The sequence below is a fragment of the Cyrtonyx montezumae genome, unplaced genomic scaffold (genome assembly GCF_038088225.1).
Source record: "Cyrtonyx montezumae isolate F1298 unplaced genomic scaffold, pur_monq_1.0 scaffold_23, whole genome shotgun sequence".
In the NCBI taxonomy this organism is placed as follows: Eukaryota; Metazoa; Chordata; class Aves; order Galliformes; family Odontophoridae; genus Cyrtonyx; species Cyrtonyx montezumae.
The window spans coordinates 3,655,928-3,893,275 of NW_027071970.1; the positions used below are offsets into that span (position 1 = coordinate 3,655,928).

Sequence of the window (237,348 nt, forward strand, 5' to 3'; positions counted from 1 at the left end):
AAGTGCAACATGAGCATTGAGCAGGCAGCCAAGTGGAAGTGTGGTTAATAGATGTAACTAAAAGGGCTGCTTAGTTTGGAGTCGGGAAGATTTTAAAAGTCACTTGTCAAAATCATTCTCCCTGTAAGGCTGCAGCAGCCCTCGGATATGAGCGTGTTCCTGATGTTCCCCCTCATCACATGCACGAACACGGGGAGGTGGGGGGGAGGCAGCTGCACTGACACACTATGGGGTTTGCAGGAACACGGTGGCAATTTAGCAGAACGATTAAAAGATTGCAAACACTTATTAATAGCTTTGCTGCTGCAGCACTCTGCCGGAGGAGCCTCGCTTCCTCAGGGATGCTCTTACCTCCTGCCCATTCCCTTCCACAGCTTTAGAAATCAAAGTGACAGTCTGGGGCTCAATTTCAATTTAAAGCCATAGCTATGAACCACACAGCAGGCCACTGTATCCCATGGCCTGGGGAAGGGAGCAGAGGGAGCCTGAGTGTGAGAAAGAAGTCTTGGAAAGCAAAAATAAAGGTTTGGGTTTTTTTTTTTCCTAGCTATTGGTTGTGCTTTCTTTTCCCCCCTATGCTCCTTTTCCTCTCTCGGGAACAGTGGCTTGTTCCTCTGACACTGGGTGTGGATGTGGATCTGTGATGTCTTTTTGGTACTGAATAGCAAACCCAGTGAAAGATCATATAAGTGTCTGTCAGAGCTGATCTGCTAAAAGTTCTGCAGGGGAACCAGATTCCCCTCAGACTCAGGCAGGGGCAGTTCTTTTACAGTTCTCATGACTGTGTCGTTGGATGTTCAGGTTTTGTTTTACCTTTAGCACTGGGAAAGAGGAGGAGGTAAAGGCTGAGAAGTGAAGAAAATTAAAGAATGGCAATTGTCTGAACAAGAAATCACCTTGAACTTCATGACTGATCCCACTGAACTGCAGAAAGCACAGTAATGAGGTGGGAAATTCTGATGGGTGTGAACAGTGTCTGAGACACTTTTATCCTGCAGAAAAGATGATAGGGACTGGCTGGTGTAAGTTTGGAACACGAGGATGTTTGTCTCATGTATATGGTGACCTCTTCCATATTCCCAAACCTGGTAAAATAAACAGTTTTATACACTTTCTCTTTTTCCAGTTGGGTCCTAGTTCTAAGACATTTTAAAATGTATGGACAGCCTAAAAGGAAGAATTTTTATCTGCTAGGCAGTGATGACAACAGAGATGAATGCTAGTGTCCCTGACATCATCTGAAATCCCTCTTGTAATTGGGTAGGATGGCAACACACCTCAGCCACAGCCCTTCCTGTGCAGCATGGCCATGTGACTGGACATGCCATTGGGCATCAGCAGCTGATTACCTGTACTCAACTTCTTCATTGCTTAGGGAGAAAGTTTCTTCTATTCATACCCACAATCTAACCATGCCACTGGGCAATTAAAAAATACATCCATTTCATTGCATAATCACTACATCTCTGCTTAATGCTGTTGAGTAGGAAAGTTACATGCATCCAGTGAATTAGAAAGGAGGAGAAAATACACTGGGAAAAGATTGCAGGAAAGAAAAGGGACTCCTGTGCTATTCTTGCCTGAGGCTAGCACACTCAGTTTCCATAGTTCTGTCTGTTACAGTGCGCTTTATGTTGATTTGACTGTTTTTGACCTGTTTCCCCTATTTCAAGTTTGTAGTTAAAATATTTCCTCCATACTTTTCCAAGTCTTGTGACGAATTTTGAACTTGACTAGCATGAATTTCTGTCTGTTATAAGGGAATGGAGTGTAGATGCAAGATCTGATTATTGTCTCTGTCCACTTCTGCATGCCTTGCTCTTTGTGATGACCTATGAAACCACACAACATGAGAGAGAAGTGTAAGCCCCACAGAAATCTTCCCTACTTGGATGTTTAAAGATAGCCTATATGGATTTCTGTAAAGCTTGGCATACAGTCTCTGCAGCCTTAAACAGGCCTACTTTTATGGGGAATGAGTGATACATTCATTTGTACAGTCCCAATCCAAAAACCAGAATTCCTACCTGCTACTGTAGCCAGTGCCATGGATGCATTTGAGCTAATTGCTTCCTTCAATCTGTTCTTTCTAGGAGCTGGAATTCCCTTGCTCAGAACTGCAAAAGAATGAGAGATGAGGATGAAACAGACTTGGATGCTGCGGGGTTACCCAGTCTCAGGTGAGATGGAGTTTTATATTCTGTATAAGACCCCTAGAACAGCAGTTAACAGAGACAGCTGCTTTCAGAGATGCTTTCTATCTCTCGTTTCTTGTTTGAAGACTGAGAGTGGTAGGTGTTACCAGAAGGTAGCACCTGCATAGCTTCAGCTGCCCTGTCAAAGTTTGCAGCTTTCCTGGAAATAGCTATTTTATTTGCACTGGTTTCAGTATTCTTGGTTGCTATGTTTAACATGTGTAATGGAACAAAAGGACTCCTTGGAGTCTTGGGACAATTAGAGCAGCTGTTGGTGGATGGATTTTATTTTTTTCATGTCCTGAAAGGCTGTTTTGGAATGTGTTGGCCTTTACAAATATTTAAAGCAAGATTTTTTAAAGTTTTATTTTATTTCTTCAGTATTTCCTCTGCTCCCACCAAAATGTCAAACCTCAGTGACTTTCTTGCCTTCCATATGCCCTATTTTCTTGTTACTAATCTATTTTTTTTCTCATTAATAAAAAATACGTTGTACTGCTTAGGGTATGGGAACCACCATCCTCTCCTGTGGGGCTGTCAACATTTAGCCTTTGCCATTGGCATTGCCTCCCATTGTTAGGCTAGATTCTCCATCTGTGTACACTGGCCGTATCTCTGGAAGAGATTGAAATTATATCTTTGCAAATGGGTAAAGAATTTGCTTTCTTATGTATTGAGCTATCTCCGTATGTCCTGTGTCTTGGCTGCTATATCTGCCTTCAAGTGTCAAGTGTCAAGTGTCAAGGACTACAGCTATGGATAAAATTACTGTAATAAGATTCAAATACCACAACAGATGAAAGAGTTCATTCTCTTAATTGATAAATAAATTTATTAGCTAGATTATTAGTTAGACATGAAAAAATTCCTAGAGTGTTAAAAAAAAAGCCTCATGAAATTCAAAGAGTTCACCTATTCTATCCCTTTCCTATCATTAAAGGAAGACAGGAGTTTGAGATAGATAGCAAGGGAGTGACCTTTGTAATTTTCTTTCTTAGCCATCACACAGCACAGGAGCTGGGGACAGCACTCAGGTACATCCCAGAAACACCTTTGAGACACTATTAGGCTGCAGTTGTACCACATCTGTAAAGCTTGGATTCCACAGAAAGGCTAAGGAATATAGTGATCAATAGCAGTGTGGGTGGATCTTTTCTAACTGGAAAATTTGGAGATGAGAGAAGAGGTGGTGAGCCTGTCTCCACTGCAGGGAGAAGCAAGAACATAAAGATCCTCAGCTTTTGTTCACTGATACAAGGCAAGAGAAAATAGGTATTCCTTGTATCAGAAGAGATAATAATGAAGAAAGGAAAGAGAGGATAGAGGTGATAACAGAAAGGAGAGAGGATAGAGATGATAACAGAAAGAATTGCCCTTTCTTGGTTCCAGCCACTGGTAAATAACTTTGTAGCTGCTGAGAAGAAGGGTAGAAACAGGACAGAGAACGTCTCAAGGTCTCAGTTCCTCTATGCAGTGAGTCCCTTTGAAGTAATATCTTCAAAGATAAAATATTCCAGGACAACATGAATATATGAATGATGAAGCTGCACATGTGCAGTACTGACTCTGTCAGTATAAAGTCATTAATGAAATGTACTTTGTTGATTTGATGGTGAATTAAAATCTGGAGGGAAAATGGAAAGGCAGGTGATGTAAAATTATGTCATCTTCCTCCATTGAAACAACACTGTATCACCTCTGCCAGTAGCAGAGTGTCTGCCAGCCTTTATCATCATTTCACATCACAACATGACTGAAAGCAAATAATATTCCCTCTGCTGTCGTGCAGTTTGGCATCAGGGAACACCTGTAGAAGTACAGGGACTGTGTGATTGTGGAACACTGCTCTTGTCCATACTGCCGAACACTGAGAAACCAAGGGAACTGAAACATACTGCTCTGATTGTTCTATCTGGCTCCTCATCAGCCTTACCACTTTTCAGTTCTAATTATAGCTATTTGTAAATTTTCTGTTTCAAGGTTTTACTTGCAAAGTTTTGGTTTCAGCTGAAATTGGAAGGTGACAGAGCACTGGAGCAAGCTCCGAGGAGAGGCTGTGGAGTCTTCTCCTCTGGAGATGTTCAGAACCCACCTGGATGCTTTCCTGTGTCATCTATTGTAGGGCACCTACTTGAGCAGAGCTGTTGAACTAGGTGATCTCAAAGTCTCTTCCAACCCCTATAATTCTGTGATTCTCTGAACCATTGGATGCTCTTGCTTGCTGTTCTGTTGACACTCACTGTCGTCCAGAGTTTTCTCCCTCACACAATCATCTGGGTGACCCATAGGTCACAGCCATTAATCTTAGCATATGGAAGACATCAGAATCACCTGGATCACATTATCTTAAACTCTTCATTTGAATGAAATATAGCATCAGATTTCTTCACTTCCTATCTCAAAATTTTGATCTTTTATAAACAGTAATAAGCTTCCAGACACTGTGTTCTCCTTTGGTATCAATTTTGTATTGTCTCTGCTCCCTGATATCCAGTTTGGTCCTTTTAACTCAGTATTGGTTTAAATTCTTTTCCCCCATGGTGAATACTCACTCTCAAATGCTCTGTTAATTGCAGCAAATTTGTTATGTTACGGATCCCTGTTTATCTTGGCTAGGATGTGTGCATTACTTGCTTGACCAGATGTGTGTACTGCATTCAGGAAACACCCATCCTTAATGCCTTAGGCTTGAGAAAAAACATGTTTCAGTGGAAGCCCACATGAGCAAAGCAAATAGTTGCTAGAATCCCTTTACTCTGAGCACCTGGTGGAATAACCCAATCTAATTCTCACTTTTCCTGTTAGAATTCCATTATTCTTTATCCTTAGGAAACACACGTGTGTCCCTAGTAGCAAGGTTAGGGTATGTCTGATTAAATTCTGGTCACCATGTCCATTCACTGGCCAGACATTGACTAACCTTGGGAAGGAGCAGTTTTTGGCAAGTAGAGTGAGAGATTTGAAGACATGCTCAATCATTTCCTTAACAAACCAATTAGTGTGTTAGAAGATCACACGGGGTGGCACAGATTACAGTATGAACAGAGGTGGCTGAGGTGCTGGCGTCGGTTTCTAGATGCTATTGATGGTTCTTACACCATTCTTACTCACAAAGTGATGTGTCTTTTGGGTGCTTATGAGTAATGAGCAGAGCTAGTTTGTCTAGCGTCCCTGTCCCCCAAGGCCACTGCCCTTTGAGAGAGAACAGTGAGTACCAGCACTTTTGGCAGCCACGCTCCCACCCTGATGCAGTCGGTTTGGGGGGGGCACGGAGCTGGCAGAGATGACTCATTCCGCCTCAGTGCCTCATTGAGGAGCTGCAGGGAGAAGCTATTTATAACCAGACCTTTCAGGTTCAGTGCAGCAGCATCTTCTGCAGGAGGAGGGGGGCAGAAATGGAGATGGCACGCAAGACTTATCAGGTACAAATCAATCTCCACCCCAGTGTTGTCCCTAGAGCTGTGTGGCCAGTGGTGACTTCAGCCAGCCCTGCTCCCCAAGCCTTTTGTTCAGCTGTCTGGGTGCTCTGGTCCCTGTGTAAGATTCTGCTGATAACTTTTCAGCTCCTCAAAGAGCAGGGAGACAACACTGAATATCATCAGGGTGAACAGAACACAAAGTCTTTCTAGTGTAGCCACTAAAAGTAGCTGTTATTGATTCTTTCTGACCTACAACTGTAGCATTGTTGCCTTATATTTTCTTTGTCCCTGTACATGTTTGTCCCTGGCTTACCATTAAGACAAGCTCTTTTTATGGGTGTTTTCAAACAGTCTTTATGCTGCCAGCAAATCTCATTTAAACCTCCTGAGGTTTCTCTAGTATATACAAGCTAACACTGTAATTTATAAAACTAGCTGTTTTTCTGATCTTAGCATGGACTCATTTCATCTTTAGGTGCTCCTGTGACTCTGTATGGGAAACAGAGATAATTATACCCCCTGGGTTAAGCACAGTGTGATCTGCAGCTATGAAACACCACCTAAGTGGTAATATTATTGCCAGAGACTTGCAGAACAAGAGGAAAGCATACTACACAGCAGTAGAGGACAGTATGTGTAAAAGAAAATATTTACTATGAATACCTAGATACCTCTTTGTATCTAGGTAACTGATCTTTGTCTTGATACATATTAGCATACATCAAAATTATTGAATTTTACGTTAATCTAAACTTCTTGAAGTTGTCTGTTCTCTTAACTGGCTTTTCAAATCAAGAGGGACCCTGCTGCTTGCGGGCTTATCTTGTTCTTATTCCATATCTGCTCTGTTCTTAAGCCAGTTTGTGTCTGGAACTGAACTATGGTTAGAAAGCTCCTTGCTCCTGTTATTCTGCAGGTTTCTGCTTATAGCTTAAACACTTCGTATTTGGCTCTTCATCCTCTCTTTTTCTTCCTTCTACCTCTTTCTTCCCACTCCCTCACCACTAGGTAGGTAACTGATTTCACACTATACAACCACAGTGTAGTTTGATGAGAATAAATTTCTCAGCATCTCATTAATGCCATTTAGTAGACCTGTAGGTTTCCTTGGTGTTTTCACTTTTGGCTGTCCTGCATTGCTGAGCTCCAGACCCAGGGGCACGTTGGCCTTTGCTACAGTGGGTTATATTTATTATGTTCATACAGAAGCTGTACTATAAATAATTTTTGCCTTCGGTTTTCACAGCCAACTCAAGGGGAGGTCTACCCTGCATAAAACCAAACAGTGCTGTAACAGTCACTTCTTTCTCAAAGCCCAGCTATAAGACTGTAAAGATCTGTGGATGTGATACGTACCCTGCATGCTTCATCACATGATCTTGGCTGGAGGTGGCCTCTGCAGAGGGACCTCATCTCCCTTGCTGCTGCCTTATTTTTCTGTATCTGTTTCATTTAGAAAAAAGCAAACTTCTGGCTCTTGTGGTTGCAAATAAGCCTCTGAAACCTCGAATAAACACAGCTGCTGCTGAGGTGTTTGTAATAGTCTTGAGAGAACAAATCATTATTCAGGGACTTGAAGTTCATTTTCTGAGTAATAAACTAAGATGTGTGGTGATTATAATTGTAACGACAACTATGTTACTTGTCTCTTTCTTCAAAAACTTTACAGAGCAGACAAAATGGTTCTTAGGGCTCTTGGTTTATCCTTCAGCCTTGGCTTCCCTTTGGTGCCTTAGGCCCTGGTGAGCTCTCATTACGCTGTGTGAAGCAGCACCAGCTCCTCTGGGTGCCTCACCACACCTCTCCCCCTCAGGCTCGTGGTGCTCCGGGCAGACCCGTGGAAGGGGACCCCAAGAATGGGCACTGTGGTTGGAGCACACACAAGGAGAGGTGTTTGGGTTCAGTTCCACAAACCCAGAACTGAGGGGGCCAGGAAGGGGAACCAAGAGCCTGCATACACGTCAGGGGCTGAAAAGGATTTACCTCCCTGCATTTCCAATTGCTTGTTTTCTATCTGGGGAAAATCCCTTTTGACAGCCCAGGCGGTGAGCTTCTAATTCCTGTCTCCGGCTCATTTTTCACTTCAATCCCTCAGCGAACGGATTTTAATGCTTGATGGATTCAAATGAAATTATTTCTGTTCCTGTAGCTTTGCAAAAGCCTCTAGGGTGTGTGTGTGTGCACAGGGGAGGATGGACAGAGCTTGTTTTCATTACACTCCAATAAGCCTCCTCTCTGAGGGAAATGTATTTCATTTATTCATTTAGGGCGATCTTTCTGATGATTCCTCCCATGCTGTCCTTCTGGCCCATGGGTCACAGGATGGCTTGCAATGATTTGCTGTTCCAAAGGGGTGCAGTGTTCCAGATCACTGTTTCTGCTGCAAATAGGGATTCAAATAATAGGACCAGAATGTGCTTCCAGGAGTAGCCTGGGAATAACTGTGGGAAAACTTCCATCTTCCTCAGCTCTAGCTAGGAGTGGAGCAGCTCTGCAGGCTCGGAGATGGGGTTAGTGACTGATGCAGTACGCAGGTAATCATTGGTCTTTAACATACACACATTGTTTGAACGTGTATGCAATTCACAATGCTGCTCTTGTGATGGAGAAGTATTGCCTCTATTACAATTTTGAGCCTCTCACCAGCAGAAATCACTGCAGGGAACTGTGCAAGGGCTATGCTTGCATAATACTCAGCAGTCAGTCAGAACTGCCTACTGCTTCTGCTGGGCTTCTTCCATGGAGTTCCCACATCTGGGAAGCTAAACTATGCACCTAAGTGCTCAAAATCTCATTGTGCTATCCAAGACAAATCACCATCATAGTAAAAATTAACAAAGCAATAATTCTGTTATGTATGGCTATAATCAATACTTACAATCAGGACGCTGAAGAGCCTCATTATTTTCTGAAGGATTTACAGTGTTGTGTGAACTTGATGATGAACTTTAACCACCTCTGTTGGGGTGTGCTAATCCATCTAGCCGTACTGTGTCTCGACTAGGTTGTTTCCATTTATAGCTGCTACCATGTTGTCACTTGCACAGGCAAGAAAAAAATCTTGTTCCTGGAGCTGGAAATGTATTGTGTGTTCTCTTCATCATGTGCTGTCTTCTAGGACAATCTCATGTATCCACAGGTTCCTGTGAACAATTGTTTGGAGCTACTGATTTTCATCATAAATGTGTACCGTGTCTGTCCCATAAAGCTAGTGGATCTTGGGACTACTGCTGTAGCTTGTGGGTTTGTTCTGTTTTATGTGTCTCTTCATGTTTTTGTACAGTCCTCATTCCTTAAACTTCAATTGTTTTCAGTGTAGGTACTCTATTTCTCATTTTTTTGTCCTGTTAAATATATTGCATATAGGTGAGATGCTCTGTTTTCTTAGTGTGGTGTTCTAATCTCTTGCCATTAGCTTACCCTACAAATACCCCAAATAATACATAAGGCATATCTTGAACTTTTAGTTGTAGATTCAGGAATTATTTCCTTGTTAACCTAGTCAACACATTCTTGTTTTGAACTGTATGCTTATTTTAGTCTTGTCAATAATCTCCAAGCCTTTGAACCAAGGACAGTAAATTGAAATACACAACACCAGTTTCAGCAGCAGCGTTCATCCATAAGCCATAACTATTATTTTAATACTGGTCTTCACTGTATTGTTGGAGTAAGGATAAAGGAGACTCGAAGTTATCTATAATGTCAGAATGCAGTGTCAGTACCACTGGGAAAGCATCACATTGGGTTGTTTTCTTTCACTTGCCTCTTTTACTTAGTTGGTGACTCTGAAACCAATAACTCTTTCCTGTGTTGGCATCTTTCAGCTGAAAAATCCTTCTCAAACCTTTCTTTATGTTTCCTATAGCACTGACCTTTCCATGCACGCTGTCAGTTGCTGCAGTCTGCCATTCAGTGCGTCTTCAGCACTGCAAACAATGGTTTTAGTCACTATCCTTGGATGCTTTCCAGTCTTCTATTTACTCATACATCTATCCCTATAATCCATTAATGGTGACAGGCTTATCAGCATAATCTCTGAATTTTACCTCAATACCCTTTGCCCTGTGATTGTTGTGTGTTTTCTAATTGCATATCAGACTGCTCCTAGCATCATACTTGTGTGCCATTATCCAACTTCATGAATGTTTCATTTCCTTTCAAGCTGGTAGCACATTCCTTTATTATTGCAGCGCTGAAGTTTTTTCCTATGAACAGTTACCTGAGGTCAGAACACAATGATTCTGTTGGTGTTGTACAAAACCTGTGAAACTGATCCGTGACATTTCCTGCATCTATACGCCAAGTATCCTCTTGGTCTGTACTGGTTGTTGTAGCCTGTGTTTGATTCGATGGGATTTTATCTTTGTACTTAACATGCTCTATTCCTTGCACTGAATATGATCTATTTCTTTGTGTATTTTGTGTTTTCATTGCATCTGGATCCACCCTGTGCTTAATTCTGGGCCAGATGATTGTCATAGGTTGCTTCCTTGTCCATGCATCAGCCTTGAAAAGTTAGAGGGAAAAAATGTGATTTTTCAGCACAGACCTCAAGAGAGGCCCCTTAAGTAATCTTAGAAAAGGTAAGGATCAGTCTCACACATACATTTGTTCAGTTTTGTCTTCCTTTTTTTACATTCATCTAAAAACATTCTGCACTTCATTTTTCCAAGAAGTACTCTGTCTCATAATGGGAACAGATATTTAAGGGGTTTCCACAGTCAACTGGAACATCTTAAGCATTTCAAATGTCTCAAAATGATCAAAATTGAGCATAATGAAAACATAAAGCTCCCTTCTGATTTGTCTTTCTTTCTTTTCTGACATATGTGGCTTTCAGATAAGCATGGATTTCTAGCATACACACATACCATTTAATATTTTCCCAGTTGCATTCTGCATTTCCTGACTTTCAGCTCTTCGGGGTATCTTTGTGGCTTTTTTTCCGTTCAAGTTATGCTCTTTGGCATCCTTTTACTTCTGATATTGTGTGGCATTCCTTAATCCTTTTGCACCCAAAATACTTTAAAAGTTATTCCTTATTAAAGAGACTTTTCCAGCTGTCTCTCCTTAACAGAATGAAGGCTTTTGCTGTATCTTGTCTGAATCTGGGCAACTAAATCACCTGAAGTTATGGCTGTCATGGCTGTGGCCTGGGAAGGAGCAGCATGCTCCAGGCATGTCTCTGACAGTAAAAGGCACTGAGTGGGAGTGCTGTATTTGCAGAGGGTCCCCAGGTTTTTCCAAAAGGTTTCCTCAAAAGTAAGAATAATATTCAACCTGCAGTCAGTATTATTTGCTTCATTACCGTATATTATAAAATGATGTTTCTGTAGAAGAGAACGAAAGCTAGCAGGTAACAGTTCCTCTGAGAGCTGCAGGGAAATGCCTTGGGCTCATAGCAGGAATACCCCTTAGCACACTGCCTGGAAGAGAAAAACACACAGTTAATCTCCAGAAAACAGAACCACTAAAACACATTTTATTTAAATAGCATTCAGAGCTTTGGTGTTACTTCTTGCCCAGTGCACAGGTAGTAGCAGCTGCTCAACAAACTCCTTGTGTGTGAATTCAGTTCTCGCTTTTCTGAGGAAAGCCAGTTCCGCTGCATAGGTGTAAATGAGCAGATGCTTTTCCATGTTTGCAGAGACACCTGCTGTCAGCATGCACACTGCTGAGCAAGAGGAGCTCCAGGCTCCTCTCCTTGTTTCATGTCTTTTGCTGCTCTGGATTGCAATCTCTGCAGAAGTTGTAGTTGCTATTATTGTTACTACTATTAGCAATGCTTCAGATCTTCTCCCCTCCCTCCAATAAGCTGTTTCTGGCAGATCCTTTCCTGCTGCATTTGATCACAGCCAAGAAGATGGCTTTGACGTTGTATGCATTCCCGCAGCTCTCTGCTAAGTCCTAATCCTTCTAATAGCTGGAGGTTTTCAGTTTGTCTTTTATTAATATTCCATCTTAATTGTAAAGCACTTCAGTGATATCCAGAAGCCTGTCTTATATAACAGCCTTATCCATGCTTGAGTCCCTCAGAGCTGGAGTGTCAAGAAAAGACTCTGATCTGCATAGTCTGTTGTTAGCCCTCATGACTTTAATGTACAAAGCCATTAGAAATTAACAATACATTTCAAATATTTTTAAATATTTGACTTTACTAGAAAGAGTATGACTTGCTGTCATGTACAGTGCTAAGTGGTGTAGTTAGAAAAGTCTCTGTAAAGTCTTCTAGCAGGCTTGCTATGCAGCTCTAAGTGAGCTGGAAAGTGGAAGAAGCTATAGGATATGGAGACAATTAAGATGTTTCATAAAGCTCCATTATTGATCAGATTCCACTATGCATTAGGGTGGGGGTTTTGAGCCAGGTTAATAGAACCTAGAAACTGGGAACTACTTGTTTCCTTACTGTGGATATTCCAGGCAGTCACTATCACTCAAACTAATTATTTAAGCTATTAATAAGAAAGCTTTTTATTTTTTAAATGATAAATGATCTCAGTCAGAAAAAAAAGCAAAGGCTCTTTACTCAGGGACCAGGGATCCGAGTAACATGGCTGAAGAGCCCACCTGTCCATGATAAGCAGCTGTAATCCTGTGGTCCAGATCCTACTTCAGATAGAGATCAGTCTCTTCTATCCCTCATTTATGCTGACTGTAAAACATCTGCATAGGCTCATGAAGAGGTTTGCTCTTACCTTGGAAAGCTCGGTTCATCTGAAAGTGGAAAAATGGTTACTCTTTGAAGATTTCTTTGCTGTTTACTCTTTGGCTTGTTATTGTTTTTGCCTTGAGACCATCAGAGAGAAGCACTGCTGCCACTGCTGAAGCCACATCCACCTTCTTTCAATGATTTTCAGAATATTTCCTTCTAGAACTTGCACTCAGACCTCCAACTAAACAGGCTTCGTGCCTGCCTTGTGCTTTACCTCCACTTGGGCAGCAGTACCTTATACATGGATGTGACTGTGAAGAGCTGATCATAGTTTGGCAGTGGGGATTTCTGATATGAAAGGTGACATTTGCCAGCTGTGGGCACATAAAACTGCAAAGCTAAGCCAGCTAAACCAGCTTAATTGATTGTGTTGTTAGCTGTGTGAACTGGAAGACTGTGAGACTCAGAAGTGGCATGGGGGAAGCAAGTAGAGTAAGGACTAATTCCAGGAAAGGAATATTCATTTTTAGCAAGCCTGGAACAAGGAAGGCCCACACTTCTCTGGGATCTGGGCATACCTGCTCACATAGGAAGCTCAGATGTATTTGTCCCATTGAGCAGCAGAGTATCCATTGTTTCTTCTTCCATGTTATGTCATTAGGAAAGCGAGGAACGGGTGGGAGCATCACCTCTGTGTGAACTGTGCTCTCCTGCTTTGATGGCCGTGTGCTGACAGCATGGAGCTGGAGTCATGCTGATCCACCCCCTGATGGAGCATCATAGGGTGAAGGTCTCTTCCTTCTGGAAACCTTCCCCTCCCCTGCAGTGATGATCACTGTAACCTGTTCTGCCCATTGTCACTGCTCAGGAAGGCTCAGCCCCTTCTTGTCTCTGATGAGCCCTTTGTTTTCATGCTGTAATGTGTAGTGACTTCACCTTTGTTCCTGCCCATTCTCTTCCCCACTGTGTTATCTTGCTCCTCTCCTTCCTCTTTCTTCTTGGGGACTGTTCTTTTGTTCCATCCTCCTTTTTCATTCCTGTAGCTTTATTACAGGACCACACTTTGTCTTTTCCCCCTTCTGAACTATCTGACTGCAGAAAGCAACCTCCGTCCATCTGCCTGTCTCCTCCTGACAATCACAAAGGGAAGTTCCGTGCTTGCAATCAGGATGCAAGCCACTGGGGTGGATTTGAACACAGGGATTACAGCCAGAACCATAATGCCATTGTAATGCTGTCGGGATTATTCCTCTCCCATGGAGTAAACCCTGAAGAGCAATACCAAGTCTTCGAGCAAACAGAATCTCCAGCTGTCAGTGCTTCTGCTTCCTCTGGAGGCAGACACATGCCTGTCCAAACACAATATGCTGGAAGACTGATACTTGGCATCTTTGGCTATTGAAACATGCCATGTTTCTGAAACCCTTTAGAAGTGATGGAAAGATAATAAAGGGAGAGATAGGCCATAAATCAGTGCTGTCCAGTTCATTGTCTCTTACAGGACAGGTTCCTGGTTAGTGTCCTGATTCTCGGCTTAGATTTCACAGTTCATTGGAAGATTTTTTGTGTGATATCATATTTACTCCAGACAGTGATGTTCTTGGTAATGCAGGTGACAGAAATAAAGACTAAAAATAGCAGAACCGAGAGAACGGCTCCAGAACATCAGACTCTCTGTGCCTTCCCACTGACAGTTTGCCAGGGGACCTTTTTCATGGACATTTCACTCTTGAATTCCTTCTCTGTGCTTCTGTCTTTAACTGGAATTGAAATATATTCTTCTGAGTTGAGGGTACACAGCACAACCCTTGTATTCTCTGTTTGGTTTTTGGGTAAACATTTTCTGTACACAAGTGATTCCTGAAAAGGAATTGACCAAACTCTCCCCCCCAATAATGGCTTATGCATTTGCTCCCGTGCACATCTTTCCTGAGGAAAGACAGGGCTTCACACTTGCAGCCAGTGCTGCATTTGTGAATGTGGGCAGGAATCAGAGACAGTCCCTCTGCTTGCCCCAGGCCACTCCTCACCCCAGGAGCCCCAGCTCTGGGCCAGGCTGCGAATCCCTCTGCCATAGTTCTGGCTGGATTGCACCGTTCTGACTTAGCTTCATCTCTGGCAGCAGCGAGCGTGCACGTTACATAATGTAATCTTTGTGTCTTGAGGATTCAGGCCTGTCCTCTTTTGTGCTGCCAGATGGAGGAGAAGCCACACGCTCTCTGGAGAGATGGCCCTGTGTGTCTCACTGCTCAGCCGCGCTGGAATTATGTATTTCTCTCTGCAACCAGCCACTGCTGTTCCCTGGCATTTGGCTTTAGGATAGCTGGCTTTTTAGTACGTAGTGGATGCTATACAGCCATGGCATCCCAAGAGTAATTTGTCTAAAAAAGGAGGTACGTGAAGAACCTCAGAAATGGATTAGTGAGGAGGATGTGCTCCAGATTCTCTGAATAGTTAGGGTTCTTTCCCAGCTGAAACCCAAATGTGGGTGCCTGGGACAACTGGGTTTCTAGCTCGTGCTCTTACTGTCCCATTTCATAATTGTTTCAGCTGCTGCCATCTCTTTGTTGCTCTGTTCTGTAACATGGCTCTCGCCTGCATTGTTCCTGCCTCTGTTAATCTAGCTGCTCCTTGCCCTGATCCCTGAAGTGCTCTCCAAAGTGATAAATCACACCTGCGTGAGTCCTTACTCACTAATGAAGCATCTGCTCCATATTCTGCAGTGTTCAGTAGGCTGAAACAAAGCACTAAACCCACCTGTGAACAGTAGTATCACCACAGTCCTCAGGAATAAGGCCCCAAGGCCTTTGCTAGGCAGGGCCAGGCAGAACTCCTACCTGTCTGTGCTCTCGTACTGCACCAGCTGTGACTCCTGAAATGGCAGCTTCCCCAAAAGCAGCGTTACATCCTGGCACAATGAACTTCCCCTGGATAGGGATGTGTCAAGGAATTCTCATTTCATCCTCCTGCTGCCTCTGAGCTTCCCAGTGGAAGGGCCCAACAGCTGCCATGGCTCCAGGAGTGCAGTTGCTGCAGTGAGAGCCAGAGCTCACGTGCAGCCAGCCATGCTGCCTCTGAGCATTGGTTCTGCTCTGGTGATACCAAACAGGAGCAAGCCACTTCGAGAGATGAAAAAACCAACAACCAGTACCTTGCTTGAAATTAGGAGCTGAAATGATGCTGCATCTATGAATAGGGAATTGCTGCTCAACCAATGTCCTCATTGCAATTCCCACCAACACCACCGTTCAGCCACCACACGCCTGCTGCCCGGTGTCCTGGGCAGGACAGGGCCACCAACCACTGCTCTGCCATCCTGCGCACGGACACAGGGTGCCTTGTGCAGAGACTGTGTGTTGCTGCTGCACATCTGGTGCTGATTGTACAGCTGAAGGGGTAGAGCATGCTGATGCCAGGACTGCAGCGTAGTTTGCTTTCTGTGGTAGCTTTGGCCTTGCTGGTGTGTGCAGCCATGGCGGTGGAGGCACAGCAGCAGGGCTGGAATGGGACGCCAGGCTGCAGAGAAGTTGCACTTTGGTTGTTGCACTGAGTCTGTGTCACTGCATAGTAACTGCTGTGCATGTGCCAGAGAGAGCAGAGCTAGCATGAGTAAGCTTATTATGCGATAATCACACCTTCGTCTTTCTGGGTACATAAACTGCTGAGGTATCCAAGTCTGGCAGTGAGGCACAGTCACTGTCTGAAGATGAGCAAGAAGCAACCGGGTCCTTCCCTCATCAAGAACATATGTCTGATTTGACACCATTAGCTTTTAATGTTTTTAAACAGAGCATCATTATTGAACAACCTGTTGCCACTTAATTACCTGCATTTGATTACAAAGACGTTAAATAATCTGCTTTTTAGGAGCAAGCTCCTTCATTTTTATCTCCGTTCACGACGTGCCCTAGCGAAACCTCTGTGCTCGTTTCAAAGGGCGGACAAAAACTTCCCGAGCGCGTTCCGCCGGGTGCTGCTGTGAGGGCTCCGGGTCCTCCCGGCCACGCCGAGAAGAGCTCCGGGCGCTGCCCCGTAGCGCCGGCACCGGCCGCGGCCCCGCTCCGGCCGGCCGAGCACCGAGGCAGGGCTCCGGGGCTCCGCCGATGGCACCGGGCGCGGGGCAGCGCCTGCGGGGCTCGCTTCCCGGTGCGGGCTGCCGCGCTCCTCCCCGGGGCGAGGGGGGATCCTCCGGGGCCGGGCCTCCCCCGCTCCCCGCGGGATGCCGCCTCCCCCGCTCCCCGCCCGCGGCGCCGGGGGCGACGCTCCGGGGGTGGCGGCGGCTCCCGCCCGCCGCGCACCGGGGTGCCGCGGCCCTGCGTCCCCCTCCCCGCCGGGCCCTGCCCGCCCGCCGCGCTGCGGGAGCGCCGCCCGCCGCCGCCCGCACCCCTCTCGGCGGCTCCGCGGCGCCGCTTCGCGCCCGGCCCGAGCCGGCCCCGGCGGGGGGAGGCCCCGGCTCACCTGGCGGCGGCGCGGGGGGAGCCCCGGCGGGGGACGGTGCCCGCCAGCCCCCGCCGGAGCGCCCCTTCCGCGGCCTTTGTCTGCGCTGTCACATGGGCCGCGGTGCGGGATTTAAGCGGGGCTCCGCAGGACATGCCGTGAGCGGCGCGCCGCAGCCCTGCCCGCAGCGGCAGCGCTCCGCCCGGCCAGGGATGCGGCTCTAGCGGCCCCGCGATGAGCGGCTCCTCCATGGCGAAGAGCGAGTCCCGCACTTCGCTGCTGAAGGCGGCGGGGAGCAGGAGGGCGGCGGGCGCGCAGCCCCAGCCCCGCGGCGGCCGTGCCCGGGACGGCAGAGGACGAGGCGGGCGGGCGGGCGGGGAGTCGAGCCAGGAGGCGCTCCCCGGGGAGCCCAGTGCCCGCAGGCCGCTCTGCCACCCGGGCGCCCGCGAGGACGGAGCGAGGGGCGCGGGGAAGCTGTCACATGGACGGGGGGACAGCCAGCCGGAGCCCGCGGAAGGAGGTCCAAGGAGAGGAGGCAGCGGCAAGGAAGCGGCGCGGTCAGCCCGGCACCACCACCATCCCCCGCCGCACGGCAGCCACGGTCACCCCCAGGACCAGCAGCAGCTCTCAGACAGGGATGGGGAGGAGGCGGAGGAGGACTTTTTCCTCAGTCACAGGCAGAGGTCCAGCAGAGAGTCCCTGAAGCTCTCAGAAGGCGCCTCGCCGCTGTCCAAATCCAGCAGCAAGTACTCCACCAAGTCCAGCGGCAGCGAGCGGTCGGTGGAAGCGGACCCCCTTTTCCACCAGCTGCACCCCATGCTCAGCTCGGTCTTCGGCCAGGTAAGGGGCGCGGAGTCCCCACCGCCTCCGCCTTCTCCCCTTCCCTCCCTCCCTCCCTCCGTCCCCTTCCGCGCCCCCGTCCCGCTGCCGGGCACCGACCCCGGGGCTGAGCCGCGCGGTAAATGCACTGCTTCCTGGCCGCCGGAGCAGCCGGCGCCGCTGGGGCGCTGCGGAGCGACCCCGGGAGAGCCCCGCTCTGTCCGCCGGGGACACCGCGCCCGGACCGCCGCGGGGCACGGCCGCGGCCCGAGGGCGCTGTCGGTGGTGCTGTCGGGGAGCCGTGCTTTCCCAGTCGCCGGGGGAAGAAGTTGGCGGCTCTGCCTGGAGAGGGTGCGAGTCAGGGAAGCGATGATTTATTTATTTATTTCCCCCCCAAAAGATACTGACTTATTAGATTCTATCTCTCTGGCTCCCCGCCTTGCTTTGCTGTATTTGTTTACATCTCCTTATGGTACATTTCTGTACAATCAGCATATGAATCATTTCTGATGGCAGAAGCTGTCAGGAGAAGGTAGTGGGGAGGATGACAAAAAAATCCTGACCCAATTCCGAAGCCTTCCCAATCACTGTGTTAGGATGGAACAGATGCTTTCGGTGTTTGCGAGCGCTTTCGGTACAAAGCTGTAATTTTTAGCTGCCTCTGGTAGTGGAATTACCCAGCAGGGCTACTACCCTTTAAAAATGAAAAGGCAGAGGGAAACTGGCTTGAAATTTTCTTTTAGAGCCATTTAGGGATGTTACTGGGAGATGTAATCTCCAGGAAGATTAATGTAACTGCAATCTCCCAGAAGCACAATTATAGGTATAAGCCAGCAGCCTGGGTGGCAGCTCTGGAAGTGATCGATTAAGCCAGAATTAGGATTTGTGGGTTTCCTTGTCACTGTTGTGTGTTTTATTTAATTTTATTATTTTGAATTTTTTAAACTGGGTTTGGGAGGCTTTGCAGAATGCCCTTTCAAATCAACATTACGGAGAGAACAAGGAGAATTTTTATGATCGAAGGGGAGGACGTGACACACCTCTCCCTGTTCGGTCTGCTGCCAGGATGCGTTGTCCACCTCTGTTCATCTGGACTTCTACAGAGGAAAATCAAACGTCGTCTGTTCTCAGCAGCTCTGCATCCTCACTAACTGCTGTGTATGAGAGTTACAATTGTGTTTACTTCAGAACAAGACAGCAGTGTCCCAGAAATAGATGGACATTCTGTAGCAGCAATAAGGAAGGGCCTTGGCAGTGCTCTGGTGCCCAGCTGGGGCACGGCAAAAAGTACTGTTTGAAAATCTGCGGGCTCAGAAACCGTGGGCTCAGATATCCATGGGCTCAGTTCAGATTTGTGCTGCCTCATAGTTCTGAGGAATGTGAAGGTGCATCTGAGAACAGTTTTCAAATCTGAGGAGATGTCTGTCCCCAGAGCGCCAGGAACTCGGGCAAACCCACGTCAGGGCTCCTCCCCATCACTCCTTACCTGAGCAGCTCCTTTCTGCCTGCACTGCTGCTTGCATTCCAGTGCCAGATACTTCTGAGCACTGTAGACTTTAATTCTGGCCCCAAACAATGCTACTTACAGAAAAGAGACAGATTCTAGCTTTTATTCTTCCACTCACTGCATAGCACCAGTGCTGACAATCAGCAGCACCTTTATTTGCAGGCTTGTTATTTATTCCCATTCCTTTCCATACTGATTTCTCACTTACTTTCTTTGAAGTAACTATGAGAAAGCAACCATCTAGTGGGGGTTTTAGGAGTGGGATGTAGTAGGGCTGTTCAGGGATTTGTGCACAGCAGCAGGGGAGCTGCAATGTGGGATACGCGAAGAGCTGTATACTGGAAGAGAGGTGTGAAGATTTTTCTGTAGTGATGTCACATCCTCAGCTGAATAAAGGCCCTAGGATCAGAACTGGGGAATTCTGCCGTGGAAATGAATGATGGAGATGTTGTTCTTGTGAGTGGAGAATAACTGCTACGTGTTGTGTAGAGGTGTGAGGGATATCTTAGGGTGGAGGACTCACACCTGCAGGAGCCCTGCTTGGAGCTGGGGCAGAGCTGTGGTCACAGGCACAGAAGTGCCCCGGACTGCAGCATGAGGCTGCAGGTGCTGTAACAGCAGCCTGTTCTGCGTTGTAATTAGAACAGAGCAAGAGCTCAGAAGACGATTTATTTAATCCAAGAACTTCTTTCCAGCCCACACACCCCACTGTGAAACAGTTAAAACAGTAATTTTGCAGTACATATAAGGAGGGAAGCACTGCGATGCATGTCTGCAGCTCCGGCATGTCTTGTCCCAGCCCTACAGATGTGGAACACCATCCTTGTTCCAGTGTGGTGCAGTGGTGTGGTCGCAGATGCAGACACCACAGGGGTACAATCAGATCTGCAGAAAACATTGCAGGGATGACTTCACAGAGGATGTCACTGCAGGAAGAGCAAAAAGGAGCAGTCCGGAACGACAGGATTTTGTCTGAGGGAGACAGATTTGTAACTGTGCAGGAAAAAGACAGAGTGAAGGCAGAAGTGCCATGTTTATATAACTGGCACAGCAATGTGGGTGTGTACTCCAGGGGAATGCTAAGATACAGCCAGAATACAGGATGCAGGGATATTTTATTAATTGGGCTCACGCTGTATCGGTGCAGCAGCGTTGTTAATATCATAAAACGATCACACTCATTTAGGGCATCCCAGTGTTGCACAAATTAACACAGGGGCATGTCGTGATGTACTGGTGTAAGCTGGGATGTTGTCTCAGCCTGGTGAAATTCCCCACCTGCTCGGGGTGAGGCAGCAGCAGCGCTGTGGAGTTTGCAGCGGGTGAGCGTGCGGTGCTGCACAGCACCGAGCAGAGGGAACGCGGCACCGACAGCGCAGCAGCGTGGTAACACGATCCTGTGCAGAAGAGAGATGTGATACTGGTGCCATGCGGCAGGAGTTTGGCAGTGCACGGATGTGGTGACAGTGTCGTGTTGTAGCTTGACAAAAGAGTTTAGCGATCTAATGAGGCAGTAATACAATATTCCGGGTGGGAGCTGCTCTGTACACTGGTGATCACTTTTGGCATGATATTAGCAAAGGGCTGTGCCAGCCTGACAGCAGCATCCCATTGTAGCAGAAGGCAGCAAGTGAGGTGTTGTTACCGTGCTGCCCTTCTGATAGCACAGGGACACTGCCACCAAGTGACCTGGTGACAGCGTGCCGTGTGAGCACGGGCTGGGTGTGCCACGTGTAGCAATGGGACAATGGCGGGGGCTCAGTCCAGCGGTGAGAGCTGGGCAGTGACTCAGTGGTGTGGCTGGTGGGAGATCCGTGTGATCATGCAGCAAAGCAGGACAGTGGCACGTAAAGGAGTGTGGGGAGGGAGATAATTTCATTCTGGCCTGTAGCAGGACTGTGCTGGGGGCCAAGCAGTAAAGCAGCATTGTGTAGCAATACGCATGCTGTCACTCCTGAGTCCTACGGAGTGGCCACAGTATGCAGTTTAGCAGCAGTGCAATACCGAGTGGTAGCACATCCCTAACAGGGAGCAGCAATACCTTGTCAGCAGTGGTAACAGTGAGGTGGCAGCCCCGTTGCAGGACAGCATTATTAATGTGACAGCAGCAGTGAGAGCAGTGCAGAGGCTGGGATGGCAGTGCAGGGGCAGCAGGGATGGCGGTGCAACAGTTCTGTGGCAGCAGACTCAGACAGCAGCAGTGATGCAGCAGCAGCACCCACGGTGTAGCAGCATTTTGGCACTTCAGCTCAACAGTGCAGGTACCGTGGCACAGGAATGCAGTGGTTCTGTGCTCCTCCTGTGCCCCAGAGTTGGTCTCACCAGCACCTTTAAGAGAGCTTTTTTTGGCCCTTGCTATGCAATATTAACTTGCAACCGATCCTGCCATGTGAGACCTCACTGGCTTCAGAGCTCTTTAGCTTTCACACCCTGCCTGCCTGTTAAATTTTTCATTGAAGCGATTCTCCAACAGTTTTCTGTCGATTGCTTCTGGTAGCATGGGGATCAGAGGGGTCAAATAATGCCACAGGGAATGGTTAAATATTTACGGACTTCTGCTGTTAGCACTGCGGCCAAAGGGGCTTTTGTATTTCTATTTGTACAGGCAGTTAAAAGCCACTCCTATCTGCACCATCTCCCATTCCTCTTTTAATGTCAGTGTCTGAAGTGCCATTAAAGTAGGGAAGGTATCTTTATGCATCTCTGAAATCGTTTTTCTGTTCTTGCTCAGCTTGATCTTCCTTTACTGATGGGCTTTAGTTAATTCTGATGGGTCTTAATGGTCTTAGGGGCTAACCAGGATGACAGAAGTGGCCGTGTTGGAGCAGGATGTGTCCCTGCACTGTGGGGGAATCAGGTGCAAAGCACATTCTCTGAACCACATGGGAATGTATCAGGAGAATACACCTTGTCCAGCCTTGCTGGTTGACCTTGATCCCTCAAATGGCTCCAGCTTCATCTGATTCCAATGAGAGTTTTGCTGCATTAGGACTGAGTGTGGAACTCAGCCAGCAGAGAGCCCTGGGAGCCTCATGCTGCTGAGGGGAGCGGCATTACTGATCCCCTGCTGGAAGCTTCCAGCTGCCCCTAGGTACCAGTGAGGCAGGCTGATGTGTGCTGGCCCAGTGCTGGGAAACATGGGATGAAGCACTGTGGGATAGCAGAGGTGAAGGTGAAATGTTTGGGGGTTTCTGCGTGCTGTGCTACCCCATACTGCAAGGCAAATGCATCAGTGATGTGTCAAGGCTCAATGCAAGCTGAGGACAGCTTCCCATAGCTGTTCATTTACAATGTTAAATCAATGGAGTCATTTGAAATGAATATATTTTCTCGTGTGGCTCAAACTGACCAGCAACCACAGTGATGCTGACCCGACCGTGTAATCTTAGATCACTGATACTGAACTGGGGTGTGCAGGTTAGAAGAGACAAAATCCAGAAGATCCATTCCCTTCCCCTGCTTCCCTTCCTCTTTTTATCAGGCACCTCTGAGAGCTGAGACACCCCCAGACGTGTCTTCAAGGTGCTCTGCCTCAACTTGCCATGCCCCATCTCCCTGCCACACTCCTTGCTGTTTGCGGTGGGATGCACTCTGCCTGCCAGGCTCTTGCCCTCGGGAGCCCCTTCCCTGGCTCTGGGATCCTGGGCCTGGCCATGCTGGAGCCTTGTGGCTCCCAAGCTCTGGGTGGGGAACGCACATCCTGCTGAGCAGCAGGCAGCTGTTTGCAGCACACTGGGTACCTGCATCTGTCTCCTACGGCCTCCGTGCTTCCTGCCCTGCTTGTGCTGGCACAGCCCGTGTCTGTGCATGTAGTGTGACATGAAGAGCCTTCGTATCAGTGTCCTGTCTGCACACTGGCAGCCTGTACGCACGCAGCTGCTGACAGAAGTGTGTGACCATACAAGCACCTCTGTGCATACATACATTCCTCGTGCTCAACACCAACCTGAGTACGCATACATCTCTGCCTGCTGATACCTGCCATACCTGCCAAGATACATCTCATGTTTTCCATATTAATGGACACAGGCACAGAACAACACTGTTCCGTGTCAGCACATCTGCTCAGCTCCCCACTTGCTCAACTTGGAGAAAAACTTATCATGTTTATTGCTTCTAAAAAGCCTGAGGGACGGGAGCCAGCCATAGGGAATCACTGAAGGGCAGTGCTGCCTGCCTGCAGCAGGTCTGCCAGTAAGCATTAATCATTGTCAGTGATTTACTTTTTAAACAAATGTATTTTAAAAGGATGTGGAAAGACATCAAAATAAAACCAAGCTAAAGGAACATTCATTAAATATTAAATTCATGAAATATACAGCAGCATGAGCTAATGCACTGGATGCACGGCCCTCTGGTTAGATTCAGCTTATCTTTTGAGAATAAAATATTTCAATAATAAATTAGCCATCATTTAATTTAGTCCACTGTGCATTCCACCGATCCATAGTGCCTTGATTTTTGTTTGATGCAATGTTGGGTTTGAACAAAGTGTCGGGGAAGAACTGAGCTTTAGATGGAGTGAACGGGCTGCAGGTTTGGCAGCTGTGTTAGCTGTGGTCCATTCTAGTGCTGCAGCCTCGCCAGCTGCTTTTCCCCAATGAGTCCATGTATGGTATAGTGGTATTGATTTCCAATACAAGCAGCTATATGATGTGCATCCAGTAAAAGATGCTTAGCTAACTTTGGTTCCCTTTTCAATAATCCTCTGACATTCCTGTGACCTTAGAGAGCAGCAGCAGTGCCTATGAACTCATGTAATCCTCCAATTTCAATCAAATGCCCATTAAAAATAAAGGCATACAGTGGTCGTAGCTTGTATGGTCACATTTCGTTTTCTTAGTAGTTCTCCGCACCAGCATAAGGCCATGAGCTCAATACTATGCACAAATCAAGTCATTAGAAATATTCTAATCTCTATTCTATCCATTCCTTCCTTAGAGTACTTTGCACCTTGCATCTTTGGAAAGAATATATAGCATTGCTTCATCCCACACAGATGAAATAAACTCTCTGCTCTTGGAAGGAAGCAGGCAACCATGTAACTTTGTGAGGCATCATGTCACAACAGTTGAAGGCAGGAAGTAGAAAACCGCCGACAGCCCCACTGCGCTCTGCTGAAATAACACAAAAAGATTTTAGGTGGTTGTGACCAACTGCATTTAAATCTAGACAGAGATCTTATACTGGGATGTGCAGTCGGATCCTTCCAAAGGTGCTGTCAGAGCCTTGCTTAGAATAGAAGTGAGACAGACCTCAGCTTCACAGCGGCGGATCTCACGTGTCCCTGCCGGTTTGGTTTGGGGTGTTTGGTTAGCATTGATTGCTCATCTGACAATCAACCATGCTTCCTGCAGCACCTCAGCATGCCATTCAGATACTGACAACTCCTGTCCCTTTTTCTTTGGAAGAGGTGAGGAAGGCCAGGCAGAATTAACAGCTTTTGCAGCAGTCCCAGACAGTGATTTACAGTTCTCCTATTCCTGAGCGAAGGAAAGGGACCACATAAGGTTTCTTTTAAACCATTTTCGTACTGAATATACATGGCAAACTGTTACAGCAACTTCTGGGCTATCAGGCTTGTACTTGCCTTTTTGTAGCCCATTGAAAAGCAAAAAATAGCCACAACGCATTGTGCTCTGACCATCACATCTTCTGTGCAGGGACTTGGAAGGTGGGTTTGTGCAAAATGCATGCATCAGGTCTGCATGGAAGGTGTCAGGATTTTGGCACATTCTCATCTCTTTTCATCTCAAGCGGAATAGAGCTTGCTCATTACAGACAAAGCTGTTCTCAACAGAAGTTGACAGTCCAGGGTTTGTTACCTTGAGAGGCATGGAAAGCATTCTTGCTCTTTTTCATAACCCTTCTGTTGTTTGTGATTGAATATGATCCAATTGCTCTAATGGAGGAGAATATTATGCATAGCATGAGTCAGCAACGCTTTCCTTCTGGAACAGCTGACAGCAAAGAAAGTTCTCAAACTCTCTGCAGAAATATTCCTCCCCCCAGATGAGGATACAGGCTGCATCTGCCAATACCTGCTGCCGCCTTCTGAGATGGACCTGTGCTTTCCTGATGGGAATATGGAACCATCCAAGGTTCGTTCGAGGTTAGAAGACACACTTCAATATGCAGCACAAGCACTCGGGAGCTTGGTGCAGACAAAATGGAAGCCAGTCACAGAAGTCTGGAGTTCCAGTGGCTGGGAGCTCTGCAGCAGGCTCTGTGGCTGTGCTGGCAAGAGAAAGATGTTGACACATCCAAATGCTGCAGCACATTTGAGGTCATGAGTAAACAATAGTGGGTTGCTTCTTGAAAAATACAGATCTATAACCATCAAGTAAATCTCCTCAGAGATGACCCCTTCCCACTTAATGAGATTGCTCTTTGCAGTACTTTTGTGTTGTGTCACAAGCAACAACCTGATCTAATATTCCAGCAAGTGAAAGTCGTGTATTGAAACAAATCTTCCTGTACTTCCACTGGAAAGAATTGTTGAGCAAAGTTGCAGTCTGATGAGCAGTCCCAAGTTTTGAATTTATTTTTGTTCTTCGTTGTAGCAGTTAGGTATTTGCTATTCCCAGATAAAGTCTCTGGCAGCTACCAAGTGATTAGCCATGGTGGGATCCAACATTTTCCTATGGAAGGAGTGTTTGTACCAATGGTACCAGCCTGAAGTATAGCACTGCTGCTTTTTAAAGAATTCACAGATACTAAACCACTCAGATCACTCCCCGTTCAGTGACAAGACATTCAGCCTCCTCCATGCTCTGTGCTAAGGTCAGTCAATGTGCCAAACTTCTTGCCCATGAGCTGAGAGCTCACTTAGTGCCTAACTACAACCACAAAGGTTTCTGCTCTTCTCGTTGTCTTTGGAGGAAAGGGTTGGAATTCAGGCACATAGGCAAGTCATGCATTTCACAAAGTTCCTACTAATTTTTAGAAAGTTTACAACAGAGACCCAGACCATAAAAGAACAGTGTGATTGCCACAGAGAACAGTGTGGGAAAGCCAGTATACATGCATGTGCAGCCCTCCCACACGCACCCTGACTACCCCAGATATAGGCATGCCCACAGATCAGCACCTACACACAAATGCTTTTGACACACTTATTCTCAGCATCCTGTTCTCTTACAGCAGCCTCAGTTGGAGGAAGGGAGAAAATATGTTCCTTCTCACCTAATCTTCTACTGACCTTTCTGCTAACCCCGCTTTCCTGCATATCTCTAAGCTGCTATAGTTATGATGGGAACAAGATCCCAGTGATTTTCGTCCAAAAAACTCAGCAGGGTCTGTCTGTTAGATTGTGATGTACTGCCCAGCTGCTCTTAAGAGATTCAGGGTAAATAAGAAGATAAGAAAATTGTTTACGATGATATCTCTCAGGACCTCTGTAGCTCTGCCAGAGTTCTTGCAGAGTCAAAGGACTGTGACTGTGCTGCAAACTTGATGCAAATGGGCTCCCATCGCCTCTTCCCTTCCTGGACCATGAACAACCTTCCAAGCCTGGTGGGTGATTTCTGTATCCTCTTTGCTTTGCATTTTGCATCTTGCATTTCCTATGACTGCCTGCAACTGCAGGGAAGAAAAGTAGGAGAGCAGGCAACTGCAGTAATTTTCTGTGGTAGCTGGTTCATCATGCTCTGGTACAAGATAATATTTAGGGGGTGGTGATCTCAACTTTTGTTGAGAGGCACTTACGGCTCTGTAAGCCATGTTCAGTGAATTGCTTTCATTGCTGTCCCCAGCAGTTTGGGGATTCTCGTGGCTCCTTTGCTCAGCTTTCTCACTCCAGGAGGAAGAGTAAGGAGGCACTTCTTGATTGCGGGGCATTCCTGGCCTCTGTGCTGCCTCTCACAGGGAGATTCATTCATGGCAGCAAGGTGATGCTCTCTCCTCTCTCTGGAATTGGAGTCATTTGTCTTGGGAAGGAGCTCAGGCACCTTGCTTGCTGTGTGGCAGCCCCTGCTCAAGGGAGACACACACTTCGTCAATAAACAAGGAGCCTGGGGAATGGCTCCAAGTGACAGAGGACATTATTAATGACTGGCGCATTGATCGAGGGTAGGTCAACCTTCCATTAGCTGCTTTAAGAGAGGAAAGAGAAAAGAAGCTGAAGATGGCAGCCTTGAGAGGAGCTGGGAGTTTCAGCATCCTCCTGCAAGGTCTCCTGCTGCAAGGGCCCACGGCTGCCACAGGCCCTGAGGAATGACTGCACATTTCCCTTGTGTCAGAGATCTTCCAATCTTGACAACAGGTGGCAGGGCCAGCTTGCTTTGCACGGCTGTGCTCTCATGTGGAAATCTTCCAGAGCAGAGCTCCCCCACCTCCTTTGTCCTCTTTCTGCTTGCCCTGTGCACAGTGGGTGTCTTCCAGTTTTAATTTGAATGGAATGAGAGCCTTTGGGCACCTTCTCAGTCGTGCAGTGATGAAGGCCCTGAGGGGACCTGAGAGGAGACTGCTCCTTTGCATTCCCTCTTAGGAAGAGGTTAGTACAAGGAAGAGTAGGAAGCACTGTCCCACACTGCTGGGCACTTCTGGCTGACTGGAACTGGAGAAGACGTTGGCTCTTGTTGTAGCTGAATTCCTAAACTAATCTCCCCATGTGGAAGAAGCCTCTAGACTCTAAACAGCTGTTGATACACCTTACAATTGTACTTAATTTGCCACAGCACCATCATGATGGAAGCAGAAAAAGCCCTGCTTTGTTGTGACATTGATAGCTCATTCTTCTAGCTGCTGGGACAGTGAGTCTTTGGCTTCCACACAAAGAAAACATGGTAAAGTGCTCAGCCCATGGGTTGGTCTTTGCAGAACCTTTTGTTTGGAACCATGCTTGCAAAGGAAGTTGTGAACATTTTCAGCTGAACATCTGAGCATCCAACAAGCCTGCTGCACAGACAAGCAATAGGATCAGTGTCAGCCTTCTTGAAGGAGGACATTCTTCATGACGCTGCATGTGGAACTGCAGCCACGGTGGCTTCATGGCTGAGGATGCATTCACTGTTCAGGTCCCGTTGCCTGGGGTGATGGTGAGTTTTTTGTTGCAATTTAAACCTCCTTTCGGACTGAATGCTCCAACGCCCAGCCTGAGAACAAAGGAAAAGGTACCAGGGACTCATCCCTTTTCATTCAGAAAGGATTCTGTTATCACAACAGGCCTAAAGCCCAGATTCAGAGCTGGTTCTATGTTTAGGAGCCCCTTATTTTCCCAGGAGTCAGGTGTTTGAAAACAGAATGAATGGATCTGATGTCCAAAATCTTTGCCTCACAACACCCAGCCCTGGGCCGTTCAGATTTCCAGTACAGATGTGAGCTCATTGACAGCAGGTCGACCTGCAGTTGCTTTCTACTTGAAGAAAGCTGGAAAAACTTTACGCCAGACTTGCTCAAAGTCTCTCCCTTGTGGTTAAAAATTACTGTCCTGGGGCTGAGAGCATTGTATGGATCCTAGACTGCTGCCTCCCAGCTTGCTTCTGCTGTGGCAGGAAAAGATTGAGGGACTTGTGGGTCTGCTAGTCTTTATAAGCTGAAACAGGTCCCACCCGGCTAAATGGTCCATTTCTGCTCCAAAACGAGCTCTGCACTCTGCTCCAAGCCCCTAAGTGGATTGCTTTCTGGCCAGCCTAGCTCTCCGTTGATTGAAAAGCCGAGAGGAGTCAGAAGGGGGGTGGGGTAGGGTTGCGGTGCTCAGAGGCTGTGTGTACCCAAACTAGCTGGATTCGCTGAACTCATCACCGAAATCGCTTCTTGCAGTGCCTCTCTGTTTTAATTCTGCCTGAATCAGCCCTCTCCCATGAGTGAAACAATCTTGCCTGCAGATTGAGGGGGGTGGGAGGGATTTGAACATTAATCTGATGTAGATTATACATCCGCCTCCCTCTCTCCCCTTCTCACTCTCTCTCCCTCTCTCTCCTTTCTGTCTGTTTCTCTCCCCTCCCTCTCCTTCCTGCTTCATCTCTTCAAGAAAGTGAACATAAAGTAAAAGCACGGAGAGAGAGAGGCAGAGAGAGAAAAAGCTCCCTGAAGAGGGGAGCCCCAGCAGCCAGTAGCTGTTTGGATTTGCCTTGCGCTGCCTTTCTTGCTTTGCTCCCAAGGAATACCTTTAATGGGATCATTTGCTTCAGTTCCTTTATAACCAAGTCCACCGGAAAGGCAGACTCAACATATTATGGGCAACTGTGTGAAGTCTCCACTGAGAAACCTCTCGAAAAAGGTATGTTCCCCGAATCAAAGTGCATCGTGCATTCCTACCCCCACTTCTTGGGATGGGTGACGACGTGGGCAGATGGGAAAGGGAGGTGGGAGAGACACAGGGATGTGTACAAAGAGTTCTGCTCTCTTCAAGAGCCTTTTCTGTAAGAGCTGCACCTGCAGGTGCAGCCACTAGAGCCACAACACGAGCGTAAATCAGTGTGTGCACATGCATGCATGTGAGTAGGTGTGTGCACCGCCCTGTGGGTGTGTAGCTGACCACTGTCGTATGTCCAAGTCTGTGTCTTCTGGTGTGCACAATGCACTGAAGTGCATTTTAATGTCTGTGTATCTGTGAGTTTGTGTACGTGTGCACACGTGTGTGCATGTGCTTCCACCAAGAGGTGTCTGCACGAGTCTGGTTGTGTGTGTCGTTTCTCCTGGATGTACATTCATGGATATGTGAATGGGTGTGTGCTCATATGTATTCCTGTTCTTAATTACAAATAATGAGTGCATCTGTAGTATGTGTGTGTCCTTTATGTCTCTACATATTCACTTGGAGGCCTGTGAGCAGGTGGCAGTGTTTGCTGTGTGCACACTTGGGGAAGGTGTGTGACACACCCATTCCTGCTTGTACGTCTGCGTGTGCCTCTGCCTCATGGTGTGTGTCCTCACAGAAGTCTGCCTGTAGGCATGCATATGTTTTTATCGTGTATCCATCCTTCCATATGCACATGCCTAGTTTTGTTGGTATGCATTTGGGTACAGAAGCATGTTTTTCTGCAATCTGTCCATGCCTCTGGGGTATGGACAGGGGCATTATCTGTGTTCACGCATCGTGCTGCACGTCAGTACGGCCCACATGTGCACCACACTTCATATGCAAGCTGCCCTGTGTGTCTGCTGGGCTCCAGTCCACGAACCGCTCTGTGCTGAGGTTTTAAAGTGATCTCGGGATGAATTAGATTCAGGAATTGTTCTGCTCTTAGGGACCAGCCTGAAGTGAGAACAATTTGTCCTAGTGGTATTTCTTGTCTGACTGCAGAAGGTGTTGCAGCACCGTGTACCTGTCAGCCACACAGCTCTCAGTTGCCATTGCTGAAAATCCAATAACTCAGCAAAAAGCTGTAAAAGCTGTTCGATTCACTGCTCATGAAGTTAGGCGAAGCATCTGAAATATTTAAATGAAGAGCTACACCTACAGAGACCTTGCTGGCAGCAAATGCCACGGCCATCGGGATGCTGCACGGAGACCTTGCAGTGAGGAGAGCACCTCCCTGCAAGGAGGCCTGTGTTGTGCATCTTTTGTGTGGGAACACAGATTGCTTGTTAGCAGCTGTAGATGAGGCCAGTAATGCTACAGAAGGGCACAGCTGGGATACGCGAGGAGGGAGTTCATCATCAAGCAGTTTGACAGTGCCAAGACTGGTCCCTGCATCAGGGTGACCTTCAGGAAGAGGCAGGAGTAGGTGAGGCTTACCCAACGTACATCTGAAAGAAGAGCAGTTTGGCTATTCCTAGGTTGCCTCCGACTTGCAATGAAAGGAGATGGCTGCAGCTGTGCTCAACATGATCAAGGAAATTGCAATTAAAGTCTGAAGTGTGGCCAGGCTTCTTGAATCAAAATAGATTGAATAACTTACAAACTCTGTGTGATCAGTCTTTTAGGTAATTTGTGCTTTCATTCCTAAAAGCTGCTTCAAATACTGCACTTTAGAAGTGCCATTGAGAAGGCCTGTGAAGGCAGGAGTAAAGAGAGGAAGTTAGGAAGCTGAGTTAGAGAATTCTCAGGCTTCAGCCCAACCTAAGGAACTAATCCTGAGAGAGCCTGGGGGCTGTGCTGTCCTCTAGGCTGTAAGACGTGTAGTTATGGTGGATACTTGGTAGGTCACTCATGCTGTATGTCTTCATTTGGCTTTTTTGTGATCCTTGTCTTTTTTTCTCAGATTTTACCTGGGACAAACTCAGAGGAAGCACAGTGAGGAAGATGAGGAGCTGGGCCCTGGGTGGTACTAAGTTATATTGGGAAGAAGCAATCGTTCTCTGCCTGCTACTCTCCTCTGTCCTCACCCTACTCCTGTCTCCCTAAAGCTCCTTTGAATGTGAATGTCCTGGGACCACAGCACTACCCACAGCCAAATGCTGTTAAGCCTGAACTACCAGGCACAGCTTTCTTATTGCTCTGATCTCCACCATGTGCTCCTGCCTCAGCGGGTGGAAACAGAGTTAAGATGATTAGGAGAATGGCTTAGGAATCTGAAGGCCTTTTGCTCATAATATCCGTTCCTGAGGGAAAGTTGATGGAGGGACATTACCTGCTCGTATTTTTCTTGCATTTCGCTGAAATGGTAACGAGGGACTGTAGATGACGTGTGTGTGAAAGCTGAACTTGGGAAGCAAGATTTAGTCTCTTCAATATGTGACTTCAACCGGAGAGCTGGGGGCCCTTTCCAGGCACTGTCTGGCCTGGTCAGGGACTCGTCCTTGCCTGTTTGGTGACAGTGTTCAGGATTCTGTCTCCCAGTGCTGGCAGACAGCAAGCTTGCTTTCCCATAGGGATCCTGCTGGGCAGTCTGGTGCCTTTCCCTCTTCTTTGGTGATGAAGAGGCATCTCTGGACCTGATGCTTGGCAAAGACCCTCTGGCATGCAGACCCTGTCCTTTCCTTGTGTTTTCCTTGTTGTGCATGCTGCCTTCCCCCTCTAACAGGCAGCTGACATTGCTTTGCCCTGTACTCCTGTCACAGCTCCCTTCCAGGCTTTGCCTGGATGAAGGAGGAGTGTGGGAGAGGGAATGCTTTCAGGAGAAACCTGTGAAGCTACCAGGCAGAGGGAACACTGCCTGCCGTAAATCCTGCCTGGGGCTGCCAGGCAGGGCAGGAGCTCCTGCGGGGGTCTCACTAAGAGACCTGGTGCTGGATGTCTGGCCAGCTCCTCACTGCTCCTGGCAACTGCTTCATCAAACTGGCAATATTTACACACAGAGGAAAATAATGGGATGATCATCCTTTGGTACTGCTGAGCGAATTGGCAGAAAGCTCTATTAACTGGAAGGGTCAAAAAACAAGGATTAGGTGCAGGCTATGTGGAGCCTTTGGTCTTTCATTTGTCTTCACTGGAATTAAATGCAGAACTGATGTGGGCTATTTTAAGTGAGCCATATTATTTGCGATGCTAAACTGAAAAAATGTGCCAAGCAAAAAAGCTGGTAATTTTTGAAATAACATTGTGCTGATGTCATGAAGCTATGCAGTTCAACACAGATGCTGTGATATTTAGCTGAGCTGGTAATATGCCAGTTGTGGATGGATTCTCATCTCTCAGATTTTTAAGGACAAGTGTCCTATGTGTCACACTTAATCAGAGACAGATTTTCACTTTTTCCGTGACTGCAATGAAAATGCTGTTCTGCTTGACAATTTTCTTTCTTCATGGCTTGCTTTTTGAGCTGGTTTTGTTTTGATGCTTAATATTCACGTGACATTATACACGAGCAGATTGGTGTAAGACCATAAAAATGCAAACAAGCCACATGTGCGAGGCAATAGCACATGGTAGACACAGCAAGTAGATACAATAGGTTTGCACAAGTGTGAGTGAAGTGTGTGTGTGTGTATCTGGTGCATTAGACTGAAAAAGGACCTCAGGCTGTAAAGAAAGGGTTGATGGAGGAGACAATGGCAATTAATAGAGCGCCTCTGATCACCCCTGGGAGCACTGGCTGTAAAAGTAGAGTCATTCCTGATGAGGGATCTGATGTATGATTAATGTTTATTCTATAAAACCCAGGGTCCTGTGGGTTGTGCTGGCTTTTTATAGCTGCATGGGAATATCAGGATAAGATGTTTTTTGCAGAGCCAGGGAAATGTATTTCTATAAAAGGAAAGCAGTACCTCCTTATAAAATCCAGTGCTGGATTCAGTTCTGGAGCACTCGCTTGGAAGGACATGAGCACTCACAAAAATGTGCAGATGCAAACAGACAAAATTGTTGTGCTTGTGACTGTTCTCCACTTGGAACTGTAAGCAATGAGAAGAGGCCAGTGCAGTAGCTGCCTGAGACCTCGAGGATGTAACTAATTAGCACTGGAACAAAGAGTGTGAGCCCGCAGCTGGCACAGCCGCCCCATGCCCTAAACGGCCTTCTGATAACACTACATCATGCGTGATGCTGGCTGCTGAAATGCAAAGTGGAGCCAGAGTGTCTGGGGAGGCCCTGCCTCACCTCCTGGGGAGGCCCTGGCCAATCCAATGCGGCTCTGCCAGCAGCTTCGTGTCCCGTTGTGCTGGGCTGCTCTTGGCCTCTGCAGCTCACTTGAGGAATCATTAACTCTGGAGCCGGCAGTGGGAGCTCGGCCCTGTGGGCTCTCTCTGGGTGGATGTGAGAGTTGAGAGTTTGATGTCGAAAGCCCTGTGGGCTCTCTCTGGGTGGATGTGAGAGTTGAAAGTTTGATAAGCGAAATTCTCCCGGTTGGCTGTGCTTCTATCAGCTTTTGAAAGTGAACTGCTGGACTTACTGCTTCTCTACAGACCATAATAGATCAGTGGGGGGGGACGCAGCGTGGACCAGATGAAGGAAATTTAGCAATAATGGCTCTGCGAGGCGGTTCAGTAAATCTTCAGAGGAAAGGCTGCGTGAGACAGGGAGGTAACGTCCTCTGTTGTGTTGTTTGCTTGCTGCTGGTTGGCTGGGAAGATCCGCCATGAGGAGAAGACGTGCTATAAAGCTGTCCAGACGAGCGAAGAGGGGCCGTCGGAGTACCAGGGTCCGCTCATGGTGCTGGCCCAGAACTGCGCCGTCATGCACAACCTGCTGGGGCCAGCATGCATCTTCCTGAGGAAGGGCTTCGCAGAAAACAGGCAGCCTGTACGTAAGTTACACCCTGCCGGGTGAGACACGCACTAAGCCACGTGGACGTGAGCCAGGGATGCGGGGCTGCCCACATGCTCCGTGTGCGTGGAGCTCTGTAACCCCCAGCCCTGGGCCTGCAGCATCCCAGCTCCAGCAGATACAATCACAAGCAAAAGTTTAACCTGAAGGATGTGCAGAGATATCCCTGTGCCTAAACACCAAGTCAGGGGGATTTTAAAAGTGCAGCTGTGAAAGATAGGTTAAGGCCTGAACTCAAGCAGATGAAGTTTCATGGATTTAGGAGAAGAACTTAGGACCTCAGGCCTTACATAATCAGATGGACTCTGGAGGAATCCAGTATTCAAAGCTGTTACTCCAGCAAGACATCCACCTCACATTCCCAGAGGCTCAGATTAGCATTTAAGGCTAAATAGTCGCTTACATGCAAATCAGGGCATCCACACTGGGAACAAGCTGTCCCACAGAGATGCCCATATTTGTTACTGTTCCTGTCAGCTCACAGTGAGCATCCTAATACAAGCAGAAATGAGCATGCATCTGGCTCCTTGTGGAAACCCAAATGCAGTCTGTCATAGGCAGCCTGACACTGCAGCGTTCCCAGCCAAAGAAACCAAAGAACATCAGTCTGTTCTCGTGTTGGTAAATAGTGCCAGATGACCAAATGCTTTTGCCCGTACACACACAGTGAAAAACATATTTGTATATAAATTCAAACCTATATACTTGGGCATCTTAAATATACAGGGACCTGCACACCAGTGTCATACCTTTTCAAGTAACGTGTGTTTTTGCACATAAAATTTGATTCTGACAATAATGTATTTAAAGACACGTGCAAAGAAACCTGATGAGTGTGTGTGCTGTTACACACTGATTCAGTGCATTTAAGTACTCTTCTGGTAAAACAAAACTCACCCCAATTACCTGACAGAGCCTTCTTGCCCCTCTAAGAAATGCCTTGTGCAGTTGTGCATTGACTTGGTCATGTACAGCTGTAGGAGACACCTAGATCTTTATTTCCAAAACCTCATTTTCAACCAACAAAGAACTGTAGTCAGTCATTACTGATCAAAGGGATTTTGTTGTTCTCCATCTTAAGCCACAGTGATCACATTCCTTAAGTCAGTACCTTAAAACACGAGGGTGACGCTCTGACACCAGCACATGGACAGAGCTCCCACCCCAGCGAACGGGCCCAGCTCCTCGCACGAGGCTCACGCTGACATGCTCAGGCCTGGGAAACTCAGAGTACCCGAAGATGTTTCCAAAATAGGATTAGTGATGTCTCTGCCCTGCTGTAGAATAAGTGCATCTGATAAACAGCTTTGTTTTTACTGACCGTAGACCAACAGGATTTATTGTGCATGGAGCAGAAATAAATGAGAGTAAGACCATTATGGAAAATGGACTCTCTGTGGGTCACCTCTGCTCATGTCTAGGATCTAAACTCTGAACAGTTGTATTCCTCTTTCCTTATGTTCTCCAAAAGCTTTAGAGTGATTCAGCCCATTTCTTCTGGAGCTGTTTTCCTCCTTTATCTTTTTTTTTTTTTTTTCATATTCTTTCCTCAAATTTAAACCAGAAAACCTCTTCATGACGTTAGCCACCACTTGAGTCACATTTTTGGAGGGACGTAAACCCTCCTCTTCCTTTTGCATTCGCAGCCTGTGGCTCTCTGATGATACAATCTGCATGTGCAAAGATATGCTCGGAGCCCTGCAAACGTGAGTGCCTCGGTGTGTGGGATTAGAGCCCAAGCCCCCATCTCTGACACGTGTGGGTCACGTTGCTTGCAACGTGGCGAGCAGGGAGGAGGACAGGCTTGTGATGGCTGCCCTGGAGGAAGGCCTGGGCCCATCCTTAGGCACAAGTCAGCAGTTGCTGTGGCTGTTGGCACCATGGTGGCAGCCACGGCCCTGCAGCTGCTGCCCCACCGAGCAGCACTGGGGACTGATGGTTGTGATCTCTTTGCAATGAGGTGCACGCGGTGTCGGTACTGCCTACGGTGGTTCTCATCTGCTGCTTGATCTGAGGCGGGAGGGCAGTAAAGCTTCGTGCATCCGCTCCGCGGGGGCTGAACTGCTTTATTGCTTGGTGTTAATGAAAGCAGAACAAATGGGATGACATGTTTGAAAATACCACGTCTGTGAAGGATGGAGCTGCCGAGCCAGCATGCTCTGACAGCTCCATCCAGTGCAGAGATGCCTCTGGGAAGGTTATGAGTGGCAAGCTGGTCACTGCTCTGGCACAGCCCCCTTTTCCCTTTTGCATAGACGTAAACCAGCGTGTGTCCTAGTTTGCTGTGCACTCTGAGCAGCTGCCATTAGTTTCCAGAGGAGCCTGTGGTTACATAGCAAAGGATCATCCTTCTCAAACTGTTCAAGGGCACTGTCTCCGGGGACGTGTGGTGAGACTGCAGGACACCTGGAAGGCAAGGAGAAACTCCCCATGGCTGAGGGGAAAAGCCAAGAGTCAGACGACAAAAGAGATTGCATTTCTGTGTTTCCAAATTCTCTGATGTTTTGGATTTGCCTGGGAGCCATGAGAGGAATTAGAAAGGGCATTTAAACCAGAAAGCAGTGCATTTCCATGCTCGTCTCTTCTTCTTGGTGCAGTGTTGGAATTTTCCTACACTTTTTTTATTTCCTCCCCCTTCTTCCAAGAAATTCAAATTGGATGTTGCAGTGTTTCCTGAACATGGTGAATCCTTGTCCTGTTTTGTCTGTAGATGACCTTGAGGATGTATATGTTGTGTGCCTGCCTTCATGCCTGGTTCCAAAGCGCTTGTGTGAGGCTGGGGGGAAGGGGAAAGCTCCTGTCTTCCTGGGGTGACTGACTGTAGGAGATGGCATGGGGGCATCAGCTGGAGGAGAGCTCCTGACTGTCCTTGTCCCACTAGCAGGACAGGGATCAGGCAGGGATCCAAGCAGACAGTGCTGTAGCTTCTGGTGGCAGGAGCAGCTCTCAGCTATTTTGATCTGGCTGTTTCTACAAGAGCTGCAGTAGGTAGGAAATACCATCAGAGCTCTAGAGCAGCTGCAGGGCCAGTCTGTGCTCCAGGACTTGGTGCTGGGGAATGACGTGAGGAGCTCTGTGATGCTCACAGTGCTGCCAGGTGGGGAGGCCTCACGCAGGGCTTGTACTGGCCCAGGTTTCTTCTGTTTGGGGGAGCATTCATCATGGCCCTGTCCAGCAGATGGGATGGAGGCGGGCTTTCACAGAGAAGCTAGGTAGATGGTATTAAACATGTCATCACCTTCTTGTTTCTTCTCTTGCTTTCTGGCTTGTCCCCAAAACTGTTTGCCCCAACATGTGCTGTTCTGAAATTTGGTCTGTGGCAAATAACTTTAACATAGTGTGTTCTCTTTGCAGGATAGAGAACTGCGTCCAGAGGAAATTGAAGGTAAAACTTGTTGCTCCCTCTGTGTCACCTTTCTCTCTGTCTGTGAAAACGTACTGGCTGGCCGTTCCAGGTTGGCTTCCAGGGGGTGAAATAATTTGGGGCAAATTAATGGAATAATTCCTGGCAATCCTAGCAAAAGAAATAATATGTAAAACTGCAAAAATGCTGACTGTAGGGGAATTTACAGCTAATGCAGCTTCTTCAAGGTAGGAGGACAAGTGAGGTAGTGGGAGGTTGGCTGTCACAGAACTTCTGTACAGCCAGCTCTCATGGAAAGTATTGTAGAACATGACACAGTGGTTTGGCTCTAAGGAAGCTGATCCTTGCAGTGAGGGCTATAGGACACAGCTCATGGGTAAAAAATGGGAAAACTTACTACTTCCAGTTTCTTTTGGGAGTGCAGTTTAAGTCTGTGACACTTCAAAGCCTCTGCAGTCAAAGCATGCTTTCTTGTAATGAATGGGTCAGCAATGTTGCTGATAGAAGTATTTAACATTTCTGCAGTCACTGCTTCTCCATCGGAAGATCTGCTAAGAAAATATGCAGTATCTTGGAGGGTCAGGCCTCATAAAGTACTGCTTCTGGGGAAGTTTCTTGGAAAAGGTATTTCAGGCTGTCACTGACAGTATCACTGACAGTATTATTCTTTTTGGATCCACTCCTGCAGAATTAAGAGAAGCCTTTAAGGAGTTTGATAAAGACAAGGATGGGTTTATTAACTGCAGGGACCTGGGGAACTGCATGCGAACCATGGGCTACATGCCTACAGAGATGGAGCTCATAGAGCTCTCCCAGCAGATCAACATGAACCGTGAGTAATATCCACCTAGCTGTGCCTCCCTGTGGCTGCTGTGCACTGCAACATTGTTTTGGGCTGCATCAGTCTCCTGTTGTTTCCATTCCCTTTGGTTTCTTTCCTTTTTTCATTCTCATTTTTTGCTCCCTGCCGTCTCTCAATGTGGACTCAAGCACTAGATGCATCGGGGTTTTTTTTTTTTGCTTATAAAAAAATGGACTGTGGGGACTGTGCTTTATGTGAACAATATGTGGAACAGCTGTCCCCCGTGCTTACGTCTGTCAGGTGTAAAACTGCCCTTGATTTGGACAGTCAGACATTAGTGCACACGTGGTGGATGTCGTCACACTGAAGCTGGCGTCTGATGGCATCATACTAAAGAAGGAGATGTGGAATTTGGAGGGGCTTTGTTCAGAATGGGTGGTGGATGAGCTGTTCAGTGTGCCCTGGGTGTTTGTGAGTTGGCTGTGTGCCCACGGATGGTCAGCGAGCTGTGCTGGTGGAGTCAAGGCAAAACGTTGCAGACCTGTCTGGTTCGCTGTGATTGTTTGTGCCCCTTGTTTTTCACCACTGTTTTTTGTTACCATCTGTCTGTGGCAGTGTGGGACGTTTCCCTTAGCCAGGTGGGAAGAGGAATATTTAGTGCATGTTATTTTTGACGTGGGCCTAAGTAGAAAAGATGAGGGAATAGGAGTAGTTGTAACATATATGACTGTTCACACATAAAAAAACAGTTGATAACTATGGCACACAGGCGATTAGGAATTGAAGAGTGTTATTGCCAGCTTTCAGATAGAGGACAAAACAAGAAAAAGGATAAATATGCAGTTAGACATACATTAGCCACAGCTCATGGAGCATGACACTGCTGAATGACAATGCTGCATGGCACTGCCCAGGCCATGCAGGAACATCATGCTGTGCCCTTGCTGTCCCCTTTGGCACAGGTACAGCAGAGGACTGCTATAAGCTGTAGCAGGATCAAGCCTTTAATTCTTGGTACGTGATGCCATAAGGATGTGGCAATCCATGGCAGTGTAGGATGAAGTAGCTTGGGCTCATTCTGCCTATCCTATAATCCAGAAAATACAAGGTACTGGAGAAGTACGTGTGCTTTTCTTTCCACTATCCTGCTCCTTCTGTGCATTGCTTCTGGGAGAATCAAGCCCTCTGGGACATGCAGAAGTGCAAAGGGACTGTGTGGCTTGGCTAACAAATAGAGTTCTTACAATCTTTCATCTTATCCCAAGTGGGCGGCCATGTGGATTTCGAAGATTTTGTTGAGCTGATGGGACCAAAGCTGCTGGCAGAAACTGCAGACATGATTGGTGTAAAAGAGCTCCGTGATGCCTTCAGAGAGGTGAGTACTTCTTACTGTGTGTCCCCTGAGAGGTGAGTGACAGGAGACAGGAAAGAGAGAAGACCTACTGAGGAAGAAAAGAGAAGGAGAGAGCAGCTGAGTGGAAGACTGAGAAAGAACCAAGCCAGGCATGAAACAAAGGAGGAGCAGATTAAACCATTAAGATAAGGGAGCTCTTGAGACAAGGAAGAGGAAGGCTGATGTAGACACAGCAGTAATGAGGGGTTTCTGAGGAGAAAAATCAGACTGAATCCAGACCAAAAGAAACCTGAAGGAGGAAAAAGGGACACAAAAGGCATGCAGGAAAAACAGGGCACTCAGCAGGACAGTACAAAGTCCAACACAGTGCAGGATCCATTTCCCTTAACTGTATTTCCCCTGCTGGTATTCTTCATGTATTTGCAGTTTGACACTAATGGTGACGGGGAGATCAGCACCAGTGAGCTGCGAGAAGCCATGAAGAAGCTTCTGGGGCAGCAGGTGGGTCATCGGGATATTGAAGAGATCATCCGGGACGTGGATCTGAATGGAGATGGGCGTGTTGACTTTGAAGGTGAGAAGGGATGAGTGCTCCATGTCCATCTGCTCTTGTGCAAGTCAGAACTTCAGCTTGGAGTTGGAAGCAGAAAGGAAGATTTGCATGCTCTGGGTCCAGATATCTGAAGTATGGAGGAAAAAAAGAAATAATTCCTCAGCTGATTATTCATTTATGTATCTTCCTTTGCTGCATCACAATTTCCATCAGGTCTTCATGGTTCTAGCACAGAAAAAGATATGTCCTGTCACAGGGAAACAGCTTCTGCAGCTCATATGCAGTGCCAGACTTCTTTTTAGGGGGCATTTTCTTTCCATTAAATGTATTGCAAGAGCTGTGAGGAGGCTGGTGTAGGTTTGGAGATTGCATTGCAATCCTTCTGGCTCACCTTACGATCTGGGTTTATAGAGATTTTGTTTCTGTACCTTTATGTCAGAAGTTGATCACGTGCCAGATGTGTCACTAACACTATAGATATCTGACCTAGAGGTGTCATGTTAAATCCTAGAGAAAATACATTTCTTCTTCCACTTCCCATGCCAGAAGGAGTTGGAAAGAATAAGATTGGTTATGGTACTATCCTGGCCATTAGGCACGGCAGGAGTGATGTTAATAGAGCTCAGGATTCCTGGCAAGGAAAGCAGTTGGTATCATCAGACAATTAAGCATATATAGGAGTTGGAAGGCACGAGAACATGGCAGGCTGCTTGTTTTCCTAGTGCAGTTGTTCTAATGCACTGTCTGATTACATGACAGTAGCTCTCCTCGTTCCCTGCAGCTAAATTATGTTAGACAGTTAAAATACATGAAATACTAGTATCATTTTCTCAGTGAGTTACTGCTTTAGTTGTCAAAGGACAGCTCCATCAATGGAAAAAGAGAAGCCAAGGGGGTAATTTCCACTGCCCTCCTCTTTGCAATTATTAATTTCCGGTCAATTCAAGTGTAGAATGAAAACACATTTATATTTGATGGCATCTACTCTCAATTTTAACACTTGTAATTGACTTCACAAGCTTCAGGGTGGTGAAGAAATAGATCCAGGATATCCTTCCAGTTAATCTGTATCTTCAAAAACAAGTAATCGATCAAAGCAAACTTTCCTCTACAAATACACTGGTATCTACCAAAACACTAGTGTTCTCCAGCACTGGGTCTCCTCTAAGTGGCATCTTCTGCTGTCATCCCAAGGCTACAAACCAGCGTGCTCGGAAATTACAGTGCAGGGGAGGTAACATTTGCAATCATTTGTTCCAGGGAGTTGCTTGTGCAAACAAGGCTGTGCTCTGGGAAGGATCAGAGGAAATGAACTGCCCTGCTGGTGGGTTCATATTACCTTACCTAAAGCAAGGGTTAAAGCCCATCTTGTGTGAGCTCTCCAGGGCCAGTCACGGAATGGCACTGACCTACTGGCAGCATGTGGAGCCTCAGTGTCACCCTGGCTGCATTGTATCTCCAGAGAATGAGAGCTGGGTTGGGGACCATGGGTGTTTTCTGCTTCAGGGCTGTGTTTTCTTCTTGGTTGCAGAGTTTGTTCGCATGATGTCCCGTTGAAGATTATTCTCAGCTAAAGAAAAATCAGCACCTTAGAGAGGGCAGAAGAGGACCTAGATGGAGCATCTAGCCCCGATGTTCCCACAGGAAGGTTTATCGGCTGGCTGCAAATGGGACATTGCAAGATGACCTGCTGCTCCTCCCTCACGGTGGTCCCCATGCCCCTCCACCCTTTCACACTGTGAAAGACTTATAACTTCCTACAACTGGAACCATTCCTTTGAGATGATTGCAGGAATCTGCAGAGCCAGGACTTGCCATGATGCTTTCATGGGTTATTTGCAACTTTAGACTCCTCCTCCCCAGCTTTATTCTCCCACCAGCTGCTGCAAAGCAAGAGCAGGAGAAATCCTCTGGCTTGGTGGCTGAGAGCAAAGCCATTGGAACTGGTGGCAGCCTCAGGGCGTGCTCTGCACTTCTTGGTTTCCCTTGGTGAACCCTGTCTGTGTTTGCTGTCTATGTGTGTGTGTGTCTATCTGTGTGGAGTTATTTATGCTTCCTCGGCACAAATTTGCATCTCCCGTGGTTATGTTTACCAAAAGTAAATTCAGATACATGTCTTGTGGGGGGAAAGCGATAAATATGCACGCTGAAATGATGTGGAGCCTGGATGTCCGTGTGAGAGGTGGTGGTGGGACTGGGGGAGAAGGGCTGTGGCAGATACACACCCTGGCACATGCACCAGCATCTGGGGTCAGTCCTGGCTGCAGGACAGGGAGACCCTGCCAGCCACAAAGCCTGAAGCGGGGCTCTGCCCTCCCTCCTGCTGGCACCCACCTTTACCCTCACCTCACTTGCAAAGGGACAGGTGAGAGCTCCTGCAGCCTTGGGGTGAGGAGCAATGGGAGAAATGGCACCAGGTGAGGCAGCCACACCTATCCTCCCATTTTCGGACCATTTCAAACCTTTTCGTCAGTGTATGCAGAGGGATGGACTGTGTTGTAACTGTTGGTGCTGAGGACTGGCCAGGAACCCCGTGGACTCCTTGTGTGGCAGGGCCCCACTCTGGCTTGATCACACTTGAGAATGCTCCACATGTCTGCAGCAGTGCCCATGGCAGCATCATGCCCTGCTGCCTCCAGGCACACCAGTCCTCCTCCTTTCCCCAAGCTCCTCACAACCTCCTGCTCAGTTGTCCCTTTTCTCTATGCAGAGACTCCATCATGAATCACCAGGACAAATTTCTTCTTGGCTTCAAAAGGCATCATGATTGCTTTAGATTTCTCAGTGAAACTGGGAGCTGTGTTCACCCACTGCCTGCTTCATCCATGTTGGAGATTAGGGACTGACATCGTTCTGCTTTCTTCGTCTCAGATCTCTCACTTCCCAAGTCCCCTCTCACATTATCAGAGTCCACATATCCACATCCCAAAGGAGGATTTTCTCTTCTGCTTTTCTGTTGCTGTGCCAACAAGCATAGCTGTGGCAACAACCGATATCCCAGCAATGGAAGAGCAATGCTTCTTCTTGTACATGTGTGTAACTGTTTGCACAAGTGCAGGCACTGGCCAAGGTTTGTGTGTGTGTGCACAAAAGCAGGGAATGCAAGCAGGTACCCAGCAGTGCAGCAGGAAGTTTACTTGCAAATAGGTGTGCAGACTGTACCATCTTAGTAACGTGCATCTGAGCTGAGAAATTGGAAAATGTCTATTTACAGACCTCCATACATGGCACAGCAGCTGTGTTGTGTTTAGGGGAGGGTAAGGGTGATAAACCAAGCAGAGTCCAGAGTCCTGCTGAGCCGTGTGTGTGCTTAGGATAACACTGCAGAGGAGTCAGACCTGTTCAGGCTTGTGTCTGCACGCAGACATACTTTACTTCTGGAGCTCACTGAGAGAAGCATTCCCGTGTATGCTGGGAGGATGGATGTGCTGCTGGCCTGTGTGCCACAGTGACTGTGGCTGCCTGCAGGGACCAGCTCTCTGCTGGAGCTGTGCAAAAACCCAGCAGGCATTGGTGGGAACAGGAGCAGTGGCTGTTTGAACCAACACATTGCTCTGCCCACAGCGGCAGACTGCAGGACACAGCTTTAATTTAATTAAACACATAAACCTATTTCTGGAGGCCGCACTGCACAGGATTCCCCACAAGCACAGCATCACCGTGGCTGGGGATGTTCCCTGCTAACTTATGTGGGTCCCTGTGGCTGCAGCCTGCCAGAGCTGTATCTGTCTTCCCCAGAAGCACTGCAGTGTTGGCTCAGGGGTTGGATGGCCACAGGGCACCTTTGTGCCATTGGCAGTCCTGGAGCCACAGCCACTTTCGAGGAAAGCTGAGCCTCTGCCAAATGACCTCTAGCTCTTTCCTTCCAGGTCTTACCATGATACATTAAACAGGTCAGACAGGGCAGGTCTCCAAACAATCATTTTTGTCCTTCCACCACAAGCTCTTCCAGGTTTTGTTTGCATAACAAAACTCAAATAATCCCAGGGAGTTTTCTTATTTTCTTGAACTGGCAGAGCCAGAGATTAAAGCTCCAATTTAAATAATCTAATTCCAGAGATAATCCTTTTGCTCTCATCTTCAAACCCGTACCAGAGAGCCTTCCAAATTGCTCCAGACAGTGAGGCAGAGCAGGTCCAAGTGCACGAGCCCTGTGTGCTCAGCTGGGATCTGGCCCGGGCAGCGAGGCTGGCTCACAATGACTTCTGACATCCCTTCTCTGTTGCAGCCAAGGTCTGCTGCTCCACGCATCTCCATTGCTCTTTTTAGACATCCTGATCTCTTTTTCCTGCAGGAAATGGCTAATACTCAAAGCACACACCCCACACGTGGATCACTGGGGCTGCAGACCGGGTGGGACTCACTCCCAGCTGGGAGTTATTTCAGCACAGCTGCCAGGGGATGGGGAGATCAAGGGACCGGGACAGTTGTGAGCCTTCACTCTTAGGTTACCGGTGTACATCCTGCCTGCACTGAGGGCCCGGGTGGCTCAGTGGATCAGTAGCAGCACAAGGGCACAAGCTGGCATCTAAAACAATAGTGACTGCAGGCAGCAATTATGGGGCAGCAGTGTGGGATGTCACGGGCGCGGGCCACCACAGCACACCCACCTTCCCCTGGGAGCAGTGCCACTGCCCCCGCTAATCCCTCTCGCTTCAGCATCGTTTGCTGGCTCAGTGCAATTAGGGCTCCTGGCCCGGGCGCATCGGTTTGAGCGGAGAAACCCGCTGTCGTTAGGAAGGACCGGCTGTTATCAGTCCAGATCAGCACTAACGAGGTCCCCCTCCGCTCGCACGGTGCAGTTCCGGCCGCGGCTGCCTGACGCTCCGCCCGGGACCCCGCGGGGCACCTCGGCGCCCGCCCCCGTTTCCCGCCGCTCCGCTCTCCCGCCGCTGTGCCCCCGTTGCCGGGCAACCCGCCCAGCTCGCGTTTCCCGCCGCCGTCCCACAGTGCTTCGCGTTCGGGCCGCGCTGGAGCAATCTGATTGGCGGAGAGCAGGGGGCGGGGCTCCCCCCGCGGGCGCCGTGTGATGAGCGCGGCGCGTCGGTGTGCGGCCCCGCTCGGATGCCAACTGAGCGCCGCCGCTCCGGTTTGTGCCGCCGCTCTGCTCCGCGGGGCAGTCCCGGCTCGCTGCCCGCGGCTCCGCTCCCCGCGCAGAGCAGCCCACCCGCAGCCGCTCCGCTCCCGCCGGGCACGCCCCCCCCACCGCTGCGCCGCCGTCCCCACGCCCCCCAGTCGAGCCTACTCTCCCGCTCCCGTCCCCCATTGGTCGGGAACCTCATGGATATGCAGATGACGTCTCGAGGCCGCCCAATAGGCCACGAGCCAAGATTTAATATTCCACTCGCGGCTCGCGGATTGGTCGGCGCGCGGCCCGCCCCGGGAGCGGGTTAGGGCGCCCCCCGGCGGCGGCAGGAAGGGGCGGGCGGCGGGCGCAGCGCCTGGAGCCTGAGATGGTGGGCGCCGGGGCGCGAGGGGCGCCGCTGCCGGTGCTGCTGCTGCTGCTGCTGCCCGCGCTGCTGCGGGGCGCGGCGGGCGGCCTCGCCGACAGCGTCGTCTGGGCCGTCAACGCGGGCGGCGATGCCCATGTGGACGTGAACGGCATCCACTTCCGCAAGGACCCGCTCGAGGGCCGCGTGGGCCGAGGTGAGGCCGGGGGGGGGCCGCGCCGCCGGTTCCGGGGGTGGGGGGGCTGCTTCAGGAGCCGGGCCCGCTCCGCTCTCAGCGCTCGGTGGGGCCCGTCCGTAAACGGCGGCGTCCGGGCCCGCGTCCCGCAGCGCCGCCCCGAGCTCCGCGTCCCCGTCCGTGTCCCCGCGCGGCTGCGGTGCCGGGCGCTGACGGCCTCGGGGGGAAGGGGGGGGGGAGCGCGGCCTGCGGGCGCTGCTCTGCCCTCCCTCTGCATCCCCGCTCCTCGTGGAGCGGAGCGGAATTTCGCCTGGGGAGGTGACGTGAACGCTCAGGCAGCCAAACCGGCGGCGTGCAGCCGCCTGGCTCCCGTTTGCCTTTTTTCCACCGCGAGACCCCAGTTTCCACGGCGAGCACTGCCAGCCCGCGGTGCTGGCGGGGGGGTGAGGTGCCGTGAGCCCTCTGCACGCGGAGTGGGCAGAGCTGACGTTTAGGTATCCGTGCAGGTTCTCAGTTTCTCACCCCGTGTCATGTGGGGTGCGCCGATCAGTATGGGTCAGCTCCTCCCGTGCACCTCTTGTGTGTGACCAGGAGGAGAATATCATCGTGGACTTATCTGTGAGTCGAGGAGGAAATAAGAGTCTTTTCTGAGCACACTGTGACATGCTTCTCCTTTGGGGAAAGCCTGTGTTCTCTGAGCAGCAGGCTGTCAGTAATCCTGCTGTAGCCAGCAGTGCCAGGCACGGCTGAGAAGACTTTACCCCTTTGAGCTATTAACTGCGTTTCCTTCAATGGCTTTTTATTGCACAATTGTTTGGTTCATGGCAGGCTCCTCTGTGTAGATCGGCATGTAATGGCTGACTGGGAATACGTGGCGGGCTGGGAGGGAAGGACGTGGGGCAGTGCTTCACCTCTGGGCTTTTCAAACCCCAGTCCAGATGCTGAGCCCTGAGGAACAGAATGTGCCAATGGCAATTACATGTCCGTAATGTGTGCCCTTGTCTCTTGGTGAGCAGCTCACCTAACACATGGGAAATCAAGCTCGCTTTCAGGGCTATGTCAACAGTCCTCCGGGTGACAGCTCTTCTTCTCTGGTTACCTTCTTGGCTATTAATGGGCTTCCCTTATATGCAGGCTTTCCTCTAATGGGAGCTGAGTCCTTGGTTTGTGGCTGCTGTAATCTGTAGCTGGCAGGAGATGTCTGTGTGGGAGGACAGGTTAAACTTTTCACCTTCTGTATTTCTGCTGATTAGAGTCTCCAGTCTTTGTGCCCCGATTCGTGTGGCAAAGAGCAGCACTGTGTACGATTGCCTGAGTAGCCACGTGTGAAACAGGAGACGAAGAACTGGCATTAATTTCCTCTCGTTCGTTTGCATTGGCTCCATCTTTGGCAGTATGTACTGGGTTAGAAGTTCTTGCTTTGTCTTGGCCAACACACTGTCTGTTCCCATGGAAATAGGGGTGGAAGTGGCAAGTGTCAGTAGGTAACTTGGTCTGGATCAGCTTCTGCTGGCTGAGGTGCCAGTGGGCAGTGGGTGCCCGCAGCGTTCCCTCCTGCTTTGCTGAGCAGTTATTCTGTTCCGAGCTCTCAAGGAATGCATCAGTTTGCATTCGTACAGTAACCCTGCCACTGCAGAATGCCAAGTCAGGGTAAGAGCTCCCAAGAGCTGCTTGAGAGGTGGTGATGTAGGGAGCAAGAAGAGGCAAATTTTATGATTTCTGTCATTTCCTCAGCTGTTGTTTGGGCCCTTCATAGGGGGCTGTTCGGGTACCTGCAGTTGGTGCCTGTTTCAGCCCAGTGGCTGTGAGATGGAGCTACTCTGAAGCCCTTCTGTACATTTCCTCCTTCCTTTTTCCCGTCTTCAAGCTGATGTGTACTGCCTGTGGTGAGAAGAGAGGGTTTTGTAGGTTTTATCTGCTGCTTTTCACTCTTCTGCCATCCCCCAGGTTTTTGCTGCTGGAGGGTGAGTCTCTAAAATCCGATGCCACTGCCTGCTAACTTCAAACCTGCTGAATGAATGACTCTAGTCAGTCCTAAAGTGACTGCTTAGGTTCTGTATGCAGAGTTTATACTTTGAAAACGCTGTAAAAATATTCTAGGCGTTTTTCCTCTTTGAAGCAGCAGTCTGGGGCCAAGTCTTTTGGCTCTGTGCCCTGTTTGTGAAACCAACGCTTCTTTTTGAAACTGAGTTTAGTCTCAGACTGCAGAGGTCCAGACCCGTTTTTGTTCAGGACCCAGGTTCAAGGATTTTGGCTGCTTCTGCTTCTGCTCCAGTAATGCCTTCTCCTGGCTGCAGCAAGGAGTGAGAATTGGTCTCACTGAGGCAGCGAGTGCTAAGGCCAGTGAGGGAGTTAAGCACTTAGGAGGAAGTAAAGTATCTCTTCGTGTTCCTCAGAAATCAACCGCTCCTCTCACTGTTCTGTGCTTGATTTCAGCTTCTGACTATGGCATGAAACTGCCAATCCTGCGGTCCAACGCTGAAGATCAGATTCTGTACCAGACCGAGCGCTACAATGAGGAAACGTTTGGATATGAAGTTCCCATCAAAGAAGAGGGTGACTACGTGTTGGTGTTGAAGTTTGCAGAGGTCTATTTTGCACAGTCTCAACAGAAGGTAAGCAACAGCCCCGTGCCACTCTGAGCTTTCCTGTCTCATTGGTGGTTAAACTGTGTATGCCTGTGTTGCCTCTGCTGTTTTGCATGCTTTGCTTTGCATGGAGAAAGTGAAGTGAGGCACTGCTGGTTAACTTCATCTGTAGAGCTCTTAAGAGGGTAGTTTGAAACATGGAACTCTCTTCCACACAACAGATGCACATTTAGCCTGGAAAACTGCATTACAAGAGTATTCAAACAAACGTGCAACAAAACATAAATAGCATTGGATTTTTATGATCTGTTTAGGCTGTGCTGTCTTTAAGAAGTGCTTTTGCCTTTTCCCTGGCTGCTTGTGCCTGATGCAACTACGTGCCTGTGTTGGAGCAAGTATTGCACATACTGAATCAAGGAAGTGGTCTGGTTTAAATAAACTGATGAAACAATTTGTATGAGTGTAATAACAGTTGATAATGGTTCAAAATGACACTGCAGGCACAGAGTTAAATTCAACCCTCATCAAAGCTCTTTGGAGATACGTAATCCTTGCCTGGTTTTAAATCCCTCTTGTAAAGATGTGGAAGCAAAAGCACAAAGAACCCAATGCCCTGTGATAAATTGGGAGAGAAGTGTGTGTTTGAATCTGGCTTTCCCCTCACTCCGTCAGCTGCTTTAGGGCTCTTCTTAAACACTGTAATGCCATTCTGCCAGAGAAGTATTTTGGGAAACAGAACTGTTGGGGCTGGTTTACCGAAGGGGTGCAAAAAAAGTCTCAGATCAAGCTGAAGAGCTCAGACTTCTCTGGCTCTTCTTCCCCAGTGTGGTTCTGTTGGGATTCCCCAGGTTCTGCATGAAGTTTCAGTCACTGAGGCCCTGAGGAGGACTTTCACTCTGAATTCAGATGTGGTTAGCAGTTGATCATTTCATCTCCTTCAAACCCCACATCCTGTCAGTAGTTTCACCAACACGTTTCCTGTTCCCTGCTTTGCTTGGGGCTGTTTGTTAGAGATGGCCTCACTCCCTGGGTGTGGTGTGCCACATCCTCCCTGTGGTGGTAGGAGCAGGTCCTCAGCCAGCAGGTGGAAAGCTGTGAAAGAAGCTGATGAAAAACCTAACAGTATTGTGTTGTCCTCAGTTCTGAACAGCAGGCATAGGAACTATGTTAATAAGAGACAAATTTTGGGATATTTGAAAGTGACCTTAATGCCTCAGTGTCTTTACCTGGCTGCTTTTGGCCTCTGAATCCTCAAGGGAGTAGAGAATGTGTGGTGGTACAGTACATATTGCAGTGCTTTCTTGTTTTCCCCTTTCAACTGTCACGTGCCTGAATCTGTTCTGACACTCGTTTCGTCCGCCCTGAAGGTGTTTGATGTTCGCTTGAATGGCCATGTGGTGGTGAAGGACTTGGACATTTTTGACAGAGTCGGACATAGCACAGCTCATGATGAGATCATTCCCATGAGTATCAAAAAGGGAAAACTGAGCGTCCAGGGAGAGGTTTCCACGTTCACAGGAAAGCTTCATATTGAGTTTGTGAAGGTAATGAGGCTTTGCTGGCCAGAGCCTTGGTTTTCCTTTTCCCTTTTCCAACCACATGATACAGCTGTGTGGTAGGGGTGGGGAAGGTGATAGTAGGTGGGGAGATTGTTTCTTGAGTTGCACTGTAGCACTGACTTCCATTTCACTTTCTCTAGGGCTACTATGACAATCCGAAAATCTGCGCCCTGTACATCCTCCAGGGAACAGTGGAAGGTGAGCACAGTTTCTGATCCAGAAGGCTCTTTCCCCTTGGAGATCAGCCTGTTGCTTCTCAGACCATGAGATCATAGTTCTTTCTGACCTACCTCTGCCAAGACTGTTTCTCTATCAGCAAGTTCCCACAGGGTGCAGCTGCAGAATGAGATAGGTGTCTGGCATTCTCCTTCTCTGTAAATGCACAAAGCTGTCAATTTTCAGAATGAGTAGCATGAATTTGGTACGAGACTTCTCACGTGTGGGGTAGAGGAGAAAGGAACGTGTCTGGTCAGTCCTGAGCTATAGCTGCAGATGAATTCTCTCTTGCCTTGGATGTCAGCAGGAGCCCTGCAGACAAATAATTTATGGCGTTCTTTTAGATAGTAGTTAAGTGTTTCTTACCTGGAGCTTTGTTTTCCTCCCTCGCCTCTGAAGATGAGGAGGTTTCCTGGGTTACATCCTGCTTCCATGTAACTTTTTTTCTCTTCAACAGATGTCCCAAAGCTGCAGCCACACCCAGGTCTGGAGAAAAAAGAGGATGACGATGATGAGGATGAATATGATGATGGCTCCAGCGTTAAAAAACAGGCAAATAAGAACCGGGTTCAGTCAGGCCCACGCACACCAAACCCCTATGCCTCAGACAACAGCAGCCTCATGTTCCCTATATTGGTGGCCTTTGGTGTCTTCATTCCTACCCTCTTCTGCCTCTGCCGACTGTGAGAGCCCTGCAGAGCATCAGCCAAGGGGCTGGGAGGGAAGGAGTTGGACCAAACACGGTTGCTTTCAATTTCTCCATATTGTTCATAATTTAAGGAAAACAAACAAAAAAGGTGATTCATTTGGAATGAATAGCAGGTCCAGGTAAGAGGAAGAAGCTTACCTTCCCCCTGCCAGCAAGCAGCAAGGCCCTTGCCTTCCCCATCACACCATATGCAGCCTCTGATCCTCCCTGGGGCATCCAAGAGCGAACTGAGTCCTGGCTGACTGTGTGTTGGGCTATTGGAAGCTGATGGTAGCAGTCCTGGGCCACATCCCATACTGAAAGAAAGCTGCATGCTGCAAGATCTCTGCCTTTGCTGGGAGGAATACAGTTTCCTAAGTGGGGAAGCAGCTCTTGTGGCAAGGCCTGGGTGCACATTTTGTCCAGGAGCATGGAAGTGTTGTGGTGCCGTTGGGTGACTAGCGACTATGGAGAACAAAGGCTGGTTCTTCAGCATCTCCCTGAATGTGCAACACGATGTATGGTACTCACCTGCATAACGATACTGAGGCTCCAGCTGGCCACTCAGCCTCTGTGGGGACATTTCCCTTCCAAAGAGTGCAGACTGTGCCAGGAGAGAAGGAATTTATCTGGCCTGATTTGCTGCATCAGTTGGGAGAGACCTTCCTAGTCTGACAATTGTAATGTTAGATCCATTGCAGAGGGATTCCACTGTAGCCTGTGAAAGGCTGACATTTGCATCTGATCAGATGCACTTGTTTTCTGTATTGATTATGGCTTTTGTTTCCTTTAGTCTTGTTTTATTTTAAAAAGTTCATTTTAAGCCCAGTTTCTTATTTTGCCCCCTTTAGCAAGTGACCTGACCATCAGAGGAAGCGGAGTCAAATGGCCTAAAGAAGAGGTCCTTGTTCCTTGAGCTTCGTACCCACCAGTTCCCCTGCTGCCCTGTGACATAGGACAGAGTGGAGCAACCCTGGGGGATGCTCCTGAGAGCTTTCACTCCCTGCTGAACAGACCAGACCTGACTGCAGTGGGGAGAAGTGCAGAGCTGGTTAGCATCTGCATTTAGCACAGCCTTCTGCATATCGAGGGGCAGACGTCCAGCATTTCAGTACGATAGCACAAGGTGACTTGTTGCTCTCCAGAGATCTGGAAGCAAGCAGAGCACTGGAGACAAGGCCCATCGGTTTCCCTGTTGCTTGGTGACAGGATGATGAGCCAGGTCACCCACCTTCCCCCAGGGATCTTTCTGCAAGAGGCTTCTGCTTCCACATGTACAGCCTGTGCCTGACTGATGGTCCGAGCCCTCGCTGCACCTGCTGGCCTGGAGTTGCTGGCCCCGAGGAGCTGGTTCCCACGCTCTTGGCCTCTGATGTGGCCAGGGAGGCATTTGTGTTCAAGAGAAGGATTTAGCCCAGGTGGGGCTGGGTCACCTTCAGTCCTGGTGAGCTTTACCTCTTGCTGTCCTGTTCTTACAAGCGCTCTCTGCCTGGTGCAGCTGCTCTGAGCTGTGTCCTTGCTGCTGCTCCTTCCTGCACCCAGGTTTTCCTAGCAATTGTTCCCATGTTTGATCCTGTGCAGTGGCTCAGCCTTTCTTTGAGCAGAGAAGGGTCAGCAGAGTTCGAGGGGCAACCTTTCTGCTGGGCCAGAGAAGCTGAATCCTTTACTTCTTCATAGCCCTTAAGCTGTGATATGAGCTGTCAGCTCATGGGCCCTGAAACAGGATCTGGAGGAGGTGTCACAGTGCTGATTTCTGCAGCAGTGGCACTGAACCTTGGCTTTCTGGTAGCATACATCACCAGAGTGGGCCTGACCCATCATTCTGAGCACTAAAAAGCAAACAAATGAACTTGAATAACTTCTCTCCAACTTCTCTACTCAAGCAAGAGAGTCCCTACTACACTTGGAAGGAGAAGGCAGACTTCAGAGAGAGCAGATCCTAAGAGCAAACCCAGGGATGAAAGGGGGGAGTAAGCTTGAAGTTGTTTGCTTCATCTTCTAGGTGCTGTTTAAATCCTTGTGCTTATACAGGTCTTCAGTAGGAGCTGTGTTTTGTTTAGTGGCAGTGCCTGCAAAGATTCCTCAGTGTTTTTTGGACTGCTCTAACTGGAGCATAGAGGCATTTAGATCTTTATCAGTCTGAGAAGCATAAACTGCCCTGATTTGTTAAGCAAAGAACCAGGATTTGAAAGCAGGCTTCTCTGTAAGGAGCTGTTCTCCTCCAGGCCTTGTAGGCTTGGGTTTGGTTTTTTTTTGGTGGTGTGTGTTTTTATTGGTTTTCTTTTTTCGGAGCATCCTTGCAGCAGGAAGTCACTCAGCTTCTTGTGGCTCCCCTGGTAATCCCTGCAGCTTGCAGCAGAGCATGAGAACAGGGCTATGTGTGTAGGTGTGCCCTACTCCTGTGCTTTGCCCCTGCCTCTGCCAAGCAGGGAACTCATCGGTGCCATCAGCCACCCTAAGGCAAAGCTGTGCAGGGTTTGGTCTGTTATGTTCTGCTTTCAGTTCAAATGAATTTGTCTCATTTGAATAGGATTATGGAGTAGAAATGATTCAGTCTTCTTGACTTCAGCTTAATTGCTTTGGCTCTGGCTTTATGCATTTTTGTCAGTGCTGGTGTTAGCTCTCCAGGTGACTGGGGAGTTTCTGACCCCTTATGATGATATGAGTGGTTTTCTTCGTTGGTTCATCCTCTCCTGACAGGTCTGGCTCAGAAGGAGCCATCAAACAAAGCCTGTGGGGACACAGGAGGACAGTATGGGGAGGACACGCTCAGTCTGGCTTCCCTTGTCATCCGTCTGGCACCTGCGAGCCAGACAGATAGGTGTGATGAAGTACCTGGCCTGATATGGGGAAGGAAACATTTGGGCTGGCTGTGATTTTCCAGCAGGGGTGATTGAGGGAATGTCCAAGGCGGTGTTTAACTGAAGGCAGTCAGAGATAAGGCTTTTTGTGCTTTGTCGCACAGCTCAGCGGGCGAATGTAGAATGTGTCTCTGCAGCAGTGTGGGAAGCAGGAGCAGAGCAGAGCCGGGCTCAGTGCCTGGAGCAGTTGTGCAGAGAGGGGCAGATAAGGTGATTTGAATAAAGCTTCCCCTTAGTGGAGGTGAGGCGATGCTATTGATCATGTTCTGGGCCTGGATCCAGCCCCGGGGTAGTGCTGTGTGGATTACCCCATATCAGCCCCTCCGCTCTGTCCTGGGGATGCAGAGGCACAGCTGGCAGTTGTCTCACTGTGCTCTCTGCTTTGCTGCCTTCAATCCAGGCCATTCTTCACGTCTGTGTGTGTACCTACAACAGCTCTGACCCTTTTGAGTATCCCAAGTGGCAGGGAGCAGAAAGCCAAATGAATTCCCATCCTTTTGGTGCCTTTGTGTCGGGCTTTGAATAAAAGTCCCTTTGAAGAAGCTTCTTTTTCTTTTTTTTTTTCTTTATTTCCCCCCTTTTTAAGGAGCTTCTGGGTTGTGGTGTTGTTTTTTGCCCTAGGGACAGACATGTCCTGCCCATGTGATCAGCTGGTGGCTGTCTCACAGTCCCTTGATGCCAGCTGTGGAGGTCACAGCTAAACTGTGAGTGAGAATCTTTGGTTCCAGCCCTCAAAATCAATGGGAAAAAAAAGCATAGCAGGGGATAGAAGAACTGGAAGAGCTCTTTCAGGTCTCGTCTGCCCCAGGAATTGCCTGAAGGCAGGATGGAGAGCTTCTAGACAGTCTGGTGCCTGCGTGTCTGTGCAGCTCAGAGCAGAGTGAGTTGTGGCTGTGTCCTGGTAGTCCTTTGCTCATGGCTTCTGCCTGCAGAGTGTGGCTGGGGTTCTGCTCCCCAGGGTCGCTTACTGAGGGTTTTCCCTGCCCAGGGAGCAGCGACCCGTATGTGTCCCTTGGCCTTCGGTTGCACTGAAGCGAGATGGTGACAGCCAGGGAGGTGTCTTGGTGTTGGAAGCCTGGCTGAGCAGGCCCTTTGTTGATGGAAAACAGCAGCAGGAGGGAGAGGACCAGCAGAGCAGCTTCAGCCCTCAATGTGAGCCAGATTTGGAGCAGCTGCAAAGTACTGAGTGTTTCAGGCTCCGTTTGGTGCTTCAGTGTGGGAGAGATCTGTCTGCTTCGTGTGCTCATGTGGTGGGGAGGGAAACATCCTTGCTGAGAATCCAAGGCAAATGGGAGCTGGGCCAGCACTGAGCTCATTCATCTACTGGCGCTTCTGCATCTCCACAACAAATGCCAAAGTCTAATACAATTCAAGGATGCTTTTTTTTGATCGTCAGCCTGGTTCCACCAGTCTGTCCTCTCTGGCTGGTCCCACGTAGGCTCAGACAGTACTCAGCGGCACAGCCCCAACGCTGGGCTGCGGCTGCTGGCGCTCAGAAACGCGGCTGTGTAGGACAGGCCTCCGTGCTGCTCCCTGCTTCACGCCTGCCCGGCGGGATTCGTCCCAAAGTGCTGTGTGCTGTGGGATGGAGAGCTGGAAGCAGGTCCATGTCTTCCAGGACTCTGGCTTGCTCAGAGTTTATTGCTGTATATTAAATACTATTTTTGGAGATTGGGGGGAAGGTGTGGGAGGGGGAGGGGTGTGGCGGTGCTGTCCCCAGGCTGAGCGGTGGGACTACTGCAGGTTCTCGATAGGTTCTGATTTATTTTATTTTATTTTTTTTCCCAAAAAGTGCTTTATTTAAAAATACAAAAAATAAAAAAAATATATATATTAAAAACAAAACCAAAAAACAACGACAGAAATGCTTTCCTCCCTGGTAGAAACAGCGCTGGCCGAGAAAACGTGAATACATCGACGGTGTCCGCTGCAGAGTTTGTGCGATGGAGGTTGGAAGGCAAAGGGGGTGAGGGGCAGGTGGGAGCGGAGGAGGCGGAGCTGTGCCCCGCTGTGCCTGTCCTGCAGCGCTGCTGGAGTGAAACGTCGTCTGCCAACCCGACGGTGCCATCGATGGATTTAACACAGCGTCTGCGGGAGCTTCGCGGGGCGGGGACACTCCGGGAGCGGGGGCAGAACCGCGGCACTGCTGGGATGGCCGTGCTGGGGTTGGGGGCCGTGCTGGCTCTGAGGGTCCCGCGGTGGCCGCGCCGCTCCCGGGAGCGGTTCCGTCGGCGCCCGTCGCTGCATCACCGCGTCGTGCGCGGACGTTTTGTTGCTCGGACCCAGCGTGAAAAGCACCGATGGCGGTTGTTCGGTCGCGGGGGCGGCCTGTCTTGTTTTCGGCACGCGGTAGCCGCTTTGTTTTTGCGTTTTCGGCCCCGCCCGGCGGTGCGTGGCACAGAAATGAACGCCGTTCCGCCGTGGCCGCCGCTGCTCGCTCCGTTGCCGCCTCGGCGCTCCGGGGCCGCCCCGCATCCGTCCCCGCCGCCGTTGCTGAGCGACGCCCGCGCCCTCAGAGCCGCGCGGTGCCGCCCCTCGCTCCCATAGCTACCGCGGGCGGCGGCGGCCATCTTGGCGGCGGAGCGCGGCGATGAGCGGCTCCAGAGCGCGGGCGGCGGCGGCGGGGCCGGACAAGAAACCGCCGCCGGGCAGCGGGGGGGCCCTGAGCCGCCTGAGGGGACGGCGCGGTTCGGCGGACGCCTCTCCGCGATCCGGAGCGTCGTGGACCGAATCCGAACTGCTGGAGCTGGAGACCGTCCGGCCCGAGCACGTCCTGGGGCTGTGCCGGGTGACGGAGAGTGAGTGCGGGGCCGTGCCGGGCGCGGTGCGGCTGCAGGGGCTCCGCGCATCCCGCTGTCGGGAAGCTGGGTGCTCTCTTATTTCTTCCTCCCCCGGGACGCCGCGCTCCGCTTTCCCGTCCCCACCCTTCCCCTTCTCGCGGAGCGCTTCCGTGCCTTCCTCCTGCCCCGCTCGCGGCCGAGGCCGCGCGAAGCTTTGGGCGGCAGCGCTCCCGGCGCTGGAGGTGGGGCAGGGGGTGCTCAGGAACATCGGCGGGTCCTTCGTCGCTGCTCCGAGATCTTTCGAAACGTTTCTCCGTGTTCTCTTCCAGACTATTTATGCAAACCCGAGGACAACGTTTATAACATCGACTTCACCAGGTTCAAGATCCGAGACCTGGAAACCGGGACGGTGCTGTTTGAAATCGCGAAGCCCTCTGCTGCAGGTGTGCAGGGGCTCGGGGAGCCAGGAGCTGCAGCACGGGGCTGTGCAGGGCTTCCCTTGTTGGTGGCTGGGTCACACATCTTCCGTGTGCCCTGGCACAGAGAGCTGGTGAGATTGAAGGCGGTTTTAGCACCAGGACCACTGAAGCTGGGCTGACTGTTATCAGAGCTTCTCTTTATTTCTTAGTGCTGGTGTGAATGTATGTCCGGTTCCTTGAGGATGCCCCGTCCCTGGAGGCATTCAAGGCTGGATGTGGCTGTGGGCAGCCTGCTTTAGTGGTTGGCAACCCTGCCCATGGCAGGGGGGTTGAAATGCGACGATCTTTGTGGTCCTTTTCAACCCAGGCCATTCTGTGATTCATTCAGTGTCCAACTAATTGCAGCCTTGTCCTGATGCACCCACCAGCCAATATTACCTTACATGTGTGCTGTTGGCAGAATAATTCTGAGCTGATGCATTTTCTAGAGCAAGATGACGAGGATGAAGATGACAGCAGTGAACTGGACACCAGTGCAGGCCGCTTCGTTCGTTACCAGTTCACCCCGGCATTCCTTCGTCTTCGGACTGTTGGTGCAACGTGAGTACGAGCTCACAGAAGTCTGAGGGGAGAATCAGATGTTTATGTTGTGCCACTGAACAGCTTTTAGCCAGAATCAAGGACTAGGGAGAGCTCATCATACACTAAGAATATAAAGTATTTCTCTGGAACCATTTGTTGGGTTCTTGTTTAGTTTGTGGTCCAAGGCTCTGTTCTTCCCAGTAGCGAGAGAAGGTTTTCTTACCTGTTTTTTCCTACTTCTTGCTTACAGAGTGGAATTTACAGTGGGAGAAAAGCCAGTGTCAAACTTCCGAATGATTGAGAGACATTACTTCCGAGATCGCTTGCTGAAGAACTTTGACTTTGATTTTGGCTTCTGCATCCCCAGCAGCAGGAACACATGTGAGCACATCTATGAATTCCCTCAGCTCTCAGAGGATCTCAGTAAGTATTCCCTTTTCTCAGCGAGTTGCTTTTTGTGTATGTGTGTGCATGCTCATTTTCTCTCTCCCTCTTTCTACTTGTGCAAAAAATTGTGACTGGGATGGAGGGATGGGATTAAGCTGATTGAAGCTCTGTTTAATCCCAAGTACAGACTTGTGCTGCAGATTATCAGTCTTAGCAATGAAAGCCTAAGGCAGCCTGCATTGTCAAGTCACAGGCTGCAGGAAGAACTGCTCGGTGATGGGGCCCTCATGCCCAGTACTTAACAGTGCAGTCCAGGAGATAACAAAACCCTTAAAAAGGGTTGTCTCAGTGGTCACACATCTGTTTTCAGCACTTGATTTCTAGGGCTTGAGCCTCTAGCTTTGGAGCAGAACTGGTCCTTCTCTTGAGAGGTGTGTTTTTGAGCTTACCAAGATCTCTGCAAATACATGTTGCACAGGGTATGTTTGCCCTTGGGGTGGATAGAGCAGAGCACGTGGGCCCTTCTGTGGCTGCCTGAGTGCATAAGGAAGCACAGGGTTTGTGCCTCGCCTGTGTACCCACAGACAGTGCAGCTGCTTTCTTCTATTTGCAGATTGCAACCTCTCTGCTTACAATGATTTCTGCTTTGGTTTAGTGGTGTCTCTTTCTGTGTCTTACGTGAGTCTGCTCCACCTCTCTTTGCTTTTGACAGCGCGTGTCCTGTGAGTAGGAAGAATAGGTAGGGCATGCCAGAGCTTGGAATGTGTGTGCCCAGCTGATCTGCTTGCTTCTCTCGGATAGGGCAGAGTGTCAGCCCGGCACATCCCACAGGGTGTCCTTTTTCTTCTGTCTCAGCTGCCCGGTGCAGTGTGACAGGCTTCTGAATGTAATGGAGCTTTCTCTTTCACAGTCCGACTGATGGTTGAGAACCCATACGAGACCCGCTCAGACAGCTTTTACTTTGTGGACAACAAGTTGATAATGCACAACAAGGCTGATTATGCTTACAATGGAGGACAGTAATCATGATACGGCTGCTGGAAGCTGTGCTGCCATTAACCATTCCAGATGTCCAGGACTGGACTGGACTTGCTCTCTCGTGCAGCAAGGCTTCCTGTCAAACCTTTTCTTCTTGAATGAGGCTGAGCACATGAAGCAAAGAAGACAGCTCGCAAAAGTAGAGGAAACCTCCCTGCAACGTTTCACTATCTGCAACTCGTAACATATCCAGCCTCTGTCATTCTCCATGTCTGGATACCTTCTGGTACCCTGGTTAGGTTATGGATCAGAGGCACTGTTAGAAAATTATTGCTGTTACGATTTTTATAGCTTAGGTTGCACTTCCTAGTGCTCCTCATGTTTCACCTATTGGGTGACTGCCTTCTTCCAAGAGGTCAAATTATTTGGGTAAGCTATTTCTTAGCAGGAAAATTTGCTGCCTTCAGGTAGCCAGTGACACCTGAAAAGTAGATCTTCAGTTGGATAGATCATCTCTTTGGTGCCTAGTGGCTTAGTTTGTAGCATGAGTGAGATAGATTTTTAGGGTGCATTCCAGTATTCTCCAGTGGGAAAGATAAAATAAGAGATTAACTCAGCTTCTGAGTTTTGCAGGAATCTTCTCTTCCCCCTCCAGGGACTTGAGCTGCTCTTGGGAACAACTTGATCTGTGTTCTGCCAGAGATATCACTGGAGAAACACCATGAGAGAAGAAAGGGACTTTATCCAGGTCGATCATTTAGTCATTCTGACAGCATTTCTGTTTGAGCTTTTTCGAGCAACTTGCTGAATTTTGGAGCTCAAGGGTCAACCTTGGAGCTGAAGTTAATCTCGGTATATTTATCATTTCTCATTTCTGCTGCTTCCCTTTTTAGGATTTTTGGCTTTTACTACAGAATGTATTGGTTTGGGACTGACAGCACATCGTCAGCCTAGCTGGGGTGGAGGGTTTCATTCCCAGAAGGGGTGCAGGGGAAGAAGGGAGAATGCAGAAAATCACTTGAAAAACACGTAGGGAGCAAACCTTCCTAGTCTTTAGTCTCTGTATACATCATAATGTTTCAAACCTGACTGTCAGAGGTGCTGGAAGGAGAGATGGTGTGTCACCAGCTCACTTGCTTTCTTTCAGTTGAGGTACTAAAACCTTCCTAGGTCAAAATCATTCAGTGTTACAGAGTGGGATTCTTAATGACCAAAATGTGAGAATTAATATGATTCTTTTTAACTGTTTGAGATCCTATCACTGCTTTGCATCCTTAGTTGCTTATTTATGTTTAGGAAGTTCTTCTGCTGAGTTAGTTTCTGTCAGACCAAAGGGTGTCATTTGCAGCCGTGCTTTGGGATCTGGTGGTAGAAAGTAGCACCGTGCCCTGGGAAGCAGAGACCCCATCCTCCCAGCAGCCCTGCTGGCATCCAGCTCTGTCCATGCAGAATCTCAGCCAGGAAAACCCTTCCATGTATATTTTGCTGGCTTAAAATGAGGATTGTTATGTCCTCTCCCTGAGCTGATGAGCCACCTCTGCTGCGCACGTGAGCTAAGTTGTGTCTGGGCTGGAGACACGGGCTAGTGTTAGCTCTGCTTGTTTGCAGCTCACTCCTTGGCAGATACAGTACAACTCAGTGTAGATGATGCCTCAGCAGGATTAAATGAGACGGGCATCGCAGCCTGGTAATGTGTAGATAGCAGTAGGAAGGCACTGCCTTAACCTTACAGATTAACGATGTGAGCTTGATGCGGAGGATCAGCAGGGGATGAGGTAAGCAGTGAGAGTGTGTGGGGTGGCAGTCGTCAAAGAATCTCCAGCTCTTGGGAAGGATTTTAATTACGATTAACCACAACAGACAACTCGTTTGGGTGGAGTGTTAATCGTGAGCAACCACAACAAATGTGTGGGGGATGCAGAGGGGCGAGGTGTGCGAGGCTGAAAGATGGAGGACAGTTCTGTCCCCTCCGGTGTCTCTGCGGGCACTGGGGCAATCTCGTTTGCTGTTTTGGATTTAGTGAAGCTGCATGTGAGGTGGAGCTCAAGCTGCCTCTCGCAGCAGCTGCCTTCAGACGGCCCCGTGCTGTGCTGGCAAGAGGAAAAGCTGTTGTTCTGGAGGAATGGGCGGTGCTTGCAACGCAGCAGAGCGGCCTGGAAGTGTGTTTTCCATCCTGGAGCATTCTGAGATACTCAGAGTCAGGTCAGAAGAGGCTGCTGGGTGTTTCCAGGGCATTTTAGCATATTGAGGTGAATTTGTATGTAGTCTAAATCCAGGTGCCTTTAAATGTTCCCTTTACCTAACTTTCTGCATGGAGCAATCTCCTGCTTTTCTTAGGAATGTGACGATTCTCGTCTGTTTTTCTGTATCACTGAGTAAAGATACTTAAAATGGAGACAGACCATCACCAGAGGAGCAATGAAGACTGAGTGGTGGGAGAACACAGGGTGAGCACTGCTGAGTGGGGGTGAGTTTGAGGCCTGTAGTCATTGCCTCAGCCAGCAGTGATGAGGAAGAAGCATTGAGGCAGCAGCTTCTCCATTTATGAATGTATCACCTATTGAGCAATAAGTAAAGGAAGAGGAAAACTGAGGGTTGTGCAGGCAGTGCTAGCACCCCTCAGCTCCTAGACAGATTTGTTTGCTTTGCCAAATTAGAAGGCCTTTGCCCAAAAACATGCTGCAGGAAAAAAAATAGATGTCCCTTAAAGAGGGAGCCCCAGCACTAAAAAGGCTGATAGTAACCACAAAGTCAGGGATTTCCAAACTCATCCTCATGGCAGGGATGGTGTCTTTGATAAACGTGACTCTATGGAGCATCTTCCTTCTGGTGTGATCTGGTGTGATGGGTCAGAGCTGCTCACACAGGGAGCTGGGAGTGAGTCCGATGGGACCTTGTCTGTCAGCTGAGTGCTGTCCCAGCGGGAGCTGAAATCCAGGCAGGGTGCGTTGGATCACACATGCAGGGCTGGGAGAGAAAAGAGCTGGGATCATCCCGTGTTCTGTGATAGCAGCACAGGGACCAGCACCGATCCTACAGCAGCACCGGGACCAATACAGATCCTACAGCACAGACACCAGCACCACGTTCACACCGAACCTCTCCAGTATTGTCCTATGGGGACTGGGCCCCCCTTGCACTCCTGGGCTGCGGACTCCCATCAGCCGCTCCGTGGCCACGAGGGACACGGGCTGCGCCGGCGGCCAGCCGTCTGTCCTCGCCCTCCGGGCTGCGCGGTGCCCTGTGGTGCTCGGGGCCGTCCCAGCGGAGGTTGGGGGCGAACACGCGGGGCGCGCTTTGTACCCGCGTGAAATAAAGGAACTTCCCGACTTCGTACGGCGGCGTCCGGCGCTGGGGGCGGGGCCGGAAGGGGCGGGCGGGGCAAGTAAGGGGCGGGGCGCAGCGCTGCGGCTCGCGCTCCCTCAGGCGCGCTGTGGTGCGGCAGCCATGGCGGCGGTGCTGTGCCGTGCTGGCGGCGTGCCGCGGGGTGAGGGCGCGGAGCCCGGCCTCGCTCCGCCGCGGCTGCTGGGAGGATCCGGGGGGGGCCGCGTGAGGGGGTCGGGAACGGATGAGGCTTGCGCGGGAGGGCGGGTGGCGGTGCCCCGGTGCCCTTCAGGCCCTGAGGCCGCGTCGCCCTCAGCGCGGCCACGGATGGGGGTGGGGTGGGGACAGGGTGGAGGTGAAGGGGCGCGGCGGTACCTCACGGCTCTGCCCGCCCTCAGCGCGGGCCTTGGGGGCCCTCCGCCGGCTGCACACGGTGTACCAGACGGTGGAGCTGCCGGAGACGCACCAGATGCTGCGCCAGACGTGCCGGGACTTCGCCGAGAAGGAGCTGATGCCGCTCGCGGCTCAGCTGGACAAGGAGCACCGCTTCCCGGCCGAGCAGGTGCGCGCTCCCCGCCCCGCTGCCCTCTGCCCGTGCCCGGCGTGGGAAGCTGTGCTGCACGGAGCATCCTCTGACCTTCGTACCCGTCCCGGACGGGTGTAGGTTTCATCGTGCTGGCTCAGCAGCGGGTTCGGGTTTAGGGCTGAGCGTGGGACTTGCTGAGCTCCTCAGCTGCTCGTCGTGCTCCGGCTGTAGCAGCACTGAGTTGTCAGCAAACCGAGCAGCTTCTCCGTGGAGCTCCAATCAGGAGCTGGGAGGTCGCATCTGGTAGATACTGTCTGTTACGTATATTTGTATATGGTCTCTTGAGATTCCATGCAAACCTCTGACTCCTCCTGTGGAAATCACTGCAGCGATGTAGTGTCACGTTGAGCAGGTGAATTCACTCATTCACGCACAAGGAAAATGTACTCTGTTACAGTAGCAAAAGGCTGCAACCAACCGGAGTCAGAGGCATGCCAGTTCTGTTGTACTCCTCCCTTCCCGTTGAGTAAGGAAGATAGCCAAGGAAAGTCATCCTTGCTTTAAGAAAGAAGTGACTCTCACATTACCCGAGACTTTTATATTTGATTTTGAGTATTTTCATTTTAATGTATTGGAGAAAATTGGAAGTGTAAACAGTTATTTATTAACAGCATACAATCATAGAATGGTTTGGGTTGGAGGGAACCTTTGGGATCATGTCGTTCCGACCCCCTGCTATACAGGGACACCCCTCTAGCCCAGGTTGCCCCGTCCAGCCTGGCCTTGAGCACTTCCAGGGAGGGGGCAGTCACAACATCACTGGACAACCTGGTCCAGTGTCTCACCACCCTCACAGTAAAGAATTTCTTCCTGATATCTGTCTCCCCTCAAAGTCCTAATGATTTTCTTCAGCAAGATTTCCATCTGACAGGAGAAATGCGATGGGACAAGTTTTGGTGAGGGGACAAAATTCTAGTAGGGTTGTAGTACCGTATTTTGCCTTCGAAAGGCGCACTCCTTTCCTGGTACTGAAGACAGCTCACCCAGTGACTGAGTATAGCTCTCAGTGAAGTCATCTAGTGACACTTAGTTTGGTGCAGCCAGATTCCCATTTCAACAGGACTTAGCATCTTTCCTCTGTGTGTAGCCCAGCTGTGACCTGACTTTATCTGTGTGTCTGCATGTATTTGCTGGGTCTGGTGGTGCAGAGAGTCTTACTTCTCTGCTCCCCACGTGCAGGTGAAGAAGATGGGTAGCCTTGGGCTGCTGGCTATGGAAGTGCCGGAGCAGTTCAGAGGAGCGGGCCTTGACTACCTGGCCTATTCCATTGCTGTGGAGGAGATCAGCAGGGGCTGTGCGTCCACCGGCGTCATTGTCAGCGTCAATAACGTAAGTGTCTCAAGGCTGTGCGTGAGGGACAGGTGTGGAGCTGAGGGTGGCTGTTGGAGCGGGGTGTATGTGTGGGAGGTGTTCCAGTTGTGGATTATGGTATGTTGGAGAGTGCTGAAATATGCTGGGAGTTGATTGGTTGTACCTTCAGGAGGTACTGACTCAGCTCTCTTAAAGTCTCTGTATTTAGGGCCGATACTCAAGTTTGGTTCTGAAGAACAGAAGCACAAGTGGATTTCTCCCTTCACCAGCGGGGACAAAATAGGATGTTTTGCTCTTAGTGAACCAGGTAATGTGACTGTTAGCATTCGTGTTGCAAGGAACACAGGGTAACTTCCTTAATCAGATTCAGAGTGGATTTTAGTTGTCAGATTATAACTTTGCAGAAAGGTGGTTCATAGCAGTTCCATTCAAATGAAGTCTCAGTGCCCAAGGTAATTACTGACTGCCACCCCAAGGTCTGTGCTGGAAAAAAAATGCTTTTCATCCCTTTTATACGAGCAGAGCCTCAGAGATGGGTGCATCGTAGATGCAGTGGCCTGCCACCTTTCTGTCTGGGTCCCCTAGGGGAGGGACAGTGGTGACAGCACTGCAGTTACACAAGGTGCTGTGAGCTGGCAGCAGGGCTGTGGGCAGAGATCAGCAGGCAGGCTGCTACTGATGCCTGAATGTCTTCTGCCTTGCTCAGGGAACGGCAGTGACGCGGGCGCGGCATCCACAGTGGCACGTCTGGATGGTGATGAGTGGGTCCTGAACGGCACCAAGGCCTGGATCACCAACGCCTGGGACGCCTCGGCCGCCGTGGTGTTTGCCACTACAGATAAATCCCTGAAGCACAAGGTGCGTTCTGTGGCTCAGTTGGGAAAAAGGAACAGAAATGGAGGGAGAATCAATCTAAGACTTATGTAGAGTGCTTAGAGATGTGCAGATATTGCATGGTGGGAAGGAGGGGGTTTGACGTGTGCTGGCTTTCTTCTTCCTTGTCCCTTCCTGTCCTTCTGGATACTCGGACACACATCTCTTGTGGAAAAAAAAAAGGAAGTAAGCCTGCTGACACCCAGGTGAGTGGGAAGTCAACACCATTCCCAAGAGTCTGGGTCCTGTTGCAGGGCATTAGCGCATTCCTTGTTCCGATGCCGACTGCGGGGCTGTCCCTGGGGAAGAAGGAGGACAAGCTGGGCATCCGAGCCTCTTCCACTGCCAACCTGATATTTGAGGACTGTCGGATACCCAAAGCCAACCTGCTGGGGCAGCTCGGAATGGGCTTCAAAATTGCAATGGTAAGAGATGGATCAGAGGTGCACTGTGTAAAGCAGTAGTTCTCTGGCCATTTTCAAATTCATTTTCAGATTTAGGAAAGCTTTGGTGAGAGCTGCTACTGTAAGCTGTAACATGAGCCAGGTGACCCTTCTTGCCAACATGTGAGGAGAGCTCATTGATAGAGCTCCGTAAATCATTGATTTACCATTGATCCCTGGCAGTGCTCTGGTTAAGGAGTGCTGCTTAGGCACTGTGTGAGCAGGGACAGTTTAGTTTAATTTTTCTCATGTTCTGTTTTTCTGTTTTGAACCAATTTGAAAAGAAGTGTGGGGGGGAAACCCCCTCCAGGGCTCACTGTAGGGTTTGCTCAGCCCCATCCAGAGCAGATGCTCTTTGTTTTGCTGTTTCCATTGTTTGCTCCCTTCCTCCTGCCTTCATGGGTAAGGGGCAGCACTGTCTCTCCTTTCTGTGCTTCTTGCACCCGTCTGCTCTCTGCAGTACCTGGTGTATTCTGTGGCTCTTTATTCCTGCTTAACTGGCCAGAGGTTGAAGCAGGGAGATCTCTGAGAAGGTACTATGGCCACAGCAAGTTCCCAGCAAGAGCGAAAGTGCACGTACTCTTTACATCAAGAATCAAAAATCAGATCACTTGATTTAACACATATCTTGTCTTTCTCAGCAAACTCTGGATGGAGGAAGAATCGGCATTGCCTCTCAGGCTCTGGGAATAGCTCAGGCAGCTCTGGACTGTGCTGTGGATTATGCTGAGAAGAGAATGGCGTTTGGGTCACCCATCACAAAGCTGCAGGCAATTCAGGTATGAGGCAGGCTGGGTCACTCACAGGCAGTGCTGGTGCTGGTGGGGAGCTCATGGTGTTGGTGGTGGCTCCAGGAACGCAGTGTACTTCATACTGTGTGGGATAAGTAAGGTCATAGTTTACATTTTCAGCTGGACTGTTGAGATGGAGGTGCTCCTTTTCTAGTGCTGAGGTGGGAGACTGGTGTATGTTCTGCTGCAGGCAGAGCTGCCTCAGACACAGGCCGTGTTTGTCGTTGCAGTTTAAGTTAGCAGACATGGCTGTGGCATTGGAGAGTGCACGCTTACTGACCTGGAGAGCTGCAATGCTGAAAGACAATGGGAAGCCTTTCACAAAGGTATTTCTAGCTTTGCATTTGTCGGGCGGGGCCAGCTCTGGACACGTGCCTGAGGCAAGCAGAGGGATGTACTGCTCGGCTGCATTCAGCTCCTGCCCAGCCCAGCACTGTTGGTGGTCCAGGGTCAGCACACACTGCTGCCTGCCATCAGGTGTCCTCTGCAGCTGGGCCCTGCTTTGATGTGAGGGGAGAGGGGCTGGCTGCTGAGAGCTAGTGCCAGAGAGCTGGCCTGTCTTTTCTGCACAGTTGGGCTGCAGACTGTCAGCCTGCTGCTGCAATGGGGGCTTTCCTTTTTCTGCGATAGCTGTATCCTCAGTGATGTTTTCCTTCCCCAAAGGAAGCGGCAATGGCCAAGCTGGCTGCATCAGAAGCTGCAACAAGCATCGCTCATCAGGTAACTACCACAGCTGGCCGCTCTCAGCTGCACAGCATGCTGAAAGGCAGTTTGAGTTCCATCCCTTTCGCAGCGAGTTGGGGTGGGATTTAATCTTTACTAGACCATACACATACGTTTGTTGCTTTTTTAACAAAGGCACGTGATGCTGGTTGGCACGGCCACCTCTGTGGGTTCAGGGCCATGCAGGCATGTGATGCTGTGGTATTAATGATCATGTTTGATGCTGTCCAGAGGCAGCATCAGCATTTTGACTGGGTTGGTGTTTTTTTCTGGGAGCTTAGCTGCAGCCAGCTCAACCAGCAGTAGATTTGCTATATAATAAGAAGACAGAGCGGCACCTGTGGTGTCTGCATTTATTATTTCCCTGCTTTTAAACGTGGCTGAGTTGAACATGGAATAACAAGTACCACTGAAGTTCATTTGGGATGGCAGTTTTACTGTTGCACTACTTCTAATTGTGCGTATTGCTCTGACTGCAAGTGTGTCAGCAGCCCTGTGCCTGCAGGGAGATTAGTTCCTGTTCGGCTCGCTGTGGAAAACAAGTTCTGTGGTGCAGCATCTATTCTAACCCTCTACCTTTGTTTCAGGCCATCCAGATCTTGGGTGGTATGGGTTATGTGACCGAGATGCCAGCAGAACGTCATTACCGTGATGCTCGTATCACTGAGATCTACGAGGGGACCAGTGAGATCCAAAGACTGGTGATAGCAGGTCACTTGTTGAAGGCCTATCGCAGCTGAAGAACCTTTCAGCAAGATTCTGCCCCTAAGTGCCTCCTAACAGATCCAGGCACTGAGGATCGTGATGGAAGTTGTCCTCACTAATGAGTAACTGACCTTACAATGTGCTGATTCTTCTTTGGGTGAAGTATAGTGCACGGAAGGCTGTATCCAAGTTTGTAAGCAAATATCCATGAGTGCAGGAGAGAGGCAGCAGCTCATGGCTGCTTTTCCTAACATCGTGTGTTGTTTGGAACGGGGTGACTGTGCTGTGCAGAAGTAGCTGTGCTCCGTGTGCAGCTCACATTACTTCCCTTGCAAGGCTTTGTCAGTGAGCAGTGTGAGAAGCAGTGCCCGTGTAAGAGATGTGACCCCTGTGCACTGTCCAGGGCTGCAGGGTGCACTGCTGCATCTGCTCAGCTGCTGCAGTTCAGGGATGCAGCTGTGGTGAGCTCCTCATCCATGCAGGCTGTACTGAGAACTGCTGCAGCAGTGCACTCCTCCCTCCCTCCAGCAGGAAAGGAGCCCGGAGAGGACACAGCCCTTCCTGCACACAGAAGGCTCTCACTCAGGCTGTGGTTGCTGCGAACATAGATGTAAAAGCAAAGGACAAAAGAAACCCACTGGCTTTCACCATGAGCCCTGCAGCCTGCTTGCTCAGCCCTGTGAGGATGGAGCTGTCAAAGCAAAGCAAGGAGCTGCAGTGGCTGAGACAGATTAAAAACAAAAAAAGAAAATGAATGTTCCACAAACTGCTTTTACTGTACCAACAACTGTCTAACAGGAAGGAAGGTGCATGCAGTGGAAGTAACAGGTTTTAGTCTCTATGCGTTTTTGGGCAACAAATGGGAAATGAACAGGTGATACCAAAAGCCCTACAGGAAGCTTCTGCAGCAACACATACCCTCCATCAGTTATCTTCAACAAAAAAGTAACTGAGCAGCCCAAAGAACAGCTCTGAACTCAGGAAGAGGGACAGGATTCAGACTACACCTGGTATGGCCCTCGTGCAGACGAGTGCTCCAGCTGTAAATGGTTATTTTCCTGTGGTGCCACTTATTCCATTTATGTGTCAAGAAAACAGCAAGATCATGTCAGCAAGATTACATTACATAAAAGAGACCAGGAGATTAAAAAAACCCAATTTTTTATTTTTAAAGGACTACCTCTCCCCGTTTTCTTTTTTAATTCAAATATACCTTAATTTAGAATAGTTCCTTTCAGTCCTAAGACAGAATCTAAAGTGCTCATCCTTCCTGACCTCACACATGGAGGTACAGTGAATCCCCAGTGCACAAGGAGCAGTCACTGTTAGGCCACACCTGCTGCACTGATTTCCCTCTTCATCAAGGTGCTTCCCTTACACTTGCTTTCAGCCTGCTCCTCTTCCATCAGCAGCACTCAGTGATTGCCACTCATCTTCAGAGCTGACAGTGGCAGACTGGCTACAACATCTCAGCTGACAGAGAACACACTGCAGTAAGCTACAGACTGCACGGACCAGCATCCCATGGGGACCTTTTGCTGACAACAGTGGGCAGCATTAAGCAGCTGCTGCTCTCAGGGAGCCCAGCTGCACACCTGTAACCACAGCTTACCTTTGGGAACACCTGGTTAGCATTGCATGCCTTGATGACAAGCATCCTGCTAGCTGACATCAGTCCAACAGCTGAGCTGGCTAATGTTAACTGCCTGATGCTAACGACTGCATATTTGGTGCCAGTTTGCTCAGTGCTGCTCCTCTGTCACAGCCTGTAATCATCTCACACTGCGTGTCACCAAATGACAGAAAGGGTGGAGCTGGTCAAAAATCCCTGCATCTCAGCATGATGTTAACGCTCGAGATCCTTGGAATGTTTTAATAGCCTGCAAGTATTAGCTTAAAAAAACCCAAAACAACCAGAAACATGCACAGTCTGTGAAAAGCTCTTCCAGTGCCTTCCTTGCTGCCACAGGCTCAGGCAGGTACAGGAAACCTGCCTCCCAGCACTGTGCTCAGCAGTATTTTGGGGAAAACAGCAGTTACACACAAAGTCCTCCACAGAGCTCCCAGAGCAAAGAACTGGCTTTTCACTGAGCAACCCATGGGGATCTTATTCCACTCTGCTGCCATCAGAGACCATTTTGTCTTTAATGCTCCTCAGGGCTTAACTTGAAAGAAAAGAAACTGCTGAAAGAGCAAAGCACAATCAGGTTTTGCAGCATTAAATAGCTCAGCAAGATCCAGCCCAGCCCAGGCACTAACCTGGCTTTGTGTGAGCAGGGCTGCTTTCAGCAAAAGCTCAATTTCACCCAAAGTTTCTCAGTTTATAAACTGAGCCAACGTAGCACAGTGAAGGGAAAGTCAGGTGACATGCAACTCGCATGTGGGAGGAAAGCAGAGGCACAGCTGCACTTCCCATGGACACTGCTGCCCACGGTCCTCTGAATATGCACTGAATAGGTTACAGATGAGCTACAGGGAACAAAGCACAGCAAACCTTGGGAGATTTCAGCTGGAGGTTAAAAACTCACCAGTTAACAAGTTTGCAGGGCATGCAGTGGCAGCACAGCTCTCACTCGAACCCTTTCCTCACCTGAAGAGACACAGTAACGTGGAGCACTGTGAGGTTTCACTCCCGGGGCTCAGCTGATGGTACTGTAGCACCCACACCAGATCACTTCTACTTGTCTTTTCTGATGGTGTTATTGATAAGAAAAAAATGGACAAATGATTCAATTTTGTTTTGCCTAACCTGAAAGCCCTCATTAACCAGCACAGCCAACACAGCCACGTGCTCCAGGTTCATCAGGGAACATAAACAGCATAAAAATTGATGAATTTGAAAGACTAAAAAGAAACCAACAAAAAATAGCTGTGAGAACAAGAAAAAATAACAATGAAAAAACGCAGCAGTGCCATAGAAATGAAGATGCAGCTCACTGCTGCTGGTTACCTACACCACATCGTTCCACTCGCTCAGCACCTGTGTAAAAAGAATACCAGGGAGTTGTGCAACTGTTTCTCCCCTAACGAGGTCAGAACTAAGATGAAGTCAGTCCCAGCAGTCAGCATGTGTTCCCCATTGCTCCTGTGACTTCCCCTTTGCTCAGAGGACACGCCATACTTCCATGCTCACAACAGCAAACTTTCACCTCCACGAATGGCTCCTGCATGTCGCACCGTGGAAGCTGCAGCACTGGATGGTCTGACCCACCAGGCTGCTCCCAGAGCTGCGATCACTAGTCAGTATTTGCAGGACACATCAGCCATCCCAGATGGCCAAACAGCCAAAGTCCAAATCTTCCCAAGACTAAGAGAAAACCTCAGAGCAGCCAGTACAACTCCTAAGCTGACTATTCCCAAAGGCAGAGCAGAAAGCCAAACCTCCAGAACTGTTAGCTGCTTTGCATTTTGCAGTTCTGGTGCCTGTCCTAATCAGCAGTCAGACCTTGCTTTATTTTTTTGACAGTAACCTTTTACTCTCCCAACTAAAAGCTTTTCTTAGACAAAGAAATGCAGATTTCTTCTTAGACAGAGAAACCCAAAGGACCACAGCAGTGTGTTCAGTTTCACCCCTGATGTGCTGCTGGCCAGACTGCCAGAAGGTTTGTGTGCACACAGCAGAGAAAATGCTTTCAACCAAGTGGAAGAGAAGAGTAAGGGAAGGTAAGTCACAAATCCCACCTGAAAGGTCTCGGGGACGCCCCACCCCACCCTCTGGAGTGCCGTGCTGTTTTTCAGTGACTCCTCATGTTTTATCCGTGCCACATCCACTTCAGCCACTGCAGCACTACAGCCTGTGAGCTCAAACAGACCTGAGGACAACAGAGGAATACGTTAATTAAAAGCAGGGCAGGTGCTTTGTGAAGCACAGCCAGACACAGATTTTGCTCTTGTAATAACCACCAGAGCAGAAAGGATCAGTTTCACCAAATCTTCCTCACCTGTAGTGATGGAGCAGTGCCCTGCAGGTGCTGTGCAGGCTTCAGTCTTGCATTCCTGCTTTCCTGCTGCAGCTCACAGCTATCAGCACTGGGCTATCGAGGTTAACTCAGCTCTGCCTTTCAGGCAATGACACAACATAACTGCCACTGCTGCTCTGCCAAAAAACCACCACCACCTGAAGCATCAACACACAGACTGACCAGGCACAACAGCAAAGGACAGTTGGCTTTTTTCCTTTTTTTTTTTTTTTCCCTTTAAGGGGCAGGGGCATGGAAAAAATACAGCACACTAATGAAACAGAATGCAAAAAAATACAAAAAAAATAGAAAATAGAAAAAATGTATTTACAAGTGATACATTACTATGATCAGAAAGCACAAAGACAACTGCTGCTATAATACATGCACCGGGTCAGGAAGGATCTACTAAAAACCTGCAAGGGAGCTGTTTGTAGAAAAGAAAAAGGAAACGAGGCGACACCCTTCCCATCCCTCCCCCTCCAACAAACAGGGTTCAGTTTGAACGTTTTTCTTCCCTAGTTTGCTACATTGATCAAAATCAAATATCCCCTGAAGTCCATGAGTACAGTCAGTACAAATACTACATCTGATTTTAAATTGCAGGTTCGGTTTCAGGAGGGGGGAGAAAAACCAGCAGCTCATTGTAGATTCATATACAAGAAAGCCAGAGTAAACTGCCCTACATGCTAAAAATTACAGCAAGCCCCCGTCTGCTACATAGCATGATCTTAGCAGGTTTGCCTTTTTATTTATTCATATATATATCTATATGTGTGTGTATATATATATGTATAAAAATCGTGCCCTTTTTCACTGCAACATGACATCTGCGTGGAAATGTAACTTGTTACAACAAATTTTTATATATATACTGCAAGAAGTCACTCAATGTCTGTGGATTTAATAAGTAACCTCACACCACAGGAAATATTTAATAAATCAAAAACAAAAAACAAAACAAAAAAAAGAAACAAAAAAAAAAAACCCAATATCGTGACAGAAAACCTTCTGTCTCAGTTCATTTCAAAACTGAAGTCCGGCAGGAAACTGGTCCCAGTGTGTACGAGGGTCCGCTGAAGAAGCTTCAGTTTGCCTAACTGTTTCTTGTAGTGTTCACGAGTTTCTCAACGACTTCAAGCCGTTTTCAGTTTCAAGTCTGTCTCTCCCTCTCACGTAGGTAATAGTCTGCTACTAACCCATGAGAGTGAGGAGAAGAGGAAAGTGGCTGCAGCTGCACAAAGGGTCCCCAGTTCCACATCTGCAGGGTGATGAGACGGAGCTCCAGAACCTCAGCTTTTCTCCTTCCCCTCCTTTCAATTCATTCACACAAGTCCTGTAGTTGGTGCCTCCCCAAGTACCTGGCAGCCAGTCCAGCTTCAGGAGATGACAAAGCCACAAGTTAAAGTGAAGAGGACCAAGGCAGAAGTTCAGCTCACTCTGTTCCATCATACTTCCAAGAAGCGGGAGCTGCTGGACTTGGAGTGGAAAGGCTCAGACCACATGCGACGTAGATCGCCCTGAGCAGTAAAACAGCAGAAGGACCGTGCACTTAGAAAGTGTAAAGCCTGCTCAGAATTCAGGTTTTAAAATACAGGCATCATCGTGAGCGTATCTCAAAGAAAATCTGTTCTCTGTTTTGCAGATCACAACTAAGACAGTAAAATACATCCTTCCATTCACCGTCAGGTCAAAATGCTCCATTTGTGAGGCAGGCCCACCTCAAATGTTTATGTGGGTGGAAAGTTCTGCCCTTTCTTAGGCTCCATTTGCAGTCTGCTAGATGCATATTTCAAAAATAACCCCCAAACAGTACAGATAACATTTTAATATTCCAGTTCAGGACAGGTGCTTGGAAACGTGTATAGACCTGCCTGTTCTCTCCCTGTTGAGCCTGTGTGCAAACATTTTCCTTCATGACCAGCTGGGGGAGGACAAACTCTATTACTTAATTAGGACAGCTCTTAACACTTCTGAGTTTGTTTAGTTTGTATTTGCTGATACTTTCTGTGCACGCATTATTTTCCAGTTCAAGCATTACACATCTCAGTTACCCAGTGCTCCAAAATGAAAATCCCCCACAGGAGCAGCAGAACATCAGTTCTTGGCCACGGCTGTGAGCCAGGGGTGAGGACACACATCCCCCAATAGCTGCTGCCCACTGCAGGAGCACTGAACCCAGTGCCAGCTGAGCCCTGGGCTTCCTGCCAGCAATGATCCTGCCTTACCTTTAAATATGCCATGGTGAGGAGTGGCAATAAGGTGAAAGGTACCAAATACAGGAGGGCAGGTTGGGCTGCCCGGTGGATACGGGAGGCTACTGTTGCAGTTAATAGGCCTGCAAAAGAAAGAAGTGACTGAACATCTTTAAACAGCATACGGATCTTCTGGATCTTTTTATCCACAGGTGCTCTTTTACCCACCACTGTAAGACAGGCTATGGAAAAACATATTTATCTGTGCTTTGCTTTCCCTAAACTGTTACAAAATAAGGTAGTTATTCTATTTTAGTATTAGGCTGTGCTGAGCCACTCACTCCAGTTTTAAACCTCAAAGACTAAGCTAATAATAATGTGAACAAACCATGACAAAAAGCAAAGGAGATGAAGCTGAGAGCACCACAGTGAATTGCTTCACGTGCTGCTCTGTGCTGGTACCTCTTGAGACAGTCAATCAAGTCAGGAAGGGTTTCTGTCCCTCCACTGTGCCAATCAAAATCAAGAGAAGAACTCAAAAACATAACCAAGCAATCTCCCAAAGACTCTTTGTAACTGATTTAATTGTCTTTTAAACCTACTGCAGTAATCCAACTCCTGCTCTCTAAGCAGCTATGTACATCAAACCAATTACTCACCTACAAAATATCCAATAAGTGTGCAGTGAAAATAAGAGACCTTCTGCATACGTCCGGAGATGTTCCCTGGTCCTGGGGCACCACAGGAATCACTGTTGGCTTGTTTCTTGTAGTTGTCGTAGCGCAGGACGAAGCAGAGCAGAAGACCTGGCATCACAATGTCTCCAATCCCCAGCATAGAGAAGTGGCTGCCTGTGGAACTGGAGAGCAATTCAAACTGGGTTTGCATCCGTACATGAAGCGACAGACTCCTCCACTTGGTCTCTGAGCTCCATTTTGCACGTGCCCTCCTTACACTGGCAAACCTTTATGGAGCAGAACCTACTACATCAATACCATCAGTTCACGGCCTTTGAATTCAGACACAACGCACGTAAAGCCATAAAGCAGGTTCCCAGGACAGAGCCAATTGCTGAGCAGGTTAAAAATTAAGATTTGCCATTATCATAAACATAAAGATCTTCTGAAAACGATGCCAAATGAGTTTATTGCAGAATAAACAAAACAATTTTCTTCTTATCATTGCTGATAATCATCTCTGCAGTTTCAGCACTCCACCATCGAAGGAGCGGAGTGACGATAAGCCAGCGTGCTGCACGGCTGCTGCAGCACTCACAGGCTCAAAGTCCCACACATCAAGGAGCCCCTGCAGTACAGACGTGTGAAATAACCCCCGTCCATCACAGCACTTCTCCCAGTAAGGCTTCAGAGCCCACCCCAGTTCCTAACCCCCTTCCCAATTACCTGCAATTAAACAGTACCCGTGACTGCTCTAATTTCAGAATAAACCTACACTCTCCTTGTTTTGAAGCACGAGTTCATAAACGCTCTGCAGAGCAGAGGTGATTAAGCTGCACACATCAAAAAGCGCGTCCTGTTCTGAACAGGCCAGGTCCTAACTCAGCATCATCTCTGAATGCACGAGACAGCAAACAGGAAGCATCACATCCCTACAACTCTGCTACTGATGCTGTTATCACAGAGCAGGACTGACTGAATAGGAAACCAGGCTGGTGTTCTCCAACAGTGTTAGCAGAAGACAGGACCTAACACAGTGCTGGGGGAAGCTGTTCTTCAACAGCACCATGAAAGAACTGCTGGCTTTACCTTGGAAATACAAGTTTCCCAGGCAGTGACAGTCGGGGAACATCTCTGCCCACGTTTGGTCCCAGGTGAAGTTTCCGGGATAGAACATCGAGGGGATTATCAGCAGGTTGTGTGGCCACTTTCACCATCACGTTGCTGTTAAAGATGTACGCAGAAAAAAAGACCTACGGGGCAAGAAAATTGTCAGAAATGACAAACTGTAACTATACAGCAACTCAAAGCAGCTTTCCCCATTCTTTTTACTTCATCTCTTCAACAGAACACATCGTTTCCACTCCCATACACACACTGTGTATATAGAACAACAAAGAGCAGTTTTTTACACTCAATCCTCAAGAGTAACTGGAATTTACTTTCTGATACCGAGGTACTGACCCACAGGCACAAGGAGCACAGCAGGAAGGTACTAAGGCACTGAACACGAGGGAGCTCAAAGCAGAGAAGAGGTGCAGGGCTCCAACTGGGTGACACAATGCCTGCTGCTAGCAGACTGACACTGCAGCTCACACAGACCAGCACACTGCCAGAGCTGTCAGCAAGTGCCTCCCAGTCAGTGCCTGCTGCTACGCAAAGGCAGAACTGAATGCTTCCAGTATTACCAAATCTTTTGTCAGGTTTCTTGCACAATTCTGTAAGACTTCACGCCAGCTTCACTGCCCATACATCAGTTTGCATTCCTGTTCTGTGGGTTCCACTGCTGGTCTCGAGCTCGCACGCACACACCGTGCAAGCGTGGATAAGGCTGCACGTGTTCTTGTTCTGATCTGCAGCCAAGCCTTCAAAATCAAAGGTCTCATCTTTGCTTAAAATCTGCCAAAGTTAAAGCATTCTAATAATGTTCCTGCTTCTGTTAACTCATCAGTGAGGAAACTGTAATGCATTCCACTGAAGACTTTAAGTTTGCAGAAGAGAGCACTGAAGCTCATCAGCTTCGTACCAGCACGTTTCACAGAAAGACAGCACAAGGCCGATTACAAATCCAGACAATGAAAACAGTTTTAACAGAACAAAACAAAGCACTTACCCAAAAGACATCATAAATTAGTAACCCAGAGAGCAGCAAGCAGGAAACCTTCAGGCTCGGCAGCCGGACAAAGGCTATCATTGCAACACACAGGCCCATAGCCAGAGCTACAAAATGTAAGTATGTAATTAGTGCATTAAAAATAAAAACAAACCCCAAACCAAACAAGTAACGACAACAGAAAAAGAAACCCATGCTGCACCCCTCCCCCCCAAAAAAAACCCACTCAGAAGTGTTTGTTTGCATCTGCGCAGCACCGTGCACTCAGTGAGTCTGTAATATCTCCAGGTACTGAAGTTCTTACGAGTAAAGAGAAAACAAAATACATTCACGAGGAACACAGCTGTCTGTAAACACGTCCCCACAGAAACAGAAATACCACTCCACTGCCACTGCCCACCACAAATAAATGCTTTCATGCCATGGGTCCTACAGACCATCTCCCCCACAAAGCACCAGCTGTGCAGTTACAAACTACATCTCAGCCTTCAGCGCTCTGTGCCCTCAGCAGGAAACAGCTCTTATTCCATCAGGAGCTTTTCTAGTGAACGCATGACATAAAGAAGTAAAGCATCCATTGCTTACTCCAGAAATCAGCACGCTAACATGGCATGGTACAACCAGGAGGCAGTCAAACCACTCTTGTGCTTCAACAAGATTGTGCAAGAGCGTCCAGCCATCAGCAATGAGCTGCTGCTGTTTAGAAGCACAGGGATTCCCCAGTAACAAACTGTGTGAAAGCCTGCCCACCAGTGGGAAAAGGGCAGGTCCTCTCCCCAGGGGGAGCTTTCAGACAGACCAGCAAGCTGCACTGACTGACACCAAAGCTCAGAGCTGTCAGTTCTGTTCCATTATGGATGTGCAATGCAATATTAAACCTGAAGTGTGACACGCGTGTCCAGAAAGGGGAGATGGGAGGAACCCTTCCTCTGCAGTTACAAATCCAATCCCCTATGCATTTCACCAGCATAACCTCACCAGCATGGCAGCTTGATCAGGCACAGTTCACGAGTCAGCACTCTAGTTCTTACACTGTCATTGCAGAACTGCAAACTCCATTACACGTGTGCTTCACCCAGAAGATACAGAGCTGTTCCATCAAAGCTCTACAGAGATGATTTCGTACAGATTGGGAGACAACGCCACGGAGCAGCTCCCAGCACTGCCCACCTCAACATCCCCACTGAGCTGAGCTGCCAGCGTCAGTGCGGTGTGATCACAAAAGGGAATCCTCAGTCACTGCACTACTGCAACTTACTACAGAACATAAACTACTGAGGTTTCAAGAACTTGATGCAGCAAAGCAGTGAGCAAAAGAAGTGCGTTCAGTAATTCAGAACAGCCTTCCTCTGGCAGAAGAGCAAATACAAAGGAACAGACTGTCTTCAATCAAAGAGATCTCTCCAAAGCCAGTGCTAATAATAGCTCAGGCTGTCCTGTGTTTAGGAGAGGATTTCCACGTTATAATTAACTACAAGTGGAAATATTTTAACCAACGTGAAGTCTCATCCCATGTTCGTGCCATTCCTGTACTGTGGAAATTCACACGGGCACACACACACGACATGTTTTTATTGTACTGAGTGAACACAGTGCTTAAAAGGGGAGGGAAATTAAAACTGAAAGACGGATGGGTACATAGCGAGACAGGTGGAGGGACAGACAAACAGAAGGATGGAAGATGTAAGGACAGATGGGACAGAGCATCACACGGACAGATAAAGACAGACAGCTTGGACAGCGCGTCAGATGGAAAGACAGACTGATGGAGTGATGGACAGCAGAAAGACAGACTGACAGGCAGACTGCCACAGGAGCAGACAGGACAGGATGGTGGAGTGCTGGATGGATGGAAAGATGGACCATCAAACTGCATGTTGGACGGATCCACCCATCTCTGCCCTGCTGTCTGTCCAGCAGTCTGTCCTGCTGCAAATGCCCATCAGCCCACCAGCTGCCTGTCAAATCATCTTTCTATGTTCGTCCCAGAGGGACTGACTGACAGAAAGATGGACGGACTGATGGGAAGATGGTCAGTTAGTCTTCCTCATCCTGTCAGTCCGCTCATCACTCTGTCTCTCTGCCCACCTGCCCACCTCCCTGTCCTTTATTCTTCCCATCCATCCCTCAGCCCATCAGTCCAACTGACAGACAGACAGACTGACAGACAAGGAGACAGAAGGACAGACCAACACAGACCAAAAGCAGCACCAAGAGCAGCTCAGCTGCAAGCACTGAACTGACAGTGTTACCTGGAAGTTACCATCCAGACAGCTGGAGGGACCGACTCCCACGCCCCACCACGCACACCTCTTACAGAATAAGGACATGCTCAGGAATATTCTGAAGGTTACCATTATTCCTGCACACACGATTAAACCTTAGGCTTGCAGATGTATCTTTTTAGCTCTACTGAACTACTGCAGCCAGAACAGATGACACTGGTGGTGCAATTTCTGCCTTGCACAGCGTTACGTAAACAGCAGGACTTAAGCTTCACCCATAAGCCACCAGCTGACCTTTGAAACAGACAGGTGCTGAAGCTGTGACCTAATTACGTACCTATAAAACTCTGCAAGTGTATTCACAAAGCAGAAATAAAACACACACCATGTAGCAGTTTCTGTTTGGTTGCTGCAGCAGTTAAGATCCATTGCAGTTCCCAGGGTACCCCAAACTGTTCAGTTCACCCCACTGCTGTGGAAGGACACTGCACTCCCATTTTCCATCTGCAGGCACTTCCTCTGCTCAGGAAAGCTTTTAAAATATAGCCTTCTTCAGGAACAATGCAACCACGTACCAGGGCACAAGGGAATTCCATTTGAGCAACAAAGGCTTTTCTGGCAGAAACTGCTGCATCTTGATTTAGTAGGTAATAGAAAAAGCCAATGTGTATTTCCTTTTTTACTTAGCTCTAAAATACCTGAGGACAGATTCAGCTGCACAACAAGGCACACCCTGCTCCCCCTGCAGCCAGAGGTGCAGGCAATGCAAGGCACAGTCACATCTGCTTCATTTCTGCTGACATAGGACCTGAAGGATTGAAACAAACCAAGCGAGGCCAACCTGTATAGTACAACCTCCCCTAAGATACTCCAAAGACAAATGGCAGAAACACAGTTCACGACATCAGAAATAACCACAAAGAAACAGAACCAAACCCAGGAACACTACCATCACAGTGAGCTGCATCAGCTCACCACATGACTAAATGAATGCCAGAGCCAGCACAGGAGATCTGGAAGGCAGCAGAGGAGGAAAGCTCTTTGTGGGAACAGTAAGCTGTGAGTTTGGTTCAGCCAGGATAGAAAAAGGGAAAAAAACAAAAACATACACAGACTTGAAGCCAGCTGGATGCCTGCCAGCCTCACCCATCCCAGCCAGCACCACCACACAACGAGCTGCTGCCTCACAGCAAAGTGCTCGACAGTCCGAAGCAAAACCCAACGCAACGCGCAGCAGAAATGAACCGCACTGTTCGGATCACGTTCTGATTCCTGAGCAACCACTGTCTCCACACACCTCAACCACAAACCAACTCTCCGCGCGGAGCAGGACGCCTCAGGGGCGTTGTGGCACTTCCCGGGAAGCTTTCACAAACCTGAAAAACGTGTCCCAAACATTACCCCTGCGTGCATCTGACAGGGCTTGTTCCCAGGGAGTCTACCACACGACTATTACAACTCAGCAAGACATTAAGACAGCAAATGTCGCCAGCCACCCCCAGGGGTCCGCATGTGTCAGAACAGGCACGGCCCAATCCCTTCGTTCATGTACTCACCATCCATGAGGAGCCAGTGGCCAGTTAGGACCCAGATGAGCACCAGCATCACAGACAGTGAAAAGGAGAGCAACTCAGCAGCAGTGAAACGCCCGCAGCAGCCAAAGGAAATCCTACAAACAACACACAAACATTAGCGACAGGACTTCATGCTTCCACTGACACAACTGAAGATGGATGCTACTGGAACAAAGCTCAACTGTCAAGTTCTTTTGCCATAAACAGGTTCCAGAACTGCAGCGAAATACACTTTGCGAATATTCAAGTGATGTGTAAAGCCTGAACTAAAACGATGGAGTAAGACCAGTGAATCCTGGCTCCTCTCTTGAAATGGTTAGCATGAATGGCATTTCCCAGTACCATCTGGAAGTGCTTTTTGCAGCAGGAGCCCGAGTCACAAGAAAAGAAACAAACATCTGGCTTCAAAACATGACAACAACCCCTGTCATCTTCACTCGTGTAACTGCAGTCTCCAAACAAGCCAGCATTAACATCCTTAGTTCAACGTTAACAAATGTTAAAACCCAACATCAGTTCTGAAACTGAACTCTCAGCAAAAACAAACCAAACTTCTTAAAAGCCACTGTTGGGAAATCCAGTCCCCTGTAACAGTGTTGTGCTTCCCAGCCTGGCAAGCACACATGACTTGTGGGAACGATGCTTCCTCGTGCCAGAGTGGAAGCACAGTGTTTGCACAAAGTATGCACGAACTTGAGCCCCAAGGTTAATGCTTGTAACCAAAGACTCTGCTAAAGAATTCATATTAAAATAAATAACATACAAGAAGAGGAGTAAAACATCTTTCAAGTCCTTACTTGTTTTGAGGCGAACAAGGCCGTGTTAAGTACTGGCACATCGGGAGCAGAAGGAAAGCAAAAGCTATTGTTGCAAGGACTAGAAAAGGAAGAAAAGGTAATATTAGTGCTTTCAGACCTCTACAGTGCACAATGCAGCTTCTCCGATTTGAAAAAGCTCTTGCAACAACATCCTCTCATCATACACAGTGTTACTAAAGCAACAGCAGTTACACACTGCAAGGCTCTTCACAGAACTTGTTTCAAACTTCTATCACAATAAAACCCCTTAAAAGAATTAAATGCTCCTATCTCCAAATCTAAAAAGAGAAAAATACATTAACAAAATCACCATCAAAGCCATTGAGATCACGTTGGCCATAAGAAGTTGTGTGTTCCAGGAGTCAACAAAAAGGAACAAACTTTACTACAGACTGTGGGTTCTCAACGTTTCAGCACACAGCATGCACCAGGCAGCACAACAAAGGCTTCTCTGGTTTTTCATCTCGGTCACTTTTTTCTCCCTTCTCACTCACAACCATTTCTTCATTACTCAGTCACAGTACGACTGACAAACAGGTGAACTACAAAGTGCTTTGAGCTTCTGAGAACAGGAAAAGCAGTAAAAGGACGCACAACCCAACACATCTCCACGAATGTCTTGTTTTGATGAAGGATATTTATCCCACCCACACATCTGTGAAAAAGTTCAGCAACTGTTGGCATTTCTAACTGCTCCTCCCTTCCAGCTTTCTGCCTTATAACAGCAGCACGGGTTTTGCACTCAGGCTCTGAAAGGCAGGAGTGCATGGAGAAGCACCTGGCAGCAGCACAGACAAACACACACTGAAGGAATGAGCATCCACTCATCCTTGGAAGTTCTGGTGGTCGTTACTGCTTTTTTTAAATCATATTTTTTAGTCTTCCTTAAGCTATGAGGGCACAGGGGAACCAAACGCTGTCTTCAGTGCAGTCAATCGAAGGAAAACTGGCTTGGTCACACCGTGTGTTTCCAGCCCTCAATTCTGCCCCATCTGGTTGGAAGAAACCAACCCATAACCAAATAAATTGACACAGAAACTCACAGTTCTATTTGTATTTCAGATAGGAGGGGAAAAAAAAGCAGAATGGGCAGAGAAAGAGCACAGAGTGTAACACCTCTGCACTCAGGTACCTCGGACACCTTTCAGAGGTGTCTGGGAAAGGTCCCCCACCAGAGGACCCTGCACCTCCTGCCCTGGCTTCCGCCACCACCACTCCCTCAGGGAGAGGTCAGATGTAATTGCACCAACACATCTGCCCACAAGGACCCATTCTCAACATCACTCCCTCTTGCCCAGGCTTCCAGCTTGACATTTCTCCTTCCCCTCAGCCTCAGTACCTACTGTAGGATCGGTGTGCCTTGGCCTAACTGCCCGCAGAGGGCACCGTGTCACTCCCCAGCTCTGCCTGCTCCCAGCCCAGGGCTGCAGTGGGGCCTTCCCTGCATCCTGACCCTTCCCTGCACAGCCAGTGTTTGAGGCAGGAAGATTTAAGAGCTGTTTAAGAAACCAGACACCAGCCAGAATTTGAAAAAACACCCACACCAGCCTCTGGACTCTACACAAAAGAACACATAATTGAGCTGGAGACCCGGCCCTGGCTCCTGAGCTCTGTGCTGAGTGACACTCCCTGATGTGAGGCCAGCAAAGCACACAACAGCATCAGAAACCAAAAGCAGAGACACCCTGAGGCACCAATTCAGAAAGACTCAGTACTCTTAAACCTGGAACAAAGCCTGGCTGGCACAGTGCAGCCTGCTACACACCACAAGCCTCACAAATAGAGTTACAAATGTCAGGGTCATTCTGGAAATACATGGTCCAATAAGCCTGGCTTAAAGGCTCTTCTTTTGTCATAAAGCTTCACTTATCACCAACATCTCTTGAAGTTATATGAAGTAATGATCTACTTCAGATAGGAAAGGATCCACACGACAGTGGCCATAGTGGCACAAAGCACCCAGCAGCGTGCCACCAGCTGCACAGACTGCAGCCCCAGGACTCATCTGGAGAGCCTTCACCCACCAACATCAGCGCTGCTGAGGGGTGGACATCAGGAGGGAAAAGCACACACTGCAAATGGGTGAAGTGGGAGAAGATGAGAGGTACTGAGGGGGTTAAAAGTCTTCCCAGACTCGTGAGTGTGAACTGAGGACAATTCTTTAAAGCTTGTGCAGCACAGAGGACCTTGTTTCCCTGAATAGCAGCTGCTCTCTTGGAAATCTGCAGGAAGATCAAGAGGCCAACATTTTCCAAAAAAATCAGAGTCCTGGTATTTACTTAAACAGCCAAATGTAAATAATAACAAACAGCACCAGAGAGGCTGCAATCTATTTGTGATCATCTCATTTGTGCCCTAAGGCCAACAGTGCAAGAGGAACACCAATAATTAAAAACCTTTCCAACTATGAAAATCAGTGTAAGAGCAAAAAACAAAACTGAACTAGGAAGAGAAGTCTGAGAATGGTCTCCAGAGCCTCCTCCTATGCTGTGAACTCACCCAAAATTGTGCTAAGATCTTGTTTTTACCAGGAGAACTATTTACTTAAAATGACACATCCAGCACCTTTCAGAACTCCTGCCATGTATAGGTCAATGAGTTTAACAACTCTTAAAGTGGAAAATACTCCTCAAACAACATTTGGCATTCATCACTACAGAGTGAAAGCAATCACGGAGCCAATTCATCTTTGGAAAACGCACTATGACATGCCTTATAATTTTCACCAACAACGTGAAATGACATCAGTGCTTCCTCTTCTATTCCAATGATTACAAAGAGAAGAAAATGCAGTCACCTGCTGTGCATATTGTGAAGACAACTTGAACTGAATCGAAGAAGAAGAACATAACGAGGAGAGACACAGAGGCTCCAATGGGCAGGAACAGCGCCTGGGTGGAATCGATGGTTTGAATACCTGCACAAGAAAGGTGACACTTAACGTGGGCTCCTTACCAGACACATGCCAGAAGCCTGTCCTGACCTACAGACACCACTCAGGGTCTGAACACTGCTCCGTGTCAGTGCTGGTGCCGTAGAAATTCACTCTGTACTGCAGCTCTGAAATGACACAGCTTTGTCAGGAGGTGTGGGCACCAAACCAGGACTGTGCTTTGTGGCAACTCAAGAGCTGAAAGTTGAAAGCAGACTTGTGTTTTTTTTCTCCTGGTGCCACAGAATGAATAACAAGTTAAAAATTAACATTAGCTTGTAATTATGAATCACATACGTATGCGTAAACCTATACACAAACACTCACACAAGTATACACACACACACTGCACTGTGTGTAAAAGTGTGCGTATTTTTTCCAGGAGAGTTGCACAGTAGCGGGCTGCTTACAGAACTCATCGTTAGCCAGGTATTTAGGGATGTCAAAAAACACACATGGATATGAAAAAAACACAATTTCTGTCATTAGAGTGTTGTAATTTTTATAAAAGAAAAGCAGAACCATGATCACGGACATCACACTGCTTACACTGCACAAATGTTTGGTGCTTCTGTGATACTGAGGAGTGACAAAAGGGTGAAGCACAACACAGACAGCCCAGTGATGACAGCACCGAGACAGAAAGTCCTGCGTCCTAATCTGCAGCTTACATCTAGTTCCTCCTGCCTTGAGAGATGAAATTTATTTATGTGCCCTTCAATTCCCAAGGAAGCAAACAGAAGTGACATGTGACAAACTGCCCTGGCATACGTGAATTAGTGCGTGCAGAGTTAAATGTCAAAGTTCTTCATTCCATTTCTGATCAGTTTGATGGCTAATCCCCTCCCTGCACTCACTCCCCAGATGTGCAAAGCCCCAGCAGTTCACTGCTGAACCATCTCCATGCTGGAACTGTGCTGCCAATGGTTAAAAACCCCAACGCCACAGAAACACACACTCCTTGTTATTCTGTATTAATTTCAAGCTGTATTTCTTGTTTGAAACAAAGCCACCATCCAGGGGTTTGTGCACAGGGCCCACACGTCCCAGTCCTGTGTTTCCAAATTGCTGAAGCTTCATTCTAGAGCCTGTCCTCACAGTATGGCCACATACATTACTGTAAATCACACCCAGGTGTGAATTTACAGCACACCGTGTACAACACATTCCACTCCAGTTGTTAACATACATATTTTTGCTTGAAAAAATCATACCTATGATGGCCAAACTGCCTGGAATCTATTCATCCAGTAACAGAGGGGACAGCCACCACACTGCAGCTGACAGGTTAATCTCTGCTCTGAAAGGGCTGTGTGTACACATGCTTTGCTGTCCATTTTACACGAGCCACCCAAAGCCGTGTGAAAGCTATATGCCCTCAGGCATATATCCCATCTATAGGGATGATTCAGCTTCTCTGTTGATAAAGTTGAATCATCCCTATAGACTCCTATCAACACCAGACAAAGAGAAATGACACTGCCTTCCTTATCTGTATTTCAAATATAAAAATAAAAGCAGTTTCCATACCCAGTAGGACCCAACAAATTGCACAGCATGAAGTTCCTATGCTGTTTGGAAACATTACACTGATGGTTTAAGTTCAGTTCTGTGGGCACGAAGCAGGTGATGGCACATGCTTCCACAGAACAGCTCCAGTACATCAGTCATGTGAACCTACAGAGCACGAGCTGACACACATGGCTGGGCAAAAAAGGGCAGAGCAACATGCTGAAGTGATGGAAGAAAGATAAGGAGAAAAGCTGACCCTTACTGTTATTGGTGCTGTTGCCATTAAAAGACCCAGCCGTGCTGCTATTGTCCTTCTCTTTGTCTTGATTCTCAAAGTCCATGTTAAGAGACCTGCAGGAAAGAAAAGCAAACTTAGCAGGCAAATTTCAAACTCCCATCTGGGTTTATCGGCTGTGATCTCATTACCATCCCACTGCTACAGTACTTTCCCCCTGAGAAAGTCCCAGTTTGCTTTTTAGAAGCTGGTTATTAAAAACCAAGCCACTATACACAGCAGAAATCACACACACACACACACACACACACACACACAAAGCCTGTGGTTCAGTGAGGCCCCAGTCACACCTCCAGTACTGAGACCCACACTGCACTGTCTGAACTGGCCACTTAACAACAAACTTTGCTTATAAGTTTCTCTGCTGAATATAAGGCAGCTCTTAGGTAACTGCAACAGCTTCAGCAAAGCCTAGATGGTAACCACGTATGTATCTGAGATTCTGAAGCACAGATGAGGGGAGGAAGCTCTCACTAACAGGTACACACTGGCAACTTGACTCCCTGCAGCAGCTGCCATTCCTCTGCATGCTGGCTGAGCTCCAACTGATTCACCTTCCCATTTTTATCCATACACTGACCACAAAGCCCAAACAACACACTATTCTATCACTTCTGCCACAATCCTTCCATGCAGTTTCTACATTACATTCCAACAAATTTTGGCTTAACTTTCTGAAAGGAGGGAATTCCATTTCAGGCCCATTTCAGGCAGTGACCATTTCTATCATTAACTTCTATGTTGCCTCATACAAAACTCCTAGCCATCAAAATTACCACAACAGTTTCTCCTCCTAACATGCATGCAAGTTACTCAGGACACTGCTGCAGATTGAGTTATTCAAATATGCTGAGCCACTGTACTCCTCCCTTAAGCCTTCTGGTCAACAAGCACTAAGATCCTTCTTTTCTTTCCCAAGCAGAGCTGCAAACAATCGTACCATGCAAAGTAAGCACACTATTCATTTGCCAGACTGGTAAAAAAAAAACAAAACAGAACATCACAATCTTCTGTTCCACCCTACGGTATCAAAGCTATTTTGTGTTGGTCTATAGGTTACCCACAGGTAAGCTGCTTTGTGCTGCAGCCCTATAACCTGCCATCAAGCACATGTGGGGCTGCAGTACACAGGCAGGCATGGTGTATACAGAAAGCAACTAATTCTGGTTCTGCTTCCGTTACACAAGTGATTCCATGACAAAGTGGAAGCAAAACGCTCACTTGCACAAAGCATGAGGAAGCTTAAGCCTGACACATACAGGACTTGGAGCATCAGCTCCACACCAGTGCCCTATCAGTGGTACCAGGAGCTCCCCCACACCTCCAGGGCCAGCAGCACAGCAAACTGGAAAGGTGTTACTGTATGTACTGCTCACAAGCAACTTCATCACAATACAGCCAGCAATTATGACATTACTGCATGCAAACATCCTCACCTCTCAATTAAGCACAAACGAGGAAATTACTCCCCCTTTCCCTCAGAAAGGCAGCTGCTGATCCAAGCCAAGTTCTGAAGCACCCAGACCAAATTTGGGATTTAGCCCTTCCCTGCTACAAATGATCACCAATACAATAAGAAACGGAGGAGCAGTCACTAAAGCATCCTCTGAGAACGTTAAAAAACAAGATATGCCAAAAATGACTAGACTGTAAAGAAGCAGCAGACACAGAAACGCTTGCTCTTTTTATTCATGGTTTTTGCTTCGTTTCCATGAGCAGCATTCCTGCACAGCTCCCACCAGGCAACGAACCACAGATGCTGGTCCTGTGGGTCCTCACAGTGCCTCTGATTTCCTGCAGAAGGCTTCAAAGCTCAGCTCCCACAGGGCAGCACTCAGCAGGGTGACACCCAGGCCAGAGCAGTGAGGAAGCTGCTGGCACGTTACTATCGTACGCGTTCAGCTTCAGCTGTGGATCACTTCTATTGCAACAAGGCTTCAGGGAAACCCCGCAGGAAAATATTCTTATGAAGCGAAAGAGGAAATACAAAACGGAACGTGCATCTGAAGTCGGCTGGAGATGTGATAAACTGACAAGTTCCTCCTTGCATTGCTCAGTATGAACAGCTCTGGGACTGTGAGAACTGGGGGCTGCTGCTGAACTGCCAAACTGCAGCTGCTCTACATGAAACAATGACAGTCAGAACCAAACACGGAGCTGGGATTGCTGAATTCATTCAAATCTCAAAGGAGAGAGAGGCTAAAACACGTTCTGCGCTCCAACACTGCTACAATGCCTTTTACAATATGCCTGAGATTAAAAGAGAAGTTCTCATGCAAGATCTGGAGGAGGAATAAGAGGGGCAATAAAAGCAGAAAGTACTGCCTAGATGGAGTGCTAGCTCCTAAGCATGCCATGCAAGAGAGGTGCCCCAGCTCTGCTGGAGCAGCCCACCTGCAGCACGTGCTCACACGCACCCACCCGTGTGTGTGCACGTGGGGACACCCTGGTGGCCTTCAGTGGAAAGGCCTGGCCAGCCCCAGCTCTGTCCTGCCAGCACTGCTGCAGCAGGTACTCACAACTCCAAGCACACCCCTTCTCTCAGCAGCGAGCTATTTTTATTACCCCACTCACTATTACCAGAATTAGTCACACATTTTATTTGAATATTTTGAACCACTGCCACAGAGATAAATCTAAGGTTCTTACACCTACTTACACATTTCATATGCAGCTGAAACACACAAAATGCTGTTAACTAATGAAGGTTAGGAACGTGGATCCATCACGGCTTTTAGCACCGTTTAAGAACAAGAAAAGAGAAGGTCCTTATCTCACCCATCTGCAACCTAAATAAGCAAGACAGAGCAGGGAAAGTGCAGGAAAATAAAACCAATATGCATTACTCTTCCATAGCATATATTCTATGGTATTGAGGACTCTAAAACATGACATGCTTAACATGGGAAAACCAGAGATCCTTTGGGATGGGAAGGTCAGTCCTCATCTACACACAGGAGGCACAGCCTGCACTTTGGTTCTGTATCAGCCCATGAAGACAGCAGTGATTTGTGAGGGCCCACGGTCACTGTTTCTGAAGTGGGGAGCAAACCACCTCATATACTTTAAATGTTGAAGCATTAAAAAAAAAAAAAAAGAACATAGCTGCTTAAAACCTGAGCAGTTTCCTCTGCAGATACTTGCTAAATAAAAGCAGGCCTCATTCTGATTGAGAAGCATCCATGGAATAGTTTAAAAAGGAGATACCAGATGAGACACATCATGGGTTAAATGAGGCTTTACATAAGTATGTTTGAGTAGGTGATAGGATAGAAGAAGATCTAGCTGTTACCTGCCTGCAAAGTGACCCAGCAGGTAAGCCACAGAGAAGCACCTCTACAAGAAGTGCATGGCAGGAAACACAGAGAACAACTCATCTCCAGCCAACCTCGTCTCTCTGAAAAGCTATAACTAATATATGCCCTTGCGTGGTGCATTTTATAGCTTGTAACTGTTTGAAGGATCACAGCCGCCCTTCTGACAGCTAACAACAAAGCACATCAAGCACGGGGGCTGAAGGAGGGTCAGAACACGTATGGAGATGTTCAGAAGGGCTTGAAATTATAATTCCTGATCTAGCAAAAAGGAAGGGAGGAAATGCTCTTCTATCCACAGTAGGAGAAGCAGGAGCTCTACACTGTAAGCTCTACTGTATTATGGGTGCTGGCTTTAGCCAGGGTCTGTTGGACATTTGTCTCAGTATCTTGGTTTGGTCTCACTTGTTAGATTGCTTTTGCTCTGTCTGGGCAAACACTACCAGTATCAATCAGGACAGTGGACCAGGCATTGCTCTGTTCCCCTGAAACCTCTTGCATTAGATTAGATCCACCGCACACGTGGATTTTATCCTAATGACTCATCCACCCAATCCTTTCTGATCCTATTACTGCACTGTTTAAGTCAGTTGCCAGCAATATTTCCATAGCTCTACTTGCTTCTTTTCAGACTGAGAATCAGAAACCATGCCCAAGGTTATGTGAGGAGGACTGTTTTCTTTTAGTCACACCACAGCTCTGTTTGGATTTCAGCTCATATCTATGAAAAAAGCTAAACATAGGAAATTATTTTCTAAACACCAGATCTTATCTCAGTCTGCAGTAAGCTGGAGTCCTCAGGAAGCATGCAGAAGAAGGCGACCAGAACAGGCATTTTCTCATTTGGTTTGCATCCATCACCTCTCATCCGCTAAGCTAGGCTCTTCTGAAGTGTACACTCCTTGGAAACTGTGCAACTTATAATGCAAATCGTGGGGCAAAATAGTAAACGAGTGTGTATAATGGCAATAGGACACCAAAGAGCAGGTGACACTGTTCCAAGCACGCTGTGAATGCACTCCTCAGGTGCTGTCATACTGGAAAGCAAAACTATGACACGAGTTCAGAGGGAGAACAAAGGTTTCTCGAAACATACTCAAGTCTCCTGAACGGTGTGAACTAGATTTTTGACTTGTCTTCTGACCTTGTTAAACTTAAGGGACAGGCATTCTCAGGCACTCTGCTAGAATTCAACCCTGACAGTGTTTCCCACTTCTCTATTACACTTACAGCCATGACAATAGCACTGGGACTCGGGGATCTCTGCTTTACAAGGTCTGGTTGCAATCAGAGCATGAACAAACCAAATCGACACTGAGATGTCATATTTTAAATAGCACTTTTGATAATACATCATACATCTGCCAACAATTCCTTTATGCCCTCCAAAACACAATTCTACAGAATTGTCTTTAAGGACCGATGTCCAAGTTATCTTATATGTGCTTGTAAGCTGTCATACAACTATGTTACTCAGAAACCTCAGCTTGCTTCCTCTTCTTCCTTCTCCATTTTCTTTTCAGAACAAAATGTTGTTTACATTAGCTATCAGTCTGACAAACATGCAATAACATGAGGGGCACAAATGAAACTCAGTTACTTGTTATATTTTATTTGAAAAATAATTCTATAAAGCCTTAAAGAACAATCTTACCTGAAACTGCCATAGACTATGAGGAGAATAGAAATCAGGAAAGTAGACACTTGACTGGAATCCACAAGGGAATACGCCCTGGAATTGGAAAAGAGAAGACAGGCATGTCATCGCAGCGCCCATTTCTCCTGTGCCGTTTGCTCATTCTTATCATCACACAAACAGGGATGGGGTAACAAACCCTTACAGCAGCTATTCCTAACACTCTCACATCATCCAGGAATACAAAATCTGTAACACACTTCTAACAGTTTGCACAGCAGCCCAAGAAAAACTCAGAACCCTGGTGGTAAGCACAGCAAGATCTGCTTCCCTCAAACACACCCGAATCACTCCAGTTGCAACTAATGCAACCCTGCAGGTAAATAATGCCCATCTGGTTTCCTTATGCCTTAGCTGGTCCCACTTCAGCTGCAAAGTGGCAGCAGAGACCAAGGCTCACTCAGCCCAGGAAGAAAGAAACAAATCAGTTCAGCAACTCAACCACACAACAAGAGCCGCAATATGCACTTCTTAAATCACACCCAACTATTCTGCTGTTACATCCTGCACACCACACACACGGTTTTTATAGCAGTTTCATCAGGGGGCTTAAAAAACACCTTTGTTTCGATGGATTTCCTGACACAGTGCACCTCTGTGTTGACAGAGCACGAAGTGTGGGTACTCCCCAGTGTTTTCTGCCACACTGAACCGTGCTGTCGCTCGCAGTGTGCCTGCTTTGGGTCCGGACGGAGGACAGAAGCTGCTCCCCATGCTCCCAGTTGTAAGAACAGCAAAATAAAGGAGTGGAATTTCACCTTGATTTAAACATGTCCAGGATTATGCAGTAAACTTAATTAACTGGTGTTTATAGAACAATACATCCACAAATTGGCAAATGCTTTTGAGGTGAACGATGTTTTCTACATAAGTTAGCGCTCACTGACAGCTCTGGAAGTCCATCTTTTCATCCCCATTGCTCAAAGCAAGGCAAGTGTTAGAAAGGCTGCTACAACAGATGGATCAGCCCTGCACATAATCCACTGAGCGCTGTATTAAAACCTGAAGGCCATTTTGTAACACTGAAGAAACCAAATATACATAAGCCCATTCTAAACAATGATCTAATATAGCATAATGCCACTGACACGCTACAGCAGGGACCAGAGCAGCGGCGTGCTGCTTCCATACAAGGGAAAAACCAGACAAACACTTTCTCATGCACGAATCCAGACTAGAGAGAACGAGCAGGTGACAAAACCGTATCAACGTCTGAGAAGTGAGACTGCCTCACGGCTCTGAACACACTGCAAAGGGCCAGACAGCACCCTGCAAACCCATTTGTGTTTTTAACTGAAATCGAAATGGATTACCTCCAGGTCACCCACCCAACAGATCCCATACGCGCAGAGCTGGGCTCCCCTGCAGCACACGGTGGGCACGGTGCCACGGCCAGCCATGGCAGCAGGGCTGCAACCAACGGCATCGGCCCAAACCCAAACACGTACCCACACGCAGGGCACTCCCCGAAGCACCACGCTGCGTGTGCCCGCACTGAGCCAGCTTCCACTGCGCAGACAGAAGTGAAACAACACCATTTTCCTCCTTTAAGTACTCTCATAACATTCTCATTTGTTCTGAGAACAAGCAGGGAAAGCTCAGGCACAGAAAGAGCTGTGACAAGCCTGTCTGCAGCAGTTACCTTACTTAAATCCCAACTTTAGAAGCCATTCTTAGTACTTAGCACGTAAACAACCCATTCATTCTCATTCGCAGAACTAACCCGGGGTAAGGCCACGCTAAGGACTGCTTGCTGCCTCCTGAAGGACTTATTTTAGAGCAGCTGAACTGTGTGCCATGCGTGATACCCAAACAACTGCCAACCCACTTCTGAGCTCTGTATGGAGGCAGAGCACTACTCAGAACACAAGGACACTGCTGGTTTTCCCAGCTGAGTACGCTCTTTTCTCACCTGTAGCTCAACACCCCCGTGAGGAAGCTGGCTTAGAAGCAAGCCATTCAGATCAGACTATCAGACATTCTTGTTAAGTCAGTGATGGAAGGACCAACTGTCAGACCCAAGTATAAAACTCAGTGTGCTGATGGCTGACCTCTCTCCACGAGCTCCCCACCATCAGCCCTAGAGCCCAAAGCCCCACGCTGAACCCGCACCCCTACAGGGCTGACGTCTGTTTTGGTAAACCTGGCCGTCCAGCACCCATTCCTGTCATCTCCACGGGCAAGGGCTCACGACACACAGCACGCTGACCCATGCCAGCACACAGACACAGCCAGCACTGTTCTGCAGCACACCCCGTGTGTCAGCCTCACAGCCGTGTACAGTGACAGCATTGTCCCCACAACAATCCGCAGCGAGCCGTCCCCAGGCACGGGGCGCTCCGTGGGCCGAGCCCCCCGCCATGACACACGGCCCCGCACGGCCGTTCCAGGCAGCGCTCACCCTTCTTCTGGGAACAGATGAGTAACTCGCGTTGGACTTCGTTCTGTTGGTTTTTGGTGCTTCCACCCAGTCAACGCCAATGCAGCTAGTTCTTAACGTTTCAGCTCCTCATTACCAAAGACAAGTGACTTCCAGTGGTCCTTCCAACCCAGCAGGGCCCCCTCACGTTGAGCACTGAGCACCTGTAACTCCTTCTGTTCAGTGGTGAACCAGAAGACAGCAGAACCAGGAAGCAAACACACCTCCTTTCTCAGATGCTTCTGATTCCCAATCTGACACATTTCTGTGCACAAATATCAAAGAGCTGCATTGGCTCAAGCACTCCCAAACCTTTCAGAGATTGGGAAAGCTTTGTGCAACTGAAATACGTTTCTTTCTATACATGTAGAACCAAATAAATTCAGTCCCTCTGACAGCATGGCAGTACACACCATCCTGCTGAGCTCCACGTGCAAGACAATGGTGAAAAATTCTGCTGCAAATCCTTTACGGTCGGGGTGACAGAGTGGAACAGACTGCCCAGAGAGGTGTGGTGTCTCCTCCTATGGAGATACCCAAGAGCCACCTGGATGCCACCAATCTGACCTGATGTAGGGTACCTGCTTTAGCGGGGTGTTGGACTCTGTGATCTCTTGAGATCCCTCCCAGCCCCTGCCATTTTGTGACCCTGCTGCCTGCGCTCCAAAGTCTCCATAGCAATGCACTCCTTGGCCATGAATCATCCTCATGCAGAAGTGGTGTAACAGCAGCAAGATAAAGGACTGCACAAACTGTACATGGATCAGAATGCAAAGAGCAGAGCAACACTACACAGCATAACCACCTGAAAAGTGCACGGGAGGAACCATCATCGCTCAAGTTTGCACAGACAGAGGATTCATTTCACCAGTTTTCAATCTTTTTTTTTTTTAATCAGTAACTGTAATGTCAAAACGCTTTCAGAATTAGGGAAAACTAAAGAACAAAAGGAAGGTGAATGTATGAGATAGGCTAGAGTATGGGTGCATTAAAATGCTACGGACAGAGCTGACAGATACTAGAGACTCCTGACAGGAATGTCAGGATATTTAATTCACTCTTCAACCTCTCTTTGGGGAAGGAAATCAATCTGCTGAGATTTCCCTCACCTGCTGTTTGAAGCACCCATCAATGGAATTACAGGACCCAACTTGCCCACGCTTTCCTCCCCACGCAAAAAGCCCTCACGCCAGACACAGCTCTGGTACAGGATCCGTGAGAAATGGCCACAAAACCTTCACTCTTCACATTCAAAACCACAACTATTTATCCATTCAATACAGTACTCTTCATCTGAAGTTAAAATGCCACTTTTGCTATCAAATGACCACTACATCCTCACCAGGTAAGAGGCAATAATCCCCACCCCCAAAACACACATCCTACTTTTCCAGTTCTTTTCACTTCCAAAGGAAACTCCTCGTATGTGCCTACCAGCACCAAAAGGGCTGCCATGAAACATCCCCTTTCTCATTCAATTACTCACCACTCATTTCCAGCACACGCTGAATGCAAGCTTTCAGTCTGGGTGTCCTGTTCTCAGCAGTCAATTCTTTCAAGGGGAATCAGGAAAAAAATAGCTGTGAAGCTGGTGTCACACAACAAAATCAGGGATCAAGGGAACTCCTGCATCCCCCCCTCTCAGGGTTTAATATATTTCAAAAGCTATTTTATGTGCTTATTGTTCTAGTAAATGCTATTGGAACGTTCTAATAAGAGAGAATGTGAAAAGGAAGTCAAGAAATACTAGCTGTACATCACGGAATAGGAGAACCCTTCCCAGGGCATCTCCCCTGCCCCATCACGGGCTCTGGAGCCATCAGTCACATGCAGGAACCAACAAGCTCTTCTCTGTGCTGCTCACAAGGAAAATGTGTTTGTTTTTTTTCCAATCAACTTGTCTCTTGACATTTGTAAAACATTATACTAACTAATTTATTCCTTAAAAGAAAGTTGAGAGACTACGGTTATCAGGACAGTTCATTGCTAAGAGTAACTCGTTTGTGTCAGGCCAGGGAGCTGTCACTGGAGCACCATTTGTCACAGGCAGCAAAGCCAACAGCTGAGCAGAGCTGTAGGGCATGCTGAAGAAGAGCACTAAGATCATTTACTGGCCATGTGCAAATATTCATTTGTGTTGGAGATGGACTCACTCCGCAGGTAATTCCAATACTACTTTTTTCCTGGATTCCAGGTCAAGGGTACATCTAAAAAGCTTCTTTCAACTGCTTATATGTGCAAGATGTATACATATTTAAAAGCGTCCATTAGGCTTGATGCCAAACCAAAGTTAAATCTGAGTGTAACAGTTAAAAGTAAAATTTTAAGTGTGAAGTCATGGCACCCGCAGCTGTAAACATATCTCAACACTATGCCATTCTTCAGTGTGATTCATAGGAAAAACAAGCAAATTGCTATGGCTTCACTTACATTAAAGGGATAGGTGCTTTCTGAACTAATTTCAGCTCACTGTCACATGTAGGTAAGAGTCTGCTAAGCCTGAGTAACGTACTGAAACCTGTATCGGAAAAAAAATGCGAGTCTGAAGTGAAAAAAGGTAATCTGAGACATCCTGTTTAATCATATTTTCCTATATAGACTTGGCTAGGACCCAGGCAGGCAAGGTTAGAATGGGAGCATAAACCTGCTGTTCATCAGACACGGATCTCAGGACATCATCTCCCCCTCCAAACGAATGCCCAGCGCCCAACTGAAGCTCCAACACGAAGCTGAAGCGTGTTCTCAGTAAGGCACCAAGAGAGGGAATCCTGCAAACACACATTGGCTGTTAAAAACATTATCTGAGCTGCCCTTTTGGTTCACCAGACTGTTTGCCAACAGAATAAAGAATTATATGCTTCACAGTGTTTAAGAACTCCAGTAACTGGACTGTCTCCAGACTTCGCCTTCAGCTCGCAGCGCTCACTTCCAGGCAGCAGTGAGAGCACAGCTTCCAGCCACAGTGCAAAGTGTGACAGTACCTTCCTCCTCCAAAGGAGCACTACTTCCACGCAGCACACGACAGCATCCCTGCTCCCCAAAGCACATTAACACATCAGCTCCCAACCTCCTGGCTGCTCTAGCAAAGCCATGCCAAACAGGATACCTGGGAGAAAGACCTGCCACCTGTGGTCAATGGGGAAAGATGACACCTTCAAATAACTTGTGCCGGACATATGTATTTGTTTGAGGATTATGTAGTCAAAATAAACACCCAAGAAGACACTGCTGTAACAGAAAATACAGACTTTCTTATTCCACACTCAGTATTTATAGACTAAATGGGAACTTCAATACCCGATTGTCATCTCTTTCCTGTAAATATAAATGTTCTGTTCTGAGGTTCGTTGTTTTTCTAGGAGGGCTGGTTGGGTTGGTTGATTTGGTTTGACGTTGTTTATTTGTTTTTTCATTTTGCTGTACGATGTACAATCAAAAAAGGCCTGAGAACCTTCCTTTCTTTCTCAAAGAAAGAAAAAAGCCAAGACGTCATGACAAGCAGGGCATGCTTCATAACAGCTTGTTACTGTAGTCCTCCCAGATTTGTTTTTACTAGTCAACTCTAAAGATGCAGCATGCAATAGCATCCGTTTTACTCGTGGAAATGATCGTGAAGGTGTCTGTCAGCACGAGCCCTTCAGAGCAGGCACACAGGTGTATGTACAACCCCATCTGCCAGGCTCCCTCCCCACAGCAGTGCCCTATGGCGAGGCTGCTGGGACAGCCCACCAGCAAAAGCAAGAGGTGCCACAGGTAACCATGCTGCACTTGCACGGGCTGAAGGATCAGGAGGTTTTCATGAGAGCAAGAGGTAAAATTCATTCGGTAAGCTCTGTCCAGGTGGGGCTCTCGTGTCACCCATGCTTGTTCCCAGTCTGTTGATTCCTAGAAGACACTGATGTGCCACAGAGAGCAGATTGGAGCACTGCTCCAGTACCAGGCACAGACTAACCAAAACAGGAGTACTGTGCTTTGAGGGAAGAGTGAGAATAAGAAATACTGGAACAAGGAGAAAACATAAATATGAAAACATACATAAACGTGACAAAGCAAAGTGGTCATGGCTCAGCTGCAGAAACAAAACAACATTGCACAGCCTGCACAGGAAGACTCTCCTCATCAGGAACTGCCTCCATCCCCCCCAGATAACAGAGTGGAGGACTGGAGGGGGGGACGAGGTCAGACCGAGGCCTGCTAGGCACAGCTCTTCCCTGTCACAGCCACGAGAGCCGTTCTTTATGCAGATTCCTCCAGCTCAGTGAACTCTGCAAAGGTCAGCCTGATATTTAGCCTACCCCGAAGCTTTGCTGAAACAGCTCTTCTATCTAAACTACCACTTTCAGCTGTATAAATTTTCCAAAAATAGTTCTTTTTAGATCAAGAAGAAAAAAAAAAAAAGGCAGATCAAGGGTGTGGTTACTGTAATTGAAGCCAACAGAGTGCCATTGTGCAAACTGCCCACACGTCGTGCAAGACATCTCTGCTGGAACCAGCCCCTGTGCTTCAGGAAGGGCTGCTGGAGCTGGGGGTGGTTTTCCCAGTACTGAAAGTTTTCTAGAAAGCTGCAGCTAGTTTTGGGTTATAGAGGTCTCCAACCACTCAGCAGCACAGCTCAGCCATAAGACTGGAATAAAATTCAATCTGGCACTGTGCATAGAAAGCACTTAAAAACTTCCTTAAAGTCTTCAACACAGGCTCCCACGTTGCAGGTTTTGATCTCTGTAAGCTTTTTTCACTCAACAGAGAAGCTCCTTACCAACCATCACCTGTAGCACAAGGATGCTTCCACCTGAAAGTAACACCTCTGCCAGTTTCCAGCACAAGGGGTTTAAAACATAAAACAAAACCTTCCAGGCTGCAAGAAGGAAAAGCTTTAATTAGAACCTCACACCAGGTTTTTCTGTAACGTGGTAATGGCTGTGTTTCAGCCTCCCTGCTTTGTGCAGAGATAATGCACTGCTGCCCACGTAAAAGTTTAATTCTATATTTCTATGTATATTTTAAAAAGGAAATGTAAGACACTTTACAAAGAATAAAATCATTTAAACAGGCTGGAAGAAAAAAAATCCAGTATCAGATATCTGTAAGATTTACACCACTGCTGTGCCAAAGAGCAGCCCTTCACCATGGAGGGGCTCCCAGTCAAGGCCACACGGACACCTGAGCACACACTGCTCCACCACGGGCTCAGCCAGCAGGGAGGTGATGGGGGGACAAATTCAGCTGACAAGGGGAGGCTCAGCTCCTGCTCCACTGAAAGCCACCGAGTCCCAATGAACTCGAGCTAAAATTCTCACACCCACAAGCACACAGTCTCTGAATCAAAGAGAATGAATGACTACTTTACTTAGCACAGCAGTAAAACAGAAGCGAGTGAATCAGAGAGCTACACACACACGATCAGTGCAGGCACAGCATCCCGAGGCTGCAGCAGCAGTGACACACTGCACCTGCAGAGCACACCCAGCACCAGGGCAGTGGAAAGCTGGAGACCAGAACATGGGCTTGAGCCTGAGCAAGGCACCAACTGTGTGTAAGCAGACTCCAAGGCAATTAACTTGCAGAAACTGCATACAATCCAGCACATGAGTCAATTGAGTTTTTACTTAGGAAAATTACTACTTCCCCATATGTCTCAATCTGCTAATATTAGTCTTTGGATAGGCTCTTGTGTAATCACATTTCTCCTGAGGTGTTCTCAGTCGTTATTTGTCTTTTTAATGATGTTTTATGAGCGTGAACAACAGTGAGGAACGGGGACAGCGGAGGGCAGTGTGGGCACCAGGGGTGAGTGCAATGGGTGCAGAACAGAGCTCCTGAGATGGGTGGGGGAGATAAGCACTGAGTTTGTTCAGCCTAGGAAAGAACACTGAAGGAGGAACAAAGAGAAACACCAAAAGTGGAACTACAAGGTTAGAATGACCCAAAATGCTGTTACTAGCAATAGGGGAATTCATTCTCTTTCCTGACATCAGTTGAACAATTCCCCCCACCATCAAATCCAAGTTAATTTTCAGATGAGCATCTCCCCAGCCCCAGAACACCAGCAGCAGCACAAGAGACAGCAGCTCTTCCAGTTTCATGCTTCCTGCAGAAAAACCACCACCACTAACTAAAAAAACCCCACCCGAACCCGCTCCAGAAGTATTACCCAGAATGCTTCCTCAGCCCCCAGAAACAAGAAAGAGAAGCAGAACACACCCTGCTGCCCACCAGCTCCCACTCCTTCCAGCCAGCAGGGGCAGAACAAAGCAGTGATGCCCTGGCGCGCTGCTGGGACACCCCTTGTGTGCAACCCAACAGAAAGCTGCCACGCTTCCTAACAGCACACCCACACGAGCAGCTGTCTTCAGTGTTACATCACATAACCCCTTTTGGAAGAACCAAAGGGTATGAAGCGGCACGTACAGGAGCAAGTGAAATTCAGATGTAACCATAATCAGATGACACCCACCTGAAATTTTAATTAGTTTTTATCAGAGTGACACTGCAATTTCATAACCTTCCATTCTTCTGCAAACAGCTGAACCCTCGCCTCCGAATGCAGCACCAGGCGGCCAAGCACGGCAGCACTCCTGCAGGCAGCTGGGCTCAGAAGCCACAGAGATCTCAACCACCACCAACCACTTGTGTTTGTGCTGGAAGGAAGGCCTGCCTTTTGGAAAACAACCTCCTCTGGGCAGCCTGCTCTAGAGGCTGGTGAAACAAGATGATCTTTGAGGTCCTTTTCAACCCGAGCCATTCCACGATTCAATTAAAAAGCACCAAGGTAATACTGCACAGGAATGGAAGTTCTCAGCTATTCACAGGTCAGCTGTTAATTTGGTGGTCAACCTAAAAGCAGAAAGGATGCTCTATAGCAAAAGGACCCGAGATCTCACACCTCCCTCTGAGCATAGCCATCGTTTTACTTCATTTATTCAAATCATTCTCATTTAAAGGGTGTTGTACACTAGACAGACTGGATCACATCAGAGCAGTGATCTACTCCCCAAACCATTTTTTGCTTAAGTATTCATTAGCTGTTGCAGCACAGCCAGATTACATCTCCAGCCACAGAGCTCTTGCACAGGCAGAGGCCGGCCCGGCTCCCAGGAGCAGACATCAGACTGTGAGGTGTTATGAAAAGCCCTGCACACCCAGCCACAAGGACACGCAGGAAAATTCAGGAATACGAGTCGGGCTTACTTCTGTTTCCCTTATCTCTGACAGAACTGCTCTGAAAAGAGAAGCAGTGTTTGTGCAGAGGAGCCTCTCCCAGTGGAACAGCGAACGCAGCTCAGACAGGTACACACTTCTCAGTGCAGCAAAGAAGGCTCCGAAGTCCCCGAGGGGCACCTGGCAGCCCCTTACACACTGCTCCCCTTAAAGAAACTGCCTCTCACACAGCAATACAAACATCTGGGTCCAGTGACTGACCCCAGTCCGCAAATCTTACACTTCACTGCATTAAAGAAGTGCTGAGAAGATGCAAAGGGAATGCCACAGCTCTGTCAGCAGCACCAGGACACTGATGAGGGGAAGAATGTTCTCTTGGATGCTGAATGTTGAACACTGAATGTTCTTGGAGAAGGGAAGGGGGATCTGGCTGCATGTCAGAGCTGCAAAAGGCTTCTCTAACTTTGTTCTGAATGTTGAACGCTTAATAAGGTTCAGTTTCAAGCTGAGCAGCCAGGAGCTGTTTTTAAGCAGCACTCTGTACAGTCAGGGATAAGAAAGCTCATATAAAACAAGTCCAGCTATCTACACAATTATTGGTTAAAAACATTGAATTTGTTTAAATTTCAGAACTTCTTGGAGGTTTTTCTCCCACACATACAACACATATTTGGAAAAGCCTTAGAACCATTCATTACTGCCTGTTTTCTTCCCTAATACTACATTGCATGTATTTTCTGAATCTGGAACACAGATAGGACCATTTTCCACATACCAACCTGTATCTCAGTCCAAACTATCCCTTCTCCAGCCCTGATGCAAACACCAGGATTCATCACAGGCACTGCAGCCACGTTTGTGTCCCCACAGCCACTCCTGTCCAACGTGGATTCCTGTGTATCAAAGCCACCTACAAAAATACTGCAGAGATAAATCCTTCCCACACTCGTCAGTAATCCTCAGTGCCTTTAAGCAACAGGCTGCTCTGAAAACACCGGGGTGCATCTCCCCACTGCAGGGCTCCTAAACTTCAGATTTTATGCACGAGCAACAGAGCTTTGTATTACTGAAATATAAGGAGAGAACACTACTTGATGTGTGATTAACTTCCATTAGCCACGTTACAAATTACACACTACAATCAGAGAAGGAAAAGTAAATGAAATATCTTTTCTTCCCAGACATCAGCTCCAGAAGTATACAGCAATAAGGACACAGAAAGCAGACACACAGAAGCACAGAGCAGCCCGAGCTGGAAGGGATCCAGGAGGACCTCGGAGTCCAACCCCTGAGAAGAAGTGTGCTGCTGCTTCTGGATCTTCAAATGTGAAGTTTCTAAGTACTCATGCTACAATAAATAGCAAATTTTTAAGAAGGGAAAAAAAAATGAAAATCAGCTCTGCTCAGCTTCATCCTAAGGTGGGAAAAGAAAATAAACAACAAAATGCATCGTGAGAAGAGCCATTCAATTCAGACCCGAGTACTGAGAAGCAGGACAACCATCTGGCTGCTGCACAGCTGCTACAGCACAAACACCTCAGAAGTCTCTGGATGAGAAGCAGGAAGGAGCTCTGGCATTCATCTCCATTAAGCATTATTTCTCCCCAGGTTCCAGCAGGAAAGATCCAAGTGACTGCTGAGACTTACATCAGAGGCTCCAGATTACCCAGGCCAGATTTTTGCCAAAAGCAGCAAATGAAGACTAACACGATGCTGTTCTAGGGACAGACTGAAGGGTGGCTGGAGGAGGTTCCCCAGCTCAAGTCCATCACACTGGGTCTGGACAGAAGCACTCACCAACACCTCCCCTGGGAGTTCCTCGGGCCCAGGTGCTGAGCAGAGGCTGAGGGCAGGCACGAGCTGCTCCAGCAATCACCTGGCACTCAGCACAGTGTTAAGCAGTTTAAAATCCAAAAGCACAAAGTTTAAGATTTGTTTCTGTCAAGTTAGTTTCCTATACTTTGAGAGTTCTTCAACTCATGCTCTCTACAGGTATGAGATGTTTGGTCAAAAGGAGCCATAGCAAACGGACAGAGGAGACTCGCATCCTCCTGCCAAGGCATCAGAAGCATCTCCTTGACCAGCCCACATCCCCTGTGCTGCCAGGGGCTGGGCAGGCTCACACAGAGGGCCTCGTCCCACTGCTGGTCTCTCCATTCAGCCCAGGTACTTACACAGTCATAAATTTGGAGTCTAAAATTAAATGATATGAATAATTGCCTCATAATTTCCAAAGCAGATATGAATAAGAATTTAATTAATCCACATAAGCTGTGTTTCATAGTCAGTATTTTCTTTCTCCAACGAATAACTCACTACAAAGGTGAGAAATGTAAGGATTGACACTGGTATGATGATGGAAAACTCAAAGCAAAACATATACACAATCCAAAACCTTCCCACCGTTCAGCTTTTGGTGAAGTCAGCGTCCTCTCCTGGCTCCCAGCAGCCCTCAGCCAAGCAGCCCCATGGGAAACCACAGCCACGGCCAAGTACTGCAAGCTCTGGGGAAGGCAAGTGCTGGACATGATCTGGAATGTGATGATGAAGCATTTGCTCTCGGCTTCTTTTTAAAAAGTCAATTTGCTTATCAATTCCTCTCAGAAAGAAAGCCACAAAGATTCCAGAAACAAAATCATCTGTATTAAATCTTGTTTTGCACACAGGGATAAAGTATGAACCATAACGTCCACTCTGCTGGGAACGAAGGAGGATAAATATCTACACACTGGTCCTGAGCAAAGGAAAACAAGTACCTTTCGTTAAAAAGAAAGTAGAAAAACACTTTCTCTTTTAACATTGGGCATCTTGTTGTCTCCTGCAGTAACTGTGCAATGGGCAGCACCCCTCACTAACACACACAGGGCAGTGTTAGCCACACTGAAGACACTTCTACGTCTTCAGCAAGGTTAACCATTTTCCAATGTTTGTAATAAAGATAAAAATTACAAATAACTTAGTAACTGATGATGGGCAAAGAGTATGCAAATCACCTCCCACTATTCAGGTAAGACAGTACTGAAAGCATATCACTCACAGCAGGAAGAAGAGGCAGAAGTAGCACATCTGCTCTGCAACGTGCAGACACAGCTTGCCACGGAGCTTTCGTTAGATCTGGAGTATCCAGTATGAGATGCAAACAACGAAGATGCCACCGTCAGTTTTCCCCACTGCTGCTGTTTCCCAGAAGTAGCACGTACCTCCGTGAGCCTCCTCGTTTCTCTGAACTCCAATAAGCATACTAATAGCACTCCAGATTTATTAGCTACTTCCCAGATGCAGCAAAGCTTTCCCATGTTTCTGAGAGTGGCACAGCAAGCTCTGCATAGCACGACGCTGCCAGCAGTCAGGTGTGTAGGGAACCTTCCTCAGCTCCAAGCACTCAGCAGCAGCCAGAAAGGTCTCCAGGAATTTGTTTCCCTCTGGTGGAATGGGAAGCTGCTGTGGGGCACCACGTGTGCAGTGCTGCTGCTTATGGCATCCCTCCATGTGCACCAGGCAGAATGGGATGCTCTGCAATGTGGGACTCTTCCCTCCTGCTCCCAGCAGAAAGACAGCGAGCACCAGAAGCTCTGTTTTCATTTGTCAGCTGTGAGCTACCTTGGCAGCAATTTTTCTATAAATGTATAAGACATAAATTGTCAGTATAATTAGAATAATGTATTCTTGCCCTGCTCATTTCTGTGCAATTCTAACAGTGTTAATTAGCAGCATGAATTATTTGCTACGGTAAGAGGGAAATCAATGCAAATAGAGTGCCAGAAATACAGCAACCTGAGAAAGTAATGGCAAAATATAAGCAACTCTACCAGTCCAGCCCTATAAACAGGCCAGACTATTGCAACGAGTGAAGTGATTAATTCCTTTACAGAACACAAAGCAGTCAAAGAAAACCGAAGCAAAACATGCTGGTTTTGTTGCATTTCACTACAGAATTCCAATGCCACTGCATTAAATCATTCAACAGAGATTATCTGCTTTCAAGAGGTTAAACAGGTACGAACTGCCTAACCTAACAGTACAACCCCATACCTCAAAGTACAGAGGTTCTGCCTAAAGTTAGCACGTCCGAGTTATTTAGTGTAAAATAAGCTTAGTGCTTTCAGACTCTCTCTAACACTGTTTTTAAAGAGGTAGAGCCCAAGAAATGGTAAAACATATTTTCAACTCCAGCACATGCAACACAAAGGTGCTGTCTGCTGTTTCTCCAGACTAACAGCTGCAACCTTTACTCAGGGGCACCAAACCTGCTCATGACTCCCATCTCAGCTACAGCAGTAAGTCTGAACATGAAAATCATACCTGGTACAGGAGGCAGTGGTTTGCTCAAGAAGCAGAGCTGTAACTGACTGCCTTGTCATTAGAGCACGGACGCTCCCTTGACATCACGAACACGACACTGCAGATCTTAAACCTGGCCAAAATAGTGACATGAAAGGTTTCTTCTCAGCTGTTTTCTTCACATTAGAGAATTTATATATATTTTTTTTTTACTCTCTTGTGGGTAGGGCACAGCTTGGCCAGGTGGCATGGCCTTAGCACATACAAAACCAGTGACACTCTAAGAAGAAGTAGGAACCATAGCAGGAGAGACACGAGGTGTGCACAGAACGCTGCCCACACACCCCATGCCCACCCGGCCTCCTGGCGAGACACGGCCCGGCCCCACCACGGTTACTCACTTCCCTAATTGCAACCCAAAAAGCAAGTTCTGCCCACGTCTCTGCTGTCTTTATACCACAACAAAAAGATCTGAAAGGATGAGTTTTGTTATGGGAATTGCAAATGGCAATTTGCACACAGGACTGTGACCTTACGTTCCCCACCCGCCCTGTGTCATAGGTGCGGGAGAAAGGCTTCCCATCGAGTCACACAAGACACCAAAACAAAGTTTCAGAAGTGAGCTAAAAATCTAACTGAAGTGCCCCCATACAATTGAGAAAAAGTCCATTTGCCACTGAATTCTAAAATATATCTCAACTTGCTATGATCCAAGACTCTCAGTGATATCACATCTATTTCCCAAAGTTGCACTTGCTTCCAAGAGAGCAGAGGGGCCCTCTGTTAGCTCGGTGCTTCACAGTCACTGCCTTCACGTGTCTGCATTAAGAAACCCTTAACTCTCCCCTGGTTTTCTGTTGTTGGACAGGTTTCCTGGGAAGATGATGGAGCAGGCACTCCTGTGACCAGGAGTCCATACTTCCTAAGAAGCCTAACATTCCTATAGCCCTACAACTAGCTTTTAAATTTACTTCCTTTATTTCTCTCTTGCACAAACCATCCATATAAGAATCAGCAAACCAGAGAAATGGAGCCTAAGCTGGACCTCCTCAGTTGACTGGAAGCATTATTCAGTGTCCAGAGGGGTCAGAAGATTCTGTTATCTCACTTCAGCACACAGGACTACATCTTGAAAGACAGTGGCACTGCAGCCTTTCCAAATTATTCACACAGATCCCAGTTATAAATTGCTACAGAGCTCAGGAACCCCGATCACCCAAACCCTCCCTCATTACCAGGACATAGACACTCAATAGCAATTCTCCCAACAGCAGTGAGAGCTTCCATCAGAAAAAAAAACCTGCAACAGTTAAACTATAAATAGTACAGTCATGGCTACTATTAGCAACAAGGGATAACAGCTTTTCACACTTTACCACGATGAAGAGAAACTGTATTAATGCTTTCAGCAACTGAAGCACTAAGTTATTGGAACAACCTCCAGAAAACTGAGTCCTTAACATCAGGAAGCACAGCTGTCCCCCAGCACAGGGCCACTCCGCCCCATTTAAAACACTGTCAGTCACCCCGGAACAGAAGTGGCATTCTTCCAAATCAGCCTGCTCAAGGTAAATATCCTGTACACTTTCCAGATGCAATTCACCATCCTCCTCTTACTCTGCTGTTACACAAACATCCAGCATCCCCTGAAGAGCCAGGGCTAAGCCCATGTAACACGCAGCCAGCACAGCATCGTGGCCATACATAACAGCACTCAACCACAGGAAGAATATTATGGTTGTCATGGTGCCAGCAAGTAGTTAAAGGCCAAGGAGAAAATAAAACAGATTCATATGTGACAAAAAGAAAGGACTCTCCATGTACTGATGGAAATTCCTCTACATCTGTTAGCCTGCAATGTTCTGCAAGAGCAAGGCCATAGCGAAGGGCAGAGCTGCTCACCTGGGCTGCTGTCCCTCTGCTCAGCTGACAGCGTGCAGTGAGCACAGCTCCAGCACCAGGCACCTGCATCACTTCTCACACTCCCCTTTCTCAGAGCTGCCACTCAACTTGTGATGGAGCCACAGGGCCAGCTAACTGCCCGAAACAAAGTTCAGACCAAAGTGAGCATCTGAACCAGCACATCAAGCCCAATGACACACGTACTTGGCCACTGACCTCATGGGAAGCAAAGGGAAGGAAACATAGGATAATGAAACAGCCTGAAGGACTCCGATTTGCCCTGATGCCTGTACCTCTGGTGGCCATACAGTGACATATTTGAGCACGAATTCAAGGCCAGCTCACTGTATGTTCCCACCCAGCTGTGCCCACCTCTGCTCAGCATCTCTCTGCTGGGCAATGGAACAAGCCTTCAGGTTCCACGCGACACCACGCAGCAGGATGGAAAGCAGCTGCAATGGTCCGTGAGGCTTCAGAGAACTACGACAGTGCTGGAGACCAACAGTAACTAAAATAAAAAGAAATAAAACCTAAGGAGTACTCTGAAGTAATAAGGGGCAGTAAAGCCAGCCAACCACACAACTGCAGAGCAAGATGTCTGGGGAGCTAAGTGAAAGGACCATTTGTGCTGTCAAATCCCTGGGAATCTCACTGCTTCCACACCACCATGAAAATGAAAGGAGAAGGAAGAGAAAGTAGTACAATTTCCATTTAAATAGCACCTGTTGATAGGGATTAGTCCTACAATAAGCCCCATGGAGGTACCCCAGTAGGGACCTCAACAGCTCTGCCTTCCCAACAAGCAGGTACCAGCACTCATGCTGATCTAGAAACACAGCTGAACACAGATGGAAGGAAACTCACCCAGGACCTCACGCACAAAAGCACTAAGCAGCCCTCTCAGGATATCCATCTGGATGCCATGCTTTGTCTTTGATATACCTTTCCATCCTGGTATATATATATTTCTAGGTTTAATTTGCACAGCCATTCCTGTATTTAAGTTTCAAATATGCAGCATACCTAGATTCTTTTAATTAAGATCTCACAATATAATAGGCTCTCTAATCAGAAATAAAAAAGTTTTTAGCACTAGAGTCATAAAAAAGGAATCTATTGTTGAATTAAAATACCAAAATAAAATAATATCTCATACCTTTCACACTTCAGCCAATATTTTATTGATTATGTGCTTGGAAATCCAAACTCTTCTTAGAAAGGCATTCAGAAGTCAGATAAAAAAAACAAAACTGATGACTAATAGCTTAAACAAAGCGTTTAACAATTAGGCCTTGCAATCAGCAAGCCAAAATCAAAGTCAAATTGATCAATATGACCTTGTCATAGAGAACGAGCAGCTCTATGTACTACTGATGGGCTGATTTACCACACGGTACGGGATTAAGAGACATACATTACCATGACTTGCGTGAGTAGAATTAAATGCCATTTCCATAAAGAAATCCATAGAAGAATGGCTTGACACCATTAGCACCAAGCATGAATCTTCAGTGGCAATTTTGAAAGTGCATTCCTTAATGAGTCAAAGCTCAAAGAGTACCAAGGTCTGTCTAATGCAGGACAGCAACTCCCACAGTACAGGCCTGGACCAAGTCAAAATGACACTGTCAGGAACCAGTGAGATCCTGCAGCAAGAGAACAGCCCCTACAGTGCACAGAGCCAGGTACGGGCTGCCATGAAAACACAGCCCAGCAGAGCAGGCACCCAGCTCCTGCTGCCTCTCATTGCAGCAGAGGACAGCAGGAACAAAGGTGGCCAATTCACCAGTACACCACAGGCACGGGAGGTGTGGGAGAACCAGACCCAGCGGGTCTTTGCCTTACAACCTGGATGCAAGAGAAGCACGGTACATGAATACACTTGCCTGCTAAAGGTTTAAGGTAGTAACTGCTGTTGCACATGCAAAAATCAGGCAGCAGGAAAGCAGTCGGAGACAGAATTCAACAAATTCTAGCCCAGTGTCTGAAAAACTTTGCTTTTAACAACAGAAGTGGAAACATTCTTTGGAGAGAGTGCTTTGGGACCGTCCTGAAACTTCTTCCAGTAAGGCACCCTGCAGAGGAGTATTGCTGTTTTATGGAGGCTTTTCATCTTCTGACTTAGCTTTAAGGTACCTAATTTTTTTATGCTCCATCTGCAAAAAACATTCAAAAAATAAAGATAATTGGTTGAAAAACTAACATCAGGGGTCTTGTAAGGCACTTAAGTATGATAAAGAGGATCCTTCTGATCTGTACCATCTGTAACTGCTCACAGCTGCAGCTGTTTAAAAAGCAGTCAAGTTCATCGAAAACTAAAAGTCCAGCTCTTCACCATTTAGCTTTAGTTTCCTTTTTCAAGACAGAAAGCTCTTTAAAATACATTCTCCTCTCAGATTCTACTCCTCATGTTCAAACCCATACAGAGATCACAATGTCCCCCCAGAACCTCCTGCCACCGCCCGCGCAGCGCTGTGGATACAGGGATGGGGTGCACTGATGGCACCAGCAAAGGAGCACCACGCTGAGCCGCCCAAAAGGACCACCATGACCCTGCACCTTCCAACCTAGAAAGCCAGACATGCTCACCTCAACAGTTTGCAATACTGGCCACAAAAATGCAATTAATCCTGCTGTTTGCCTCCTGCTGTTCCACCAACCTCACCTTGAGCTAACACTCGCCTAGAAAGAGGACTTCCCATTGACTAAATACGGTGCAGTCATGTTACACCTATTTTATCTTGCCAAATGGGTCTGACACAGATGCTAGGGAGATAAATCACAGCACAGCTCTGAAAGTGGTGCGACTGTAACAGTAAAAGCTGCTCTCCTATCACAGCCATGCTGAGCTTTGGTCGCACACATCCAACATGTCCATAATGACAGCTGGCACAGCTTCCATGGGTAAAGTCCCACTGCCTTATCCTCATTATGATGTTTATTCAGAATCCGCATTGAATTTCTATTCACCATAAAAAAGACCAAAGAAATCTCAACCAAGCTTTAAAGCAGGGCCAGGTGCCCGCAGGACGAAGGGCAGCATGCTGCTAAAGAACAGCCCCAGCCCCACTGCTCTGCTCACCTCTGTCCTGCTGAGCAGAGCAGCCCAAAGCTCCTGTGCTCTGCTCTTGCCCAACCTGCAACCTCAAGAGGGGTAAGCTGAACTTGCTAACCCAAATAACAACTGGAACAGCCATAAACCCTACAGTTCTATGCTCACTGCTAGCCGAGCCTGTATGGAGCCCCCTCTGCAGCACATGTCACTGCTGCACCTGCTGACACATGGCCGTGCTGGGGGCCCACTCAAACAGTGCTCTCGCTGTCCCAGCACGCAGTTGCTACCTGTGGCACTACAGATAGAGGAAACGATATCTGCAAGGAGCTCCCAAACTTCTGTGATTCAGCAGAACACCAGCAGCTCTCTCTGCCAACTTCTGATAAAACATTGCACAGAGTAAAGAAAATCATTACAAACTTAGAAGCTACCTTATGTTATTTTAGAATACTTGTTATGGTAAGATACTAAGAATGTTCTGTTCTATTGCATTAATTACCAGTAACACAACTGCTCTCCAAGAAGGCAGCAGACCTCTCTCACTTCCTCGCCCTCCCGCACACTGCTCCACCTGATGGAGACAGAGACACAGAGGCTACCCAAGCAAATCTGAGGCTCAGACCTATCCCGAAGAAGAAACACTCAGCAGAACGTGGTGAGGACAATGAGAGCACAACAGCTGCACAAGGAATCACCTCCAGGACCAGCTCACGGTGGCCATACTGGTGGACAGGAGGAAGAGCAGCACTCCCACAAGGATGGGCACAGGAGAGCAGCAGCTGGGCACATCGGGGCACTCCATGTGCAGACACTGCTTGTAGGAGATGCAGGAGAGGGTCACCCACGTCAGCATTCTTGGAAGAATTAAAGAGGGAGAAAGGGGATCAGGAAGAGCTGTAATGACACATATGCTTCATTAAGCTTATTAAATCATCACCTTCCCAAGTCAGCTCGTTTGCTTCATCCAGCCAAGCCAGCACCCAGCCTGTGCTCCCCTCTGCTTCACCCAGCCCGTACAAGTCAACAAATTATTTCACATTCTAATCTTCATCATCAACATAGTAGCACAAAGAAAATGTGCACAACAGTTGTTTTTAACCAACTTCTGCCTTGTTTCTTCCTGGAAGCTTTACCCAATCATCACCTGAATTAACTCAGGCTGACTAATTTGCCTGAGTCAATTATTTGCCTTTAGAGTGTCCTATACTGCTTACGCTCATAAAATGTCCAAGGGCAGTAAAGATTATAACAAAGGTGGCACTTATGTGGGAGATGATGATACACCACCACCCAAACAATGAACTGGATTAGCTCAGACGCATCGAAGCACCACAATCAGTCCTTCCCTTCCTCCACATTTTAGGAGAAACAATCACAGTATTTAGGAAAGCACGCACAACAAGATCTCATCCGCATCCTTCACAATTCTCCTAAGAAGTTCAATAGTTTGAAAACTCAGGTGAACAATTCCTTCTGTTGCACGCTGCACCACAAAACGTGCTGCAGCCAGTGCGCAGAGCCCAGAGCTGTGAAGGGCTGCTCACAACAACCCGTCGGAATTCTCCCAGCAACAAAGATGGCATTGTACGCTTACGCTTCCCCCAGAAGCCGGCAGCTTCATGGGTTACCCTGACACGTCGTTACACTGGATTTCCCACACTCTCTGCACAAGGTAGAGAAGTTTCCAAATACATCCCCACGTCAGTCACCCAACTGCTGGTGGCCAGGACAGAAGCAGTGGAGTGCATAAGAGGGAGCTCCACGGGACAGAGGTCGGTGAGTGGGTGCCGTGTTTCATTGCTGCCTGGGGCTGACCCCTGCCATGTGCTCACACACACTGCAATCCACACTGCTCCTAGGGAATGATTTGGGAATGGAAAAATGAGAACTCCACTGTGTCGGCACAGAACTCTCACACTCCACGTACGGAGGAAGCTGTGAAAATCTTTTGTGCATTCAAAGCATAAAAAAAAAACAACCAACAAAGCAATCTCTATTGCCAGACTGGGCAACAGCAAAAAGGGACGGGGTGCCAGCCAGGCCCAGGAAAGCACCAACACCAACTGAGTGCAGGGATATGCTGCCGTGCTGTCCAGGCAGGACCCAGCACACAAACATCTCAGCGAGGCACTGGGGACTGAGGAAGGCCCAAGCTCTGTGTAGCACTGTGATCCATTGCTGCCACTTTCCTCACTCACCCACTGCAGCATTTCCAGCTCTGGGGTGCCTGCAAAGAAAGCCCTTGCCATTCACGAACCTCTTGTCCACCCACACACACCAGCACTGGGAGAACAGCTCTCCTCACACCCACCTCCTCTGCTACAGCAGGAACTTTTGTCACTACCCAGTCCCATTTCCTTGCTGGAATACAGACAGGAAGCCAAGAAAATTGGTACTCCACAGCTCCTTCCTCTCCCAACCCATTCTACTTCCAGAAAAGTCACTTCAGCTCTCATTTAATACAGAAAACCAAGAGCAACCACTGATGCAGCAGCCACGTTTCCCTGTACCACACAGCACTCCCAGAACCTCCTCCTGTCGTTGCAGGCTTTTGGCAAAGAAATTTCACTAGTCACTGCTGACAAGACTATTTTTTAATAAAAAGTGTTTGAATAAAATAAGTGCATATCTTTTGAAAGAGACTTTCCATCCAGTACTTATCCCACACCTCACATTAAAATCAGCTTTTCCTGACTGACGGTGTTCATTTGCACGGGCGACGCTCTCAGCAGTTGTTCCCATCAGGGATAACACACCTATATCTGCATTACTGGTTCCGTTGGTCTAGTTAAGAGATTAAAAAGGCAGCTCAATAAAAGTACAGATGGTTATAGGTGTGGGCATTGCTCGGGAGAAAAAAGAAACAGAGGATGTTGCAAGAAGTGACATGCAAGCACGGCGACAGAAGACAAATTATGTCTTTACAATTATGAAAGGTGCTGCAAGAAAAGTGTAGCTACCTCCTCCTTAACTCAATGCAAGAAAATACTTGCAATCAACTTCACTTGGTAAATAAATTAAGAATAGAAACACACCTTAAAATCTCGGATGTTTACATACAAAACAATAATAAAATCAGAACTCATTAACAGAGACCTCAATCACTGAATAAAGGCTGTCTGTGTGAGGGTGTTTACAATGCTCCTGTCAGCAAGCACAGCCTGGTAGCACATTTTTCCAAGGTATCTCTAAGACAAAAGGAAACCAAATCCACTACGAAGCACTACAGTGACCGCATGCTGGACGCTGGTGGCTACCCATAAAGGGGGGGAGGGGGACAACTAAGACTCTACAGAGAAAAGGGAAGCACTGCAGAGGAATCCATCTAACCCACCTACAGCTTACACCTGAGCAAATCAAGGTGTGTGGAAGGCTTTCTGTGATGGCAAATACACAATATGACACCTGTGGCAAAACATAACCGTCCCAGCAGCCGCAGCAAGACACACAGCACGCATCCTGACAGCAGCTTTCCAGCACAGAGGGATCTGGTCCAGCAAACAGACAGGAGGAGCGCTGCCAACTTCACAGCCATGGGACAGCACTGGCTGCAGGACACAGCTCTGCACAGCTCTTTCACAGAAGTATGGGTTCCCTCAGCTGACATCAAAACACACACAGCTCTCCCAGAGCACCAAAGCATTACTCAACTGCATACAGGGATGTACTGCCATAATTAAGGACGGGTAAACGTGAGACTAGAAGTGTAAGCAGGTAAACATACAGCTGAGTGCACAAGCATAGGAGCAGATCCCTCAGAACAACATTGGGCCGTCGCTCCCCCCGCAGCCCCCAGCTCTACACAGCATGACAGAGACCTCGGAACTGAGGGCACATCACTGAGCACAGACACAACAAGCACAGCACTCAGGGACGGACGGAGCCCTCGTGGCCCACCCTGCTCCAGGCTCCCGCAATCCGTCCGTGTGGGGCAGCGAACAACACCAGCCCCCACTGCAGCTCAGGGCACGTCTGCCCGGGGAAACGCTGAGGATCCACGCGTGGGGGCTGTGGGGAAGAGGTGGCGGCGATGGGCGCGGGGCTCCAAAGCCACGGAGCGGAAATCCCCGCGGGCTCCGCAGTTTAAGAAGTGCGAGAAGGGCCGCGGCAGCCGCCGGGGATGGAAGAGCTCCCGCACACGCAGCGCCGCGTCCACGCTCAGCACGCACCAAGGTCACGAGCCGACGCGTAACTCCTCTCTTTAAACGACAATATCCTGACCGCGACAGAAACGCGGGGAACGACCCCGGAACGGTTCCGCCGGGAGAAACGGGAACGCAAAGCGGAGCAGCGCGGCCGAAGCGCCGCAGCCCCCAGCGCAGCGCGACTGATGCGCAGAGACCGCTCCGATCCCCAACAGCACCGAAACACGGGGCCGCGCGGGCGGCCGGGACGCACCAACCGCCTCCCGCAGGAGCCGCCCGCCCTCCCGCTCCGCTCCCCATTGTCACCGGGCGAAGGCCGTTAGCGGAGCGCCGCGGAGCCGAGCCCGCCCCGCGCCCACCGCACCGCACCGCACCGCCACCCCCCCCGGACGGCCGGAAGGAGCCGGGCCGTCCCCCCCGGCGCCTCCTCACCACGAGTACGTCTGCTCCGCCATGGCTGCGGCAGGCGGCCGGGCCCCGCGCTCCTCCTCCGCCGCCGCCTCCTCTCGCGCCGGGCAGGCTCCGGGGCTCTCAGTGGCGGCCCCGCTGCGGCTCGCGGCCCAACATGGCGGCGGCTGCGAGGAAGGAGGGGAGCGAAGGGGGGGTCCGCGCCCGGGCGGTGAGGGGATGGCGGCGAGGGCGATGGTGGTGGCGGCGACGGGGCGAGGCGGCGCTTCAGCAGCCGCGACGCGGGGCCGCGCTCGGGCGCCGGCTGGGCCTCATGGCCGGCGAGGCGGCGGCGGCGAGGGGCGGGCCGGGGGCGGGCGGCGGCTGCCGGGCCGGGCCAGGCCGCGCCGCGAACCCGCGCTCGCGCTCGCGCACGGCGGAGGCGGAGCCCGCGCGGGGGCGGACGGCGCGAGGTATCACGTGCCCACAACACGCTCACGTGCCGCCGCCGTGCGCAGGCGCGGGACGGTGGGGAAGGCGGTTGTCGGGCCCGACCGCACCGCAGCCGTGCGGGCGGGCAGGTAACGGTGAGGGCGTCGGGCCGGGGAACCACGTTTCTGCTGTCGGAGAAAGGGCCGTGCTCTGATGCTGGTGAGGTGATTTAATCCGGGCATTAAATGGACCGTCGCACTGTGTTTGACTTTGTTTGTATACAGATTTAAAAAAAAAAAAAGGACGGCTGCTCCGTCCCATCCCTCCCGGGACTCCCATCCCTCCCGTCCCGGCGTCGGTTCCTCCGGCACTGCCCCATCCGCTGCCCGGCTCTGCGAGAAACGCTGTGCAGACGAGTGCAGAAACTCAGTGCCTGAACGTCGTCTTGCAAGCAGTCTTCAAATAGCGAATGGACGTTAGGACGCTCTCGTTGCAGATCCCACAGCTTTGGGATGCTGTCACACATCTCTGCATCGTGGGCAGAAAGGACGTCCGAGCTCCTGAAATAGTCAACACTAAGGAAAATCTGCTTGAAATTGGATTTATCATCGCTGGGGGGAACACCAAAAGCACAGTACCCAGCAGGCTCACTGGGGTCCCCGCCGGGCACGCTGTTAGGGAGGAACCCCAGCATCTCCTCAGGCTGGATTCCCTTGCGAGACGTTCTCTCTATGCTCCCACAGCTCACCCACCGTACCCGTGCCCATCTCTGTAGATGCTGAAGCTGCAGTGTGTGGTGCAAGGAGAGGGGTGAGACACACAGAACCTTGAGCTGGAGGGAGCAGCACCCAGCGACCGCTTCTGGTGGAAGTTATCGTTCCTCCCCCACCCTCATCTCAAATTAAGAAATAAAACAAGCTGGGGCTGGTGGTAGGACTTGTGCAACAGAGCAATGCCCTTGCTTTTTCCTTCCTTGTCCCAGCAATGAAACATTTAGTCACAATTAGAAAACTGACCAATAATTTGAAACCTTCACTCTGCTTTGGTAAAAATACTCTGCCTTTTCAGTGATTATGATACAACAAACGCAAGAGAAAAGAACCTCTCCTGTCTCTTGAATCAACACGAAGACAAATGAGCATTTCAACCTTGTCTTTATACTCAGTATCTTTTTCCCCCCCTGAGACATTGTAAAACAGACATTGGTATCTATAAAGCTACAATATTCCTGCTTTGTGCCCTTACTGAAACGCTTCCAATTTCTATCTTGCAAAATTCACAGCACATTAATTTGACACAAGTGATTTTTAGCTGATGAGCTATTAAAGTATAATTTTTTGCCAGCATCTCAGGGTTGGTGCACAAACTACTAAATGGTTTTGCAAGCTTGGTCTATCATTACATTAGAATAGTTGGATGAATTCACAGGAGAAATGTATTCCTCCCTGCAGACCCAGCACCTGCATTACTCTAAAGGAGAGCACAGCCTGCACCCTCAGATAATGTTCGCATCATCTCTTTTGTATATAATTTCTTTGGACCTACAGGGGAGCTTCACTCTGAATTTCAGTGAGGACATGCTCTGACTTACAAAGCCTTTCCAAAACAGCTGTTCTGCCTGGTGCCTTTGATGCAGACACTGCCTTGACCTGTCACAGTATTTCAAAACTAGCAGTAACCAAAAATATCATATTTTCTTTTATGTAGCTCTCAGAGCACAGACAGAAAAGTATGGGGGAGAATCAGATCAAAGGACTGGCTGCAGAGTCCTCACCTCCAAAGGGCTTAAATAGCATTAGACTATATGTCTATCTAACATATCTGTCTTGATGCCTATATAATGGATGTAGAAAGAGAGACAGAACAGATTCATGAAAATTCACTTCACCTTTCAGGAAAGGACATAGCAGGTAGAGCTGTCAACCCTGCATGGCTTTGGGAGGAACAAATGGCATGGAACTGAGTAAAAAGGGAATGAAAAAATGAGGAGACCCAGTTTTGACAGTATGGCTCAGAGCTAAGCTATTCTGCTTGTAAGATCCTTGTGGGGTTCCCCTTGATAAAAAAATAATTAAAACGTGCTCTGACCAGTGTATGACATGATTCTCTTCACTACCACCTAGTGGGAAACTCCTTCATTAACTGAACTCCACAGCTGTTCCTGTTCTCAAACTTATCCTCACCCTGATGATAGAGGCTGTGTGTAAGTGAACAGGGAACAGACAGATGAATGAGGACACCGATCTGTTCCTCCATACCAGGATGGGAACTGTAGAGAGAGAGACCACCTCTAATTTAGAGCCGTGGGGTCCTATGGTATTATCACCCCAAACCTCCCCCCACTCTGCATGCAGCATAGTTCTTAATGGCTGTTACATCTCAGCCTCAGTATCACTGAGAATCTCAAAGCTTAACAAACAGTCTTTGGTGATGAAGAGCAGAACATCCACTCTTGTGAACACAACTACATCCTGCCAACAGTACTAAGGAGGAACTTGTTCAGCTGTTCTGCTTTATGTTTTTGTTGTTCTGATTGTACTCCTAATTGTGATTGAAGAAGGAAAAAGGAAAAAAAAAGACAAAAAATACTTTCCTTCTTTATAAAGTCATAATTGCCAATTATATATATATATATACACTTATATTTACAACAAAGACTACTCAATGAAAGCATAAAATGCATATATATTGGGAACATTAACACCACATATTCAAGCGAGTCCTTTCCCATTGAGATGCCCAGGGTTTGCCCCAACACTGAAATCTGACCCTTGGAAAACAACACAAATGGCAATTATCTTGGATTGTTCACAGTCCCGTGTGCCACTTGGGACTGAGCTCCCAGGGCACAAATAAGAATCAGTTTTGTCATTTGCATTCTTTTTTACTCCAACCGTGGAAATAGGAGTGAACACTGTAATAACAGCTCTCAGATTTCACAGAGGTGATGTTAATGCCATTCAGGCCAACGAAGCATTTAGCAATCTCAGCAGGAGGAAGAGTAAAATGGTAAAGAATTACAAAGAGAAACACTTCTCTGTGTTTCTTTTGCACATTCACAGACCCATACAAGCTCCTTCTGCTAGCATTTCTGTCATAGAAATATTTAGATTTTGTTCTTTCCCTGTTTGTTCCTTGAAGTCACATTGGGCTGACTTTATCTCAGCCCATTACTGTATTTTTCATCAGGAACACTTAAGGATGGATATAACTCAGCACATGAAACCAAAGGTAACAGTTGTATTGACACAAGAACTCAGGCTTTGGGAGTCCATTATCTGCTCTCCATTTTGTTCACAGGATGCTGCTATCTATTACTTGGTTTATTCCCTGGTGTAATAAGGAGAAAACAGACTAATAAGTCTAAATAATAACACATTCCTATTGTATAGCCACTAGTACTTCCATGCAGCTGTTCTCACTATTAAGTAATCCACAGTTCAACTACTTAATTACACGCAGCAGAGAAGGATTGCGTTGGAACAGTTAATGGAGGAAGACTGGAGGAGGTGCACACATCCTTGCCTAAAATGGCCTAGATTGTCTGTACTCCAGGAGAAATGAAGAAAAGCGTGACTGAAAAAGTTGTATTAAGGTGTACATATAACAGTGCAAGGCATTCAAGCATGTTTAAAGAGCATTATGTTTGGCATTAAAATAAAATAGAAAGCAGACTTCTTGTGATTACTAATTGATATATTTATGAAATGTGCACCCAAACCGATTTGTTAAAACATTACTGATGAGCCTGCTGTTATGCCTGGCCAGTTTAGTGCAGTAGAGCTGCTTATGTCTTATCACTGAAGCACTGGATTCAAGGAAAAAAGAAAAGCAAGCAAGTTGGCAAGTAATTCAAAAACAGATACTGCAAACAAGAGAAGATCAAGCAATATCAGTCAGTGTTTCAAGAGCTGGCCCTGCCAAAACCACCACAATCACATCAGTCTGAGTAATTTAAGAATCAAGTCACAGCCCAGCAAATTGTTGCAATTAAGAAAATCAACACATACTAAACACAGGTAATAAATGAAAATGAGTGTAGCAAAACAAACTCCTTTTCTTTCAAACACTCATTCTGAATGCAAAATCTGTGAGGTACAATTTAGTTACAAGAGTACGTAGTTTGGGTTATGGCACTCTACTATTTACTTTCTGCTCTGCTACTACAACTCTAATCCAGCCTTAAAGCTTTGCAGCTTCCCACCTTGGCCTCTGCTATCCTTAATACCTCACACCTCCCAATAGCATGTTAGGGAAATGGAAAAAAAAAACTGAGAAATACCATATTGCAATCTGTTGTGTCAGTGCACAAAATAGGAGTGCTAGAAAATACATGGCAGTGGTCTCCTTCCTGTTTCCCCAAGTGCACAGCCTGATTACTTGTAATTTGAAACTTCAAGAAACTCTATAAAGATAACTAGTTTTCATGCACTGGAGAACCTGACATAGTGAAGAGAGTCTCAAACCATTCACTAACATGGTCTGTTAGGTTATATCAAAGGCAAAGGTGATGATGTAGAAGTTTAAAGAATGTTTCTTTCTTTCTTGTTTTGTTTGTTGTTTAGGTACCTACAGTTCAGAATGGACTTCTCTTTAGGTTAGCCCTTTAGACTTAAGTGGTAGGGAAGACTTACCTCCTTTCCAGTACTGGAATAGTTTCCATATTCAACTCAGGATTCTCCACATGGCATCCAGTTGTAGCATTCAGTGAGGTCTCAACCTACAAACAGACATTCATTTGTCTTTAAATCACACTGTTTTCAAGTCAGGCTGTTTTAAAAGTCTCTGCCCTGGAGGTCTGCAGGGTATGAGAAGCAAGGCTTCTGGGTGCATAAGGAATCCCTGACACCACACAATACAGGCAGGTCATTTGTTGCTATGTTTTCTTCAGTTCCCTTGGCAGACTGATGGTTTTGTCTGAGCTCGGGGTTGTGTGTCCCCCACCCCCAAAGCATACAACCAAGCATGTACATTTACCAAACTCAGACCAGGCAATCTTTTAAATAAGAACAGTGATAACGGTGTCCGTTTCAGTTTAAGTAAAAGAAATCACCACACAACAGAAAAAGATAAAATAAGTAATGTTGTATGACAGAATCTCCTCTGTCATTCATTGCAGGGGGCTCTTCATCTGTTGTCCTCACTCACAAAAACCTTAAATTATAAGGATGCATCATGAATAAACAATGTATTGTGGTTGGACACTGTAATTGCAGTGCACAATTACTACTGATGGCCAGTATTGTTGGCACGTCTACTAGGGTGGCAATCAGCACACAGATTGTATCAAAACATTGATAGGACAGTCTCAAATCTCACCACTTCTTAAATGCTGTTTTAGTATTGCAATAAACATCCGAGCTGTTTTAACATGCTGCAGCAAGGGGAGCAGGTGGTTCCCTGGGTCTAGATGCCATCTGAAACAAAAGATGACAGTTAGCATCAGTCCTGGTGGAAAGGTCAGACCAGCAACCCAACCACAGCTTGCTGTGCCTAGAGGGAGAATGGGGTCCGATCCGAAAAGGCTCTGTCCTTCAGCTGCTGACTTGGCACCTCTGTCACAGGTGCCTTGAGAGCATGGCTGATGTTGCTCATGAAGGAAAAACAGGGGTCCAGGCCATTCTGCAGCACTGTCTGAGAGGACTAGTTGCTTGAGACAGCTCTATTAGGCTCCCCCCTTCACTTGGGCATGACAGAAGCAATATAAAACAAGGCAAGTGGCTGCCCACAGGAAATTTCCACTGAAACAACAGCTTTCAGTCCACCTGTCGATCACATAAGAAGAAGAATACCACATTTACAAGATGGTTGCGCACCATTATGTCCACACCAAGTTATTTCCTAATTTAACCACTCAAAATGGATAAAGTCATTCACATATTTTCAGACTGGAGAACATCACATAAAAAAGATTCCCTGAGAACTGCACTAAATGATTCCAGTGAAGTTACAGAGCATGTTTTCAGGATTCAAACAACAGGTGGGAGTAGAACATCAGATCAGGGTTGGTATCAAGATGTAGGTGATAATGGGAGCCAAAGCTGCTCAGAGCACTTCCCAAAAGTAGGGCAACTGCAGATTGGGACTCTCAGCAAGTGCCAGCACCCAGGGCTAGTCCTTACCATGTACTCGAACCACGTGGGCAAGTAGTACCTGAATTATATGGCTACAGCACTTTTTCTCAACAGTTCAGCAATAAACGTAGCAAGCTCTAATGGCGGTGCTGATGTTTTCATATTAAGATACCCAGCAAGCCAAAGGCAGAAGCAAAAAAAGCATTTAACACTCAATGCTCTGCCACAGAAGTCAGCTGGAGCTCCAGAACATCCTGCGAGTCTTGGGAATGCTCGTATCAACCCAGTGGTCATTCATCTCTACTGGAGGGCTGCACAAAGGCAAATGAAACTGCCAAGGCAGCATTTTCTCAGCCCAAAGCAGCTCTCTGTCAGCCCAAAGCCCCCGAAGGGGTTGAGAGTGCCTCAGCTCCACCATAAGCAGAGCCCAGAGTAGGCTCTGCAACCTTCAAACAGCAGCGAGTGCACCTCTTCCTTGTGGGTACTTCTCGCTCTTCCTTCTCTAAAATGAATGGGCCCAAAAGTAAGCCCTGTGTTTCCACTCCCATTCTCCGAGTAGTCTTTCCACGGCTTACTTTTCCATGCTGGCAGACCTTCTATCCCTTCATTTTCCTCTCTCTGCTTCCCTCCCTTTCCCCCTCCCCCTGCTTTCTCTCCCTCTGCACTTTGTGAACTGCTGCTGCAGTGCTGAAGTCCAAAGTTCAGTAACTTGCTAAGCACACAGATAAATATGAACCTTGGAGAATTTACCAATGTAAACAGATAGCCAAGGGTCCCTTTATCAGCACTGGCTCAGGACAGTCGTGGGGGGTCTGAAGTGGCCCAATTTTGTATTTTGTTTTTTTTTGGGGGGGGTGTAAAGGCGGGAGGCTGCGCTGTGCCCGCTGCTGACAGTCGGGCGTGTTACCTCGGGAACATGGTGTAGGGAAGCTGGAATCAGGATAACGTGGAACTCAAACCCAAGAGACGTCAGCCTGAGGACCATGGTCTCAAAGCTGAGCCATCTTCAAGTGGAGCTGCTGGGAGCGCTGCTGGAGTCGGGGCTAACCAAGGAGACCCTGATCAAGGCACTGAGCGAAGCCGAACCCTACATGCTCCAGAGTGAAAGTCAGCACGCTATCAATGCCCTGCAGACAGAGAAAGGGGAGTCCTGCCCCGAAATCCCCAATCTCCCCAACGGAATGGGGGAAGCCAGGTTATCGGAAGATGAAACCTCTGATGACGGGGAGGAATTTACCCCTCCAATAATGAAGGAGCTGGAAAACTTGAGCCCTGAGGAGGCTGCTCACCAGAAGGCTGTGGTGGAAAGACTATTACAGTAAGGAAAGATTTGCTGCTCCTCTTTGCTGCTCTTTCTTGTATTCTCCCGCTAAACCTCTTTTCCTTACCCCTTCTGCTCAGCATATTCCCAACTGAACTAGCTGCAGTTCCCATCCACGCCCAGACAAGCCCCCCAGAACACTCCCCATATTCTTACAGATGCTCAAACTCTCTCTTTTAATCTCACTTCAAACGCATAAAGAGAGCCATGGAGCCTGATTAAGAGTTTGAAACGCTTGTACCATCAGGCTTGAGAACAGTTCATGGGCTGGATAAACTGCATCTCTGACTAAACATTAGTTTCTGCTATTCATGCTTTTATAGGATTCAAAATTTCAATCAAGGAAAGAAAAAGTAAGATCAGGTCACACTCTTAACTGGTATCACATTAGCCAGTGTGTTTGTTGTGAAGTTGTGATGTTTTCCTGCTAATTTTAAGGAGATAAATATTTTTAATTTTACTGCTCTCTGATGTATCAATGGACAAAGACAAACCAAGGGAACTTCTCATTCCCACGAGTGCTCAGTTTTCCTGTCTCTCGTAGAAAGAGCACAAATCAAATACCTGCAGAGGTTAAAACCAAGGTAGGACACAGTGTGCTTCTACCATCCACTGTCTGTCACAACTATAAAGTACATATGCAGCAACAATTGCAGGTTTTACTGCCACACTATTTCGCCTTTGCGTACTTGCATGTTGAAAATCAACAAGCAGAGCTCCCTAACCGATAAGCCTTACAACAGAGAAACAGTCACTGGGGTTACCATTTGGGATTCTTCATGGGGCAGTATTTCTGTAGGCAAGCAAAGAGATTTGCCCAGTGAGGATCAGATCTATCCAAGCTATCTAGCACTCCAGAAGCAGAGTCTGGCCCACCTGTTTTGGGGGTAGACATTCTGAAATCTCAAGCTGAAAGACCCAAAGCATAGCAACACCATGCACTAAAATCTTCAGTAAAACTAAAACCCAGTTAGAGAATTTCTCAGGCATTTCGGTCTCTCCTCTTCACATGCAAACAAAATTAATATTTAAGATAACAACAAGAAGCAGAACATCAAATCCCACCAGAAAGGCCAGAGCCAGAAAAAACAGCAGGTCAAAGTTAACATTCACCATAAATACTCAGGAGATGGAAGATGGAGGACTGGGAGCTAGTGACTCTGCTGCATCCAACTGAAGTAAATTCACTGGATCAGCTCTTACCTGGTTGGGGAAAACACTCCCAATAATTCAGTCTTCTTTTGGGGCCAGATTCTCTTTCTTCTCTTCCAGCTCTGTTACATCTTTCAGCCTACTTTGTTCCCCTTACCTTTCTTTCCCTCATTCTTTTGACCTATTCCCTCTTTTCCCCCCAGTTTTGTCCCCGCTGCCAGTCCTCCCCTTTTGATGTCTTCCTGGCTAATTTTTCTCTCCCTTCCATGCATATCCTTCCCCTCATCCTTGTCTCCTTCTCGTCTCCCTGAGTCTGTGTACAGGTCTTGGGGTAGTTTGAGACCAGTGGCACCGGGCGGGCCCTGGCTAGTTACTAATTATCCAATGGCTTTATTATTTCTCTTTTGTCTTATAAATTTATAGATGAAAAGCCCCTGATAAGCTTTTTGATCATTAACTTCCGATCAGGTATCTCTCCGCAATGGAGACCATGGAAGTTGAAGAGGAGCACCTGGCTTTGTCCCATTTTCTTTAATGAATGGGTGAAACAGGACTTAAGTGCCATCTCCTGTGATCTGAGAACAGGCTCACGGGTGGAGGGAATTCCTTCCTGTCATCCTCACTTCAGTATGATTTCTGGTCCATCTCTTCCTTCCCAGGTGCTTGCTACTGGCTTTTTTTCCTGAGCTTATTACCAGGCTCAACACAAGATTTACTTCCCTTGCAAATTTATGACATTAATGTTTTCTGGCCAACATTCTCACATCTCTCTGCAGAAAGTCAGTTGAGTAGTATTCCCCTTCTACAGAGATTCTGTGACTTACCTAAAACCCTAACAGGGTAGAGAAAAGGATAGGCAAGACTCAGGATCTCCTAAACCTTACCCTGGGTCTTAAATAGCAAAGCTTTTTCTGAACCTCAGAGCTTTTGTTCATCAGTCCCCAGTACCACAGGACAGAGCAATGCACATCTGTGTTCGGGTCAGTGGGAAGGGCACCAGAAGTCCCAGTTTCAGCCAAAAAGTAAGTGCACTTATGGAGGAATATAATGGCTCACAGTTATTCAAGGTAAAGTGATAACACTAGGAAGCCTGAATTGTCAAGTATCACATTGCTGATCAAAGATCTAAGTAAATATATTTAAAGCAATTTTATACCTGGCAATCTATTCAAGCTATCTGAACCAACATCAGGGTTTGATAATGTCTAAGCAGTTGTTGCCTACTAAAACTTTGTTTTTAAAATTAAACCTTTCCATTAACAGATGCCAAAAGGTAATGTCCTTAAAATTATATTCTAATTACAGACACGTCGGAAGAATGTGTAATAGGAATTACTCTATAATAGAAATTATTCTTCTAGCTGTGAATAAAAGGAAGGAAGACAAGAAATCGCCAAGGCCAGGTTTTCCCAGTAGAGCTTAAATGATTGCAAAGCTATCTATTTCAGCATCTGCATAAGGATTTCACAATGAGAAACCAGATGGAGGCTCTTTTGCCTTTAGATAGAAGTTTCTTCAGGCTAACAATTCCTGGTCTAATACTGTAGACCACATTTTAACAGAGATTGACCAGTGGGCAGCTATAGGCAATACAAGAAAGTCTTTGTGGTTACTGCAGGTATTGCTCATTAAGCAGTATCAGCAGGAGTCCATTGCTAGGCTTTCCAGGAGATGGAAGGAAAAGTGACAGCACCAAGAGCCCAAACACATCCTCACAGGACCACTGAAGCTGAAAACATAGTTTTAGAAGCACTGAATGAAACTGAATAAACGGAGTTAGACAAGAGACATCCACACAAATGCGTGATCCTAAGGACAGCTACAACATTTTGTCCCTTTATTTTGTGATAAAAGCAGTTCAGACTAAAGGTTTTCTAGTGAGGAATTTACATTTTATCATTTCATCCCTAAACTAATCTTCCATGAATTGCAATTTGAGCAACAACATTCCTTCTAGATCATCCTACAGAGAGAAAGGATGGCCTGGTATTACCTACAGCAGAAGGCAAGAGAGAGGTGTCCTTGGGAGAGGGGACAGATCATGTTACTACACGTCCAGAAAATGGTGAGAGGTATAGCAGCAATTCACCTGTAGGGCAAGGAGTGAAATCCCATTAGGAAAGAGAGAAATTGAGATAAGCAGCACATTTCCACCAGAGGCAGGGTCAAAAGCATGCTTTCCTTGAGGAAAAGAAAACAAAGTGTGATGATAAAAAGTCAGTATCTTCCTCATGTAAACTGTCTTTCAATAGCTGCAACTGGGGAACACTGAGATGAAGCTGCCACACCCCTTTCATTTCCACATATAAACCAAGATGAGGTGAAGCAGGCCAAGTTCAATGAAAGGAACCCTGCCGGCGGTCTTACCTTCCCTGCTCCCTGCCCAGCCCAGCTCCAGGTGTGCACTGGCATCAGTGAGGGTTGTCTAGCAGGCTCCAGAGGAAAGGGACAGAGGATGGTCCTGAGAACTTCACAGCTCTGAACCTCTGCTTAAGTGCACTCTGGTCCAAAGCAGCAATTGAGAACCCGTAAAGGATTCTCTTTCCTGAGAATCTGAAAACAAGAAAGAAGGAAAGGAGAAATAGGAAAAAAAATGAGGAAGAAGAGGGGAAAGAGGGGAACAAAGGAAAAAGAAGGAAAAGTCAAAAGAGTGAAGGAAGGAGAATGTCCTCTGAATGTTACATCTCCAGCTCTCTGGAATGGGTTTTCTTTAATGCTAACAACTTGATATTTACTTTCCATTTAAATTTGAGATGTTGCTATAAATTATCAACCAGCCTCTTGTTCCCTTTGAGTTTATAACTAACTACCTGGGTTACTTATTGTTCAGGTAACAAAAGGGAGGTGAAAACGCCCTTAAAAAGTGACCTCAAAACTAAGAAAATGGGAGGCTGGAATGGAGAGAAGACCCAGGTCCCTGCATCTGAGATGAGTCAGGGAGAGGGGCTATGCTCAGAAGCAGGAAGAAGCTGAAAGTAGGACAGCAAGGCTTGGGAAGTGAACACTATGTGGGAAGGAATACCTTCAAAACAAAAATTGGGATGGGGAGGTATTTTCTATCAGGAATGAAGATAAAAAGCAGAAAATAGGTTTGCAGGTAGAAGGGAGCTTGAGCAAGGCAGACCCAGTTCTACAGTTCTAACTGTGGATGTGAGATTTTAGTGCACCTACACAACAGGAAAACTGACTGTCAGTGACAGTCCTACCACTAGTGAAGGAATTAAGGTTTCACCTTATGATCTGCTGTGTGACAACAATGCAGACTCTGCAGGTGGAACTGAGTATTTGGGCAACAGCTCATTTGAGGGTTCAGCTGAGCAGCTGCCACTGCTTGTTTTGTGATGTAGTCCAGGGCCAAAATAAATCACTGCACTGATATTACAGCCTATGCTTTGATGGTGTAGAGAGTAGCCTGGATTACATACAACTATCTGATGAAATTATACTGTGATAAGTTTTTCCTGCAGAATTCACTCTGCTTTGTCTCAAAACAAAACAAACTGAAAAGAAAGTACAAGGCTTTGAACTACTGTGAAAAAAGAGACTCAGATTCTTCCCGCTTTGTTCCTACCACAAAGAAGCAAGGATCTTGACAGGGGAGACAGAAGTGACTCACCGTCAGCCTGCAGGAAGGAAATCAATATGTAACAGTGGTTTCCATCAATAACGATACAGTCCCTCCTTTCCTCATCTGAGCCAGAGCTCAGATCTAAGGGAAGAGATTACAAGTTTCTCTTCTTGTGTAACAGACTCAAGGCACATGTACTGGCTAGACTATCACACAGAGGGAGGAAAGATACTGAAGATGGAAAAGCTTTGTAAATTCAATCCAATTTGAGGATTCTGAAAGATGAAGATGGTTAAGGGAATAGAGTAGAAGATAAAAGCCTCTATATGCAAGTGTACCATCATAAAGGAGAAGGAAATGGTCCTGTTTTAAGAAAACAGATTCTTCAGAGAGCTGTAACCAATCCCATTTCTGCCATACTTCAGCTGCAGCAGAGCTTGCTCCTTGGACTACCCAGCCACTGGCTGCGAGGGGAACAGAGATAAGAGTATTTGCACGGACAGAACAGGTGTGGACTTTGTCCTGCTTATCACTTGGCAGCCTCTGGCAACCTACTGAATCAACAGAGCCATGAACAGCACAGCTGTTGCCAGTTGCTCAGAACTCCGTGTTCTCACAACAAAATATGTCCACAATATTAGGAATACCTTTTTCATCTCTGTTGTTCCTTTGATGCTGGTGTTAGATGCAACACCACTGTATTCTGACAGCATTCAAACCTTCTCCACCAGCCATCCTGCACTCAAAACGCGGAAGGATGCTTTATTAAAACTGAACCAAAATCTTTTCCACAGGGAGGCTCCTGAGCTGACTGGTTCCACACTTCCTGTTTTCCCATCTCTCTAGTTTTACTGTGATTTTCAGCCTCAGTGAAACTGACGAACACAAAGAAGTCACGGTCAAAGTCATATTCTCTATTTTCACAGATTCATAGAATGCCTCAGGTTGGAAGGGACCTTAAAAACCATCCAGCTCTAACTCCCCTGCTTGCAGGCAGGGTACCCACTAGGTCAGGGCCCCATCCAACCTGGCACTGAATGCCTCCTTAAGAACGGTCGTGGATATTCTAATTAGAGGTCTTAATCAGAGATACACATTCACTGTAAAATCCCAAATCAGATTAGCTTCAAGTTTTCCCTCTGCTGTTACCCCAAAGGAGGGTGGCAATAGGAGGAATTAATAGGTTGCCTGTTCTTTATAACACGTAGGAGTCTGAGTGGATCTAGATGTTAATCAGTGCATTCATGTAATGCAAAGCTGATGCACAAAACCATAATCCCAGATTGCTTGGTGAATACATATTACATGGATAGCTGTCCTGTGACAGCATGATGAAAGCCTGTTTTCATTTCCTGAATCACTGCCATGTTTCTCATCCCTGACAAGACTTAGGGCATGAGCTAGGCTCAGCCTACTAACACTGTGAATCTGTCTTGGAAATATGAATTACATCTATCCCAAGAACTTAGGCCTTTAAGAAAGAGGATGGAGAAGAAAAGGCAAGTAAGTGGAGAATGGCTAGATAGTTGTCAACTCTGAAAAACAGATATCTGTAGTCATAACATAGCCACATGTATGCTGAGATCCAATGTCACTTCTCTCCTCATAGCATTATTCACTAGCAGCAAAAAATGCTTTACTACTTCCCAGCAGAAAGGTACATACATCCCTTGTCTGTGTCACTTGGCAGCACTTTCTATCATTTACAGATGACCACTGCCTAAACAGAACAGGGCAAAGCCTTGTATAAAAATAAGCACAGATGGCAAAGACTGCAGCCACAAAATTCCCTCAACAGTCAAAGGCTAGAATCAACAGATTCCCTCTCAAGGGAGACCAAAGTGTCTAGAGAGATCTGTTTAAAGGAAGCTAGCTACACCTTTCCCACCATATTTCTGGGCCGCAGCGAGAACAGCTCTCCCTTCTCCAGCCACTTAGCACTCTTGCCTCACCAAATGCCACGGTGCTGAGTGATAAGCAAGCTGCATCTGGGGAAGCACCAGTGCACCTGCCTGGAATGCAGGTTTGCTGAGCACAGGTGTTACAGACAGCTCTCCTGAGAAGTGTTTTCTGCTCCTTCCAGAGAGGATCCCTGGCGGGTAGCAAAGATGGTGAAATCCTACCTCCAACAGCACAACATCCCTCAGCGCGAGGTGGTGGACACTACTGGTCTGAACCAATCTCACCTCTCACAGCACCTCAACAAGGGCACTCCCATGAAGACCCAGAAAAGGGCAGCCCTCTACACCTGGTACGTCCGCAAGCAGCGAGAGGTGGCCCAGCGTAAGTACAGCAGCAATTGTTCTCCAGTCTCTAATCCCATTAACAACTTCTGCTCTCCCTCACTAATCCTGACTGCCTGTTTCTATCAAGGAATAAAATGAAGGAAAACCCATTTCTGGCAGCAAGCTTAGAGAAATCCTTGTCAGTATTCAGTAAGGTGAACCTAACGGCACAAAGCAGACTGAAGTTTCCCAACTCCACCCATCACTTTGCTAAAGAGATGCAAGCTAACATTATTCATTTGCCCTTGGAGTTTGATATCCATCCTCAGACTGAAATGGTGTACCTGCCACATCACAGATATTTCTCAGGCATTTCTGCCTGAGCACTGGACTGGTACCATTTTCAGCTAAAGCAGCAGCTCCCCTAGCTGCAAAAAGCAGCAAGCTATTGTACTTTAATAAACCACTGTTAGCTATCACTTCATACTCCAGGTCGTCTCTCTATAAAGGCCCACTGGCAACCCATCTCTGCAGCATGCACTTCTATATTCAAGAGTCTGCCTGGAATCTTATCACTTAACTTTGTGCTCATAAGTTGCAAGTAAAACAAGACAGTCAGCCTCTGGATTGTTCTGGAGAGCAGGACTCCAGTCATGCTTACTCTCAAGTCTCCCACATCTGTTCTCACTTCTCCAAGGTGGGAGCTGAGATACAAAGCATGTAAGAGAAGGAGTAGGTCAGCACATTCCTGCTAGGAACATCTTAACTCTTTTAGGAGATTTTGGAACTTTATTTCTACCCCATCTAGATTCAGCCCTCTGTTTTGTATGACTTTTTCCTCTAAGAGTAAGCTCTGCTGGGCCTGCTGTGCAGCAAAACAGATGGAACTACTGAAAATGCTTCCAGAAAGCAAACTTCCTCGCCCTTTTGTGCCTGCAGAATTCACACATGCTGGTCAAGGAATCTTGACAGAGGAGCCCATGGGAGATGATCTGCCCACCAAGAAGGGACGGAGAAACCGCTTTAAATGGGGTCCTGCCTCACAACAGATCCTGTTCCAAGCCTATGAGAGGCAGAAGAACCCCAGCAAAGAAGAGAGAGAAGCACTGGTAGAAGAGTGCAACAGGTAAAGATGGGTGCCTGGCTCTGAAGAAGCTGAGCAGGGTCCCTGCATCTAAGGCCCGTGAGAGGCAGGCTGGTGTCAACAGCCACATTTGAATGAAGTGCCACAACTGAGCATTCCCTGTTTGCTAAGGATGCAGTAACGCCCTGTGTCTTGCTATACCCTGCAGGATCCTTCCTTGTGCTGTGTAACGCCAGTCACTTTGGGGCTGCACACTTACTCCATGCCTTTGACAAAGGCAGAGTCAGCAAAACTCTTCTTGTGCTTTCTCCTAACAGAGCAGAGTGTATTCAGAGAGGCGTTTCCCCATCTCAGGCCCAGGGACTGGGCTCAAACCTGGTGACCGAGGTGCGAGTTTACAACTGGTTTGCCAACCGCAGGAAGGAGGAGGCTTTCCGGCACAAACTGGCCATGGACAACTTCACTGGGCCACAGCCCACCTCTGCTCCCCCTCTAACTCCTCACAACTCTTCCTCCCTTCAGCCACCTCCTGCTCTCTCACCCACCAAAGTTCATGGTAAGAAACAACCAGAGGGAGATCTGAAAGGGAGACCAGCAAACTTGCCCAAATTCAGTCAGTAACACTATCTCCCAAGTCCAGCCTGCCCCTGTAAGAGGCAAATCCAAAGGGGAATAATAATTAAAATATATATACATCAAGAAAAATAAATTTATACCCAAGAACAGCAGCTTTTTCAGCTTCGTAGGCCAGAGGTGGTAACGGCTCTCACTGTGGGAACTCTCTGAGACTGTCTCCAGCCATATCCAAGGGAGTGGTGTCCAGTGATCCACACCTGCTCCCTGCAGGGCACACAGCTGTACCTCCAAGTCAGCACTTGAGGAAGCAGTTGGCCAAGTTACAGAGGAAAACCAGGGCAAATCAATGACAATGCCTATTCTCATTTCCCCATCTTGACCTGAATGCCTAGAGACAAATGCCTACAAATGAAACTGAGTTTAGCACTTGGTGAAGTTTGTCAGTTTTAACATAGCTTCCCCCCTTGTGATGCAGGAGTGAGGTACAACCAGCAGCCAGCCAGCGAGGCAGAGTCCTCCAGCAGCAATCACCACGGGAACAGCTCCATGGTGACCACCCAAACCATCCTGCATCAGGTTTCTCCCCCTGGGCTGGAGCCTAGCCAGAACCTACTGAGCACAGACACCAAGCTGGTAAGTGATGCTTACTGAAGTACTGGTGACTAGAGGGTGGTCACAGGATAGACTTCAGAAATCGTATTCCCTAGAATGCCCTTTCAATCTTATTACAGGTACAGGACAGCCACCTTGCATTGACTTTGTAATATGAGAACTCTTGGGATACCCAAGCACTTCAGACTCATGGGAGGGTAGGCATTAGGACAAGAAAGCACAGCCGTTTCTTTAATACTAACCTAAACAATCTATTGTAGAAAAACAAACAGAACAACCAACAACAAAAGAACAGAGCTCGAAGTATGATGATTTGATTTCCTTCCTCCCAGGAGGCTCTTCCCTCACCTCCCTTTCCAGTCACACTCATCACCTCTTTGACCTCTGCACATCTCAGAATAGTTGATCAGACACCAATGAGATTAACAGATCAGAGACCAGACACTTCACTGAGACAATCTACCTACACTGTGGCAATCTACCTTCCTCAAAGCAAGTTTCCTTCTGAGAGTTTTGGTATTTTAACAATAACTCTTTCCACTTAACTAGCAATTAAGCATTAGGGCAACATGAGTGGTCACCTTCAGTTTGCACATGTTCCCTTGCTACTAGGGAATCAGTTGTCAGAAGTTTGCATTGGTGAATATTGGCCCAAACCAAAGCTAATTTCACTACAAATTAGTATGAGTGAGTCTCTGCAGTCACTCACTCACTTTGCAGGTTTTCTGTTTCCTTCTTGAAGAAAAAGTGTTTCATGAGATGCTGAAAATCTTCTAAAGATGTCTTCTACTGTCCCACTGTTTAACCTGTTGGTGCCTGGTCTTACTAAAGAGTCCTTACAGATTTTTTTTCTGAAGGGGAATGAAAAAGTATAGTATAAATCACTGACATTTCTCTATCAGTCACATTATTTGAGTGCCTTTTTGCTGTTCCACAACATCTCGGCTACAGATCTCTAAAGGGCCATGCAAGCTCAAAACAGAGCACAGAGAGAGGTGATGTGCTTCATTTCAGAGGTCAAGAAAGCAGTCTAGTTATCAGATTTCTTGTTGACTCGAGGTCACAGCCTAAATCAGCAAGACAGCCAAGCACAGAATTTGTTCTGTCCTACAGATAAGCTTCCTCTCTAACAGCAGGAAACTGTTAGTGTAGCCTGAAGAAAATACTTTACATGAAAAATCATTAAGGAAAGATTAAAGCAAGTCCTTTAAAGTCTCAGTCTGAAAACTCACTGGCCACAAAAAGACATTTGCTGAGAGGAAGAGAAATTATTGGTGCTTCTAAGAGGAAAGGGTGATCCAGGAAAGAGGAACTCCTGGATTCTGTACTGAGCTTCCCAATTTCTCTGGGCACAGTCTTCCTCCCTCAGTTGTGAAGAAGAGGACAAACTTTCCCCTCAAAGAGAGGGCAGTGAGACTTATGGGACTTAACCTCATCTGTGTTTGTACAACCCTTACAGTCTTTAACTATGAAGGAACTATAAGAGCAAGGATTTCCTCTTTGTATTTCAACACCTGACCTTTGCTAGTTAATTGATGAGCATGAGAAAACAGGAAGACTACAGACAAGCAAAGGTGAAGTCTTTCTAGTTAGCAATGGGGTCAAGGGTATGCAGGCAGAAGTTGGTGACAGCTTTGGCCTCACCACACTCACCCTGCTGCAGGTGGCTTTTTCACAGTCCTTCTTTCACACAGATCTCAGCTCCCGGAGGAACCCTCCCCCCCGTCAGCACCCTGACTGCCCTGCACAGCCTAGAGCAAAACCCCCATGCACTGGGCCAGCAAACTCAGAACCTCATCATGGCATCGCTGCCCGGCGTTATGGCAATCGGAGCTGGTGAGCCCTCCTCCCTAGCGCCAGCATTCACCAACACCGGCGGCTCCACCCTTGTGATAGGTGAGCACTGTGTTCGGTTGCTTTCTCTAGGGACTCTGCTCATCAGGACTTTGGTACAGAGCTACATGGAATTACCTCCCTTGCACTCAGAGATAAAAGCACTAATTTGGCACTAGCATGCACCTGGGGAAACTGCCACAACTGCACTACTTACCTCTGAAATCAAGGGACAGACATTCCTTACTTGTGCTAGAATCCAGTTACACAGAAACCCAAGTCTTAAGAGCAAGGGATTCTGCAGCCTATTCCTATGCCAAAGGTTTTTTTCCTACTACTGTGCATCTTCCCAAATATAAACATAATGCCAACTTCAAGTTAAGGAAATTTAAGCACACTCACAGTGCCTGAAAGACAAAACATCCTGTTCTACTTCCTGCAAGAAACATGTGCAGTCATCACTTCTTTCTTTAAATACTTTCTTTGTTTTTTTTACCTCACCAGTTTTTCTGGACTGAGATCAGATTTCTTTTCACTCCAGGAAAAACCTACTGCCAAAGTACATCTCATTAGGGAAAGAAAAATAAAATGTGTACTCTCTTCTTACTCTTTCTTCTCAGGAAGACAGAGGTCCTGTTTGTCCCACAGGGACAACTATGAAATAATTTCCACATCCCAATTTATATCCAAGATTATGATACCGATTCCAATTCTGTGCAAGCCAAGAAGAATTCAAAGAGATTTCCGAAGTGTTAACATTCCCTCAGTGCTAGAGAGGCCTGATGAACAGAGTATAGGAACACACCCTATATACCTAGGAATGTGGTACAGACAGAAATGAGTACTGCTGAGTGAAACCTTTGGCTTCTTTCTCACTGGTTCAAATTCTATAATTTGGCAGCCCAAACAAAATGAGCTTAAACTTCATTCTGTGCAGCTGGGCAGCCACAGCATCATCATCTGTTGTCTACAAATTAATATAAAAAAATAAATAATAAAGGAAAGACATTGAGATGATGCTCTGAGTTCACTTCTGACTGAGGACTCGCCAGTGGAAATTCACATTGCGTTATCACTTAAGTGGAAGGTGATTTGTACTGGTACAGTAGGAACAAACTAGTACCATAGGAACAAACACGGGAAGTCAGAGGTGCTCTTCACAGTACCTGTCTGGATTACTCCTTTTGCCATTACCCACTTCATTTTCATAGGCATGAAGTCTACTCACAATCACAGTTAATAAACAGATTTCCTGCACAGCACAATGGGATCCCACCACTCTGACAGGACTGCTGTGACTGCTTCAGAGGTTCCTGTTACAGAGCAGCCACTCCTCCCACAACATGCAGCACTGCTGTCATCGGTCCTTGTTTTTCAGGCCTGACTTCAACCCAGCCCCAGAGTGTACCTGTGATAAACAGCATGGGGAGTAGCCTCACCACTCTGCAGCCTGTCCAGTTCTCCCAGCAGCTGCACCCGTCCTACCAGCAGCCCCTCATGCAGCAAGTCCAGAGCCACATCAATCAGAGCCCCTTTATGGCTACCATGGCCCAGATACAAAACCCTCACGGTAAGAGTGCAAACTCATTTGCTCATACAAAACAAAACAGTTTGTTCTGGAGCATTTGCTGTTTCTGAAACTTAATGGCTGTATTTATGATGTTATTTTCCTCTTGCATTTATCTTCCTGTCTCTCCATTCCCAGTGTTTCAGAGACAGGCAGCAGGTCTGCACACACGAGGAGAGAAACTCAGCCAAAGCAATCTCATGCAAAGCTCCAGCACACACACCTGATCTTGTTTTCTTTTGTGTGCAGCTCTCTACGGCCCCAAGTCTGAAGTGGCCCAATACACACACACAGGCCTCTTACCACAAACCATGGTGATAACAGATACTGCCAATCTCAGCACCCTGACCAATCTGACACCAACTAAACAGGTAACAGCCGTTAGCACACGTGTGTCCCCAGACTTGCAGCTGCACCAGCCTGCTGGGAGCTCCTGGCCTGCCAAAGAGCTTCTGGGTGCCTGGTCAATGCCATCCCAGCTCTCATCTCCTTGCCTTGCTGAAGGCATTAAAGCAAGCTCCTCACTGCATCATCAAGGATTTAATCTCCTTGGAAACAGCACCTGCTCATTCTTTCTAATCCTTTTCTCCCACATCTGTTAATAGGGATGTAGAAACCAGGCACTGTTAACTCTTTTCTCCAGGCATTCACATCTGACTCAGAAACCCACACAGACTCTGGGATCCATACACCAGTATCACAGGCACCAGCGATACACCTACAGAACCAAGACACAACCATCCAGCACCTTCAGCCTGGCCCTCGCCTCACCTCAAGCCCTGCTGGTAAGAGCAGCAGCCACTTTCTCTTAAGCCACATATTGCAAATATGTGCACATGTGAGGAGGTGACAGCACTGACCATTTGTACTTAACTTCTACCTGTGCTCTTAACAGTGTCCTCCAGCAGCCTGGTGCTGTACCAGAGCTCTGACTCCACCAACAGCCACAGCCAGCTGCTGCCTTCCACTCATAACGTCATTGAGACCTTCATCTCCACACAGATGGCATCCTCCACTCAGTAACACAAAGACCACCTGAAGGGAGGCTGCCAGGACCAAGGCATAAGGCACAAGCCCAACCGTGTTTGCTATCACTGTCACCACTGCCTTCCACTGGAAGGAACTGGTTGCTGGATCAGCCAACCTGCAGCTCCTACTGCCTCATAAACCCCTCATTCAGCTGCCTCCAGAGGAGACAGCTCAGGCTCAGAGCAGGAGCTATGGAGCAGTGATGCTAGCACTGATAGGATCCATTAACCCCAAAACCAAACCCAACTCCAGAAGCCAGCCTAGAATGACCAGACATCCCTGTGGCTGCTGAAGAAGGAATCCTGTAAAGTCAGAGATCTGACTGGAATATGGCAGTGATGCCAAGATACAGGTGGAACTTCTGCTCACCTTCACTAGTTTGGAACCATAGAAACCTGCCAACACCGAAGTAAGCAATGCAGAAAAGAGCAAAACTGAGCTGCCAAAAAAAGAATCACCGTTTCTAAAGCTCTCTCCTCCTTTGCTGTAAGGAAACCTGCATTGAAATTATAAGAGGTAATATCAGCTTGGAGACAAGAGTGAGAACCTGGCTTCTGACTCTGCAATGAAAATCCCCACAAAACTGAATCAGGAATGGCTTGGCAAAAACCTGTCAGCATGAGATCGCTGACTGCAAGTTGTAAACCGCTTAATTAACTACAAAATCCCAAACATTCTCAGTTCAGAATGACCTACTCTAAAATCATGCTATCCTGGTGGAAATGGCTTGGTTATTTTTATACATATATATATATATAGCTCTGCTTTGTTTTAAATGCAGAAATTAAAGTTTAACAGCAGCAAGGAGACTTCAGCTCTCTGCATTAACCACGTGAACTCTCATCTCACACGATCTGCTGAGTGACCCAGGGGTGGCATTCTCCACAGGTCCCTGACACTGCACAACACCCACAGGGGCCCCTGTGGCTCCACAAACAACAGTAGTTCCCTCAGTTCTCTATGAAGATGTCAACTTGGATGGATTCTACAGAATGCTGTTCATTCCTGGCTTCCTTGTAGGTTAGATTCTGTCGTTCTTGAAATGAAAATAATTTCCCTGGAGCCTAAAAGCCTTATTTGCACTAAATGAAAACTTTCTACTTACATAATTCCTCTTCTAATTATTCCCCCCTTCTTTATTTATTCTGAGTCTTTATATCACTGATACGTCATAAGAAAAGCCCAAATTAACATGTGTTGGCCATCGTGATAGAAACAGAGCTGTCCTTTCTACTGTGTATAGGACAGACTCCTTGACAACAGAGCGTGCTCAAGTCTACTAACAGACTTACATGGAAGGATTAAAAAAAAAGAAAAAGCCTAACAGTAAACTCTTCAGTTATCATACCTGGGAAATTCAGTACTGCAGACATCCATTAGAGTTTGTGTTTATAAGAGCTTCCTCTGGATACCACCAAGCATCAGAAATTAATTTCAGTACCAGGTTCTCCAAGGAATTTTATCCAAAGATGGTTTCCTGTTTTCCCATGTGCATTACTCACAAATCAATTTAACTTTCATTCAGGAAAAGCAAAAACAAAGAACATGATAAAACAAGGCAAAAGATAACGTTTAGACTGTCATGCATGTGAAATTCTAGGTGCTAGCTTCAGCATACTGAAGCTTTGATTGTCCATACAACAAATAATTTGGGTTATGTTCAGATTATTTCCAAGCCAATTTTCTAGTCTTTCCATTTCTTTTGGATGCTAAATATGCTTTCTTGAGTAACAAACAGCAAAGATCTTACAGTAGGAAGGAAAACATTTTGTTTTCTCCCCGTGTTTGAAGAGCATCAGCTCTCTATTTTGGTTTCTCTAATCCAACCATTAGGTCTCCTGAACAGAGCCAATGAATTAGACCAACTGAAGCTCAGCAAATGCAGAGCACAGATCCAAATAACAGATTGTTCCTTGAAATACTGGAGCTGAAACAGATTCTTAGAGCCACGTTAAAAAGTACCAAAACACACTGTATTTCACAAAAGTCATAGTCAACCAAAACAAGGCCTGCCACTCAGCAACTGCCATTTAAGGATTCCCTGTAACCATTTCACAGCATTGATCACCAATCAAAAGAAAAGCCACCTTCAGACCACAGAAAACCCTATAAGAGAAATTTTGAAGGACACAACAGAACTGCTTATTTTTAACAGCCTCAAAATTAGCTCACTGCATTATCTTTGGGCCCTGGAGGGATGCGGACTACAGAGGGATCAGTAACACAGCAGGTTTCAACAGCAGATTGTTATGATAATCACAAAGGGGAAAAAAAGTGTGTGTGGGGGGGGAGGGGGCAGGGACTAACATCTGGCAGGATGCTTTTTGATAAATGAGTCTCCCAAAGGCAAATCAAAGTGAAAAGGAAGTTACCAACTGTTGCCATGTAAACCAAATCCAATTCATCATATGCTTTCTACTGGAGAAAAGATTTGTTTTCAGGATGTTAGAGAACAGATCAGAAGGAATGCAGCTACGATTACAACCCTCTGCCACACTGGTCTGTGTGCAGCATTTAATTCTTTTGCACTAGGACTGCACAAGCAGCAGCACAGATAACTGCTGTGCTAGGAGAAAAATGTTCCCCTCCCAGAGGAAGGCCAACAGCATAGGAAGTAGCTTTAATTAGACTCTCAGGGCAGGGAGCTTTTAGAACAAAAGCTTTGCCAATTAGTTCTCCCTCATCTGCAGCAACTCTGTTAGGTTTTTTTCCAGCATCCTTCATTCATCACAATCACCTGCCCATTTGCAGATCAAAATCTTTATTCTCTTTCTTTCTTCTTTTTCTTCTTCTTCACAGCTCCTGGTGACACTGTGTTATCTGTATGACTGTTGTCCTGTCTCTTGTGCTGTCCATTTGCAGAAACCAACCGTGGCAAATCTCTGCTGACCTGGTCACACTCTGCTGGGTCCATTATTTTCTCTCCAGTTTTGTTCTCTCCCTTAATTTTCTTTTTCTTCTTTTTCTTCTGTCTGTGCTCTACATAACCCTGACACAGATTCTGGCTGGAATCCTGGGACAGTGCAGGAAAAGCACTTTGCTTCAGAATGTCTGCTGCTGACACAGCAGCCTCCTGGTACTTTTGCCACTCTTGGTCACTGTCTGAGTCACTGGAAAGGTAATAAAAGGGAAGGAAATTATGTTACATGCTTGCCTTGAATTCATCCAAAGCACTGACAGCACACTTATTTAAGATCAGAACACCCAATGAGCAGCCAGAGGATCTATGACTCCAATGCCTACAGTTAGTATTAAAATTGTTCCATTTCCTAAAATTAAACAAAGAAAAGAAAGAAAATTGCTGTTTTCCAATATCAGTCATAAAAATATACCACTTAAGCTCCTCAACTTCCTAGTCCCATGGAAGAGTTTCTGCTGCCTCTGAAACATGGAAATGAGGGCTAGAATAGCACTTCAGGAGCAAAGCAGCTGACAACACCTCACCTGGAGCTCTGTGGCCACCTCCTCCTTGGGGCAGGGCTATGCTCTGATTGCCCACAGTCTCCTGGGACAGAGGAGGAGAAGAGGCGAAAACCTAAGATACATGTTTAGAAATAAATTTTAGCCAAGATATGGAATAAGTGAGAGCAATCAATGACAGTCTCCCTAAGAAAGTCTGCTGCTGTTAATGGATGGCTATACTTGAAAACAATCATTTGGCAGTCTAGGGCACAAAAATCATGACAAAGTAACAACCTCCTCTGATGCTAATAAGATTCCTTGCAAGTGTTCTTTGGCCAGTAAAGAGACAGAACTACAACTGGCACTGGACGGGATCCATCTCACTACTATTTAACTGTATCAGCAAACAGCCACAACCTCTACGAGTAAGGCTCACCATCATCTCCACAGTCAGACTGCTGCAAGCAAGTTGGTGAAGGTCCTGATGAATCCTTCAAGACAGTGATGAAACTAAACAGAAAGCTCTGGTTAGATCTTAGATAGGTTTGTACAAACTGAACAAAAATTGGAAATTTAAAGGAAGCAAGACTAAGGAGATATTAGTCATAAGACAATTTATTTTATTATTATTTTTTTTTTTTTTTAGCAAAGTTTCAACTTCCTGCTTTCAGAGCAGACCATACCTTCTCTCCTTAGCAACACATACCACAAGAATGACTTATTTCTAACAGCCAACTTTAATTCGAGTTCCCAGGGTGATAGTTACACACATAATAAAGATGGCAGCAGACACAGACAGGTGCATACTGCCAGCAAAACTGCATACAGCTTTAGGGCGCAGGAGAGGAAGGCTCTTATGTTTGCCTTTAAATTATTATATGGTAGCCAAACTCTTCTTTTTCCTCCCTACAACGCATTTACAACTGAAGTAAACGGAGACTGTCAGTGCTGCACAGGAAGTCATTACCAGAGGGACACAACAGACAAACCAGGTTAGTTCAACGCAAGTCTGCATTAAATACAGAAATGAAGGAATTGAGAAGAAAAACAATTTCTCCAAGTTGCATTCAGTTCTTTAATTTCTTGCTTTTAGCACACACAAACATCTTTGTACTTTACCCATAGAACAAGCCTTTTCAGTATCACATGCCAATAATACCTGTCTAGCATTGCTCCCAGTTTCTTTGCAACGTGTGCTCTGAACTCTGGTGTGGTCTGTAGCTCATTTCCATCCTCATCATGGCCGTTCACCTCACGCCTGTTTAAAATAAAATAATGATCATCTCCTTCAAGAGCAACAACATCCCATACTCTCACTCAAACAGGAGATAAGGACCCTAAAACCTCCCACGCTGTAGTAACTAATTCATACTGAGTTGATAAGGGACAACTGCCAAGCAAAGCAGACAGCACAACAGTTTAGCTCCTAACAGCGAACTAAACATTATTCAGACATCTCCCTGACAGTCATTGGATGTTTTTTTCATTGAAATAGGCTGCAGGAGCAAACAAATGATGTCAGGACATCCCTTCTCTGGCAGGAGCTTCTTGAGTACAATTCATGTAAAATCTGCCCCAGGAGAAAAGATGTTACTGAGCTGTGTGCCAACAGCTTCTGAAACTAAGGCTGCAGAAATGCTGCAAGCTTACACAGGTTTGTTGTAAGGCACCTACCTCAGATGTTGCTTTCCCACCTGATAAATGATTGGCTTTATAATCACATTATTATTATTTGCCCTTCTGCATAACCCTCTATTTTTTCAATAAGTTTCGTCACGTGTAACTATCAATTTTTTCGTGGCAGGGGCATGAAAGAATTAGGGCAGAACTTGGGCATTTCTGACAACTTGAACTCATGCTGAAACTGCCAGCAGACATTTGTTTCCAATTGCTTCTGCCTTACTGCTAGAGAGATGGGGAGTGTACTTCCAAAATAACTTTACTCATTCGTCAGAATTGAGCACTGTTGCAGATTACGCTTGCACCGATCCCAACGGCAGAATAAGGCCTTCCGGTACAAGGCAAGGCAAGGCATTAAGCAGCGCGCTTCGTGTCTCCTCCACACGCGGCTCCGCAGGAGCGATACCTCAGGCTGTGCCGGCGCCGATCCTTCGTAAATCCACCTGCCAAAGGAAAGAGAACGTGAGAAAGAGCCAGGCCCGGGGCCAAGCAGGGCGCAGCCCTCACTGTCCTCACCGCCCCGCGTCTCGTCCCGCAGCCCCGCGCAGTCCCACGCCGCCTCCCGGAACCGCGCCGCCGCTCCGCCGCTGCTGTCCGAATCCGAGCCGCTGTCCGCGGCCCGGCCGGCCCTGGGCGCCGCCATGGTGGAGCCGCGCGGCGCGGGGCACGCCGGGAGCTGTAGTCCTCCGTCCCGCGGGGCACGCCGGGAGCTGTAGTCCCGCAGCGCGGCGCCCCCACGAGATGGCCGCTGCACTGGGCGTGCCTGCAGCGTTTACAGCTGCCCAGTCCACCGGCTGGGAAGCACGCAAGGTGACAGGCCGCGCGGTCGCCGTGCCTCGGGGCGTCCCCAGCCCGGCAGCGCTCCGCGTGCTGCGCTCTGACGGCCGTCGGCCCAGCACTGACTGTGGCAGCGTTCCGCTTGGTTATTTTGCGCAGCAGGCAAAGTTCGGGGTGCGGGGAACCTCGTCCTCTGTCGGCCCTGTCGGCTCGCAGGGGCAAAAGTCCAGGAGAGAGCGCACACGAGCGGAAGCATGTCGCACACCACAACGGCTGCGCGGCTTCCCGCCTCTGTGGTGCGGCACTGACAACAGAAAACTGAAATCGGTCTTGGAAGCCGCTCTTCTTGTCGGGCAAAGGCAAAAAGCCACAGATAAACAGGAGCTCTTGTGTGGAAATTTCAAGAAAGAGCATTTCCAACTGATTTACCACTGGGATAAGACACCATTAGGTTGAAAATTGTTGTAAAATGGAGACTTGATGAGAAAAGTGCTGCTGTGACACTCTGTGGTTTGGATTCACCTACGTAGCTCAACTACGAGAATTTTAGGAGGGTTTTATGCACAGCACAAATACATGCAACCACAACTGTTGTGCAAGGCTTGTGACGTGGGTCATGGAGAAGGGACTAAATCCCCATGATCTGTCCTGCACACCAAGGCACTGAAGGACAGCCAGCCCACGGGGTGCTTTTTCTACAGCTCATCACTTACCAGCTCCCAGCCACACCAAAAAGTGATACCCATAACACCATCAGAATATACATAAGCAATTTGTGCCCCACATTATTCAGGTGATACCTCTTTGAAAGCTGACTTCTGTGCTTCAGTAAGGGAAGTATCCCCTTACATCACTCACTGCCATTCAGTTTACATTTACGGCCACTGTCAGAGTTGCTGAGTGTTTTGTGTATGTTCCACACTGAACCACTGTTTTAAATACATCTGCTCCTATTAATCTTATCAGTAAACAAGACTGTTTACATTCTGTTCTTGTATGCCATCCTTCCCACTCATTCAATCTCACTGATTCTCTATCTCTGGATCTTTTCCATTGTAAAAAGGAACTTGCTAGAAGTGGAACAAAGAGACTGTAAATAAAGCATTATAGAAAATCATAATTATATTTAATTCTTCTCAGACAAAAAAACATGAAGAGTTAAAATGAACGCTGGGGATTGAAAGTAATCCCTGGCTGTGTTGAATGCAGTAGTGTTTCTTTCCAAGTTGCTTTTGTTCTCATAAAATACTCAAACAATAATGACTGTTCTGAGCATTGCTCTTACTGTCGTAATACCCTAAACAACTTTCTTTTCATACTGAAATGCCTTTGACTGTGGATTTTCATGGTGACTGGTCTAAGCTGGTCCAAATTTCAGCAGCTCATCCTTGTTTTAATCAGCATCCGGGGGATACATTCACATCTTTGGGGTCTCATTAACTTCTCACTCATTTGACACTACACTGAGATGCCAAATTTTTGCTTACACGCTGAAGCTGCTTTATTGACTTGGTTAGGGAAACGTTCACAGGCAGCAAACACACGGCTAGAGTTGGTAGGACAGCTTCACAGTGCCTGTCCCACAGGCACTGCCACTTTTGGACACGGGTTTTACGTGCAGCTCAGCTACAAGCTTCCAAGTGCAGCACAGGGCAGGTGTGGCAGAGCTGCTGGATGACTGTGCTGACACAGGCCTTACCAAGCCTGCGTGCTACCGAGGGCAGCATGAGGGCTCAGCACAGCGCACTTTTACACCGAGTAATTCCCGGCTGGAATGTCTGAACCTGCCCCTGAATCCTGCGTGGTCCCAGGCCATCTCGGACAGCATCCCTGGTCTGCCTACGAACGGCTGCTTTGGCATCAAGCCCCGCTCAGTGCCTTCGCTCCCTTAGCTCGCCTCTAGTGGGAGGGCACTAGGACTCGCGTTAGGTTCCCCGAGCTGTAGCACCGAGCGCTCTGCCCGCGGTGCTCCCGGGAGCAGTGGGTGCCCCTCGGCCGGGACAAACCCCGGAGTGCCGCCTCGGTGGCTCTCAGCTCCTCCTCAGCGCCTCACAGCTGCATAAATAAATACCCCCCGCAACGCTCCCTGCTCCCGCTCAGTCCGCGCTCCTCCGTGCAACGTTTCTCCTTCGTTCGGCCCGCGCTCGTTTCGACGGTCGTGCGGCAGTGAGAGCAGGCAGCAAGTCACGCGGGGCTCCGAGCCGCTGCTGCGGGACGGCCTCGTGCGGGCGGAACGCGGCCCCGCAGCGCGGAGCGGCGGGGGGAGCCCGGGTCCCTTCCGCCGGGGCCGCGCTTCCGGGGCGATCAGGTGACGGCGGCCGCGGGCGGGGAGCGGCTCCGCGGATCGCCGAGAGCGCCGGTGAGCAGAGCCGAGCGGGCCCGGGTGCGGGTCCGGGCATGGGGCGGGGGGGCAGGGGGAGCCGAGGTCGGGGCGTGGCGGTTCTAGAACGAAAGGATCGGGCCGGGCCGTCGCCGTGGCGCCCCGGAAGGCCGGAGCCGTTTGCGGCCGTTCTAACCGAGCGGAGCTGGGGGAGCCCCCCCGGACCGGCGTCGGTTAGCGCGGGGTGGGCCCGGGCCGGGCTCCGGTTCGCGGTGCCGCCCTGCTGCCTGACCGCCGGCCCCGCCGCCGTGCTGTGCTGCAGCCACCTGCCGGGCTCGGCGGAGCCCCGTACCTGGCGGCACTCCGTCCCGGGGCCGCCCGCGGGCTGCTGCCGTCGTGCCGCGTGCCGTGCCGGCTCTGTCCCTCTGCTGGGAGGTGTTTCGGACTCGCAGAACCGCGGCCCTGTTCCTATTTCTTCACGAAGCGTTGGTCAGCCAGCTTACAGAGCACTGAACGTTTTACATAAGACTCGGACCAGGAGAGCGCTCAGCTCCGATTATTCAACTGCTTCTATCAGTTCTCTTTCGGTTCTTTCTTTTTTTGCTGTTTTTTTTCTTTCCCCCTTTACGCATAGAGGTAAGAGAGGAAGATCTTTGTTCAAACACTCGCACGATGCTTTCTCAGAGCCTCTATCACATGTTTATGGAACGATTTAAAAAGGAGAGTCCTGCATTTGTCCACCATTGTGCTGTCTGGTCACACGTTGCTGAGGGGCAGCAGCTCCGTGGAGCTGCCCACAGAGCTCTCTGTCAGGGCTGCACCCCAGCAGTGCCTGTAACGCAGCCCTGTGTTGCTGAATCCCAATTAACAAAATGAGGCCAAGCAAGAGCACGCTGCTTTGGCAGGAAAATGGATGCTTCTGCACGGTCAGATGGCCGCACTGATTGAGACGCTGGGACTTGTGACAGTAAAAAGCAGCTGCGTGGTGCTGCCCAGGTCATGGGAAGTGGAAAGATGAGCAGAGAAAATGTTTCAGAAGGGTTAAATACGTTAGTGGCACAGGGTTAAAAAGTAACGAGATATGGAAGTGCCTTTGATGATTAACAGTGTGCCTTCAGTCGGGTAGTGGCTGACTTCTATCTTGCAATGACTGTCAAGAAGTAAATGAACTTCGTTCTGGATGCTGCCAACAGTTATCAGCTCAGATCACCTGTGGCTGTTACTTGAAGTCCAATGACTGTAGCAGCATAAGAATCAGGTTTCTGTTAAACCTATGAGTGAGAAGTATTTATGGGAAGTCTGTCAGTATTTTTGGATAGGATTTCTGATGTTCATTTTCCTTTTGCACAATGTATGTATCTGAAAAATGCCATTATTGCTGCAGTATAAGGAAAAATGGACACAATTTCCTTTCCAGTAAAACAGCAGGAAGTTGAGAAACTAAATCAGAGCTCGTTTCAGAAACAAAGTAGGGCTGGATCATTTCAGAAGTCCCAGATACAGTAAGATTCATTAGCAAAGGAGGATGGAAAAGTGTCCTAGTGGAATTTCAATCTAACAATGCACTTGTTATGTCATTATGTGTTAGACGTTGGGAAAAGAAACAAGTGTTAAGGTTTATCAGTGAACTAACCAGTCCTGTGGCCTCCTGGGTTGTTTGGTTTTTTTTTTTTTGCTCACAAAAGAAAAAAACAAATACTTAAAATGTTCTGATATTGTAGTTCTGTGAATATATATTCTGTAGCTGTTCCACTCCAGTGACATCAGCTTCTCTCTGTCTTTCTTCAGTTACTGTTCACCTACTCTGCTCTGTTTCCAATGCAATGTTTTGTATGTTTTAACTTACGATGGTGACTCTCCCAGGCTGCCTGGAACAGTTTCTCCTGAATTTTTAAAGTCAGGTCAGTGTATTTTAGCAAACACAGTCACTTTTAATTTGCTGAGCCCAGAAATAGGATCTTTTACAGTATCCATTGGGCTTACATTTTCCTGGTGTGCAGCTTCTGCCACTGTATTTACTGATAAATTCTTAAATGATTTGAGTAAAATTTCTTTTGTTATTACACAGACTTCATCAGTTTCTTGCACTCACTTCCTTCAGGGTCCACCTGCTGCTCTCATTTGCCGTGATGTGTTCAGGTCCCAGTGCATTATCTGCTTCTTGGAGATCCAGCTTCAGCTCTGTCAGCTGCACTTGCTCTTTCAGAAACTCAGTGGGAGTCCCTAAACGTGAGGCTTCATTTCCACATCTTCACCTCCCACCAGGCTTTCTCTATTTTAGGAGGACTGCTGAAGCTGACATGTTTCATAGCCATTCACCTGCTGGCACTCTGGATGCAGTGAATGTCAGCGATCCCATCGCTTTCAGAGCAACACGTTGGGATATTACAGGGGTCATGATTAAAATGAAATAAACAGCTGGTATAAACAGCTAGTAATTAGCAAAGGTGGTGATTTCCTGCAAATATATAGAGAGCAAAGCAAGAGAACCTTTGAATGCTTGCAGTTAGACCACAGCTGAGTTTTATATCCTTTCACTTGTTTTGTTTGCAGCTCATGCTTCTAGGGTTGATTTGGAGAGCTGATCAAAGACTAGGGTTTAGCAAACCTAGACTGGCATCTGTCCAGTCCTTCCTCTCTAAATTCTGTTTACATAACCCCAAAAGTTGTAGTATATCCCAGTGCACTCACAATCTTCGTCCTGAGCTCTAAGTCAAACAGAAAGCAGGATGTGTTAGGCCTGCTGTGTGCCTCCCTTCCAAGTTCTGTCTCGGAGTTTAAATAGCTGAAGTGCCATTTCAACAGTTCAGAGTTTGTTCTATGTTTAAGCAAACTGAATTTCTAGTTGAACTTACACAGGAGGATTCACAGACTATGTTGCAAGTAATGCAACACAGTTATCAAGTGTACATTTACATCACTGGTTGCTGTTTCATGGTTGCTTCTTTGTAAATGTGCAGTGTGCTCTGCAGGTGGACAGAGGTGGACAGCTCTTGCTATGGACCTAGTTATGTTATGCTATATTCCATAGAGGAGCGGGAATCATTGTAAAGGCTTTTCAGGATAAGATTATTTATTTTTTATTGTTGCATTTTGATGTATTTTTGATATTTTAAATCTTTTAAATCCTAATAGTTCATCATGCTCAGTAAGTCTATGAAGAAAGAATTAGGAGAGGATCCCAGGACAGAGTAACATAAATCTTCTAGGAGAGAAAACTCGCTGCCTGTCATGTTGTATTGTTTTGATCTTTTTTTTCTGTCTCAGCTGTCTTTATCCATTGTGATAACGATATCCTTATGGATTTCTCAGTCGTCTTTCTTCATACATTGCTGTTGCTCTTTTTGGTCCCATTAGTTTTAGGGAGAGTTTCTTAACATTCCCAGCACGTGTGTATAGGTCTGAGTTGGTAAGTTTTCAGGCATTACTGAGCAAGATAGATGAGTGCTACCAATGATTCTGGTAGCAGGGATATGTGAGAACTTCCTTATCGTGTGGTTTGTCATCTGGCAGCATTTCCACGTGCTCGGGACTGACATGAATTTTAATTGAGTACAGTGAACTACCTTGCTGCTGAGCGTAAATGAAATGCTAAGCAGTGCTGAAAGCAAAGGGTGTTAAAGTGCAGCTTCTGAGAATACTGAGCTGCTCTTCTGGGATGCTGTGCAAAATGATGTAACTGAGTGAAAAGGCTCTGCAGGAATAAATCTCATCTCCCTTGCTGTAGCTTAGTGTCACCACAGCAGAACTTCTGTGAGGCTTTCTTGACTGTGTGGTTGGATTGTATTGTATGAAGAAGGGTTTTGACAGTAACAGCTACACATACTGAGGTTTTATTTTGCTGTCCTGAGCCTGTGCTTCAGCACGACTACAAAGAGGGAACACTGAAGGAAGCTTTTAATGCTTCTGGGGTAAGTTTGCAAAGTATTCAGCTTCTGAAAAATTCGTGTTCCCCTTTACAGTGCTTATCTGTGCTTTGGCAAAAGGTTCAGATCATCACCTGGTTCCCTCTCACAGCCTGCCCTAGGTATTCATATTCCTGCGACAGATTAGAAGGTTGTTGCTACAGAAATAACATAAAGGCGGTCTTTGATAAATACGGTGATATTAATGAGAGGTGAAAGCATGTCAGTTTAGTAATTTCTACGCTGCTGCTGTAATGGTTAGGAATGCTTGATAGTCTAAAGTGTGACTAGGTGAGCTCATCTTTCTCACAGCAAATAGCACTGATGAGAAAATAAGATGGCTTTGTTTTGACTGTGGATTGTAATTTCCTGTCAGTAAGTTTAACATACAGGCTATGTGATAAGCCAGGTGGTACTACAGGACTTTAAAGTAGCTTAAGCCAAGAGAGATCTTTTTATAGAAACTATGTTAAACTAAAACCATCAACAATAGGATTCAAGTGCTTCTTAGGTAAATCACTGCTACTTTGAAGAAGGACAAGAATGTGATGTTATCGTGCCAATAATGGGGGTGTTTTTTTTCCCTTTCTCACTGCTAGGATTCCAACAGGAACGTTTTCTTGCTCTCGTGTCTGGGCAGCTCGTCAGGATGGCAAGTAAAGGACCTACAACTTCTGCATCAACAAAGAGCTCCAGTACTGGAGGGACCAGTGGCAGCAGCAGCAGTAATGGTGCTGGGGACAACACTAATCAGGACAACACTTTTGAATGTAACATCTGTTTAGACACTGCCAAGGATGCAGTTATCAGCTTGTGTGGGCATCTCTTCTGGTAAGTACACAGATGAACAGGAACACCGTGCACCTCCCTGATCACATCCTTTTCATCATTCCATTAAATACAAATTAGTTACTGTCTTAAACTCAGTGAGGGAAGGGTTTTCCTCAAAACTGTTTTAATCTGTTAAATGCTCGTGTTCCATGAGAAAGTTTCTTGCATCTTAAACTTTTTATACCTTCTTCTGTAAAAGCAAACCCCTTTAGACAGATGATTGGTTACGCTTGTTAATTAATCTATGCTGTCTGGGCTAGTGTAGATACCTTTTTCACAGCTAAATTCCTTTCTAAAACTGTGCATACTTAAAACTACATCTGAGAGCAGGTTCTAGATGCCGTGCTGTAGTCATGCATGTTGTTTTGATCCTTTGAAATTTTGGGGGAAAAAAGAAATCTGTTTTTTTCTTTTGAAGTAACATGGTTTTGCATGTGATCTGCTGCTCTTTTCCAATGGAACTGCATTTGTAATGCCTTTTAAAATTTGACCTGGGTATTTATTGCACTAGTAATGTCACTTTCTTATTTAGGTGGCTTGGTCTAGAATACACCCTTGAACGTTAAGATGTTATGAACAATTGATATGGGTAATTTGTTTTGTACAGTAGAATCAATTATGCTCATTAATTAAATGAGGCCTAAAAGAGCTTTTTTTTCCTGTGCTAATGTATGTAATGTCTAAAGGTATGGGTTTTTATTCAAAGGGAGATGAAAAATCGTTTGCTGAAGACATATTAAGATAAAATTATTGGAACCTCCACTGTCTCAGAGTGGAACCTTAAAGAACAGAATGCATCTTGTCTGAGTAGCGTTGTGAAGATGCCCTGAAGGCAGTTGGCTGCTTAGCAGCTTTAGCTTTTATGATTACTTTTTTTTCCTTTGGATATTTAAGTTGCCATGTTCATTTAACCTCAGGAATAGTACTGTATAATCAGCACTATAATCACTCTTCTGAGTGAACTGGATCTCACAGCTGGCCCTGTTCTAAGCAGCAGATTAGATGAGAGGCTGCCTGGGGTGCATTCCAGCCCAGATTATTCCAGTTCTACGAAAGCAGACAATGTTTTGATTAGACCAATCATGAATTCTGTTAAGATCCTGGAGTCTCATTACTGGCATTTTTTTGTTTGCATCTTAACTCAGGGATATCTTTCTGTGAGATCAGAAGGTGTAGTAAATACCACCAGATGCATTAAGCCTTTGTATGGGACTTTGGTACAGGTGAAGGAATTAAAGGTGATACGGAGATGATCATGTTGGCGACACAGTTTAATTGCATAACCTGGAGATCTGGGTCGGGCTGTGCTTTCAAAAATTGCTTTAATGGGAGGTTATGGAACTGGCCCAACTGGATTCCAAGGTTCTGTTGTTTCTAAGTTGTGTTATCCGGGGTGCATTTTATAAATCTGTGAGATCAAGTTGTGAGTAACTAATTATATTCCCCCTCCCTTTTTTTTTTGTTGTTCTTCTCTGTGACCAAATTGTCCTGGGAATACTCGCAGCTGGCCTTGTTTACACCAGGTAAGAGAGGTTTCCTTTTGCATTGTCTTTCATCAGCTCCAATGACTCAATAAAGTCCCTAGTTCTCTTGAGTATCCTCCTTGTTTTCAAATGTGCTTCGTTTTTTCCAGGACAACTGCAACATGCTAATATAATTTCATGCACAAGAACCTGCAATCTAGTCTTTCAGCATAAAGAAAACTTAAATTCTGTCCTGCCTACTTCCTGCATTTCAGTTCCTTACGCAGTAGATATTCCTGGTTTTGGAAGGAGAGTTGCTGTAGGCAGTTCATGAAGTTTTAGTTTGCAGGATTAAATGCAGAGTGTACTAATTGTTGCATACATATGTTGTACCCTGTGGTGCCATTATAGAAAAGGATGATGACAGGAGGGTACCTGTGCTACCCCTTGGCTTATGCAAAGCTGTTGGTACTGTTTATTTCCTCACGTTTTTCCAGTGCAGTTCTTATTGTGTACACATCTGCAAGTGGATTGTGGCACAAGAGCCAAAATGTCAACACTTTAATGGAGAGTAGTACAATGTTTTGCTCTGTGGCTTTCTGAGAGGCTCCTAAAATCTCTCTGCCTGGCTGAAAATTAGGTTTGCATGTTGTTTTCATGGTTCTATTATCTTTCTTATTTTATTTTTATTTTAGTGGTTAGAAACCAGGCCAAACAGACAAGTGTGTCCTGTTTGCAAAGCAGGAATCAGTCGAGATAAAGTTATTCCTCTGTATGGAAGAGGCAGCACTGGACAACAAGACCCCAGGTAATAAACACAAATACAGCATTGGTGTGAGAACTGCTAGGGTTTAGGGTGAAACTCCTGAAGTGTTGGGTTAACAATGTGAGATGTTGTCAAAAGACTGATAGAAATGCCAGTTCTGCCAAATATTTCTGGCTTCTTCAGGGTTTGAAGCTATACACCTTATTCTAAATTTAACTGGCAATTCATTTTAATTGGGTGTTAATTAACAGTTAGAAGTAGTAGACTTCAATGTTATTTGACTGGAGAGGCTTATATGAAATGTTCGTGGACTTAATTGTTGATCCTCAGTTTCCATCCTTTGTGAGGGATTTTTTTTTTTTTTTTTTTTGCACTGCAAAGTGCAGTATCTTAGTTCAGGGGCGTGATCCTGCAGACTCATGTAGCTGTTGGGTCTAGTCAGTCACACGTTACAGTTTTGTTGCCCCTGTGAGAGCATTCTCCATGTTTGTTCTGTCTTATGAACCAAGCTATTGCAGATACTGTTGTCCATCTGCTTGAATTTGAGCTAATTCTACAATTTCTTGTAGAGAGAAAACTCCACCACGACCCCAAGGACAGAGACCTGAACCAGAGAACAGAGGGGTAAGTGGTATAACAAGTGGTATGAGGGTCCTGTAGCCCCAGAGGCTGTTTATGAATAGCTGGTAGGTGCTGTGTGGCAAAACACTCCATTCCCATACTGCTGTTTACCATCCTAAAGAACACAATAACTTGAATCATGCTTGATGAAAACAACCCTTTGTGGAATTGCTGGAAATGCTGTTCTTCATACTTGATAGCTTTCCATATATAAACATAGGGAACATTTTGCTTTGAAAATTCTATAGGATCTTACTGTACCCTGGTGTTTTAAGAAAACAAAAAAAGTAGATACGTTTGCTGGACATATGCAACTTTGAAGTGGGATCTGGGGTTTTGTTGAGGAGATTACATAGAATGAATGTGAACAGAGCTGGTAAATGTTAAAGACCTGGAAGTAGTTACAGAGCAGCATGCAGTGTTTTCTGGCACAATGACAGTGACCTGATGAAACAGTTGTGTATTTCCAGGTAACTCAGCCTAGGGTCCTTGGAGAGCATGTCCCTCACAATTCAAGCAACCAGCTCTACTGGGTGTTGTTAAGGAACATTTCTGTATTGTATAGGGTGGGAGCAGAGTACTTCTCTCTCACCAGGGAGTTACTTTCTTATTAAATCATCTGCTGTCCTTGGATTCGAGCTTTTAAGTGGTGCAGTAAGTCAGAGAAGTCTCATGTGAAGATGTAGCAGTAATGCTGCCTTTCTGTTTCATACAAATATTGGCCTTGCCATGCAAGGTGCTTTGCTGTCCCCTACAGTTAGCCCCTTACAGTGTCCTTCACAGTACAGCATCTGACGAGTCGTCTTAGTTAAGTATCAGCACAGAAATGTCTAGCTTTGATTATATGAGTGAAATCATATTTGTCCTTCATTATTTGGGGTTGTTTGGGATCAGAGGGGTTTTCTGGAGTAGATTGCTGTTTTAATTCTGAGATCAGAAAACAGTTTTCTGGATTGTAAACTGAGCTGAGAGCTGTATGCTGTTTAAGCATGACACAACTACTTAGATTTATATACAGCTCATTCTCAAATGGTTCACTGCTTTTATATAGTTGGGTTCATCTTAATTCATAACACTGTCTGATTTGATGTGGAATTTTAGTCTGGAGCCCTTGGGGTTGATGTTGTTGCACAACATTGATCATCTTTGGTGACCTTTGGTGATTATATGCCATATCAGCTAGAATTCTGATATGTTTTTGTTTGGGTTTTGGTACTGCTCTTTATAATGACCAGTGCCATCCCATTGTCAATGCATCACTTTACTGAATGTTTAGATGATGTACACAAAGAAAATAAATGCAGGTTATTTTCTACAGTATCTTTCTTATGGCTAACAGCTGTCAATACAGAATTACTGATGCAATTTGTAAATGCTCTAAATAAGACTGGTAATGCTGATTTTGATACATTGTCAAATACATGCTGTTTTAAGTTGAAAAGGTTATATAAACACTTCTGTTGTCATTTTCTCAAGCTTGTGGGTTGCTCTAGCAAGGCTACTGCTTTTAGCATGAGAACTTGGGAGGTATTTAACAACAGTGGCAGGCCAGAAGTTGCCAAACTACATGACACTTCTTCAGCCTTAGGAAGGCCAGTAAGAGGCTGTCTGCACTTCTGCGAAATATTCTGAAATAGGAATTAAATTATTTGTACCTTTTTTTTTTTTTCCCTCTTCTGTTGCTTTGTTCTCTGCAGGGATTCCAAGGATTTGGGTTTGGAGATGGTGGCTTTCAAATGTCATTTGGAATTGGGGCATTTCCCTTTGGTATATTTGCCACAGCATTCAACATAAATGATGGGCGACCTCCTCCAGGTACTGTGCGTTCTTTCTTCTCAGACCTAAACAGCACAAATATGTTTTACAAACTCTTTTGTAACTTAAACAAATAACCTGTTAAATGACAAAACTTACTGAATAGTAAAGTTAATCAGTACTGTGTATGGAAATACATGAAGAGGAAAAACATGCAGTGGAAAAACACAGTCCATTTATTACATGTTTTGTATGAGGGCTTATATGTATGTTGCTTCTGTCTGATTTCCTGGAGGCTTTGGTGAGAGAATGAGGGAGACACATTGACACTGACCACTTCTCTACTTTAATTCTGAAAAATGAGACAAATTGGACCTGAGTTTCTTGTAATAAAAAGGAGTCAGTGGGGGGGGGGGGGGGGGGGGCTGTATGGAGGAGACCCATATTTTGGAAACAACAGGAAAGAAACATTTTCTATAAAGGGTGGAAAAAAACCCCGAGATATTAAACTAGTGGTTTGTACCACAAATAATGAAAGCAAAGATTGCTCCTTTTTTTCAGAATTTATCATACGTATAACACAAGAAGTAACTTTATGGTGACATTTCACTGTTTTTAATTAAGGAAAAGCACATGGTCTTGCTCTCTAAAAATGAAGTAATCTCTGGAAAACCTCTTCCCCACCTGCACTGTACTCAAACTGAGTCTACCTGTTTTGCACACATAAACCTACAGCCCCAAGTTTTTCTGGACTTCCTCTGCAAAAAGTGCTGTCTGGAAAATATTCTTCACTATCATATGGCCTAGAAATCGTAAGAAACAGAAGCATGTTTTTCATGTCACACCTGCACTGCCAAAGGCCTGTGCTGCCTCTGCTCAATTGAACCTATTAACTGTACTTCACTCTCCTGCAAATCTGTGTGCAGATGTGACAGAGCAAAGGAAATGGAAATGTGTGCTGCCCTAGTAGCCACTGTTTAATCAGCTCCTTTGTCTTTTCATCTGTTGTGTCTGTACAGAGGTTTCAGAAAGACACCTCTTGAGCTTCAAGCTTGTGTGTTTTTCCTTAGTTCCCTTAGATGAGAGTACACACAGTTTTACCATCTGTTTACTCAGTTATTTCACCTTGAGGGGAAGGAGCTCTCAGGTAGAGGTGTTATTGTTCCTTAAGATGGAAACACCCATCAGCAGTGAATGTGGCTCAGCACTGTCCCCAGAAGTACTCTGAGCACACCTCTGTGTACTGTAATGCCTGGAGCTGCTTGCTGCTATCAGTCAGGAGCAAGTTTACAAGTCCTGCTTCAGGGAGCTCATGCTTGTCCTCTCCAGTTTTCCAGCATGGATGGCCAATCTGGGGGTAGGCAATACTGACAGGAGTTTTTTAGCAGGTGGATTTCTTGCATATTTTATGTCTATATTTGTAACGAATATACTATATGCAGAATACACAATATTATAAAGAGGAAGATGCTGAGCTGTGTTTTACTTCCTGTTTTCCAGCTGTTCCAGGGACTCCTCAATATGTGGATGAGCAGTTCCTATCCCGCCTCTTCCTGTTTGTGGCTCTGGTGATTATGTTCTGGCTGTTGATTGCATAAATCATTTCCATTATTCTGTATGTTCATAGCCAGAAAGGCTACTGAAACAGTTACAAACTGCTTCCCATCCCATTTTAAACCTCTTGGTGTCTGGTTCCATAGCTAACCATGGGTTTCAGAAATTGGTGGTACCACAGCACAGTGAAGAATCACATCTTGCACCACAGTTGGAAATTAAACTTTGGTTAAAATGTATTTCAGCTCAGCTGTCTTGTACAACAGGTTCCTGCCACAAACCCTGGGCCTAACTTTGAGCTCTGCTCCTACAAGGAGTGCTGCTTTGAAATCCTGTGCCAATCAGTTACAACAGGTTTATGTGAACGATAGTTGCCCCAAGGTAGACTGGACAGGTAAGGAAACTTCTGCAGCGCCATCAGTATCTCGTGCTTGGCAAACACTGGATCTGCCAGCACTGTGGGTGTTTGTGTTTCTTCAATCAACATCCAGCCTTTGTTGGGAAATCATTTGCAGCACAGCTGAGACTCCTTGGGCACAGCACGTGATACAAACAGAACCTGGTGTGGAGACTGGTTTCTTTTCTTGCTGTTGTTTCCCACAGCAGTGGAAAACTCCTGCCTGAAGCAGCTCTAATGGCAGTTAGAAGAGATACTAACGTATGCTGCAACTTTTTTTAAAGCCTGAATTTGCTGGAGCCAGACACGGGAAGATTCATGAAGCTGGGTGAGGTTGCTGAACAGTAGGACATACCTATCTGCCTCACCCAGCCCAGTTCCTCGCTGACATAACAGTGTTGTCTTCCTTGGTTCTGTGCAGCAGCAACCTGTGGCTGCACTTAAGGACAATCCCTTCCCAACCCTGCCACTGCAGCTACATTTCTTTCTCCCCAGGCTGTGTGACTTTCTACATGAGGTTGTGCGCTCCGAAAAAAATCTCATTAACTACCTGAAATCAACTTGCCTGGGGAGAGGAACGAGGGCCATCTTCAAGTGAGAGATTAGAGCTTAAATTTGGCATACTGTAAAATCATATAAGAGGAAAAATGAGATCCTGCACGTGCCACAGCAGGGGACGTTTGGAAGAGCAGCTGTATGTAGCTGTGTTCAGCTGCAGCACAGAATGGCTGCAATGCCACAGTCTTGTCAAGATCTACCAAAGACATTACTCTGAAGTGCTGGAGGAGAGCACAACCATCACTGTGCCAGGGAGAAAGTGTTTCTGAAGGTGAGCACTCTGTAGCCCGCGTGGGATCGTGTTGGACACACAGCTTAAAGAGTATTTCTGATCTATCTGTACAGACTCCTTCAGAAGAGCAGAGATGATGGATTTCCTGACAAGATGAACGATTTTGCTATCTCTCCGACAAGGCAACTGCATTTTCTTTTTCCTTTCATTGTTTTTTAGTTCATTTTGATTCAGATCACCGACAGTCACAATGCCAGAGAACTGTTGTGACATTCCCCCAGCACAGACCTACAAACTGACAGAGCAAATCCAGATCCAGCTTCCTTCCCATAGTTAAGCTTGTTAACTGTGTGCGTAGCGCTGAAGCTGCGGGGCAGGGCTCCCTGCTGGACGAACCGTGTGTGCAGTGTTGTGATGGTGGCCGCGGGCTCCCGGGGCAGCGCCGGGCACGGATCGTTTCCGGCCGTGTCCTTACCTCTGTGCCGCAGTTCGTGCCGCTCCCCGTTGTATTCAGGCCGCTGTCGGCTCGGTGGTGCGTTAGCGTTCCTGTCCACGGATTTTCACTGTTGTGAAAGTGATTTAGAATTAAAGAGAAAAAAAAAAATGGTTTTACATGGATGGGAGTGAGCTGCTGCCGTTTCTTTGCACTTGACGCCTCCGTCACCGCGGCGCTCCGGGGCCGGGACACGTGTGGGACGGCGCCGGCGGACCCTCCGCTCCCGCCACTGCGCGTGGAGAGTGGGGCCGGGGATTGGTTCCCACCGCGGAAGGGGCGGGCTCGCTGGTTCCGACGGAGCGCGGCGATTGGCCTGTAGCCGTGAGGGAGGCGGAGCGCCGATTGGCCCGCGGCGAGGAAGGGGGCGGGGCTTTTCCCTCGGGGCGTGGCACGGCGCCGAGAGAGAGGTTGGCGAGGGGGGGGGGAGGAGCGGCGGCGCGAGGCCGAGGAGGCGCGCTCCCGATCCAGGTGCGGCGCGGCGGTGACGTCAGCGGAGCCCGGGGCCATGGCGGGGCCGCCAGGTGAGAGCCGCGGGGGCGCGCAGCGGGGAGGGGGCGCCGCTCCGGTGCTCGGGGCCTGCAGCGGGGCCGCGGCGGCGCGGGCGGAGCGGCGGAGGTTTCCTCGGGGAGGTGTCCGCGGGGGCTGCTGCAGCGCAGCGCGGGCCGTGCGAGAGCCGTTTTAGGGTGAAGCTGCAGAGAGAAGCCCCGGGAAGAAGGGGCGGCCGCCGAGGTTCAACGCCCTGTAGGCACTGGGAGCGTGCGGTTAGTGGTTCTCCTCTGAGCGCGGTTCTTCCCTCGCGCATCAGCACCGCATCCCCGGCTCTCGCTCAATGCGCCCAAACATCTGCTTGGCACTCAGAGAGCGTTTCTCTGTGCCGAATTAGCGCTGGAGTCTTTGTACTGGTTTTTTTTTCTCCCTGCTCGTGTGCGTCCTGGCTGTCTCTGGGGCTTTATGACTTTCTGACTGTTGTCAGTATTCTCTGAAGGGGCAGTGGCAGCTGCTCCTGGTCCTAAGCCTGGCTGCAGTGCGGTCTCTGCAGGAATATCCTTTTGAGCGTGTAATTCCTTCCTGCTAGTCGAGTTGTTCTCTGCTGAATAAGGTTTGTCTTTCTTCCTGTTCTGGGAAATCCGATTAATTACCCGAAAGTGCACAAATGTTGCATGCTGAGTCAGTGGCGTGAGGGGAATGGTAACGTGGTCTGCAGGAATTGTCACTCCGCAGTGAGGAGCGGTGCAGCTCTAACTGTGCCATCTCCTGTGAACAGTAACGTTTTCTTCTGCAGGATGTGGAGGAGCACACGGCGAGGTCAGGCCTGGAGGGAAAAAATGTGGCTTTAGGATGTTAGAGTTCAATTTGGGAACCTGGCGTAATTCAGGGCTGATCTTTATCAGGGATGCAGCAGTCCTTGTTTACTTTGATGTAAAATGGTTGTTGATGTCACCTTATTCCTGTATGCAGGTGAAGAAGTCTGGAGGTGCCTGGGCTGTGGGGACCTCATTGCTGCTGGTCAGCGCCTCTACAGGACCGTTAACGAAGCTTGGCACGTTTCCTGTTTCCGGTAGGTGCAGCTTTATAGCCTGCTCCACTGCTCGTGGCTTCCTGCTGGCTCGGAGGATGGTGGATGCAGACAGGAGGTGGTCGTGAGGCCGTACCCTGCTGTCAGCTCCGTGCCTGACCTGCAGAGCACTGCTGCTCACGGCCGTGCTTCAGTACCCCCAGCAGCCCTTTGGAACTGACCTTCAGTTCTGGCTGCAGTCTGGTGCTGCCTGGCAAGGTGCTGCCGTGCTGACGCACGCACATATGGAGTACAGATAAAGTATAAATGGAGGCTGTGATTTGCTGGTGGTAGCAGAAGCCACGGGCTGTGTGTTGGTCTGCAGCTGCATTCCGAGGTACTGCTGAGGCAGCGTGGGCTCCTGTTGCTGTATCCATATGTGGTAGGTGCAAGAGCGATATCTGGCTGTTGGGAAAGCTGCTGCTTTGGCAGAGGGGGCTCTTGCCTTTTGCTTTCTCCCCTTTTCAGACTGCCAAGCTATGCAGACTTGCCAGAAATCTTTCTGATAATGTCAGACATCCTTGTCAGCAAGGACAGAAAGGGCTCTCTGACATGCTAGGCTTCCTGGCAGCAGGAGCAGTTGCCTCCAGTTGGTTTTTCACAAGTATTCAGTCCAGTTTTCATACTCCAGAATCAAATTTATGAAGGGGCTTATGTTTTTGAGAGGAGTAGGAGCTTCTGCTGGCTTCTGGGTAGGAATGACTATGTTTTGAATCTGGAGAAATGAATGCTTTGGACCCTGTTAAAGCAAATAGAGGGTAAAGGAAGCCAAAGTGTGGCTTTGGATGAGTGCTTGCTGTGCCAAGACAGGCATCTGTCCCGTTGTGTTTAATTTATTATTTTAAAAAGACTTTGTTGTTATATTATGGCTGTGTATGGGAACTGTTGAATCACGGCCTGAACCACTGATTGGTCACCTGAGGTGAGTACCGAGTCAGCCATGGGGGCACAGCTGAAGGTGATATACATGTGTGAGTGGAAGGGGTGGAGCCTGGCTGCACCTCTCCCAAACCCCATTTAAGGGCTGACCACCACCAGGGAAGGATCTCTTCTTGGAGATCCCTCCCACGTGGAGTCCCCTGCGGGCTTTGTCATCCTAAAGGTGAGCCATCCTCTCTTTTGTATCATTTGTATACTGCTTATATAGAACTACTTAAAATATACCATCCCCTATACTGTCTCTTTGTGGAGTACCATCCTTGGGAGTTATTTACCCCACAGGCTGTTGGAGTACTTCTTAAAGAAGTGAAGTATATCAGTCTGCCAAAGCAATGCAAGCTCTATTGACTTGGAAAATGTTAGTTAGAATACCTTGTTAGTCTCAGCTACTGCTCTGTACGGCTGCAAATCCCAGTCTTTCTGGTTCCTGTTGGTCTGAGTATTGGTGTTCAGCTGTGTTGTGTCAACTTCTCTGAACCCTGTTTTTCTCTTCCCTCTATCAAGGTGATGTCCTGTTGTTGAGCTTCCCTATGTTCTCCCATTTAGCCAAGCTCCAATTTGTACATCTTTCTTCTGTGCCTTCTCTCCTAGTGTTTCTGGTGCGAGAGCTGATTTGTAAATGCCTGGGTGCTTCTTGTTGAGGTGAATAACAGCTGAGCTGGAGGCAAACCCTGCCCTTAATGGCACCTTAACAGAGAATTTTATATTCTAGTTTATACTGTAAAAAGAAAGCCTTTGTTTTTAAGGGTTTTTTTTAAGCTTTTGGTTTTCCATAGAGATGAAGATAACAGCTCTTCCTGAGATGTGCAGTAATTTGCTGATGCTCTTCTCCTACACTCGTTGCTCTTGGCCAGCTCTGCCCAGCTCAGAGGCCGTGCTGAGTGAACAATTGGAACCTGTAGCAAAGGAAGCTGCCCTTCCTTTTTCCCTCGGTCCAGGCTAGCACTGCTCATGCAAACAGATTTTAAGTTTGCTCTCTGTTCTCCTTTCTCTTCTGTTATCCCCAAGCCATGCTGGGCAGCAGTCTTGTGCTTGATGTCCCAAAGCCAAACTTGAAAAAGCCTCTAATGGCAGGAGCCGTTGGCAGCTGGTAGCTGTGAGTTCCGGCAGCTCTTGTGGAGTGTTTTTTACAGTCTTCCCATGGATTAGCTGCGTCTCTGGCCTGGCACATAATTTCTCTAATGCTGATTGGCATTGATCCACTCTCGTTAGCTCTGTTAAGCTCGTTAGCTTGGTCAGGCGAGGCTGCTGATCATGCTTGGCACTGGCGGTAGCTGACGTACATGCATGTCTCTGAGGGTTTAAGTTTTTTGTCACTTCCCTCCTTCCTCAGGCTGCATGTGCAGAAGCTTTGTCTCTGAAACCAGTGTTTTCTCTGGTGTGGCTTGGAGGGACAAGCAAATCCCTATTCATATATCTTGAATATTTTACATTGTTCTTTGGCTCGCTGATCCTTAGGCTTGAGCATGTTGGGTTAGAGCTGGGTGAGGAATCTTCTTTTAGATGTTTCTGACACAATATCTGTTGTGAATTAACTCTGAGTGTGCTTTTCTTTGCCTCTGAAATCTGTTGAGTTAGCATCCGTTTCAAAGGTGTTTGGTTTTTTTTTAATTGATACGTGGCTTCCCTGGATTGGGAACATATACTGCACAAGAATTCAAACTCTCCACTTAGATAAGGAAATATAGGGGTGGCATGCTGTGTGTTTCCTAGATCTGGATCACTTTTACCACCCAGACCATGCTGTTCTTTTAGCTTCCAGCCCATTTTGTCCATATTATAAAATAGAAGATGCTGCTTTATATGCATGAAGTATTAATACTGGTGTTTTGACATCTGTTGTTTTCTGATGTTTTATTGTGTTTTTTTCCTACAGATAAATACAATATTAAAAACAATTCACTCTTTTTATAGGAATATTGCATGTTTACACACCTGAGGGACAGGATGCCATCCAGAGAGACACAGACAGGTTGAGGAGTGCACTCAGGTGAACCTTATAAGGTTCAACAAATCCAAGTCTTGAGCCTGGATTATGGCAGCCCTGCTATCAGTACAAACCAGAGGATGTAAAGATGGAGCACAGCCCTGCCAAAAGAGGACATGGGGATACTGGTGGCTGGCAGCTGGACATGAGCCAGCACTGTGCCCTTGGAGACTGGAAAGCCAACCAGATCCTGGGCTGCATCCAAAGCAACACAGCCAGCAGGGCAGGGAGGGGATCTGCCCTTCTGCTCTATGCTGTGAGACCTCACCCGGAGCACTGCCTCCAGATGTGGAGTCCTCAGTGCAGGAGAGACACAGACCTGCTGGACTGTGTCCGGAGGACGGCCACGAAAATGCTTCAAGGGATGGAGCACCTCCCTGCAAGGATAGGCTGAGAGCTGGGGCTGTGCAGCCTGGAGAGGAGGAGGCTCCGGGAAGAGCTGAGAGCAGCACTTCAGTATCTAAAGGAGGTCTGTAAGAAAGAAGGGGACAGACTCTTTAGCAGGATCTGTTGTGGTGGAACAAGGAGAAATGAGAAAAAGGGGGGGAATTTAGGTTGGATATAAGGAAGTTGTTTACAATGAAAGCAGTGAGGCACTGGCACAGCTTGCCTGGAGAGGTGGTGGTGCTGGGTCCCTGCACACACCCATGGTCAGGAGGTGGGGCTGTGAGCACTGATGGAGCTGTGGGTGTCCCTGTGCACTGCAGGGGGTTGGACTGCATGGCCTTTAAAGGTCCCCTTCCAGTTCAAACCATTCTGAGTAGATTCTGATTGAATTTGAGTTGGATGGGATCAGAAGACCCATCCTACAGATTTGTTATGGGCACGGTATTTCTGAAAATATAGGTTTGGTTATTTGAAAACTGTGGATTCAGTTCCAGTCTGCTGGATACATTCAAATGGAAAATGCTTTTGGATTCAGACGAAGGAAGTTATTGAGAATGGTGGTAGGAGTCCCTGCTGTAGCAGAGTGCTTAAGAACTTTTTAGGAAGGAAGACAGCTGAGGTTAAGTTCCTTCCGAGCTGAAATAACAGAGGATGTATATTATTATGGTCTATAAAATGAATCTAATTTAAGTAGCCAAGCAACACAGGCTTGCTGCAGGAATCTCAAACAAAAGCCAAACCCTCCACATTAGAGAAAAAAATATTCAAAGCATATCTTCAAAATACTCAAGTTTACCAAAGGTGATGGATTGCTAATGATTTTACAGTTTCAGATTTAAATACAGACTATTTAGTTTGTACCCCAAACCAAAAAAGCTGAAGATCATCAGGAGTTTACAGAATGGAGTCCTGATTCTGGAATAGGAAAGGAAAATAACAGGAATATATCCAAATTGATCCAGACTTCATTAGTTAGCCTAAAGAACCAAGGGACTGAAGGTGAGGATGACAATGAACTGTTAATTCAGCTTGGACCAGTATTTCTATTTTGCTGAGTACACCAGATTTGTATTGATATGCAATGCAGCTTGACCCAGAGGAAAATACTGATGGCTTTATGAGTTAGCATTAACTATTTTACTTTTAAACTTTTAAAACTAAGGTAACTTAATCTTTTAAAACTAAGGTCAGTCCTCGTGATCAACTGCTTTGAAGTCGGCACAGCCGGAGCTGCAGTGGCTGATTGAGGTACAGGATGGGTTTTCGGGAGGTTCCAGTCTCCCGGGAACCGAGTGAGAGCAGCGAGTCCCGGCAGACCCCGGCAGCTCTCTCTCGCGAGAGGCTGACGTGGCGTAGGCGTTGCCAGGGCAACGGCGGGGGATTTAAAACGATCAGAACCCGGAAGTACCGCTCAGTCCTCGTGATCAACTGCTTTGGAGTCGGCACAGCCGGAGCTGCAGTGGCTGACTGAGGTACAGGGCGGGTTTTCGGGAGGTTCCAGTCTCTCGGGAGCTGAGTGAGAGCAGCGAGTCCCAGCGGCTGTTCTCGTGAGAGGTTAACGAAGCGTTAACGAGGTAGGCGTTAACGAGGCATAGGCGTTGCCAGGGTTTCAGCGCCCTCGCCCACACCCCTCAGCTGAATAGGGCTGAAGGGGTATATCCCTGAAGGGCTCAGGGAGGGCAGCGAAGTATCACATTACAATTCATATCTATATATATATTATAAACTATTATTTATTTATTTACTTACAATTTTTTTCATTTCTTTGTTTTTATTTTTTTTGTGCCATGGTCTCTACAAGACAGAGGGCTTGCCTTAAGAAGGCTGTGGTGACCCAGACAGAAGGTCTGCCTAGAAGTGTGGCTACACAGGTCTCTGGTTGCAAGGAGTGCCAGAGCCTGCTACTACTAGATGAGGGTGCTAAGCAGTTCTCCTGTGCAAGGTGTGAGCAGGTGGAAGATCTGCTTAACATGGTGGTTGAATTGAAGGAGGAGGTTGAGAGACTGAGGGCCATCAGGGACTGTGAGCGGGAGATTGACTGGTGGAGTAACTCCCTAGAGTGCCAGAGAGAAAGGCACCAGGGAGATCCCCCACAGTTGGTGGTGGACTCCCTGACCTGTCCCCGTAGGGCAGAAGGGGGATATCTGAGGGATAGGGAGGGCTGGCAGAGTCGCTGCTCGGTACCATGGGCAATCTCCCCCTCTGCCTCCCCAATGTCCCCAGATACCCCTAAGCAATAGATTTGCAGCATTGGAAGTTGAAGAGGTGATAAGGGGTGAAGTGCAGGAAGATTCCCGCAGGAGGTCACCAATGGCAAGGCAGTCACCTCCGTGCATTGAGACTGCTGCTACTAAGAAAGAAAGGAAGGTGATCGTAGTGGGTGGCTCCCTTCTCAAGGGAACTGAGGGCCCCATTTGCAGACCAGACCCAAACCACAGGGAGGTGTGCTGTCTCCCTGGGGCTCGGATCAGGGGCATTACTAGAAGACTCCCGGACTTGATACGCCCCACCGACTACTACCCATTACTCGTAGTTCAGGCAGACTGCAATGAAATATCTCAGGGAAGTCTGTGAACTATGAAAAGAGATTTCAGGGGATTAGGGCGATTAGTTCAAGGGGTGGGAGCACAAGTGGTGTTTGCTTCCATACTTTCTGGGGCGGTGAAGGACACAGAATGGGCTAGGAAAACACAGGTGATGAATAACTGGCTGAGAGGTTGGTGTAGAGATAGACACTTTGGGTTTTTTGACCATGGGACAGTTTACTCGGCTCCTGGCCTGTTATCTGTTGATGGGACGCACCTATCCCAAAGGGGGAAACGAATCCTAGCACAGGAGCTAGCTGGACTCATTGAGAGAGCTTTAAACTAGCTGTGACGGGGGAAGGGGATAAAACAGGGCTCACCAGTAAAGAGCCTAAGGAGGCTGTGCTGGAGAAAGGGGCGAGGTAGATATCTCAGCTGAAGTGCATCTATACCAATGCACGCAGCATGGGCAATAAACAAGAAGAGCTTGAAGCCATTGTGAGGCAGGCTAACTATGACCTTGTGGCTATTACAGAAACATGGTGGGACCTCTCCCATGACTGGAATACTGGGATTGATGGCTACAAGCTCTTCAGAAGGGATAGACAGGGAAGAAAAGGTGGTGGCATAGCTCTCTGTATCAGAGAGTGTTTTGATGTTGAAGAGCTAGTGGTTGGAAATGACAAAGTAGAGTGTCTATGGATAAGGATCAGGGGGATAGTCTTTAGGAGTGACATCATGGTGGGGGTCTGTTATAGACCACCTAGTCAGGATGAAGAAATAGACGAGGTGTTCTATAAACAACTCGTAGATGTTGCACGATGGCCAGCACTCGTTCTCATGGGGGACTTCAACTTCCCTGATATATGCTGGAAATACAATACTGCGCAGAGGAAGCAGTCCTTGAGATTTCTAGAATGTGTGGATGATTGCTTCCTGACACAGCTGGTGCAAGAGCCTACCAGGGGAGATGCCTTGCTTGACCTACTTTTCACTAACAGGGAAGGACTAGTAGGGGATGTGAAGGTTGGAGATTGTCTTGGCCAGAGTGACCATGAAATGGTGGAGTTTGCTATTCTGGGTGACATCAAGAGGGTGACTAGCAAAACTATTACCTTGGACTTCCAGAGGGCAGACTTTGACCTGTTCAGGACACTTGTTGCAAGGGTCCCTTGGGACTTGCTCCTGAGGGGCAAAGGGGTCCAGGAAGCCTGGATGCTCCTCAAGATGGGAATCTTAAAGGCACAGGAGCAGGCAGTCCCGGAGTCCTGTAAGTCAAGCCGGAGGAGGAAAAGACCAGTGTGGATGAACCGGGATCTTTTGTTGAGACTCCGAGAGAAAAAGAGAGTCTATGTCCTCTGGAAGATGGGACAGGCTACTTGGGGTGACTACAGAGAACTGGCCAAGATCTGCAGGCAGAAAATCAGAAATGCTAAAGCCCAGCTTGAAATTAGACTGGCTACTGCTGTAAAGGAGAACAGGAAACCCTTTTACAAATATATTAACAGCAGGAGAAAAACTAAGGAAAATTTCCCTCCTTTACTCAACAAGGCAGGCAATATAACCACAGATGATAAGGAAAAGGCTAAGGTTCTCAATGCCTTCTTCACATCTGTCTTTAATAGACAGAACAGTTGTCCACACGGTACTTGCCCTGACCTGGAAGTCCAGGACAGGGTGCATAATGCACCCCCTGTGATCCAAGCAGAGATGGTCAGAGATCTACTCCTCAATCTGAACTGCCACAAGTCCATGGGGCCAGATGGGATCCACCCAAGGGTGCTGAGGGAGCTAGCAGAGGTGATTGCCGAGCCACTTTCTGCCATCTATCAGCATTCCTGGTTATCTGGAGAGGTCCCACAAGATTGGAGGCTTGCCGATGTGACTCACATCTATAAGAAAGGCCGTAAGGAAGACCTGGGGAACTACAGGCCTGTCAGCCTGACCTCGGTATCAGGGAAAGTTATGGAACAGATGATCTTGAGGGAAATCACACGACACGTGCATGGCAATAAAGGGATCAGACCCAGCCAGCACGGGTTCACCAGGGGCAGGTCGTGCTTGTCCAACCTCATCTCCTTCTGTGACTGGGTGACCAGACAGGTAGATGAGGGAAAGGCTGTTGATGTAGTCTACCTGGACTTCAGCAAGGCCTTTGACACGGTCTCCCACAGTATTCTCCTAAGGAAACTGGCAGCCCGTGGTGTGGACAGGTTCACTCTTCTCTGGGTGGAGAACTGGCTGGAGGGCCGTGCCCAGAGGGTAGTAGTTAATGGAGTTAAGTCCAGCTGGCGTCCTGTTACGAGTGGTGTCCCCCAAGGGTCAGTTTTGGGGCCCATCTTGTTTAATATCTTTATTGATGACCTAGACGAGGGAATTGAGCGTACCCTCAGTAAGTTTGCAGATGACACAAAGTTGGGAGGATGTGTCAAACTGCCTGAGGGTAGGGAGGCCCTTCAGAGGGATTTGGATAGGCTGAACAGCTGGGCTGAGCTCAATGGGATGAGGTTCAGTAAGACCAAGTGCCGGGTCCTGCACTTTGGCCACAATAACCCCATGCAATGCTATAGGCTTGGGGCAGAATGGCTTGAAGAATGTAGAGAGGAAAAGGACCTGGGGGTGTTGGTTGATGCTCGGCTCAACACGAGCCGGCAGTGTGCCCAGGTGGCCAAGAAGGCCAACAGCATCCTGGCCTGTATTAGAAATAGTGTAGCCAGCAGGAGCAGGGAGGTGATCATCCCCCTGTACTCAGCTCTGGTACGGCCGCACCTCGAGTACTGTGTTCAGATTTGGGCCCTTCACTACAAGAAGGACATTGAGGCCCTGGAGCGTGTTCAGAGAAGGGCAACAAAACTGGGGAGGGGTCTGGAGCACAAGTCTTATGAGGAGCGGCTGAGGGAGCTGGGATGGTTTAGTCTGGAGAAGAGGAGGCTCAGAGGAGACCTTATTGCACTCTACCACTTCCCGAAGGGGGGTTGTGGTGAGGAGGGGGTGGGCCTCTTCTCCCTGATAAGTAATGACAGGACGAGAGGGAATGGCCACAAGTTATGCCGGGGAAGACTTAGATTAGACCTGAGGAAGCATTTCTTTTCTGAAAGAGTGGTCAGGCACTGGGATGGCCTGCCTAGGGAGGTGGGTGAGGCACCATCCCTAGCGCTGTTCAAGAAGCGTTTAGATGAGGTGCTAAAGGATTTGATTTAGTAGTTGGGTAGAGATAGTGATAGGAGGATGGTTGGACTAGATGATCTTATAGGTCCTTTCCAACCTTATGAACTTATGAACTTATAACAACATTAACAGTTGATTTTAAAAGTGCAAGCTTGATATCCGAGCATACGTTAAATCTTTTCATGCTGATCAGGAGTTACATACTTACATTCAACCAATTTTAAGTAGCAAATTGACTTTCCAGTACAATATAGTGGCTACAATTAAATGCAGCCTGGATATCTTTAAGGAACAGCTTACACTTGTTAATATAATGGTAACAAGAAGTCTAAACTAATAAAATTTGTTTACATCACAGTATAAACTGATGTATTATTTAAAGTTAATTCATATGACAGATTGGTTTTTTATTCAAGTGCTTGCTTTTTTTTTTTTTTTAAAGAAAACAACCTTCCTGTTAACTGTTCCTGGAGCTGGAAGCTGCTGCAAAGTGCTGTGAGCTGCAGCAGGCTGTTCTCTCTGAACGGGAACTTCACAAAGCAGAGCAGTTCTGGCAGGGCGCAGAAGAACTGGCTCTGTCTCCTATGGGTATTCTGAAGTGAACTGGAAACAAATTACCTTTCTGCCTGTTTCTCAGAGGTGGAACAGTGTTGAAAGGAGATTCCTCCCGGGATGCCTCGCTGCTGTCCCCCCTGTTGGTCTGCAGCATGACAATTGTCCTCTGCTCAGAGAACAGAACTGGATTCACCATTCTGTGCACTGAGGGCTGCCTGAGTCCCATGCTACGGAGGAGAAAGAGCCCCACTGTTCCTTTGCTAATTCTAGCGATTTGATTTTCTCACAGAGATGTGATTTTTTTTTTTTCCTACACTGAATAGTATATTTTATATGTGTTAGGAATATTTTTGCCCAGCAAAACTTAGTGAATCACCTTAATTCTTTTTATGTTTGGGGTTGCAGGAAGGTTAAAGTGGCAATCTTGCATGAGGAATTGCTTATGTGTAGCTAATTGAGCATCTTATGGGGGTTGAAGGATAAACTAGATGCCTTCTGAGGGTATTTTCCAGATTTTTTCCTGTGGTTCTTAGGTTATCTACTAAAGTTGTGTTTGAAGCAATTAATACATACAGCTTAGGAATGATTGTGAAGCTGGGCAGCTAACAGGGGTCACCAGGCAGTGTGCCATCACCGCAGCGTACCCGTCTTCAGGCTGCGTCTCAGCTGTCCTTCATGTTACAAATTGTCTGTCTTCAGAAATCTAGCTGTGATTTGAGTCCATTTCTTCCAGTTATGTTCACAAGGGATGTGGAAAGCAAGCTTTTTTTTCCCCCTTCTGTTCTTCAAGTAACCTTTTCCTGTTTGCAAGCAGCAGTTATGTCTCCTGTCAGTCTTAGCTGGACTGAAGAAGCTGTGGATCTAGCTCTTCCTCATAGGCTGTGTATAGACTTCAGTTCACCTCTCTTGGCTCAAATTGTTTGGCATGAGCCTTCGTTTTCCAAGAGCTGCTTCCTCCCCGCAGACAACTGGACAAATAGATGTGCAGTGACAGGATGTGAAGTTGAAATGTACAGATATGGGCAGATAAAGATGCAAGCACAGGTATGTTCAGGGTGCAATTGAAATGAGGTGGTATTTGCTACTTTAAATCTTCCTTCAACTGTGAATGCAGTCAGGTTTTGCACACGCACCAGGTGAATTTGAGAGCAGTTAAAATGCAGGTGAAATGTCACAGGAGCAGGAAAAGAAGAATCTTCCTGGTCTTCCCTAGTTTCTGGGAACTGCATGAAGCTATTAGGGCCTCAGAGGTGACAGCTCCCCTCCAGCCCCTGGAAATGCCTCTTTAATGATGTCTCCATCAGCTTTGAAATAGAGCAGCTTGCTATCAGATGTAGGGAGAAATAGTTGCTAAGTGCCTGTTTGCACACAGATTGCCACAACTATTCAGGAATTTTAAAATGCAGAGGAGCTGAGAAACACTGCAGGTGCAAGTGGTCACATTCCTCAGGCAAATCTTAACAACTACTGGAGGTGTGCATGACAATCCTTTGTAGCTGGGGGAGCTGGAAGTTCCAGTCTGAGCTTTTCAGTTAACTGGTGCAGCTTGTCCTTTAGGACACTGTTATCAGAGAAGGTAATATCAGTGTAATTACAATTACTCACGCAGACCAGTATGTGCCAGGCTTTCCTCATGAGTGAGATGGAATCCTTCCCCTGAAGAGTTCAGTTCATTCTGCACAAAGCAGCAAGTTAGGAAGCAAGTGCTGTGTGCCAGTCATGCTGTCATCATTTACACATCAGAAGTTGCTGCTTCTGAAATGATGCACAGTCTGTTTCAAGGAGGCTCAGTTTCCTTGGTTTGCTTCTCAGCCTGAACACATTCAGTAGGTCTGCAGGTTAGGTACCTGTGGTATGCAGGCTCTCTCCATCCTACTGTGATGCTGGATACTGAAAGGCATTATTGTCTGAAGTTCTGAAGCTTCTGTTTAGAGGTGAGGTGCAGTAAGAAAGATAAGCTTCACTTCACTGTTCGTGTTGGTTTACTGAGGAGCTGTGTGCAAGAGCTTTCACTCAGCAGTGTGTGTGTACCATGCAGTATTTGTTTCAGTACCTGATGTCAGGAGCTTGACTCTGTCTTTCAACACCAGTGTAGCATAGGTTAGGTGTAAGTGCCTCGGAAATACAATGAGGTGTTAGGATTGTATTGAAGAACTTGGAATGCCTCCAAACTGTACCCATGCTGTAACAAAGACCTGCTGCAGCTTCTTCAGGCATCAGGTGATGCCTTTTCCCCAGCTTACACCTATCCCACACACATACTGAAGTGCCTGTCTGTGCCAGGGTAAATCTGTGTATCTTAGTGCTGGCAGATAGGCTGAGCACTGCATCTGTCTGTAGATGTGCCATTGGGCAGAGTGAACCGTGGTGAGCAGTAGTAAACGAGGTGTCTAGATATGCAGCCTCTTTCTGCTGAAAGGTTTTAATCACTTGAATATAGCGACAGCTACAGTTCATTTTTTCTGGGGATAAAGCTGTAAAATCCGTGACGTTTTGCAGCTCAATTTGCACGTTGAGTCATTGTTGGAGCTTTTCACGTGTCCCCTTCGTTTGCCAGCTGTAATGTTTGGGCTTGTATCTCTGGCTGAAATCACTGTGCAGTTCCACAGCTTGGGAAGGAAGGCAGGCTCTGTTCTGCAGTGGAGATACTGTGTCAGCAAATGCAAGAGAGAAATACAGATATTTGACCTCAGATAGTTTAAAAATAAATTGGCTTTGGTGCATATTGGTGTTTAGAGATGGTATCGGTGGGATTACGCAGAAAAGGTCCCCCCCTCCTGTTTATCAGCATTTTTGAAGTGCAGTCATTCTGGCAGGAATTCAGATCTAGAATGAATGAATAGATTAACACCTTTTCCAGAGCCCTGTTATCAGGGCTGTTGCATTCTCAAATAGGTCATACAGACAAAAGCAAGAAGTAACAGGAGAATTCTGTGTAGGAAAAGGTAAGTTACTGACTGCTGCTGGGACTCACTGCTGAAGTAAAATCATTTTGATAAGAGGTTTCCTGTTTAAAACAGACCTTTGGACTATGTGTCCGCTGGCTTTAAGGAGGTCTCAGACAAATCTCATCCCAGTTTCTTAGCTGTCTGGGTGGTTTTTATTACTTTGAAGTTGGGCTTTATCTGCTGGCTTCATTCACAGACTAGCTGGCTGCTTATCACATCTGTGGATCAAAACTTCAAAGGTTTGTCTGTAAAGTTGGGATTTATGAGGTCACGTGGAATCCCCCTTGGAGGGAGTTCAGCCCGTCCTTGCAGCTCTGTGGGGAAAAAGCCTTTGTCTGTAGGTGATACTGGGGCGGGGAGGGGCCCTGCGATGCACGGAGGTATGTGTGATAGCCAGGGGAGTGCTGGGCTGAGAGCACTGGTCCATTTACAGCACGCAACGTATAGAGAATGTGGGAGACCAGAGCGCATTCCTAGACACAGACTCACCGTGTTGCTGCTTCCAGTAGAGCTGTGTGAAATGTCAGAAGGAATTAGATCCGTGCTGGAGCTGACAGCCACACTGGGCTCTGCAGCACTGAGCTTTGCTGTGCTTTTACAGCCAGGCTTAGAAACTGCACTGAATGAGGGGAAGGAGAGAAAATTACACATACATACGTATATTTAATAAAGATGGCTGTTCGTTTAAGAAAAAAAAAAAGGGGGGGGGAAACAAGCTGCCTGGCTTTCTGCATACTTCAGTAGCAAGCAGCAGCTGTCAGCAGCCAAGGCTGCCTCGTCTCAGCCCCAAGCATCCCTTGGACAACATGCCAACAGGGATGAGCATCTCCAGTAAAAGCACATCTGAGTACTGTTGCCTCTGGAACACAGCATGATTTTCAGGCTGCGTTCAGGCATGCCAGGCTTTGCTGACTGTACAGAAATGGGAGGGCTCAGGGCAGCAGCATACGTTTGTTGCATCGCAGTTTCTTGCTAACAGTTTTAGCTGATTTGGCCACTAGAGATCATGCTTGGCTTCAGAGCAAGTGAAGTGATGTAACTACATGTGCAGCAAGCAGCAGAGTCCCGCCTGTGCTGATTTATACCTCTCAGCTTCCTTCCAGGAGGTGCACATTAGTTTAAGTGATTGAATAACCTCCATGTTAAAAGTATTGGAGGGGAAGTTTCTTTTGCTTGGATGAAGCACCCTGGGAAGTTACTTTCTGCAAGAGGATAACCAGACAGACTGAAGGTACTGTGAAGACAGCATATCCCAGCTCACCGTGTGGGATTTAGGAAAGTATGTAGTAAACATGAATCTGAAGGGACGTGGCTGGCTGTGCTCCTCAGACTCAGCCTTCCTCGATCTGTCCATCAGAACGTGGCACCGCGGTTTCAGGTTAATGACTCGGCAAAAGCTTCCCTCCTTCAGCACTTCTAACGCAGCCCCCTTGGATCAAAGCTCCACCCATGCCTTGCAAAGAAGTAGAGCTTATTCGGCCTCTGCAGCCACACGCTGTCCTCCTGCAATGGCTCCTCCTCCCCTCCCACCCTTGGGTGGATCCAGAGAAGGGAAAACTTGACAATAGTTAGCGAGCAGCAGAGCTGGGAAGAGCTATTGCAGAAGTATGTCTAAGTAGCCTGGGTAGCAGTCATTCTATCCTCCCCAGGGGTGCTGGTGCTGCTGAGTGCAGGAGAGGATGGTTTCAGCCATGGGAGCCAGGAAAAACCTGAGAAGGAATGAGCAGACAAGAGACCTGGCATTCCTTGGGCAGCTTGAAAGAGAGGTGAGGTATCTGAATCAGCGCAAGATTAAATGAGCACTGGCTGCTGCCATGTTGGCAGAACAGAGCCGTTCAGAGGCAGTTGGACAAGTTTGTGGCTGAGCCAGTTTATCCACTGTTGAAGATGGGAAGTTACTTGTCAGCCCCTGCTTACTTCGCTCCCAAGGATCCCTTTCGGTAAGTCTTGCACGGGATTAGCAGTTGATCTTGGAGCTGTCATTTCACCCCTGTAATGCTATCCTAAGCAGTTAGTGCGTGAGGTGCAAAGAGTGAGGTCTGGGCTGGTGTGCAGGGAACAGTTGGCCTCAACCCAGGGTGCTCCGGGACGTGCTGCTTACCGGCCTCCCTGCTGAAGGCTGTGTGAGGAGTGGCACCTATATTGCAGAGCAGTATCTGTGTAGCCCAGGCAGGCAGGCTGCCTTACAGGGCAGCAGTGCGCACTGCTTTAGCCCGTGCCCCTGTGCTTTGCTCCACTGCCAGAGGAATGAGGTGACTGTGGCTGCTGCTACTTGTGTCTCTTCCAGCACTGCTTTACTGGGGCACAGAACGGGCTGAGGGAGCGCCACATGCTGCTGCGGAGTTCAAGAAGGTGATGTAATCTGCAGTGAGGCAATGCATAATCTTGTTTGAGAAAGAAATAAAGTACCTTGCAGGTAACTAGGGACTCGCCACACACTTCACTTAAGTGGAAATGATTCTTGTCCCGTGATAGTTTGGTTTGTATTAACAACCATTTTTGGCTTGGTCAAACAAGTGAGGTTTTGATTGCATTACATCTCCATGGTGAAAGCTGTTAGTGGGGCTGAGTGCAGCCAGGATGGTGACTGCCGCTAATGCGCTGATAAGGTGAATAAATGGGGTTGGCAGCTCCACTGTCTCTCTCCTGTCCCCTCTGCCTGGATTTGCACGTTATTCATTCTGTTCCTACAGACACTGGAGTGCTGATTTGGAGGTGGGGAGCTTTTTGTTAGCACAGAGTAGGATAGGAGTAAATACTGCTGTGCAGTGGCTAAACTTCAGTAGCAACTTTCTGAGAAAGCATACACTTTGATAAGGCAAGTGAGCAGCCATCCATTATTTGTACTACATACAGAGCATCATGCTAAGCTGTAGGTACACCCACTAAGTGGTGTGGAAATAGCTTTGCACAGTCAGAGCTTAAACATTATGTACTTAGGCTGTGTTTTGTCACATCTTTCCTTGTTTGGCTAGCATCCTTTAAAGCCAGTGCACGCTATCAGCTGGGCCTGGCTGAGAAGCCTTTGGGTTATGCTGCCTGTCCTCAGCCTGTCTTCTTCCCCTCTCCGTGCAGAATCGGACCCACAGCCCTTCAGAGCCTGCCTAGCAGTAACTGATCCAGCCTGACAGTGTGTGGGGGGTGGATGTTATTAATGAGCCCTTCTCAAAGGGATCGTCTCTTCAGTGCCAGGGAAGTCTTTGCTCCATGAGGGTATTGCCTTTCATTTAGATGTAAAAGAGACGCCCCATGGATTGAATCTCATCTAGCTGAAAACCAGGCTGGGTACCTGGTACTTGATCTTCCCTCCACCCCCCACAAACCCAGGCAGCCATCAAGCACCGATTTGTGAACTCTTGCTGCAGCATTACAGTGTGTCAGGGCTAAATGCTCTGAGTGCTGCTGGGGCTCCTGGAGGATGACTGTGGGAGGCAGATTTATTCTTGGTGACCGAGGATGAGAAGTTGAGGATTCACTGTATAATAAGAAAAGAGCCCTGCAGATCTGAAAATGGTATCTGGGCTGCAAGAGGAGCCACATCAAATATGGCTGCTAGCAGTCCTCCAAGAAACATGGTTACCGTGCTTGGCTACTATGCCAGAGAAAAGCAAATCACAGATCAGCTGCTTGTAATCTAAAAGAGAAGTAAGAAGCTGTTTCTTTTGGTTGTAGTGTCTGGGAAAGATGAACTTGTTCAATGCCTCTAGAAGTAACTGAATTTCTTTTTCAGCCTACGTGAGGACTGGCAGTGGCAGTGCTGTAATGCTGCGCGCTCCGGTGAGGCAGGAGAGGAAGGAGACTCAGTGCTTGTACCTTCTGTGATAGAGATCTGACACGTGGAATAGTCGTGTGCTGGCTTTGTCATCTGGGTACAAAGGCACTGAAACAGTTCTTATTACTGTACCTGTGTGCTGTCTGTCCTCAACACCAGACAAGTCTAAAGCCCTCCTAAGTGATAGGGCTGACACGGGCAGTCAGAGCCATTAGCAGCACCTGGCTTCTCTGGGGCTGGTTGCTTTGTTCCTGTTGCCTCATTGCAGAGGGTGGGGTGCCGAGCCTTGAGCTGCAAACTTGTCCTGCCCAGATTTGTTTAACTGCATAGCAAAGAACTGACTGCTTGCTGGCTCCACCCCCTCACCTTGATTTTGCTACGGGTTTCTTGCAAACTGAATAGCAGTGCTTGTTTTCCAGATGGAAGCAAAGTACTCGAGGTGCTGTAAGGTTGGAGTTGTTTTTGTCAAAACTTCAAGTTTCTTAAGTAAAAAAAGAAGTGGTTGAAGTTGGAGAAGGTAGTAATGAAGTACAAGGAGATACTGTGCTTAAAGGCAAATAAAATCTCCCACCTGCTTGGGGAGAGCTTGAATAGGAAGATGGTTCTTGAAGTCCTGGTAGAGCAGTCCCCAGTCTGCAGCGTTGCTGACTGCATCCCAGGTGCAGGTCTGGTCACAGCTCCCTGTTTGAAGATGTAATCACTCTTGGAGCATGCACTGGTACAGGCATGCACACAGAAGTCGGATAAGTCTGAAGGATCCAGTTCACCCATGCCAAGCCAGATGTTCCTGCCACAGCGTGATAGAAATCTTTGCTGTTAGTCTCCACTTGTTCTTTCTCCCTCCCACTCACCTACTTGATCATTCAGCTTGGGGTATTTACTGCAAGCAGAAGCCAAGGACTAGTGGTTGAAGGCAGAATGCATCCCAGGGCCCTCTAGGTCTCTTGCATACCGTGAGCAGGGTGTAGCCCTGGCAGTGCCCCAAGGCTTAGGCTGTAATAACTCAAGTGCCCTGGCTGTAAGGTGAAGTTACTGCTTCCCGCTCAGACAGCTGGGGGGATTGGTGCAGGTGCTGGAGTCCTTTCCCATCACAGAGGGAGGAGGAGCTCCTCAGCTGGGAGAACAGACAGTATAAAGCAGAAGGAGCTGCTTTCCTGAGGGCAGGGTATGGCATTAAAGACTGAGGTGTATTTTCCCCTAAAACTATAGGCTACTTACAGACAGCTGCATCTTGTACCTTGGCAGTCTCTTGAGATGGAGTAAAGAGCTCTGGTTGGAGTTGGATCCACGTTGGATCCCAACCAGCGTCTCATATCTGTACACTCATTACATGTTGGTGGAGTTTACGAGGAATGTCTTTGGCACAAATAAGCTTTTAGAAAGCCTGTGAAAGGTGCGGCCAGAAGCACCTCTCTTCTTAGACTGGAAGCTTGTAAAATGTGTCCCTGCACTGCCACGTGCTGCCCTCAGAGCACTTGGTGCTGTAGAGAGAGCCCTGCTGCCAGGGAGGGCACGCTCACACCTCCCTCGGGGTTCCCCTCCAATGCAGTAACTGAGCCAGTGGTCGGGGCATGAGGAGAAACTCCTCCAACCTTTGGGGAAATCATTGTGCTGGCCAAGACACTGAGGTGTTCCCTGGAAGCTGGCAGTGGTCACTGACCTGGGTTCTGCGCTCAGAAATGGCCGGTGCCAGACTGTTTTTCCTTGTAAAGTCTGAGAACGTGCTGCCCAGGGCTAATGGAAAAATCTTCAGTGATGCAACTGCAGAGGGAGCATAGTCCTGTCTGTGGCCTTATCTCTCCATGAAGTCACACCTCTGTGCTGCAGAAGTTGAATTCCTTTACCCAACTTGTCCTGCTGAGGCAGGATTATTAGGAAGCCTGGGTTCTGCTTGTGACTTGCTAAAATGATATCTGCAATGATTGCTGCATCTCTTTCCTTGTTTGAGGTTTTGTTTGTCCATTAGCTTTTGGCAAATAAAGGATGAATCATGGTTGTTTCTTGAAATGGGAGCTTTTGGGAGGGGGCTGTCTGTGGAGGATTAGAGGGGCTTTCTGCAAAGCTTGGTGCAAAACTGGTTTTATATTCCATAGGGAAGTGCATCCTACCCCAGTTTCCTAGCGTAGCTGAGAAGGGAGGTGCTCTGGTAAGCTTGGTGCTGTAAAAACACTACGTAGAAACACAGCAGAGCTGTGTGTGCCTGGCAATTTATGCTCAGAGAAGGGAGTCATATCTACAATGCAGAATGTGTAAACCAACCGATGTGTTCTAAGTGCATGGAATTTGTCTGAAACTTTGGAAGCTTGCCTTTTCCTTTGTATTGGTCGCTATCAATATCTCTCCTTGCAAAACCAGGGGGTTGGTACTAATCCTGAGTTGAAAATGCATTGTCAAACGGGGGGATTTAGTGCACCAGTAACTAGAACAGCCTGAGGTGAGCTGCTGCTGAGCGTCTGTTTCCTCCATGCAGGGAGGGGTTGTCTTCCATTGCTTTGTGACTCACTGCTAATAGAACCATGCTCCTTTGTTTCATTCAAGGTGTTCTGAATGCCAGGATCCCCTCACTAACTGGTACTATGAGAAAGATGGGAAGCTGTATTGCCACAAAGATTACTGGGGGAAGTTTGGGGAGTCTTGCCATGGCTGCTCTCTGCTGATGACTGGACCTGTGATGGTAAGCACTCTGACACACCTGCCTCCAACTCCTTGTGGTTGGTTGGGAGTTGTCCTCACTGTGCAAACAACCAAATGAACTGAAAGCGATAGTCCTCTTGCTACTCAGCTTTTGTGTCAGAGATCTGCAATGAGGCTTATCAACATTCATTTTCAACAAGAGTGACTTAAAGGAGGGAGTTGTGAGGATCTGAAGCAGATGAACTAAGAGGAAAAAGGTGCTGAAATGCTGAATGAGAAATAGACAGATGAGTAATGGGACGCCAGGGTCTGTAGCACAGAGCACAAGTGTCCATGGGGCAGTTAGTTTTCCACTGCAGTGCAACGTCAGACCTCTCAGCTCAGGATAGGCAGCAGTTACCTTCTTGGGGAAGATTCACACCTGAACTATAGTGTGAGTGGGCTTCAGGTCAGTGCTGACTTGGTGTTAGTCTTGTTTGGTTTAAAGCACTGAATTATGTCTGCACAATATGGGGTGCCACTGCTTGCCACAGCGTTGCAAACGTGTAACCTCTAAAACTGTCAAGAATGAAATATAACCATTATTTTTCTGGAGCCTCAATAAAAGCACGTCACCCTGAAGTGGTACTGAAGCAGCTTCTCGTTGCCTCTTGAAGTCTTTGCAAAATATGGTCACTAAGGGAAGTTTTCATAACGAAAATAGAATCTCAATGAAGAAAAATATTCTTCAGAAGTATTTTGTTGTCCTAGCCTGCTGGTTTTTTATTTTTATTTTTTTCTCCCTGTCAGCTGTCTGCTAAAGTATCTTAATTTGTGCGTTGCCTGTCTGCCAAAAAAAAAAAGCCCTTTCAGCTTTCTTAATTCAGGCGTAACATTAGTTATCATGCCAACAGCAACTGAACAGGAAGGTTTAATACCTTGTTTACTAGCCCGCAGCAGACTACCAACTATTTCTGATAGCTGAGCAGCTGCCAAATGTAACAGAGGTTCCTGGACACGAGCTTTGCTTTGCATGTTGACATGTTTGTTTAAGAGAAGTTTTGCAAACAAAGTGCCAGGGATGGGTTTCCGGAAAGGTAGAATGGGCTAATGCAACTCTCCTGTAAAAAGTTGCCTCTTGGCTCTGAGATCTGAATGAACAAATTAATGAGAAGAAAGCAGCAGCTGCAAATGCTGACGGATTTTGTTCTTACTAAGCACTTCCCTTTTCTGTCTGTAGGTGGCTGGAGAATACAAGTATCACCCTGAGTGCTTTGCTTGTATGAGTTGCAAAGTGATCATTGAAGATGGGGACACTTACGCACTGGTGCAGCACTCCACTCTCTACTGGTAAGACAGAGCTGTGTGCTTTTCCACTGGGAAATTGCATTGCTCCTTGCTCTATGTGTGAGCCACGTTTAGCTGGCTCCATGTGCTTCAGCTCAATGTTATGCTAAGGAATACCAGGAAGCTACTTTTAGGGGGTGGGGGGTGGAGAAGGGAGTGGAACAAGCATCAAAACCGTTGTTTAGGGCCACTTAAGTAACTCAGTGTGAGTTTGGCAGTGAGGGACAGGACGCTGCCACAATGACTCTCTTCACTTCTTCTAGTGGAAAATGCCATAACCAGATTGTGCTGACACCGATGATAGAAAAACATTCCACTGAGTCTCTGCGTGAGCAGCTGCCTTATACACTGACACTCATCTCCATGCCAGCAGCTACTGATGGCAAGAGGGGCTTCTCTGTGTCTGTTGAGGGTGGCTGCTCCAGCTATGCCACTGGCGTCCAAGTGAAGGAGTGAGTATGACAAGGCTGTGTGCAAAGTTCATGTCTGTGCAGAGGGAGCTGGTAAAACTTTGGCAGTACTGCTGTCCTGATGGCTGCTTTAATTGCTGAGGTCTGTCTCGGTAGAATGAGAATGTTTAAGAATTGTTCAATGGCAAAAACTGCTAACTCCATTGCAATCAATGAGCCCTCCCCAAAGCAGCTCAGACCTAAGTGTTTACTGTAGTGGAAATCAGCATTGTTTTACTATATAGTAATAGAAAGGGAAGCATTAGAAGTCAAATCGTTTTGATAATTTTGTCTAAATTGACATTTTCTTCACCACTGTGATACCCACGTTTAGAGTGAACAGGATGCACATCAGCCCGGATGTCCGGAACGCCATCCACCCTGCAGACCGTATCCTGGAGATTAACGGCGCTCCCATTCGTATGTTACAGGTTGAGGAGGTGGGTGGAGTTCTGCTCTGAAGCCCCTGTCTCACCTGTCTTCATAGAGCTGTTCCATCTCGTGCCACTGTTCTCCCCCCCTACGTAGTGTGTGTGTACTCCCGTGGTACTCATGCTAGCAGTACAGACACAAAGACAAACCTTGCTACTTTCTCCAGCTGAAGAGGGAATTAGAGGGAAATTCAGTTAGGATGCAGTTCTGAATGTGTGGCATTCAGACATGGAGGAAGATGAAAGGATAGAGCTTTGGCATCTTGGAGGACAGAGAGGCTGTGAGGACTCTATGTATTACTAGTGATGTCTGCTGTTTGAATCCCCTTAGAAGTATCTGGTAATAGACAAAGGTTCGGCTTATCCTAGGTATGAGATGCCATTGGAAGAAAAAACTTATGTATTTATGTTTCATGTCTGCACTTATAAGAAAACGCTTTTTACAAAGCTATCAGATGATGCTGCAAGAGTGTAGTGAGACTACCACTACTTCCACTACGTGAAGGTTTTACTGTTGGTATTGGAGAGAGCATTAGGAGCACAGCAGCTTTTGGTGGTGTTCTTCTGCATTGTTCAGGATGGAATCTCATGTAGGTTTTCAAACACTTCTCAAAAGACAGAAAGTTTAGTCTCTTGGTTTTGACCAGAACAGAAGAGGTTTTGAATAGCATGGGAAACTTCTGTGTTGATAGCTTCTCTCGTGTGGTGGACAGCTGTGGTGTGTGCAACTAAACCAAAATGATCGAGTGATCTACTGAACTCTGATTTCTGAGGGGCATTCCGCTGTGTCTCCTCTGTCTGCTGTCATTCACGTTCCTGCTCTTTGCTGCCATCTTTCCTTTGGTTTGCTTGCAGGTGGAGGACTTGATTCGTAAGACAAGCCAGACGCTTCAGCTGCTGATAGAGCACGACCCTGTCTCACAGCGCTTAGACAGACTTCGGTTGGACTCCCGCCTTCCCACCCACATAAAGTCACCCATTTCCCCCCACTCCATCTCTCCACTGGACATCAAGGAGAATCTGGAAGGAACGCTCCGCCGACGATCCCTCAGGTAAAGCCTTGAAAGCACTCCCTCTGACCTAACTTGTCTGTGCCCTGTGCTCCCTGGCTGAGCTGCTCTGTGCTTAGGCCCTGTGGGTGAAAATGACTGCTGAGATGTGACCGATCCATGGCGTGAGCCTCAGCATGAACCACTGGTGAAGCACTTTACATCCTCCTGCTGACATGCACTCACTCAGTTCCCTTTCAGGGTGATAAATAAAAATGAGGAGCTCTGCTTTTACTATAGAAAAGATACTGAGCTTTACGATTAGAAAACAGAAAGGTCAGATTTTTATCAGTCTTAAATGACTGGAAGAATGTGTCCTTAAAGGGAATGTAAATGTTATTTGGAAAACAACTTGTTTTCCTAGATCCGGTGCACTTAGTTGTTTGTTCAGTAATTTACCAGTACTTTAATCTTTGTTTGGAAGTAATAAAAGCTGCATCTTCACAGCTTCTTTCTCCTCAGGAGCTCCACCTCTAATTGACAGTGCAGGGGATGTGTTGTTAGGTGCTCCAGGCTTGGAAGCTGCTCTAGGCATATGAAGAGCTTCCATGGTGCCGGGAGAGCATCTGGCGTTTGTGATACAAAGAGCACTGAAGTGCATCTGGAAACTGGTCCCTTAGGAGCTAACGGTGATATACATTGAACCAAAAGCTTCCTAGCAGCTTCACTGGCCTCATTTCCTTTACTTTCTAGGCGAAGTAACAGCATTTCTAAGTCTCCTGGCCCCAGTTCTCCAAAGGAACCCCTCCTCCTGAGCCGTGACATCAGTCGCTCTGAATCTCTACGTTCTTCGTCTAGCTGCTCCCAGCAAATCTTCCGGCCATGTGATCTCATTCATGGAGAAGTACTAGGAAAGGGATTTTTTGGACAAGCAATCAAGGTGAGGGACCTCCCCAAGCATTCATCAGTTGCTTTGACTACAGCAGTCTATCTCATAAACCTCGACGCTGTGGCCTTTCTTTGTTCTGCTGACAGTGATCAGACTTGGAATTCACCTGGGTTGCTCAGTGAGATCCATTTCTCTGTTTCTTTGTCTCTTTCAAATGTCAATCTTGGCTGTACTGGCTCATCTCCTGAGTTAGAGTGCCCACGTCACAGCAGGCACCTGGGTGAGGTGGGGAGAATAGAGAAGAAGCATGTGAAGTCCCCAGTTCAGTATTGCTTCTCCACCATTAGTGCAGCGTACTCAAGGGTTTGTCAGTCTGATTCACTGAGCTCAGAGCTCTGATCAGTGCCTAAATGTGGTGGTAGCCATCAGCTCTCACATGGCCGTCACAGTTAGAAATCTCCTCCGTTAATAGCAGTTCTGTTCTCTTGCCTTTAAGCTGGCCACAAGAATGGCCACAAGTTGCGCCAGGGAAGATTTAGATTAGACCTCAGGAAGCATTTCTTTTCTGAAAGAGTGGTCAGGCACTGGAATGGCCTGCCTAGGGAGGTGGTTGAGGCACCATCCCTAGCGCTGTTCAAGAAGCGTTTAGATGAGGTGCTAAAGGACTTAATTTAGTAGTTGGGTAGAGATAGTGATAGGAGGATGGTTGGACTAGATGATCTTATAGGTCCTTTCCAACCTTATGAACTTATGAACTTATGAAGCTCTGATCCTGACTAGGGGTGCTTAAGGAGCTGTTATCCCAGCACCTGTGACAGCACTGGGGCAGCTTTCTCTGCCTTACTGAAGGTGGTATGAGTTCCTCAGTACTCAGATATTCAGCATGTTATTGGACTTTTATCCTTACACCTCACTCATCACATTTCCATGGATGGTGGTGGGCCAGTACTACTATACTATACTGTACTAATGAGCATATTTCTCTTCTCCTCTGCTCATAGACAAATAACAGGTCCAGGTAAGCAGAACCTTTCCTCTGTCGCATGCTTTTGTCATCTGCGTCCCCACAGTTAATGGCACAAAGGCATTTTTTCTGCTCAAATTACCTGATAGCCATCCTGTTCTGGTGCATGCTCTGGGAGTTAAAGTTGCCCTCTTGGAGTTCCATGATGACACTTGTTTCAGTTCTGCTGGTATGTCAGCTTAAGAATACCACTTAGCCTTGCCTTGTCTTTGTCTCTACACTTCCCTTTATCTTTGGGTACTAGATATCCCTGGCTTTCATGTCCCTGGCTGAAATGCATAGTGTTCCCTGGCTCGCTACTTCTATGGATGCTTGGTTTCAGATGGGAGCAGAAGAATATCATTCTCTTGCTTCTGTTGTGTTACTCTATTATTCCATGCATTTGTATTCCACCTGTATTAGCCTTGCTACGTCTCACAGTTCAAATGTGAACTGGAGTGCCACAGTGTTTGCTAAAGCTCACAAGCTTCCTAAATATTATAACTGGGCCTCATGTTCTGGGTTGCAGTTCTGGAGGTTTTCTGAAAGGTGTTTTATTTTAAAAGGTGCGAGGCAAAAAAACAACAACTTTCTTGATCTTCAGATTGAATGTTTTTGTTGCAACAAGGACTGTGCCTGGTCAGAACAGTTGCTTTCTGTTCCTAGAGAGATGTGGTTATTTAGTTGCTCAGAGATCTCAGATTTAGCTATCCAAGCAAAGCAACTCTAAAGGGAGAGGATTTCCAGGAAAACTCACTTATCAGAATTTGGCATATTTCTGTTCACTCCTGTACCTTTGCAAGCAAGGCAGAGCTAATTAAAAGAAACCTCTAGAACATATGCCATAAACCAGCTGGATACAGGCAGCTCTTGAAATTGAGAATACTTTCAGTGTCAAGAGCTAGGAAGCGTGCTGCCCAGTGTCCGTGGTGTGTTTTTTCTGGATGTTTGCCACCATATTGGGATATTTCTTGCAGGTAGCAGAACACTGCTCCTAAGGAGCATGGTAAAACAACTGCTTCCTGCCTTAACTGCGTTCTGTGCAGCCTAGTTCTTCTTGCAGACAGTTAAGTTTGATGTGCTCATCAGAAACCAGTAAGCTTCATGGTCCTCATTAATACCAAAGCACACTGAAGTGGTGGTGTAGCTTTGAGTTGTTTGGTTTCATTTCTGATGCAAGTGAACATTGATTTCTTTGCTGATACAGAATGTAGCTGTTAGAACTTGTGTACAAACTGCAAGCATCATGTTGGACAAGTGCTTTCTGTAAGGGAACTTGAGATGTGCACAGGTACAGAACTGATGCCTTCAGAGGTTTTGACAGCTCAGCCTTCAGCTTCTTAAAAAGGAGACCAGCTCTGGTTCTTGGGATGCTGTTGGTCTCTTGGTATGACCCTCTGACAGCTTTAGGGAGTTTTTCTTTCACTTACAGAATCTTTGAGTTCCAAAAGAAGAAATTTATGTTGTTTTCTTCAGATCACTGGGCTTTGAGTTTTCTCTTTAACGCCTTCTCTGGATAGGGGGGGAGGATGTTACTTTTCAGAAGACTTGCAAGAGCATTGGAACTATTTATTCTTGAACTCGGCCTGTAGTTGTGGTTTCTGTTTCCATTAGGTGACTCACAAAGCAACAGGAAAGGTGATGGTGATGAAGGAGCTGATTCGCTGTGATGAGGAAACACAGAAGACTTTTTTGACAGAGGTAGGAGCAAAATTTCCAGAAGTTGCTGAGCTGTGAGTGTGGTGACACTCCTCCATCTTCCCCAGTGAGGGAGCGATCATGCCAGCAGACTGGCAGGAATCAGAGTGCTAAGGAAGGAGACACTGCACCAGAGAGAGCCTGACACCAGCTGAGTGTTTGCTGCAGTGAAGTGTGACTGCTTAAACTGAGCAGTAGCCATGACTTCAGCTCTCAGTTCATTAATTTTTCAATGATAAAAAGCAGACTGAGTCTGAAGGCAAGCAGCTGTGCAAATACATAAAGAACTTATCCCTTGAGCCTTGTGCACAAATACAAGTGATGCGGGCCAATATCCATGAGATGTTTAAGACTCCTGCTGTATTTAAACTGTTTTCTTGGCAGCTGCCTGCCATGTTTTTTGAAGTCATATTTAGCTTACAGGCAGGCAGGTCGATGCTATTCTGATCCTGACACGCAAATCAGAACAGATAGCTGCTCTGGAGAACTCCTGTCTCTGAAAAGTTTGCTGAACCCGAGGGTGCTTTCCTTAAAGACTAAGATCAGGTTAATTGCACAATGTGGAAATGAAAGAGGCAGGAGGTAGTTGACTGGTTTAAGATTAGGGATTGAGTGCACTCTGGAGCCTGGAGGTAACTTCCAGGATAGGAATGCTGTCCTCTGCTGGGCAGGAGCAGTACAGATATCACACAGAGAGGATTTGCCAGGAGTTCTCGTTCTGCACTTTGAGATGTGTCTCTGCTTCCCAGGTGAAAGTGATGCGCAGCCTGGATCACCCCAATGTGCTGAAGTTCATTGGTGTACTGTACAAGGACAAGAAGCTCAATCTCCTCACTGAGTACATCGAGGGTGGCACCCTGAAGGACTTCCTCCGCAACGCGGTGAGCACATGCTGAGGGCAAGCCTGGTGGGCTTTGCCTATTATTGAACAGGGGTGACAGCACAGTGTGGGTGTGCCAGCCTTATGATGCTTGTTGATAGTATTTCCCCGTGGAACTGCACAGAAAAGCTTTTTCTTAGCTGTGGGTAACCCAGAGCAGGAAGTGCCTTTTTCCTGGGACTGTTAGCACTGTTTTCTGACTGCTGTAAGAGTCCCTGTAGAGGAGGAATGGTTGTCACCAGATGGTTGGTAAGGTAGTCCCTGACCAGTGAGGACTTGTCTTTCAGGACCCATTTCCCTGGCAGCAGAAGGTCAGCTTTGCCAAAGGAATTGCCTCTGGAATGGTGAGTCAAACTGTTTGTGCATCACTGGGCAAACCTCCTGGGTCAGGGTTAGCAGTTTCAGTAGGGTGATGATTGAGGGCTTGTGGATCCTGCCTGGCTACTAGCACACGGTTGTTGAAGCTTGTAAATGTGAAGGGATATATTTGCTTGGAAACCCCTAACAGTGTTCTGTCCTTCTGTTCTAGGCTTACTTGCACTCCATGTGCATCATTCACAGAGACCTGAATTCACATAATTGCCTGATCAAGTTGGTGAGCTACCCCTCTGTTCCCTCACTATGCTGTTCCCCACGTCATCTTCCTTCCCTGATTTACTCCACATGATGTTGAGTTCACAGCCCTCACTAATCAGGGCAGGACTTATTTCAGGGAGGGTTTGGCACCCTAAACAAGGGAATTTTATCTTCACATAAGGTTTTCCAGACTGATCTTGCTTTGCTGTTTCTTTACTCTGATCTTACTCTGATCTCTTACCCCCTTTCCTGTGGTAGTGTCTCCTATTAACAGTCAGTGTTATAAGAGTTAGTTCATCTCAACTATTAAATATTGATAGGTAGCTGCTTCTGCTCTTGTAGCCACTGCTGACAGTGAACAGGAATCGCAGCCTCCCAGCTCCTGAAAGGAGCTGAGGGAGGGCAGCAGTTTGTTCTAAATGCTCTGTGCAGGATAAGACGGTGGTGGTGGCTGACTTTGGTCTGTCTCGGCTGATTGTGGAGGAGAGGAAAAAGCCCACTTTGGAGAAGCCATCTGCCAAGAAACGAACCCTGCGGAAGAGCGACAGAAAGAAGCGCTACACAGTGGTTGGCAACCCGTACTGGATGGCCCCAGAGATGCTAAATGGTGAGACTGGTATCAGGCTGCGGGCGAGGAGCCAGGCTGTGTCAAGGATAGGGATGATAGGATTACAGAAAGCTCCCAACCCTAGTAATGGTCAAACCCCTGAGAGCTTATGTTTTTAGACCTGTTAATACACAAGCGTGTTTATACACATGGGTACAGCTGCTCTTCTTCTGCAGTACCTGCCCCAATAAGCCCTTGTTCTAGCAGAGGCAGTGTTTCTGGCAATCACTGGGATTCTAAAGGAGAGTGGCAGACCTGAACTTCTTACAGTAAAATATCAGGGAAGAGAGAACAGACCTGAAACGAGACAGAACCTCAGAACAATTTCTGTTACAGTCCCATGCTTTGTAACTGTCCCTTGAGACATGGAGTCATTAAACTCCAGAAAGCTTACGTGTGTGGGTGCATAGATCCAGGGAGAAGCCATCTGCAGACAGGTTTGCTGAAGCCTTGGGATTGGGGTGAGGGTAGGAGTTGCCCAAGTGCAGAGAAATCTGTTTTTTTGCTTATAGCCCTCAGTTTTGTACAGAATGAACTATGTGCATTAGGAGAAAAACTGTCCCTGCAGGAGTTGACATGGGGTGAAATATAATGGATGCAATTTCCTCCTAACCAGCAGGTCTGTCTGACCAGGCTGAGCACTTGGAGTGGCTGTGTTATCAGTATTGCCCAGTTCACCAGGGAAGAGAGGTCTTGACTCTTCTCCCACATATTCAACAATATTACTTCCTTGTGTACTCTTCTGTTTTCCTTCTCTAAAAGGCCTGCAGGCTGCTGCTTGGAGGTTGTCTCAGACCTGGCATTTGTCAGAACAGCAGGAATGCAGTCTGACATCACCACCTACAAAAAAAGCTGTTTACCGGATATTGGCTTGGGAGGGGTGTGTCTGCAAGCAGAGAATGGCCTGCTGGAGCCGCTCTGTGTTCCCAGATTCAAAGCACTGCTAGTGTGTAATTTATTACCTCTGCAGTCACTGCAGCAGGGACTGGCTGCTGGTGAAGCTGAACACTGACTTGATGCTATGTAGAGAGGCACTAGAACACTAGTCAGTGGAAATGGGCAGAAGCTTCCCATAGTTATCCACAGCATTTGCTTAGTCCTCTGATATGTGAGGTTTCCCTGTGTTGTCCTTTTCTTCCCCAGTACAAGACAGAAGCAGAGTTAAAATATGTGACAGTGGTGTATACAAAGATGCAGTTGATATCCATATCTTGGGGTGACCGACCCTGCTCAGATTTAAGCCTTGCTTTGTATCCTGTTTGTAGGGGCCTCAAGGGAATAGGCTTAGTTAAACTTTGGAGGCCAAGCCTGAGAGAGATGCTGGCAGCTCCTGGAATAGCTGGGTGAGGAGTTGTTTGTCACAAAGCTGAATGCCATATGTTTCCTGCAGGACAGAGCTATGATGAGACAGTGGACATCTTTTCATTTGGGATAGTTCTTTGTGAGGTAAGTCCAGGACATTACGTGGCATCATCAGTGGACTTTCCCTATTGCCATCTCCTTCCACATTTGATCAGGCCCTGTGGTAGAGCATATAGCCTTTGGATAGCACAGTGAGCTAAGCTGGGAGTGCACACTTACTCCACATCCATTTTGTTGTCAAGTGCTGATCAAGCCCTGGTATCTGTTTTGTTAGAAGATATATGCCCTAAAATTATCTTTTTTATTTTTACTCCCATTGCCTCCATAGAAGAGTGATCAGCTGCATATCCTCAGTAAATGCAGGGCTTCCAGTGTAGAAGTCACTTGATTTCAAAGGAGAAACTGAAACTTCCTTGCAGCTCTGTTAATGAAGCATACACCTTAAAGTCTGCTGGCATAGCGTATCTCTGAGCCATTGCACACTCTTACTGCCACAATGGGCTTTCCTGCCTGCAGAGCAGAGTGAACCACTGAAGCTGCAAGGTATTTCAGTTTTAGAAGTATGTAAGACAGTGGAAATATGCATGAAAGCTGAGGTGTTGTGTGTACAGGTAATGCTACATTTACAAGAACACTAGCTGAGACCAGCACAGTTTCATCTTCAGTGTTTGGGGACAAAGAGAGCAAAGAACATATCTGCGCATGAATCTTTGTGGCCTCATCTGGAGCTCTGTTTATACTGAGCCCTCCTCTTGGAGAATGTTGTGGTTGTGAGCAATAGACTTAGGAACATGAAAAATCTGTATGTGGGATTAAAACAGTTGTTTTGTCTAGGAAAAAAATCAGGGTGGTAGGATTTGAATGTTTCACTTGTTAGCAAAATAAAAATGCTAAAAAGATTAAAAAAATAAAAAGCTGTACACTCAAAAAGCAGATAAGGAAGTAATGCTGCCAGAATACATAATGGGTGTTAGACTGTCTCGCTACAGGATGTGGTTGTAGTGCTGAGTTCATTGGCATGGAAGAGCCTGGGTGGTTATAAATAACACCCTTACTGTGATACCTGATGAGGCTTTAAACCTAATATTCTCCCCATGTGAGAATTTGTATTGACACTGACCTTTTTTTGTGCCCAGATCACCCTACAGCTCTCTGCTGTGAGTAGGTTCCCTCTTAGTACACTTTAAGTCCCTGATGGGCACTGGAGGTGGAGTGCACCTCATTGAGACCAGAGGGGTTTGTGGTGAGCGCTGAACTTCGAGTGCTGGGGCAGGACTTATCTCTGTTCCACTCATATGTCTCTCCTGTCACTTTCTTGGCATTGTTTCTAATTGTTCTTCCCACCCTCTGCTGTTGGTGGGGGGTGCTGAATTTGTCACTCACTGAGCAACCTGGAATTTGTGGTGCTGTTGCCTTCACAGCACAGTTTTAAGTCAAGCTCCATGTGACTAAGAAGCTTTGCTGGTGGTGGCATATGACTGTGTGGGAGATGGGATGGTGATGCAGGCTGTATTCACTACGTGAACTCAGGAGGGACTGCATCATCCTGACCAGCACACGATGTGGACACTTTGAGTTTTCTGGGAGATGCACATTGCCCAGCATCTTCCAGCAGAAAAGCTCTGGAGGTAAAGTAGTGACTGGGCATTCCTCTGCAACAGTGGCCATATTGCTAGGTCTTGCAGAACTTTTACCTGAAGTTTACCTGTATGCACTGTGCCTTGCTTATTCCTGCAACTGTAGGAGAGGAGGAACAGTATTTCTGTTGTTTCCTTATCACCCTAAAACTTTGAAGGAGCCCCTCCCTAATCCTGTAATTCCCTGCTTGTTCACTTTTGGGTTCTGTTACTGTACTTCAGCACTGCTCTCATTTCTCCCTAGATCATAGGCCAGGTTTATGCTGACCCAGACTGTCTCCCACGCACACTGGATTTTGGCCTTAATGTTAAGCTCTTCTGGGAAAAGTTTGTTCCTGCTGACTGTCCTCCAGCCTTTTTCCCCCTGGCTGCCATTTGCTGTAGACTGGAACCAGAGAGCAGGTAGGTTTGGGGCTGGGAGAACAATTAGGTAAGCTTGGAGGATGTGTCCATATACTCTCGGTGGAAGGACTGTTTTGCACATAGAGCAGGAGAGGACTGGATTCCAGTGATCTGTGGGAACACTCAAAGGCTTCCGTGTGAGGAAAGCCTGACAACAGCTTGGAAGAGGCTGCTGAGTATGGTTTTAGCAACATCTGAGACAGGGTAGGGGAGTGATTGCTCAGGATTTTCTCACGTGCAAAAAGTAGGGGCAGACTTAGGCACCAGGTATGAAATATGAATACTTAATTTTATTTCAGTTGTGAAGCTTGCAGCCTCAGATCAGGGTCCCAAAAGAGCTGGACCTCACTGGTCATCAGTTGTAAAAAGTAATAGCCTAGACAGATGTGATCTTGGCTCTCTCTGAAACTGAAGGGGGTGGGGGAGTTAGGGTGGAAATCATGTTCCTGCTCAAACCTCTGTGCAGGGACAGCAGCCTGGATGGACAGCTGGTCCAGCCATTCTACATGCTGTTCTGCTTCGTGTTCCCCACTCACGCTTCATCATCGTGTTCCTAGGCCCCCTTTTTCCAAGCTTGAAGATTCCTTTGAAGCTCTCTCTCTCTACCTGGGAGAACTTGCCATCCCCCTCCCATCTGAGCTGGAGGAGCTGGACCACAACGTGAGTGCGCAGTACGGACTGAACCGTGACAAGCTACCTGAAAACACAATCTAGTCAGCTCGTCCTCCTGCCTGCATCACTTCTGCTGGAGTAGAGCAACAGGGAGGGAGATGCACTTCAGCCACTTCCAGGGCATTAACGGGGGCACCTCGCTGTGTATTCGCTGCATTGCCTCTCCCTCCCCACCCAATGCCCTCTTCTTGGACATCCCGATTCACTGTGGATTTCTGGCATGTTTCAGAAGCAAAAATGGCTGTTTCCTGCCAACTGCACCTATGAAAGCTGCTCAATACTATTTTTCTGGCTTGAGAAATGTATCTCTGGCCTTTTCAGGCTTCTTTACTGTGGTGCCTTAGAACTTGGCTGCAAGCTGTGAAGCCACTCTGGCCCATCAGCCAGGGAGGTAATTGCTGTAGGAAACTCTCCTGGGCAAGGCCCAGCACTTCTGGAACTGCTTCTCCCATTGACTGCCCTGCTCAGAAAGTTGGGAAAATTGGACATCTGACAAAAGACCCAACCAGAACAGTGTGCGTGCGTGTGTGTGTGTGTATGTTTGTGCCTGTGTTTTACAAAACAACCCACTGACGTCTGACATTGAGGATGGGAGCAAAAAAACCAAGGAACTGGGCAGCTCTCATGGGAAGTATGCATTTTGGTTTCGTAGTTTGTTTTTTGTTGTTTTTTTTTCTTTTTTGTGTTTTTTTTCTTCCTCTGTCTGAATACCTCTGAAAACCTGCCTAGAAACACTAAGACTGAGCTCTACCTGCCCCACCGGATGGGCAGCCAGAACACAAGCCTTTTATGCATCTTCAGACTGACCCTGTAGAGTGAGTCTGCCTTGCCCAGGGACCTTAACCCTGGTGAGAGCATTCAAACCTGAATGTATGCAGCTGCACTAGACACTGACTGTGAGCATCCCTGGAAAGGCAGAGCTGCTGGAACTCTCAGCCTGTGGAAATGAGGTGGCAGAGGGTGGCAGAAGGTGCTCTTCAGAAAGGTAAAGGTCTCTGAAGTGGCTCATGGTTTGTGTGTGGATGATGGTAAAGTGAGACGTGGCCAAGGCTTCTTAAGGGATGAACTTGTGGGTATACAGAGGAGTGCTTGAGACTGTCCCATCTCACTAGGAGTGGCAGCTGGAAAACTAATCGTTCAGTGGCCATTACCTTATCCTTCCCTGCAAGGTTGCTCCCTTCGAAGGTCCTTCTTGCAACTGCTGCTGCTGCTGCAGCACCTAGGCTGATTGTCCAAGCAGTAACTTTCCTCAGGGTAATTCCCTGCTGTGGGGAGGAAAAAAAGGGCTTGGAGTCACTGGGTGGCAGAGTACTTCTTCCTTCCTCAGGTGAAGGAAGAAAGCTACTGTTTCAGTAGCTTACGTGGTTGTCAGAACCAAACAAAACCTCTTTTTTTTTTGTGTGTGTTCCTTTCTCCCTGCACCTCCCCACCCCTTCAGTACTGAACCGTGGGAAATGGGTGTGAAGTCTTTCCTGTTAGCTTCATTTCACCCTGCCCCCCTCACACTAACCCATGAGTTCAGAAGATTGTGTACAGTTACATGGGACCAGTCAGCACCTGCCACGAGGTGTGTCAGGGGGTTGTTTTTAGTCCATGTAGTGGTGTTTCAGAAACACTTGTGCTTTGAGTCAGTGGAGGAACCTCTCTAAACTGGGTCCAGTGGATTCAGGATTTTAATAGGATTTTGTCCTTTCCTCACCCTCCTCCCGAGGGCTAAATTGTGAGGGGACCTCTGAAGAGAAGAGTCCTAGGTAATGTGTGGGTGAGATTTATGAACTGTGATTTGCACAGCTCCACATTCTAACTAAATTAAAAACAAACAAAAAGAACAGTAATGTATGCTGTGGAAACACAATTGTGTTGTCTGTGTAAAAATGTAATAAAGCAGGAAACTGCAACTTGGGGTTTTCTTGCAGCAACAAAACTATACAGACCAAACAGCAGAAGAACCCCTTTCCTTGGACCAGGGGCTCTGCCACACACAGGACTACTGAGAGGCTGTGCAAGTGCTTAATGGTAATATTCACCTGGAGTGATGCAAAGGGAAGATGCTGTCTAGCTGTTCTGCTCAAGACGTGACAGGAGCCTCTCTTTCCTTTTCTGAATCAGGGATAAAAATACAGCCCATTCTTAGAAACATCATATTCTGAAATATGTAGTTGAAGAGACATTTGTTAATGCCAGGGCAGAAAATATGCAAGCTATGTCAGTGCCTCCTGTAACCTGCTGTGCTGTCTCCTTGCTTTCCAAAGCAAGGCCCCAAGGGACGGAGCTGCTGCTGAGCAGCACCAAAGCAGAACTGACCTGCGTCACTGCAGGAAGGGGCTGAAAGGGAGAGCAATCTTCCCACGGGCCAGCCTACTTTGTCAGCCCAGTTCACACACCCACAGCTGCTTTTCAGGAACACTGCCCCAGTCCTGGGCTAGCTGCTGGCAGCAAGGAAACATGGTCTGTGTACCACGTCTGTGCTGGGGAGCAGAGGCCCTGCTTGTAGGGATTTACCTTTGGGCCTGGCAAATTGTAGCAGTATTTTCCCTTCTCCTCAGTTTGAAGTCTGCAGCAAACAAAAGGATGCTGCTCCGGCAGGCAGGAACACAGAGATGAGCCACAGTCCATACAAGTCTACAGAGCATTTTTCGTTTAAGCTTTAATACAAGGTAGCACAATCTGCACCTTCTCATAATGAGGTATTTAAAACATTTTACAAAGAAATGGTATTCAAAGGCATTAAAAAATAAAACATTTCCCTTTTTTGAATCAAACATTAACACTAAAACCCCTGCTGCCAAGTGCTATTCCCTGTTAGGCCCTCGGCTATAAAGCAGATGGCTAGAAATCTTACTTGAATGGCTTGATTCCCCTGAGGTGGGGATAGATGTTTCCCTGAACTGGCCTTGCCTCGGTGCCATCTGGGAGACACAGCAGCAGCTATCCTTTCCAAAGTCCCTGGAATGCTGATAAAAGTTGTTATAAAATCTCTCTAATGGGGCCAGGTTTGGTAAGCAAGCAGTCTTGCAGCACAAGCTGAGCATTTGTGAAGAGGGCTGGGCCAGAAGCCATGCTGTGGCTTTGGGATCTTTCAAGAGCAGTAGTCCTGTCCTGCTCTTAGAGCAAGAGCTGCTGCGTCAGGATCCACAGCTGGCTTGACCATTCCCTCCAGAGCTGGCTCTAGAAAGTTGAGGGAATTTAGAAGAGGATGTTATCTGTCAGTGCTCAACCCACTGTAGCTGACTACGGGCACAGGTTTTTTCTTCTTCACTCCAGAACAATCTACTGCTGGCCTTCTGGTCTCCTGAACTGTGTAAATGAGCAGGAGACAGACCACCTGGACACCTACAACTGTGGCTATGCATGTAGCACCACAGGGGAATGGAGATGTACCCTCAGCCCTGGAAGACCTGGATTTGTCAAGACCTTGAGAAGAGCTTTTCCAAATTTACACTGGGGCTAAATATTCTGTTATTGGCCAAAGCCATACACTTTCCTGGGGGAAAAAAAACACTGTTCTAGTAGCAGCATTCTGGATAGGATTCTCCAGCTCTCAGCCACTAAAGCAAAAAAGACAGGATCTATTATCAGTGTAATTATCTAGGTTTGACGTGAAGCTCCCCTCAGTCCCTGCAGTATTGCTCCCTCCTGGGCTTCCAGGTTGAAACATAAGTTAACAGTGCACACCGTTAAATAGGAAAGGAACAGAAGAACAGGAAGCAAGGACCACACTCAGGGCTACTGATTCTGTGGCCAGGCGTGAACCCGGCCCATCATCCCCTCCAGTTCCTTGGCACTCCATGGAGATAGGTGGGAGGAAGCAGCAGGATCCACCAAACCAGTCTCCAGCTGGTCATGCACTGAACGGTGCCCCTCAAACAGGCTGTGATGATTAGAGCCCATTGCTCTGTCCCTCTGCATCACCTTCACGTGGCTTTCATCGAAAAGAAAACAAAATAGAAATGAACACACGCAACCCCCACACTCACAGTGGGAAGCTGGAAGCTTCACTCAGCCTGCATGTCTCCTGCCCCAGCTGCTCAGGCACCAGGGGTACCTGCCTGCCCCATGAGTGGGCCACTGCCATCCTGTGTGTCTTCCACAGGTGTCTCGTTAGTGTGAACCACAACTGTGTTCTCATCCACAAGCTCACAGGCAGGATTGGTGAACGCTGAGAGTGGCAGTGTGATGCGCTGCATTTCACGCTCATGAACTTTCTGCTCATGCTTTTCCTTCAGGTCTTTTCCCCTGGGTAAGAAAATAATAAATACATATATGTATGGTTCGAGTGCCACTGCTTGAAGGCAGAATCAGTAAAGGTGATATGGCAGAAGAGAAGACTCGAGACTCAGTACTTTGTTTCACAAAAGGATGTCCCAGCCACATACCCTGCCATTGGCAGAGGACCATGAGAACCTTTACAAATATGCAGCTAAGTCTGGTCCTCTCCCCCATAATATCTTATTCACTGACAGTACTTCATCTAAACGATGACTGGAAAGCCAAACCCCTACAAACCACGGTGCTGGCAAATGTTTCTGAATACCTTAGAGTCCCACAGCGTGGTCTGGTGCAGGCCCAAGGGAGCAGTGAGACAGCAGAGCCCACTGCTGTGCAAACGAGCTTCTACAGCTCACTTCATTCGACAGAAACAAGTGCTGAATGTAGTGGTAAGATTCTGCCTGTTGCAGCAAACTTGTGTAGCAAATTATGCCATTACTGAATTTATTCAAGCCTGTTTCAGAGTTGGCCATGCCTGCTGTGGCTGAAGCTAACAGCTTAATACCACAAGTGGCTTCTCAAGCCTACTTAACTTCCCAGCCTGTTGCTATGTGAGGCGACACCTCTGTAATTTGTACTGAAGAACTGCATGGCTTTAAAAATGGATGGCATTAATAGCACGTTGTCTCCAGAAAAGCTACGCGTACCAAAAGCTATAAAACACATTAGAGGCTTCTCACCACACCCACCCAAACCTGCCAGCTTGCACATGCAATTTTGAGAGCAAGGCACCCGGGAAGAGGGGGTAAGTAATTCTGGGTCTGGAGAAGCAAAGCTGCATTCGGATAAAGCTCAGTATTTCTCCTTCCTGACAAAGAAAAGAGTGAAGTGGTGCAGGCACCACTCAACACCTCCCGAGGCTTGTGATCCCCACCAGGCAGAGCTGCTGGGGCTTCCAGTCGGCACATAAGCGTTCTGGCAGCTTTTCAAAGCTGCCTACAAGTGTGCAGCAGTGGCTGCCGATCCTGCCAGCACACGAGACAGCGTTCTCTGAAGTGACAACTCAAATCAGATTCTTCAACAAGCAATGCTCTGTGTTTTGCCCCTTATGTAACACTCCTCCCTCTGTTTTTTTCTTCTGTTGGCGTTTATTATAAACACTTACATAAGGACGTGTCCTAGCTTGGGAAAGGGCTCCTTCTGCTTGGCTGTGTCAGGCTGCTGTCAAACAGCCAAACACAGAACAAACCCTCCCAGAGGAGACAGCCTGGGCCTTCACTTGCTGCAACTATACTGGTACTTGCTAATCCTGCCCTCTTATTAAGCTGCTTCCTTTTACCACAAACCCTTCTGATGCTCAGATGCTACAGAAAGGTTTCTCCGTGCAGCACAGTGAAGTGGCCGAACAAGTCATAACGTACTCATGAATCAAAAGTGACCTTACAGCAGACAGGAGCTTTGATAAATGGAGCTTTTCCAAAGAGCGCTACCTGCTATGCAGCTTCACAGAACACAACGCACGTGTGGCAAAGGATTTGCCAATTATTTCTCTCCTAAAGTTACCTAAACTAGAGAAAGCAGGGGAAGAGGTGGTCTGCTGAAAGGACTGCTCTTCTGACTGCAAAGTAAACTTCCTGTGAGGGCACCTGGGCTCTGCTCTCTACATACAGCTCCTACCTAGAAGTCAGCTCCCCTGGAAGCACCTGACAAAGCCACAACAAATCATGCAAATACACATCCCAAAATGAACAAACAAAAAGAGGGCTGTTTGAAACTTTAAATGGGACAGAATACTAAATGGATGGGTGAAATAGAGAAGAGTGGGATTTATTCTCACATTATTCTTTTCCTGTTGTGACAAGATAAATTCCTGTACAACTCGTGAGGTCTGAAGACTTATGCATCTATTTGTCTTTTCATTAGGATCTGGTTGGATCTGCAGATATTCAGACATTCCTGATCTGTGTTGTTTTATGCTTAAACCAGCTTTAGGACAAAGGAGAGTAGCAACTGACCTCTTATAGATGTATCCCACAACAATGCCAGCTCCAATGGCAATGATTATCACCATCATGATCAGTCCCAGCACATACCCTGTAAAGAGGGAAAGAAGCAGCAGTGGAGGCGTTAGATCCAGTTACAGCAGCACCTTCTGAGCCTCAAAACAAGTCCATCCTGCCAGAGCTACAGGAACGGATCCAGCACACAATCCTGGGCTTTTACCTAGCGTCCCTAAGTCCTTCTTCTCTCTGGAGTTCATCTGCACTCTCTGACTTATCCCAATGACAGGCTGCACAGCGGCTGCCTCACTCCGCGAGGGCAAGGTATCAGCTGGTTCAAACACCTGGCTGGCCTCCTGAGAAATATTAACTTCTGCTGTAGGGACTGGGGCTGTGGTAGCAGTAGCATCTGCTGGGAGGAAAAAAAAGAGACATACAAAATACTGAACATTGCTGAGCACTTCAAAATAACATATGCCACGTGTGTGGGACAGATCTAGCCTGGTATCACCAAACTGTCTTCAAAGCACACTGACAAACACTTATTCCCATGAATAAGAAGTTACTATTCACAGTAACTTAAGAAGTTACTGCCAGAAATCCTACCAAGAGAAACGTACTCTCCCTGCTTTCCTCTGACATGAATCCATGTAACTGGGAGTGTAAGGCATCACCTTGGATGAGGCAGAAGACAGAGCAGAACAAAACCCAGGTTCAGAGCATGAGTCCAGGGGATGCACAATGGCTTCATTTAGTCTACAGATCGATATACAGGCTGCAGCTTCAATCATGCTGAACAGACATGAAAAAAGATTATGAGAATCTCCCAGGAGTCTATTTATCTCTCTTCTGCCTCAATCTTCCTGACACAGGAAAGTTTGACGGAAGGAGACTCCAGATGGTGTCAAACAACCTGGGACATTTTTACCCAGCCCCTCTTTGCAGCCACGCAGCAAACTCCTTCAGCATGATGGACAGCCTAAGTCAGAGCAATGCTTCAGGCAGCAGAGGCATTGATTTATGTTAAGTACAGCCCTCCTCAGCCAGAGCCCGCAGAAAGGTGAGGATGGATGCCCATAGCAGACTCTCTCAGCACTGCAGATTTTTATCAACCACATTAATAAGATTTTCAAGAAAGCTCTTTCTTTCACGTCACAGTAAAAAATATTGTAGTAGAATGTATGCATCTATTGCCTGGCATGAACAACAAAATAAAATCCCCACTTTTTTGGAAATGCCATGCACTGCATGCATGCACATTTGCCAACTCCCTCCATCTCTCAGCAGGCCCTGGATCTCACCCCACAGCTGGCATTAACTCCATCTGGATTTGCTATCTGCAGCCATTTTGAGTCCTCAGTGGAATGTGAAATGGAAGTACAGATGGGGAGTTAGAAACAGGAAATCAGGGTGCCTGCACTGCAGTTATGTTACTTCAGGTCAGGCCAGAGAAGCTAACTAAGGGGAGCTGCAGGACATAGCTACAATAAAACGGTGCCTGCACTGAGACACAAGAATGGCCAAACCATGCAGAGGGTGTACTGGATGGAAGGTCAGTTAACTCCCCAGATCCCAAAGCTGCAAGACTGTTCTTGGCAGCAGAACATTTGTTTTGCTTTATCTTTAGAGAAAAGCAGGCAACAATCAAGTAGAGCAAAGGAAAGCAGAGGGAGTACGTGTGGGGGAAAGCTGTTTACATGCAAGGCCAGCAATCCCGAGGGACAGTGCAGTGCGTACATCTGGAGAGGCTCAGAGATCAGCAAATAGTCCAAAAAACAAGTGCTTGCTTTGGTCTCAGCCAATACTGACATCTCCACTCCCAGAAGCTGGCTCTCCGCTAGGGCTCTCCTCCTGGCAGGCTCCTTCACACCACGACATGTCTGACTGACACCCTGTTGTTTTCTTTCTTAATGTCCTCTCTTCACATCTTGTTTTTAATCATCTTCCCCCCCTACCTGTACCCAAACTCACCCTGGCACTCCTTTAGCCGTTCCAACAATAAGCTCCTACCCACTTCTCTACAGTTCCTAGATGTCCGGACCTCCACCTTTTGTAACACGGCTCTACAGCCCTACGCAGACCAACAAAACGGATGGGGGGCGAGGCTCTGCATGGGCTTTTTCCGCTGCTAAGGCAAAACCTCCAAGAACAGGCGAGGGCCGGAGGGGAGCCCCGGGTAAGGGGCAGCGGAGATCGCACGGGGACCCCACCCCGGGGGACGGCCCCAGCCCGGGCAGGGAAGGACAAAGCCGGGGAAGGGCGGCAGCGGGGGACAGCCGCTCCTACCTGGGCAGGGGGCGATCTCGCAGGTTCTGCGCTCGGGGACCCCGGCGGCGCCTCGGACGTAGCACCAGGGCGCGGCGTCGCCATTCGGGTTCCGGCAGCTGTCGTGATCCTCGGCGACTGCGGGAGGGCACGGGGCGGTCAGCGCGGGGCTCCCCGCGTTCCGAGCCCCGCCGCCCCGGCACCCCCCCGCCCTCACCCACCTGCCGGGAGCGCGGCGCCGGTCTCGCTCCGCACCGCCAGCCAGTTGAGGCACGGGGCGCCGCCGGAGGCCACCCGCCGGTTCCCTCGGTAGGACGCGCCGTCGCCGCGGAGGCACTCTGCGGACACACGAGGCCGGGCCATGCGGGGAGGTTCCCCACCCTCGCCGGAGGTTTCCCCCCACCCCATCCCTCCCGGGGCCGGCCATTGTCCCCCACAACAAAGCCGGGCCCCCCTCGGGCGGGCCGACACTCACCCTCGGCGCCGCGGGCGGCCGCCAGCAGCAGCGAGCCCAGCAGCACCGCGCCCAGCGCCCGCAGCGAGCCCCCGCGCAGCATCCTCGGCGCGGAGGGCGAGGAGCCGCCGGCCCGGCCCCGCCGCTCGGCTGCGCTGCGCTCAGCGCCGCGCCGAGCCCTGCCCCGGCGCTCCCCTCCCCGGTAAACAACCGCCGGGCTGCGCTCCCCCCTCCCCGCTTCGCGGCCGCCGCCGGGTCCTAACGCTAACGCCGCCGCCGCCTCCGCCCGCCCCCGGGCGGGTCCCGGCCCCGCGGGGAGCCCCGGGAGGGAAAGGGGTCGAGAGCCGCGGGGCAGCGCCGGGGCGGCCGTGGGGAAACGGCCTCGATCCCCCCGCCCCAAAACGTGAGAAACTGCTGGGCCGGGAGACGGGACTCCGAGCGCGGAGCCGTGCGTGCACCCCGGCTCGGGGATGGGATGTTCATCTTCCAGCCTCCCCTCCAGCGCTTAGAACTGAATTCTCCTCCCCCCGTTCTGCGTTAGGGTTCCCTCCGCTGTACGGAGACTGCGCCCGGGGGCGCGCACAATCCCATTGCTTTTCGGTGACTCCGCACGCTCGAGCGGCTGCGTCTGCCCGTGGAAAAACAAGGTAAACAGCCTCGAATGCTTTCAATGAAGGGTACTGCAATCATTCAGCCACAGCAAAAGAAAAAAAAAACCTTTCTACAGGCATCTGAAGTGGGCAGATGGGTTACAAAGGGTACTTCTCCAAACAGGCAGTATTTGGGTTCTGTATTGGGTTCTGCTTGCTGTATGCAAGCATCTGGAGTCACCCGCAAGGGTTCCATGTGACACGAGAGGAAAAACAACCTCGGAACGCTTGGACCTGCGGGCACGGGGCTCTCAGAGGGCCGGGGCCGAGTGGTGGGGCTGCAGCCAAGGCACGGGCTGGCAGCACGAGGTGCTGCTATTTCTGGCTTTTCCACCGAGTTCCTTCTGACCTTGGCCAATCTGCCCACTTCAGTTCTGTGCTCTTGCCCTTTTCCTTTCTGCTACGTGAGCGACAATCACACCTTGCTCTCCTGAAGAAGGCATGGAAGGTCCCTTCTTTTAAGGTGCTTTGAAATCTCATGCAAAGCATTGCTGGGAAGCTGCGTGCTGTACAGTGAATGAATCTCAGGGCAGCGCTGGCTGCAGCAGCGGTCCTTCCTTTCCCCTCCCAGATGTTTTCCATCCTGGCAGTGTTCACTGTGAGGCTGCTACAGGTGCCACGAGCAGGCACAAAGCACCGATCCTAGCCAGCTTTTACCCTTTTCCTACCAGGTCACACACGCACACTGATGCTTTCCAGCCAGGCTCCCCGCTGCCAGCACACAGTGCAGCCACAAAAATAAGCCAGCAGATGTAGCAGCATGGCAGAGGGGTAATGATGGAAACAGAGCATTCAGCAGAACTGAGCATGAAACTGTATCCTTAGCACTTCTGTGACTCGTACTTTAGCTTCATAATTTAACAGGACAGTATATTTAATTTAGTAAGGTTAAATTTAAAACAACCTGCAGCCAGACTTGCTAAGTGGGAAAAATCCTTTGTGTGTCAGCACTGACCAACGTCACAGCTAACACGTCTGCTTTGTGCTGCTCTGCTCATTGTGTGCACAGATAATCAGTTACTGCATTCCTCATGCTCTCCAGTTTTGCCCTCCGTGAAGGCACTGCTGAGTGGAGCAAACAGTTCTTAATAATGGCTACTGAGACAGACCTTCAGTTTGTAATAGCTCTTCCTAAGACATTTTATGGGACAAATTCCATTCACTCAGAAACTTCAGAGCCACGCGTGCATCCAGAGGCACAGTCTGCCCAAAACTGTTTGCAGATGCCTGCCAACCTGATTTCTTTTAGCTCATTTTGTGAGACTAACTCAGCTTCCGTGCCATGCTGCACAGAAAGCACCTCCCCCTGTACATCCCGATCCAGGAACTGCAGGCTGGGCAGTAATCTCTGGAAACAAACCTCAGACCTCTCTCTGCTGTTATGTAACAAGATAAATCTGCAGTTCTCATTACACCCAGCCAAGTGCCAGCAGACAATCAGAGTTTCTAGTCCATGGAAGAACAATGGTGAACCTGGGAGAAATGCAAAACCCGACATATTAACAGTAAAGATCAAAGTCTTTTCCACAGCTGACTTCTAAGCTGTTTTCTCTTTTATCTCTAGCTTTCTGCAGGATGAGGGAAGATTTATGCCTGGCAGTTTCACACAGTTAAGTTTAATAGGATGCCAGCAGTAGCTGTCAGAGGCAGAGTCAATTGTTCTTCCTGAGCTTTGGGAGTGGGCTTGCTCTTGTTGCTGCACTCTGAAGAGATTAAACCTGACATTACGTCCTGGGACTTGCTTTCCAAGGACCTACCTAAACTATAACTAATCAAAAGCTCTGTGGCTATACCCTCACACTGCATTCATGCAGGCGTCAGTTCAGGCACCCATACACACACACAGTGCACATGCACATCTCCAAACACTTCCCAGAAGAACACATAGGCAACTTCTAGGAACAGGGAGTTCACACTCCCTGAACTCCCTGTGAACCATTTCCAACCATGAGCTGGTACCTCCTCTGCTGTTCACCTGACGCAGGTTTCAGAACGTCAGCTTTCTCTGTCCTGCCTCTCAACTGGGCTCTTTTTTTATTTTATTGTACGTTTTCCACCTGTGGAAAAAATTTAAAATGTGTGGAAGATTTTCTTTGAGAAGAAAAATGCAAGGAAAATAAGATGTAGCGTGGCATGCTACAAAGGGAGGCAATGCACATGTACAGTTCTAGAAGGACTTCACATGAAGTCATCAAACCCACCCTCCTTCTCTGTCCACAGCCAGGTATGTTCACATCTTCCCAAACAAAAGTTGAGATAGTTTCCCACTGAAAGTACTAACATGCTTTATGACTTTATCTTACTAAATAAGGGGAATAAGCAAATCACCTTTATAATCTATTATTTTCTAGACAAATGGATTGCTTAAAACTGAGAACACTGACCACTGCCTTCCTTTTACCAAGGCACATGCACATTCCTGTCAATTCCCATTTCTTCTTTTTGGGCAAATCAAAATAATAAATGTATTTTTTTTCTTCTCAAAACACTTTTTTTCCCCCCTAAATCATTCTTCATTCCTATTCATCACTTCTCCAGTTTTTCTGCTTACTTCATAAATTGTGATCCTTAAAATAGTAAACTGAGGCAGCCTCCACTATGAAGAGAATATCAGAACAAATTTGTTTAAGGCTTAGGACTGTAAACACTGATTGCCAGTAATTACTATTAAGTACTTATAATTCCAATGAAAGTGGTTTTTTGTGTAGTTTTTTTTTTAACTCTTTTGTTGCCTCTGCATCATAAAAAGGGCTGTGGGTCTCACCTGCAAAAAGCCTTCTGTAAGCAGTGACGTAGGAGTCAGAAACAAATATGTTTCATTCCTAGCCTAGCAACAATCTGCATAGAAGAAAAAGCAGTAGGGTTGGAACAGACGGATTGGATGTTGAGTTTATGAAATCATCAGCTGAGTATAACTAAAAATTAAGACAGAGACAGTCACTACAAAGGAGTCAGTGTGAAGCAATAGGAATATCTGATTTTACTGTTGCATCCCCCTGCTGACATGTTCAAGGAGAGGCTTCCCCTCCCCCTTCCATTTGACAGCATGAGCTATTGCTAAGTAAATGCCAGCCACAGCCTCCAAGGACTAACAAGGAAGTCTGCAGAAGCAAAACAACCATATGTGATATTTGAACTGGTTCAGACTGGTTCAGAGTTTGCTCTACTTACTCAAAGTGCCTTCTCAGATGAGCTTTCTGTGTGGGCTGTAATAAAAGGAAAGAGGCCTCAGGAGGGCAATCTGGGATCTATTGTTTACTGGGAGAGCAGCAGAGCAGCTACACTTCTCCAGCACTGAGATTAGCAGTAAATACTCGCAGTAATCACTGACTTAAGAAATTTCACACACCGAGTCCTCTCTAGTAGCATCACACCTTTGTTCTTTTTGTGACAAACTGCACAGGGCCTTATCACAATTCCCTCAGTGGTTTTGTCAGGCCCAGCTGCACACAGACATATGGTCCATTGGGACTGTTGTAAAGGTCTTAGCTTGGATCGTGGTACTTATGTCTTTCCCCTGGTGCATTCTGAAATCAGCGTATGGATCACACACACAGTTTTCCTAGTGAGTGTGTCTCCTAGCAAGATACCTTAAAACTGGACAGATACTGCTAGGAATACAGTACAGCTGAAAAGGCTTCAGATCCCACTTACACTATTGTTCTGTGTCCTACAAACGCAGGCTGCTGATGACAGAAAACAGCATGTATGTGTAAGGGTAGAGGAATGGAACCGGAGAAAACGCAGGCCTATGAGCGAAGAACAGAGGCCTTACCCAAAATTCTTCTGATTTGTTGTTTGACCTCAGCAAGCTTCTGCCAGTTTGCCATATTAATACCACTTAAGTCAAAGAAGGCAGTCCTACACGTGTAGTGCTGACTTAAGATTAAGAGCACAAATAAACATTAACACAGGAAGAAAAATACGAGAATGGTCTGTGTGTTTTTTTAAGGTATTAAAGTACCTCTGTAACTGTTCTGATTCTTAATTCAGTGATGTGCACAGCAAAAACTAGCAAAGCTAAGCAGTCAGCTAAGCCCACATTCTTATTGGTTAGAAAATGCTGATGTAAAAATAACAGGTGAGATGCATGAAACAGGCAGTACCTGTATGGAGATTTTAGTCAAATGGAATAAAGATTTCTGTTTTGGTTGCAGTCATTAAGCTTCCAGTGAATTGGACAGAACTGTTTAAGTGCCCCTTGCTCACCATGGGAACAGATTTCACTAACAGAAGTGACAAGTCCAAAACTGCCATTTAAACTTCAGTAATCTAATATTATCATATTATCAAATTCAGCGTGAGCTTTCACTGCGAAAAAAGAGGTTGCAGAGTTGCAGTTAAATATACAAGATTTCCAGTTCCTTTGGAAAATGCATGTTTAAAATGCACAGCCACTCACTGCAAGCAAGCAACTCTCATATCCCCTGCCAACATAAAGGCAATGACATTATAAACCTGTACACATAAAAAATGAGAACAGAAATGTTTTTCTTATCTAGCTAGGGTTTTAGGACTGTGATCAGAGGAGTCTTTGTAATTCAACCTAGGAGCAAAGACCAAACCTTTCAGTAGAGCTACCAGTGTTTCCTCATAAAAGTGCAGGATTCGCAGACATTTAAAATGCAGGGCTCTCACCTCTGGATTTTATTTTCCTTAGCTGACCTGAAAACAGATTAAAACCATTGGCACATAGGTTCAGTGAAAGACCTCTCTCTCCACAGGTGTTTGCCTGATGGCTGTGGGAGGGGTTGTGTTTACTTTGGGAAGTTGCCCTGTCTTCTCTGTGTAGAATGGTAAACCTCTTTTATTTTCTCTGTGGGTTGCACACATGGCATTGGCATGCAAGGACAGCCTCTTTTGTGACTCTTATAAAAGCATACAGACTTTTCATGTCTATTTACAAAAGCAAAGTCCTTGTTACTTAAATATATTTAGAGTTTAGGGCAAAGCTTTGTTGTTGTTTTGGTCTCAAGTTTGCCATTCTCTTAGAAAATTAGGGCTCAAACTGGCAAAATCACAAGGAGGCTAAAGGAGTAGAAAGGAACAAAGGATTAATAGTTTCATCCCATCCTTTGCTAAACAATTTGAATATGACAGTGTTGAGTTGGAACATTGCATTTGACTGATGACCCAGCACCTGTGGTAGGCAGGTGAGATGCACAGAAAAATAAATGTTTCATTTTTCACCATCTTGCACATATTCAATAAGGATCAATCCCAGGTTTCACACAGATAGATGCTACTCTATCCACATATGCTAAAAGGATGAAAGAAATCACAAAGACCCAGAGAAAGGACATTCTGGTCAAAAGAAGAGCAGCTGATACACAGTGCTGAAACCTCCCCATGACATTACCTGCTTCAGTGTGGAGATCTGCAAAGGCAGAAACTAGCTCTGAAAAGAGGAAGACTTAGAGATATGGGAAGTGCAGGCTGTCTCTGGATACTCACGATCTCTGCTCTCCATCTCCAGGAAATGAATTCATGCAGCCTGCAGAGTTTAATTCTCTTTTGGTTTATTACTATTTAAAAACCAGTTTTTGCATCCCCTTCTACAGAGGCTTCACCTTTCAACAGAACATACAAAAAATACACACAATAGAAAAAAAAAAAAGATAGGTAGGTAAGTTGCTTTATACAAACAGGTCCCTAAGAACCCAAAAGGCTAAAACAGGCTCGGTTTCAATAGAAGCAGGCCCATAAATAGGCAGGAAACTTCATTCAAGTAGGGAAAGAGTCATCCATCCTCACCTAAGATCCTTTCTTGCTCACACTGAAGATAATGGGAAGATTCCCAACAACTTCAGTAGAAGCAGGATTGGGATTCATCAGAGCCAATGGCAAACTTTTCTGCTCCTTCCCTTCCAAGGCACTGTCTTGTCCATACAGAATGCAGCCAGGGAAAAATGCCAGACTTCCTGGCTCATCCCCACACTCATGTTTCGGTTGTTTGCTCTATAGGACATCTGAGAACAGCCTTTTATTTTCTCTTACGCTGTGTATTAGCACTAATTGCTGGAAACTTTCAGATTACAACAGTACTGAAGAGAAATTCTGATCCCAAGAGCAAGGCTTGGTTGATTATTTAAGAGCCAGCAGTCAGTCTGACAACTTTGCAGAGGGCATGTAAAAGTTGCCTGGAGAAGGCACCAGTTTGTAGACACAGCAGCCAAAAAGCTATTAGCAGGAATGAGATTGATTTATTACAAAAGCACTTACCCACACTCATTATGTGGCTGCAGGAAGCTCAAGAGCATTTATAGCTGCCAGTGGCTGTTTGAAGTGACCCCATGGTCCACATGGAACCCAGGAGCTAGGAGTTACCTCCTTCCTTCAGCACATCTCAGCTCAGAGCACATCCCAGTCTCCAAAACTGCAGTACAAGTAGAGAAGCCACCCAGGAAAAGCTTCATTCACATAAACCCTGACAGCAGATTGAAAACACCAGGCAATCTTTAAATTAATTTCAACATTTCACCTTTTGGGAAGAATGTAGCCCAAAGTTTAGCTCTGGATTATGCCTGGAGTCGGTGGGGCCAAATGTTTGTAGCAGTTAAGTAGCATTATTGTGCAGGACAGTTTGGCACATCAATCGAATCTTGAATCGTTCTTACTCAAGGTTATCATAATCTCATTTTTTATATGGGAACTAAGCACAGGAAGAGGCCAGGGATGACATAAGGTGTTAATTCTTTACAAAGAGGCAGTTATTACCTGCTACCACAGAGCAAACAACTGTGGTTCTCCACTAGCATGCTTTAACCATTCCAGCCATCCCCACAACTCCTTACAGCCAGGGTTCTTGTTCCTGTTCTGCAGCACTTAGTAGTCATGTCACATTTTTTAATTTTTTTTTCTATTTAGCCAAATAGTTCTCTGGTTTGTTTTACAGGTAGCATAGTTAATTTGCAGAACTGTGTGTATCTGAATAGGTACACAGACTGGCAAAGGAACGTATGGGGGTGAAGCTGTCAAGGAAGCAGGCAGAAAAACATTCTGCCAATGCTGCTGCTGATTCTGCAACAGTAAAAAGCAGCTCCAGGCTGCAGCCCTGCCACTGCCTCCCTCTTGGTCCAAGGCTGAGTGTTCCTAAACACACGGCTTTCTTAAAGGGACACAGAGCAGCAGACTGGGCTGAAAGCCACATCTGTTCCCAAAGGCTCTTTCTCAACAGCTGAAGGTTCTTATTTAGAAAAGCATGTACAGGATGAAAAGCTGGACTCTCAGGAGCCACAGGCATCTTCCACTATCTGCTTTCTTCATAAAAGTTTTCCTTTTTTTGTTTTTGTTTTTTTTTTCCCCCTCTTCGCTCATTGATTTTCTCTTGGGTTGGAACTGAGAGCATAAGCTCAGTTCCAATGTGAGCTTATGTTCTATTCAGTTAAAACTCATGTACTGTGCCCATGCAAAAGGTGAATGGTATAAAGCTGGCTTAAGTTATGTTAAGATATTCATAATGCTGTTAAGGTATATTCATAACGCTGAAAAAGCCAACGTGTTCCATAGTTTTGTTTGGCACTTGCTCTCAGAGTATCTGCCATCCTGAACCACCAAAAATATTTCTGTTCTTGCAGATGATACAGACAAGCCTTTCCTGTTTCATTACATAAAATTTTGATATTTTTTTCCTTTGTCCATTCATCTCTCATGAAACCCAGAGAAAGCTCTCTCCATTCGATCTTCCAACACTGAAGTCTGGAGTTCCTTTGAAATTTACTTTGGCATCTACTTCCTCAAGCAAGCACCTTAAAAAAATTAAGCTAAAAGTGGTATCCCACTCCAGACTTGAGACAAAAATTCAAATATTGAATTCTAGGAACAAAGATTCCATGGAGAAAAAACAAAAAAACAAACAAAAACTCAAGACACTAAAGCTACAACAGAGCCTACAAAATCTAGGTTAGATTTCATACTATCAATTCCATTAGTTGAGTTAGGTAGACATTCAGTTACACAGCTTCTCTATTCAAGTCAAGCCATTCCTTACTGCTGACAGCAGTTGAGGGAAAAACAATAATTTCAGGGAATACTTGGGAAATAACAAACATTCCCTAAGTCACTGGCACTCAAACGGGTCTAAAACTGTGACTGGGCATTTGCAATTATTCAAGAGATTGGAATGAAGACCAACTCCACACCATCTTACAGTTCTAGGTTTAAAAGAAAAAAACAAAAAACACACCAGAAAATACAAAGAAACACCTCCCCCATAATTCTTTGACCTATTATAGTTAAGGCACTGGATTGAGAGAAGGAAAATCTGAGTTCAGTTTCTGGTTCTGCTGTCAGTTTCCCACATCATCATGGGCAAATCACTTAGGATCAAGAGCTCACAGGCCATCACATTACCATGCATCAGTAAGTCACACCAGTCAGCCTCTTTGTGGACACCTAGCACGTGGCAAATGCAAGGTGATGTGACAATGTAATTCAGTATGGAATAAACATTACATTGTTCTACCTAGCACTTGTGGACAAAAACTGCTTAAGGCAAAAAGAAAAGCCTAGTGATAAGTCTGAGCCCCTGCATTCATCACAACATTTAATCATGCATGTAATCATTTTTTAGTGTTTCAGCTGTTTCATTCATTCACTTAGGAAATGCTAGCATCTATTCCTTTCTAGTCTATCATTAATGTCTAGATTATAAAGGTTTGAAGATATTTTCATACCTAATACAGAAGGGTCTGAACCACAGTTGAGGGGTTTAAGCACTCCCATAGTACAAAGAAGTACTACTAATCTGATATCAGAACTTGTATTAACTGAAGTTCCTTTAATTGCAGAGCAGTGCACTGACTTCAACACTGGATTGCAGTCCTAGCAAATAACAAAAAAGATACGTTATCTTCTATATGCTGACATGTCAGGTAAAAATGTAATAGAAACGATCTAAGTGAGGTTGCATCTTGAGGCATTTTAAGTATTACCCTTTGTACCCTGAACTGATGAGGCTGAGTTTTCTGTTTGGATCTCTCTTACAATCTATGAGCAGCAGACACTTCTCAAAGTATAGAATTCACATGTGAGTTCCTATCTAGAACTGAACAATATAACTCCAAAACAGGCAGAGCTCTGAAAAGCCATTTCTGCTGAAGATCTGTCCAATCTACTGTTGGCACTAGTCTCACTAATCTGTGTGTTGGTGCAGATCTCTCCCATTTACACTAGAATGATCTAGAACTGTCATTTCAGGATTGTTAACTTACTGCCTAATTGTTTCCTTGTTCACTAGACTGAGAATTAAATAGCTTTCATTCAATTCATTCATAACAACTTAGTAAGCATTTTCTTTGACAAGCAAAACACGGTGTTTTAGGTTTCCTTTTTAGCTGAAGGCCTCTCATTTGTTTCATCGGGTCCAAATCTGCAGCTTTCAAAATGAAATTCCAATACTCATGGTGTCAAAATTCAACTCACTTATAACAGTGAGTGCAGTGGAGCTGCAGCTAGGATAAAAATAACCAGCATTCTGGAAATGGATTTTATGGCTACCGCATGTTCTTCAAGTGCTAGGAACACCAAGGACACAAAGTTTGTGTATCTATCAGAACACAGCCTCAATTCAACAAAATTCTTCTCTGTGGCTTACTGTTCATTACTAAATACTAGCTACCTGTAAATCAGCATAACTGCAGTTGCATTTGCTAATCCCAATGAATTGTTATGCTGACTGGAAAGCCTGCTCCATCTTGACTTGCTTGGCAGCTTACAGGGTTGTCTCACCATAATCTAGATTCTGTTACCTTTCTGAAATGTCCTGTTTCTATTTGTCAAATAAGCTTATCAGCACAGCAACATCAGTTACATTAAGCTTTAGTTTAAAGGGGTGTTATGTTGTTTTTCAGTTTGTTTTTGTTTCCCTTTTTAGATGAGAGTCGTGCCTATTCCAGGGATTCAGGGGAGAGATGACTGTAGAAGAGTGTGTCCTTCAGTCCTCCAACCTAGATTAATAGTAAAATGTCAAATCCATATTTGCATGAAATACACAAATTTAGGAGGTGCTGGTACTATAAAGAGAAATTCATTGATTACTCAACCTCAGTTTAAAATACTCAAGAGCAAACTTTAGAAGTAGTTTCTTATAAGAGCTGGTGCTTCTAAGTCTTGTAGAGTTTAGAGTAGCATCCTAAAACTTTTATACTTACAAAGGGCTCTACACTTCAAACACAATACTGTAACAGGAATGTCATTTCAGCTGCTGAGTTTGGATTAGGAACACCTGGGCAACACAGAGTTCCACAAGAACAGTTTGTGGCTACCTTCTCATTTCATACAAACACATCTATTAGAGAGGATATAGATCCTGGTCTGTGGTGGTCTATCCTGAGCCAGCATTGTAATAAGGACAACTATTGTTTCACAGAGCGCAAGTCTGGTGTGGAACTTGGGCTCTTCAAAGTGGCCCTTCTAGAAGCATTCAGTGCATACACAGGAGCTTAATTTTCTAAATCACTCCTTAAACCTCAGCTCATTAACCCTCACAACAATTAGGTGATGTAGAAAAAAAGCTTCTCACAGATAGGAAATCAAGAAATTAATTCAGTGATTATCCCGTTGTCTATGCAACTCCGACTATCAATAGCAGAACCATGATTAGAACTCAGGAGTATTCCTAACTCATAACCCTGTGTTCAGATAATTAAATAACATTTATATCTGGATTTGTACATAAAGAACTTGAAAAAATTACGTGGGAGGAGAGGGAGGACCAAGAAAGGACACTATTTCTGCTCAGGTGGTATTTTCAGATTAAACCTCAAACAGCCTAGAAACCCTGCTTCTTCACCTTTTGTAATCAAGTCTTTTTCAGAGATTTTCATTTATAGTAGAAGCCTTTCTTGGAAAATAAATGAGTAAGACTGGCTTTTGCAAACCTGACTAAAGGTAGATCAGGAGAGCAAGACTAGCCAAAAAGCCCAGGTCACTGAGAGTACAGTACAATGGAGAGAGGGATTAACAGCATATTTACTGGTTCTCATTTGCACACCTTTTGGACAGGTGGCTGAAATGTTCAAAAACCAGACCAAACAAGGGGATGTAAAGTAACATACTAACTTCTTTAATAGAGTCCAATCCAATTAAATCAAAACCACTCTGTGAACCCCTGGGTTTATTCACACTAAACAAGTCAGTGGTACATCATGTTAACCCGACAGCTGATTGTGTTTATACCGGTACTAGGTCCCCACATGAAAAATGAGCACCAGTCAACCAGACTGCAATAGTATTTTTTCCTTTTTTTTTTTTCTTTTTTTTCCCCCATAAAACTATTTCTTTCATAGACTTAAAAACAACCAACTAGCCAAGTTATTAATTATGGTACACCTAAAAATAAAAAAAAAGAATACTAACCCTAATGTGACTGCTGCTTTAAGAGTGCTCTGTGTCTCCCCTTAGACTGGCTTTTCAGTAGCAATTCACTACAACAGGTCCTAAAATAATAATAATAGAGAATTAAAAATCCAACAGCAAGTTTAATGGTTAAAAATAGCAAAAACAACCTGTTCTGAATGGTGATTTCTGAATGGTGATTTTACTCAGCAGTTGAGTCCTGCTGCAGCACTCACAGCCTCACAAATGGTAGAAGGGGTTCAATTTCTCTCACCTTCTTTAATTTTTTTTTAAAGGACAACTGCACTGTAACCTGCTAGGTACCATGGGGCATTTTTCTTAACGTTGTGTTCAGTCAATAATGGGTCTGCTTTCAAAACTTACTGTGTTTTCCTGGGGCAGGTTAGGGAAGATAGGAAAAAGAGAGAAAACAAAATACAGCTCCTTGTAGCTGTAGCTCCCCATGTGCCTTGGTCACTACGACTGTCTCTAATTCTCAGATCAGTTCTCGTTTTATATTCTAGAAGATCATGATGAAACACTGGCTGTAAATTTTATAGCTCCACTTGGTGTTTTAAATCATGTCTCCTAACCAAGGTCACCATCTTCTCTAATTCATCAGCTAAGAAGCATTTTTTCCCTCTCCCCAGTGAAGGTTTAAAGGTGGGGTAGGGCATGAGACAAAGAGGGAAGCTAAAATGAATGAAAAAAAAAATTGCAGCTATAGAAACAATTTTCATTATTTCCTCTTTCATTCACAGCATCTTATCATTAAAGCCAGACTGCTGCTTTGCTTTAAGGTCAAACCGATCTCATTTTCCCTCTGGCCCCATTGGTTGCTGGTCGACCTCTGGATCCACTAGGGATGATGCGAATGCTGACTGGACGATCTGAAACCCAAATGACTCCAGAAGAGACATGTTCTGTTGGGGTGAAAAGGGGGATCCTAGAGCAGGACCAAGGTCCCCCAATGGGCCACCAAGGGCCCTGACGTGAACTTTCTGTATGTGTTTGTTCAGATAAGACTTCGATCTGAAAAAGCTGCCACATTCAGGGCAAGGGTACTTCTTCTCTGCTTCCGTCTCCATTTTGTTTTTGCTGACTGCCATGTCACAGGAGAAGGACCCATTGGTGCTCTGTTTCTCAGGAGTTTTGAGGTCACTGGTGTCAGAGAGATCTCCATATGAATCGGAACTTTCAATCGGGTCCGAATGTGAACATTTCTGTCCTTCTAAGGGAGAAAGAAAAAAGTTTTCAGAAAGTCATCGGCCAAAGCCCTTACTTAACATTCACTCAAATAGCTTATACTGTCTATCAGCTGATTCAGTAATGGTTGTCATGACAGAATTATATATAATTAACACTGACATTGCACATATTCTGAAGCCTTTGAGCACAGATCCTCTTTGCAAACCGCAGGGCTGCTATCAGAGCAACATCCAAGTTTTCATCATGAACTTGTAATAATACAGAATGCATCTATAATGTGCCTCTGGTTTTTGAATCCAAAAATGTATCTCATACAGCTTGTATCTCAGACACTACAGAAGCGTGGACCTGATTGGGTTTTCAACCATCCAAGTCACTCCCCCCACTTCTGAAATATAGTCAATACTCTGGAGCACAGAAATCTAATCTAAGGCTACTGTAAGATGTAAAGAAATCTGGACATATTTTACTTATTCACTCAACAAAGCAGCAGTGAGTTACTGAAGTTTCAGAGGTGCAAGTTCATTTAATCTCATTTAATCTCTTCTTTTTTAAAAGTTAAGCACTACACTGTTAAAAGTGAACTTCATTATCTGGAGCTGATCCATCTTTAAACAACGTAGTGAAAAACAAGAGTTTAAGACACTATTTTAAGCCATCTGGATACATATCCTGGCAAAGTCATCAGTATGTCTGGAGTGTTCCTCATTCTCCCTTGGCACTACGTCAAGAAAGTTTGTCCACACTTTTTGCTCAGTTTATTTGAATGAGCGTGGGAAAATGAAACATACTCCCTAAACAAGTGTCTGAATACAAATAAGCTGTATCAACTATTAAATCTGAAAGACCAAAGACCCACTTGGCACTGTCCAAAAGACAGATTTGCTCTGGACTCAGCATTATGAACCAAGCAGGATATGCATGAAATCAATACAGCACTGAGCTCGAGTAAATCTCTGGTTAAATCAGCACACCACCCAGAACCAAAGAGCTTCTGTAGTAACTCTGTGGGGACTTCAACAGGAAAAACAAAACAAAACAAAACACAACACAACACAACTGGAGCTTTCCATTGGCACAGACTTTGTTTAACCCAGTGTGCTTGTTTTTTCTTTTTCTAGAGCAAGAAAAAATGTCACTCTTCAGAACAACCACAGTTTCAAAAAACTTTCTTTTGTTTCATCTTCAGCAGGCATGCTGAGAGCTCAAACCAAGAAGCAAAAATCAAGGTATTCTACATAGATTAATACAAATTTTACATACTCAGAAGTTAAAAACTTCTGAAGTTATTGTTAAAATATTCGTTTTTTCCCAAGAAGTTGAGAGTAGGTTAAATAAAAAAAGTGTCAGTATTTTTACTCCCTTCGTCTTCTCCCCAACAAAAGCACAAAATGTTAAAGTTCAACTACAGATAGTTGCATAGTTCCTTATTAATCTGCAGATGAACACTGCTTTCACCACTCAGGAATCACTGGATTGCATTCTGTGGCTCTCTCTCTTCCTTCACTGGAAATCAGAAACATGATTTGGTTGACACAAGATTCGAGTGGTCTACAGACTTGTCAAGGATCTGCAGCCCTTGGGTAAAATGCAAACACTGCTCTCAGGTGAAGACAACACTGCTTTTCCCCAGATTTATTAAATCAGCTAACCGATGACAAATGTTGCATGCTATGTGATTTCACTCCATCTTCCTCAGCTTCTTTCCAGTACCTTCCCTGTCCTTCCTCTCTCCTTCCCTCCCCTTTTTCATGACCAGCCAGCCCAACATCCCACAACACCCATGTTATGCACAGAGAAGCAAGGTACAGAGCAGGAAGTCTCTTGCCTTTGATGCCATATGTTCTGACGCAGTGGAATGCTGCTCCCCCATTCGGGATGGACTCCTGGTGCCTGGAGACCTGGGGAAGGGGAACACCGTGGTGGGTTTTAACATGGACCTTTAAGTAGGAGGCAGAGGAGAAACCTAAACAAGATAAAAGGAGATGAGATCCTGCCATCAGCGAAGACACACATCTGCCTTCCCCGTTCTTTACATCTTTTTCATGCTCCTATTCCTAATTACAAGGTTGCAATTATACTAGCTTGATTTCTGGTTATCTACAACATATTCAAGTACATCCCTGGACATAACCAAACAGTGAACGCAATACATATCTTTCATTAGACCTAATTTGTTTACTGGAGGTCACGATGAAAAGACAACAGCCTCCGTGCAGCAGATCACATGAAACATGAAAAAAACAAAAGGCAGAAGAGACACAACATGAAAAGGCACCTAAGTATCTTCATCTTTTTTTTTCTTTTTTTTAATTTAAAATACTTTATATTATTGCGACACAGTTCTAAGAAGTTTATTTTATGTGGTTAAGACTGGAAGGAATAGTTTAGCAACACAGCTCTTAACAATTTTGTGTGCCTTCCCCTTAGTTTCCAGCATCTATAAGTACTCCTAGAAGACAAAGCTAAACATATTCAGACTTTAAGGAACACTATTTTGTTGTATAGTACTTTTTGAAAAATATTTTCCCCATTCGGCTCATCCTGAGTTTTAAAAACCATACTAAAATTTGTAATTTGTCTGCACTTAACAGAGAAAATATATACATACATCAAAATAAATTCTCAATATTTCTATTAGCTGCTTAAACCATGGAATTTAAAAATACACCTTCCAAACTCTGAATTCTAAATAAAACATTTTTTTTTACATTTGTTCATGTGCTATTTTTTTTCTCTTAACTCTCACAAATAAGAACTTCTTCTTCAATGCAATAAATTATCTAACAAATATTTTGAAACGTTTTACAATTCAGATTATAATAAACTTGCAGTTAGTATCAGAAGCATGTGGACTACACGAGGCACATGGAAGACAGTTTTGAAGACTTTTTACACAGGTAAGCCTACCAACAACCATATTCTAACACTTTCATGTTGGAAACATTTTCCTTTAAGAACAGAGAGCAAAACACATGCTCCACAGTCACACAGAGCTCCAGGTTCCTGTTCTGGATACAGATAACCTGAAACTTGGATTTATTCTTTATAAAGCAATACAGCATTTGCAGCACAAGCCCTTGAAACAGAACTTTCCTATCAGCGCTTCACTTTATGCACAGATATAATACATCACCATAAAAATGGCTTCACAGTAACTGCATTTCCATTTAGTGAGATATAATAACGTATTGGGATAGATGCAATACCAATACTGGCACACACGTTGGGTGGGTTTTCTGACAGCAGCTGTTAATTTTAGGCACTGATTGCAATAACAAGTACGGCTTTACACTAGATTTCCCTCTGCCTACCCAGCAGAATACACACTGCACAGCCAGGATCAAAGTCTGTCCAGGAGTTAAGGATTATATACATAGGACATGCAGAGCAAGACAGAACTCCACAGCAACTTGCTGGAGGGAGATGGGGCAGGTTGCTGAGAAGGAATAAGAAAGAGTTGCTGTGGATCCCTGAGTTGAAAATGAAACTAAGGAAAATATGTAAGATACAGCAAGAAAACCATAACAGGAGAAACTGAGAATACGCTACTCTAAAACTGCAAGGGATTGGAATAATCTCAGAAAAATCATCCAGGGATGACTGACATAAGGATATCCTCTTCTGAAGTAAGGAAGGACCTACGTTCAGACACAAAATGCTGTACTGAATGTGGCACTGGGCTGCAAGAGAATCTATTTTTCCAAAAAAATGAAATATTCACTGCCGATTCGGTAAGAACCAGTGTAAGACTGCTAGAGAAAAGGACTCGGTGTACAGATGTAATGGTGATATGTACAACCCAAGGCATTTCCCTTATTTCCTACACATGCCTGATGACTGCATGCATGCTGAGATGAGTCTCTTTCTGTAGCAACACAATAAGATCCTACTGATAACCATTAACAAAGGACTACACAGAGTTATTCAGTGTTTTTCTATACAACAACTGACACAGGAAAATCTAGAGTTGTAATCTCTGCTATACAGTATTTGTCTGAACTCTGCAATTCTATTTGTAGAATGCATTGTTTTATATAATGAAAGCTGCCTGCAAAGTGTGTTAGCCCCCTTTCTGTACTTGGCAGATGAACACGTGAGTCATCAGCTTCCATCAAGGCAGGAAGAATGCCAACTGCTTCATAAGAAACTGTTTGAAATGAGATTTTTTTTGTCTTTATCCTATTTCTTTTCTGAAGCACTCAGTACTGCTTTTTATTTTCTTTTTCCATTAGGCCTTAATTAGGAATAACTGTCTTAGAAGATGGGGGGGGTGAATTCACAATCAATAATCCTTTACTTTTTAAAATCTCTTTCAAGACAAGATCAAGCTAATGCAGAGGACAAAGTGCCAGTATTTTTCAAATAAATGTATTTGTTGCTTCACCCATACATAGCTCACAGCTTTGCAGAGCAGATTATTTCTTTGCTCCAGAGAAATCAACATCAAAAACACACACTGGAGAAAAAAAATCTACATTCTTTTTCTACATTCTTTTCTAACAACTCCTTGTAACATCGACAAGGAGACAAACTACAGAAATAGCTGCAGGACACTCCTTTTTCAAAAATTCTGATTTGGACTTGGCTAGAACATTTGGAGAATGCTTCTAGCTTTAGTTAGCTTTATCAGTTCTGTATCTGTCATTAAAAATATAATAATTCACTTTGTTGTTAAAAAATAAAAAAATAAAAATCTAACTTGTGATTTGAATATACACTCATCCCCTAACTCACTGATTTCTGTGAAGCAAACAATGCATATGTGTCTGAAACAGAAAGTGGCTGCTCCAAGTTGCAGACCTGACTGCAAAGCATCAGTTCGAGACTTGCCAAAGTCATTAAGCTTGGAGGTTCTTTGAAAAAGCCCTCACAAGCAAATAAAGTTCCTAGGAAGGGTAAGAGGTTATGTAACAGCTAACCAGGAACAAGTCCGTCTGATTTTAACTGATTATTTAAAAATATCTCTTAAAAAGTGAGGATTAAGAAAAACAAATCAGAAAATCTCAGAAAAAAATATTCCACAGCTCCCTTGATTAAAAAAGATTTAATCACACACATATTTACTCTAAGCAAAAAGACCCTTAGTTCGAAAACTGAAGAAAATCGAGTCACAGATGGCAACTTTTGGAAGTGATACTGCCATTTTTGTAAAGTAAATAAAAATAGCAAATGGGCACATGAATGACATAATAATCAAGTGGCGACCACTTTCAGACACTGAGTTCCTTGTCTCCTAAATTCCCTATGACTTTAAGAGAACTTGATAAACTACAGAAAAGCCTTCAGTGTGATGGGATTAAGAGAGGACTCCGAGTTGCTATCTCCCACTCTGATTGTGACACCAGGATGAGTTCAGTGGTGTAAGTCACCTTTTCATCCACTGTTTATGTTGTTTCTTTGGTGGGCCAGCATCCTACTTCCCTTTACAAGCAGCTCTTAAAATGTTTTCATCCTCTTGCTTGACAATTCCTATACCCAACACTAGTTAAGTTATAATTAAAAAAAACAAAACACACCAGCACAGCAACAGGTGGAAGAACAAATGCAAAATGGCACTGCACAAGCTCTGTAGCCATAGCACCATAGCACATGCACAGCTGGGAGCAGCTTCTGACTGTGCTAATGCTCATCAAACAGGTTTCCAATGCATACATTTTCCACTGTACTTCATGTCTTCAGCCTCTACAATTTAAGATATCTGTTTTAAACAGAGGACATTATCATTCGATTCTTGAAAACTTTGGAACAAAGAAATCTCAGTATCATAAACCTGTAATCAAAATCCATGGCATGTAAGAATGTTCATCATACAGGTAGTTGACAACGCCAGTCTGTAACTTCCTTTTCCTATGAATTTTAAAACGAGATAAACATTTAGCAACAATTCAACAGTTCCATTATGATTTGTAAGTGCTGCTGTAGAACAGAATTTGCAGCAACACACACGCAGTCCATGAACTGTTATTATAATGTAGTTGTTCATATATCATTTGCTGTACAAAAAAAGTTCCCTATTTTATTTAAATTCCTACTGCATATCTAGGCCTGTAAGACGTGAATACTCCTTTTAATCATCCATGCTGGCCGAATTGTAAAGGAGCCGCAGTGACATCTAGTGGTAGTTAAGTTGAAACTCAAGTTTATAAGCCCTGGAAACGTGACCATTGCTCCCAGCCCCCACGAGTGTTTGTTTAGCACCACGTACACCTGACAGAGAGCAGGACAGCACCAGTTTCTTGCATAGCGTCCTGCGTGTTGTTACAACAGAAAGAATCAGGATAAGCTTATGCAGAAGACAGGCCTTTATCTGAAGATGAAGCCAAGCTTCATTTCACATTGTCTGCCTGGTGCTTCAGAATCTGAAGGTTTCCAACACAGATACCATTTCCAGTCAAACTGTCAGTATCATTTTCAGGACCTAACATATGGCTAAACTACTGGAAACACCTCCCTCACATCTGAATGTCTCTCATTACTCATCATCTCCTCATCATCTACAACCTCCTACAGTCCTCATATTATTAAGCCTGATCCTCTCAGATGATTCTCTCCAATGATTCGATTTCACCTCCCTTAAATTAGGAAAGTGAGCATACATTACTAAAAAACAACTCGTAAGAAAAAAAGAGATCCCCAAACACAGCAGCAATATGTTGGCACACGTACCAGGCACATGAGTGTGAGCCTGCAATACATTTTGAAGTTGACTATTAATCATTCCAAAAAAATGCAAGCAAACAGATATCAGCGAGTCAAAATGATTGTTTCCTCTTTCCAAAGTTTGCCCAGCTTCCCTGACATCCCACAAAGCCTAAGTCTACAACTGACTCTCCAACTTGACAGTACTAGAAATGGGTGGAAAAACTTGAAAAGCTGTATTCACACAAGTAAAAGTAAAGCACATTTCTAGCGCTAAGAGACTTGTTTTGGAAATGTATGTTAATACAGAGCAATTTCTTGGGAGAAGCAGCTTGACTCTACTACTGCACCAGGAGGTTAACATCATAATATAATGTAGATACTTTATGTACAGTATATAATTCTCAACTTCATGTGTATTTCAAATACTTTTCTTCAGGGACTCGGCTACAACCAGGTATAGGAAAAAACATGGATGATGAACAAGGCAATGTCGTTATTTTATAGTGATCTGGATACTTAGCAAATAAAATTCTTAAAGTTATAAGAATAATTTGCTTCAGACTTAAACTAAGGTCCTTTAGGAACTATCAACTGCATAAGAATAACAGGCCTATAGCTTCACCAAGGTTACAGATTCAATATGGAAAGGACAGAGTATGTATACATATACAGTATAGCTTCCTCCTGTTGCAGACAGCCACACAGCCTTACAGCTTCCCTCAAGCAATCTCCCAACCACTGAAATAAAAAAACAGTTCCTTCATTACCTCGGTTACAGATAGTGCAGAAATTGCTTGGTCCTTCACTGTGTTTCTTCAAATGATCTGCCATATATGCTGCCCGCAAGTACTTCCCACACACCTGGCATGGAACTTTGTCTTCATGACATGCTAGGTGTGAGCGCAGTCGATCACGCGTGGCAAAGGAAGCATTACAAGTCTGCAGGTACAATGAGAACCATGTGACTCAACAGCTCTGCTGAAAGCACTGGTACTGTCAAATCTATTTAGTATTCTACAGTAAATACCTTAGACCCTGCATATGCAAATTACATGATACACAAGCCATTTCCCCACAATTAACAATTCAGATCACCCATATATCACACAAGATGTGGTTTTTTAATTGAAAGAATTAAGAAAGTGAGAAAACAGCTCTAACGTACTACAGATAGTAATACCTGAATATAGATAGGAGTTCTAAGGCCTTAGCTCCTCAGTGAGGATGAAGATATTAATACTGAGAAATATTTAATAACAGAAGTAGCATCACAGTAAATTCTGCCACTTCACTGAGCCATTACCACTCCTTTAGACCACTCCAAATGTCGTCTGACAAAATTTTCCTAAATTTTGCTTTCTGATACGATCTGACTTCAGTACAGAGGATTTCCCCTTTGGACTAAGAAGACATGTAATAAAGCATCAGAGAACTGGCTGGGATGAAAAGACAAAAGACATTAAAAGAGCCATCCCGGTACCCATAGCAGTAGTGCAGATGAAGTGCAGAAGTGAAGTCTCAGAAGTGAGCAGGTATCAAAATAACTGCACAGCAATGTAATCTGTTTAGAACTTACCCTGATCAAGCTATCATAATCCACTTACTAGCATGAGACAAGCTTGATCTGGCATAATGTTGGTTCTACGTGCCCACTTCCCAGAGGTAATCTGTATAACAGTTGAGAGACGGTTCCCTCCCATGTTCATAATCACAGCAAGTGGCAGCTGTGCAGACTATGTATATGGCCTACTACCACAGCCTGTCAGTTCTGAAAGGCTTGTTGTATTTCTAACATGTGAATGAAAATAATGAACCATCAGTAATACACTGCACAAGTTATTATTGTCTGACACCACTGCTCACAAGTGCAAGAAGGAAAACAAAAGCAGGTATGTGTTAGCATGACCAGACCAAGTGGGCAACAGTGACATCCCAGAGTGCACAGTGTTTGGCTTATACCACACCTTTATATAAAATAAAGCAGGTTTAAAATGCATAACCAGAGTCCCCTAAGAGGTAACATAAGAAAATTAAGTGAGTTGGGAACTGGATACATTCTGTCATTTCAAGTATCAGGGTGCAGTTAAACAACTCTTTCATTAGAGATAGGCTTGTTAAATTAACAATCTTAGTTATATTACAAAATTATGAGTTCAGATAAATGAAATTGATAAATACAGATAAGGGTAACCTACACAATTTTGCGTAATTTAGTTAATCAACAGCTTGATCCATAAACTGCTAAAGGCAGCTGAAAAGCACCTATCGAATTCAACAGGCATTTGATTCATTTGACCCTGTGAGATGCTTAAGTAAAGTAAATTCCCACGGAGCTTAGGCTACTCGGCAGCAAGCACAAGAGTTAGCACCTCACCGGATCAGGACTTAATGTACTTTAAAAAGCAACAGTAAAATTATCTAAATTTCCATGATACACAGAGTTTAGCTAAGCTCACCAGACAAAGAATCATAAATCACAAGCAGTGAAGATTAAGAGGCAGATTCTTAAAAATGAAAGATTTCTCTGTATTTGAAATCTCAGGACACAGCGCTGAGCAAAAGAGGTGCAGCTTTCACTTACTTAAGTGTTATTAGAGGTAAGCGCTCAGTTAAGTTAGGATTCCAGCACTGATACTACTCAATCCATTGGATATCAACTAAAAGTATATAACCAGATGATCAAGGTTGACAGCCAAAAGACCCATCATCAATTACTCTAATAATATTGAGCCACAGTAAGTGTCCATACAAAAGCATTAGTTTCTAAAGCAGACCAGAGACAAACCACATAAATAAACAGACGCCAGAAGTAAAATTGTATCTGTCCCATATTGAAACAATCAAGTTGAAAGCTTAGAGAAAGGCAATATAATCATTCATGTGTTGCTGCTGAGTTTTGAAACGTTGACCTTTGGACAAGCTATATAGCAAATACACCTGCGAAGAAGCTTTAAAAAAAAATCAGTCCAGTGGAGAAAGCAAGAACCAGTTCAGCTGAATCATAACGATGGGAGATAGGACTACAATTAAAGAAAACCCCAAAGTTAATATTCAAATAGTTAATATTTATAAAAGGTATAGAGCAAAAAAAAAAAAAGTAAAAAGTTTTATTTTATAAAAGATGTGAAGTGCTAAATGAGTACTAAGTATTTATCATTAATTGTTAATCATAGAAGAAAACTCCAGTGCTTTCCTATCAAACATTGCAAAGGTATATAAATAGATCAAAAAGAATATATATATAAAGTTTAAAAAACATTGTTGAAGAAATACCTCTTGAAGTTTCAACTTTTCTATGGCTGTGGATGTCTCTGAGCTTATTCCATGGTGGCTGCCATTTTCCTGCTAATAGGCAGGAAGTAAGAGAAATTAGGACAGGAAGAAACTCATTCTGCATTGAAATCAATGGGAAAAGCACTGGACTTGGGATGCCAATTTTAGGTTTATTTAAATAAATAGATATTTTTCTTTGACAAAAGCTTTGCTTTAACTTAACTTGTATTTTTCTTTTTTTCCACTTAAGTTGACAAAGGAACAACCTTTCTCTTGTCTCACAGAAGGAACAAACTTCTGTTTTCTCCCCTTTTTCTTTCTTGTCCACAGAACTGCAACCTAACTTCTATACCAGTCACACTCAAAAACCAACAATACAATCCTTACGTCTTCCCATACTGAGTCAGCAAACTGACCTGTCCCCTATGGCCTTATGACCATAACACTGACTTACCCCTTCTCCTTTATCCAGAACTCAAATTAAGTTTAAAGAAAAAAAAAAAAGAAAGAAAAAAAGAATCAGCAGTACAACAACGCAAAGGAAATATAGCCAGAGTGCCATTTTGTGTCTTGTTTAGACACCAGTGCAACTTCTTGGATCTGTTTTCTGACATGCCCTGGTCTGTGGAGGTTTTCCCCTTTCTGCATCTATTTTAACAGTAATGACAACGCTGGAATCATGTCTTTGCGTGGCATCGGGTGCTACAGCTGCTGGAAGTCAGGAGAGTTTTTCAAAGCTCTGTGAAGCCCAACTATTACTTTAGGGAGACTGAGCACAGGACTGTGTGCTGAGCACTCTAAGCTGTAGCTTTTACAGTCACATACAGCTTACAGCTATCCTGCTTTTCTTAGTTTCATTTTATTTGTTCTAAAGTTGGGTTGACACCCTCCTTCTTTTGTTTTGCAGTCTAAAATATACCACAATGCCACACAAACAAAGCATCAGATATCCACTGGTGTGTAAAGATACACAAGGGTTCGGGGAAGCAGCCAGTGGATTTTGTTTAAATTGCAGCATCACACTACTTCCAAGAATGTCAACAGGACAGAGGATTCAGGAAGGCTTTTCTGTTTACCAAAAGAATACTCTTTTGCAGTAAACATTAACAAAGCATGACAATAACAATGTTTTTCAACAGGAACCCAACAGATTCAAAAAGGATGCTCAATACTGTGTGGCCTACTCTCACAGGGGCTGGCTTGCCAAATGAAACCAATGAAAACCTGCAAAAAAACAAGCTAATTTTAAGCTTGTACTCTGTCTAGGGACCTATGACATGTCATAGAACAAAAACGTTACTGGTCATGAGATAATCACAAGGAGAACTTTATCAATTTATGTACAAGCTTTTAGATTTGAAACAAATTTTCACTGTGATGGCATCCCTTCTATGGTTAGCATAATACATCTCAAAATCTAGGCATACTCAAGATTTTCTTTATCTTACACAATATTGTTAAGTCTTTTTTCAAAAACAGACAGCAGCTCCTTAAAAAACATTGTTCACATTGTTTAAGATTGATGAATTATTAACTTTGCAGAGTTAAATATTCAAAAATGAAGAATAAAGCTTGAAATGACAATCTCAACTCTGCCCTCATGCTTGTAATCTATAGATTATAGCTTCTAACTGAAATTATGCATATAATGTCACAGGACTTTAAACAGCAAATACATAATGAGAAAGACAGTTCTTAGAAAATGCTATCACAAAATACATGTGTGCAAGGAGATAAGAGTTGAGCTTGCCTGCACAATCTTAGTTTCTGTGTTTCTTGACTTTCCAGCACTTAAGTGTATCCTCTGATTCAAACTTGCATAGTTTATATTTAGTCCTCTTAAACTGATACAAAATCTATAAAGAAAACTACCAAGTATCAGCTGGTAAAGGACAACTCATGCTCACCAGGCTCATTTATTAATTGCATATATTCAGTATCCTTGATGTCAACTAGCAAAAGACTCTAGAGTTTCTGGTTAGGTTGGGACCTAAGTATTACTTTCACACCTGCAAACAAATATATCCTTAGGGACAAAATTTTCAGTTATCTTCAGTTCATCCTCAGACCCCTTGCTATCCATCCCCAAAGTGTGAGATTTTTTATTATTATTATTTTTTTTTTGCAAGCAGAATTTTCCAGTTTACATGAATCTAAATCCCTAAATCATCCTAGTAAGTTCAAACCAATCTGAGGTTTTTGATTAAGAGTAAAATCACCATCAAGGCTCTATGGAATGATTTACAAAGGTGCTGAGCTCCTGCAGATCTTACTGAGGGCAAAAGAAACCTGGCTCTATACATCTGAAAATCTGTTCAAGGGATTATTAAAACTACAAAAGCCTTTCAAAACTCTCACAGTTTGGAGGAAACATAGCAAAGGTGTGTCAAGAGATGGAAATAAGTGCAGATTAGGAGGCAGCAGTCATGTAGGAGTGACAAGGTTCGTAAAATATTAAAAAATTCAGAAGGAAAAAAAATCTTCTAGCTTTTCTGTCTTCAAAGAAAATGAAGTTATCTTGCTCAGTCTTTCTTAAAATAAATAGATAACCAAGCCTTTCTTCAGAGAACAACCATGCAGACTGCTAGCCCAACAAATACTTTAGAAGTTTGCTTAACAACTTTGTGTAGACAGTGGGTGATAATGGAAGCTGGTTCTCAACTTTGGTTTTAATTAACACTTCCAGGCACCTTTTAAATCTCAGTACAAATGCATTACAAAATGTCTTTCTTGATCTGTTCATTCAAACCCCAATGAATACTTAATTTACTGTAAAGTAAAAAAAAAAAACAAAACTATATACTACTTTGTGACATCATATTACAAAGATACTGAAAGAATACTGTGCTCATAGTATCTACACTCTCACTGGGAGGAAAAAAAAACCTTCCAATTTTGCTCAGTGCAATGTTCTGAATGTTATGTGATAAAAAAGAGCACCCTTGCAAATGACAATAATTTATGAATTTTATTTGAAATTATGCTAAAAAGAGCAACAAACCAAGTCAACATTGCAGCCTCTTGCTGGTAACTGCGACAGAGTGGGAAAGAGGAGGGTGGGAAAAAGAGGTCGTTCTCTGTAACACTGATTCTGAGCTCAGGGACAAGGTGAGCGGGGTGGATCTGTTAAGACATCTGGGGTGGGTCAGCAGCAGGGAGGAAAAGTGGAGCAGGAGGAAAGAACACCTTGCAGAAGCAGAGGGGGGCAGGAGGACCAAAGCAGCACAAGGGACTGCGGGACAGGAGGAATACTGAGCAACTATTCTTATCCAATTCTCACACAGGTGGTATTTTTATCGATACTTTGCAATTCTCTGCACACTTATAAATCTTAACACCTTAAAACAAAGATTACCCACACCAGTCTAAACCCCTCCAGCTCCTACCTGACACTTGTGAGGTCTCTCTGAGGTATGCACCTGTTTGATGTGTCCATTCAAGTGGTCCGGCCTTAAAAGAAAATACACAGATGCACACTTAAAACAAATACTAAAAATAAACTCACAAATTTAACAAAAATAAAAAAAGACAATCCCTGGGGTGGATCTATTACAGAAGAACCACCTCACCAACAACTGGGACTCCACCTTAAGTATTCTCTCCAACTCCCTAAAAAAGCATTTTCTGGCAAAGAAGCTCTGACTGAACAAACAAAGCGAACAGGAAATACAAGCTATGATTTTCAAACGTGCACATCCCCTTCCAAAATGCTACGCAGACCTTGGCCATTGAGGTGTTCCAGTTTACTGTGGCCAAATATTTGAAAATCAGCCCCTTTTGATATATGTGCCAAACAAAGATGTAAGAAGGCAACATTTAAGCACCTTTTTTGTGCAAAAAGTCTGACTCTACACTGTTGCTGTGACACATTCTTCATCAGCAAGACAAAAAAAAAAACACTATCCTAACTCACGGCGTGGTGGAGAGACTGTTAACGCAAATAAAGTGCTCTAAAGGTCCCAACTAGAAGGTGCAATGGAAGAGCAAATTATTACTGAAAAAAGTTCGACCATTCTTTGCGATCGGCAAAGCCTACTTTGAAGAGAAGACTGAATAGCTGCAGATTTTCCTGGTGGGAGTTTCTCCTGGTGGGAAGAAAGCTTTTCATTGTATGAGACCAAAACTGCTTGGAAACAAGTTCTCCACCCTCTCCTCCCCCAGCTCTCCCGCTGCGCCAATGGGAGTGCGCAGGGTGGAATTCACGCACTGCGGACAGCAGAGCCCGAGCGGTGCTGCTCGAGCCGGCGCTGCGGTGCAATGGGGCCGTGCAAGCAGACAGACAGACGGATTGGGGTCCTCCCAGGTGCTGCAAGCCTGGCGGCCTCGCTGCTGCACTACTCGCTGGAGGAAAGAGCACTAAAGTCGGGCATCACGCTTCTACCTTTCCTCTGACTGCTCCTGTAACTGAATACTGCATCCTGAGAAAGGTTCTCTATTTTCCATGCTTCGATTTTAAAAAGATGGATATCTATTTTTGTGGTTTATTTTCCTAACAGTGTACCTGCTTGTTCACATTTTATGTTATTACTCAACATGTATTTTTTACCTCCCCTTGCTGACATCAGTCTTTCATACAGCAACAGTAAACGTTTAAACTTGAATAAAAATAATAAAAACTGGCGATGATCACAGGTAGCACTGTAGTAAAAAGCAAAATTTGCTTTTAGCTCACATTTCCAGTTTATGACTTCCCATCATTAAATTGCAGTCCTGAATAAGGGACATTCCCTAATGATTGCTGATTTTAGAAAAGGGGGAAAAAGGAAGGGGGAGGGGGGAAAAAGATGAAGGGGGAGGGGGAAAAAAAGATGAAGGGGGAGGGGGAAAAAAAGATGTAGGGGGAGGGGGGAAAAAAGATGTAGGGGGAGGGGGGAAAAAAGATGAAGGGGGAGGGGGGAAAAAAGATGAAGGGGGAGGGGGGAAAAAAGATGAAGGGGGAGGGGGGAAAAAAGATGAAGGGGGAGGGGGGAAAAAAGATGAAGGGGGAGGGGGAAAAAGATGAAGGGGGAGGGGGAAAAAAGATGAAGGGGGAGGGGGAGGAAAGATGAAGGGGGAGGGGGGGGAAAGATGAAGGGGGAGGGGGGGGAAAGATGAAGGGGGAGGGGGGGGAAAGATGAAGGGGGAGGGGGGGGAAAGATGAAGGGGGAGGGGGGGGAAGATGAAGGGGGAGGGGGGGAAAAAGATGAAGGGGGAGGGGGGGAAAAAGATGAAGGGGGAGGGGGGGAAAAAGATGAAGGGGGAGGGGGGGAAAAAGATGAAGGGGGAGGGGGGGAAAAAGATGAAGGGGGAGGGGGGGAAAAAGATGAAGGGGGAGGGGGGGGGAAAGATGAAGGGGGAGGGGGGGGGAAAAGATGAAGGGGGAGGGGGGGGGAAAAGATGAAGGGGGAGGGGGGGGGAAAAGATGAAGGGGGAGGGGGGGGGAAAAGATGAAGGGGGAGGGGGGGAAGAAGAAATCTGTGTTTCTTTAATTTATCCCAGTAACAAAAAGCTCTACTCTACCAACAGGAGAGCTAGCAGGCACACACTTCCCACGTGTACAGCTGGGACAACTCTACCCCGTCAGCTTTTGATTCATTCTCCTGTGTCAAATCCCTCACTCCTGCTGAGTCAACAACTGCAGACAGAAGCAGAGTGCAGCTACAAGGGGAACACGGCATGGATGCACCCCCCACCCCCCAAGCTCCTAGCCTCAAACTTATATTAAATTAACTCCCACAAACAGTGACAACAAAAAAGCAGCAACATTAAATGCACAGATCTTACGTATGTTGCAGGGCAGAAACAGGATCCCCTTCAGAAGGATGTAAACCCAAAGGACACAAAGATCATGTATTAAAAGATACTTGATGCTGCAGCCTTTGAAATCTCACCTCTTCCTTCACATTTGGGTGATAAAAAACATTACGAACTAAGAGAAATGAAGGGAAGTTAAGAAAAAGAAAATTTAAAATGGATACGAGAAAAATAATAAACTTGAGATGTATTAATATTTTGCACTTCAACAGCACCTTCAAACTACCTACAAATCAGGAGTCTCCAGACACTACAGTGAGACAGGTAACTACTCGGGAAACCCATTTCTCAGAACTGTCATCTGAGGGAGGGACCGGCTGATGTGAACGTGGGTCTGGGACAGAGCTGGGGATGTTTACTCAGGAGCCAGCTGACTCCTGGCTCTGTGTCTTAATTACTTGTAGATCCTTTTGAGAGACTCAGTACAGCCTCCCAGCGGAAACAATGAAAGTCTCATTTCTCAAGACATTTTAAATTGGAACAGCCGAACTATCCTACGTACAAATTGTTCCGGTTTCCCAAGGGATGGGAAAGACAACTTCCTAGGTCTGTGTGTCTATGATCCGTGGAAGTTCTCTCTTACCTGGAAAAGCCTTTCCCGCAGCTCTGGCAGATGTAGGGCTTTCCCACTGAGCCATCGTGGGATCGAACATGATAGGACATCCTGTCTTTCCGCTTGAACCGTAACCCGCACACTGGACAAGAGTAAGGCTTCTCACCAGAGTGCGACAGCTTGTGCCGATTCAGGTGGTACACATCCCGAAAGATCTTGCCACAGATGTCACATGCCACCTGTTTCCTTGTCCTGCTTCTTTTTCTGGGTGCATCGGGGTCGTCCTGGCCAGGGATGCCGTTTTCACCCAGTCTGGGGGGTGGGATGTCTATGTAGCCCAGCTGCAAGCTCGTCACCCCATGCTGAGCCTCGTGCTGACGAAGCCGATTGGCATCAGTGAAAACCTTTCCACAGAGGCCACATGGCAGGATGCCAGCCTCCCGCAGTCCGCCCGGGGCCCCAAACATCATGGAGTCCAAGAGGTTGGCTTTACGGGGACGGCCTCTGCCTCGCTTGGTACCTAAGGTGGGGGCACTAGCAGCAACGTTCTGGAAGGGTGAGGCCAGCAGCGGTGGGGAAAGGGGTCCTGCCACCATGGGCAGGCGGTCCACACCCTGCAGCACAGGCAGGGAGGACTGTGCCGCAGTGAGCGCAGCCCGCGTGGCCTCGTCTTCGGGCATGCCTGCAATGCCATTGCCATTGGGCGCCAGTGTGGCGCCATTGGTCATGTCGAGAGGGAAGCCGAGGTCAGCGGCCCCTGGCCGGAACAGCATGATGTCGGGGCGCGTGGGGGGCACGAGGATCTGCACGTTGGACTGCTTGATGACCTCCTGGCAGATGTCGATGACAGAGCGCATCAGCAGGAACTTGGCGGCCGTCATGAGCTCCGGGAAGCTCTCCAGCCGCACCACGATGCGCGATGTATAGGCGAAGTCCAGGATGTCCCCGAAAACCTTGGAGCTGATGGTGTGCATCTCCAGCTCCCGCCCCCCCCCGGGGGCTCCACCGCCTGCCGCCGAGGCTCCACCGGCCGCCGCTGCCTCCGCCGTGCCCCCTTCTCCACCGCCGGCCGCTCCATCTCCTGGCTGCGCGCTGAACACCGACTCGAAGTACTCGCTGCAGGCGGCCAGCACCGCCCGATGCGCAGGGAAGCTCTCGTCGCCCACTCGAAGGAGCACGTCGCAGAAGCGGCCGCCGTTCTTGCGCTGCTGGTTGAGGCTGTGCAGCATGTCGGCGCTGTGCCGGCTCACCTGGTACGTGTAGCAGCCCGACGAGGGGCCGCAGGCGGCGGCCTCGCTCACCCGCTCCATGGGGCTGCGCCGCCCCGCTGGCGCCCGCAGGGGGCGCGCGCTCTCACGCCCGGCGGCGCGCACCGCCTCCTGCTCCCCGCCCCTGTCCGGGCCGACGGCGGCGGCGCGCGCTGCGCTCCCTGCACAGCGCGAAGGGATGGCGGGGGGGGGGCGAGACAAAAGGCTCGGGCGGTGGAGGGGCGCGCGCGCCGCGCGGGGCCGCCGCGGCCGCCGACGCGGGAGCTCCGCCCGGGTCCGGCCGCCACGAGGCGCTGCGGCCGCGGAGGCCGCCGCGGGAAGGGGCGTGCGCGGCGCGGCGGCGGCGAGCGGGGAGGGAGGGGGCTCGGGCGGCCGCGGCTCCGGGCTGCCGGCTCCGTCCGTCCCTGTGTGTTTGGAGCGGAGGAAAGATGGCAGCGGCTGCACTTCCTCTTGCACTTTCACCCCTGGGGGGAGGAGAAGGAGGGGGCGATACCACCCCCCCTACAAAAATCCAGCGGGGGCCCCCCGGCCGCTGCTCCCCGACCGAGCGCCGCCGCCGCCGCCGGCCCCGCGCCGGGCCCCGCCCGCTTCGCCGCACCCTCACCACCGGCGCCGCAAACTTTCCTCTCTCCTTCGGTCGAGAAGCCCCCCACCCTATTCGCGGAGACCCCCCCCCCCTCCGGCCGCTCGGGCTCCCCCTGCCCCCCCGCTTCCTGCCCCCCTCCCTCCCCGCATCCGCCAATGCACGAGCAGCCAGCGCCAGCAGGCCGGCCCCCACCCCGCCCGCCCGCGGGGCCGGGGGCTGCAGCCTCCCCCTTCCCCAGCTCCTCTCCTCCAATGCCGAGCCGGCAGCAGGGCCCCCACCGCGACACGAGGGGGGGGTGGGGGCCGCGCTCGCCCCCTCCCCCAAATATCCGGGCCGTGCTCGCCCCCCGGGCCCCCCTCCCACCGGGGAGAGGAGGGGCCGGGGGTGGGGGTGCTGCGGGTGGCCTCCCCCCTCCCCGGGCCGATGCAAACCCGCCCGGAGCCGCAGAGGCGCGCGGCGGCCCCCGCCTCCCCCGCTCGGCCCGGAGCCGCTCCCAGAGGGGCCGGGGGCGGCCCGACCTCCCCCCGCGCCCTCGCGCTCCCCGCACTGGGACCCGCTCCCGACACGGCCGCGGGAGCGACGCACCGGCCCCGGGGCAGAGAAGGGGCCGGAGGAGATCCCCGCGCTGCAGAAATGCCCCTCTCGGAGGGACCCGCGCTGGGGGCCGAGCTCTGCTCCGCCGGGCTCCGCCGTGCGCGGGGAGCGCTCCTGGAAGCAGCGCTGCGTGCGGGCTGTCCGGTGCTGAACCCACCGTGCGCGGTGCGAAGGGCTCCCGCGCCAACGTCAGCGTCGTGCTCGCGTTGTACTGAAACGTGCTTTCTATCTCCGAGGGATTTTTGCTTTTGAGGAAATGTTCCCCCACCCCACCTCAGCACACACGCGTAGGGAGTTGTCGCTTTTGTTAAGGACAGCACGCTTCTAAAGCGTTCGCCGGCACCTTTTCTCCTTTATAACGCCGAGGCTAACCAAGAATCCTTGGATGACCTATCCACGATCCAGTACCGTCACTTAAAACTACTCACTGGGAAATACCGAACTTAGCGCACACGCGGGCATCGAGCTGGAGCGCTTCCCAAGGGCTCCAACCCCGCGCTGCAATCAGATGGTGGCGGAACTGAAAAAGCCTCCTGGTACTGATGTGCAAATGAGCACAATGAGCTTCCAAAAGGCGGCTATTTCACATTAACACTTAAGGCCACGCAGTACCCTCAGTTTCTGTGTTGGGTTTCTCTTGTTTCTGATGGAAACTAGCTACACTGCCGGCACCACCAGTGGCTCTTTATTGCTGCACTGTGGATGCACACGCTCCAATATGAACATGTGTTTTTGGGAACTGGAGGTTGTCTGAGTGGTAATGATGCTGGGGAGCAGAGCTCAGACAGTGCAGTGCCCTCATCCTGCAAGCCTGCCCATGTGTCATGGGAACAAGAGTTGTACTTGCTGTATTGAAGAAAGTGATTACATTTCATCTTTCTGGCCAGGCTGCGTGGACGCACGGTCAGAGCAGTTAAAGGAGCTGGAATCTGCTGATCTTTCCTAGTGGCTCTGGTCAGTTGTGCACCTTCCCCCGGTGGCTCATACCGGCTTATTAATTTGCTTTCTTTTAGTCCCCAGTCCCCTGCCATGGTTCCTGCTTCCTATTTCAGCTCCCCCCTTGCCTGCTCTTTGTCTCCGCGCAAGGCAGGGGGAGGGGGGTCCTGCCGCCCTCACTGCACTCACAACTTTCTCCAGTTGCCAGAGAATGTTCTGGTTTCAGCTTCCAGCCCTCCCGTTTAAAAAGCCCCATCCAACACACTCTTGACTGCGTCCTTAGGTAAATGCTAAGTATTTACCCCAAAGCACGAGATTTTCTCCAAGGGACCTACTCCCACTCCTATCAGATTGCCGGAGCTGCGTGCCAGGAGCCCACACTGTCTGTTGCAGGGTGCTCTTAGGGGTAACCCCAGCAGTCCCCATGGACTCCCCAGGAAACCACAGGAGAGCAGTGCAGCCCCTAACCCCAGCACCTCACTGCTCTCACACAGCAGGGGCTGGATCTCCTTTCAGTTCTTCCACCCTTACCATGCTCGTGCTCTCCCCCACCCCGATGGCTTCACCCACTTGCCTGAACTTTTCCCAAGCTAATCCTGCCCCAGGACATGAGCCTATCAAAGCAGTAATTCAGTTGCTGCTTGTTACAGTGCAGCCAGATTTCTTCTGTTTACAAGTAACCACACAGTTTCTGCACTACTAAGACAAAATTTGGATCATCTGTATGAAAATACTTGGAGGATGAATGTTCCTAAGTGCAGTATGCTGCCTAAACGACATTTCCTCTCACTCAGCTATGCAAGCAGGCAGGTGTGAGTGCCCTTGGACTCATTTGTCACCAAAACTAACTGGTTAATATCCTGACGAGCAGGTTCCAGATAGTGAAAGAGTTTTACATGTGAAGAAAAAATTACATTTTCAGTATAAAGAATTCCTTCCTCCTTTCCAGATGATTCCTAACCTCTTTTCTCTCACACGTGCTGCACCTGGACCTGCTGAACTCCTTCTGAATTCCCCTCTCTAAATAAAGGCATCTTCCCCAGCTACCTTATTCAGCTTCTCACTGATTCCTGTCTTACTCCTGAGAATTCCTGAGCTGTCCCTCAGTGTTTTGCAGCTGTTTGGTCCCCACTGTAGCACTCTGGCTATTTCAACACCACTACGAATCCTCTTTCTCTCCAAATATGTGTGTGCCATTTGGGCACACCGTGCACTGCTCACTTCGCTGCAGATCAGTTGATATTGTCCTTACTCAGAAGTGCTGAGGGTCGCTCCGAAAGTAATGCCTCCTATTTCATTACGTTGGCTCACGATGTTATGTGTGGATGTTGGTGGTAGGGCAGTACAGGTTGAACATTCCCATCAAAACTCTGTTACATCCTGTTGCTGTGTGACAGATGGCAGCGGTCTGACAGAAAGGCATCTGACATGGAAGTGTGCACGAAGCAAAGGTGTATAACTGAATTCTTCCATGCAGAAACAAATGCATCCATTGACGTTCACTGACTGTTTCCAGAGGCCAAACAGCACATGTGAGCACGGTGAGGGGTGGCTGGTGCATTTCAGCTGTGCTGACAGTGATACTGGGTGTAGATTTTTACGAGCGTGGCATGGAGGCTCATGTGAAAACACATAGCTAATAGTGGTGACTATGTTAAAAAATGACATTTTGTAGCTGAAAATTTGCTCTACAAAACAGTGTGATTGTGCATTTTGTATCTGTTGTTGTTTCCATGGAAATAAACTGGAGGCATTACTTTCAGAGCAACCTATGTAATTTGGTCTACAAATATGGGGAAGTAAAGAAAGATCTTGGGGCTACTGAAATCTTTCAGAATAGTCTTAGGATATTCTTCAAGAAAGCTAGTCACTATTCCACATTGATTGTGGCATTAGGGTAGAAAATGCAGTGCTGTAATAGTACTCGTGCCAGCTAACTCAGCCATATGAATCATTTCCTTTTTGTGTAGTCCACAGAAATACATCACGTTGGGCATTTCATGGCACACCTGCAAATTTCAACTAGTAGCTGTCTTTTTTTTCTGAGCTTTCACTGGAATTTTAATTAACTGAGACCGATCTAACAAGCAATTAATTCAGCATTCAGTACTGTTGATTATTACTTCCATTTAGTTTTTAAAATTCGCTCCTTTTTTTTTTATTAGGAAAATTCCCATGAGAATGCTAACCCCAGCAGCAAGGACTCAGCCTTGGAGACAGAACAGTTTCCTCTGCAATTCAGATATGGGCCAGCGATTTGCCAGCTTTCTCCTTAAAAAGCAAACAATCCTTGTTTAAAAATACCTAGCATTTCACAAAACAAAACAAAACAAAAAACCAACCCCTACAGCAACTGCTAGCAGGGAGGTATAAGATGCTACGAAAAGTATCTAGTGAGAGCTATTCTGAAAAGGGGAAATAGCTCTCTTTGCTTTTCCTCTTTTTGCTCGCTCTCCTCACAGCACTCCCGTGTTGTTTAGTTCATCTGTTGTATGACAAAGTCTAAGGAGCTGATGCTAAACTGCAGAACGTTTTGTTGTTAATCTGATTTAAAACAGCCTTTGAAGCCAACCTTTGCTACTTAATCTCCCTTTTGTTTCCCTCATTTCTTCACTCTGCCCATCTTAACCTACCCTAGACTGTCTGGAACCGAAGCATCCTGAGCCATTCAAAGGTACTCTGAGGATCTGGTCAAAATGGGAATACAACCCGGGCTTCCTGTTCCGTCTAACAACTCCCCATGCATTAGGCATCCAGGTACACCAAAGGAATTCTGGTAGACGACTTTCTCATGTAAAACATACCTTACAATGCAAACCCAAGCATGCAATGCAAGTACTGAATGTTTGGTATTTACAAACTAATAGCTAAGTTACTGTGCTGTTCTGAGGACAACTTCTACATAAAAAAAAAAAAAAAAAAAAAAAAAAGTAAACCAGCTTTAAAAAAGTTAGTTTAGGAAGTCCGCTGAGAACCAATACCCCTGTACTTCTTACAAGACTGAAAATATAACTCTCAGTCTATTGCCTCGAGATTCAAATAAAGTATAAATTGCATCAGCTTCCAAAGACCCTTCTCGGCCAATCAACACAGTGGTTCCATTCAGGACACTCAGCACCCAGGTCTCAAAGTCATACCTTCTGACTGGGGCTCCTCAGAATGTCAGTCCTGCGGTTCATCATCACCAGCCTGAAATGCTTTCTCTCCTCTTCGGCGCGTTCTTCTGTGAAGCATAATAACAGTGTGTGTTAGTCACCAGTTCTCAAGACAGAGTACAGTTCACACCCAGACACCAACACATACAAAACCTTCGTTTTTCCAAACTGCAGAAATTGCAGAAGGAAAGAGTGAAGAACAACAGAATACTCATCTTAAAATTAACAGATATGCCTCATCTGACAGCTACTCTTTTTTTTTTAAAGGGAAGTCCTGCAGGTTGGTTACAGTCTCAAATTGACAATTCTTAAAATCCTAAGTGCTTAGGTCAAAGTTACCATTTGGTGACAGATTGTTTTTTAGTAGGCTGCTGAAAATTTCTGAGAAGATATGAGATTTCAAGAGCCGTGTTTCACCTGCAGTCACTATTGAATTTCCTCCCTGCCACCTTTTAAATCCTGCAGAAAATGCACATTATCCCCACCACTCAGCTGGAAATGGAGCCCCTCAGGAGCCCACAAACACACATAGCCTTAGCACATCTGTTTCCAAATATGTATCCTACAGCTTCTGTTGTAAAGTGAATTACCAAAACCTGGGTGGCTCTTAAGCTAAAAGGAGTTTCTCACTGTGCTGTGAATAGATATCCTATCTACAAGTTATCAGAATAGATGTTAGAAAAATACAAATACCTAAAATACCTAATTTTAAGTAATCAATATTGCAGAAATCTGTGCTATTTTAATGGCATATTCATTACACAGAAGGTATCACAAGTAATTTTAAACTCAGTTTTCATCATGTACTTTACAGTAATACCTGCAAGCCACACCTGACAATACGTGTTTCATATCCCACCTAAGAAGAACTCTTACCCAAACTAAGATGATAGCTGTTCCAGAAATAACGTCAGAATTCAGCTGAAGAAGCTTATTTAAAGTTTGACAGAAAACACACTACATAGATTTACTACTCAGCTCTCCTGTGTCAATGATCTACAGTTACACTTGCAAGGCAGAGCTATGGAAACAGTAAAGTTTCAATCATTTTATGGCAATTGCACATTCACGTTGTGCAAAAGATAAAACTGAGACACAAATAAAGGAAGTGTCTTTTCAAAATGAATGAGTCAGCAGGACTAAGCATGTAGAATATGGATTTCCAAAGCCCATTTTTACTACATCCCACATCTTTCAGATCTTGCTAAATAGATACGTGCCATTTCAGTCACATCCCTGTCACTGTAGCTCAGTGAAACACATATTCCTAGTTTTTCTCTATTGTTGATTCCACACAGTGCCACATTTCTTTATTGTTTCTGTATTGTTGAGGTTTATTGCTTTACCTGACTAAAAATATTATTAGAGAAGTGCTTATGTTATTTACTTTGAGTTTATCAGTTAGAAATTCATGTGGCTCTTTGATCATTTGTGGTTTTTTTCACCACAAATGTGAACCTTCCTGCTGCAGGCGGGCAGGCACAACTGTGATGCAGTATGCAGCCCTGGGAAACAGATAGCCTCTTTCACTTTGACTAGATTTTCTAAATATAATTATCTCAATTAAAATAAATAAATAAATAAATAAGCCAAATTACATACTCCATCTTCCATCAGTGCCCACGACAGAGCTCAATTAACCTTTCAAATAGATCTCAGACTCTCATAGCTCCTTCCATTTTCTCTCAGGCTCTATTGTTGTCTTTTTCCTCCTCTGACATTAAATCCTATTTCATATTATTATTTTCATTGACTTTCCCTTCTCTGACTGAATTTTATAACAAATTTTTATGATTTGCAGTCCATTTTCTGGTTTTGATTGCCATCCTCAGAGGACGCCTTTCATCCACTCCCATGTTCCCAGAGCACCAAATAACATAAAACACCTTATTTTCAACAAATCACGAGAGTCAGCAGAGTAAATCTGTTCACAAACTGGAATCAACCTCTCTAGATCTCCCTTCCAACCCCTAGAACTGCATAAGCCTTTCTGAAGCTTAATAGAGGGCACTGTTATAAACCAAGAACTTCAAATATTCAAATCAATTAGAAAGCTTTGGTGGTTTTTTTTTTGTCTTTTTTTTTTTTTTTTGTCTGGAAAAATAATCAGGCGAATGATCTCAATTAAACTTTTATTCCTTTAAATGTGAAAGAAGTGTGTAAGTGCCTTAGGTCCTTAGAGGACCCTTGCTTGAGCAGCTTTCTGGAAATAAAGGATTTAAGGTTGTATACCAAGCAGTTCTGTCTTAAGAACGTTATTTGTTGACATCTCCGCTCTTTCATCTCACACTTGTAGAATTAATTTGATATAATATATGAGATCTGGAGTTGGACTGTAAAAACAACTAATCCAAGGGGTAGCAGCGAGTTCTGAAGTTCCTGATAGCAAACGCAGAGGCAGCCTGATGAAGCATTCCTAATTTGCACTTCTCTGCTTTCCCTGTTACTAAATGGGGCTACAGATGGGAGTGACTTAAGGCTGAATTCAGCTGCAGATCAACCAAGTCC

At 46.8% G+C, this 237,348-nt stretch overlaps 11 protein-coding genes across 21 annotated transcripts; 7 read left to right on the forward strand and 4 right to left on the reverse strand.

Moving 5' to 3' along the window:
• The first annotated feature begins 16,908 nt into the window (after positions 1-16,908).
• Positions 16,909-42,347, forward strand: CABP1 (calcium binding protein 1). Of its 4 annotated transcripts, XM_065738881.1 has the most exons (7): positions 29,098-29,254; positions 33,929-34,099; positions 37,478-37,508; positions 38,176-38,319; positions 39,555-39,664; positions 40,070-40,217; positions 41,728-42,347. In XM_065738881.1, the coding sequence occupies exons 1-7, from the start codon at positions 29,210-29,212 to the stop codon at positions 41,751-41,753; spliced, it is 675 nt and encodes a 224-aa protein (XP_065594953.1). In that variant the 5' UTR covers positions 29,098-29,209; the 3' UTR covers positions 41,754-42,347. The 4 variants fall into 4 exon arrangements, with proteins under 4 accessions (XP_065594952.1, XP_065594953.1, XP_065594954.1 ...); XM_065738880.1 differs by lacking the exons at positions 29,098-29,254; positions 33,929-34,099 and adding an exon at positions 16,909-17,546; XM_065738882.1 differs by lacking the exon at positions 33,929-34,099 and having other exon boundaries at positions 29,101-29,254.
• Positions 42,348-45,613: 3,266 nt separating this feature from the next.
• MLEC (malectin) lies at positions 45,614-52,740 on the forward strand. 2 transcript variants are annotated; one of them, XM_065738888.1, is made up of 5 exons: positions 45,614-45,842; positions 48,258-48,436; positions 49,777-49,953; positions 50,109-50,166; positions 50,642-50,942. In XM_065738888.1, the coding sequence occupies exons 1-5, from the start codon at positions 45,650-45,652 to the stop codon at positions 50,869-50,871; spliced, it is 837 nt and encodes a 278-aa protein (XP_065594960.1). In that variant the 5' UTR covers positions 45,614-45,649; the 3' UTR covers positions 50,872-50,942. The 2 variants fall into 2 exon arrangements, with proteins under 2 accessions (XP_065594960.1, XP_065594961.1); XM_065738889.1 differs by lacking the exons at positions 49,777-49,953; positions 50,109-50,166 and having other exon boundaries at positions 45,616-45,842; positions 50,642-52,740.
• A 3,559-nt stretch (positions 52,741-56,299) lies between these two features.
• On the forward strand, positions 56,300-59,752 carry UNC119B (unc-119 lipid binding chaperone B). Its single transcript, XM_065738843.1, has 5 exons — positions 56,300-56,531; positions 56,843-56,956; positions 57,421-57,532; positions 57,765-57,937; positions 58,812-59,752. The coding sequence occupies exons 1-5, from the start codon at positions 56,324-56,326 to the stop codon at positions 58,922-58,924; spliced, it is 720 nt and encodes a 239-aa protein (XP_065594915.1). The 5' UTR covers positions 56,300-56,323; the 3' UTR covers positions 58,925-59,752.
• A 2,548-nt stretch (positions 59,753-62,300) lies between these two features.
• Positions 62,301-67,915, forward strand: ACADS (acyl-CoA dehydrogenase short chain). Of its 2 annotated transcripts, XM_065738844.1 has the most exons (10): positions 62,301-62,366; positions 62,602-62,765; positions 63,969-64,118; positions 64,296-64,407; positions 64,807-64,958; positions 65,228-65,398; positions 66,058-66,195; positions 66,438-66,533; positions 66,871-66,927; positions 67,518-67,915. In XM_065738844.1, exons 1-10 carry the CDS (start codon positions 62,327-62,329, stop codon positions 67,668-67,670), a joined length of 1,233 nt encoding a protein of 410 aa, XP_065594916.1. In that variant the 5' UTR covers positions 62,301-62,326; the 3' UTR covers positions 67,671-67,915. The 2 variants fall into 2 exon arrangements, with proteins under 2 accessions (XP_065594916.1, XP_065594917.1); XM_065738845.1 differs by lacking the exon at positions 67,518-67,915 and having other exon boundaries at positions 66,838-66,911.
• Positions 67,916-71,900: 3,985 nt separating this feature from the next.
• SPPL3 (signal peptide peptidase like 3) lies at positions 71,901-125,077 on the reverse strand. 3 transcript variants are annotated; one of them, XM_065738848.1, is made up of 13 exons: positions 123,323-125,077; positions 120,044-120,141; positions 119,359-119,444; positions 90,904-90,981; positions 85,903-85,991; positions 83,994-84,113; positions 81,176-81,254; positions 80,361-80,473; positions 76,580-76,686; positions 75,556-75,719; positions 74,449-74,648; positions 73,823-73,932; positions 71,901-73,114 (listed from the first exon to the last, which is right to left on the reverse strand). In XM_065738848.1, the coding sequence occupies exons 3-13, from the start codon at positions 119,385-119,387 to the stop codon at positions 73,043-73,045; spliced, it is 1,161 nt and encodes a 386-aa protein (XP_065594920.1). In that variant the 5' UTR covers positions 119,388-119,444; positions 120,044-120,141; positions 123,323-125,077; the 3' UTR covers positions 71,901-73,042. The 3 variants fall into 3 exon arrangements, with proteins under 3 accessions (XP_065594920.1, XP_065594921.1, XP_065594922.1); XM_065738849.1 differs by lacking the exons at positions 119,359-119,444; positions 120,044-120,141; positions 123,323-125,077 and adding an exon at positions 114,338-114,652 and having other exon boundaries at positions 85,897-85,991; XM_065738850.1 differs by lacking the exons at positions 119,359-119,444; positions 120,044-120,141; positions 123,323-125,077 and adding an exon at positions 113,930-113,983 and having other exon boundaries at positions 85,897-85,991.
• HNF1A (HNF1 homeobox A) lies at positions 121,565-137,063 on the forward strand. Its single transcript, XM_065738847.1, has 10 exons — positions 121,565-122,116; positions 128,923-129,122; positions 130,004-130,190; positions 130,466-130,704; positions 131,200-131,357; positions 133,031-133,232; positions 134,548-134,739; positions 134,986-135,107; positions 135,380-135,521; positions 135,632-137,063. The coding sequence occupies exons 1-10, from the start codon at positions 121,782-121,784 to the stop codon at positions 135,757-135,759; spliced, it is 1,905 nt and encodes a 634-aa protein (XP_065594919.1). The 5' UTR covers positions 121,565-121,781; the 3' UTR covers positions 135,760-137,063.
• Positions 137,064-137,669: 606 nt separating this feature from the next.
• CUNH12orf43 (chromosome unknown C12orf43 homolog) lies at positions 137,670-141,493 on the reverse strand. The gene is made up of 6 exons (XM_065738896.1): positions 141,364-141,493; positions 141,254-141,290; positions 140,327-140,425; positions 139,604-139,677; positions 139,210-139,300; positions 137,670-138,875 (listed from the first exon to the last, which is right to left on the reverse strand). The coding sequence occupies exons 1-6, from the start codon at positions 141,488-141,490 to the stop codon at positions 138,527-138,529; spliced, it is 777 nt and encodes a 258-aa protein (XP_065594968.1). The 5' UTR covers positions 141,491-141,493; the 3' UTR covers positions 137,670-138,526.
• Positions 141,494-148,492: 6,999 nt separating this feature from the next.
• On the forward strand, positions 148,493-155,078 carry RNF185 (ring finger protein 185). Its single transcript, XM_065738897.1, has 6 exons — positions 148,493-148,680; positions 150,185-150,203; positions 150,839-150,951; positions 151,479-151,533; positions 153,228-153,345; positions 154,786-155,078. Exons 1-6 carry the CDS (start codon positions 148,499-148,501, stop codon positions 154,881-154,883), a joined length of 585 nt encoding a protein of 194 aa, XP_065594969.1. The 5' UTR covers positions 148,493-148,498; the 3' UTR covers positions 154,884-155,078.
• A 1,908-nt stretch (positions 155,079-156,986) lies between these two features.
• Positions 156,987-190,536, forward strand: LIMK2 (LIM domain kinase 2). Of its 2 annotated transcripts, XM_065738898.1 has the most exons (16): positions 156,987-157,043; positions 157,981-158,080; positions 176,897-177,032; positions 178,212-178,321; positions 178,582-178,770; positions 179,102-179,207; positions 180,054-180,250; positions 180,941-181,127; positions 183,694-183,780; positions 184,527-184,658; positions 184,945-185,001; positions 185,187-185,252; positions 185,666-185,840; positions 187,231-187,286; positions 189,084-189,241; positions 189,799-190,536. In XM_065738898.1, the coding sequence occupies exons 1-16, from the start codon at positions 157,028-157,030 to the stop codon at positions 189,953-189,955; spliced, it is 1,929 nt and encodes a 642-aa protein (XP_065594970.1). In that variant the 5' UTR covers positions 156,987-157,027; the 3' UTR covers positions 189,956-190,536. The 2 variants fall into 2 exon arrangements, with proteins under 2 accessions (XP_065594970.1, XP_065594971.1); XM_065738899.1 differs by lacking the exons at positions 156,987-157,043; positions 157,981-158,080 and adding an exon at positions 172,172-172,526.
• Positions 190,537-192,536: 2,000 nt separating this feature from the next.
• On the reverse strand, positions 192,537-198,995 carry PIK3IP1 (phosphoinositide-3-kinase interacting protein 1). 2 transcript variants are annotated; one of them, XM_065738901.1, is made up of 7 exons: positions 198,863-198,995; positions 198,609-198,725; positions 198,409-198,525; positions 196,346-196,531; positions 196,138-196,216; positions 193,959-194,149; positions 192,537-193,835 (listed from the first exon to the last, which is right to left on the reverse strand). In XM_065738901.1, the coding sequence occupies exons 1-7, from the start codon at positions 198,942-198,944 to the stop codon at positions 193,828-193,830; spliced, it is 780 nt and encodes a 259-aa protein (XP_065594973.1). In that variant the 5' UTR covers positions 198,945-198,995; the 3' UTR covers positions 192,537-193,827. The 2 variants fall into 2 exon arrangements, with proteins under 2 accessions (XP_065594973.1, XP_065594972.1); XM_065738900.1 differs by having other exon boundaries at positions 192,537-194,149; positions 198,863-198,994.
• Positions 198,996-210,328: 11,333 nt separating this feature from the next.
• On the reverse strand, positions 210,329-229,650 carry PATZ1 (POZ/BTB and AT hook containing zinc finger 1). Of its 2 annotated transcripts, XM_065738902.1 has the most exons (6): positions 228,332-229,650; positions 225,342-225,405; positions 221,956-222,027; positions 219,450-219,621; positions 213,866-214,003; positions 210,329-212,059 (listed from the first exon to the last, which is right to left on the reverse strand). In XM_065738902.1, the coding sequence occupies exons 1-6, from the start codon at positions 229,609-229,611 to the stop codon at positions 211,641-211,643; spliced, it is 2,145 nt and encodes a 714-aa protein (XP_065594974.1). In that variant the 5' UTR covers positions 229,612-229,650; the 3' UTR covers positions 210,329-211,640. The 2 variants fall into 2 exon arrangements, with proteins under 2 accessions (XP_065594974.1, XP_065594976.1); XM_065738904.1 differs by lacking the exon at positions 221,956-222,027.
• Between the last annotated feature and the right edge of the window lie 7,698 nt (positions 229,651-237,348).

Excerpts from the sequence above, each read along its gene's own strand:
- CABP1 (XM_065738880.1), top strand. The coding sequence starts at position 16,941 with ATGAGCGGCTCCTCCATGGCGAAGAGCGAGTCCCGCACTTCGCTGCTG. Across the intron at positions 37,509-38,175 it reads GCGTCCAGAGGAAATTGAAG|AATTAAGAGAAGCCTTTAAG; the intron begins GTAAAACTTGTT and ends CCACTCCTGCAG. Across the intron at positions 40,218-41,727 it reads TGGGCGTGTTGACTTTGAAG|AGTTTGTTCGCATGATGTCC; the intron begins GTGAGAAGGGAT and ends TCTTGGTTGCAG.
- MLEC (XM_065738888.1), top strand. The coding sequence starts at position 45,650 with ATGGTGGGCGCCGGGGCGCGAGGGGCGCCGCTGCCGGTGCTGCTGCTG. Across the intron at positions 48,437-49,776 it reads TTGCACAGTCTCAACAGAAG|GTGTTTGATGTTCGCTTGAA; the intron begins GTAAGCAACAGC and ends TCCGCCCTGAAG. Across the intron at positions 50,167-50,641 it reads CCTCCAGGGAACAGTGGAAG|ATGTCCCAAAGCTGCAGCCA; the intron begins GTGAGCACAGTT and ends TCTCTTCAACAG.
- UNC119B (XM_065738843.1), top strand. The coding sequence starts at position 56,324 with ATGAGCGGCTCCAGAGCGCGGGCGGCGGCGGCGGGGCCGGACAAGAAA. Across the intron at positions 56,532-56,842 it reads GCTGTGCCGGGTGACGGAGA|ACTATTTATGCAAACCCGAG; the intron begins GTGAGTGCGGGG and ends GTTCTCTTCCAG. Across the intron at positions 57,533-57,764 it reads CTTCGGACTGTTGGTGCAAC|AGTGGAATTTACAGTGGGAG; the intron begins GTGAGTACGAGC and ends TCTTGCTTACAG.
- ACADS (XM_065738844.1), top strand. The coding sequence starts at position 62,327 with ATGGCGGCGGTGCTGTGCCGTGCTGGCGGCGTGCCGCGGG. Across the intron at positions 62,766-63,968 it reads ACCGCTTCCCGGCCGAGCAG|GTGAAGAAGATGGGTAGCCT; the intron begins GTGCGCGCTCCC and ends CCCCACGTGCAG. Across the intron at positions 64,408-64,806 it reads TTTTGCTCTTAGTGAACCAG|GGAACGGCAGTGACGCGGGC; the intron begins GTAATGTGACTG and ends TGCCTTGCTCAG.
- SPPL3 (XM_065738848.1), bottom strand. The coding sequence starts at position 119,387 with ATGGAAACTATTCCAGTACTGGAAAGGAG. Across the intron at positions 81,255-83,993 it reads CTTCACAATATGCACAGCAG|TCCTTGCAACAATAGCTTTT; the intron begins GTGACTGCATTT and ends TTCCTTTTCTAG. Across the intron at positions 75,720-76,579 it reads TAATTTATGATGTCTTTTGG|GTCTTTTTTTCTGCGTACAT; the intron begins GTAAGTGCTTTG and ends CTTGCCCCGTAG.
- HNF1A (XM_065738847.1), top strand. The coding sequence starts at position 121,782 with ATGGTCTCAAAGCTGAGCCATCTTCAAGTGGAGCTGCTGGGAGCGCTG. Across the intron at positions 122,117-128,922 it reads GTGGTGGAAAGACTATTACA|AGAGGATCCCTGGCGGGTAG; the intron begins GTAAGGAAAGAT and ends TGCTCCTTCCAG. Across the intron at positions 130,191-130,465 it reads CTGGTAGAAGAGTGCAACAG|AGCAGAGTGTATTCAGAGAG; the intron begins GTAAAGATGGGT and ends TTCTCCTAACAG.
- CUNH12orf43 (XM_065738896.1), bottom strand. The coding sequence starts at position 141,490 with ATGGCGGCGCCCAGGGCCGGCCGGGCCGCGGACAGCGGCTCGGATTCG. Across the intron at positions 141,291-141,363 it reads GCGGGACGAGACGCGGGGCG|GTGGATTTACGAAGGATCGG; the intron begins GTGAGGACAGTG and ends TTCCTTTGGCAG. Across the intron at positions 140,426-141,253 it reads CGGCGCCGGCACAGCCTGAG|GCGTGAGGTGAACGGCCATG; the intron begins GTATCGCTCCTG and ends TATTTTAAACAG.
- RNF185 (XM_065738897.1), top strand. The coding sequence starts at position 148,499 with ATGGCAAGTAAAGGACCTACAACTTCTGCATCAACAAAGAGCTCCAGT. Across the intron at positions 150,952-151,478 it reads ACTGGACAACAAGACCCCAG|AGAGAAAACTCCACCACGAC; the intron begins GTAATAAACACA and ends AATTTCTTGTAG. Across the intron at positions 153,346-154,785 it reads TGATGGGCGACCTCCTCCAG|CTGTTCCAGGGACTCCTCAA; the intron begins GTACTGTGCGTT and ends CCTGTTTTCCAG.
- LIMK2 (XM_065738898.1), top strand. Across the intron at positions 185,253-185,665 it reads ATAATTGCCTGATCAAGTTG|GATAAGACGGTGGTGGTGGC; the intron begins GTGAGCTACCCC and ends TGCTCTGTGCAG. Across the intron at positions 185,841-187,230 it reads GGCCCCAGAGATGCTAAATG|GACAGAGCTATGATGAGACA; the intron begins GTGAGACTGGTA and ends TGTTTCCTGCAG.
- PIK3IP1 (XM_065738900.1), bottom strand. The coding sequence starts at position 198,944 with ATGCTGCGCGGGGGCTCGCTGCGGGCGCTGGGCGCGGTGCTGCTGGGC. Across the intron at positions 196,532-198,408 it reads CGAGATCGCCCCCTGCCCAG|ATGCTACTGCTACCACAGCC; the intron begins GTAGGAGCGGCT and ends TCCTCCCAGCAG. Across the intron at positions 194,150-196,137 it reads GTGGGATACATCTATAAGAG|GGGAAAAGACCTGAAGGAAA; the intron begins GTCAGTTGCTAC and ends TTTCTTACCCAG.
- PATZ1 (XM_065738902.1), bottom strand. The coding sequence starts at position 229,611 with ATGGAGCGGGTGAGCGAGGCCGCCGCCTGCGGCCCCTCGTCGGGCTGC. Across the intron at positions 225,406-228,331 it reads TGCGGGAAAGGCTTTTCCAG|GCCGGACCACTTGAATGGAC; the intron begins GTAAGAGAGAAC and ends TTTTCTTTTAAG. Across the intron at positions 212,060-213,865 it reads CAGAACATATGGCATCAAAG|AAGGACAGAAATGTTCACAT; the intron begins GCAAGAGACTTC and ends TTTCTCCCTTAG.